This window comes from Pelobates fuscus, chromosome 7 (assembly GCF_036172605.1).
Source record: "Pelobates fuscus isolate aPelFus1 chromosome 7, aPelFus1.pri, whole genome shotgun sequence".
Lineage (NCBI taxonomy): Eukaryota > Metazoa > Chordata > Amphibia > Anura > Pelobatidae > Pelobates > Pelobates fuscus.
This window is the reverse complement of record NC_086323.1, coordinates 7673012-7961369: the sequence shown is the minus strand read 5'-3', so window position 1 is coordinate 7961369 and position 288358 is coordinate 7673012. Positions and strand designations below refer to the sequence as shown.

Genomic DNA, 288358 nt, shown 5'->3' with positions numbered 1-288358 from the left:
GTAAAGCTGGCATAATCCCATTCACGATATCCAGAGGGAGAGTCAGGTTCAGCTGTAAAAAGAGCAGAGTAACAATCCAATATAATTCCCTTTCAAGAACGAGACGAGGCTACGTTTTGAAGGGTCAAGAAGAACTGAGGTGCTGGCACACCCAGCCTGGTTTTTATTACAGTCAGGTACAAATAGAACACACCCAGGGGGAGGTTGAAAATAACCAATTACATACAAGGTACAACCTCCACGTCTCCTCCCCTCAGATAACCTATAACATAATTAAAACGTGCACAATTTTACCCAAGTTCTGGATGTACCCCAAAAACAGCACCGCTTCATAGCTCTCGTTCAGAGGAACAACATGTCCAAATTTCAGCTTATTCGGTTGAGGGGTTCGGGAGTTATGGGTCTTTGAAGTTTTGACCGACCGCACAAATTTTGTAGCCGAAAAGAGTTCCATAAGTTTTGGCCCTGCGGTCGGTCTCCGTTCGTATATAAAAACTCCACGAAATCCTTGCCATCCACAGTCATCTTGGTGTTTGCTGGAATCCCCATAGCAATTTAAGTATAACTACCGAACGGCCGGTGGTTCGGTAGTTCCAGCACGAAGTTATGGGTGTATGGAGGTCTCAGCGGTGTTCGCCTATTTGCGTATCCGTTTTTAGTTCCATGCGTTCACAGGCAAACACCGCTGTTCGTGCGCAAGATGGCCGCGAACACGTGTAAAGTCCCGAAATGGTGGCCACCTAAATTTTACACACGGAGTTCGTGCTGAACTATGTGAACGGCTGGAAACAAGCTGGGAGGTCTTTTTAGAGAAAATGCAATGTTTACATTACAGTCTAGAAACACCTCTAGATGCAGTTACTCAGACAGCCACTAGAGATGATTCCTAGTTCAGTGCTGCACGGTGTGCAACACCTATGTTTAGCGTCTCCATACTCTGCATGGAGGCGCTGAACGTTCCCCATAAAAATGTATCTCTATGAGGAAATGCTGATTGCCGTTTTGCCAAGAGAAAGCATTGGATTGGCTGAGATTATCAAGATTAATGATCTGTCATGGAGGCGGGGCTAGTTGTGTAGAGACAAGTGTGGCATGGGGGAAAAAATTAGTAAAACCAGCTTTCCTATGTGATCTAAGAGCAGGACCAGCCTAAGGGGTGTGTGAGCTGTGCGGCCCCACAGGGCGCCATGGAGCAGGGGGCGCCCTGCGGCCGACACAGCTCACACATTGCCGGCTACCCGGGTGGAGGATTTCATTATTCTCCACCCAGGATACAAAAAAAACAACAACATTGCGTCAGGGGCGGGGCTTAGCATGCAGCGGGGCGGGGCTAAATGGTGTGGGAGCGGGGCTAGAAGTGCCGGGTAATTGCTGCATGGGAAGCAGGAAGGAGTCCCTGCTTCCCCAACAACCAGAATCCAGGAGCTGCACTACTTCCACCTCCATAATGAAAAGAGGTAACTATTTGTGACTGTCTGCCTGTGTGTGTGTGTGTGTGTGTGTGCGTCTGTGTGTGCCTCTGTGTGTGTGTGTGTGAGAGGGTGTGTCTGTGTCTGTGTGTGTGTGTGACTGCCTGCCTGTGTGTGTGTGTGTGTGTGTCTGTCTGCCTGCGTTTGTGTGTGTGTGATTGTCTGCATGTGTGTGTGGCTGTGTGTGGCTGTCTGTGTGTGTGTGTCTGTGTATGGCTGTCTATCTGTGTTTGTGTGTGTGTGGCAGTCTGCCTGTTTCTGTGTGGCTGTCTGCCTGTGTGTGTGTGTGTGACTGTCTGCCTCTGTGAGTGTGTGTGTGTGTGATTGTCTGCCTGTGTGTGTGTGGCTGTCTGCATGTAACGGTGCGTGTGTGACACTGCATGTGTGGCTGTATGTACATAACTGTGCAGCTGTACCTGTGTGTGTTTGTAATTGCCTGCCTGTAACTGTGTGTGTGTGTGACTGTCTGCCTGTAATTCTGTGTGTGTATAGTTACCTCTGTTCATTATGGAGGAGTGGAGGCAGTGCAGCTCCCAGAGACTGGTTGTTGGGGAAGCAGGGACTCCTTCCTACTTCCCCTGCAGCAGTTACCCGGCACTTTTAGCTCCGCCACAGCCGTCAGTTTAGCTCCGCCTCTGCTGCACTGTAAGTTCCGCCCCTGCCGCAGGTAAGCTCCGACCCTACCGCAATGTTATATATTTTTTTATTTTCCCTGGCGGGCCATGTGCGAGTTGTGTCGGCCGCATGGCGCCCCTTGCTTCCATGGCACCCACAGCTCACATACCCCTAAGGCCGGCCCTGCGTGTGATAACACAATAAACTGTAATAATACAATGAGTTGTAATGATATGTTGTAATACAATGAGATGTAATAATAGAATGAGCTGTAATGATACAATGAGCTGTAATAATACAATAAGCTGTAATCATACATACTTACATCCTTCCAAGGTTGAAAAAATTATCAGCTATATCAAATATCAGTATATAAATTAACAATATTAATTATTTGTTAAATTATTATTCAGCTGCTGATTCAGTTAATTCCAAGAGTGTGGTTTGAGTCTCACTGGGAGAAAGGCGCTATATAATAGTTATTATTATTATTATTATTATAATGCCATGAGTTGTAATAATACGAGCTCTTATGATACAGTAAGTCGGAGCGACAGAATACAATGAGCTGTTCTGAGAGTCTCATTTTGGCAGTTTATTGAACTATTGTCATGAAACAAACTGTAATTGTTTATCTAATCCAATAGCTCTTTTCCCCGCAGCGAGTTCAGGTATTTTCTGCTAAAAATGAATTTCCTAATTATATGTATATCATGAGCGTCTGACAGAGTTTGCAAATATCACTCTAAGCCCACACCGGGTCATTTGCTCCCCTGACGAACATACTGCGAAAACCAACCTCATCTATTTTATTCTCCCAGCAACTTCTTTATCTTTTATTTTGGCCAAGTTCTTTCTACCCCTCCCTCTGCGCTCTAATAACACCATTCGACTACAACAGCCCATAGGCAGCCCATAGGCAGATTAGATCAGAGGCGGCTCTCTAATTAGGCGATTTAGGCAGCCGTAGATTAGATCAGAGGCGGATCTCTAATTAGGCGATTTAGGCAGCCGTAGATTAGATCAGAGGCGGCTCTCTAATTGGGCGATTTAGGAAGCCGTAGATTAGATCAGAGGCGGCTCTCAAATATGGCGATTTAGGCAGCCGTAGATTAGATCAGAGGGGGCTCTCTAATTGGGCGATTTAGGCAGCCGTAGATTAGATCAGAGGGGGCTCTCTAATTGGGCGATTTAGGCAGCCGTAGATTAGATCAGAGGGGGCTCTCTAATTAGGCGATTTAGGCAGCCGTAGATTAGACCAGAGGCGGCTCTCTAATTAGGCGATTTAGGCAGCCGTAGATTAGATCAGAGGCGGCTCTCTAATTGGGCGATTTAGGCAGACGTAGATTAGATCAGAGGCGGCTCTCTATTTAGGCGATTTAGGCAGCCGTAGATTAGATCAGAGGCGGCTCTCTAATTAGGCGATTTAGGCAGCCGTAGATTAGACCAGAGGCGGCTCTCTAATTAGGCGATTTAGGCAGCCGTAGATTAGACCAGAGGCGGCTCTCTAATTAGGCGATTTAGGCAGCCGTAGATTAGACCAGAGGCGGCTCTCTAATTAGGCGATTTAGGCAGCCGTAGATTAGATCAGAGGCGGCTCTCTAATTGGGCGATTTAGGCAGACGTAGATTAGATCAGAGGCGGCTCTCTATTTAGGCGATTTAGGCAGCCGTAGATTAGATCAGAGGCGGCTCTCTAATTAGGCGATTTAGGCAGCCGTAGATTAGACCAGAGGCGGCTCTCTAATTAGGCGATTTAGGCAGCCGTAGATTAGACCAGAGGCGGCTCTCTAATTAGGCGATTTAGGCAGCCGTAGATTAGACCAGAGGCGGCTCTCTAATTAGGCGATTTAGGCAGCCGTAGATTAGACCAGAGGCGGCTCTCTAATTGGGCGATTTAGGCAGCCGTAGATTAGATCAGAGGGGGCTCTCTAATTAGGCGATTTAGGCAGCCGTAGATTAGATCAGAGGCGGCTCTCTATTTAGGCGATTTAGGCAGCCGTAGATTAGATCAGAGGGGGCTCTCTAATTAGGCGATTTAGGCAGCCGTAGATTAGATCAGAGGGGGCTCTCTAATTAGGCAATTTAGGCAGCCGTAGATTAAACCAGAGGCGGCTCTCTAATTGGGCGATTTAGGCAGCCGTAGATTAGATCAGAGGCGGCTCTCTAATTAGGCGATTTAGGCAGCCGTAGATTAGACCAGAGGCGGCTCTCTAATTAGGCGATTTAGGCAGCCGTAGATTAGATCAGAGGGGGCTCTCTAATTAGGCGATTTAGGCAGCCGTAGATTAGACCAGAGGCGGCTCTCTAATTAGGCGATTTAGGCAGCCGTAGATTAGATCAGAGGCGGCTCTCTAATTAGGCGATTTAGGCAGCCGTAGATTAGATCAGAGGGGGCTCTCTAATTGGGCAATTTAGGCAGCCGTAGATTAGATAAGAGGCGGCTCTCTAATATGGCGATTTAGGCAGCCGTAGATTAGATCAGAGGCGGCTCTCTAATTAGGCGATTTAGGCAGCCGTAGATTAGATCAGAGGGGGCTCTCTAATTTGGCGATTTAGGCAGCCGTAGATTAGATCAGAGGCGGCTCTCTAATTAGGCGATTTAGGCAGCCGTAGATTAGATCAGAGGCGGCTCTCTAATTAGGCGATTTAGGAAGCCGTAGATTAGATCAGAGGCGGCTCTCAAATATGGCGATTTAGGCAGCCGTATATTAGATCAGAGACGGATCTCTAATTAGGCGATTTAGGCAGCCGTAGATTAGATCAGAGGCGGATCTCTAATTAGGCGATTTAGGCAGCCGTAGATTAGATCAGAGGCGGATCTCTAATTAGGCGATTTAGGCAGCCGTAGATTAGATCAGAGGCGGCTCTCTAATTAGGCGATTTAGGCAGCCGTAGATTAGATCAGAGGGGGCTCTCTAATTAGGCGATTTAGGCAGCCGTAGATTAGATCAGAGGCGGCTCTCTAATTGGGCGATTTAGGCAGCCGTAGATTAGATCAGAGGCGGCTCTCTAATATGGCGATTTAGGCAGCCGTAGATTAGATCAGAGGCGGCTCTCTAATTAGGCGATTTAGGCAGCCGTAGATTAGATCAGAGGCGGCTCTCTAATTAGGCGATTTAGGCAGCCGTAGATTAGATCAGAGGCGGCTATCTAATTAGGCGATTTAGGCAGCCGTAGATTAGATCAGAGGCGGCTCTCTAATTAGGCGATTTAGGCAGCCGTAGATTAGATCAGAGGGGGCTCTCTAATTAGGCGATTTAGGCAGCCGTAGATTAGATCAGAGGCGGCTCTCTAATTGGGCGATTTAGGCAGCCGTAGATTAGATCAGAGGCGGCTCTCTAATATGGCGATTTAGGCAGCCGTAGATTAGATCAGAGGCGGCTCTCTAATTAGGCGATTTAGGCAGCCGTAGATTAGATCAGAGGCGGCTCTCTAATATGGCGATTTAGGCAGCCGTAGATTAGATCAGAGGCGGCTATCTAATTAGGCGATTTAGGCAGCCGTAGATTAGATCAGAGGCGGATCTCTAATTAGGCGATTTAGGCAGCCTTAGATTAGATCAGAGGCGGCTCTCTAATTAGGCGATTTAGGCAGCCGTAGATTAGATCAGAGGCGGATCTCTAATTAGGCGATTTAGGCAGCCGTAGATTAGATCAGAGGCGGATCTCTAATTAGGCGATTTAGGCAGCCGCAGATTAGATCAGAGGCGGATCTCTAATTAGGCGATTTAGGCAGCCGTAGATTAGATCAGAGGCGGCTCTCTAATTAGGCGATTTAGACAGCCGTATATTAGATCAGAGGCGGCTCTCTAATTAGGCGATTTAGGCAGCCGTAGATTAGATCAGAGGGGGCTCTCTAATTTGGCGATTTAGGCAGCCGTAGATTAGATCAGAGGCGGCTCTCTAATTAGGCAATTTAGGCAGCCGTAGATTAGATCAGAGGCGGCTCTCTAATTAGGCGATTTAGGCAGCCGTAGATTAGATCAGAGGGCAGGGGCGTACCTAGAGCATTTGGCACCCGGGGCGGGTCCTATTTTTGGCACCCCCCTACCCCCCCCCCCCCCCCCAAAATTTAAATATAAAAACAACCAAATTTTTTTTTATGTATTTAGCACTAAGCAGTGTTTGTGTGTTTGAATGTATGCATGTTTTTGTATGGAGTATATGTGAGTGAATGTAGCGGTGTGTTTGTATGTAGTGTTGGCGTTTGAATGCAAGCATGCATTTGTGTGTTGTGTGGTATTTGAATGCAGTGGTATGGTTATATATAATGGTGGGGTGTGTATGTAGTTTTGACGTTGAAATGCATGAGTGTATTTGTGTGTAGTGTTGGCGAGATTGTTAGATGTCTGCACATATACACATATACGGACATACACACATGCAGATACATATACACACAAACACAGCCACACACAGATACACATTGACACACATGCAGACATCGTGACGACTCTAGGAACAATATATATGGGGGGGCACATAAGATACCACAGTCAAAACAGGAGGGGAGGGGGAGCAGTAAAACTTCTCACTAGGGGATGGGGTAATATGCTGCCATTGGCTGTCTGATGCCAGCATGCTGTGTTCTGCATGCTGGCATCTGACTACACATTTGCATATTATTCACATTAGCCACCCAGATTTCTTGTTGTGGGCTGGCTGACAACTCTTAATTTCAATCTTTGTTTAGCAGATAACTCCTATTTGCTATCCTTTGTGGGATTGCCATATTTAAGGACACCAAATAAGGTGCTATCTGCTAAACTGCACCCTCATTTAGTATCTTTAAATATGGAAATCTCACATACGGGCACCAATTCAGGGAATGATCTACTAAACAGATAAAGGATAAAAACATGCCCTTTTCTTATTTTCAGTTGTTTAGCAGATAAATCCCTTATTTGTTATCCTTATGTGGGATTGCAATATTTAAGGACAGGAAATAAGGGAGCTATCTACTAAACACATACGCAGAGATACACACAATCACACATAATCACAGATTTACACAAACACAATCACTGACCCACAATCACATACACACACACAAATATTACATACATACACACATTTAATCATTAAGAGGTCCACCCTGCCTCCCTACCTTGCTCTAGAAGGGCTGGAGTGGATCCTCAGTCCCTGGTGGTCAGTGGTTGCTGCTGGGATCTCTGTGCTCTTTCTGCACAGGTCCATCGCACGCCCTGTAATGATGCAGAGGCCGCGATGACATCATATCCTGGCTGCCGGCTCACTGCAGGGCGAAGACCGTTAGACACAGTCACTCACACACAGTTACAGGCAGACAGTCAAACACGCAGGCAATCACACAGGCAGACAGTCACACATACACACACAGATTCACAGACAGTCACACCCACAATCACAGGCAGACAGTCACACATACACACAACACAGTCACAGGCAGTCACTCACACACACACACACACACACACAGTCACAGACAGTCACTCACACACACACACACGCACACACACACAGTCACAGACAGTCACTCACACACACACGCACGCACGCACGCACACACACAAAATCACAGGCAGACAGTCACACACAGTCACACAGACAATCACAGTCAGACAGTCACACACACAGTGGCACACACACACACACAGTCACAGACAGTCACACACACAATCAGAGGCAGACAATCACACAGGCAGACAGTCACATATACACACAACATAATCACAGACAGTCACACACACACAATCGAAGACGGTCACAATTAGGGATCGACCGATATTGATTTTTTAGAGCCGATACCGATACCGATAAGCTGTGAACTTTCATGCCGATAGCCGATAACTTGCCGATATTCTGTACATTTACCATTTTGAAAAAATAAACTCTTTCTAACGGTAAATGCACAAAATATACATGCCACATGTAGTGGATGAAGTGTATTTAGACAGGGGAGCTGGGTGTGTAGTGGATGCAGTGTGTATTTGTGTAGTGTGTATATATAGTGTATGCAGAGTGTATAGTGAATGCAGTGAGTGTTTGTGTAGTGTGTGTGTATATATATATATATATATATAGTGAATGCAGAGTGTGTATAGTGAATGCAGAGCGTGTTTGTGTAGTGTGTGTATAGTGAATGCAGAGTGTGTGTTTGTGTAGTGTGTGTATAGTGAATGCAGAGTGTGTGTTTGTGTAGTGTGTGTATAGTAAATGCAGAGTGTGTGTTTGTGTAGTGTGTGTGTATAGTGAATGCAGAGTGTGTGTTTGTGTAGTGTGTGTATAGTGAATGCAGAGTGTGTGTTTGTGTAGTGTGTGTGTGTTTGTGTAGTGTGTGTATAGTGAATGCAGTGTGTGTAGTGTGGGTAAAGTGAATGCAGTGTGATGTAGATTAATTTAGAAATAAACAAATATGTTTAAATGTCTATCTGTTCCTGTCCAAATCTGAGATGATTAAATTGCGTATACGCAGAAGTAAGCTCACACTGACACATGGAGTTCAGGTTAAAAGCACTTCAGAAAATTTAATACAATCTGGTTGGAAAACAGTTGTGTAGATCTTTTTAAAAGCAAAATGACATCATCATTGAATATCAGATAATAACAAATAAACATCATTAATTGGATTAAACGTTATGTGACTATATCAGTGTCCACCCATCAATATTATTAATTGGCTCAGGGATTTGAGTGACCAGCTAGGTGTCCTCCCACCGGGAGGTGGTATTGTTCTGGACAAGGGTGTGGACAGAAGGCTCAGGCGCCATCTTTCCCAGCATGAGGTTTACTCGGTGGAAAGGGGGGCTTGAGCGTCATTTTACACAGTCAGTGATATCGGGCCTCATGTCCAGGTGCAAGGTCTCTTATGAATAGAACATTTCATTACTACTGTGTTCTCGTGGCCTTCAAATTATACTATGTTGCAAGTTAGGGGAAAGTCAGTAAAGTCAGCAGTTCCTGAGTTAATCATGTCTTTATAGAGAATACAGTCTTTGTCTATTGTATTAGATGTGCTGGGAAATTCTGTCATGTAATGTAGTTTTAAAATGAACAAGTTAGGTTATGAGGACAAAATGGAGGATTGAAGAAGTCAGGTTAGGAGGACAAAATGGAGGATTCACAGTATGCAGTTAAAATGGAGTTAGTACAATAATTCAATACAAGTTCAATAAAGATTTTTAATAATTCTACATCAGTCCCCCCTATGAAATGTTAATATTCTAAGAGATAAACTTTATTAGTTAGTTTCAGAAGACAGGTTAGCCCAAAGGCACAAAACCCTATGAAGTAACGGTTCTTAAAGTCTTCTTAGTTCTTCAGAGGGACATCATAAATAGACAAGCTTACATTACCATATGGACCTGTGTTATCTGGAATATAGGCACAACAAGTCATGGTGACAGGTAAACGTTGTTGGTTGCAATAGATATAATAAATGCAAATCAAAATATTATTATTATTATTAGCAGTGACGGTTGGGAAAATGGACTCAAACTTTCCCTTTACTGCAAAATCATCTGGTACCCCCCTTGGCACACCTATGGCATCAATATATATATATATATATCAAACTTTCCCTTTAGAGGGGTGCTCCTTTTTATGTTCTGAAGCATGAATGTGGTGTGTCAAGAGTACCTTGTCATGTATTATGTGTATGGACATAATAACCTTGGCTAGGGCGCATTTGCTTATGCATTGTAGTATTAAACCTGTCCCACGCTACATCAGCGTAGGTGGACTCGGATCATTTAGTCAATATTAATATCACCACAAACTCAGGATGGGCAAATAATCCTGAGGGAGCTTGGCGTTTGGATCTCTTTAGCTTCACGAGGTCTCCTTTTGGGGTCCTCGGCTTTCCATCGATGGCAGGTGGTCAGGCATTATTATGGCCATCAAACACCTACTTGCTGGTATCTTTTTATTTAACAAGTCATTTTTTTCTTTAGAGTCAAAAGTGTGTCAAAATCAACAAATGTCACTTCTCATGTTGCAGAGAGAGTCTTGAATCTGGAACAATGAATCCACTGAGTGATCTCTGCAACTTTCACAATGCACTACTGGGTATATGGTCTTGGATGTCACATTGATGACCGGCTAGGCTTCTGGCCATCCTGACAAAATGTCTATGATAACTAGTGCATATTTGACCCAGTAGCTCTTTGTCATCTGGATTCTTGAAAGGGATTTTGAGAGTTAGCTAGGTGCTTAGGATTCTCCTCCTCTTCTGCCTGAGCTGTCCTTGGCACAAATAACACAGGATCGGCAGTGACTGGTGATTAGAGGAGTAATTCTAGGTGCTTTAGAGTATTTAGAGATCAAAGAGTTCATGAGGGTCTTGGATAGGTATAAAGTTCCATGGGCTCACTGCCCAGTACATGTTTTTGGGTAAACAGAGCTTAAGAGCGTTGGAGTACAGCCCGTCTTCAAGGGTTGCCCCTTTCTGTTTTTCCAGCTTTGTATTTCTTCAGGGTCAGCAGCTGCTTGTCATTCTTTCAGAAGCTTGAGATCTGTAGGTAGGATCTACATGGTGAGTATAGAAGTTTCTTTAGCGGACACCCTTCTGTCCACTTCCCTTGGTGCACTTGTGGCTTGGTTGGCAGCTTTTGGGCAGCTGAGTGGTGCTTCTTATCTTCCAGATTGATCCAAAATAATGTGCTGCACCCAGGGCATGTCTTGAGTCAGTGTAGATATTGGCATGTCTTCCTTCAGGCATTTTGTATGCCACTGAGAAGGCTGTCAATTCAGCGTCTTGAGCAGATGTGAGTGAGGAAAGTGAAGGTGCTTGACGTACCTGATCTTCTGTAGCAACAGCAAATCCAGTATGGTACCTTTCCTCTTTATCCGCAAACAGAGTGGAGTCAGGATCTGGTAAAGCTACTTTGTCTTTCTATTCACAGTTCTCTTGCTGACCCCCCTCTGTAGAGATTTGTAAATTGAATGTTCATGTTTTGTTCTAATGAGTCAAGTTCCTTTCATGAGATTTCTGGGGACTTAGTGAAGAAAAAACATGAGGGACAGCCACCTCCCTTACTTCCATGGGAATCTGGGTCAGGGCCGCACTATTTCCTTGAGAGTGCCCAAAACAGTTCTTTCAGTGTGGTATTCCCCCCTGGGAAGTGGCGGAAGAGTGGCCAGAGCAACTTTTCTTCAAAATATAATGTTGTCAGGTAGAGGCAGAGTTGTCTATGAGTGGAGGAAATTGGTAAGGAATAAGAAGGGAGGAAGCATATAAAGGATATAGATATGGTGGTGGGGAGATGGAAGAATGAGTAGTGGATAGAGTGAGAGGGAAGAAGGTGGAGTAGGAGGAGGAGAAGGCGGAGTAGAGGGAGGAGTAGGAGGAGGAGAAGGAGGAATAGAGGAGAAGTAGGAGGAGAGAGGAGAAGGTGGAGTAGAAGGAGAAAGTGGAGTAGAGGGAGGAGTAGGAGGAGGAGAAGGAGAAATAGAGGGAGGAGTAGGAAGAGGAGGGAGGAGTAAGAGCAGGAGGAAGGGGTAGGGGGGGGTAGAGGGAGGAGTAGGAAGAGGAGGGAGGAGTAAGAGCAGGAAGAAGAAGTAGGAGGAGGAGAAGGTGGAGTAGAGGAAGGAGTAGGAGGAGAAAGTGGAGTAGAGGAAGGAGTAGGAGGAGAAAGTGGAGTAGAGGGAGGAGTAGGAAGAGGAGGGAGGAGTAAGAGCAGGAAGAAGGAGTAGGAGGAGGAGAAGGTGGAGTAGAGGGAGGAGTAGGAGGAGAAAGTGGAGTAGAGGGAGGAGTAGGAGGAGAAAGTGGAGTAGAGGGAGGAGTAGGAGGAGAAAGTGGAGTAGAGGGAGGAGTAGGAAGAGGAGGGAGGAGTAAGAGCAGGAAGAAGAAGTAGGAGGAGGAGAAGGTGGAGTAGAGGAAGGAGTAGGAGGAGAAAGTGGAGTAGAGGGAGGAGTAGGAAGAGGAGGGAGGAGTAAGAGCAGGAAGAAGGAGTAGGAGGAGGAGAAGGTGGAGTAGAGGAAGGAGTAGGAGGAGAAAGTGGAGTAGAGGGAGGAGTAGGAAGAGGAGGGAGGAGTAAGAGCAGGAAGAAGGAGTAGGAGGAGGAGAAGGTGGAGTAGAGGAAGGAGTAGGAGGAGAAAGTGGAGTAGAGGGAGGAGTAGGAAGAGGAGGGAGGAGTAAGAGCAGGAAGAAGGAGTAGGAGGAGGAGAAGGTGGAGTAGAGGGAGGGGCAGTAGGGGAAAGTGGGGGACTTGTAGATGAAGGGAAGGGATCGGTGGGAGGAATGGATGGATTGGTTAGAGGAATAAGCGGGGGTGGGCAGGTAAGGGAGCAAACAGGTGATGTAGCAATGGAGGATACATCAGGAATCAAGACTAGGTAGAAATGCAATGGAGGCTGCAAATATCCCATGTACAACAACTATTAACTGGCCCTATGCTTTCCCTAGAGAAAAATAATAAAAGGCTAACATGCTCATCTTGTCTCCACAAGCCTCGAACGTTTCACTCCCATGGGTGGCCCATGATGGCTTGCCCACCACTTCTCCACACGGGGCCTTGTGCCCGCGGAGACAGACGCTATCCCTGACTCTCGTTCTTAATTTAATAATTTATATCTAACATCTCAAAATGTAATTTCTACTTATATCACAAATATACATTATCACAATTTTATGTCTCGTAAATGGGATAAAATTTATTCTACTCTTTACTGATAATGTATTTTTAAAACATACAAAATAGACAAATAACATTGCCTTCTGCAAAATAAATGGAAAAGATAATGGAGATTTTGTTAAGCTTATAAATGGCTATACATTAATTCACATTTCTTGTTCTCCAGTTTCTGGCTGTCGATGACAATGTACAATGTAATAGAGCAGCGGAAAATGCTAGTAGAATGCTTGGTTGCATAGGGAGAGGTATTAGCAGTAGGAAGAGGGAAATGCTCATGCCATTGTACAGAACACTGGTGGGACCTCACTTAGAGTACTGGATACAGTACTGGAGACCATATCTTCAGAAGGATATGGATACCTTAGAGAGAGTTCAAAGAAGGGCTATTAAACTGGTTCATGGATTGCAGGATAAAATTCACCAGGAAAGGTTAAAGGATCTTAACAGGTATAGCTAGGTGAAAGGACGAGACAGGGGAAATATGATAAAAGCATTTTAAATACATAAAGGGAAAACAACACAGTAAAAAGTGGAGACTATATTTAAAAGAAGGAAAACTACCATAACAAGAGGACATAGTCTCAAAAATAGAGGGACCAAGGTTTTAAAAATAATATCAGGAAGTATTACATTACTGAGAGGGTAGTGGATGCATGGAATAGCCTTCCAACTGGAGTGGTAGAGGTTAACTCAGTAGAAGTGTTTTAAGCATGCGTGGGATAGGCATAAGGCTAAGCACTTGCTGCTAGTAACAGATCTAGAATTAATATACTATAATGCCCAAAGTCTCAATTCCTACGCATATGCAATAATAAAATATCTGGGCTTACAACAAAAATTATGTTAGTCAGTCTTTAAACTTGGCTTATTCATTTGTTCAAGAAATCTTGGTTTATTAGAACTTTCTTTTAGTAAATGTTCTTTAAGATAACCCTTCTTTCAGCATGTTATCAATCTTTGTACACAAAGCTAAAACACACTTGTTACTTATACGTGAAACGATAGACATATATATTCTATCTACATATTAACCAATACTTGTCACAGACACCTTCCTGACACAGGGAAACTAATAGCAGGATAATCCTAGTAACCGTAACCTTTTTGTTCATAATATATGGGAATTAAGGAAGACAGCATGTCTTTAAGATAGGATGAGCATGACACAATACACGGGCGGAAAATAAATAAATAAATAAAATAAATAAATAAACTCACGGAATGCAAACAATATACCTACAGCCATTAATCACTTTTCCTCTTCACAATCTAGCTTAACAACTTTGCATATTCCCTCTATCCACATTGCATAGCAATGCAACAAATCACACTTGCCTTTACATTTTTAACTCGTCCAAATAATTCTCTATTCCTGCATCAGATTCACTTTCCTAACCTTCGTAATAAACACTGAGCTACATCCCTGACTCCTTATCTTATACAACAGTCTTGGAGAAAATACTTTGTTCCATTGCTAAATCTTATTAGTTTCTGAATAATTTTACTGAACGCAGAACTGAAAAACCAGGAATGTCACCCCTCCCTCTCCCCCCTCGCGTCTCACAGAAGGCAAGGAGAGAGCCAGCATGAAGTTTTTTAACCATGTCAGCACTGGAAAGACAGTTACGTTACAATTATTGCAAAAGCAAAGAGACACAAAAACACAACATTTAATAATACTCTTCAGTGAAACTCAATACAAAACCCCCACCCTCTACCAGGGTAATGGCTAACACAAAATACAAAAACAATTATTATAATATACATACATTCTTAACCCTTTGTGATCTAGTTCTTCCTCAACCCTACCTTCCTGCTGAATAGCATTGCTACTCTGTACCAGTAAGCTTGCTTTCTTCTCTGTCAGTAATCTACCACATGAAGGCACAGCAATTTTACACACTTTAGCAATCTCTATCTTCAACTAGATCACACGCGCTAGTCAGCCCTTATTGGGCTTTTCTAACCCTGTTCCATTCCCCTCCTATACAGGCGTCCCAGATATAGGGGAAAAAGGTTTTAAACAGTGTCTACAATGGTGGACTGACACTCGAGAGGGGTGGGTCCCCCCCAAGTGCGTCTTCCCAAAACGTAGACTAGTCACTAATTGGAGCGAGGTGAGAAGTGTGTGACCAATCACTTCTCTCACAATAGAAATAGGAGAGGATAGAATAATAATATAGGAAGTATAGAAAAGGGAAAAGGCAAGGAAAAATCCTTAGAGACAGACACAGGAGTTTAAATAACTCCTAATTACACAAACAAAACAACAGTACAATTGAAATACAGTGCATGCATCACAGTTCAAATGAAATCAACAATAATCCCTTTCCTTTACTCGTGTGCTTACTCCAAAGTCCCCTCCCTCAATCCCGTAGTATCTTACTACCAGCGGCCAAGGATAACAGCTAACACCGGTCCGAAATCCATATGCCTCCCTCGTCACAGCAGCCCACTAATAGTGTCTGCGCTACCCTCACTCTTGTAGTGCCCCTATAAAGACCCACTTTATAAGTCCCACTACTCCGTGGTGATGAAGACAGCAATGCCTGCCCGAATTCACACACCACCAAATAAAAATTGGAATGGCTCCAGCTCAGCGCTCAAAGCTGGAGGGTACCACCACTCTGCAAGCAGAGTAACGTGCACAGAGAAGCTAGCTAGGCTATCAAAGTGACACAAGAAGGATCCCCAGGAAACTATGAGTCTACACAATCTCCACAGATCCAACACACCTCTTTTTCCCTACAGCCCCAGCCACGAGGCTCCTAAAAGAGTTAAACAGGAAAAGATGACCCCCAGGAACACATCCACAGGTCAACCCCCCTTTTTCCCTACAACCACAGCACCGTGGTTCCTAAAAGGGGTAAAACAGGCAACAGAAGACCCAGGCAAATCCCCTCAGGTCCACCCCCCTTTATCCCAAAAGGGGTAAAATACAAACAGATAGACAGATATACTGAAGACCCAGGCAAGTCCCCTCAGGTCCACCCCCCTTTATCCCAAAAAGGGGAAAACAAGCAAGACAGAACCCCAGGCAAAACCCCTGCAGGTCCACCCCCCCTTTATCTCAAAATGGGGAAACAGGCAAACAATTCAAACACACCCAGGCAACAGATAGACTAAAATGCAGGTAAACAAGTGAGTAACGAGACACCGGGCAAGATATTACCTGTCTTTGATGTCCTCCCGGGAAGCAGTCACAGACACGTGGACGGGTCAATCAAAGGGGCCGGAACATACCGGTGGCTCTGCAGAAGTCTCTACCGTGTACTTGGAGGTGATCAGTCTCCCTTCCTACCCCCAGGATTCCCCCGTCCAACAGCATCTTCCTTAGGACGGCTCACCGGCCAGAGGCCATAGCCCGATGCCCCACGTTGGATGCGCCAAATTGATGTAGATTAATTTAGAAATAAACAAATATGTTTAAATGTCTATCTGTTCCTGTCCAAATCTGAGATGATTAAATTGCGTATACGCAGAAGTAAGCTCACACTGACACATGGAGTTCAGGTTAAAAGCACTTCAGAAAATTTAATACAATCTGGTTGGAAAACAGTTGTGTAGATCTTTTTAAAAGCAAAATGACATCATCATTGAATATCAGATAATAACAAATAAACATCATTAATTGGATTAAACGTTATGTGACTATATCAGTGTCCACCCATCAATATTATTAATTGGCTCAGGGATTTGAGTGACCAGCTAGGTGTCCTCCCACCGGGAGGTGGTATTGTTCTGGACAAGGGTGTGGACAGAAGGCTCAGGCGCCATCTTTCCCAGCATGAGGTTTACTCGGTGGAAAGGGGGGCTTGAGCGTCATTTTACACAGTCAGTGATATCGGGCCTCATGTCCAGGTGCAAGGTCTCTTATGAATAGAACATTTCATTACTACTGTGTTCTCGTGGCCTTCAAATTATACTATGTTGCAAGTTAGGGGAAAGTCAGTAAAGTCAGCAGTTCCTGAGTTAATCATGTCTTTATAGAGAATACAGTCTTTGTCTATTGTATTAGATGTGCTGGGAAATTCTGTCATGTAATGTAGTTTTAAAATGAACAAGTTAGGTTATGAGGACAAAATGGAGGATTGAAGAAGTCAGGTTAGGAGGACAAAATGGAGGATTCACAGTATGCAGTTAAAATGGAGTTAGTACAATAATTCAATACAAGTTCAATAAAGATTTTTAATAATTCTACATCAAGTGTGTGTATATAATGCAGTGTGTGTATGTAATACAGTGTGTGTTTGTATAGAGTGTGTTTGTGTAGTGTGTGTGTATGTAATGCAGTGTGTTTGTGTAGTGTGTATATATAATGCAGTGTGTGTGTTTGTGTAGTGTATGTATGTAATGCAGTGTATGTTTTTTGTACTGTGTATGTATGTAGTGTAGTGTGTATGTATGTAATGCAGTGTGTGTGTATGTATGTAATGCAGTTTGTGTGTGTGTAGTTTGTGTATGTAATGCAGTGTTTGTGTAGTGTGTATGTATGTAATGCAGTTTGTGTGTGTTTGTGTAGTGTGTATGTATGTAATGCAGTTTGTGTGTGTTTGTGTAGTGTATATGTATGTAATGCAGTGTGTGTGTTTGTGTAGTGTGTATGTATGTAATGCAGTGTGTGTGTGTCTGTGTAGTGTGTATGTATGTAATGCAGTGTGTGTGTTTGTGTAGTGTGTATGTATGTAATGCAGTGTGTGTGTGTTTGTGTAGTGTGTATGTATGTAATGCAGTGTGTGTGTGTGTTTGTGTAGTGTGTATGTATGTCATGCAGTGAGTGTGTGTGTGTGTGTGTGTGTGTAGTAATTTGTGTAAAATGGAGGGGGGGATTTTTTATGTTTATTATAATTTTTTTTAATATTTAAATTGTATTGTTTTTGTTTCTTTTAGTCCCCCCCCCCCACCTGCTTCTTACCAGGGAGGGGGGGATATAGTATTCCCTGGTGGTCCGGTGGCTTGTTAAGTACTGTGGGGCAGCAAGCGCTAACTTACCCTCCCAGCAGCTCCTCCAGCTCCCCAGTGTAAATCTCGCGTCCCTTAGTGCCGCGCGGAGCGTTGCCATGGTAACCCGTGGCAACGCTCTGCAGCCGCGGGTCTCGCGAGATTTAGACATGGAGCTGCAGGAGCTGCTGGGAGGGTAAGTCAGTGCTTGCTGCCGGCCCCCCCAGGATCGCCGGGCTTGTAATGAGCCTGGCGGTCCTAGGAGGTATTATTGGCAATATCGGTAGCTATATTGGCCGATACCGATATTGCCGAAAATAACGAATATCGGCCGATTATATCGGTAAAACCGATAATTGGTCGATCCCTAGTCACAATCACAGTTACACACTCACACACAGTCAAAGACAGTCACAATCACAGTTACACACTCACACACAGTCAAAGACAGTCACAATCACAGTTACACACAGCACACACAGTCAAAGACAGTCACAATCACAGTTACACACTCACACACAGTCAGACAGTCACAATCACAGTTACACACAGCACACACAGTCAAAGACAGTCACAATCACAGTTACACACAGCACACACAGTCAAAGACAGTCACAATCACAGTTACACACAGCACACACAGTCAAAGACAGTCACAATCACAGTTACACACAGCACACACAGTCAAAGACAGTCACAATCACAGTTACACACAGCACACACAGTCAAAGACAGTCACAATCACAGTTACACACAGCACACACAGTCAAAGACAGTCACAATCACAGTTACACACAGCACACACAGTCAAAGACAGTCACAATCACAGTTACACACTCACACACAGTCAAAGACAGCCACAATCACAGTTACACACAGCACACACTCTCTCACTTACAGTAAGCTTGGGCTGGAGTAGGAGTGGATCCAGTCCCTCCTGTGCTGTAGTTGGGGAAGCAGGGACTCCTTCCTGCTTCCTCTCTCTGTGTGCAGCAGTATGAGGCTGCATTTAGCTCCGCCCCCGCATCCGGCTTGGCTCCGCCCCCACGGCCGTTTTAGCTCCGCCCCCAAATCTCCGAGCAGGTTTCCTGCTTCCAGCCCATGCGTGTGAGCTGTGTTGGCTGCCCGGCGCCCTGCTGCTACGGCACCCGGTGCAGCCACACAGCTCACTGAATAGCAAGCCTGGCCAGCCCTGGTGGCACCCCCCTGCCTGATGGCACCCGGGGCGGACCGCCCCCCCCGCCCCCCCCCTTAGTACGCCACTGTCAGAGGGTGCTCTCTAATTAGGCGATTTAGGCAGCCGTAGATTAGAACAGAGGGGGCTCTCTAATTAGGCGATTTAGGCAGCCGTAGATTAGATCAGAGGCGGATCTCTAATTAGGCGATTTAGGCAGCCGTAGATTAGATCAGAGGCGGCTATCTAATTAGGCGATTTAGGCAGCCGTAGATTAGATCAGAGGCGGCTCTCTAATTAGGCGATTTAGGCAGCCGTAGATTAGATCAGAGGCGGCTATCTAATTAGGCGATTTAGGCAGCCGTAGATTAGATCAGAGGCGGCTCTCTAATTGGGCGATTTAGGCAGCCGTAGATTAGATCAGAGGGGGCTCTCTAATTAGGCAATTTAGGCAGCCGTAGATTAGATCAGAGGGGGCTCTCTAATTTGGCGATTTAGGCAGCCGTAGATTAGATCAGAGGCGGCTCTCTAATTAGGCGATTTAGGAAGCCGTAGATTAGATCAGAGGGGGCTCTCTAATTAGGCGATTTAGGCAGCCGTAGATTAGATCAGAGGCGGCTCTCTAATTGGGCGATTTAGGCAGCCGTAGATTAGATCAGAGGGGGCTCTCTATGTAGACGATTTAGGCAGCCGTAGATTAGATCAGAGGCGGCTCTCTAATTAGGCGATTTAGGCAGCCGTAGATTAGATCAGAGGCGGCTCTCTAATTAGGCGATTTAGGCAGCCGTAGATTAGATCAGAGGCGGCTCTCTAATTAGGCGATTTAGGCAGCCGCAGATTAGATCAGAGGCGGATCTCTAATTAGGCGATTTAGGCAGCCGTAGATTAGATCAGAGGCGGCTCTCAAATATGGCGATTTAGGCAGCCGTAGATTAGATCAGAGGCGGCTCTCTAATTAGGCGATTTAGACAGCCGTAGATTAGATCAGAGGCGGCTCTCTAATATGGCGATTTAGGCAGCCGTAGATTAGATCAGAGGCGGCTCTCTAATTAGGCGATTTAGGCAGCCGTAGATTAGATCAGAGGGGGCTCTCTAATTAGGCGATTTAGGCAGCCGTAGATTAGATCAGAGGGGGCTCTCTAATTAGGCAATTTAGGAAGCCGTAGATTAAACCAGAGGCGGCTCTCTAATTGGGCGATTTAGGCAGCCGTAGATTAGATCAGAGGCGGCTCTCTAATTAGGCGATTTAGGCAGCCGTAGATTAGACCAGAGGCGGCTCTCTAATTAGGCGATTTAGGCAGCCGTAGATTAGATCAGAGGCGGCTCTCTAATTAGGCGATTTAGGCAGCCGTAGATTAGACCAGAGGCGGCTCTCTAATTAGGCGATTTAGGCAGCCGTAGATTAGATCAGAGGCGGCTCTCTAATTAGGCGATTTAGGCAGCCGTAGATTAGATCAGAGGCGGCTATCTAATTAGGCGATTTAGGCAGCCGTAGATTAGATCAGAGGCGGCTCTCTAATTAGGCGATTTAGGCAGCCGTAGATTAGATCAGAGGCGGCTATCTAATTAGGCGATTTAGGCAGCCGTAGATTAGATCAGAGGCGGCTCTCTAATTGGGCGATTTAGGCAGCCGTAGATTAGATCAGAGGGGGCTCTCTAATTAGGCAATTTAGGCAGCCGTAGATTAGATCAGAGGGGGCTCTCTAATTTGGCGATTTAGGCAGCCGTAGATTAGATCAGAGGCGGCTCTCTAATTAGGCGATTTAGGAAGCCGTAGATTAGATCAGAGGGGGCTCTCTAATTAGGCGATTTAGGCAGCCGTAGATTAGATCAGAGGCGGCTCTCTAATTGGGCGATTTAGGCAGCCGTAGATTAGATCAGAGGGGGCTCTCTATGTAGACGATTTAGGCAGCCGTAGATTAGATCAGAGGCGGCTCTCTAATTAGGCGATTTAGGCAGCCGTAGATTAGATCAGAGGCGGCTCTCTAATTAGGCGATTTAGGCAGCCGTAGATTAGATCAGAGGCGGCTCTCTAATTAGGCGATTTAGGCAGCCGCAGATTAGATCAGAGGCGGATCTCTAATTAGGCGATTTAGGCAGCCGTAGATTAGATCAGAGGCGGCTCTCAAATATGGCGATTTAGGCAGCCGTAGATTAGATCAGAGGCGGCTCTCTAATTAGGCGATTTAGACAGCCGTAGATTAGATCAGAGGCGGCTCTCTAATATGGCGATTTAGGCAGCCGTAGATTAGATCAGAGGCGGCTCTCTAATTAGGCGATTTAGGCAGCCGTAGATTAGATCAGAGGGGGCTCTCTAATTAGGCGATTTAGGCAGCCGTAGATTAGATCAGAGGGGGCTCTCTAATTAGGCAATTTAGGAAGCCGTAGATTAAACCAGAGGCGGCTCTCTAATTGGGCGATTTAGGCAGCCGTAGATTAGATCAGAGGCGGCTCTCTAATTAGGCGATTTAGGCAGCCGTAGATTAGACCAGAGGCGGCTCTCTAATTAGGCGATTTAGGCAGCCGTAGATTAGATCAGAGGCGGCTCTCTAATTAGGCGATTTAGGCAGCCGTAGATTAGACCAGAGGCGGCTCTCTAATTAGGCGATTTAGGCAGCCGTAGATTAGATCAGAGGCGGCTCTCTAATTAGGCGATTTAGGCAGCCGTAGATTAGATCAGAGGGGGCTCTCTAATTGGGCGATTTAGGCAGCCGTAGATTAGATAAGAGGCGGCTCTCTAATATGGCGATTTAGGCAGCCGTAGATTAGATCAGAGGCGGCTCTCTAATTAGGCGATTTAGGCAGCCGTAGATTAGATCAGAGGGGGCTCTCTAATTTGGCGATTTAGGCAGCCGTAGATTAGATCAGAGGCGGCTCTCTAATTAGGCGATTTAGGCAGCCGTAGATTAGATCAGAGGCGGCTCTCTAATTAGGCGATTTAGGAAGCCGTAGATTAGATCAGAGGCGGCTCTCAAATATGGCGATTTAGGCAGCCGTATATTAGATCAGAGACGGATCTCTAATTAGGCGATTTAGGCAGCCGTAGATTAGATCAGAGGCGGATCTCTAATTAGGCGATTTAGGCAGCCGTAGATTAGATCAGAGGCGGATCTCTAATTAGGCGATTTAGGCAGCCGTAGATTAGATCAGAGGCGGCTCTCTAATTAGGCGATTTAGGCAGCCGTAGATTAGATCAGAGGGGGCTCTCTAATTAGGCGATTTAGGCAGCCGTAGATTAGATCAGAGGCGGCTCTCTAATTGGGCGATTTAGGCAGCCGTAGATTAGATCAGAGGCGGCTCTCTAATATGGCGATTTAGGCAGCCGTAGATTAGATCAGAGGCGGCTCTCTAATTAGGCGATTTAGGCAGCCGTAGATTAGATCAGAGGCGGCTCTCTAATTAGGCGATTTAGGCAGCGGTAGATTAGATCAGAGGCGGCTATCTAATTAGGCGATTTAGGCAGCCGTAGATTAGATCAGAGGCGGCTCTCTAATTAGGCGATTTAGGCAGCCGTAGATTAGATCAGAGGCGGCTCTCTAATTAGGCGATTTAGGCAGCGGTAGATTAGATCAGAGGCGGCTATCTAATTAGGCGATTTAGGCAGCCGTAGATTAGATCAGAGGCGGCTCTCTAATTGGGCGATTTAGGCAGCCGTAGATTAGATCAGAGGCGGCTCTCTAATATGGCGATTTAGGCAGCCGTAGATTAGATCAGAGGCGGCTCTCTAATTAGGCGATTTAGGCAGCCGTAGATTAGATCAGAGGCGGCTCTCTAATATGGCGATTTAGGCAGCCGTAGATTAGATCAGAGGCGGCTATCTAATTAGGCGATTTAGGCAGCCGTAGATTAGATCAGAGGCGGATCTCTAATTAGGCGATTTAGGCAGCCGTAGATTAGATCAGAGGCGGCTCTCTAATTAGGCGATTTAGGCAGCCGTAGATTAGATCAGAGGCGGATCTCTAATTAGGCGATTTAGGCAGCCGTAGATTAGATCAGAGGCGGATCTCTAATTAGGCGATTTAGGCAGCCGCAGATTAGATCAGAGGCGGCTCTCTAATATGGCGATTTAGGCAGCCGTAGATTAGATCAGAGGCGGCTATCTAATTAGGCGATTTAGGCAGCCGTAGATTAGATCAGAGGCGGCTCTCTAATTAGGCGATTTAGGCAGCCGTAAATTAGATCAGAGGGGGCTCTCTAATTAGGCGATTTAGGCAGCCGTAGATTAGATCAGAGGCGGCTCTCTAATTGGGCGATTTAGGCAGCCGTAGATTAGATCAGAGGCGGCTCTCTAATATGGCGATTTAGGCAGCCGTAGATTAGATCAGAGGCGGCTCTCTAATTAGGCGATTTAGGCAGCCGTAGATTAGATCAGAGGCGGCTCTCTAATATGGCGATTTAGGCAGCCGTAGATTAGATCAGAGGCGGCTATCTAATTAGGCGATTTAGGCAGCCGTAGATTAGATCAGAGGCGGATCTCTAATTAGGCGATTTAGGCAGCCGTAGATTAGATCAGAGGCGGCTCTCTAATTAGGCGATTTAGGCAGCCGTAGATTAGATCAGAGGCGGATCTCTAATTAGGCGATTTAGGCAGCCGTAGATTAGATCAGAGGCGGATCTCTAATTAGGCGATTTAGGCAGCCGCAGATTAGATCAGAGGCGGATCTCTAATTAGGCGATTTAGGCAGCCGTAGATTAGATCAGAGGCGGCTCTCTAATTAGGCGATTTAGACAGCCGTATATTAGATCAGAGGCGGCTCTCTAATTAGGCGATTTAGGCAGCCGTAGATTAGATCAGAGGGGGCTCTCTAATTAGGCGATTTAGGCAGCCGTAGATTAGATCAGAGGCGGCTCTCTAATTAGGCGATTTAGGCAGCCGTAGATTAGATCAGAGGGGGCTCTCTAATTAGGCGATTTAGGCAGCCGTAGATTAGATCAGAGGCGGCTCTCTAATTGGGCGATTTAGGCAGCCGTAGATTAGATCAGAGGCGGCTCTCTAATATGGCGATTTAGGCAGCCGTAGATTAGATCAGAGGCGGCTCTCTAATTAGGCGATTTAGGCAGCCGTAGATTAGATCAGAGGCGGCTCTCTAATTAGGCGATTTAGGCAGCCGTAGATTAGATCAGAGGCGGCTATCTAATTAGGCGATTTAGGCAGCCGTAGATTAGATCAGAGGCGGCTCTCTAATTAGGCGATTTAGGCAGCCGTAGATTAGATCAGAGGGGGCTCTCTAATTAGGCGATTTAGGCAGCCGTAGATTAGATCAGAGGCGGCTCTCTAATTGGGCGATTTAGGCAGCCGTAGATTAGATCAGAGGCGGCTCTCTAATATGGCGATTTAGGCAGCCGTAGATTAGATCAGAGGCGGCTCTCTAATTAGGCGATTTAGGCAGCCGTAGATTAGATCAGAGGCGGCTCTCTAATATGGCGATTTAGGCAGCCGTAGATTAGATCAGAGGCGGCTATCTAATTAGGCGATTTAGGCAGCCGTAGATTAGATCAGAGGCGGATCTCTAATTAGGCGATTTAGGCAGCCGTAGATTAGATCAGAGGCGGCTCTCTAATTAGGCGATTTAGGCAGCCGTAGATTAGATCAGAGGCGGATCTCTAATTAGGCGATTTAGGCAGCCGTAGATTAGATCAGAGGCGGATCTCTAATTAGGCGATTTAGGCAGCCGTATATTAGATCAGAGGCGGCTCTCTAATTAGGCGATTTAGGCAGCCGTAGATTAGATCAGAGGGGGCTCTCTAATTTGGCGATTTAGGCAGCCGTAGATTAGATCAGAGGCGGCTCTCTAATTAGGCAATTTAGGCAGCCGTAGATTAGATCAGAGGCGGCTCTCTAATTAGGCGATTTAGGCAGCCGTAGATTAGATCAGAGGGTGCTCTCTAATTAGGCGATTTAGGCAGCCGTAGATTAGAACAGAGGGGGCTCTCTAATTAGGCGATTTAGGCAGCCGTAGATTAGATCAGAGGCGGATCTCTAATTAGGCGATTTAGGCAGCCGTAGATTAGAACAGAGGGGGCTCTCTAATTAGGCGATTTAGGCAGCCGTAGATTAGATCAGAGGCGGCTCTCTAATTAGGCGATTTAGGCAGCCGTAGATTAGATCAGAGGCGGCTCTCTAATTGGGCGATTTAGGCAGCCGTAGATTAGATCAGAGGCGGCTCTCTAATTAGGCAATTTAGGCAGCCGTAGATTAGATCAGAGGCGGCTCTCTAATTAGGCGATTTAGGCAGCCGTAGATTAGATCAGAGGCGGCTCTCTAATTAGGCGATTTAGGCAGCCGTAGATTAGATCAGAGGCGGCTCTCTAATTAGGCGATTTAGGCAGCCGTAGATTAGATCAGAGGCGGCTCACTAATTAGGCGATTTAGGCAGCCGTAGATTAGATCAGAGGCGGCTCTCTAATTAGGCGATTTAGGCAGCCGTAGATTAGAACAGAGGGGGCTCTCTAATTAGGCGATTTAGGCAGCCGTAGATTAGATCAGAGGGGGCTATCTAATTAGGCGATTTAGGCAGCCGTAGATTAGATCAGAGGCGGCTCTCTAATTAGGCGATTTAGGCAGCCGTAGATTAGATCAGAGGCGGCTCTCTAATTAGGCAATTTAGGCAGACGTAGATTAGATCAGAGGCGGCTCTCTAATTAGGCGATTTAGGCAGCCGTAGATTAGATCAGAGGCGGCTCTCTAATTAGGCGATTTAGGCAGCCGTAGATTAGATCAGAGGGGGCTATCTAATTAGGCGATTTAGGCAGCCATAGATTAGATCAGAGGGGGCTCTCTAAATAGGCGATTTAGGCAGCCGTAGATTAGACCAGAGGCGGCTCACTAATTAGGCGATTTAGGCAGCCGTAGATTAGATCAGAGGCGGCTCTCTAATTAGGCGATTTAGGCAGCCGTAGATTAGATCAGAGGGGGCTATCTAATTAGGCGATTTAGGCAGCCATAGATTAGATCAGAGGGGGCTCTCTAATTAGGCGATTTAGGCAGCCGTAGATTAGACCAGAGGCGGCTCACTAATTAGGCGATTTAGGCAGCCGTAGATTAGATCAGAGGCGGCTCTCTAATTAGGCGATTTAGGCAGCCGTAGATAAGATCAGAGGCGGCTCTCTAATTAGGCGATTTAGGCAGCCGTAGATTAGATCAGAGGCGGCTCTCTAATTAGGCGATTTAGGAAGCCGTAGATTAGATCAGAGGGGGCTCTCTAATTAGGCGATTTAGGCAGCCGTAGATTAGATCAGAGGCGGCTCTCTAATTAGGCGATTTAGGCAGCCGTAGATAAGATCAGAGGCGGCTCTCTAATTAGGCGATTTAGGCAGCCGTAGATTAGATCAGAGGCGGCTCTCTAATTAGGCGATTTAGGCAGCCGTAGATAAGATCAGAGGCGGCTCTCTAATTAGGCGATTTAGGCAGCCGTAGATTAGATCAGAGGGGGCTCTCTAATTAGGCGATTTAGGCAGCCGTAGATTAGATCAGAGGGGGCTCTCTAATTAGGCAATTTAGGCAGCCGTAGATTAGATCAGAGGGGGCTCTCTAATATGGCGATTTAGGCAGCCGTAGATTAGATCAGAGGGGGCTCTCTAATATGGCGATTTAGGCAGCCGTAGATTAGATCAGAGGCGGCTCTCTAATTAGGCGATTTAGGCAGCCGTAGATTAGATCAGAGGCGGCTCTCTAATTTGGCGATTTCGGCAGCCGTAGATTAGATCAGAGGGGGCTCTCTAATTAGGCAATTTAGGCAGCCGTAGATTAGATCAGAGGCGGCTCTCTAATTAGGCAATTTAGGCAGCCGTAGATTAGATCAGAGGCGGCTCTCTAATTAGGCGATTTAGGCAGCCGTAGATTAGATCAGAGGCGGCTCTCTAATTAGGCGATTTAGGCAGCCGTAGATTAGATCAGAGGGGGCTCTCTAATTAGGCGATTTAGGCAGCCGTAGATTAGATCAGAGGCGGCTCACTAATTAGGCGATTTAGGCAGACGTAGATTAGATCAGAGGGGGCTCTCTAATTAGGCGATTTAGGCAGCCGTAGATTAGATCAGAGGGGGCTCTCTAATTAGGCGATTTAGGCAGCCGTATATTAGATCAGAGGGGGCTCTCTAATTAGGTGATTTAGGCAGCCGTAGATTAGATCAGAGGCGGCTCTCTAATTGGGCGATTTAGGCAGCCGTAGATTAGATCAGAGGCGGCTCTCTAATTAGGCGATTTAGGCAGCCGTAGATTAGATCAGAGGCGTCTCTCTAATTAGGCGATTTAGGCAGCCGTAGATTAGATCAGAGGCGGATCTCTAATTAGGCGATTTAGGCAGCCGTAGATTAGATCAGAGGCGGATCTCTAATTAGGCGATTTAGGCAGCCGTAGATTAGATCAGAGGCGGCTCTCAAATATGGCGATTTAGGCAGCCGTAGATTAGATCAGAGGCGGCTCTCTAATTAGGCAATTTAGGCAGCCGTAGATTAGATCAGAGGCGGCTCTCAAATATGGCGATTTAGGCAGCCGTAGATTAGATCAGAGGGGGCTCTCTATTTAGGCGATTTAGGCAGCCGTAGATTAGATCAGAGGCGGCTCTCTATTTAGGCGATTTAGGCAGCCGTAGATTAGATCAGAGGCGGCTCTCTAATTAGGCGATTTAGGCAGCCGTAGATTAGATCAGAGGCGGCTCTCTAATTAGGCGATTTCGGCAGCCGTAGATTAGATCAGAGGCGGCTCTCTAATTAGGCGATTTAGGCAGCCGTAGATTAGATCAGAGGCGGCTCTCAAATATGGCGATTTAGGCAGCCGTAGATTAGATCAGAGGGGGCTCTCTAATTGGGCGATTTAGGCAGCCGTAGATTAGATCAGAGGGGGCTCTCTAATTAGGCGATTTAGGCAGCCGTAGATTAGATCAGAGGCGGCTCTCTAATTAGGCGATTTAGGCAGCCGTAGATTAGATCAGAGGCGGCTCTCAAATATGGCGATTTAGGCAGCCGTAGATTAGATCAGAGGCGGATCTCTAATTAGGCGATTTAGGCAGCCGTAGATTAGATCAGAGGCGGCTCTCTAATTAGGCGATTTAGGCAGCCGTAGATTAGATCAGAGGCGGCTCGCTAATGAGGCGATTTAGGCAGCCGTAGATTAGCTCAGAGGCGGCTATCTAATTAGGCGATTTAGGCAGCCGTAGATTAGATCAGAGGCGGCTCTCTAATTAGGCGATTTAGGCAGCCGTAGATTAGATCAGAGGCGGCTCTCTAATTAGGCGATTTAGGCAGCCGTAGATTAGATCAGAGACGGCTCTCTAATTAGGCGATTTAGGCAGCCGTAGATTAGATCAGAGGCGGCTCGCTAATGAGGCGATTTAGGCAGCCGTAGATTAGATCAGAGGCGGCTCTCTAATTAGGCGATTTAGGCAGCCGTAGATTAGATCAGAGGCGGCTCGCTAATGAGGCGATTTAGGCAGCCGTAGATTAGACCAGAGGCGGATCTCTAATTAGGCGATTTAGGCAGCCGTAGATTAGATCAGAGGCGGCTCTCTAATTAGGCGATTTAGGCAGCCGTAGATTAGATCAGAGGCGGCTCTCTAATTAGGCGATTTAGGCAGCCGTAGATTAGATCAGAGGCGGCTCTCTAATTAGGCGATTTAGGCAGCCGTAGATTAGATCAGAGGGGGCTCTCTAATTAGGCGATTTAGGCAGCCGTAGATTAGATCAGAGGCAGCTCGCTAATTAGGCGATTTAGGCAGCCGTAGATTAGATCAGAGGCGGCTCTCTAATTAGGCGATTTAGGCAGCCGTAGATTAGATCAGAGGCGGCTCACTAATTAGGCGATTTAGGCAGACGTAGATTAGATCAGAGGGGGCTCTCTAATTAGGCGATTTAGGCAGCCGTAGATTAGATCAGAGGGGGCTCTCTAATTAGGCGATTTAGGCAGCCGTAGATTAGATCAGAGGCGGCTCTCTAATTGGGCGATTTAGGCAGCCGTAGATTAGATCAGAGGGGGCTCTCTAATTAGGCGATTTAGGCAGCCGTAGATTAGATCAGAGGCGGCTCTCTAATTAGGCGATTTAGGCAGCCGTAGATTAGATCAGAGGCGGCTCACTAATTAGGCGATTTAGGCAGCCGTAGATTAGATCAGAGGGGGCTCTCTAATTAGGCGATTTAGGCAGCCGTAGATTAGACCAGAGGCGGCTCTCTAATTAGGCGATTTAGGCAGCCGTAGATTAGATCAGAGGCGGCTCTCTAATTGGGCGATTTAGGCAGCCGTAGATTAGATCAGAGGGGGCTCTCTAATTAGGCGATTTAGGCAGCCGTAGATTAGACCAGAGGCGGCTCTCTAATTAGGCGATTTAGGCAGCCGTAGATAAGATCAGAGGCGGCTCTCTAATTAGGCGATTTAGGCAGCCGTAGATTAGATCAGAGGGGGCTCTCTAATTAGGCGATTTAGGCAGCCGTAGATTAGATCAGAGGGGGCTCTCTAATTAGGCAATTTAGGCAGCCGTAGATTAGATCAGAGGGGGCTCTCTAATATGGCGATTTAGGCAGCCGTAGATTAGATCAGAGGGGGCTCTCTAATATGGCGATTTAGGCAGCCGTAGATTAGATCAGAGGCGGCTCTCTAATTAGGCGATTTAGGCAGCCGTAGATTAGATCAGAGGCGGCTCTCTAATTTGGCGATTTAGGCAGCCGTAGATTAGATCAGAGGGGGCTCTCTAATTAGGCAATTTAGGCAGCCGTATATTAGATCAGAGGGGGCTCTCTAATTAGGTGATTTAGGCAGCCGTAGATTAGATCAGAGGCGGCTCTCTAATTGGGCGATTTAGGCAGCCGTAGATTAGATCAGAGGCGGCTCTCTAATTAGGCGATTTAGGCAGCCGTAGATTAGATCAGAGGCGTCTCTCTAATTAGGCGATTTAGGCAGCCGTAGATTAGATCAGAGGCGGATCTCTAATTAGGCGATTTAGGCAGCCGTAGATTAGATCAGAGGGGGCTCTCTAATTAGGCGATTTAGGCAGCCGTAGATTAGATCAGAGGCGGCTCTCAAATATGGCGATTTAGGCAGCCGTAGATTAGATCAGAGGCGGCTCTCTAATTAGGCAATTTAGGCAGCCGTAGATTAGATCAGAGGCGGCTCTCAAATATGGCGATTTAGGCAGCCGTAGATTAGATCAGAGGGGGCTCTCTATTTAGGCGATTTAGGCAGCCGTAGATTAGATCAGAGGCGGCTCTCTATTTAGGCGATTTAGGCAGCCGTAGATTAGATCAGAGGCGGCTCTCTAATTAGGCGATTTAGGCAGCCGTAGATTAGATCAGAGGCGGCTCTCTAATTAGGCGATTTAGGCAGCCGTAGATTAGATCAGAGGCGGCTCTCTAATTAGGCGATTTAGGCAGCCGTAGATTAGATCAGAGGCGGCTCTCAAATATGGCGATTTAGGCAGCCGTAGATTAGATCAGAGGGGGCTCTCTAATTGGGCGATTTAGGCAGCCGTAGATTAGATCAGAGGGGGCTCTGTAATTAGGCGATTTAGGCAGCCGTAGATTAGATCAGAGGCGGCTCTCTAATTAGGCGATTTAGGCAGCCGTAGATTAGATCAGAGGCGGCTCTCAAATATGGCGATTTAGGCAGCCGTAGATTAGATCAGAGGCGGATCTCTAATTAGGCGATTTAGGCAGCCGTAGATTAGATCAGAGGCGGCTCTCAAATATGGCGATTTAGGCAGCCGTAGATTAGATCAGAGGGGGCTCTCTAATTAGGCGATTTAGGCAGCCGTAGATTAGATTAGAGACAGCTCTCTAATTAGGCGATTTAGTAAGCCGTAGATTAGATCAGAGGCGTCTCTCTAATTAGGCGATTTAGGCAGCCGTAGATTAGATCAGAGGCGTCTCTCTAATTAGGCGATTTAGGCAGCCGTAGATTAGATTAGAGACAGCTCTCTAATTAGGCGATTTAGGAAGCCGTAGATTAGATCAGAGGCGGCTCTCTAATTAGGCGATTTAGGCAGCCGTAGATTAGATCAGAGGGGGCTCTCTAATTAGGCGATTTAGGCAGCCGTAGATTAGATCAGAGGGGGCTCTCTAATTAGGCGATTTAGGAAGCCGTAGATTAGATCAGAGGCGGCTCTCTAATTAGGCGATTTAGGCAGCCGTAGATTAGATCAGAGGGGGCTCTCTATGTAGACGATTTAGGCAGCCGTAGATTAGATCAGAGGCGGCTCTCTAATTAGGCGATTTAGGCAGCCGTAGATTAGATCAGAGGCGGCTCTCTAATTAGGCGATTTAGGCAGCCGTAGATTAGATCAGAGGCGGCTCTCTAATTAGGCGATTTAGGCAGCCGTAGATTAGATCAGAGGCGGCTCTCTAATTAGGCGATTTAGGCAGCCGTAGATTAGATCAGAGGCGGCTCGCTAATGAGGCGATTTAGGCAGCCGTAGATTAGCTCAGAGGCGGCTATCTAATTAGGCGATTTAGGCAGCGGTAGATTAGCTCAGAGGTGGCTCTCTTTAGGCGATTTAGGCAGCCGTAGATTAGATCAGAGGCGGCTCTCTAATTAGGCGATTTAGGCAGCCGTAGATTAGATCAGAGGCGGCTCTCTAATTAGGCGATTTAGGCAGCCGTAGATTAGATCAGAGGCGGCTCTCTAATTAGGCGATTTAGGCAGCCGTAGATTAGCTCAGAGGGGGCTCTCTAATTAGGCGATTTAGGCAGCCGTAGATTAGATCAGAGGCGGCTCTCTTTAGGCGATTTAGGCAGCCGTAGATTAGATCAGAGGCGGCTCTCTAATTAGGCGATTTAGGCAGCCGTAGATTAGATCAGAGGCGGCTCTCTAATTAGGCGATTTAGGCAGCCGTAGATTAGATCAGAGGCGGCTCTCTAATTAGGCGATTTAGGCAGCCGTAGATTAGATCAGAGGCGGCTCTCTAATTAGGCGATTTAGGCAGCCGTAGATTAGATCAGAGGCGGCTCTCTAATTAGGCGATTTAGGCAGCCGTAGATTAGATCAGAGGGGGCTCTCTAATTAGGCGATTTAGGCAGCCGTAGATTAGATCAGAGGGGGCTCTCTAATTAGGCGATTTAGGCAACCGTAGATTAGATCAGAGGCGGCTCTCTAATTGGGCGATTTAGGCAGCCGTAGATTAGATCAGAGGCGGCTCTCTAATTAGGCGATTTAGGCAGCCGTAGATTAGATCAGAGGCGGCTCTCTATTTAGGCGATTGAGGCAGCCGTAGATTAGATCAGAGGGGGCTCTCTAATTAGGCAATTTAGGCAGCCGTAGATTAGATCAGAGGGGGCTCTCTAATTAGGCGATTTAGGCAGCTGTAGATTAGACCAGAGGCGGCTCTCTAATTAGGCGATTTAGGCAGCCGTAGATTAGATCAGAGGGGGCTCTCTAATTAGGCGATTTAGGCAGCCGTAGATTAGATCAGAGGCGGCTCTCTAATTGGGCGATTTAGGCAGCCGTAGATTAGATCAGAGGCGGCTCTCTAATTAGGCGATTTAGGCAGCCGTAGATTAGATCAGAGGGGGCTCTCTAATTTGGCGATTTAGGCAGCCGTAGATTAGATCAGAGGCGGCTCTCTAATTGGGCGATTTAGGCAGCCGTAGATTAGATCAGAGGCGGCTCTCTAATTAGGCGATTTAGGCAGCCGTAGATTAGATCAGAGGCGGCTCTCTAATTAGGCGATTTAGGCAGCCGTAGATTAGATCAGAGGGGGCTCTCTAATTAGGCGATTTAGGCAGCCGTAGATTAGATCAGAGGCGGCTCTCTAATTAGGCGATTTAGGCAGCCGTAGATTAGATCATAGGCGGATCTCTAATTAGGCGATTTAGGCAGCCGTAGATTAGATCAGAGGCGTCTCTCTAATTAGGCGATTTAGGCAGCCGTAGATTAGATCAGAGGCGGCTCTCTAATTAGGCGATTTAGGCAGCCGTAGATTAGATCAGAGGCGGCTCTCTAATTAGGCGATTTAGGCAGCCGTAGATTAGATCAGAGGGGGCTCTCTAATTAGGCAATTTAGGCAGCCGTAGATTAGATCAGAGGGGGCTCTCTAATTAGGCGATTTAGGCAGCTGTAGATTAGACCAGAGGCGGCTCTCTAATTCGGCGATTTAGGCAGCCGTAGATTAGATCAGAGGCGGCTCTCTAATTAGGCGATTTAGGCAGCCGTAGATTAGCTCAGAGGCGGCTCTCTAATTAGGCAATTTAGGCAGACGTAGATTAGATCAGAGGCGGCTCTCTAATTAGGCGATTTAGGCAGCCGTAGATTAGATCAGAGGCGGCTCTCTAATTAGGCGATTTAGGCAGCCGTAGATTAGACCAGAGGCGGCTCTCTAATTAGGCGATTTAGGCAGCCGTAGATTAGATCAGAGGCGGCTCTCTAATTAGGCGATTTAGGCAGCCGTAGATTAGATCAGAGGCGGCTCTCTAATTAGGCGATTTAGGCAGCCGTAGATTAGATCAGAGGCGTCTCTCTAATTAGGCGATTTAGGCAGCCGTAGATTAGATCAGAGGCGGCTCTCTAATTAGGCGATTTAGGCAGCCGTAGATTAGATCAGAGGCGGCTCTCTAATTAGGCGATTTAGGCAGCCGTAGATTAGATCAGAGGGGGCTCTCTAATTAGGCAATTTAGGCAGCCGTAGATTAGATCAGAGGGGGCTCTCTAATTAGGCGATTTAGGCAGCTGTAGATTAGACCAGAGGCGGCTCTCTAATTCGGCGATTTAGGCAGCCGTAGATTAGATCAGAGGCGGCTCTCTAATTAGGCGATTTAGGCAGCCGTAGATTAGCTCAGAGGCGGCTCTCTAATTAGGCAATTTAGGCAGACGTAGATTAGATCAGAGGCGGCTCTCTAATTAGGCGATTTAGGCAGCCGTAGATTAGATCAGAGGCGGCTCTCTAATTAGGCGATTTAGGCAGCCGTAGATTAGACCAGAGGCGGCTCTCTAATTAGGCGATTTAGGCAGCCGTAGATTAGATCAGAGGCGGCTCTCTAATTAGGCGATTTAGGCAGCCGTAGATTAGATCAGAGGCGGCTCTCTAATTAGGCGATTTAGGCAGCCGTAGATTAGATCAGAGGCGGCTCTCTAATTAGGCGATTTAGGCAGCCGTAGATTAGATCAGAGGCGGCTCTCTAATTAGGCGATTTAGGCAGCCGTAGATTAGATCAGAGGGGGCTCTCTAATTAGGCGATTTAGGCAGACGTAGATTAGATCAGAGGCGGCTCTCTAATTAGGCGATTTAGGCAGCCGTAGATTAGACCAGAGGCGGCTCTCTAATTAGGCGATTTAGGCAGCCGTAGATTAGATCAGAGGCGGCTCTCTAATTAGGCGATTTAGGCAGCCGTAGATTAGATCAGAGGCGGCTCGCTAATGAGGCGATTTAGGCAGCCGTAGATTAGATCAGAGGTGGCTCTCTAATTAGGCGATTTAGGCAGCCGTAGATTAGATCAGAGGCGGCTCTCTAATTAGGCGATTTAGGCAGCCGTAGATTAGATCATAGGCGGATCTCTAATTAGGCGATTTAGGCAGCCGTAGATTAGATCAGAGGCGTCTCTCTAATTAGGCGATTTAGGCAGCCGTAGATTAGATCAGAGGCGGCTCTCTAATTAGGCGATTTAGGCAGCCGTAGATTAGACCAGAGGCGGCTCTCTAATTAGGCGATTTAGGCAGCCGTAGATTAGATCAGAGGCGGCTCTCTAATTAGGCGATTTAGGCAGCCGTAGATTAGATCAGAGGCGGCTCTCTATTTAGGCGATTTAGGCAGCCGTAGATTAGATCAGAGGCGGCTCTCTAATTAGGCGATTTAGGCAGCCGTAGATTAGATCAGAGGCGGCTCTCTAATTAGGCGATTTAGGCAGCCGTAGATTAGATCAGAGGGGGCTCTCTAATTAGGCGATTTAGGCAGACGTAGATTAGATCAGAGGCGGCTCTCTAATTAGGCGATTTAGGCAGCCGTAGATTAGACCAGAGGCGGCTCTCTAATTAGGCGATTTAGGCAGCCGTAGATTAGATCAGAGGCGGCTCTCTAATTAGGCGATTTAGGCAGCCGTAGATTAGATCAGAGGCGGCTCTCTAATTAGGCGATTTAGGCAGCCGTAGATTAGATCAGAGGCGGCTCTCTAATTAGGCGATTTAGGCAGCCGTAGATTAGATCAGAGGCGGCTCGCTAATGAGGCGATTTAGGCAGCCGTAGATTAGATCAGAGGCGGCTCTCTAATTAGGCGATTTAGGCAGCCGTAGATTAGATCAGAGGCGGCTCGCTAATGAGGCGATTTAGGCAGCCGCAGATTAGATCAGAGGGGGCTCTCTATGTAGACGATTTAGGCAGCCGTAGATTAGATCAGAGGCGGCTCGCTAATGAGGCGATTTAGGCAGCCGTAGATTAGATCAGAGGGGGCTCTCTATGTAGACGATTTAGGCAGCCGTAGATTAGATCTTTTGAGATCTGAGTGAGCGAGACAGAGCGAGCAAACATAAGTGGAAGTAGAAAGTCGTGCTCAGAAAGGACCATCCTGTTCGCATGGTTGCCATGGTAATGCTGGAACCTGCTGAGATGCTCTGCATGATCGATGTCATTGGACACCTTGTCTCGATGAGCTGCAGGAACTCACTGACATACACTGTCCGTCTGTGCAATCAACACCACATACACAGCTGGCCGGCTCTACCCGTCTCTGCAATCTCTTTCTATAAGAATCATCTTCCCTTTTTATAATTAATCCCTCAGCCAGCTTCCTAGCTATCAAAGGACTGCTATAACCATCATCCTCCCTGCCCCTCAACCAGCTTCCTTGCTATCAAAGGACTACTATTACCATCATCCTCACTGCCCCTCAGCCAGCTTCCTAGCTATCAAAGGACTGCTATTACCATCATCCTCCCTGCTCCTCAGCCAGCTTCCTAGCTATCAAAGGACTACTATTACCATCATCCTCCCTGTCCCTCAGTCAGCTTCCTAGCTATCAAAGGACTGCTATTACCATCATCCTCCCTGCCCCTCAGCCAACTTCTTAGCTATCAAAGGACTGCTATTACCATCATCCTCCCTGCTCCTCAGCCAGCTTCCTAGCTATCAAAGGACTACTATTACCATCATCCTCCCTGCCCCTCAACCAGCTTTCTCGCTATCAAAGGACTACTATTACCATCATCCTCACTGCCCCTCAGCCAGCTTCCTAGCTATCAAAGGACTGCTATTACCATCATCCTCCCTGCTCCTCAGCCAGCTTCCTAGCTATCAAAGGACTACTATTACCATCATCCTCCCTGTCCCTCAGTCAGCTTCCTAGCTATCAAAGGACTGCTATTACCATCATCCTCCCTGCCCCTCAGCCAACTTCTTAGCTATCAAAGGACTGCTATTACCATCATCCTTCCTGCCCCTCAGCCAGCTTCCTAGCTATCAAAGGACAAGCCAAATGGTGTGACAACGGCGGACTTGGGGATGGCTTCCTAGGCCAGGCGACTCTGCCAATAACCCTTGCAGAGGTCTATGGTGGTTAGATAGCGTCCCCTGGCGATGTGATCTAACAGCTCATCTACTCAGGTCATCAGGTAGTCATCAGTCACTGTCTTGTCATTCAACCGCCGATAGTCCACACAGAACTGGGTGGTTGCATCTTTCTTCGGCACTAGGACTACTGGAGAAGCCCAGGGACTATCGGACAGCTCAATGACTCCTAGTCTTAACATCTCTTGTATCTCTCCCCTCATCCCTTTTCTGACTGCTTTGGGCATACGGTAGGGAGGCTGTCTGAGTGGGGTTTGTCCTGGAGTCTCTACTCTATGGGTAGCGAGTAGTGATGTCCCGAACGGTTAGCGGGCGAATAGTTCCCGGCGAACATAGCATGTTCGCATCTGCCGCCGCGGGCGAACACATGTGGTGTTCGGTCCGCCCCCTATTCTTTATCATTGAGTAAACTTTGACCCTGTACCTCACAGTCAGCAGACACATTCCAGCCAATCAGCAGCACACCCTCCCTAGCAGACCCTCCCACCTACTGGACAGCATCCATTTTAGATTCATTCGGAAGCTGCAACCATTTTATTTATTTTTTTCAATTTATATTTTTTTTTTTTAGTGCATATACATGTTACAAGCAGATACTCCCCCCAAGACACTCTGTATTACTGCAGATACTCCCCCCCAGACACTCTGTGTTACTGCAGATACTCCCACCAGACACTTTGTGTTACTGCAGATACTCCCTCCAGACACTCTGTGTTACTGCAGATACTCCCTCCAGACACCCTGTGTTACTGCAGATACTCCCTCCAGACACCCTGTGTTACTGCAGATACTCCCTCCAGACACCCTGTGTTACTGCAGATACTCCCTCCAGACACCCTGTGTTACTGCAGATACTCCCTCCAGACACCCTGTGTTACTGCAGATACTCCCCCAGACACTCTGTGTTACTGCAGATACTCCCTCCAGACACCCTGTGTTACTGCAGATACTCCCTCCAGACACTCTGTGTTACTGCAGATACTCCTTCCAGACACCCTGTGTTACTGCAGATACTCCCTCCAGACACTCTGTGTTACTGCAGATACTCCTTCCTGACACTCTGTGTTACTGCAGATACTCCCCCCAGACACTGTATTACTGCAGATACTCCCTCCAGACACCCTGTGTTACTGCAGATACTCCCTCCAGACACTCTGTGTTACTGCAGATACTCCCTCCAGACACTGTGTTACTGCAGATACTCCTTCCAGACACCCTGTGTTACTGCAGATACTCCCTCCAGACACTCTGTGTTACTGCAGATACTCCTTCCAGACACTCTGTGTTACTGCAGATACTCCCCCCAGACACTGTATTACTGCAGATACTCCCTCCAGACACCCTGTGTTACTGCAGATAATCCCTCCAGACACTCTGTGTTACTGCAGATACTCCCTCCAGACTCCCTGTGTTACTGCAGATACTCCCTCCAGACACTCTGTGTTACTGCAGATACTCCTTCCAGACACTCCGTGTTACTGCAGATACTCCCTCCAGACACCCTGTGTTACTGCAGATACTCCCTCCAGACACCCTGTGTGACGAGACCAATCTCGCCACATTGCATTGGAGGAGCCTGGTAGCCCGCCTGCTGCCTTTGGATTATGGACCGGCAGTTAAAGGGTTAATTTTACTGTGCAGAAAGATTTAATTCTTCCTTTCTGCACAGCCGTTCGGTAGATTCTATCTACCGAACAAAACAGCCTTCCATCAGCCTCCCAGAGCCATGGTAAGCCGGCCGGCGCCGTCAATTGGGCACCCAGAAGCTGGTGTGTGCCCTCCATTGACCACCCAGTAGCTGCGGTTAACCGCAGCTTAATTGATTGTTACTGGGTGGTCGCGGTTACACCTAGCCGCCACACGATGGCGGTGTTCTGGAGCTCCCCGGGCAGCCAGCGCTTTTCTGCCCGGCTTTCATGCACTAAAAGCGGACACTTTTGCGTGCAGGCACCGCTGAGCCTCCAGCCCCCTGGTTCCTATCCGGGACAATTTAGCAAACACCTGGAACTTCGGGAGTTTAGTTTATGGGAATGTTGTAACCCAGATAGCCATGCCAAGGAGCCTGTTTGTGGAATTAAAGACTTGGGCACCATGGCAATTAAACTGTATTCGTGTGGTCTGAGTGCCATTCACCTAATAATGTGCACCCAGACCTGAGCTATCTGGGGATATGTTACATGTCTGTGTTTTATGTGTAAAAGGTGACTTTATGTATTTTAAAGTGACAGTCTGTCTTTGTGTCCCCACGTGCATAATGGCGATTTGCCTTTGTCCTGGGAGATAATTAAATTACTTCTCAATTATCTCCAGGGCAGAGGAGAGGAGGCCAGGATGCATTGTGGGGATGTTTTACTGCTGTATGTCTGTAATTGGTACTTGTCTGTCTGTTGTTACAGTCTTCCATCTGGTCCCCTAGGGGAGTGTCCACCAGGTGGTAGACCTGCATAAATACAGGGGCAGGTTGTACGATGTCTTTCCCAAGAGTCCCTTACAACAAAAAAAATAAAATGTGCATTGTATTTCTATGTTATGCCACACAGCAATGTTGCTTACTGCTGTATAGCGGGTGCCTGCCGTTGGGGCAAGGCACACGCAAATGTGAATGTTACCCTTCTTTATGCACTCAAAAATAAAGAATTAAAAAAAATAAAATACAGGGGCAGGTAGACCTCAATAAACAGACCACTGCTTGACCCTCAACACGGAGCCTTGTCTCGTTCTTGGGGGGATTCACTGTATGCCGATTGAAACTGATTGCCAGGAGTGTAAGCCGCTTGGGAGCTTTTCCTGTTCATCTGCTAGCAGCTATTCGTGAGGTTCCAGTTCGGGAGTTTGGAGTGCTACCTTATTCCCTTGTATGCAGTTCGGGAGTTTGGTGCATTCACTTATATCCAATTCGTGAGTTTTGGTGATTCTACAGTAGCTGTGCCTGTCTTTGAAAAGGGGATTATCGCCTAAACGATTTTAACCTCTTCTCTGCTGAAACGGTCCATTACACCCTGTGTTACTGCAGATACTCCCTCCAGACACTCTGTGTTACTGCAGATACTCCTTCCAGACACTCTGTGTTACTGCAGATACTCCCTCCAGACACTCTGTGTTACTGCAGATACTCCCTCCAGACACTCTGTGTTACTGCAGATACTCCCTCCAGACACTCTGTGTTACTGCAGATACTCCCTCCAGACACTCTGTGTTACTGCAGATACTCCCTCCAGACACTCTGTGTTACTGCAGATACTCCCTCCAGACACTCTGTGTTACTGCAGATAGTGAGGGGGGAATAAAATAACTAACCTGTAAAGAAAAATTAAACTTGCCATTTGACGTCTTCTTTTTTCTAAAATCTTCTTTTTTCAGCCCCCAAAAAAGGGCAAATAAAAAGCCATAAGAACCGACGCAATTTAAAAAAAAAAAAACGAGCGCAAAAAAAAATAATCCATCTTCACCCATGGAGGGCTCCGCGCAGACTGAGCTCTGCAGGGCGGGGATAGGCTTATAAAGCCTTGCCACGCACTGCAATTAGGCTAAGAACACTCTGATTGGCTGGTTTAAGCCAATCAGAGTGTTCTTTGTCATTTTACACAGCGTGGGAAAATTCTAAAGAACTTTCCCACGCTGTGTAAAATGACACAGAGCACTCTGATTGGTTATATTCCAAGCCCACCAATCAGAGTGCTCTTTGTCATTTTACACAGCATGGGAAAATTCCAAAGAACTTTCCCACACTGTGTAAAATGACACAGAACACTCTGGTTAGATTCCAAGCCCACCAATCAGAGTGCTCTTTGCCATTTTACACAGCGTGGGAAAATTCCAAAGAACTTTCCCACGCTGTGTAAAATGACACAGAACACTCTGATTGGTTAGATTCCAAGCCCACCAATCAGAGTTCTCTTTGTCATTTTACACAGCGTGGGAAAATTCCAAAGAACTTTCCCACGCTGTGTAAAATGACATAGAGCACTGTGATTGGTGGGCTTGGAATCTAACCAATCCGAGTGCTCTGTGTCATTTTACACAGCGTGGGAAAGTTCTTTGGAATTTTCCCACGCTGTGTAAAATGACAAAGAGCACTCTGATTGGCTTACAGGTTAGTTATTTTATTCCCCCTTCACTATTTTTTAGGGTGAGGGGGGTAGGTAGGGGGTAACTTTTTTGGGGGTGGGGGGGTGGGTGACTAGGGGCTTGGGGACCCCTAGTCACCTTTGAATGGGGGGGATTTTTTATTTAGGGCCCCCACCCACCACTCAGGGGTGGGGGCTGGAGGGGGACAGTAGGTCCCCCCTCCTTATTTTTTTTTAGGGCCCCCACCCACCGCTCAGGTTTGGGGGCCAGGGGGGAGGACAGTAGGTCCCCCCTCATTATTTTTATGGCCCCCACCCACCGTGCAGGGGTGGGGGCTGGGGTAGGACAGTAGGTCCTCCCCCCATTGTGAGTCCCTATTCTGCTCTGTGTCAGTGTGTATCAGGGATCCTTAGGATAGGTGTCAATCCATATCTGTCAAGTGACCCTATGTAGGGGGAACAGTCCCTATTCTGCTCTGTGTCAGTGTGTATCAGGGTCTCTGAGGACAGGTGTCAATCCATATGTCAAGGTGTCAATATGTCATATGTCAGGTGTCAATCCATATCCATTGTGATTTAGGAATGTTAGGTGATTTCTGCCCTTTATGGATTAAAACCAGACTCTGCATTAACTGTGTAATTTTCCATGGGAGTTTTGCCATGGATCCCCCTCCGGCATGCCACAGTCCAGGTGTTAGTCCCCTTGAATCAACTTTTCCAACACTATTGTGGCCAGAAAGAGTCCCTGTGGGTTTTAAAATTCGCCTGCCCATTGAAGTCTATGGCGGTTCGCCCGGTTCGCGAACATTTGCGGAACCGAAAATTTCGTTTTCGCGACATCACTAGTAGCGAGAGAAAATTGAGGCGAGTTAATTGCTTGTGGAGTTGCCAGCCACCATCCAGAGCAGCAGCAGCAGCTATGAGGGATGCCAGAATAGCCTCCACATCCATCCCTCAAGCAGAGTGACTATAGGCCCAGGACCAGCCTTAGGCCTTTGGGCGCCCTGTGCGACTGCCACACGCACACAGACATAGAAACATAGAATGTGACGGCAGATAAGAACCATTCGGCTAGTCTGCCCTCACACATAGGCAGTCACACACACAGATGCGGACAGCCACACACAAACACACACGCAGAGAGCCACACACAAACACACATGCAGAGGGCCACTGTCAGGATCATCATTGGGTTTTACACAATATTGTGTATTTGGGTCTGGCTGGGATCGAACCTGAGTTGCCTGCATCCCAGTCAGGATCCTTACATTGGGCTCCACGCATCTTTGACTGTTTCTACATGTCCTTGGTATCCTGTAGTCTGAGCCTGTTTGCCTGGGATTTGCACACCTGTTCCTGGTTCCATGATCATTGGCTGAGTCTTCCTATTTAAACCCCGCTAGTCTGGTCCTCGTTGTCAGATCGTGTTTCCTGTTCCGTTTGGTTTCACTGCTGTTTATCTGACTCCTGGTTTTGATCTCCTGCTCGTCTACTGTTTTCGCCTGATTGCCGCCAGCCCTGACTTCTGATTCTGTTTCCGACTATTCTTCTGGATTTCCCTTGTCTGTACTGTGTTCCAGGAAGCACTGGTTATTTCAGCCCCAGTGCACTGTGTCACACCCTTGGGGATTTCTGTCCTGAGTCCTGAGTCCTGTGCTCGGTCTGTGCCGAATTGCAAAGGGTGCCTTAACTCTGCCTGCCGGACTCCCACTCCAGGTAAGATCCCTGACAGCCACACACAAACACACAGGCAGACAGCCACATACACACACACACACACAGACAGCCACACACAAACCTACAGGCAGACAGCCACACACACACACAGGTAGACATAGAAACATAGAATGTGACGGCAGATAAGAACCATTCGGCCCATGTAGTCTGCCCAGACAGTCACACATAGGCAGTCACACACACACACACACAGGCAGACAGTCACACATACACACACACACAGGCAGATAGTCTCACACACAGGCAGACAGTCATACACACAGGCAGTCACACACCCACACACTCACACAGAAAAAAAGGGCAGATAATCACACACAGGCAGACAGTCAAACACACAGAAAGTCACACACACAGGCAGACAATCACACATAGTTACCTCTGTTCCTTGTGGAGGCAGACAGGCAGTGCAGCTCCTGGATTCTGGTTGTTGGGGGAAGCAGGGACTCCTTCCTGCTTCCCCTGCAGCAGTTACACGGTACTTATAGCTCCGCCCCCGCCGGACGGTAAGCCCCGCCCCCGCCGCAAATTATTATTAATTTTTTTTCCGGCCGGGCATGTGTCGGTCACATGGTGCCCCCTGCTCCATGGCGCCCTGTGCGGCCGCACAGCTCGCACACCCCTAAGGCCGGCCCTGCCCAGGACAAACAGGAGCAAGATGACAGGAAATCTTTTTGTTGGCCCGAATCTTAAGTACCACCCCCTCCAAACTCATACACCACATAATCCAACCCACACATTCCTACCCAACCAACCACACGCATCTAACTCCACACTCCTACATGTGCCCTTGTCCGCTTAGCTGCGCTTTCTCCCCAGGGCCTAAGTAATCATTTTAAAGGATTACCCTTAGTAACATGACCACTTCACTGATTTAAAGTGGTCATGGTGCCTGCAGTCTGTGCAGCGTTTCGCTATGAAGACGGTTACTATTTTCTTAAGACCTTATTTTCTGGTTGGAGTAACCCTTTTATAATTAATATATTATTACTGCAAGTTTGATAAAGGTTACATTTTCAAGTCATTAGAGAGCACGTCGCTCCTCTATTCAGTCTTTGTTCTAAGATAACTTCCACCCTCTGTCATTCCCTCTGCTAATATGCTGTTATGCACTGTGCACCCTGTAAGACGCGTGTATTATATATTACTGAGTGACTTCCTATTTAGTCCTCTCAAGGGGACACGTGAAATCCAATTCCTTCCACTGTCAGGGCTCATAAACACTGACTACTTTCCATTAAAGAGATATTTAATGAGGACAAATTAAGTGGAACTTGTTTATGCATATCATAATCTTTCACCAGGGTGCATTGTGTCCTGAATGTGCAGGAGGAGAAACCCATGAAATGAGGAAACATCAGTTATACTGCGATGACATTTTAGGATTCCTGATTTGAATAACCTGTTTGAACATTAATATTTTCTATTGATAGAGCTGCGAGAGATGTCAGGCTGTTTCAGTCACTATCTCCAAAAGAGATAAACAGATTGCTTTGTGCAGTGTGTGAATGCTGCGTGTACTGTGTGAATGCTGCGTGTACTGTGTGAATGCTGCGTGTACTGTGTGAATGCTGCGTGTACTGTGTGAATGCTGCGTGTACTGTGTGAATGCTGCGTGTACTGTGTGAATGCTGCGTGTACTGTGTGAATGCTTTGTGCAATGTGTGAATGCTGTGTGTATTGTGTGAATGCTGTGTGTATTGTGTGAATGCTGCGTGTACTGTGTGAATGCTGCGTGTACTGTGTGAATGCTGTGTGTACTCTGTGAATGCTTTGTGCAATGTGTGAATGCTGTGTGTACTGTGTGAATGCTGTGTGTACTGTGTGAATGCTGTGTGTACTGTGTGAATGCTGCGTGTACTGTGTGAATGCTGCGTGTACTGTGTGAATGCTGCGTGTACTGTGTGAATGCTGCGTGTACTGTGTGAATGCTGCGTGTACTGTGTGAATGCTGCGTGTACTGTGTGAATGCTGCGTGTACTGTGTGAATGCTGCGTGTACTGTGTGAATGCTGCGTGTACTGTGTGAATGCTGCGTGTACTGTGTGAATGCTGCGTGCAATGTGTGAATGCTGTGTGCACTGTGTGAATGCTATGTGTACTCTGTGAATGCTGCGTGTACTGTATGAATGCTGTGTGCAATGTGTGAATGCTGTGTGCAATGTGTGAATGCTGTGTGCAATGTGTGAATGCTGTGTGCAATGTGTGAATGCTGTGTGTACTGTGTGAATGCTGTGTGTACTGTGTGAATGTTGCGTGCAATGTGGGAAAGCTATGTATACTGTGTGAATGCTGTTGTGTGTACTATGTGAATGCTGTTTGTACTGTGTAAATTCTGTGTGCAATTTGTGAATGAAGTGTGTACAGTGTGAATAGCGCGTGTGTAACGGACACCTTCCGTTGACGGATGCTCCTAGTGCTTCCTGAAGACTCCAAGCACTGCAGCAGACACCACAACCGCCGCAGACTCCACAACTGGAGCCGAGCCGTCTTCCGTCCACCCTGTATGAACCTCCAGCATCCAGGACCGTGTGGGGGAAGACCTCTCCTCCAAGGAGAGCGTAACAGGAGCAAGCTCTCAAAAGAGCTAAGTGATTAAAGCTCAGGGGAGTAGGCAGAGCATAGCAATCCCCAGTGTTATTATAACAGCTCCCTTCAATAACGAGACAAGGCTAGGTATTGAGGGTCAAGAAGAACTCTGTTTACTTGGCACCAAAGGGCCTTCTTTTATGCAGGTTTAACACATACAGGACCGCCCACAGGGGTTTACAGAGCAACCAATAAACACGTAGTATACAGTACAAGCACTCCAATACATCTCCTCCCCTCTGCTTGGGAGATAATTGAGTTTCTTACTGTATCTACTCAATTATCACCAAGCTGAAAAATCATACTTTTTATACATTTTATAACTCCCTGATTTTACATCACATACGAATAAAACTATATATTTCTGTGATCAGCATAACTTCGGGAGCAACATATGTAAAAATCACATGAATCCGTCCAGGGGTTAAAAAGTTCGGTTGAGGTCTGTGGCAAACCTAGCCACTGTTGAACTATAATATGGGAAGGTTGTCTGGAGGCTGTAATATGTGCCATGTATATTTGCTGTGTATGTGTTATGTTGATTTGCATGCTGGCAGCCGTAAGCTACCAGCATACAAGTACTTAGTTCGGCGAACAGCGGCGATCTAAGCCGTTCGCCGAACGAATAAGGGCCCCCCTGGTAGATCACACACTTATGGTCGTGTGGCACTTGTTAACCGATTGCAACAATGTTGCAATCGGTAATTATTGACTATTCTGGGTGGCCGTCGTTCGACTACCGACCATGCGGCGGTCGGCCATCTTGGATTCGTCTATTTGGCAGCGGTGTTTGGTCGTCGAGTGCCTGGAACTAAAAACGGCTACTCGATGATGCGAACACCGCTGCACTTCCAAGCCATTCGGGAGCCCGGTTTTCGGTAGAATCGTTCCCCTAGATATGTTCGACAGATTGAGGGGAACTTCTATGTGAAGCTATATTTGTGCGGCGTTCGGTCAATTCAGCTGGGATCAGAGCGGTATTCTCACGAAAGGTGCGCTCCGACCCCAGCTATCTACCGAACGTTCGGTCATCTCAAAGTACCGAATATTGTGGAAAATATGTATTTTAACCCCTTAAGGACACATGACATGTGTGACATGTCATGATTCCCTTTTATTCCAGAAGTTTGGTCCTTAAGGGGTTAAAGTAAATTGTCAGTTCTGCTGCACGAGGGGATAATCCACTTAATTGTCCATTTTAGTGGGAGTATCCTTCTCGTGCAGCAATGCCTGTTGGGAAAAGAACAATGCATGTTGGGAGAAATCCCCTGAATTATCTGTAAGGAAACCCCTTGCATGGGGAACTGCTTAAATATGCCAGCTTGTGAATAAACTGAGTTAGTTGACTCCCAAACTGTGTTTCGTCCGGTTATTGGGAGGATTTGGGGACTTGCCTTACTTTTCAGCGCTGACTGTGGATTTACTCGTGGAACCGGTGGAGATCGTGGTCTTTAATACCTGCCCTCCGCTACAAGGTCCCTTTATTATCACTTGCAAGCATGGCTTTTCCTGCCCAAACCAGTTTCCACTGGTCTGGCAGTGTCCCTGGGACAACGCCCTACTGGAGAACAATGGAGCTGGGGGAGGGGAAGAGCCTCACCTTCCCAGGGATTCAAAGGGGAAGAAAAAGTGTCAAAAAATGTTCCATGTGTCCATACACTGTTTTTAAAAGGGCCAGCACTGTACAATAAAAGTCCATAAGCCCAAATGCAGTTCTTAAAGAGCTAATACATCCCAGGACCATAGTCGCAGGGCAGGAGGCTAGCAATCAGTCCTCTCCAATGCCCAGTGGCAAATGGCAGTTTGTCACAGCGTGTATTCTGTGTTAATGATGCGTGCAATGTGTGAATGCTGTGTCTACTGTGTAAATGCTGCATGCACTGTGTAAATGCTGCGTGCAATGTGTGAATGCTGTTTGAATGCTGCATGCATTGCATAATGCAATGTGTGCTGTGTTAATGTTGCAATCAATAAGTGAATGATGTGTGCAATGTGTGAATGCCGCATGCAATGTGTGAATGATGTGTGTACTGTGTGAATGATGCGTGCAATGTGTGAATGAAGTGTGTACTGTGTATATGCTGCATGCAATGTGTGAATACTGCATTTAATTTGTGAAAGCTATGTGTAACGTGTGAATGCTTTGTGTACTGGGTGAATATTGTGTGCAATGTGTGAATGATGTGTGTACAGTGTGAATATTGCGTGTATTCTGTGTCAATGCTGCGTGCAATGTGTGAATGTTGTGTGCACTGTATGAATGCTGCATGTATGGTGTATATGCTGCGTGCAATGTGAGAATGCTGTTTGAATGCTGCGTGCAATGTATAAATCAATGTGTACTGTGTGAATTCTGTGTTCAATAAGCGAATGCTGTGTAAATGCTGCGTGCAAAGTGTGAATGCTGTGTTTAATGTGTAAAAGCTATTTGTAACATGTAAATGTTGTGTTACTGTGTGAAAGTAAGTTGTTGTATGTGTAAAGTATGAATGTTGAATCCAGTGCATGATTAGGCCCAGAGGAGGCGGGCTGAAAGCTAGCCGGATAGGAGGCATGTGTGGGTGTGGTGGGTGTAGGTGTCACAAGTTGGGGGTGTTGCTTAGGTTGGGGTTAGGGTGGGGTCATATAAAGAGCAGTCATTTTGTTCCCTTACCTCAGCCATCTTAAAAACGGCTGGTAACATCTTCTTCTTGCTGCCTGTTACCACGGCTTGTCCCACGGCCAGGGCTATGGATATTGAGTCCATATTGTCTGCCCTCCGGGCTGAGGCCCTTCAAGATGGTGGCCGGCACCTGCAGTCCCAGCTGGCGTGGCTGCAGGGTGCTGCTGGTGTGGCTGCTCCCTCTTACACCAGCCACAGCGCCCAGCGACGTCGTGCACACCCCCCTACCCGGTATAGCCCCTCGCGGGAGGGTTGGGTGAGGGGCAGGAGCAGGAGCCCTGTGGCTGGTCCGCGTGCCAGGTCCCATGCGGCCGCGGCCGGCGAAGTTTCCCGTGCTCCTAGCACCTACTCCCCCACGCGGCGGACGGATGCGGGCCACGCTGCTTCACACATCTCATCCCCTGCTGTTGCCGGTCCGCGTGCCAGGGCCCATGCGGCCGGCAAAGTTTCCAGCGCTCCTAGCACCTCCTCCCCGAGCGGGGCTCGGGGAGGCCGGCAGGTGGCCACGCAGCGGACGGATGCGGCCCGCGCTGCCTCAGACTTTCCATCCCCTCCGGTCTCGCGGGTTTTGAGGAGGGCGGCCGCGAGACCATTTGACAGTAGGGCACCAACTACCCGATCGGCGCGTGCAGGAGCTCCGGCAGACCGTGGGTTGTTAACCCCCTCTTCTGGTAGGGTGAGTAGGCCGCAGGTCGGCAGGGTTGTTTCCAGGGGTGGGGGGTTTAGGGGGCCGTGCTAGGGAGTCCGTATCACCTAACCCTCATACCAGCCCCCCCTGCTCTCCCTTCCCTCTCTGCCTCCCCTGGGCCTGCACCTGTCACCACTTCTACTGCCCCTCCACCTGCAGTTGGGCCCTTAGTGGATGGCACTCACCCCCTTTCCACTATGCCTGTCCTGTCCCTACCCTCCTCCCCTCCTCCTCACCTGGCCCCCTCGTGGCTGGGGCCCTTTCTGGTTCTACTGGACCTGCCCCTAGTGCCCAGTCTTCCCCATCAGCTGGCCCTCTCATGGTTGGGGCCCACCCTGGCTTCCTTGCCCCCCATCATCCCAGGCTGACACTTACCTCTCCAGGCACTCTCGCTGATGGGTCCCACTCTACCACTCCTGGCCCTACGCCTGCTGGTTTCCCATCCGCCTCTCCAGGCGCTTTCACGGCGGGGGTGGGGGGGGCTGGGTTCCTTTTCACCTATACTCTCTTCACAGATTGACCCTGGTCGCCTCACGGTGCGGTTTTCGAATGCTGTCACTGGTGCAGTCCCTCCTGCGGTTACAGCTCCTGTGGGGCCGTTGCAACCTAGTGGCCAGGTTATGGGGCCGCAACTGCCTTCACATTCCATTTCTGCTGGTGAGTATGCTGGTTTACCTGGGTCTGGTTTAGGGGGTCTTGGCACAGGGGTCTTACCTGAATGGGATTCTTTATTACGAACCATGAAAATTTTTTTACAGTCTCTGGAGAAGGGCCCTCGCCCTGGGGTTCAGACCCCTTTGGCCCTAGACGATCAACTGCGGTCGGGTTGGGCAGCTGGTGGGGGGTCATAGCATTTGGGGGTCGTGTCATCGCCCTCGCCTGCCGCTGCAGGGCCCAGTGGCCCCGTGGAATCAGTCCCTTCGGTGGCGGAGCTTGAGCCCCCCAAAGGATCTCCAGATGACGCTACTGCGATCTCTGGGGCAGGGGTTGCACCTGCTGCGCATGGGGCGGCATACATGTGCTGGTCAGGCCCGCTGGGCCTCCATTTGACTCCGGAATTGCGAACCAAGGTAGAAAAAGGGGAATTTGTGGAAATTTTTTCCTTACTCCCTATGGAGGATCTGCCTCGGGTCGATCCGGATGCAAAAGAATCGGAAAAGGACAAAGAGAAGTTTAGGTATCGGAAGATACCAAAAACTTTTGGAAATTGGAATAGGGCCTTTTCTATCCTGGCTAGTGTAATAGGTGAGAAGTCCCCCAATAAATGCTCTTCCCTTTTTTGCTACCAGGATACGATATGGAATGCGTGCCGAACTTATGGCGGGTTAGGCTGGTGGCGTTATGATTAACAGTTCCGCCAACGCATAGCTGTTCGCCCGTCACTGAGTTGGGACCAGATGGACAGCGGCTTGTGGTTGGCCATCATGACCCGCCCGGCGTCGCATCAAGGGGGCCTCTCGTCCTTTCTTGGGGGGGGGCGGCGCGGGGTCCTCGACCGCAGCGTCGGCCAATCAGCGATGAACGGGCTGCTGTTGGCAGTATAACGACGGACAATGTAAATTTGGTGCGGGTTGTCGTTTCAAGCATGAGTGCTCTGGGTGTGGTGGATCACACCCCTCTTCGAAATGCTTTAAGCGGGGCAGGCCTGGCGAAAAAGGTGATGAGATGGGCGCTAAGGGCGAGGACGCCAGTGGACGTCGTCGCGATGCAACCGTGGCTAAAACTTTATAGAAATAAAGGTTTCAAGTTTGTTTTTTGGATCCTCCACCAGGCTCGACCGGCGTACAATGCATGCCGGAACTTGCGTTCGGTCAATGACCACCCGGGGTGGTCAGGGAAAAGTTGGCCAAGTGGCTCTGGGTCGTATGGCGGGCCCTTTCCGGGAATTGCCTCTCCCTGATCTCCGGGTGTCGCCTTTGGGCGTCGTACCCAAGCGAGAACCGGGAAAATTTCGGCTCATTCATCATTTATCGCACCCCCACGGGGGTTCAGTAAATGATGACATAGCATCGGAACTATGCCGAGTTTCATACGCCTCATTCGATGCTGCAGTTTGTCAGGGCTGCGGGACCTGGGGCACTTATGGCAAAAACCGACATTGGTTCACCCGGAGTGTCATCATCTCTTAGGTTGTTATTTTGAGGGGCATTACTATGTGGATATGTGCCTCCCGATGGGCTGTGCGATATCTTGCTTCTATTTTGAATGTTTTAGCTCCTTTCTTGAATGGGTGGTGAGAATGGAATCTGGTCACAACTCCCTCCTTCACTACCTAGACGACTTTCTGTGTGTTGGTCCCGCACATTCACCGATATGCGCACACATTTTGCAATCGGTGGCAGATGTGGCCTGTGGGTTTGGTGTGCCACTGGCGCACTTGCGAAAGATCACTTTACGACGGCTTCAATCCCTCCTAGGCAAGCTGAACTTTGCCTGTCGGATCATGCCTTTGGGCAGAGTGTTCAACCGGCGCCTGGCTGCCGCCACGGCTGGAATCTCAAAACCCTCTCATTTCATCCGCTTGACCAAGGCACTTAGAGAGGATCTGGCAGTCTGGGCTGTTTTTCTGGATGGGTACAATGGAAGGTCCTATTGGCAACAGCCAGAGGTTTCCAATGCAGCGCTTCACTTGTTTACAGACGCTGCTGGTTCCTCGGGTTTTGGGGCTATTCTGGGGTCGCAGTGGTGCGCGGAACCTTGGCCTGTGTCTTGGGTTGACTCAGGTTTTACCAAGAACATGGCGTTCTTGGAGCTCTTTCCCATCTTGGTGGCGGTTCACCTATGGGGGTCGGAACTCAAAGACAGGCGTGTCGTTTTTCACTGCGATAACCTGGGCGTAGTTCAGGCCATCAATAACTTCCCCTCCGGTGGTCAGGCTCTTGCGGCGACTTGTCTTGCGATGCTTGTCTCTGAACGTGACCTGCCGCGCTGTGCATATTCCTGGTGTCATGAATACCACAGCTGACGCTCTTTCTCGTTTTCAATGGCAGGTGTTTCGGGCAGCCGCTCCGGGAGCAGACATGGAAGGCCTCTCCTGTCCCAGAGAACTGTGGTCCCTTGGCCTGAGCGAATAAGGGAATGGATACGTATGATTGCAATGAAATCGCACCACACAATAACAACTACCTGCACACAAGGCCCAGAGGAGGCGGGCTGAAAGCTAGCCGGATAGGAGGCATGTGTGGGTGTGGTGGGTGTAGGTGTCACAAGTTGGGGGTGTTGCTTAGGTTGGGGTTAGGGTGGGGTCATATAAAGAGCGGTAATTTTGTTCCCTTACCTCAGCCATCTTAAAAATTAACGGCTGGTAACATCTTCCCTCCCTCCCGCCCTTGGTGGTTGATTGTTGTCTTATTGTATATCTCTAACTTTCTTTCTTGTCACAGCTGGCGGGTATGGTCCTTGCCGAACCAGTTGGGAAACGGAGTACACTGGAAGAAGGAATGCTGGGTCTGGTCCCTCCCCTATCCTCGGAAAGGTTTTGGGCGTGCCCCCCGTGCCAGTAAAAGGCGGCCAGGGGTTGGCATGGGGATTTGGAAGGCCAAGTTGAAGGCCAGTTATCTTGGACGAGGGGAGGAGGGCAGGTACCCTGGAAGGTGGGACTCTAGAGTTGTTATGGTCCGGTTGGCAAGGACCAGTTTGAATTAAAATATTGGTTTATATATTTATGCTTGTTATTTATAAATAAAGCTGTGGCCTGTTTTTATACCACACTTATGTCTCTTGGCTTTAATTGGGGGGAGGACGGGGAAACGGGTTTATGATTGTAATGAAATCGCACCACACAATAACCACTACCTGCACACATCTAATATGTGTGTACTGTGTGAATATTGCATGCAGTGTGTGAGAAATACTGTGAGAATGTTATATTAATTGTATAGATGCATACAATTGTGTGATTCCATGTGTGTGCATGAATGTTGTGTGAAATCTCAGTGTATTGTGTGAATGCTGTACACACGGTTTATGCAGTGTGCAGTGTGTAAATATTGTGTATGAATGTTTGCAGAGTGTGCATAGTGGGCACATTTTGTGTGCATGTGTAAATATTGTGTATGAATGTTCGCAGAGTGTGCATAGTGGGCACATTTTGTGTGCAGTGTATAAATATTGTGTATGAATGTTCGCAGAGTGTGCGTAGTAGGCACATTTTGTGTGCAGTGTATAAATATTGTGTATGAATGTTCGCAGAGTGTGCATAGTGGGCACATTTTGTGTGCAGTGTGTAAATATTGTGTGAATATGAAAAGGGAGTGGAGCGAAGCAGCGCTTGTGGTGGTGTTCTCAAATCCGAAGTTATATGGGGAATTAGAGGAAAAGAAACGTAAGATAGTGTAGTATGCTAAAATTCTTGGTGGTTATAGATAAAACGAAATGCACTTACAATTTTCTAGAGTTTATGATTAGCCCCAGATATGTGCGCCTGGACGGTATGATCCCCGTTGGAGGATATGTAGATGGTCCTTGTAAATCTTTCACTGTTGTTTGAGTATTCTTGTACTGTGCTGAAGTGTGGTTGCAATCTACCTCCCAATTCATTTTATTTCATTCTAATTGAAAGGCACGAACGCATTACTATAGTCCCTGGGTGGCCGCCATTTCGGCATACGAACACATGGCGGCGGCCATATTAGCATGCGAACGCTCAGTGGTGTTTGGACGTCGAGTGTCTGGAACCCAAATCGCACATACGACTACGTGAACACCGCTAAGACCTCCAGAGCTCCAGAACTGCCGACTCAAATGCACGAACAGCCCGCTGTTCGGTAAAATGAATCACACGAACAGGGGGATTCATCCAAATGCCAGCTCAGCCCTGGATGGCAAAGTTTGTCGGGACTTTTGACACACGAAAAGAGACCGACCGCAAGGCCAAAATGTATGGAACTAATTTCGGCTACTGCTGCCTGTGCGGCCCTTCCACCTAACTCCCGAACCCCTGGTCCGATCTGGGTGATTTTTTGATATGTTGCTCACCCAGATCCGGGCTAGGGGTTTACCTGGTGTATTTGGGGTACATCCAGGAATTGGGGAAAAGTGTGTACAATATAAGTTAATTATCTGTTAAGCTGAGGGGAGGAGATGTGTGGGAGGTAACGTCTATTTGATTGGCTACTGTATTAATTATTGTGGGTGTCTCCCTTACAGGGGAGAATTGCTTAAAAGCAGGGTATGTGGAATAAAACATGAGTTCTGCTCCTGATACTGTGTGTTGTCCAGTTATTGGGAAAGGTGATGGGATATTATTGGATTGTCTTACTGATTGTGCCTGCTACTCTATTGGATTTACTACTCGTTCCTGAGCCATACTGGGACTACCAGCGGAAATAGTCTGTGGGAAACCAGCTCTCCGCTACAGTGTAAATATTGTGTGTGCATGTAATGAGCAGTGCGTGTGTGGTGTGCAGTAGTTAAACATTGTGCGCACTGTGGATGCAGGGCGTACTGTAAATAATGTGTGCATGTGAATGTGGAAAGTAAATGCAATCATGAGACAGTGCATGTATATCTATATATAAATACAGTCCACCAAAATGGATATACCGTAACTACTCCATTATCGGACCATGGGCAGGAGTGAAGGAATCGGTGTAGAAGCAGAATGCGATATTGCACCAGCTTCCATAGTCTTCATCATCACAAGGAAACACAATGAGCTCCCCAAACAATGGAAGCAGATCCCTCATTAATCTCCGCAAGGTTCAAACTATCAGCATCCACAGACTGTTCCTTATTAACGAGTTCATAAGGCCATTGTGTCTAGATCAAACAATATATAGATCCCAACATGTTATTTTGTGTATTGCTGTTTTAAAAGGACATTGAACTTTCATTTTACCTTTTTCGTCTTTTATAGCGAAAATTGCAGTTATAGTGTTGGTGGCTGAGCCGCACCACACAGTGTCTTCTTACAGATATTTTATACTCATCGTCTGACAGATAAGCACCGCGTGCGGGAGACAGGGGAGCTCCTTACACCATAACCTTATAGCTGCAGTTATAATACACTGTGTGCGGGAGACAGGGGACCTCCTTACACCATAACCTTATAGCTGCAGTTATAATACACTGTGTGCGGGAGACAGGGGAGCTCCTTACACCATAACCTTATAGCTGCAGTTATAATACACTTTGTGTTGGGAGACAGGGGACCTCCTTACACCATAACCTTATAGCTGCAGTTATAATACACTGTGTGCGGGGAGACAGGGGACCTCCTTACACCATAACCTTATAGCTGCAGTTACAATACACTGTGTGCGGGGAGACAGGGGACCTCCTTACACCATAACCTTATAGCTTCAGTTATAATACACTGTGTGCAGGGAGACAGGGGACCTCCTTACACCATAACCTTATAGCTGCAGTTATAATACACTGTGTGCGGGGAGACAGGGGAGCTCCTTACACCATAACCTTATAGCTGCAGTTATAATACACTGTGTGTGGGGAGACAGGGGACCTCCTTACACCATAACCTTATAGCTGCAGTTATAATACACTGTGTGCGGGGAGACAGGGGACCTCCTTACACCATAACCTTATAGCTGCAGTTATAATACACTGTGTGCGGGGAGACAGGGGACCGTCTTACACCATAACCTTATAGCTGCAGTTATAATACACTGTGTGCAGGGAGACAGGGGATCTCCTTACACCATAACCTTATAGCTGCAGTTATAATACACTGTGTGCGGGGAGACAGGGGACCTCCTTACACCATAACCTTATAGCTGCAGTTATAATACACTGTGTGCAGGGAGACAGGGGACCTCCTTACACCATAACCTTATAGCTGCAGTTATAATACACTGTGTGCGGGGAGACAGGGGACCTCCTTACACCATAACCTTATAGCTGCAGTTATAATACACTGTGTGCAGGGAGACAGGAGACCTCCTTACACCATAACCTTATAGCTGCAGTTATAATACACTGTGTGCGGGAGACAGGGGAGCTCCTTACACCATAACCTTATAGCTGCAGTTATAATACACTGTGTGTGGGGAGACAGGGGACCTCCTTACACCATAACCTTATAGCTGCAGTTATAATACACTGTGTGCGGGGAGACAGGGGACCTCCTTACACCATAACCTTATAGCTGCAGTTATAATACACTGTGTGCAGGGAGACAGGGGACCTCCTTACACCATAACCTTATAGCTGCAGTTATAATACACTGTGTGCGGGGAGACAGGGGACCTCCTTACACCATAACCTTATAGCTGCAGTTATAATACACTGTGTGCAGGGAGACAGGGGATCTCCTTACACCATAACCTTATAGCTGCAGTTATAATACACTGTGTGCGGGGAGACAGGGGACCTCCTTACACCATAACCTTATAGCTGCAGTTATAATACACTGTGTGCGGGGAGACAGGGGACCTCCTTACACCATAACCTTATAGCTGCAGTTATAATACACTGTGTGCGGGGAGACAGGGGAGCTCCTTACACCATAACCTTATAGCTGCAGTTAGAATACACTGTGTGCGGGGAGACAGGGGAGCTCCTTACACCATAACCTTATAGCTGCAGTTAGAATACACTGTGTGCGGGGAGACAGGGGAGCTCCTTACACCATAACCTTATAGCTGCAGTTATAATACACTGTGCGGGGAGACAGGGGACCTCCTTACACCATAACCTTATAGCTGCAGTTATAATACACTGTGCGGGGAGACAGGGGACCTCCTTACACCATAACCTTATAGCTGCAGTTATAATACACTGTGCGGGGAGACAGGGGACCTCCTTACACCATAACCTTATAGCTGGAGTTATAATACACTGTGTGCGGTGAGACAGGGGACCTCCTTACACCATAACCTTATAGCTGCAGTTAGAATACACTGTGTGCGGGGAGACAGGGGAGCTCCTTACACCATAACCTTATAGCTGCAGTTATAATACACTGTGTGCGGGGAGACAGGGGACCTCCTTACACCATAACCTTATAGCTGCAGTTATAATACACTGTGTGCGGGGAGACAGGGGAGCTCCTTACACCATAACCTTATAGCTGCAGTTAGAATACACTGTGTGCGGGGAGACAGGGGAGCTCCTTACACCATAACCTTATAGCTGCAGTTAGAATACACTGTGTGCGGGGAGACAGGGGAGCTCCTTACACCATAACCTTATAGCTGCAGTTATAATACACTGTGCGGGGAGACAGGGGACCTCCTTACACCATAACCTTATAGCTGCAGTTATAATACACTGTGCGGGGAGACAGGGGACCTCCTTACACCATAACCTTATAGCTGCAGTTATAATACACTGTGTGCGGGGAGACAGGGGACCTCCTTACACCATAACCTTATAGCTGGAGTTATAATACACTGTGTGCGGTGAGACAGGGGACCTCCTTACACCATAACCTTATAGCTGCAGTTAGAATACACTGTGTGCGGGGAGACAGGGGAGCTCCTTACACCATAACCTTATAGCTGCAGTTATAATACACTGTGTGCGGGGAGACAGGGGACCTCCTTACACCATAACCTTATAGCTGCAGTTATAATACACTGTGTGGGGGGAGAGATGGGACCTCCTTACACCATAACCTTATAGCTGCAGTTATAACACACTGTGCGGGGAGACAGGGGACCTCCTTACACCATAACCTTATAGCTGCAGTTATAATACACTGTGTGCGGGGAGACAGGGGACCTCCTTACACCATAACCTTATAGCTGCAGTTATAATACACTGTGTGCGGGGAGACAGAGGATCTCTTTACACCATAACCTTATAGCTGCAGTTATAATACACTGTGTGCGGGGAGACAGGGGACCTCCTTACACCATAACCTTATAGCTGCAGTTATAATACACTGTGTGCGGGGAGACAGGGGACCTCCTTACACCATAACCTTATAGCTGCAGTTATAATACACTGTGTGCGGGGAGACAGGGAACCTCCTTACACCATAACCTTATAGCTGCAGTTATAATACACTGTGTGTGGGGAGACAGGGGCCCTCCTTACACCATAACCTTATAGCTGCAGTTATAATACACTGTGCGGGGAGAAAGGGGACCTCCTTACACCATAACCTTATAGCTGCAGTTATAATCAGGGCCGGCGCGTCCATAAGGCGGCACAGGCGGCCGCCTTAGGGCGCACCGGCTCTGGGGGCGCAAAATTCCAGTGACCGGCAGGAGGGAAGTGCTCCCTCCTGCCAGGTCACCTCCTGGATCCCCAGCGCGGCGTCCGGCTGAACTGGATTACGAGGTGGCGAGGGAGGTCTGATCTCTCTGACCGGCTCCCTCGTGCGCCTTTTGCTGATGCCGCGGGAGCCGGAATATGACGTCATGTTCCGGCTCCCGCGGCATCAGAAAACAGCCTGCGAGGGAGCCGGTCAGAGAGATCAGACCTCCCTCGCCACCTCGTAATCCAGTTCAGCCGGACGCCTCCCAGCAGCCCCACTGGACCACCAATGAGAGACCCACGCCAGCTCTCCAGGTAGGGAGGCTGGGTGGGAAATTTAAATTTAATTTACATTATTTAATAATATAATAATAATAATTTATTACTGTGAGTGTCTGTGAGTTTGTGTGTCTGTGAGTTTGTGTGTGAGTATGTGTGTGTCTGTGAGTTTGTGTGTCTGTGAGTTTGTGTGTGAGTATGTGTGTGTGTGTCTGTGAGTGTGTGAGTGTGTGTGTGTGTGTGTGTCTGTCAGTGTGTGTGTGCATGTGAGTATGTGTGTCTGGGAGTGTGTGTGTGTTCGAGTATGTGTCTGTGAGTTTGTGTGTGTGTGTGAGTATGTATTTTTCTGTATGCCTGTCTGTATGTATGCATCTGTATGACGGTATGCCTCTGTATGTATGTGTCTGTATGTCTTGTACGTATGTTTCTGTATGTCTCTGTATGCATGTATGTAACTGGATGTATGTTTGTCTCTGAATGTCTGTATATATGTCTCTGTATGCATGTATGTAACTGTATGCCTTTATGTCTCTGTATGTACGTATGTGTGTGTCTGTGTGTCTCTGTATGCCTGTATGTCTTTGTATGCATGTTTCTGTATGTATGTATGTGCCTGTATGACGGTATGCCTCTGTATGTATGTATGTGTCTGTATGACGTTATGTCTCTGTATGCATGCATGTATCTGTATGTGTGTATGTCTTTGTATGCCTGTATGTATGTATGTATGTATGTGTCTGCATGCCTGTATGTCTCTGTATGTATGTTTCTTTATGCCTGTATGTCTGTATGTATGTGCCTGAATGTCTTTGTATGTATGTTTCTGTATGCCTGTCTGTATGTATGTGTCTGTATGACGGTATGCCTCTGTATGCATGTATGTCTTTATATGCCTGCATGTCTCTGTATGCATGTATATCTCTGCTTGTATGTCTCTGACTGTATGTGTCTGTATGTCTCTGTATGATTATTTCTGTCTTTGTATGACAGTGTACCTGTATGACTTTGACTGTGTGACTGAAAAATGATGCCTGTGTGCCTGTGGCTTGGGAGGAAAGACACACAGGTGAAGATGCATTTTTTTTTTTTTAATGAGGGTTGGGGGCGCAAAAATGCATCTTCGCCTGTGTAACTAAAAATCCTAGCACCGGCCCTGGTTATAATACACTGTGCGGGGAGACAGGGGACCTCCTTACACCATAACCTTATAGCTGCAGTTATAATACACTGTGTGCGGGGAGACAGGGGACCTCCTTACACCATAACCTTATAGCTGCAGTTATAATACACTGTGTGCGGGGAGACAGGGGACCTCCTTACACCATAACCTTATTGCTGCAGTTATAATACACTGTGTGCGGGGAGACAGGGGACATCATTACACCATAACCTTATAGCTGCAGTTATAATACACTGTGTGCGGGGAGACAGGAGACCTCCTTACACCAGAACCTTATAGCTGCAGTTATAATACACTGTGTGCGGGGAGACAGGGCACCTCCTTACACCATAACCTTATAGCTGCCGTTATAATACACTGTGTGCGTGGAGACAGGGGACCTCCTTACACCATAACCTTATAGCTGCAGTTATAATACACTGTGTGCGGGGAGACAGGGGACCTCCTTACACCATAACCTTATAGCTGCAGTTATAATACACTGTGCGGGGAGACAGGGGACCTCCTTACACCATAACCTTATAGCTGCAGTTATAATACACTGTGTGCAGGGAGACAGGGGACCTCCTTACACCATAACCTTATAGCTGCAGTTATAATACACTGTGTGCGGGGAGACAGGGGACCTCCTTACACCATAACCTTATAGCTGCAGTTATAATACACTGTGTGCGGGGAGACAGGGGACCTCCTTACACCATAACCTTATTGCTGCAGTTATAATACACTGTGTGCGGGGAGACAGGGGACATCATTACACCATAACCTTACAGCTGCAGTTATAATACACTGTGTGCGGGGAGACAGGAGACCTCCTTACACCATAACCTTATAGCTGCAGTTATAATACACTGTGTGCGGGGAGACAGGGCACCTCCTTACACCATAACCTTATAGCTGCAGTTATAATACACTGTGTGCGGGGAGACAGGGGACCTCCTTACACCATAACCTTATAGCTGCAGTTATAATACACTGTGTGCGGGGAGACAGGGGACCTCCTTACACCATAACCTTATTGCTGCAGTTATAATACACTGTGTGCGGGGAGACAGGGGACATCATTACACCATAACCTTATAGCTGCAGTTATAATACACTGTGTGCGGGGAGACAGGAGACCTCCTTACACCAGAACCTTATAGCTGCAGTTATAATACACTGTGTGCGGGGAGACAGGGCACCTCCTTACACCATAACCTTATAGCTGCCGTTATAATACACTGTGTGCGTGGAGACAGGGGACCTCCTTACACCATAACCTTATAGCTGCAGTTATAATACACTGTGTGCGGGGAGACAGGGGACCTCCTTACACCATAACCTTATAGCTGCAGTTATAATACACTGTGCGGGGAGACAGGGGACCTCCTTACACCATAACCTTATAGCTGCAGTTATAATACACTGTGTGCAGGGAGACAGGGGACCTCCTTACACCATAACCTTATAGCTGCAGTTATAATACACTGTGTGCGGGGAGACAGGGGACCTCCTTACACCATAACCTTATAGCTGCAGTTATAATACACTGTGTGCGGGGAGACAGGGGACCTCCTTACACCATAACCTTATTGCTGCAGTTATAATATTACACTGTGTGCGGGGAGACAGGGGACATCATTACACCATAACCTTACAGCTGCAGTTATAATACACTGTGTGCGGGGAGACAGGAGACCTCCTTACACCATAACCTTATAGCTGCAGTTATAATACACTGTGTGCGGGGAGACAGGGCACCTCCTTACACCATAACCTTATAGCTGCAGTTATAATACACTGTGTGCGGGGAGACAGGGGACCTCCTTACACCATAACCTTATAGCTGCAGCAGGGGTCAAGTCCTGGGAAAAAAAGTGTGGGAACTCACCCAAGAGTCCCGCCCCCCCCCCCCTCCCCCCCTTAAAAAAAAAAAAAAAATGACACTCCTATGCATATAGTGCAGTGCAGGGTGTGTATAATGAATGTAGTGTGTTTGTAGTGAATGCAGAGTATGAATAAGAAATGTAGTGTGTTTGTAGTGAGTGCAGTGTGTATAATAAATGTAGTGTGTTTGTAGTGAGTGCAGAGTGTGTATAACGAATGTAGTGTGTTTGTAGTGAGTGCAGAGTGTGTATAATGAATGTAGTCTATTTGCAGTGAGTGCAGTGTGTATAATGAATGTAGTATGTTTGTAGTGAGTGCAGTGTGTATAATGAATGTAGTGTGTGTAGTGTGTATAATGAATGTAGTGTGTATGTAGTGAGTGCAGAGTGTGTATAATGAATGTAGTGTGTTTGTAGTGAGTGCAGAGTGTGTATAATGAATGTAGTGTGTTTGTAGTGAGTGCAGAGTGTGTATAATGAATGTAGTATGTTTGTAGTGAGTGCAGAGTGTGTATAATAAATGTAGTGTGTTTGTAGTGAGTGCAGAATGTGTATAATGAATGTAGTGTGTGTAGTGAGTGCAACGTGTGTATAGTGAATGTAGTGTGTTTGTAGTGAGTGCAACATGTGTATAGTGAATGTAGTGTGTTTGTAGTGAGTGCAGTGTGTATAATGAATGTAGTGTGTGTAGTGAGTGCAGTGTGTATAATGAATGTAGTGTGTGTAGTGAGTGGTGTGTATAATGAATGTAGTATGTTTGTAGTGAGTGCAGAGTGTGTATAATAAATGTAGTGTGTTTGTAGTGAGTGCAGAATGTGTATAATGAATGTAGTGTGTGTAGTGAGTGCAAAGTGTGTATAGTGAATGTAGTGTGTTTGTAGTTAGTGCAGAGTGTGTATAGTGAATGTAATGTGTTTGTAATGCGTGCGTATAATGAATGTAGTGTGTTTGTAGTGAGTGCAGTGTGTATAATGAATGTAGTGTGTTTGTAGTGAGTGCAGTGTGTATAATGAATGTAGTGTGTATGTAGTGAGTGTGGAGTGTGTATAATGAATGTAGTGTGTTTGTAGTGAGTGCAGTGTGTGTATAATGAATGTAGTGTGTTCGTAGTGAGTGCGGAGTGTGTATAATGAATGTGGTTTGTAGTGAGTGCAGAATGTGTATAATGAATGTAGTGTGTGTAGTGAGTGCAACGTGTGTATAGTGAATGTAGTGTGTTTGCAGTGAGTGCAGAGTGTGTATAGTGAATGTAATGTGTTTGTAATGCGTGCGTATAATGAATGTAGTGTGTTTGTAGTGAGTGCAGTGTGTATAATGAATGTAGTGTGTTTGTAGAGAGTGCAGTGTGTATAATGAATGTAGTGTGTATGTAGTGAGTGTGGAGTGTGTATAATGAATGTAGTGTGTTTGTAGTGAGTGTGGAGTGTGTATAATGAATGTAGTGTGTTTGTAGTGAGTGCAGTGTGTGTATAATGAATGTAGTGTGTTTGTAGTGAGTGCAGAGTGTGTATAATGAATGTAGTTTGTAGTGAGTGCAGAGTGTGTATAATGAATGCAGCGTATGTAGTGTGAGTGTGTTTGTAGTGAATGCAGAGTGTGTATAATGAATGCAGTGTGTATAGTGAATGCAGTGTGTGTAATGAATGCAGTGTGTATAGTGAATGCAGTGTGTGTAGTGAATGCAGTGTGTATAATGAATGTAGTGTGTCTGTAGTGAGTGCAGAGTGTGTATAATGAATGCAGTGTGTGTAGTGAATGTAGTGTGTTTGTAGTGAGTGCAGAGTGTGTATAATGAGTGCATAGTGTGTATAGTGAATGTAGTGTCTTTGTAATGAGTGCAGAGTGTGTATAGTGAATGTAGTGTCTTTGTAATGAGTGCATAGTGTGTATAATGAATGTAGTGTGTTTGTAGTAAGTGCAGATTGTGTATAATGAATGCAGTGTGTGCTGGATGAAGTGTGTGTGCTGGATTATGTGTGTGTGTGTTGGATTATGTGTGTGTGTGTGTGTGTGTGTGCTGGATTATGTGTGTGTGTGTGTTGGATTATGTGTGTGTGTGTGTGTGTGTGTGTTGGATGATGTGTGCTGGATAGTGTGTGTATGTGTGTTGGATGATTGTGTGTGTTGGATGGTGTGTGTGTGTGTTGGATGGTGTGCGTGTGCTGGATGGTGTGTGTGTGTGTGTGTGTGTGTGCTGGATGGTGTGTGTGTGTGTGCTGGATGATGTGTATGTGTGTGTGTGTTGGATTATGTGTGTGTGTGTTGGATGATGTGTGCTGGATAGTGTGTGTATGTGTGTTGGATGGTGTGTGTGTGTTGGATGGTGTGCGTGTGCTGGTTGGTGTGCGTGTGTGTGTGCTGGATGGTGTGTGTGTGTGCTGGATGATGTGTGTGTGCTGGATGATGTGTGTGTGTGCTGGATGGTGTCTGTGTGTGTGCTGGATGATGTGTGTGTGTGTGCTGGATGATGTGTGTGTGTGTGCTGGATGATGTGTGTGTGTGTGCTGGATGATGTGTGTGTGTGTGTGTGTGCTGGATGGTGTGTGTGTGTGTGTGTGCTGGATGGTGTGTGTGTGCTGGATGATGGGTGTGCTGGATGGTGTGTGTGTGTGTGTGTGTGTGTGTGCTGGATGATGTGTGTGTGTGTGTGCTGGATGATGTGTGTGTGTGCTGGATGATGTGTGTGTGTGTGCTGGATGGTGTGTGTGTGTGCTGGATGATGTGTGTGTGTGTGCTGGATGATGTGTGTGTATGTGTGCTGGATGGTGTGTGTGTGTGTGCTGGATGATTGTGTGTGTATGTGTGTGCTGGATGATGTGTGTGTGTGTGTTGGATGGTGTGCATGTGCTGGATGGTGAGCGTGTGTGTGTGTGCTGGATGGTGTGTGTGCTGGATGATGTGTGTGTGTGCTGGATGATGTGTGTGTGTGCTGGATGGTGTGTGTGTGTGCTGGATGATGTGTGTGTGTGTGTGTGCTGGATGATGTGTGTGTGTGTGTGTGCTGGATGGTGTGTGTGTGTGTGCTGGATGATTGTGTGTGTGTGCTGGATGATGTGTGTGTGTGTGTATGTGTGTGCTGGATGATGTGTGTGAGTGCTGGATGATGTGTGTGTGTGCTGGATGGTGTGTATGTGTGTGCTGGATGGTGTGTGTGTATGTGTGTGCTGGATGATGTGTGTGTGTGCTGGATGGTGTGTGTGTGTGTGTGTGTGTGTGCTGGATGAAGTGTGTGTGTGTGCTGGATGATGTGTGTGTGTGTGTGTTGGATGATGTGTGTATGTGTGCTGGATGATGTGTTTGTGTGTGTGTGTGTGTGTGTGCTGGATGGTGTGTGTGTGCTGGATGATGTGTTTGTGTGTGTGTGTGCTGGATGATGTGTGTGTGTGTGTGTGTGCTGGATGATGTGTGTGTGTGTGTGTGTGTGCTGGATGATGTGTGTGTGTGTGTGCTGGATGATGTGTGTATGTGTGCTGGATGATGTGTGTGTGTGTGCTGGATGATGTTTGTGTGTGTGTGTGTGTGCTGGATGATGGGGGGGGAGCATTTTTTTTTTTTTACTTTATGTGTCTATATTTGTTTACTTTATTCCCCCCTCCCTGCTTCTTACCTTGTCAGGGAGGGGGGAGATCGCCTGGTGGTCCGGTGGGGGAGCCAGCCGCTGCACACAGGGCCCATCACACACTGTGTTTCCTCTCCAGCTCTACTCTCGCGAGACTCGCCTGTGCGGAACGTTGCCATGGTAACCCGTGGCAACGCTCTGACAGCCGCGGGTCTCGCAAGAGTTAGAGCCGGAGAGGAAACACAGTGTGTGATGGGCCCTGTGTGCAGGTAGCAGGGCAGGTCCTGCAGGACTGGCAACGGGAACGGCGTTCCTGCTTTGGAAAAAGTGCAGGAACGCCGTTCCCATGCGTTCCTGCAGGACTCGAGCCCTGAGCTGCAGTTATAATACACTGTGTGCGGGGAGACAGGAATCCTCCTTACACCATAACCTTATAGCTGCAGTTATAATACACTGTGTGCGGGGAGACAGGGGACCTCCTTACACCATAACCTTATAGCTGCAGTTATAATACACTGTGTGCGAGGAGACAGGGGACCTCCTTACACCATAACCTTATAGCTGTAGTTATAATACACTGTGTGCGGGGAGACAGGGGACCTCCTTACACCATAACCTTATAGCTGTAGTTATAATACACTGTGTGCGGGGAGACAGGGGACCTCCTTACACCATAACCTTATAGCTGCAGTTATAATACACTGTGTGCGGGGAGACAGGGGACCTCCTTACACCATAACCTTATAGCTGTTGTTATAATACACTGTGTGCGGGGAGACAGGGGACCTCCTTACACCAAACCTTATAGCTGCAGTTATAATACACTGTGTGCGGGGAGACAGGGGACCTCCTTACACCATAACCTTATAGCTGCAGTTATAATACACTGCGTGCGGGGAGACAGGGGACCTCCTTACCTTATAGCTGCAGTTATAACACACTGTGTGTGGGGAGACAGGGGACCTCCTTACACCATAACCTTATAGCTGCCGTTATAATACACTCGTATTTATAGGACTTATTTTTCAATTATTTCTTTTCACTTTAGCTATGAGACACCGCCACACATTTCCAATAATTATTCCTAAACTAGTAAGTGCTGGTGTGTGACTTGTGAATTTCAGATAGCTGAACTGGAAACATGGGTGAGTTGATTTCTGTCCAATGTGGTTATTTTGTTTTATTGTATCATTTTCTGTGTTCCAAAAAAAACACGCATCATCTTCTGGAGCGACCAAGAAAGAATGCAAAGTCTAATTTCTGTATTGAAGGAAAAGCTGTCAAAAACATTACATTTTGATTTTAAACTCACGTATAGCTAATTATGAAGTATGCATGTTTAATGTAAAAAAACCTCATCGCCGGAACCCCCAAAGTGAGAGACGCTCTCGTTATATCACAGACAGTCCGTGTGTGTTACACAATGTCAGCTTAGTACCAGTGAAACCAGCAGATAATTAAGCTCTGACTCCAGACAGGTAGCAGATGTTAGGTGTTACAGAGCTCCACGGTTAGGTAGACAGGTGATAGCAGTGTCAAACGAGATGCTGACAGACGAGGACGGTGTGAAACTATCTCTGTTTAGGTCTCTCGGCTTCCTGCTCCGAGTGTGAACAGCCGATTGTTTAGCATTTTATATGGAAAGAAATAGGCATATCATCTTATATTTACTCGGCTGGTATAAAACGTGAGTTGCCGTATTTGGCCATTAATGTAAATTCAAAATAGGGCAGAGACTATTTTGCAACGTTTATGCAGTTGTTATAATGTATGTTTGTGGCGAAACCAACCTCGCCACTATGAGCTGGAGAAGCCTGGTTGCTCGCCTGCTTCCTTTGGACTATGGACCAGACTTTAAAAAGCTTATGTTACCTGCAGAAAGGCATATTCGTGCCTTTCAGCCGGGGTGTTCGGTGGATTCCAGCTACCGAACAAACTACCGTATGAGGGACCACCTAGGAGCTGAAGTGTGCCGTCAATTAACCGCCCAGAAGCTGCGGTTAACCGCAGCTTAATTGATGAACGCTGGGTGGCCTTTGTTCGTTTGCCGACCACGAGGCGGCGGCCATTTTAATCGTGCGAAAGACCAGCGGTGTTCAGCGAGGATTCTATGGAACTATAAATGGACACTTATTTGCACGAACACCGCTGAGCCGTCCGTCTCCTGGTTCCTATTCGTGGGGATGTAGCCGAACAGCCGTTCACTCTGTATTTTATGTTTCATGTGAATTGTAGTAACCCAGATAGCTATGCCATGGAGCCTATTTGTGTGATTAAAGACTTTGGCTCCATGGCGATTAAACTGTATTCATGTAGTCTGGGTGCCATTCACCTAATAATGTGCACCCAGACCTGAGCTATCTGGGGATATGTAACATGTCTGTGTTGGGTGGAATCAAAGTGACTTTATATATTTTAAAACATAATACTGTATTTAGGTTCCCACATGTGTAATGGAGTTTGGTCTCTGGCTTGGGACATAATTGGATTACTTCTCCAATTATCTCCAGGGCAGAAGGGAGGAAACCAGGATGCATTGTGGGAATGTTTACTGCTGTGTGTCTGTAATTGGTTTATGTCTGTCCTTTGTTACAGTCTTCCATTTGGTCCCCTAGGGGAGTGTCCACCAGGTGGGAGACCTGCATAAATACTGGGCAGGTAGCCCTGAGTAAAAGAGTTCCTGCTTAACCCTGAAGCTGAAGTGTTGTCTCTTTCTTGGGGGAAGGGGACTGTATGCCATTGCCAGGAGTGTAAGCTGTTCGTATTGCTTTTCCTGTTCGGCTGCTTCCAGGGTTCGTGTGTCTGCTGTTCGAGAGTTGGTGAATCCGTGCAGTTTGGGAGTTCGGGAAATTGGTGCTTATAGTAGCTGCTGGTCTATGGAAAAGGGGATTATCGCCTAAACTGGGTTTTATCCTCTTGTAAGCGAAACGGTCCGTTACAATGTTGTTATGCCTTAAAAGTTTTAAAACCTCAATACTGATCACAGCAGTTACATGTTATAGCCACACAGAGCTCCACAGCAATAATACTCCCAATAATGTGTCTGAGTGTATAACAGAGCTCCACAGCAATAATACTCCCAGTAATGTGCCTGAGTGTATAACAGAGCTCCACAGCAATAATACTCCCAGTAATGTGTCTGAGTGTATAACAGAACTCTACACTAATAATACTCCCAGTAATGTGTCTGAGTGTATAACAGAGCTCCACAGCAATAATACTCCCAGTAATGTGTCTGAGTGTATAACAGAGCTCCACAGCAATAATACTCCCAGTAATGTGTCTGAGTGTATAACAGAACTCTACACTAATAATACTCCCAGTAATGTGTCTGAGTGTATAACAGAGCTCCACAGCAATAATACTCCCAGTAATGTGCCTGAGTGTATAACAGAGCTCCACAGCAATAATACTCCCAATAATGTGTCTGAGTGTATAACAGAGCTCCACAGCAATAATACTCCCAGTAATGTGCCTGAGTGTATAACAGAGCTCCACAGCAATAATGTGTCTGAGTGTATAACAGAACTCTACACTAATAATACTCCCAGTAATGTGTCTGAGTGTATAACAGAGCTCCACAGCAATAATACTCCCAGTAATGTGCCTGAGTGTATAACAGAGCTCCACGGCAATAATACTCCCAATAATGTGTCTGAGTGTATAACAGAGCTCCACAGCAATAATACTCCCAGTAATGTACCTGAGTGTATAACAGAGCTCCACAGCAATAATGTGTCTGAGTGTATAACAGAACTCTACACTAATAATACTCCCAGTAATGTGTCTGAGTGTATAACAGAGCTCTACAGCAATAATACTCCCAGTAATGTGTCTGAGTGTATAACAGAGCTCCACAGCAATAATACTCCCAGTAATGTGTCTGAGTGTATAACAGAGCTCCACAGCAATAATACTCCCAGTAATGTGTCTGAGTGTATAACAGAACTCTACACTAATAATACTCCCAGTAATGTGTCTGAGTGTATAACAGAGCTCCACAGCAATAATACTCCCAGTAATGTGTCTGAGTGTATAACAGAGCTCCACAGCAATAATACTCCCAGTAATGTGCCTGAGTGTATAACAGAGCTCCACAGCAATAATACTCCCAGTAATGTGCCTGAGTGTATAACAGAGCTCCACAGCAATAATACTCCCAGTAATGTGTCTGAGTGTATAACAGAACTCCACAGCAATAATGCTCCCAGTAATGTGCCTGAGTGTATAACAGAGCTCCACAGTAATAATACTCCCAGTAATGTACCTGAGTGTATAACAGAGCTCCACAGCAATAATACTCCCAGTAATGTGCCTGAGTGTATAACAGAGCTCCACAGCAATAATACTCCCAGTAATGTGTCTGAGTGTATAACAGAACTCCACAGCAATAATGCTCCCAGTAATGTGTCTGAGTGTATAACAGAGCTCCACAGTAATAATACTCCCAGTAATGTGTCTGAGTGTATAACAGAACTCTACACTAATAATACTCCCAGTAATGTGTCTGAGTGTATAACATAGCTCCACAACAATAATACTCCCAGTAATGTGTCTGAGTGTATAACAGAACTCCACAGCAATAATGCTCCCAGTAATGTGTCTGAGTGTATAACAGAGCTCCACAGCAATAATACTCCCAGTAATGTGTCTGAGTGTATAACAGAGCTCCACAGCAATAATACTCCCAGTAATGTGTCTGAGTGTGTAACAGAGCTCCACAGCAATAATAATCCCAGTCCCAGTAATGTGTCTTAGTGTATAACAGAGCCCCACAGCAATAATACTCCCAGTAATGTGTCTGAGTGTATAACAGAGTTCCACAGCAATAATACTCCCAGTAATATGTATGCGTGTATAACAGAGCTCCACAGCAATAATACTCCCAGTAATGTGACTGAGTGTATAACAGAGCTCCCCAGCAATAATACTCCCAGTGATGTGTCTGAGTGTATAACAGAGTTCCACAGCAATAATACTCCCAGTAATGTGTCTGAGTGTATAACAGAGCTCCACAGCAATAATACTCCCAGTAATGTGTCTGAGTGTATAACAGAGCCTCACAGCAATAATACTCCCAGTAATGTGTCTGAGTGTATAACAGAGCTCCACAGCAATAATACTCCCAGTAATGTGTCTGAGTGTATAACAGAGCTCCACAGCAATAATACTCCCAGTAATGTGTCTGAGTGTATAACAGAGCTCCACAGCAATAATACTCCCAGTAATGTGTCTGAGTGTATAACAGAGCTCCACAGCAATAATACTCCCAGTAATGTGTCTTTAACACCTTAAGGTCAGAGGCAATTGCACATGTTCTGATTAGGACAAAATCAAAACAAAACCTAGAGTCTGTTAACCCCTTAAGGACACATGACATGTCATGATTCCCTTTTATTCCAGAGGTTTGGTCCTTAAGGGTTTAAACCATAATTCACCTATTTCATATTAAATGTATCCACACATATTATATATCATTTTGTTCAGGAGAACAAGCCCCATCCCTCTCCATCACCCAGCCTGGCCTAGCCCCCCCCCCTCCATCACCCAGCCTGACCTACCCCCCCTCTCCATCACCCAGCCTGGCCTAGCCCCCCCCCCCTCCATCACCCAGCCTGACCTACCCCCCCTCTCCATCACCCAGCCTGACCTAGCCTCCCCCCTCTCCATCACCCAGCCTGGCCTAGCCCCCCCCCTCTCCATCACGCAGCCTGGCCTAGCCCCCCCTCTCCATCACCCATCCTGAACTAGCCCCCCCCTCTCCATCACCCAGCCTGGCCTAGCCCCCCCTCCATCACCCAGCCTGGCCTAGCCCCCCCTCCATCACCCAGCGTAACCTAGCCCCCCCTCTCCATCACCCAGCCTGACCTAGCCTCCCCTCCATCACCCAGTCTGGCCTAGCCCCCCCTCCACCACCCAGCCTGGCCTAGCCCCCCCCCCATCACCCAGCCTGGCCTAGCCCCCCCCTCTCCATCACCCAGCCTGGTCTAGCCCCCCCCCCCTCCATCACCCAGCCTGGCCTAGCCCCCCCCCTCCATCACCCAGCCTGGCCTAGCTCCCCCCTCCCCATCACCCAGCCTGGCCCACCCCCCCCCCTCTCCATCACCCAGCCTGGCCTAGCCCCCCCTCTCCATCACCCAGCCTGGCCTAGCCCCCCCGCCCCATCACCCAGCCTGGCTTAGCCCCCCCCCCTGTCCATCACCCAGCCTGGTCTAGCCCCCCCCCTCCATCACCCAGCCTGGCCTAGCCCCCCCCCCTCCAGCACTAGCCCCCCCCCCCCCCTCCAGCACTAGTAAGTGCTGGTGTGTGACTTGTGAATTTCAGATAGCTGAACTGGAAACATGGGTGAGTTGATTTCTGTCCAATGTGGTTATTTTGTTTTATTGTATCATTTTCTGTGTTCCAAAAAAAACACGCATCATCTTCTGGAGCGAGCCTGGCCTAGCTCCCCCCTCCCCATCACCCAGCCAGGCCTAGCCCCCCCCCCCCTCCATCACCCAGCCTGGCCTAGCCCCCCCCCCCCCTCTCTATCACCCAGCCTGGCATAGCCCCCCCCTCCATCACCCAGCCTGGCCTAGCCCTGATACCGGAGAAACTGACGGAAGCCAAGCACAGAGAGATGGACACAGGTTTCTTCAGGAAGGAAGAGATTCTTTATTCGGTTCACCGATCGGGACTCAGAGGGACTAATGTCACCAAAATACAGCAAGTTCTGAGCCCCGGACAATAGTGCAGGCTCCTTATATAGGCATATAACTCCTCCCATATTAAGCTCCACCCGCACATTCTCTTGACCAATCAATACAAATAAGAATTAACTTCCTGCTTGACCGCATGGCTTGTCCAGCACAATGGAGGAGGGGAATACTACATCCTGTATTCTCGCACATGCTTCGTACACTACTGATCGTATCTTGCCTCGTGCAACCAACTGATCGATACGTCAGCATATGCACGTACACATGCCACGTGGTAATCTCGGCCTACTAAATTTATTTTTACCGAGATTCCACCACATTCCCCCCTTTGATGCCTCTTGATATTTCACAATTACTTGAGGCATCACTTAACCTTGGTTTGCATACTCCGCAAGTTACCATGAACCAGACCAGACTTGTCTATGATGTGAATCTTTCAACACTCATCTTCCTGCATTGGTTCACCCTGATCTAGAGCCTTATATTTATAAATTGCCATTATCTGTGCAGCAGCCTTCCTCTCTGCTATATTTTCTATCAGGCTTTGCACAGACCTAACCACTAAGGGTATAAGACATGGCAGGAGTAGACACAACATTAAAATCAGTAGGACTCCACCTACCAATGCCTTAAGCCCTCCAAACTGCTCATACCAGCTACCAAACCAACTACTTGGATTATACCCTTTCCATACCTGAGTAGGCACATGCGCTAGTTTAACCATATGGCTAGTAAGCTCAGCTATTGCTTGCCCTTCGTCATCTATTTGAAGACAGCAATTGCTCAGGTTAAACTTCCCACATACACCTCCCTCTACTGCCAATAGGTAATCCAAGGCTAATCTATTTTGGTATACTGCTGTCCTCATCCTGGTATTATGCTTCGCTAGAAGATTGAGCGCTTGTGAGGTCTCATTAGTAATAATCTCAACCACCGCCTGTAACCTTATAATACGGTTGAGCATAAAAATTGTGGTTCTATAACCAAAGGTACCATCCTCTGCCCATGTGGCTGGCCCATAATACTCTATAATACGTTGGGGAGGCCATTCATCATCTTCCCAGGCGCCTATCTCTATGGGTCCCCTTTTCTTCCTATGATTCACATCATACACTTTAACACCTAAAGTCTCACCTGTTTCGATAGGTAACAAGAAGAAGGATGGCTTGAGCATACCCAACACACATGCCCCTTCCCAGTCCTGTGGCAACTCCGAATAGGCTTTCTTACCACAGATCCAGTACAAATTTGCTGGGGCTCTCCAGTTAGATGTGATGGATAGATCAAACCATACGTCCTTTAAATTGGCATATCTTGCAAACGGGTTAGATGGTTCTGAGACATTTGAAGCCGACCACCAAGTTGTATTCTTTGTATCATCATCATAAGCTTTTTGCCCTAGACAAGTTAACTCTCCTACAGAAGTATTATACATCATTCCTTTCCTTGCTATGCAAACATAACCTATGATGGAGGTCTTTAATCTCCACTCAGATTTACCTCTAACACTCATATGATAATCGGCTTGCGAAGATATTAATTGTTCAACTGCCTCAGAACCAGACATTACCTCCTTTGCTTCCCAAGGCCATTAGTCTCCCATGTTAGTACCTCCACACACATAGCAGTTGGTAACATTAAGACTACCGGCAATACTTTCAGCTAAATCAATGAACAGGTTTTTAGCGTTATGGGGGATCTTATTATCTATACTCATTTCTTCATAAAAGGAATGGTATACCTGATGAGTTTGGGAGGTTACCGTATCGGTCTCTATCCCTATAAACAATACTGTCCCAGGGTCTAAACCTGTCCCATATATTTGAAACCCAAATAAATTACCATATCTATCCAAGAATTGGTCAGGATTATTTATAAGAATATGGACTGGATTACATTCCATAGACTTACAGTATGGATTGGTAGGCAACTTAGTCACAATCATGTCCTTGTCTGCTGTCTGTCCCCAAGTTGCCCACCCCACACAAGACCAATATGGGCAAAAGTTATAATCTCTATTTGGGCACCTAGGACTCACATACTTATTTTTACTGCTGGGACAAATATATTTATCGTTAGACCCATACGTTCTCTCCCATCTAAGATCCCCACATACATTCCACGGCTTTCTACCACTTGATATCGCCTTACATGCATCAAATAGCAGAACACCCGAAGAATGTACGGATTCTAATACCGTTTTGTTAATTAGGGTCCCCTGAGGATCTCCATTCCTGAGAGTCAACCAAATTGTACGGGGTTGATACTCTGGACTGAAGCACTTAGGTTCTCCTACTCCTAAATGGCAAACACTATATTCTATATTTAAGTATCTACATCTTGATACATCTCCTTTACACTCGTATTGCGAATGCCAAATTAGGGTCTGGGAAATATGGTTACCTGTTCTTGTAGTCTTAATGCATACCTCACAGCTAGGAGTGTCGGTACCTCCACCTTCCTGAATATAAAAATACACATATAAAAACATTATCAGAAACACATCTTTCGTCGGCATCCTCAGTCTTCGTCCGTGCGATGGCACCTCAGCTTCCAAGATGTAAGGGCTGCAGGGAATAGAGTTCTGCTCGTCTTCACAGGGGCCTCTTCGAGACTTTTCCTGACTTTTAAACTACACGTCGGTGAGCGGACAGGCTTTATTATGGCCTTCTCACTCACTTACCAATCTCTGAAACAATAAAATTTGAAATCCACAAGGTTCCTCGTCACTCGGACTGAGTCGTGCGCTTTAACCGGATCTTGCAGGGATTCTCTGGATCTGCTGTAACTTGCCAAGAATCGACTGCTGCTGGTTTAACCCTGGAGTGATGTATCCACGGAGTCACTTCAGCCACTTTTATCGCTGTAGGGGTAGACAAAAGAACAATATAAGGACCTCTCCACTTGGGCCCTAACGGTACATTATTCCACTCTTTAATCCACACTTGGTCTCCTGGGTGGTAACTATGAACTGGGGGATAAATATTCACAGGTAATCTATCTTGTACCCATTTCTGTACCTCCTCCATAGTCTTACCCAACTCTACAACCTGCTGCCGGGTAATTCCTTCTCCCAACTGACTCAAATCCCCCCTTAAGTTACCAAGTACGGGAGGTGGTCGCCCATACATGATTTCAAAAGGAGAGAGGCCCATCCTTCTGGTAGGTGTACTGCGGATTCGCAATAGAGCTATGGGCAAAAGAACGTTCCACTTAAGTTGGGTTTCCTGACACATTTTAGCCAACTGGTTCTTAATAGTTCTATTCATTCTCTCTACTTTACCAGAACTCTGGGGTCTATATGCCGTATGAAGCCTCCACTTTATACCAAGCATATGAGTCAGTTGTTGTAGGCACTGATGAACAAAAGCTGGACCATTGTCCGATCCTATAGAGCAGGGTAGTCCATATCGGGGTATTATTTCTCGTAGCAGGAATCTCACAACTTCTCCTGCTTTCTCTGTACGAGTAGGACATGCTTCTACCCAGCCTGAATAGGTGCACACAACTACCAGTAGGTAGCGATGTCCACCAGATTTAGGCATTACTGTATAGTCAATTTGTAGATCGGACATGGGGAGTCCCCCCATAAACTGGACTCCTGGTGGCTTTACTGGTCCTTGTCTTGCATTATTTTTAGCACACGTTACGCATCTTCGTACAATGGCTTGAGTCAAGTTGGACAATCTTGGTATGTAGAAATGTTTTCTGAGAGATTCTTCTGTACTGTCTCTCCCAGAATGTGTCCCGTTATGATAGTTTTGGACAATTTCTACCGCTAGTGATGATGGAATAACTATTCTTCCATCTTCTAACTGATACCATTTGTTCTCCAAATACTTTCCAGGTTCAGTCTTTAACCACTCCTCTTCTTGAGCTGTATAAACTGGAGTCCATTGAGACAGTGGAGTTGGTATAAGAGCAGCTATATGTTCCACATATTCCTGTCTTCCTGATTCAGCGGCACGCTTAGCTGCATTATCTGCCATCCGATTTCCTTTGGTTACATCACCATCTCCTCTCAGATGCGCTCGACAATGTATAATACCGACTTCCTTCGGCTCCCACACTGCTTCCAATAGTTGTAGGATTTCAGCTGCGTACTTGATTTCTTTGCCCTCTGAATTTAATAGTCCTCTTTCTTTATACAAAGCATGAGTGGTTAAAAACGCATACTTGGAGTCCGTGTAGATGTTCACTCTTAAACCTTCAGCCAATTGTAACGCTCGTGTCAGTGCTATCAATTCTGCCTTTTGTGCTGATGTTCCTTTTGCCAGTGGCCGAGCTTCTATCACCTTGTCTATTGTTACTGCATATCCTGCATAGCGGATCCCTTCCTTCACATAACTACTGCCGTCTGTGTAATATTGAACATCGGGGTTCTGGATGGGAAAATCACGTAGATCTGGTCTACTTGAAAATACTTCATCCATCACTTCCAAACAATCATGTTGACTTTCAGCAGGTTGTGGCAAAAGGGTAGCTGGATTTAAGGTATTTACAGTCTCTAAATGCACTCTTGGGTTTTCACACAACATTGCTTGATACTTGGTCATACGGCTATTACTAAACCAATGATTTCCTTTGTAATCAAACAACGTCTGTACTGCATGTGGGACTCGTACATAAAGTTCTTGACCCAGAGTGAGTTTATCGGCTTCAGCTACAAGCAGGGCGGCAGCAGCTACGGCTCTTAGACAAGGTGGAAGTCCGCTGGCCACTGCATCCAATTGCTTAGACATATAGGCAACAGGTCTTTGCCATGATCCCAAGTACTGTGTCAATACTCCCACAGCCATTCTTCGTTGCTCGTGTACATACAGGTAGAATGGTCGTGTGTGATCAGGCAGGCCTAATGCTGGGGCACTCATCAAAGCCTTCTTCACATCTTCAAATGCCGTTTGTTGTTCTTGAGTCCATAAGAAGGGGTCGTGCTCTGTACCTTTGATAGCTGCATACAGAGGTTTTGCCAGTATCGCGTAACTGGGAATCCATATCCTACAGAAGCCTGCTGCCCCCAAGAATTCTCGCACTTGTCTTCTATTCTTGGGTGTTGGTATTTGGCACACAGCTTCTTTTCTCTCTGGTCCCATAATTCTTTGACCTTCAGAGATATGGAATCCCAGATATTTGACAGTTGGCAGACACAACTGAGCCTTCTTTCTAGACACCTTGTATCCTGCCTTCCAGAGAATGTGTAGTAGATCGTGCGTTGCTTGCTGACATATTTCCTTTGTAACTGCTGCTATCAACAAGTCGTCTACATATTGTAACAATACACACTCTCCTGGGATGGACTCGAAATCCAGTAGATCTTGACTTAGAGCTGAACCGAACAGGGTAGGTGAATTTTTAAACCCTTGGGGCAGTCTTGTCCAGGTCATTTGGCGTTTTGAGCCCGTTACAGCGTTTTCCCATTGGAAAGCGAAGATACATTGGCTTTCTGCGGCAATTCGGAGGCAAAAGAAGGCATCTTTGAGGTCTAAGACTGTAAAATAGGTAGCCCCGCCCGGAATTAAAGCAAGCAGGTTATACGGATTGGGCACAACTGGATGTATACTAACAACCGCATCATTGACTGCTCTCAAGTCCTGCACAGGGCGATACTCATCTGTACCGGGCTTTTGAACAGGCAGCAATGGGGTGTTCCAGGGGGAAGTACAGAATTTTAGGATACCATACCGTATGAACTTATCCAGATAAGATTGAATGTTCTTCTTAGCCTTCTGCGGAATGTGATATTGTCGTAGGCTCACTGGATAAACCCCAAGTTTTAGTTCGATTTTAATAGGTGGAATATTGCGGGCCAGTCCTGGTGGGTTGTTCTCTGCCCAAACTCCTGGTATGTTGAATAAGGATTCATCACTCCTAGGGTTTTGGCTAGTCAACGCTGTATAAAGTCGCCACTCTTCTTCCTTTGGTACGGATAATGTCATAATACCTGAAGGTCCATTAAACTTTAAGGATGTTGTTCCGTTTGGTAGGAACGTAATCTGCGCTTGTAATTTGGAAAGCAAATCACATCCCAACAATTGGACTGGACATTCAGGCATGTAAAGGAACTGATGTTTTACTACATGGCCTCCCAATGTACAGAGTCGACTTTTAAGAACCGGTTTTGCAGCACTTCTCCCAGTTGCTCCTATTACGGTAATAGTTCTTCCAGATGGAGGAGCAACTAGGTTAGTCACCACCGAATGTTCAGCACCAGTGTCAATCATGAATGCACTCCTTTTTCCCCCTATTGATACATCGACCATAGGCTCCGCTCAACCAAGGGGGATGGAGCCCGGTCGGTATCAATAGTCCTCCATGACCGTGTCAGCCAGTCCTACAAAGTCCCTACCTTCTCTATCGCGGGACCTTTGCGCTGCGGGATAGTACCTGTCTTCTCTTACATTTCCTCTGTTTCCATTACTTCCTCTATTACCATTACTCCCTCCGGGGCCTCCTCTACCTCTCGCTCTGCCTCTAAAGTTTCCATAACCTGCCCTGGGTGGATCTCTCTCGTACTGCTCTCTTTGCGGACACTCGCTTCTCCAATGCCCTTCTTCTCTGCAATACGCGCACTGATTCCTACTCAAGGGCTCCCTATTCCACCTACTATCACCTCTATCTGGGCCCCGTCTATCTACGCCTGCGATCGCTACCGCTAGCATATCAGCCTTTTTACGCATCTAGCGCTTTAATGGCTGCTTGGTTAATCCTAGTCCTCTCCTCATTATTGAACAATGTCATTAGTAACTGCTGGCAATCAGCCCATGTCGGATTATGTGTCTGAACTATCGAGGTGAACAGATCGGTCATAGCTTGTGGTTTCTCAGTGTACGAGGAATTGTGGGTCTTCCAATTCAAGAGATCGGTAGTCGTGAACGGGACATATACGAAGACTGGGTCAGCATATACCATTTGACCTGTGGCATCGAGATAGGCTGACCCAGGATTCAAACGAAGAGGCATCTGATAATGTTTGGGTTGTTGAGTACCGGTCAGTTGTCGGGTTAGTATAGGGCTACGTGGAGGGGCGTCAGTTATGGGTTCCGGTCGGGGGGTAGTAAGGCGTGGGGATGTAGAGGCTCTATTGTGGGGAAGGCCGGTGAATAAAATATTCCGAGCCGAGCTAGAAGAAGCTTGACCGGAAGTTTGAAGTGGCGCCAAATCAGGATAATTGGGTTTAACGGGGGTTGGTTCCGGAAGGGGAGGTTTAGTACGACGGGGGGTGGATTCTGAACTGGAGGAGGAAGCGGATGGGGACAATGGGCGAGTGGGGGTGGAACTTCCTGTACTTGTATCACTTCCTTCTACAGGGAAGTAAGGGGGCGGCATAGGGATCTCGGACTCAGGGGGCGTGTCCAAAATGGGCCTAACCGTAGTCCTAGTGGACAAACAAGTTCTGGCCACCATTGAGGCGACATTGCTCCTCGTGGCATATCCGAATCCATATTGGTGAGTCGTTTACGGCCTGTCTCCAACAATCAATATATGGAAACTGTCCGTAAAGTTCAGGCCTACCTGATACAGCCACGTGTACACGCTGTACCAGATTTGGATCCAAACTGCCACGTGGCGGCCATGCCGCAACCAAAGTAGGCCACTCCCTATTGCACAAAGTGACCAAACGTACAGGGGACATTTTAACCCCAAAATCACATGTTGTAAATCCCTTTTTAAAATTCTTTACCATACAACCTAAGGGATCCAAAATCGTCGACTCCAACGCGCCCATACTTATCAATGGAGCGTCGTTGACAACGAATACTATGCACACGTTCTATCAAACAGTCACACCCGTTTCTTCTGGCAACAGCACCAGTGGTACAGTTACCAAGTGAAACGTACACAATAACACAATAAACACTCAGGGAATTCCCGTACACACACAGCTGCTACACCAGTCACTAAATAATCAATATTATGCCCTTTGGCGAAACTATACAGTCACCCACGCTATAATTCTCTATATATGAATTACCCGTCTATAACACACCCCAGTAACATCGTCTTTTACAAACAGTAGTTACAGTACGGTTAGCATAGGTCGAAATACAATTTAAGGTCACAATACAATTATTAGTGGTTATGGTGTTAAACATGCAATAGACGACAATGATTAGTACTTATATACAATGTCAGTAAATATACAGGGTTATGGTACCGTGCACTATGATACAGCAACACACTATTAACACTCTCGCTAGACGGCTGAGCTTGCGCTATCTAACAAGATATACACTTTACTAACAATCTTTAACACATATACAATCCCAACTAAACTATTGGCCAGTACCTTGATGGACTACCTAAAACTATCTACATCCGTTTTGGTTAGCCACACTGCCCAAGCACCACATATAGCGAACTAGAGGGCGGAATTTACAACAGAACCCTTTTAGTCTTTCTACTCTATCAATAGTCTAGTGGGTTCCAAATTTACACGCCTTCCCACTTAGCCAAGATAGGTTGAGATCTAGCAAACGATAATGTACATCAGAGTCTGCTTAGTCTCCCGGTCCCTCCGACCTAGCGAACGTAATATACACCCTAGAACGCTAGTCTAGACAAGACACCGGTGTCCGGCTAGGGCTATTTACACAGAACCCCGCCTGACTCCAAAACAAATCAAACGGTCTTACTAAAGAGCGTTCGATTGAGCGGTGCGCCTTCGCTCCTTCCCTCCGACAGAGGGGGCAGATTCCATACACAGATTTAAACCCCTTATGGGCCTACCGCACAATCGGTATACCCCTAGTGGGTCCGCCGTCTAAAACAGCGGTCGTCTTACCTCCTCGTTCCTGAACCTGAGTTCACACTCATGGACGGGGACACCCCAGCACTTCTTACGTAGAGGCCGATGATCTCCTGGACAACAGACCAGTGGCGCCGAGACGAAGGGAGGTCCACGCAGAAGTTCAGGGGTGCAGCCGTAGAGAACGTGGGCAAAGATAGACCGTCTCACGCCTCTGCCTCTCAGCTACCGTTGAACGATGAGCTTCCCGGCCAATGCACCAAATGATACCGGAGAAACTGACGGAAGCCAAGCACAGAGAGATGGACACAGGTTTCTTCAGGAAGGAAGAGATTCTTTATTCGGTTCACCGATCGGGACTCAGAGGGACTAATGTCACCAAAATACAGCAAGTTCTGAGCCCCGGACAATAGTGCAGGCTCCTTATATAGGCATATAACTCCTCCCATATTAAGCTCCACCCGCACATTCTCTTGACCAATCAATACAAATAAGAATTAACTTCCTGCTTGACCGCATGGCTTGTCCAGCACAATGGAGGAGGGGAATACTACATCCTGTATTCTCGCACATGCTCCGTACACTACTGATCGTATCTTGCCTCGTGCAACCAACTGATCGATACGTCAGCATATGCACGTACACATGCCACGTGGTAATCTCGGCCTACTAAATTTATTTTTACCGAGATTCCACCACAGCCCCCCCCCTCCATCACCCAGCCTGGCCTAGCCCCCCCCCCTCCATCACCCAGCCTGGCCTAGCCCCCCCCCCTTCCTCACCCAGCCTGGCCTAGCCCCCCCCTCCATCACCCAGCCTGGCCTAGCCCCCCCCTCCATCACCCAGCCTGGCCTAGCCCCGCCCCCCCTCCATCACCCAGCCTGGCCTAGCCCCCCCCCTCCATCACCCAGCCTGGCCTAGCTCCCCCCTCCCCATCACCCAGCCTGGCCTAGCCCCCCCCTCCATCACCCAGCCTGGCCTAGCCCCCCCCCTCCATCACCCAGCCTGACCTAGCCCCCCCCCTCTCCATCACCCAGCCTGGCCTAGCCCCCCCCCCTCCATCACCCAGCCTGGCCTAGCCCCCCCCCCTCCATCACCCAGCCTGGCCTAGCCCCCCCCTCCATCACCCAGCCTGGCCTAGCCCTCCCCCTCCCCTCCATCACCCAGCCTGGCCTCCCCCCTCCCCTCCATCCCCCAGCCTGGCCTATCCCCCCTCCATCACCCAGCCTGGCTATCCCCCCGTCCATCACCAAGCCTGGCCAAGCTCCCCATCCCCCAGCCTGGCCTAGCCCCGACCCTCCACCCTCCATCAAGCAGCCTGGGCCTAGCGCCCCCCTCCACCCTCCATCACCCAGCCTGGCCTAGCCCCCCCCCCTCCATCACCCAGCCTGGCCTAGCCCCCCCCCCCCTCCATCACCCAGCCTGGCCTAGCCCCCCCCTCCCCTCCATCACCCAGCCTGGCCTACCCCCCCTCCCCTCCATCACCCAGCCTGGCCTAGCCCCCCCTCCCCTCCATCACCCAGCCTGGCCTCCCCCCCCCTCCATCACCCAGCCTGGCCTAGCCCCCCTCCATCACCCAGCCTGGCCTATCCCCCCTCCATCACCCAGCCTGGCTATCCCCCCGTCCATCACCAAGCCTGGCCAAGCTCCCCATCCCCCAGCCTGGCCTAGCCCCGACCCTCCACCCTCCATCAAGCAGCCTGGCCTAGCGCCCCCCTCCACCCTCCATCACCCAGCCTGGCCTAGCCCCCCCTCCATCACCCAGCCTGGCCTAGCCCCCCCCCTCCATCACCCAGCCTGGCCTAGCCTCCCCCCTCCCCTCCATCACCCAGCCTGGCCTCCCCCCCCCCTCCCCTCCATCACCCAGCCTGGCCTAGCCCCCCCCTCCCCTCCATCACCCAGCCTGGCCTCCCCCCCCTCCATCACCCAGCCTGGCCTAGCCCCCCCCTCCATCACCCAGCCTGGCCTCCCCCCCTCCCTCCATCACCCAGCCTGGCCTCCCCCCCCTCCCCTCCATCACCCAGCCTGGCCTATCCCCCCCTCCATCCCCCAGCCTGGCCTAGCCCCCCCCCTCCACCCCTCCATCACCCAGCCTGGCCTAGCCCCCCCCTCCACCCTCCATCACCCAGCCTGGCCTAGCCGCCCCCCCCCCCCCTCCATCACCCAGCCTGGCCTAGCCGCCCCCCCCCCTCCATCACCCAGCCTGGCCTAGCTCCCCCCTCCCCATCACCCAGCCTGGTCTAGCCCCCCCCCCCCTCCATCACCCAGCCTGGCCTATCCCCCCTCCATCACCCAGCCTGGCTATCCCCCCGTCCATCACCAAGCCTGGCCAAGCTCCCCATCCCCCAGCCTGGCCTAGCCCCGACCCTCCACCCTCCATCAAGCAGCCTGGCCTAGCGCCCCCCTCCACCCTCCATCACCCAGCCTGGCCTAGCCCCCCCTCCATCACCCAGCCTGGCCTAGCCCCCCCCCTCCATCACCCAGCCTGGCCTAGCCTCCCCCCTCCCCTCCATCACCCAGCCTGGCCTCCCCCCCCCTCCCCTCCATCACCCAGCCTGGCCTAGCCCCCCCCCTCCCCTCCATCACCCAGCCTGGCCTCCCCCCCTCCATCACCCAGCCTGGCCTAGCCCCCCCCCTCCATCACCCAGCCTGGCCTCCCCCCTCCCCTCCATCACCCAGCCTGGCCTCCCCCCCCTCCCCTCCATCACCCAGCCTGGCCTATCCCCCCCTCCATCCCCCAGCCTGGCCTAGCCCCCCCCCCTCCACCCTCCATCACCCAGCCTGGCCTAGCCCCCCCCTCCACCCTCCATCACCCAGCCTGGCCTAGCCCCCCCCTCCACCCTCCATCACCCAGCCTGGCCTAGCCGCCCCCCCCCCCCCCCTCCATCACCCAGCCTGGCCTAGCCGCCCCCCCCCCTCCATCACCCAGCCTGGCCTAGCTCCCCCCTCCCCATCACCCAGCCTGGTCTAGCCCCCCCCCCCCCCCTCCATCACCCAGCCTGGTCTAGCCCCCCCCCCCCCTCCATCACCCAGCCTGGCCTAGCCCCCCCCCCCCCTCCATCACCCAGCCTGGCCTATCCCCCCTCCATCACCCAGCCTGGCCTATCCCCCCCTCCATCACCCAGCCTGGCCTAGCCCCCCCTCCACCCTCCATCACCCAGCCTGGCTTAGCCCCCCTGCAGGTCACTCTGTTTCCTGGTTGCGGCCTGGCAGTGAGAGGATCCCCGGTGTTTCCTGCCCCCGTGCCCCATGGCCGCGCTCCGGTTTTCCGCTAACCTGTCCTGGCTGTTCCCGGAGGTTCCCGAGCTGTCGGACCGGGTGGAGGCCGCGGTGGGAGCCGGTTTCCGGGCGGTGGAGCTGGCCTGGCCGAACGAACCGGACCGAGAGAGACTCCGGCGGCCATTACCGGGAGCCGGGCCCGGCTGGTCCTCACCAACACCCCCCCGGGTACCTACCGCCCCCCCAATACCCCCCGGGTACCTTCCGCCCCCCAATACCCCCCCGGGTACCTTCCCGCCCCCCAATACCCCCCCCGGGTACCTTCCGCCCCCCAATACCCCCCCCGGGTACCTACCGCCCCCCAATACCCCCCCGGGTACCTACCGCCCCCCCAATACCCCCCGGGTACCTACCGCCCCCCCGGGTACCTACCGCCCCCCCCCCCAGGTACCTACCGCCCCCCCAATACCCCCCGGGTACCTACCGCCCCCCCGGGTACCTTCCGCCCCCCAATACCCCCCGGGTACCTACCGCCCCCCCCCGGGTACCTACCGCCCCCCAATACCCCCCGGGGTACCTACCGCACCCCCCCCGGGTACCTTCCTCCCCCCCGGGTACCTACCGCACCCCCCCCCCCCGGGTACCTACCGCCCCCCCAATACCCCCCGGGTACCTACCGCCCCCCACATACCCACCGGTACCTACCTAATAACCACCTACCGCTCAATAACTACCTACCAATAACAACACCCCCGGGTACCTACCTAATAACCACCTACCGCCCCCCAACACCCCCCGGGTACACCTACCGTCTGATAATACCTACCGCCCCCCGTACCTACTGCTCTATAACTACCTACCTAATAACAACCCCCCCCTGGGTACACCTACCGCACTATAACTACCTACCTAATAACAACACCCCGCCGGGTACACCTACCGTCTGATAATACCTACCTACCGCCTCCCCTCAACACCCCCGGGTACTTACTGCAACACCCCCCGGGTACTTACCGCCTAATACCTACCAAATAACAACACCCCCCGGCTACCTACCGCTCTATAACTACCTAATAACAACACCCTCCCGGTTACCTACCGTCTGATAACTACCTACCGCCCCCCCAACACCCCCCGGGTACCTACCGCTCTATAACTACCTACCTAATAATCACCTACCGCTCAACACCCCCCCGGGTACCTACCGCTTAATAACTACCTACCTAATAACAACACCCCACGGGTACCTACCGTTTGATAATCTAATACCTACCGCCCCCCTCAACATCCCCCTGGGTACACCTACCGCTTAATACCTAATAACTACCTACCGCCCCCCCAACACCCAGCCGGGTACACCTACCGTCTGATAACTACCTACCTAATAACAACATCCCCCCGGGTACCTACCGCTCAATAATACCTACCTAATAACCACCTACCACCCAACACCCCCTCCGGGTACTTACCGCTTAATAACTACCTACCTAATAACAACACCCCCCGGGTACCTACCGTTTGATAATCTAATACCTACCGCCCCCCTCAACATCCCCCTGGGTACACCTACCGCTTAATACCTACCTAATAACTACCTACCGCACCCCCAATAATCCCCCCGGGTACCTACCGTCTGTTAATAACTACCTACCGCCCCCCAACACCCCACTGGGTACACCTACCGTCTGATAACTACCTACCGCCCCCTCAACACCCCCCGGGTACACCTACCATCTGATAACTACCTACCGCCCCCCCAACACCCCCCTGGGTACACCTACCGCACTATAACTACCTACCTAATAACAACACCCCGCCGGGTAACCTTCCGTCTGATAATACCTACCTACCGCCTCCCCTCAACACCCCCCGGGGTACTTACTGTAACACCCCCCGGGTACTTACCGCCTAATACCTACCTAATAACAACACCCCCCCGGGTACCTACCGCTCTATAACTACCTAATAACAACACCCTCCCGGTTACCTACCGTCTGATAACTACCTACCGCCCCCCCAACACCCCCCCGGGTACCTACCACTCTATAACTACCTACCTAATAACCACTTACCGCCCAACACCCCCCCGGGTACCTACCACTCAATAATACCTACCTAATAACCACCTACCGCCCAACACCCCCCCGGGTACCTACCACTCAATAATACCTACCTAATAACAACACCCCCCCACCCCGGGTACCTTCCGCTCTATAACTACCTACCTAATAACCACCTACCGCCCAACACCCCCCCCCGGGTACCTACCACTCAATAATACCTACCTAATGACCACCTACCACCCAACACCCCCGGGTACCTACCGCTTAATAACTACCTACCTAATAACAACACCCCCCGGGTACCTACCGTTTGATAATCTAATACCTACCGCCCCCTCAACATCCCCCTGGGTACACCTACCGCTTAATACCTAATAACTACCTACCGCCCCCAACACCCAGCCGGGTACACCTACCGTCTGATAACTACCTACCTAATAACAACACCCCCCGTACCTACCGTCTGATAACTACCTACCACCCCCCTTCAACACCCCCCGCGTACACATACGTCTGATAACTAACTACCTAATAACACCCCCCCCCCCCCCCGGGTACCTACCGCTTAATAATACCTACCGTCTGATAACTACCTACCTAATAACCACCTACCACCCAACACCCCCCGGGTACCTACCGCTTAATAACTACCTACCTAATAACAACACCCCCGGGTACCTACCGTTTGATAATCTAATACCTACCGCCCCCCTCAACATCCCCCTGGGTACACCTACCGCTTAATACCTAATAACTACCTACAACCCCCCCCAACACCCCCCTGGGTACACCTACCGCACTATAACTACCTACCTAATAACAACACCCCGCCGGGTACACCTACCGTCTGATAATACCTACCTACCGCCTCCCCTCAACACCCCCCGGGGTACTTACTGTAACACCCCCCGGGTACTTACCGCCTAATACCTACCTAATAACACCACCCCCCCAGGTACCTACCGCTCTATAACTACCTAATAACAACACCCTCCCGGTTACCTACCGTCTGATAACTACCTACCGCCCCCCCAACACCCCCCCCCCCGGGTACCTACCGCTCTATAACTACCTACCTAATAACCACCTACCGCCCAACACCCCCCCGGGTACTTACCACTCAATAATACCTACCTAATAACCACCTACCATCCAACACCCCCCCGGGTACCTTCCGCTTAATAACTACCTCCTAATAACAACACCCGTCGGGTACCTACCGTTTGATAATCTAATACCTACCGCCCCCTCAACATCCCCCTGAGTACACCTACCGCTTAATACCTAATAACTACCTACCGCCCCCCAACTCCCAGCCGGGTACACCTACCATCTGATAACTACCTACCTAATAACCACCTACCGCCCAACACCCCCGGGTACCTACCGCTCAATAATACCTACCTAATAACCACCTACCACCCAACACCCCCTCCGGGTACCTACCGCTTAATAACTACCTACCTAATAACAACACCCCCCGGGTACCTACCGTTTGATAATCTAATACCTACCGCCCCCCTTAACATCCCCCTGGGTACACCTACCGCTTAATACCTACCTAATAACTACCTACCGCCCCCCAACACCCCGCCGGGTACACCTACTGTCTGATAACTACCTACCTAATAACAACACCCCCCCGGGTACCTACCGTCTGATTACCTACCGCCCCCCCTCAACACCCCCCGGGTACACCTACCGTCTGATAACTAACTACCTAATAACACCCCCCCCCCGGGTACCTACCGCTTAATAATACCTACTGCCCCCCGGGTACCTACCATCTGATAACTACCTACCTAATAACCACCTACCGCCTGATAATCTGATACCTACCTAATAACAACATACCTACTGCCCCCCAACACCCCGCCGGGTAACTACCGCTTAATAACTACCTACCTAATAACAACAGCCCCCAGGGTACCTACCGCTCAATAATACCTACCTAATCACCACCTACCACCCAACACCCCCTAGGGTACCTACTGCTCAATAATACCTACCGCCCCCCCCAACCCCCCGGGTACCTACCGTCTGATAATAACTACCTACCGCCCAACACCCCCCGGTACACCTACCGCTCAATAACTACCTACCGCCCCCCCAATAACTACCTATTACCCCCCCCGGGGTAATAACTGGGAGCCGGGCCCGACTGGTCCTCACCAACACCCCCCCCGGGTGCACCTACCGTCTGATAATACCTATCTACCGCCCCCTACCACTCAATACCTACCTAATAACCAACTACCACCCAACACCACCCCGGGTACCTACCGCTCAATAATACCTACCTAATAACACCACCCCGGGTACCTACCGCTCAATTATACCTACCTAATAACCACATACCACCCAACACCACCCCGGGTACCTACCGCTCAATAATACCTACCTAATAACCACCCAACACCCCCCCGGGTACACCTACCACTCAATAACTACCTACTCCCCCCCGGGGTAATAACCGGGATCCGGGCCCGACTGGTCCTCACCAACACCCCCCCGGGTACACCTACCGTCTGATAATACCTACCTACCGCCTCCCCTACCGCTGAATACCTACCTAATAACCACCTACCACCCAACACCCCCTAGGGTACCTACCGCTCAATAATACCTACCTAATAACCACCTACCACCCAACACCCCCCCGGGTACCTACCGCTCAATAATACCTACCTAATAACCACCTACCACACAACACCCCCCAGGGTACCTACCGCTCAATAATACCTACCTAATAACCACCCAACACCCCCTAGGGTACTTACCACTCAATACCTACCTAATAACCACCTACTGCCCAACACCCCCTAGGGTACCTACCCCTCAATACCTACCTAATAACCACCTACCGCCCAACACTCCCTAGGGTACCTACTGCTCTTCCCCCCCCCCCCCGTACAAATGATATTAATTATTATATACCCAACCTCCTCCCCACGGATTAGTCATAGTGTGCCCAGCCTCTCTCCCCCTATTACCGATGCAGTACCCGGCCTCCCCCACCCAGGGATAAATCATACTGTACCCAGCCTCCACCCAGCGATAAAACATACTGTACCCAGCCGCCCTATAATCGCTATATAATCTGCTGGGTACCCAGCCCGGTATAATCGCTATATAATCTGCTGGGTACCCAGCCTGGTATAATCGCTATATAATCTGCTGGTACCCAACGTGGTATAATCACTATGTAATCTGCCGGGTACCCAGCGTGGTATAATCACTATATAATCTGCCATGTACCCAGCGTGGTATAATCACTATATATTCTGCAGGGTACCCAGCGTGGTATAATCACTATAGATTCTGCAGGGTACCCAGCGTGGTATAATCACTATGTAATCTGCCAGGTACCCAACGTGGTATAATCACTATATATCCTGCTTGGTACCCAGCCCGGTATAATCACTATATATTCTGCCGGGTACCCAACGTGGTATAATCACTATGTAATCTGCCAGGTACCCAGCGTGGCATAATCACTATATAATCTGCCAGGTACCCAACGTGGTATAATCACTATGTAATCTGCCAGGTACCCAGCGTGGCATAATCACTATATAATCTGCCAGGTACCCAACGTGGTATAATCGCTATATAATCTGCCGGGTACCCATCCCAGTATAATCACTATATAATCTGCTGGGTACCCAACGTGTTATAATCGCTATATAATCTGCCAGGTACCCAACGTGGTATAATCGCTATATAATCTGCCGGGTACCCAACATAGTATAATCGCTATATAATCTGCCGGGTACCCAGCCCAGTATAATCGCTATAGGATCTGCTGGGTACCCAACGTGGTATAATCACTATATAATCTGCCGGGTATCCAGTGTGGTATAATCACTATATAATCTGCAGGTACCCAACATGGTATAATCGCTGTATAATCTGCCAGGTACCCTACGTGGTATAATCGCTATATAATCTGCCGGGCACCAAGCATGGTATAATCACTATATATTCTGCCGGGTACCCAGCCCGATATAATCACTATATATTCAGCAGGGTGCCCAACGTGGTATAATCGCTATATAATCTGCCAGGTACCTAATGTGGTATAATCGCTATATAATCTGCCGGGTACCCAGTGTGCTATAATCGCTATATAATCTGCCGGGTACCCAGCCAAGTATAATCGCTATAGAATCTGCTGGGTACCCAGCATGGTATAATCACTATATAATCTGCAGGTACCCAACGTGGTATAATCTGCCAGGTACCCAACGTGGTATAATCGCTATATATTCTGCCGGGTACCCAGCATGGTATAATAGCTATATAAAGATATAGCTGCCCATCCCATGTGTTCCCTATTAAGGGTTAATAAGTATAGGGGTGTATATAAAAAATACCCCTTTCTGTCTCATTAGAGATATCTTTGCCAGAAGCTCAAGGAAGCAGGCTGAAGGGTCAGTGTTAGGACGTTGGCTGGGTGATGGAGGGGAGGGGGGGGAGGCCAGGCTGGGTGATGGAGGGGAGGGGGGGGAGGCCAGGCTGGGTGATGGAGGGGAGGGGGGGGAGGCCAGGCTGGGTGATGGAGGGGAGGGGGGGGAGGCCAGGCTGGGTGATGGAGGGGAGGGGGGGAGGCCAGGCTGGGTGATGGAGGGGAGGGGGGAGGGCTAAGCCAGGCTGGGTGATGGAGGGTGGAGGGGGGGGGGCTAGGCCTTGACGTTGGCAGGCGGGCATTCCCTCCAATGGCCATTGGAGCAACTAAATGACCTCCATTTGTCTAAATATACATAGGGATTAAGGAGAAAGCGCAAGTAACATTTTCTTTTCTTTGGTTTTTACTATATATTAGGGCTGATGTGTATTGTAGTCCTTGCTGCTGGCCCAGCAGTAATGGGACTAAGCTCAGGACTTCGCTTTTTGTATTTGTAATAGCTATATAAACTTTTCTTCTATGTTGTTTTTAAAAACAAATATATTGTATATCCCCCCTCCCTCCTTACCTGTGGCTTGGGAGAGAGAGACATTGCTTTCCATCCCTGGTGGTCCCAGTGGTGAGAGTGAACTCTAACTTGCAGTTTAGGCTAGAGTTCACTCTCGTGAGAGCGGAGCGTTGCCATGGTAACCGCGGCAACGCTCCAAGTTCGCAAGAGGAGAACCCGAAGAGCTCCCCCGGGTCTTCTCTCCCCTGCCGGCTGCCAGCAGAGTGTGAGGGAATCTGATCTCCCCTCGCCCCCACTGTCTGCAGTATCGGCAATATCAGTATCTTTATAAGCCGCTACCAATATTGCTGAAAATGCAGAATATCGACCGATAATATCGGCCAGACCGATAATCGTTCGATCCCTAATCTGCAGGTTACCCAGGAGAATATCATGGCGTTGATGGCAATGGAGAGTTAAAACTGTAGCTGAGCTTAATTTTTTAATTAAAGAATCGTAATCAGAGTTTTTGGGGTGGGAGGCAGGAAATGAGAAGATAAAGAGGGTGAAGTGATTCTTATCTTCCTCCCAAATCTGTTTTTATGGAAGAGAAAAGAAGGCTTTATCATGCTTCAAAATCGTATTTAATTCAAGATTTATTCGAAAAAGCAATCTCATTTTAATTGTATGTTTTTTTCTCCTTGTTGAATTTCAAAGTAAATGTTGCATAAAACGACAAAAACAGGAGACGTGTTATGGCTGGGTAATAGCAGTTACTAATCCCACAACTCTAATCCTCTAATCAGATTCCAGACAATATTAATCCAGGTGTTAATAGGTCACCACGAGTGTTCACAGATTTCTTTCCTTGCTTGGTAAAGGATATAGGAGGCAGGGAAACTTGCACATGGACAGGCTAATGGAAGTTTCACTGCAGGGAACCTACAATCCGGAGAGCTGGGGCTCGGTGCTGTACCTGGGCGGCAAGATGAATTCCGAGCTGGACTGGACCTGGCTGTCAGCTGGGCGAAGGATCTAGGCTGCCAGAGGTATTCCTATTAGTGCCTACATTAAATCCAACTCGGCATAACTTTACTGAGAGACCCAGGCAACAGCCATTATGTCCTGGGAGTGCATTGGTGCCCACCCAATAATGTAATTAAACTATTTTTGAACAGTTGTGTGTGTCAGTGTCTATATCTGTGTATCTGTATGTGTGTCAGGGTATGTATATATGTGTCTGTATGTTTGTTAGTATATAAATCTGTGTGTCTCTGTGTATATGCATGTGTGTGTGCGCGCGCATCTGTGTGTCAGTGTATGTATTCTTAAGTGTGTCAGTGTATCTGCATGTTTGTGAGTATGTGTATATGCGCATGTGTGTCAGAGTATGTATCATTAAGTGTGTCGGTGTATGTATATTTGTATCTGCATGTGTGTATCTGTGTCTCAGAGTATGTATCTGTGTGTCAAGATAAGTATCTGTGCGTGAGGATGCGTGTCAGTCTGTATCTGCATGTTTATGAGTATAGGTATATGTGTGTGTCAGATACATACCCTGACACACAGATGCACACCCTGACAAACATGTAGATACACAGACACACTCTCTCTTGTGTGCGCTTGCTCCTTCACTAAACAGCAATTTCAAGTCTCACAAAATGTAATAGTTTTATTTATAAACACCTCACCTAGGCAAAAAATAATGGGGGTTTAGTTACACTATATGATCATACGTTGCATAAGCCTGCCTCAATGTACCCCATTCTCGGCAGGTCCTACTCTCACAGCCTAATGTCTGCTTTTATGAAATCAATCCACTTACTTGGGAAATACTTCCTTACTGGAATGAGGAACCTGTGACACCAAGCGACTGCATTTACCCGAACATGGTTACATTATAGGGTGCTGCTGGGGCCAATTTATACAACATGTTTGTTTACCTAGGTAAGGTGTTTTAAAATAAACTATTCCATTCAATGAGATTGAAATTGCTGTTTAGTGAATGAGTGAGTGCACTGAATCTTGTATGTTGTATGAATTGGCCCCAGCAGCACCCTATAATGTATGCATGTTCAGTTTTATATGTATATATGTATCCATACTATTGGACTGCTAATACATCTGATATGTGTTATACTCTACAAAATAAATAGTCATGCCAGTCTCAGATTGCACATTCTCCTATATATTGCTGTATCCCTAATAAATTACACAAGGCTCTCGCATTCAGGATGTGCCTTACATGCAGGATTTATTGCCAGAGCGGTGGTTTTGGTGTTTCAATGTCGTCATCTCTTACAGAATTCATGTCATGGCAGGACGGGTGCCTGCAGGGATGCAGAGACAATGCGTAGAGAACGAGATGGAAAACACTTTCATTGAGAACCTGAGATATGCCGCAGATGTCTTCAGTCAGGTATGTGACACATTACGACCACGGTTCTTATTCCTAAAGCAGCCACGAGGTATAAGGAAATTAGCATTACTTTAAATCCTCCCACCACAATACACGGAGGTCATGTAATGTGTCTAAGTGTTTGAGTTTGTGTCACTGTACATGAACCCCTTAAGGACACATGACTTGTGTGACACATGACTTGTGTGACATGTCATGATTCCCTTTTATTCCAGAAGTTTGGTCCTTAAGAGGTTAAGGCCATCTAGGCAGTTGTATTTTATAGGGTGCTGTTCCCCCTAATAAAAACCTTGACCTATCGCTGCACCTGGAGTATTGCCTGATTTTATCATCTTTCTTGGTGAATGCTAGGATGGTGGTATCCACATCTCGTGGGCTCTTTGTTGGTGGATAGGCAGCAACGTAAGGTGGAACTCAAGTGCAATGTCTTTTATTTCCCTCCTCGTTTGAAACAAGTAACTGTCCCCTCCATTACACTCCCACGTTAAGCTAATGTTATGGATGAAATCTGGTACAATGTATTTTCATTTTTGCCTTCTATTATTGTGGCGAAAGTGACCTCGCCACTGGTTTTTGGAGGGGCCTGTTTGCCAGCCTCCTGCCCTGCGACTATGGCCCTGGGATGTATTGCCCTTCTAGGAACTGATTTGGGCATATTGTATTTTATTATGCTGCTGCTGGCCCTTTAAGAACCATCTGGGGACATACTGTGGAGTTACTGGGTGGCCACCATTTCATGTATCAGAGGCACATGTACCGGAGGATTGGAGGAAGGCAGATGTTGTTCCTATATTTAAAAAGGGTTCAAAATCCTTGCCTGGAAATCATAGACCTGTGAGCTTAACTTCTGTGACTGGGAAATTATTTGAACGGCTATTAAGGGATACTATTCAGGAATTCATTGGGAAGAACTGTGTTATTAGCAATAATCAGCATGGTTTTATGAAACATAGGTCATGTCAAACTAACCTAATTGCATTCTACGAAGAAGTAAGTAGAAATATAAATCAGGGTGTTGCAGTGGATGTGATCTACTTGGATTTTGCCAAGGCATTTGATACGGTTCCTCACAATAGGCTAGTCTTCAAACTAAAAGAAATTGGTCTAGATGAATATTCTTGTTCTTGGGTAGAACATTGGCTTAAGGATAGAGTACAGCGAGTTGTCATAAATGGTACATTTTCAAGCTGGACAAAAGTGGTAAGTGGTGTCCCTCAGGGTTCTGTTTTGGGACTGCTTCTATTTAACATATTTATAAATGATCTTGAAATGGGCATTGAAAGCCATGTATCAGTGTTTGCAGATGACACAAAACTTTGTAAAGTAATAAAATGTGAGCAGGATATTGCCTTGCTGCAGAGGGATTTGGATAGATTGGGGGACTGGGCACTAAAATGGCAGATGAAATTTAACGTAGAAAAATGCAAAGTTATGCACTTCGGGGTTAAGAATGCACAAGCAATTTAGACCCTAAATGGTAGTGAACTAGGGATAACCACACACGGGAAGGATTTTTGAATTGTTATAGACAACAAATTAGGCAGCAATATGCAATGTCAATCTGCCGTTGCTAAGGCCAGTAAGGTTTTGTCATGTATAAATAGGGGCATAAATTCTCGAGATGAAAATATAATTTTGCCTCTTTATAAATCGCTGGTAAGACCACACCTTGAATATGCTGTGCAATTTTGGGCACCTGTTCTAAAGAAGGATATCATGGCACTAGAAAAAGTGCAGAGACGAGCTACAAAATTGATAAAAGGAATGGAGCATTTTAGTTATGAAGAAAGGTTAAAAAATGTAAATCTCTTCAGTTTGGAAAAACGGCGCCTTAGAGGGGATATGATAACATTATACAAATATATTCGGGGCCAGTACAAACCATTATCTGGAAATCTATTCATAAACAGGGCTATACATAGGACACGAGGTCACACATTTAGGCTTGAAGAAAGGAGATTTCATCTAAGGCAAAGAAAAGGTTTTTTTACAGTAAGAGCAATAAGGATATGGAATTCATTGCCGGAAGAGGTGGTTTTGTCAGAGTCTATACAGATGTTTAAATTGCAATTGGATAAATACTTGCAAAAACATAACATACAGGGATACAATTTCTAATTAGTGGGGTAATAGCTGCTTGATCCAAGGAGACATCTGACTGCTATTTTGGGGTCAAGAAGGAATTTTTTCCTAGTTTGTTGCAAAATTGGAAGCGCTTCAGACTGGGTTTTTTGCCTTCTTTTGGATCAACAGCAAAACATATGTGAGGAAGGCTGAACTATGTAACTATGTAACTATGGTGAGAACAATGGATGGCGGCCATTTTAACTCACAGACACTGTTTGGACTTTTCTACACGGTGCCATCTCACCGTTATTTGGTGCACAAAGACATCGTGCAGTTGTTTTAAACTATACAACAGGGGACACATTATACAGTAATTATTTTTCATATAGCCTGTATATGTTCTGCAGAATCTGCATTAAACTGTATCTTCCAAACTACTGAACGGATCTGGGTGAATTTTGGATATGTGGTTCACCCAGATCCCCCGGTTCCGAGGATATATATATCATATAGATATATTTTATGGGTTATTGCATGTTTTGGGGTCCCTGTGATATGTTTTATAAAACTGTATTTCTCTGTCTGTGATAATTATATTACCCATTGTGTTCAGTAATCATATCACAGGCAGAGGGGAGGATTTTGTGTGGGAGTGTGTATTGTACGGATTGATTGGTTGTTCTGTAAACCCTGTGGGCAGTACTATGTTTGTGGATTGGGAATAAAGGAGGCTGTATGTGCCAGTACAGTCAGTTCTGCTTGATCCTCAAACTAAGTGTCTCGTTATTGGGGGAATTGGATTGGATGCTGATTGCCAGGAGTGTAAGCGGATTGTATGCTTTTCCTGTTCAGCTGTTTACAGCATTCATATGCTTGAGCGTTCGTATGCTTTTCCGGTTCGGTGGTTGTGGTGTCTGCTGCAGTGCTTGGAGTCCTCAGGAAGCACTAGGAGCATCCTTCAACGGAGGTACCCAGTCGGGGTGCCGGTCGATCCGTTACAATTATAAATTTTTTTCCGTTTTGAGAATGTATTCATACTCATTATTGTACAAATAAAGATGAAAAATCTTTTAATAAACATGGGCCACTAACCTTTTTATTACCTAAAGGCAACAAAACAAAAGCTCCATGGATTGGGTTTCCAAGTTCTTACCTTATTATTTTATTTTATTGTTTAATATTGACGCATCTAACATCACAAGAACAGTTACAGAGAAGGAAACAATAGTGACATGTTGTGCTTTGATTTTGACATGGAGAATCACATATTGCAAAGTTTGAAATGTGAATACATTGATAACATATTCATCGTATAGATAATCTAACTGGGAAAAAAATCAACTTCTCAAGTTTGTCGTCTTTGCAGAATGAAACATTTATTCCCCTTGTCGGGAGGATCAATTTCTTATTATTTGTATTAATACGTATTGGCAGCGAGAAGGAATAATACCTACAATATCCTGTCTACACAGGCTGGGCTGTTGGGGCTCATAGAACCCATAAACTGTCGTATCACCGACCCTCGCTATTTCCTGAATACCCCACAGCAAGGTGAGTGTTACCCTCAAACCAAGTGGACTGTTAAAGCAGAAGTAAAGCTTACACTCTAGGTAAATATTGATGACAATTTACCGACCAGGACGTTGTCAGCTTGATTGTAGAGCAGACTGTCAGTCTGAATTTCCAAATTAACATTTATAATTACTTTTCAGCTGCATCTATCCTGGAGAAAGTTGGAAGGCCCAACCTGAAGATGCAGATGGTCAGTACTAATCGTGCGATTAATCATGCAGTAAATGTAACATTTGGATAGGAGATAGGGAGGTGTCCCAGTCACCCCGGAGTATTAAGGGATTTGGAAACGTTCCCTTCATAATACCCACCGTGCCATGTAGAGGACGTGAGAAGAGGTAGACATTTCACTGCTCCCCCTCCCGTTTAATAAGGGGCCCTGGGACCTACTCCCAGCCTGTTGCCTATGTATTTATTTTTAGAACCAGTGTTTATAGAATTTAATTCTTGGGCAATATCTGCACAATTGTACCCCAATTTAGCTTTGTTAGGCTTGGGTTCAAGTTGTCCTCAGTTGAGCTGCTTGTTTCAATCAGACTGAAGGAAGCAAGCTTAGTCCATAAAACAGATATAGGAAATGTTGGCGATTTGCTGACTTCCTGTCCTGTATAAAGTGTTCCAGCATTGAGTAGGTACGGGGAATTTTACCTTCTGTATACTATTTAATACAATGTAAACCGGTGACTTCTAGCCTCTAACAGAAATCGTTCACATCACAGGAGGATGAATAGTGCCCCATGATTGTCCCCTTTATAGTTTCTTACATAATTTATGGAATGGTATCCATCACCTATTTTTTTAAATTGGAAGATTCTTCTCTATTACCCCAACAAGCAGTATTAACCTGTGCACTTTGTGTATGTCAGGATCTCTATCACTGGCAGATAATGGATGGCAATCTCACCCAGAATATTAAGACCTTCTTTCCTTTGATTGGTGAGTGACCGTCAGAACCAACCATTAATGAACTTTATCACAACAATGAAAAAAATAGGGGGCTGTGAATTGTGAGATCCTGAAAGCTCTCCTTTTAGGAATGCTTGAAAGGTGGGACAAAGGGTTTATTCATTAGTGAATTGGAAACCAAATGGAAACATTTGGGCCCAAACATCTGAAAAACATTGAACTGGGATTCTGTTTTCAGTGCAGCCAATTATCACAAATAACTGTGTAGTAGATCAAGACATTCACTAACTGCAGAGTGACAAACAGGCACTATGTCACAGACCCCAATGTACAGGTTCCAAATCTGGGCTAAATCTAACATCATGATTAGCCCCAATAAAAGATTAAGTGCTGGCAGACAATGCAATGTTACATGGGTTCCTCAGACACTTGGTATACGAGGAGGGGAACAATGGGAATTGAGGGCACGCTCAGAACACACATTTCTAAGCAGTATTGCTGCCGCACAGACCAAAATCTATACAAAATACAGCTAAAGAAACAGTGCACACAAACACACAGTGTCACATGTTATAAGGTTACTCAAAATCACCTATCTACGCAAACAAATACCATATGGCCATATTGTGTTAAGCCCACTACTAGGTCACTGTACCCCAATATCGGTGGGGCCATATTGTGTTAAGCCCACTACTAGGTCACTGTACCCCAATATCGGTGGTAAAATTTAAAACTGTTTTTGTGCGCGTTCTTTCTTTAACTGAATTTTGCAATTTTAGAGAATATCCTGTCTGTTTTGGTTATCAGGTGGTCTTGTGGCCCCCAATACAGAGTGTTTGGTCTTTGACTCCCAGTGAGACAGCTTCTATTTCAGACTTCAGTTTAGAATTGTCCCAGAGATAATTTGCTGAATTGGTTAGAGAAAATGCACCCTGCGTGAGGGCTTGGCAGAACAGCTATAGCATACCATTTACAATAGTTTTTCAGTTTTTTGTTTAAACATGTTTCTTGTAGTTAGAAAAACATTATCACAGTAATTAGCTCCATAAAATAAGTTAAAACTTATTTATGTGCCATTGATTCACTTAAATGTTATTTCCCGGTTATTACAGTGGCTGCGATTTCTAACCCTTGAGACCAAGTCTCGCTCTGGTCTTCCATAGGTTTCTCTTGTGTGGAATGCGGTTATTAAACTACAAAAAAATTAAGTAACAGAACCATAATACGAGAAAATATATCAGAAAGTTCCCAACGAGAGAGAAATGTTTTTACTGTAACACTGAAGATACATAATTTCTTATATTAAATTATACGGCTGCCACGATGCACCTGATTATTAACCTTGTGATAAAATGCTGTGAAATGATAGAAATTAGCAGACCGCATATCACAGGGTGTTATAATCCAACGTCTGATTATAGAGGATTAGTATAATTGAATGGAGAAGATTGGAGAGTGGTGTCAAATCATGGCCTCCTAGCTAGTCACAGAATCTCCCTATGGGAAATCTAGTCCACCCTGTCTCCGGACCTCCAGCATGCTCAGACAGCAGAATCTTATTGCAAACACACTATAAAGCAGTACCAGTGCCGATCTCCTGTTTACAGCAACCTTTGTGTGCAGGTCATGTTCAGATTGCTCAAGTCCCCCACCGGAATGAGCCAGACAGTCCCGGGGAGCTGAACTATGTGTATCTCTTTGACCTGCTGCAGGAACTCGGATACCAAGGTTATGTAGGCTGCGAATACAAGCCGCGAGGTGAGTGGCTGTGACCTGTCTTGTGCCTAGTAACAGGTCCCCAGGTCCCTGAACGAGCTGCACACAGCTTGGAGTAAAACACAGGTCGTCATTAGCATTATTTATACTTTGTCGCGTGGCGGTTTGACCTCACATTCTAAATGGAGGGTTCGATAGTTCATAGCCGGTCTATGTCTCTGGCTGTTTGAGACTGATGGGAGTCACACTCCAGGGCAGAAAGCTTTGATTTGCAGCTGCTATGATTAAAGATGAGTCCTATTACTTATAAGCTGCAGAAGGGGCAGTGGATTTAGCAGTGTTCTGTTCTAAAAGGGAGGCGAAAGTACTAAAAGAGGGTAAATCACCTTGGGAACCAGGGGAACCAACAGTCACATTCCATTGGTGACTACTCCCATCTGCTCCCCTTTTTAATTTTTGTAGCACGTTTTAGAAGAGGGCTCTAATAACTCCCCCAGATACCTCTCAGCAATGGAGGGTGGTCAGAAGTAATGATAGCAGCTACCACCTGGGAGTGTAACTCCTATCAGTCTTGGACAGAAATTTACATCCCTCTGCTGTACTAACAAGGAAGAACCGCAATGAGTAATGTGAATGCATCGGCGAACGTGTACATGTGTGTAGGCAAGTATATCAGTGTGCAGTTTGTGTGCGTTCCAATATACAGAGAACAATCTCTGGAACTCTGCCTGTTATAAACCAAAAAACAAATAAAAAAAAGTATTAGAAAGAAAAAAAATAAACCTATATATACGGCATTCTGAATCAGTGGGAATTGGCACAGCTCCCAGTACCTGGGTCTGGGAGGGGGATTATAAGGGTTTGTCATCGTTTCGCACAGTGAATCATGTTCGATGTTCTTGGCCGATCTAGTTAACTGAGCAGCCATTTTGATTTGTGGTTTAACATTTGACAGAGTGAAGCTGTACTGCAGATTTACTACTTATGTAGTTGATGGTTACTGAAACAAGCTGCCAGTCACCCAGTAATGTGTGCACATTACTCTAGCTCTGCAAAGCTTGTGGCAGCTTCCAATCCACCTTTAATGGTGTGATTTTATTTTCCAGGGGACACACTGTCTGGACTCGGCTGGATGGAGACTTATTGCAAAGAGTGTGACAGCCAAGATAAGTCTCAGTAAAAGCATTTGGAATCAAATTCACGACTTTTCACAAATCCAGGAGAGGAACGAAGCGGCGAAGCACGTCCAAATATACCGGGGGTATTATCTAGTGAGAGCACTCATTATTCCCTGTGTCGATTTAGAAGAGGCAGCCAACGCTCCAGTGAATGATTACCGCTTGCTTGCCGTCCGCAGAGTTTTCCGGAAGGCTTGTTTTGTTATGAGATGCCCTCCTGTGATCACAATTTACACTGGTAGAGAAATTAAAACTGATTAACAGAAACCTTGAATGTAGAAGATATTTATTTAATAATTAGGAATTCTCTATTCAATTTACACATTTATATAAAAACTTACATCTTGTAATTAACTTCACAATTGGCCTCATTTTCCAGTTTAAAAGAAACAGTTGCAGGGAGATTGCTCAAGTTCATAAATGTAGTTGTTCTAGTCTTTCTGTTCCCATCACTTACGATATCTGTTCATTCACTGTGAGATTTGAAGTGACCACTGAGAATTCTCTCTGGGGACCACAACTGTCCCCCAAGCCGTGACAGTGCAAACGTTTCTCTGGGGCCCACGTGTGTGATGGGATCCTGACGTCCATACACCGCCCTCGTTTCAGCCAACATAACTGTCCACTTGGAAAGTCCACACCAAAGCTTGGGCCTGTACAGCCGCTCCTTAGCTTGGATTGCTGGAGATTAGGAGTGTTGAGGGGCATCAAAGCAATCCACTCCACAAGTTGAAGCAGGCCGTGTTAATAACGGACTCCAGGTGATGATATGTTGACACGAGCTGCGGCAATGGACTCTCACTATTCTGCGGCTGCTCGGGAAATGGCTCTCTGAACACCACCTTAAGGCTCTGTCATCAGGTAAACAAAATGGAACAAATGTAAGAAAAAGAGAATTCCTTGTTTAAATACACCCGTTACTACATAAACTTGTGGAAAGGCGAACACTGGAAAGACAAGTCCAATGGAAGGTAAATTCAGTCACTCGCCAACCTTTCCTGCAAAACTACAATAGCAATAAATATATATCACAGAGCTATATCTTGGTACTACATATCCCATAATGCTCAGCAGTGATGTAAGCCACCAATACTACACAGCATGAAATATAACCCATGCCACAGCAGCCCGGTATCTACAGTGTATATTTAGATTTGAATGACAGGAACATATGACAGGTAAAAGTAAATTTTATCCTTCCCTCTAGTTTATCATCTACAGCCCACATGAGAGAATGTGCCTTTTGGTTAGCGCAAGATGTGGCAATGTGTGATGAGAAATACACTGCTCAGATCCCCCCTGCTGCCCACTAATAACAGGTAGAGAGGGTCACATAATTTCCAATTAGGGGTGTCAGCACTAGAGATGACCTACTGTGTTTACATTAAGACATGTAAAGGGCTACTGGGAGATGGCACAAGGAGAGAGACAGCTTAGATTGTTCAGAAATGCTAAATGATTCCAACACTGGTGCAATACATGGGTTGTTTACCCAGAAACCATGACGATAACATATTAAAGCACCATAACCACTACAGTTCAGAGATCCTGTGGGTGATATGATGCTGGTTTATGTTCATACAGAACACCCCTGTTTTATTTAGTGTATATATTGTCACATCTGGGCGTATATCTGTGTGTTCATATAAAGTCATGGCAGTTATTTTGGATACTACCAAGCAATAAGTTAGTTTAAGTACAAAGTGATCCATAGAATTGCTGGAATCTTTTCTTGATCTATACAAGTGCTGGGAATTCTGAGTGCTTGTCTTGCTGGGAGCATTGTGTTGCTTGCTGTAGCTCTTTCTGGTGACATTTACAGGAGAGTTTACAGTTCCAGGCAAGAATTAAATGTTCTGCACATTGTGCACGGGGTTGAAACAAAGATCAAATGTGGCTTTTAATAAATGAGAAAAAACACAGCTTAATTACCAACATACTTATTTTCTCCACAGAGAATAAAATAGACATAATGAAGAACAAAAGATCAAATGAAGAAATCAGTGGGGCTTGGACGACAGTACAGCAGCCGACTTCTGAGCCAGTCTGTAATTATTTACTGAACTCTATGAGTGAAATGTCAGCTGCTGTACTCTCGCTGCGTACACACGATTATTCGACTCTCGAATTGACTCTGCACGTTAATAACTCACCGTTTTGCCAGAATGAGAGTCTAGGAAAACCAGAACGAAGCAGTCAGTGAATTTCTGATTAAGCACAACCTACAGATAAGCGGAGAGGACAAATGATTAAGACATGCTCAGACATTGCTTGAAATTAGAACTAATAATACTTTAGTTACATGGTGAATGTCTATATTTTAAGAAGCGATTTACAATAATATATGTATGTGTGCTTAAAGGCTCACTCTAGCCTTTTGTTATCTTTCAGTTTTTGTTTATTTCTTCATAGTGCCCTACAGAGCGATGGTTAATATTCCCCCTCCCCCATTCTGTAAAATAAAGATATGACCTAACTGCAGCCCAGCACCAGGCGAGAGTCTCCACTCATGGTCCAATTATATGTTTCTCAGAGGGAAGCATTTAATCAGGCCGTTTTACCGGCGCAGAGCTCATGCGCTCCCTCTGAACTGGCGTGGGGAGAGATACAGTGAGGGACAACTGAACTAACTAAATGTAGGGAGATGGAAAGGTTTAAAATGTGTCATATTTGGTGTGTCTGTTTGCAATACAGTGTAAAATGTAGAGAACTCCTGACTGGGACTATAAACGTTTCCTCTAAAATGCTGAAAGCTAAACGATGCTCACAGCAAGCTGGTCATGCTGGTCCTGGTGGTTGGAGTAACCCTTTATAGAGACTCCGTAAATCACCGTACTCAGTACGAGAACCACTTACCAGATACTGGGTGCTATTGTCGGGGCTGTTGAAATGGCGGCAGCTTTGAGGAAACCGGCTCAGGAGGACTTTAATGAGACTCTGATACCACTGTGTGCTCATAGAGAGGAGGAATTCCTGCAAGAGACGGAGGACATGGAACACAGAGCAATCTGACTGTGAAATCGCTGCGGGGCAATTCACTTTTTAGGGACCAACAGCTGTAGGATGAACATGTTTTCTAATATAAAACCCAAATTAATGTAGGATTACAGTACGTGTATGTGAATACAAGACATTGAGGGAGATTTAGGAAAATGCTCTGTTCTATGGAAACCAATGAAGTCAGTGGAAAAGATTGCTCCACCTTTCAGGAGATAACACAGACACATTTCCTCCTTTGTCCCCTAAAAATGATCGTTAAGCTCCCTCCCACCAGCCTCGTCCCCCTCCAGCAGCAGCCAGGGGTCCCACGCCAGGCTGCTCTATAAAAGGGAACTTGGACATTTGTGATTTTATAAAAATTATTTCTGTAGTCCTGGATGTCTCAGACGAAGCTTTCTAAAGTACCATGCTCCTATATGATGCAATGCAGGTACAAAAGGTACTACACATATACTATAATAAAGATTTGCTGCTGTAATATGGGATCGCCCGTTAGACTGCCCATATTTCCACGTCTCTGACTAGGGGAATCTGGTTATAAATGCTGTAACGGGATTAATAATAAAGGCAGGCGATGCTCCCGAGCGCTAAAGTATTTGACGGGAGAAAAGCAGCTGAAGATGTTTGATTAACCTACAGACTGAGTGGGTTCCTATATTCACAATCCAGGATAGCGTTCAGCAATGACAAAATCAGTCAGAGCTGAGGTGAGCGCATTCACCATCACTTAACTGGGTTCAATATATTTCATTCTGGATATTTTGGTTTACGTTTGTAAGTCTACTGAATAAACCAAAGCCAATCCCTTCACAAAGAATGTATCAAAATGCAGAGACATACTTCCAGTGACACGAGGGCTAATTAAAGGCTCCTAGTGGGAGTTCTTTAAACGGTGTGCGATAACGCAGTCATCCCGGACAGAGAAGGAACATTTCATTCCTATCTCTCTTTCTAAATATATCCAAGCTGAGAAAGAAGTCAGTATAATGAAGTAATACGCTGTCAGGAGTTGGAGAAGGTGGGAAAAAGTAAAAATGAGAATATAAAAAAAGACATTACATTCTGGGCTGACAGTACAGGCCACAAATACATGATTTGGAATACGTGATAAAAGTTAAAAATAGAAACTACTTGATAAGAGAAGTACACATTTTTTTGAGACAGCTGAATCCCAGAGCAAACAAGTGGCGCATTTCTGTTACAAAGCACATTTTTTTTACAAACCTACAGGATTATTTGTCCACACCTAGTAACGGATATTTTTCTCCATTCTTACAGTAATTGATACAGTCTATACAGGTTTCGTTATAATCCCCAAAATCATGCATGCAGTGGTGTAGAATTACAAGTTAGACGTCATTTGTATTTTCAGAATTTCACAATAAGAATCACTGGCGTGGCCGTTCTAGCCTTTCTTACCAGCTGTGGGTCGATCTCAGCCACGCTTCGTCCGTGCACAGCTTCCAGCAGCTCCTGCAGTTCAGACGAGCTCAGTTTTCCAAGTCTCAGTTTATCAGAAGCAAGAGGCTCCATGAGGTAGAGGCGTTTCCAAAGATTATCTCTGCGGCAGTGAGACTTCGCCAGTTTAACCATGTCCTCCAACTGTCTGTTTGCGGATTTAACCTCATTAGCCAACAAAGGATTGTAAAAGTTCCCTGGACCCATCCTGCTTTCTTCAACCTTGGCATCCTCTAAATTCTCCATCTCAATCCTGGGTCCCTTTCCAGGTTCCAGAGCCCCATCAAGCTCCTCTGGGTCTCTCTGAAGCCTTGGAGGCTTTTTGAAGCGCCGCATATCTGCAGTGAGACGAGGAAACAGCTCCCGCTGGCTGGTCATTATAACGTAGAACCGAAGCCTGGGGTAATGAGAATGGAGGAAAGACTGCAGTTATTATGTTTAAACTCCTAGTACACCGTTACTATTTGTAGTGTACTAAAAATCAAATCGCAAAATGTAGACTACAAAAGGCAAGCTGTAACTATAGTGGGATTTTTTAAAGACGGATATTTATCCTAAATTACTGGGCGCTATATTCTATATTAACAACTGATCAGAATATATTAAAATATCTCAGTCTCCTCTCGACCTCGCTACAAGGTTATTGTATGTTCTCAGTGAAAAGCAGAAAGACCTGTAGATAAAGATGTGTTCAGAACAAAGCAATATTTAGGAAATCACTGATTACCAAAACCTCAATATCTGCTGAACGTTCTGTTGGTGGAATTTATTTTCTGTAGTTTTCCAAGGACCATTCTGCTTGATTGGAAGCAATGAGAAATGTATTTAAATATTGCTCTAAACCTTTTTTAACATTTTATTTGGAGAACATCAGTGAATAGTTAGTAATAGTAGTTAGTAGTAGAAGAGGTTTTATTCTCGCGGGCGGCTCCCTTCCTATGTAACAGCCTGCCTACCGCCATCAGACTCTCCCCTAGTCTTCAATCATTTAAGAAGTGCCTTAAAACCATCTCTTCAGGAAAGCCTATGGCCTCCCAGAGTAATCTCTCCCTTACATACCTGTCTCTTGCTCTCTCCTAAAGGGCAGCACTTTACTCTCTCCTCCAGCTCTGCTTCACTCCCACCTTATTTGATTGCTACCTCCTGTCCTATTGGGGTTCACGCCCCACCTCCAATAGTCTGTAAGCTCGTTTGAGCAGGGTCCTCTTCAACCTATCGTTCCTGTAAGTTTTTTGTAATTGTCTAATTTATTGTTAAATCTCCCACTCTGATAATATTGTAAAGCGCTATGGAATCTGTTGGCGCTATATAAATACCAATAATAATAATAATTAATTTTTACTTAAGATGGAATGCCCATTCAAACCACAACAAACATTGATGACATTTGGTTTCTTTTGGGTACAATACTGTTCGAGATAATCTCCATTTTGGCGGTGAGGAGAGGGATGTTACCTTAGAACATGTCTATCTTGCTCTGATTGCTCCTCAAACGGGACAGCGCTGTGACACACCAGCAAAGACACATCAAAATCATCGTGATGTCGGAGCCCCTCTGAATCCTTATACATCCCGGAGCTGCGATGGAAAATACAAACAGATTTGTGCTTTTTATCAGACTCACATAATATACTAACTATTCCCATGGATCCATGGCTATTGGATTCGAGCAGGGCAGGCCACGGCTACTGCCGAGCAGGGCGGGCCACGGCTACTGCCGAGCAGGGCGGGCCACGGCTACTGCCGAGCAGGGCGGGCCACGGCTACTGCTGAGCAGGCTATAAGCATGCGTTGTGGCTTATGGCTATAACTGTGCCCTGGTTTCCAGTCTCACCTGTTCCAGACGGATACCAAGCCATAGTCTGTCTGCTCTCCATTACCACTCTTTTTCCCATTGCTGGCAGAGGCAGCAGGCCGGCTCATGCGCAGTGGTTTCATATGATAGGTACTGGCATGATCGGCTATGTAGTTGTAGAGCTGGTGAGCAGCAATCATCCCGGTAGATACAGAGAGCATTCCTTGATACACGTGGTTGCGTCCATACTTTGGGATATCCGGATGCTGAGATATGAAGAGATGCAAAAAGCTAGCAAGGTCATAGCCCTGGCGAAGGGACATGTTGGAACCCAGTAAGTACTGGTGCAGTACTCGAAGATGGAAATCATAGCTAAAGGAATGGACATGCATGAGGTCCCGGACTTTGTCACACTCCTCGGTGAAGAGCATGGAAAGCTGTAGAGGGAAAGGACAGACTAATTAACAAAAAACTAAAACTGCATTTTAGATATTGATTGGACAGCCCCCTAAAAATTTAAGCAAATCAGTGACGTATCTCAGCAATACCAAACCCAGACAGTCCGATAATGGTAAAAATCTTACCGCCACCATCACCAAAAGTACAAATTGTTTTGCTCATGACTGTGCAGAGTAACAATGTTATGGCTATCATTTGAAGAACCTTTGCACGTGCCACCACGACAATGAGCAGAATTGGAATATCTTCTGACAAAGAAACCAAGACAGAATTTCCTTTCCTGACCCAGTGCACCAGGCAACAGCACCTATCACTGGAGGCCAAACTGGTGATCCTGCCTAGGCATCCCACCACTGGAAGGTGGGGCAAGCAGTGTGCCCCGTCAGTATAGCATCCCATCACTTCTCGCAATGTTTAACACCAGACACAGGGAAAGCACGGGCACCCTAAAACCCAGAGTGAAAGAATGAGTGTGTTTCACGCACAATTAGTGATACAGGTAATACATAGTGTAACTGCGACAAATGTCAAGAAAACACAAAATAGCAGATGATATAAAGAGGGGGAACAGCAAGACATGGATGGAGGAGAAGAACAGCACTGAACTATGCAGTATGAAAGCACACAGAACCACAAATAATGCAGATACAAAAGCCACAGACACCAAAATGCAAAGTGCTCTACAAATGAGTAAGAAGAAACCAATGACAACGCTGGTGATAAGGACAGGGATCGTGCCATTCAGCCAAGGCGACATACCGCAGACTCTGAGACAGTTTCAGCTGAAATCCTGCTATAAATTCGGATGGAGAGGGATCCCTGATAAAAAGAGGATATGAAACATGTACACAAATGGGACTACAATCTGTGACTAGTTAGAGGGACACAAAGCGGCACACCTCACGGCTGCGGGTTTACCAGAACAGCCTTACCACTATTTCCACTGCTCTATCTCCAAAAACCTCACACAGATAAGAAGCAATGGGAGCCATGAGACATGGTAAGTTCTGATGGTATAACAACCTCTGGAAATTTTCCCCATGAGACAATGAGGAAAGTGTGCCACGGAGATATGTGGGATCATCACGTTATCTTAAGGAAGTTATTTTTGGACGCAGCCTTGCTATTAAACACTGGTGTTTACATATTGCAGTTTCCACACCTACTAGTGACTGTCAGACAAGTTAGCGGACATCAGACGCTGTGTGAGCCCACTGACGTAAACTGCCGGATTGCAGCAACTGCTGTGCTTGAAAGTGTGTGATTGGACAAAACAAATCAAAGGGGAACTGAACTACACACAGTAATATAACTTCACTTGTCTAAAGTGGATTATAATCCTTTTAATTTAAAAGAAAAGACTCATTAAAAAAATAATAATTTAACGTGAACACAAGTTATAGGTGATTTTTAATGCTTTACTCAATGGTGTACATTGGGCAGACTAGAAGGGCCGTCACATTCTATGTTACATTCCAGAAAGGAGTCAGGAATGCTTCAAGTCATAAAGTGACAATTTTATCACAGACAGGAGGCTCGTATTATGCATTATCTCTATTAAGTAAAATCCAGCAATAAAGACAAACACAATAAAAAAAATAAAATAAAAAACCCATCAAATAACCAATATGGAAAACTCAGTAACGAATCAGCATCCAACGTAGACTATATAAATAATCACTCCCAAATCTCCAAGCATAATGACTCCCAAATCTTTCAAGCAATAACCAATATATAACATCACAGTCAATCATCTTCTCATTCTGTTACATTATTAAATGGACACTGCCAAAATACAAAATAAATAAAAATCACTGTTTAGTAGGTATACGCCCAATGAAAGCATGCATGCATTTCATTCTGCATTTTTTCATTGGGTGTATATTTAAAAACAGCCTGCAAAAAATGCAGATCTCTTGTCTGCTACCTTTACAAGCCCTCCCCTTCTAACCCCGCCCAGACTTTCTGTGGCTGTCCAATCATAGACTTCCCAATACAGCTCAATGAGAAGTCTTTACAAGGCAGGTGCTCTGGGCAAATTGCTGCTTTTTGAGTTTAGCTCCACTGGTTTATAGCCCACCTCCCCAAGCACTAAACGACACTTAGTGAAGGGCAGAACAACAACCTTTGTTGGAGACAGAACATCTATTTATACCCCACAGCCTCATTTACTTCCAAAGTGGTACCCAATAGCAGCATGGATTGGGATAGTAACCAATTACACTGCATATCCCAAGCCAACCAATAGCAGTATGGACTTGGGATAGTAACCAATTACACTACATGTCCCAAGTCAACCAATAGCAGTATGGACTTGGGATAGCAACCAATCACACTACATATCCCAAGCCAACCAATAGCAGTATGGACTTGGGATAGTAACCAATTACACTACATATCCCAAGTCAACCAATAGCAGTATGGACTTGGGATAGAACCAATTACACTACATATCCCAAGTCAACCAATATCAGTATGGACTTGGGATAGTAACCAATCACACTACACATCCCAAGCCAACCAACAGCAGTATGGACTTGGGATAGTAACCAATTACACTACATATCCCAAACCAACCAATAGCAGTATGGACTTGGGATAGTAACCAATTACACTACATATCCCAAGTCAACCAATAGCAGCATGGACTTGGGATAGTAACCAATTACACTACATATCCCAAGTCAACCAATAGCAGTATGGACTTGGGATAGTAACCAATTACACTACATATCCCAAACCAACCAATAGCAGTATGGACTTGGGATAGTAACCAATTACACTACATATCCCAAGCCAACCAATAGCAGTATGGACTTGGGATAGTAACCAATTACACTACATATCCCAAGCCAACCAATAGCAGTATGGACTTGGGATAGTAACCAATTACACTACATATCCCAAGCCAACCAATAGCAGTATGGACTTGGGATAGCAAACAATTACACTGCATATCCCAAACCAACCAATAGCAGTATGGACTTGGGATAGCAAACAATTACACTACATATCCCAAGCCAACCAATAGCAGCATGAACTTGGGATAGTAACCAATTACACTAGATATCCCAAGCCAACCAATAGCAGTATGGATTGGAATAGCAACCAATTACACTACATATCCCAAGCCAACCAATAGCAGCATGGACTTGGGATAGTAACCAATTACACTAGATATCCCAAGCCAACCAATAGCAGTATGGACTTGGGATAGCAACCAATTACACTACATGTCCCAAGCCAACCAATATCAGGCAATTTTTATTAATATACCTTCCAAACTGTATTTTATCCTGGGCAGTGAGTGGGCAGCGTCCATTATCTTGTCATACTGTTTGGATACTCAATGGCTGAAAACACTAGAATATAGGAAATCTAATTTCTTCATATGGTTTCTTTACGGGCTAGACCAGGGGTAGGCAACGTATGGCACGTGCGTCTTGCATGGCACTCAAGGTGTCTTTGGCTCTAGCAGCCTTGAGTGCCGTGCAAACAGGCTCTGGCCTATCAGGAGTCCCAGAGAAACTTCAGATATCTGTCAATACGAAAAGGTGGTGAAGGACAATCATCAATTTATGCCTTGCAGCATGTAGAGGAAGTAATCTGAGATCAGTTCCTCCCAGCACTTGTGAATGGAAATCCACACAGTAGTAGAGCAGCCCACAGCTGCTGTTGCAGCTCCTGTCCTTGACCTGTACCTGGCCAGCCTGGAACCCACACTGCTAGATATATACAGGAATGCAGAATAATCCTCCCCTCATACAAATAATACGGACAGCCCACACACAAACATACACACTATCTGCACAAACTCAACACCACTAACAATCCACATACATGCTCACAACCCCACATGCAGCCTCTCACATACAATACCTGAAACAGTCCCACACATACACACACTACCGAACACAAACTATTCCACAAGCAGCCCCCATTCATAGGTATCATACGATACCACAAACTACTCATTAACATATACAATATAATAGCTCATATACACACAAATACAACAACAGTATACATAACACAAGCAGAATACAGCAACATGCACACCTCAATTTAAAAAAATAGGACCGGCACGCAACAGGATATCATAATCCTATTTCGGCACAGTGCTGCTAAAACGTTAACATGGGATTCTCATGGTAAGATAAGCAAGTCCCAACTGTGCGTACAGTTACACGAGCAATAAGTGATTTTAACATGATTAGAGAAAGAAACCGCTAATCTCATCACGATTTACAAATGGCTATACCTTTAAAGTATAAAACTGAAGTGAAGTGTTGATCTCTGAGTTAATAATCATTGTCTGTAACCTGTCCATTCATGTAATGATACGGTAAAAGCATGGCTTGTTCTGTCAATTCAATGCAGATTGTGCGGCCGGCTTTTACGGATTAAGAATGTTGTAAACTGCAGTCTAGTTATCTTCACATACGGAGCACACTGTCCATGCTTCCAAATTTCTAGCCATTATTCAGAGGCAGGTTGAATACATTATCGCCTCCATTAGCTTAGGAATGGTGGCTGATATTCGCATAATTTCAACTAATTTCTCAGACTGTAAATAGTTTGTGTGTTGTCTACCCAATCAAGTTAAATCATTTACTTCCTTTGACGGTGTGGGGTGTAATGTCAGCTTGTCACTGCAATGTGTTAGTCCGCATGCAAGTTAATGAAAATGGTGTTACATAAGAAAGAACTATTTATCTGATTACAAGTCATTGATCTCTGTAATCAGCTTTGGTGACGTTCGGTTTCACAGGGCCCAATGGCAATCTCAGCTAGGAGAGGAAAGGTTCCAAAGGAAACATTTATTGTGACTAAGTGCTGAATTTTAGTGAAAGACATGTAACAAAGGCCATGAAACCAGTCACCGGCGCCTTAATAAATAATAATAATGGATCATGAGGTAGAGGTTTTAGTGATACCCAGAGATAACCATCAGATTACACCCCAGATGGAACGTTCATGGACTCTCAAGGCAGCACTGGATGCAGAAGACAATCAGGTGGTGGAAGGGGAGGGATTAAGAATTTGTGGGTTTGTCTAGTTCATCTAAACAACTAAAATAATTAAAGGACCACTATAGTCAACCAGACCACTTCAGCTCAACGAAGTGGTCTGGGTGCCAGGTCCCCCAGGTGTTAACCCTTCACATGTAAACATAGCAGTTTCAGAGAAACTAAATGACCTCCATTTGTCTAAATATACATAGGGATTAAGGAGAGAGCGCAGGTAACTTTCTTTTCTTTGGTTTTTACTATGGGCTGATGTGTATTGTAGTCCTTGCTGCCGGCCCAGTAGTAATGGGAGTGAGCGCAGGACTTCTCTTTTTGTATTTGTATTTACTTTGTATCACACAGCCTGGTTACAATGCTGCCGCCCATCCCATGTGTTCCCTATTAAGGGTTAATAAGTATAGAGGTGTATATAAAAAATACCCCTCTCTGTCTCATTAGAGATATCTTTGCCAGAAGCTCAAGGAAGCAGGCTGAAGGGTCAGTGTTAGGACCCGCTTAGGGGGGTCTGCCTTGACGTTGGCAGGCATGCATTCCCTCCAATGGCCATTGGAGCAACTAAATGACCTCCATTTGTCTAAATATACATAGGGATTAAGGAGAGAGCGCAGAACACTTTTTCTTTTCTTTGGTTTTTACTATATACTGGGGCTGATGTGTATTGTAGTCCTTGCTGCCGGCCCAGTAGTGATGGGAGTGAGCGCAGGACTTCTTTTTGTATTTATGTCTTCCTGACCGCTGCTAGAGGCGCTTCCACGACGCTCAATGCGAAAATCGCATCCAGTGTGCAGAACATCCATAGGAAAGCATCGAGAAATGCTTTCCTAGGGGCATGGCCGTGCATGCGCATTCGGCTCCACTCGGGAGCTGACGTCGGAGGGGGAGGAGAGGTCACCAGCGCCGAGCAAGCCCGTCGCTGGATCAAGGTAAGTGGCTGGAGGGGTTTTAACCTGTTCAGCCCAGCGGCAGGGGGGCCCTGAGGGTGGGGGGACACTAAGGATTATATAGTGCCAGGAAAACGAGTTTGAGACACTATAGTGATCCTTTAAGCTGAGACTATAGAATTCTAAATAAGCTATTTTTGCAATTTGGTTTTCATTTCCTCTCCTGCAACAGTTATAAAAAAAAACAAAACTCACTGAGCAGGGCCCTCAATCCCTCTGTTACTGTGTCACTATACCCCACTCCCTCTAAAATGTAAACTCACTGAGCAGGGCCCTCAATCCCTCTGTTACTGTGTCACTATACCCCACTCCCTCTAGCATGTAAACTCACTGAGCAGGGCCCTCAATCCCTCTGTTACTGTGTCACTATACCCCACTCCCTCTAACATGTAAACTCACTGAGCAGGGCCCTCAATCCCTCTGTTACTGTGTCACTATACCCCACTCCCTCTAACATGTAAACTCACTGAGCAGGACCCTCAATCCCTCTGTTACTGTGTCACTATAACCCACTCCCTCTAGCATGTAAACTCACTGAGCAGGACCTCAATCCCTCTGTTACTGTGTCACTATACCCCACTCCCTCTAGCATGTAAACTCACTGAGCAGGGCCTCAATCCCTCTGTTACTGTGTCACTATACCCCACTCCCTCTAACATGTAAACTCACTGAGCAGGACCCTCAATCCCTCTGTTACTGTGTCACTATAGCCCTCACCCTCTAGCATGTAAACTCATTAAGCAGGGCCCTCAATCCCTCTGTTACTGTGTGTCCAACTTGTCTGTTAGTCAACCCATTGCACAGAGCTGCTGAATTTGTTGGTGCTATAAAAATAATAATAATAATTCACCACATATCATTATTTGGTGAATAATCCCCAGAGTCTGTGTTAAATACAGAACGAATGGGCAGGGCCGAGTTCATAAGGTGAATATAAAACCTGACCAACAAATAAAATCGCCAAATTTGACTGCCGTGTAGACCTCCTATACAAAATAACAAGTGTCTGCACCTTGAACCTGAACACAGATCCTTATAATGATGACGATAACATATTCAATCAGCAAACAAACATTTTGCTTTTGCACGTTTCCAGTTATTTAAAATAAAAATAAATGTACACACACACACACACATATATATAAATAATGTTAGTGTTATTTTTCATTTATATGCTTTGCTGGTTATTATGTAAATTAACATGAAGGGACAGTCTAGGCGCTGTAATGGTTATAGTACCAGAACCCCCTGAGTCCCCTGGTGCTGTTCCTGCTTAAAATTCAAACCCTTCTGCAAGAGGTGTGATACTTCCTTGGGTGCTCCAGATCTAGTTCGACTTTAGATTTATCCAAAAGGACCCACCGAAAAAGGGGACCAGTTTAAAAAAGGGGACTCCTCATTCTAACCACTAAAGCTCTCTTTAACCCCTGCAGTGGTGGCTGATACATGAGTACAGCGCTATTGACAGAATGCCCAAGCACACATACCACTGCGACATTGCCCTATAGATGCCTGGGCAAAAGTTCATTTTTAATACCCAACTTAAAGGGCTACTCTGGGCACCATGAAAACTTTATTTCAATGAACTTGTTATGGGCGCAACCTTACTTTATTTTTCAAACGGTTTCACCCCATTCTGCAGACAAAGCTCGGCCCCTCTTCCTTTTCTTGATCCAATGCAGAAATAAATGGCCAGAGATAAGTTTATTACTGGAAACCGAAGGCAAGGCTTCCTGGAGCTAGGACTGATAATATAAGAGAGTCCAGGGCCTCTAGGCGACATACTGGTTTCAGTGAGGTGAAGTTGTTATGGTGCCCGGATTAGCCCTTTGATGTTGTGCATTCTATCGACACAGAAAGAAAGGCTGAGCTGACCTTTCCAGGAATCAAACTAACTGTTATTTACTAACGTGAGAATTCAAAGTCAAGTTTAAAACAGCCAAAATGGAAACATGCTCTAAAAATGCTCTAATTGTGGCTGCTCTGGCCTTAAGTTTGAAGTTCACTTTGAATTGTCACTTTAGTAAATATCCCAGAGACGCTGACATACGGCAGCAGAATCCTTAGAACGAGAAATGACTATATTTGCTAGTGAGTGTGAGAGAATGGCCGGGGTACCTGAGAGTTCACAGACTGGCCCATGGGTATCCGAGAGCACTCCAGAGCATACTGCTTGACACAGAAATAACAGCCCTGTGAAGACAGCAAGAGAAGTGTGAGCTGTGAGCGGACATCGCTGCATGGATCAGACAAGCTTTAAACATTTCAATACTACCTGGAAAGAAAGCTCCATCAGCACTATGCCCCCTGGGAGCGCCCTCTGCAGGTGATAAGTGGTAACCGCAGAACTAGAACTCTGAAACGTAGAAAAAAACAAAGCAAAGATTCTGTTGAGGGGGTGAAAGAATCCTGGGTGTATTCTCACAGCAGCTCACAGGATAGAAACTCACCTTCGGACTCCCATCATTCTTTGTCTTTGAGGCTCGGTTTTCTGCTGCTATGGATGTTGGTGTTGCTCTTATTCGAGCGGTACTGTAAATACATAATAATTACATGGTATAACCAGGAGACATGAAATCAGCCTTCCAGGGAGACTGATGGGTTATTTACTAAAGGCAGACAATGTAAGGCCAAACTAGCGGAATTGGAAGCATCACTTTTTCCAGTTTGGCTATTTTGGCCTTATATTTGAAATTTTCTTTCGAATTCATTTTGAATTCCCAGCAATTCTCACTTTATTGAATTATTCTGTAAGAAAGGGCATAATTATTATTTTATTATTTATATAGCGCCAGTAGATTCCGTAGCGCTGTACAATCTCTGTGTGGTCATTTTCAAGCCACCAGGTAAACTTAAAGAAGAGGGAGGAGAAGACTGGATGCTAGAAGGGTATGGTGACATACTATTCTTCCTCGTCTTGTTTCTGTCAATTATGTGTTGTCAGACATTCCCTTTTGTAATAGTAAAGCACTGCTGAATATGTTGGCGCTATGTATAAATGATGAAAAAAAAATAGTGAAGAACCAAAGTGACTGCCCTGAATCACATCCCAAAACACTGTGGCCTGGAGATAGCTATTCTCCGTATGGTTATGTTTCTGAAAAGTCTGCTCCATCTTTTTATCCATACCTGCGGGCCGGAGAGGCTGGCCGGAGCTGTACCAGGATGAAGCCGGTGCTCTGTAGGTACTGAATGTATTGTTGCATGAATGCGGTGCACAGCTCCTGCAACCATGGCTCATCCTTTACCCTCCATGGCGGCATCTCGGCTGAGTCACAGCTATAACTACGATCTCTTCCAGACGTGCTGGAGTCGTTGGAACGATGACGTTTCTGAGAAAATAACACAAAAGAAGCTGTTGTTAAACCCTTTATTGTAAATAACATCCAGTACTGAAGGGGTTAGCTGTATAACACAATTTACATTAGACTGGTCATCCCCAAACATAGGTGACTAATTCAAGTAATAAATAAAACGTATTCTATTCATTTCCTGGTAAAATCACCAGCAACTGTACAGGTGCTCTATTTACCTGCAGCTGACTTGCATTAACCCCTTAAGGACCAAACGTCTGTAATAAAAGGGAATCATGACATGTCACACATGTCATGTGTCCTTAAGGGGTTAAAGCTTAATGAAGCAGTGTTGGTGTATAGATCCTGTATCTGCGGTCTCACTGCTCAATTCACTGTCATTTAGGAGTTAAATAACTTTGTTTCTGTTTATACAGCCCTAGCCACACCTCCCCTGGCTGTGACTCACACGGCCTGCATGGAAACAAATTGGTTTAATTTCCATTTAGATCTCACTGCAAGTGTGTTTACTTTAGAAGCTCTTCCTGTCCTGCTCAGTTAATTGAATTTTAATTAAACACAAGAGGCCCCTGGAGGCTATTACCAGTGCAGAAGATAAGATATTCTAAATTAAACTCACTGTGCAATAAGCAAGCTAAAGATGTCCACTCTTTTTCAGGAAGAGTTTTCATTAATCTAAAGTTGGTTTGGTGCTTAGAGTGTCCCTTTAATGATGCTTTAAGTTTTGAATCCAGACTAAGCCTAAACCCTGCAACAGCAAAACAGTTTTATAGACTTATCTAATCTTGTTTAAGAGACACCATACCTTGCCTTCATTTCTGCTCTGGTCATTCTGAATTTGAGCTTTAAATGCCGGATCAAACAGGAGAGGAGTGGCACAGTAATGGACCAGGCGAGCAGACTGCTTTAAGGTGTCGAGATCTGATGCCTGCAAGACAGGTAAGGGGACAAAGCGAGGTCCCATCACATGCTGGGCTTGTCTGGGGTATTGTAAGTGGATGGTGAGCAGAGGGCTGGGTGATGTGGTTGCAGACGTGGTTTTACAGAAGAGATTTTTCGGTACTCACACTGATGGGCATATTGGACTGTGCAGATCTCTGTTGCCAGGTCACAAACAAGTTTTCAATCTTTAACTGCTTTTCCACCTCTAGAAAATAAAATTAAACAGGTTGCTTACTGCATCGTTTCCAGGACAATAGTAACATGCTCTTTGCATGAACAATACAGGAAGGGCAGCAAATAATGGAGCACAAACATTGCAAGGTTTCTAACACATTACTTTATCATTCAACGGAGGCAGTAACAACTTCACTACAAGTTAGAGCAAAGCAGCTCTGTTACCTGAAACACATCTAAAACAATCATCCAAAAATATTCAATTTAATTTCAGCTCAACTAGCTGGAATAACCACTGGAAGAATGGATGTGATTGGATCTTGGAGTAGCATCAGTATCACCAGTCGTGCCAGTTTGCTCACAGAATCTCATATTATAATAAAATAATAATAAATAGGTTTTTTTTTTGTTTTGTTTTTTACCTTTAAGGCAAATAAAAAATAAATAAATAAAAAGTAGTTTTATTTCCTCTATATTGAGAATTTCAGATTCTTGAAAAGGTTTAACTGTTCTCAGTCTTCTGTAATGAAAATCTCCCCCGTTCAGTTTGCTATGAGTATGTCACGGTTCTCACCGTGACATCCAGACTGCCAGACGTGGTCGTTCCAGAAGTGCCCAACAGGGGTTTTGAACTGTGGTTCTTCTGTGCCATAATCCTGCAGTTTTGCCTCAGAGCCACTCTCCAGTTCTTGCTTAAGCCTGATGTTTATTCCTGCCTTATCTCCAGCACTGGGGGGCTGGACGTTACCTGTGGCTGCTCCTATCATCCCAGCCCACCTGAAGCAAATGCGTAATTAAACAGGTAGAAGACACTGCCTCTCCCTGAGGGCAGTGTCAGTTCATTGACTCTGGTCCTGCTGTCTTGTTCCTGTTTTTGTGTATCCAGATCGTTTGCTCCTGGTCCCTGACCTTGGCTTAGTTGCATTGTGTATCCTGACTTCTGGCATCCTCTGAACTTGGCATTCTTACCGTGTACCCTGACTTCTGGCACCCTCTGACTTTGGCTTACCCTTGACGATTCTCCTGCTTGTGTCCTTACCTGTACTGCGACTTGGAGCATTATCCTGCACAGCCCCCGTGCACAGACTATCAGGCCAGATGAACCTGATGACCTTGGCCTGTGTTTAATTGCAAGGGTGAGCCTAAATCTCTGCCTACCGGACTCCCAACTAAGGTAAGCCGTGACAGAGTAAATGCCAAGTGGTCATGATATTTTGCACCACATGTTCCAACCCTCACTACTGACCTTTCCTCTCTGAACTTTTAATATCTAGGAATTGTGCTCCCTGCCGGGACACAGTGTCCTGCTCTGATGTGAGATGCATGGGTTTTAACGGCATGACATCTCGGAGAACCTCATCGAAAGGCACCATGTCCGGGTGGAAGTGCAGGGTTTGTAGGCTGCGGGTGGTAGTGCCCAGGCGTGTCTGTTCTTTGTGTGGTGGTGGTGTGGGACTCCTGATCAGAGAATCCACCTCCAGGGTGGAGTTTAGGAATGAATTTGGATCCTGGAGACAAAAGAAGAAACATAAATATTGGACAATGAGGGAAGTCACCATTTAGCTGTATGAGAGCTTCACTATAAATAGAAGAGGAATTAATTACTTCGGTATCTCAAGGGGTTTAGCTGCTAAAATTAATATTTATTATGTCAGCTTGGAAGAGACAAGTCATGTTTCCTCTACAGAAAACAGTGGAATAACTAACCTGTCCTAAGATTAAGGGGGAGATGATCAGAACATTACCTGCTTGCTGTCCTCATGCCAAGGAGGGTCTGCGAAGCAGTAGTGATGAAACAGTCCAAGTTTCTGGCTAAGGAGACAGTGCACCACGTGGGACCGTGCATTCTGCCACTGGACCAACCGCACCAACGAGCGACTCAGCGACGCGCCTAGGTCCGGAGACCAGTTGTATGTGTGCAGAGTGAACTGTAGATGTTTAGAAAGTACATAAGTGGTGCTGTTAGCCGTAAACAAGTCAGGTATGCATTCTATTAGCAAAAGCATAAAATTACCTTTTTGTCTTGAATTTCCATAAATAGGAAGCGTTGGCGAGGAACGAGGCCTCGAGGTGGGCAGGAAATATCCAATGGTTTTTCAGCAGAACCTAGCTCCATAGCATCGAAACGCTGGAAGCCTTTTTGTGCTGATATGAATAGGAGGGACCGTATTATAATAGACATTGTGAATTATATAAAATAAAGACATGCCTACAAATAAAAATCTCAAACATCCATTATGTTGGTGGTTCTGCCAGCGTCAGTTACATTATTTCTACACAAAACCAATCTGCTTATGTGGCAAAAGCATTGAAGCCAGTACCATTCATTGTGCACCAGGTGCCACACCACCCCCGCTGCTCCCACACCAGATAAGATGAACTTACGCTTTCCGAGCTTGTGCTCATTGGAACGTGTGTACACTGGGAGTAAAACGCAAATGTTACTCTTAATAGGATTACCAAATGTCTCTTTAAATATGCACACTCTCTGACCAACTCCTCCCATCATAGCACAGCCTTCCCCAGACTCATCTTATAACTACTAGTATTCCACTCATGTTAAACTTCCCATGACAGACACCCATTCCCAAAACAACTTGCTAGAGTACAGCTTCAAAACAAAACTTGGGTCATTATTCAAATATATATCATCTTCACTGTGTGTAAATGAAACCAGATTTCTGAAAGAAAAATGGCAACGCCAATTCTCAGAATTTTACCCAATAAACGACCAACTGCTAGACAAATATCTTTCTATCATAATATTCCAGGAATGTCATTTGGCCTTCACAGTTAAAAGAAATAAAATAAAACACACACCAGATTGGATAACGAGAATATTGCTCCGCAGCGACCTCTGGAGTCAGCAGCTTACCTTGCTCTGTATTGTATCGCCACTGGTGGAAATTGCGTCCCACCGCGATGAGCTCCCTTGCTGCTGCAGGGCGCGGTTTACATTGCTGGCTAGGTGAGTATGGAACAAACACTGAACCACTGCTGCCACTAATGACACAAGCAAATTAAATGAGGGGTTAGAAAGGAGTTTTAAATAAATATAAATCAGCATCTAGCCAATGTAACTCTCTAAGCTCTAACAGAATGCCTTCTATTGACACCCTTTACCCCGACTCTTCCAACCATCACAATTACAGCATCTAACACATCTATCTATGTAATCATTTTCCACTTTAACCTCAACGTGACCTTGCTCCTAACCTCTAACACTCCTATTACACTTTCCCATACAAATTCCCACATCCTAATTACTTGTGCCATCCTCTGTCTTTATACGTTACCCTCATCCTGTCCACCATCCAAGCCTGTGGTCCACCTTCATACTCTCCAACATACTAAACACACACCCCAGCCCCACCTTTACTTTCAGGTTAGTTAGTTACTGTGAAAACTTACGTGATTTTTTCAAATACTTTCACACTGGTGTCACTTGCCAAAGACGTGACAATACTGAAAAGCTCCATAAGAATTGATGGGAGGAGAAAGCGTGAAACTGTCTGTGCAGAGCACTGCTGGACAGACGGACACCCTGCAGGCACAACAAAAAGAAAGGTACAATTTAGCATACTGCCGAGGGTGCAAGATCAGACATTGTGTTAAATGAAATAATGTCAAGAAAACAAATGAACGCTGAAGGCAGGACCTTCCTCAATCAGAGAGAAACTCTTACCCCTTAAACTACTGCAGAGCAAGGGGTTTGTGGGAGAAGTGGTTTATCCCCAAGAGCAGTTGCACAATAAACTGATAACATTCGTACTGCAGCTGCTATCAGTATACACGCAGTCCATTCATGGTTTACTTCTGCGCTATCCACAGGCCATGGTTTGCTATGGACAAAATTACCAAAATTGATCATCCTGAGCAGGAACATGTGCCACCCATTATCTAAAAAGATAATGAGCTTTGAAATACAAGACTGTAAGGACAGAATCCTTGCATCATCAGCAAGCAGAAGTGGTTTTGGTGCCTAGAGTGACCCATTTAAGCAAAGAAATGTGAAGTAAGAAGATATCCGTAAAATGAGTCAGGGCAGGTTGTTGGAGAAGGAGCCACGGCTTTCTAATAATGGCAATCACACGTACCCAGCTGATTCATAAAGTTCATCCATTGCAGGCAGGTGTGACTGTAAAGCGGGTGCAAGGTGCCCACCTCACCCTCTTCCAACTGCATCTGGTGCTTCCTGAAAGGAGAAATGGCATTTAGTGATGGTTAAAGGGGCAGTAAACTCTCTATGTTAGGTCACACATGTTTCTAGGTTACACGGCCACCATGCCTCAGTCCTGACAAGTTCCGTGACCGGACCTGGTCATGCATTAACAATGGTGCTCACTATTAAGCCAACACACACTTCAAGGATATAGCTCAAACCAAAGCCACCACGTTTGGAAATGGAGCCAGAGCATCGTTCTGAAACACCATAGACTACCAGGAAATTCACGGGACAAATCATTTTTTGGCGACATGTTTTTGTCCTGTCTGTTTCTTTAACAATAAACATTGTGTTAACATTTTCTAGAGCAGGTCAGCAATTTTCAAGAGTTTATTTTCTTTTTTTAACAGTAAATTTGCCCATGTCCATTCCCTTTATGCAACTGTGCCCAGCCCCCGCCCCACCGCCATAAAATATCCCAGCATGCACCCAATCCCTCCCTCCTGATTAGTCGTCCAATCTAGCAAGACAAACTGCTAATGGGGCAAAGTAGATACTAGATCAGTTAACTGACAGGTTTTATAAAAACATCATACTAAAACAGGTCCCAAGTGTGTAGTACTCTCTGTAGATGAATGTCCCCCTAACTTTGCAGATAGGGCAATTTAATTAGCCAGTAGTACTGTTACCTCTGTGCATGTTCAAGCCCAATCCCTGATTTGTCAAGGTAACTTGGCGCCTTCAAGCTCTCAGTCTTATGTCGTCTCCTTGTTCGTGGTTCTTCAGTGCGTTCACTCACAATGTCGTCAGTGGTTTTTGGGGGGCCCAGCTCCCCACTGTCTGGTTTACTCTAAAATAATACAAAAAAACCTTAGGAAAGATCTAGCGCTGGGAATACTGATGAAGTGGAGGCAGACAGCTCAACAACCGAATCCGGAATCTCTCTTGTCCGGCAGATAGGAATGTGTACAAAGGAGTAGGGTGTCCTCGGGGGTAGGTAATATGAGACGAAAAATGGACAAGGAGATGTAGATAGTGGAGTATGTAAATTTCCATTTATCAGCACTTATTGTACATACAGTGTGCACAATTGTGTTTTTGTTACTTATGCTTAAGAACTCAGCCCCACATATATCCTAAAGTGGGGATTAAACCACTCTACCACTCTAAACGACTCTACCCTAATTGACAGGAGCCACTTGGAGGCTCCATAAAATTTGAAGGCATTTCCAATTACTTACTGATTCAGCTGCAACTTATACAATATACTACAGGATATAGGCACTTGTTTTATTTGCTTTGTTTTCTGATTGATCTATTCTATTTCCTGTGCAGTTGGGAGATACACACTCCATATAAACAAGCGGAGATTGTACATATCACTCACATAAAGTAGAGCTGACTTACAGCTCTATAAAGAGGAAGTGCAACTCTTATTCTATCCTCTGGTATCCATAACATACTACACTATCTATACTTCCTACTTCATTTTTTGTTTCACATTACCTGCATCTGAAGATACCCCACCTCTCTACTGTCACCTCTCTCTCAGTAACACGTTTAATAATAATATTCAACATCAAGCACAGTGTACACAACATATAAATTATAACCAATACATCCTATCCATCTCCAAAATAGCAGCATTAGCACCATCAACAAATGATCGTCAAACTGATCCCACTAAAAACAAATTCTTCTCCTTTACCAGCATATCCCAAAAGCTCCGGCGGCCAGTCTTGCTGGGAGGGGTGCTCGGTTCTGTGCTGCCTGCTACCACAGAAGGAGGAATGCTCAAAGGAGAAGGACGAGATTTGCTCAACGGCTGCACCAATCCAATCATGTCTGGAAGTGACTGGGAGGGGCCCTTCCCTGTTAACAAGAAATGTGAAATGCTGTACACTGCGTATGACTAAATACCAAGAGTAGCGCTCTTATTTGGCCAGTACAGTACCATTAAATGCAGCTTCCTGACTTGCTGTGACTAAAGGCTCAACACAGAGAGGGCTCTGCAGGATATTGAATTCAATGATGACGTCACAGATGGCATGCCGCAAAGAGTTGCAGAGGCGTTCCGATAACTGAGAGGAGCTGATGTTTCCTTTCTCCCATACATCGAAGCGCACCAAGGTCAGCAGCCCTGTCAGAGAACAGAAACTCTTAATAAGGAAAGGGATGGGGCTGTGATCACAAGACCACTGGGTAAGAGGGGAGACAGGTCTATACCAGAGTCTGTGGGACAAGATTCCAGATAAAACCTCTTCACATCGGTCAGAGAGTCAAATGTGTTGGCATTAAGTAGATCTGAGGAGATGAAGGAGCAAGTCAGGGGCTGCTGATCGAGATATGCCTGGGTTATCAGGGAGCCGTGCTGATCCACAAAGGAGAGGGCGATGCAAGCAATGCCTAGAGGAAGCCAAAATGTAGATATCGTTTACTGGCCGCAAAGGAAATCCACACCGACGCCATGTCTGGCATTCGAGAGGAACTCACACCTAACATGCAAATGGCAGTATATAGCTCGATGAAATCAGACAGGACAACATAATCTGCAGCAAACAAGCATCCATCATAAACTACAAAACCCAGAAACCTCTGCCAGCGAACAATGCAGCAACAGATTTACAGTCCAATAACTGTCAGAGCTATGGAGTTACAGAAATATAATACTATATCTCCATATTATCCAGAAAGTCCCGATGATGTAAATGTGGATATTACCTTTGCCTCCTGTGCCTTGGCCTCCAGGTTTATTGTACAGGAACAGATCCAACTCAGGGAGCTCGCTGTGATAGTAATGCTGTGATAACAGAAAATATAAACATAGCAAGGAATGCAAACTGAACATTCCTGCCTGGAACAGCCGCAGCCAGAGTCCATCACATTAATCATTTTACACTCTGCAAACTATGGTACGTTTATTAGTAATAGCCACATGCCAATCTGCATGGGGTCAGTCTGTCCATTATCCCAGCCAATGCTCATTATTTTACTAATCGCTTGACAGAAAATACCGCAGCCCTCTAGAACTACATATGCTGGAAAGTGGTTTACGGGATAAAGCTAGACACTATAGGAAAAGATGGGAGCATCTCCTTCTGGATAGGGAGGGGTCTGCCTCAGGGCTCGACAAACCCCAGGCGCCAGGTCGCCATGACGACTAGAAATTGTGCCCTGGCATCTGGGATTTGTCAGCCTTTTACCTAAAGTGGCCGGTTATGTAGGTGGCAGGCTCAGGAAGCTGTGTAGCCGCCCGCCCGCGGGAGGTAAGGAGCCGTCCGCCTGCACACCCGCTCAGGGAGAGTTGTAGCCGGTCGCCCTGGGTGTGGTATGGAAGCGGCAGGCTGGGGCAACGCAGCTCCTCTCTGCTCCCTCGTGCTGTATAATGATGCCGGGAGCCGGAATGTGACGTAATTCCGGCATCACTGCAGACAGTGCGAGGGAGCAGACAGGAGCTGCAGGAAGATCATTGCCCCCTCGCGCTGTGTGGAGCCGGAATATGACGTAATTCCGACCTCGGTATCACTGTAGACAGTGCGAGGGAGCAGAGAGGAGCTGCAGGAAGATCATTGCTCCCTCGCACACAGGAATAGCAGCCCCACTGGACCCCACGGAAAGTCCACTCAGCTCTCCCAAAGGTAGGTAGGCTGGGTGGATTAGAATTAAAAATATAAATGTGTGTTAGAGAGAGTGTGTCGAAACCAACCTCGCCACTATGCACTGGAGAAGCCTGGTTGCTCGCCTGCTCCCTTTAGACTATGGCCCCTGTTCTTTTTCCCTGCAGAAAGGCTGGTTTGTGCCTTTCTGTGGACTGCTTAAGCCATGCTACCCCAGATAGCTATGCCATGGAGCCCAGTCGTATACTGAAAGACTGTATGAAAGACTTTGGCTCCATGGCGATTGAACTGTATGTATGTGATCTGAGCGCCATCCGGTAATAACGTGCTCTCAGATCTAAGTTATCTGGGGATAGGTAGAATGTCTGTATTTTATGTATAAATGTAACCTTGTGTATTTTATTGTATTTTACTGTCTTTTTACTGCCATGTGCTTAATGGATTTGTCTCTGTCCTTGGAGATAATTGGATTACTTCTCAATTATCTCCAGGATAGAAGACTCTGTGGAACTGGTTTTGGGCAGAAAAGCCATGCTTCATTTGGTCACAAAGGACTTCGATCTATCTTTTGAACCAATGGACCAATTTGGATGATTTTGACATATGTTTGTATTTGGAGTATGCTGATTCGGAAAATGTAATGCATACTTTCAAAGTTATGAATATTGTGTAACAACTGTATTCCTCTGCCTGTGATAATGAGATTACCCATTGTGCTCAGTAATCATATCACAGGCAGAGGGGAGGATTTTGTGTGGGAGTGTCTGTGTGTATTGTACGGATTGATTGATTGGTTGTTCTGTAAAACCCTGTGGGTAGTACTATGTTTGTGGATTGGGAATAAAAGAGGCTGTATGTGCCAGGACAGTCAGATTCTGCTTAACCCTTAAAACGAAGTGTCGTCTCGTTATTGGGGGAATTGGATTGTATGCTGACTGCCAGGAGTGTAACCCTTTCGTATGGTTTTCCTGTTCGGCTGTTTCCAGTATTCGTGGAGTTTGCAGTTCAGGAGATTGGTGCTTACAGTAGCTGTCAGTGTATCTGGAAAGGGGAATATCGCCTAAACGGTTTTTAACCTCTGGTGAGCAAAACGGTCCGTTACAGAAAGTATGTCTGTGTGTGTGTCTGTCAGTTAGAGTGTGCGTGTGTTTGTCTGTCAGAGAGTGTGTGTCTGTTTAGGTACCTGCCTCCCTCCGATCACATGATTGGTGTTTTTACTTACCATTTTTCCCGCCTCCATGGCCATGAGTATGTATATTACTCCATATTACGCATGTGCTCTATGGGTAACATTCAGCGCCAACATGTAGATCAATGACACAGGACTCTCTAGTGGCCATCTGAGTGACTGTCACTAGAGGTCCTAGTAGGCAGCAATGAAAACACTGCCTTTTCATTGAAACGGCTACAGAGATAGGCTATAGGCACCATAACAACTACATTAATCTGTAGTGGTTCTAGTGACAATAGTGTCCCTTAAAAAAATGGCTCTTAACTTTTTTAGCTGGCTCCTAGATTCCAAACAAATGTGTCAAGCTGCCTACTAAACTGCCCATGTGGACAGAAATGAAACATTCTTAAATGAGTACTTACAAAGGTAAATGCTAGGACACTCCTAGTACTATACCCACTGCTGCGCAGTAGTGGTTATGGTGGTTGGAGTATCTCTTTAATGCATTATAATTAGAGGTGTAATTTCCCCCTAGTTTCCCATTAACACCGTTATGTACCTGGAAATGATGTTCTCCGTTACTGTCTGTGTATTTTGGAGTGTGCAGGAAAATAAGCAAGTTTTGACGCAGGTAGTACGCCATGGCTTGAAGACACGACAAAGAGGATTGTGGGATTGTAAACAGCTGAACTTCTGTTGGTGGAGTTCCTCTTGGCTGGATAAACTGAAAGGAAGAGACAGAAGGTATTAGTAGGAAAGCCTCTAAATCCTGAGGCACATGTGGCTGTAAAGGAAGTGATGCAAAAAACAAGTTCATGCCAGCTCACCTCCACATCTGCTGGGGTCAGCTTGCAGTTCCGCTGCAGCATAACAGTGATGATATCCAGAGTCGCCTCATCTAGACGTTTTCGGAGCACTTTTACCAAATCATCGGTGATCTCTGAACCTGTGGTTACAAAACACAGTCAGGGGGCCTGGCTATAAATTCAGAGGATAAAATCCCTCCTTGAAGAAAATATGTTCTCCGTTTTAACGTGAGCTCTGACACCTATTCCACCTATTATCGGCAAAAAATCTAAACAAAGTTAGAACACTAAACAATAAAATCATTAAACTTTAAAGGATAACAGTTAAAAACTATTTGTAATATAATCATTTAATTAAATATTAAAAGGAAATAGATTATCTGTTAAAAGAAGTATTTATGATAAAAAAACAAATAGCAAAAGCCCATCCCTTCCTTTAGTATATGACAGTCTCTATGGTCCTCCTTGCTTCTGTGATGGAAGTGAAGCAAGCAAGACCAGAGAGATTGACTGTCAATACAGCTTCAGTCGGTGAATTAACCAACTAGTTCAGCATAATATAAAAAAAAAGCATCTAAACAGGTTTGCCAGAATGAACAACAAGGGCTATTACTAGGAGTTACTCATTAGGCTAATGTACAAAAGCAGAAATTGATTTAAATAAATACGTAATGCAATCATGGGCTATTCCATTTCATTACCTTTGAATGCAAAGTAATGTAGGCGTGCGGGGGGTTTATTTACACGAGACAGACACCGCACATACTTTTAACCCCTTCAGGACCGGCCTGTTTTTGCGATGTTTGTACGTTAAGGACCAGAGCAGTTTTAACACTTTTGTGGTGTTTGTGTTTAGCTGTAATTTTCCGCTCTCTCATTTACGGTTCCCATACAAGTTATATACTGTTTTTTTCACGACAAGAAGGGCTTTCTTTACATACCAGTATATATATTATGTCATATATTGTATTTAAAAAAAAATAATAAAATATGGTGAAAAATAAAAAAAAAAACATGTTTTTGGACTTTTACTTGAAAAATCTTTTACTTATCTACAAAAGCTAATGAAAAAAACTGCTAAATAGATTCAAAATTTTGTCCCGAGTTTAAAAACACCCAGTGTTTACATGCTTTATTGCTTTTTTTTTGCAAGTTATAGGCCTATAAATACAAGTAGGAAATTGCTGTTTCAATATATATATATTTTAAATGTATCAATAGTGACATTGTTACACCGTTATCTGTCATAAATCCCTGAAACACACCCAACATGTACATATTTTTTAAAGTAGACAACCCAGGGTATTCAAAATGGGGTATGTCCAGTTTTTTTTAGTAGCCACCTAGTCACAAACACTGGCCAAAGTTAGCATTTATATTTGTTTGTGTGTTAAAAATGCAAAAAACGCTAACTTTGGCCGGTGTTTGTGACTAAGTGGCTACTAAAAAAAGCTGAACATACCCCATTTGCAATACCTTGGGTTGTCTTCTTTTGCAAATGGTATGCCATCATGGGGCTAATTCCCATTCCTTGGCTACCATACGCTCTCAAAGGCAACCTAACCAATCTGACAAATTTCAATTAAAAAAAAAAAAAGTAAAATCAAGCCTTATATTTGACCCTGTAACTTTCACAAACACTATAAAACCTCTACATGTGGGGTACTGTTATACTCAGGAGACTTCGCTGAACACAAATATTAGTGTATCAGAACAGTAAAATATATCACAGCAATAATATCCTCAGTGAAAGAGCTGTTTGTGTGTGAAAAATGCAAAAAACTTCACTTTCACTGACAATATCATCGCTGTGATATGTTTTACTGTTTTGAAACACTAATATTTGTGTTCAGCGAAGTCTCCCGAGTAAAACAGTACCCCCATGTACAGGATTTAGGGTGTCATAGAAAGTTACAGGGTTAAACACAGTGCTAGCAAATTAAATTATCTGGACTTTTGGCCTGGGTTGGCAGGCAGGTCCCTCAAATTGCAATCATTAAAATTACTTAATTAGGTAAAAATATTACATAAATATGCACGTAGAATTTTAATATATATACATATTTATATATTTGACGTCTACGTGTATATTTATGAAATTATTTATGTAATTATATATGTGGACATATGTATATTTCGTATTATTTTTATTTATTTATACATAGATATATATATCATTACATTCTAAGTGTATTTTGATATAAATATATATATATCAATATCAAAATACTGTTAGAATAAAACTGAATATATATATATATAATTTTTTTTTAATTATTAAAAATTATTTTTATTTTTTGTTATTTATTTTTATTAACATATTATTTGTATTTTATAATAATATATATATACCATATATATATAGTTATTATATATATTGTATATATTCGTGTGTAATTTAAATATAAGTGTATTTTTATAATTATATACGTATATATAAATATAAAAATACACTTAGTGTGACATTATATATATGATATATATACATATATTATATATAGGTATATATAGATATAATACATGTATATATAGCATATATATATACACATATTATTTTTTTTACACAGATTTTTTTTTTACACTTTATTTTGGATTTTTCACTTGCAGGGAGACTGCCTGTCAGCACAGACAGTCCCCCTGCAGGCAGATACACAGACCCCTATTGCGGTCATGTGATCGAGTGATCACATGGCCGTGGGGTCCTGATCTGCCGAGGGGGGACTGCCCGGGCAGACAGGCAACCCCCCTGGACCGGGAGGAGAGCTGATCGCCGCCGTGGGACCGACGGCGATCAGGTAAGTAGCCCAAAACCGTTATGACGGTTCAGGACCGTCAGCGGTCCAAACGCACGTTTTACCGCTGACGGTCCTGAACCGTCAGCGGTCGTTAAGGGGTTAACCAAGTAATCTAGACCCAGGATAAACATGGATGGCACTCGGGCATTAGACATGTTCTCTAAATCAAATTTATAATGGTCTCAGCAGCTGACAGGCTAACTGAGCAGACACACGTTGAATGAGCTCCTGGACCAAAACAACGAAAATCACGAATAGCGGCAGCTAAACAGCAGATTTTACCGCAAAACTCACGGGCTAAACAGAGGGGATCGCGGTGATCCGAACGACACCAAACTTGGAATCCTGCAGACCCGGATTACCAGCATTTCACCCGCTGGGGCCTACAAGCTTCTTAGGCTTCTTAACCCCATTAATAATAGCAGACGGAACGGTCGCATGCAAACTGCGCTCCGTGAATAACGACCTGTTAACCGGATCAAAACCCGTACATCGCTGGTGGAAACCGGATCTCCAGGCAACCAGAGCAGATATGGGTCGGAAAGTTAAAAAACAAAAACCAGATAAGCCGAAGCCAGGCGCCAGCATCGGGGACTTATGGAGGCAAGCACATGGCGCCTCCTTACCCAAAATGGGCGCCTACCTGGGTGAGAGTTCCGACTTCTCGGACGACCAGCTAATGGAGCCTGAGGACTTCCACATGCCCTCCCTACGAGAGCCAGACCAGAAACCGGCAGCAATTGCCACCAAACCGGACTCTGCGCCGGTGACCAAGGCGGACATGCAGGAGCTTCTGGCAGGCCTGCGGAGGGACCTACAAGGGGACATGGCGGCCTTTCAAAAGGATTTGCAGAATCTGCAGGGTCGGATGGGAAACATGGAAAAGGACTCCCACGACGCAAAGGCACACATTACCCACCTGGAACAGGAGATACAAACACTCCACCGACAACATGCAGCCGCGGAACAGAAGTTCGCGGCTTTCGAGGATGTCAGACGCAGCAATAATCTTAAAATCAGGGGGCTAGCTGATGAGATCCCGGACGCGGAACTACCGCACTGCGTGAGGCGGCTGATAACAGCGATACTCGCACCCAAACAGGCGAAAGGGGTGATAATTGAAGATATGTTCCGCATTCCGAGACCTTCAAAGGCACCCACCACGGCCCCACGGGACCTAATAGTCCGCTTTCAAACAAAACACGACAAGGCTGCGGTAATGGGGGCACTCAGGGGGAAGACCCCCAACAATTTTGAGAACTCGAACCTCACTTTCTTTGCCGATCTGTCGGGGTACACCTTAGGCTGGCTTCGATGCTCAGAGCCAGAGACATTACCTATCGCTGGAGGGGGTCTCAGGTCCTAACGGTCCTCCAGGCCGGCAACACATACCCAATCCGGGACCTTGAGGGAGCAATGGCCATCTTGGAGACTCTCGGCCTCCCACGGGATGCACTTACTGTCGGAGGGGCGAGAGCCACAACCTCGACACACACGTGGAACCCGGCAGGCACAGCCCCGTTTGTGCCACGAAGACTTCAAGGAGACAATTACAAGGCAGCCACTTCCTAAACCCCGGGCATAAAAGCTGGAAGGGGACCTGCTACCAACTTACCTGTGCAGAACTCAACCGGCTCGTGCTCAACTATCTGCCCCTTGCAGACCGGGCCCGTGCCTGGGCATGCACTTGAGAACTCTTCTCACCTAAACACTCATCTTTAACCATAGTTTCTCTTTTATTACTTTTACGTTTTTACTATCACCAAAGCTTTCGTTCATTTACTCCACGCTACTAGAAGCCTTCCACTCAGAAGCAGGCTTCCTATATGTCTTGGATTGAAACGGAAGCATGAATGACTCATTGATCACCACCAGGCTTCGAATATCACCGGGCAGGCATTTGTATATAGCCTTATGTAAAACTGTTGTGGTCTATTATGTGCAGCGTGCTCGTATATAGCAGGGCTAGGTTTATTGTTTTTCTTTACTGTTTTTTTTTTCTAAACTATATTAGTTGCAGGACGGTACTTTGTCTTTAAAACCTTAAGCCTTCACATCATTGCCCCGCCCATTCTAATTCTACTGCTACTGGCCTTGCTATGCTGGTGGCTGACCACATTATAATCCACGCATTATAAATTATACACACATGCCTCTAACTGGCATTGGTACACTCTTTACCACACAACACATATACCTTACGCTTGCCTCAGTAATGCTCCGATGACTACACACTACCTCACCCCAACGATAGGGTACAGCTGCCCCGCTATACAGGCACCTTCTGTTAATTGACATGAAGAGCTCACACACCGCGCCTCTGCTGGTGTTGATAACCTAACGATCTCATGCAACCACCATCATTCCTTTATTCTCTGTTGTTAAAGTTTGTGATATTATTTTAATTGAGCAGCCTCCATGGTTACGTTAGAACTGTTTGAATATTGTACGCTAAACCTGTGCATATCCGTGCCATTACTATAGATTTTAGGGTTCCACATTAACGCAATACCGCCATAGTGATAAAGCAAGAGAACTCAAGACTAGCACTTAGCCCTCTTATCAGGGAGATGGCGATATGTCCTAACCTTTTACCGTGCTGTGCTTATAGACAGCTTGCTACTGGCCACCTCCATGGCAACTAGCTCGAGGACCTGTCGACCTTACAGATATACGCTTACTTTTAGGTGCGCAACCACGAGCGTACTATATTAGAGTATATGCATACCCAGCCTGGTATAACCATCATTAACGATAGCCTACTAAGGTACCATAACTCGCTCATTACATATATTGGCTCATGTATTATTACTTATAAGTTACTGAAGTATCATTGTTTGTTAACCTTATGTTCCAGCATTTTACCACTCGTTGTGGATGTCATAAAGTTTAATAGTCTCACATTATACGTATAAAACTGTGCTGTCTATTCTGCCACAAATTGTACTGCTAATGTTAAGCTCGCAACGGCTGTTGTGGCCTTGCACGTCTATTGTCATTTCAAGCACAAATAAAATAAAGAATTTAAAAAAAATAATGGTCTCAGCAATTAACGCTGGTAATTTTTAAAATCTGCATTTTAATTAAGTTAATTAATTTAGCAGCGAGTTCTAACAGTGCTTATCTACCTGGCAGAGATGGCACCCCATGTCCTGCTGGGGAGTGATATTCAGATGGGAAGGGGAGTGTACTGACTATGTCAAACACTAATCGAAATCCAGAGACTTATTTAACCCCAGTTTCTGTATTGACTTTGTGTAGTGCCACATGAGTGAGAATTCATTCCTTCACTTATTGTGTAATATAAACTCTATATAAATATATATCTTTTAACACATTTTCTACTCAAAATCTCACCTGCTTCCCCAACTCCATGAACGTGAAGCAGAATGTGTTTGTCCATCTGTCCCACAGGTCGTGAAGAGTCTGTACCTCTGGAAGACAGCAAATCCAAGGACAGACGGCTTCCCTGTATAAACACAATAATTAAAGGTTTGGAAGTCCCAACCATGTCCTGAATGGGCTCTTCCGAATTAGTTACTGTACCATGAGGTCCTCTGATGAAATAGGTTCCTGGCTGCGTGACAGAGCCAGCGACCGTGACATCATTGATTGATCCATGTCCCATGAGCGTCCATTGCTGGAAGTCTCAGACAGTCTGTAAGGAGAGATATGGGGCAGATACCAAATGAGACTGGCCAGAAAAGAAACAGAATGAATCACAAACACAATACAACAGGTTTCATTAACGCTAACATTATAAATTCATGTTAAAGCACTAAAAAACGCACTGACACCATTTCTTATATTCTTTCTAGACTTCAAAAACAAATTTCTTACAGGACCAACCCACTATTAATGGGACACTCCGGGAACTATTACAACTTTATTTCAATTAAGTTCTTATGGTGTGTGGAGGTCCTGGCCGCCTTCTTACCTTACAGGGTAAAGATTTAACCACTAACTGTGGGAGACAGCACATGATTGCTCTGCCCAGCAGGTCTGACACTTCAATCTGAATGGGAGTTGGTGATAGATTGAGACTGTCCGTTGATGCTCTGATCAGCCTCCAGTCTGAGGTTTCCAGATTGACGATTTGGACCAAGAAAAGAAGTACCTAGGTAGAGCAGTCAGGTGCCGTCTTCAAAATGTTGGAATTAAACAGGTTACTGGTTTAACTCCTTAAGGTATGATTATTCCTAGGACTTCCTCACACCATAACAACTTAAATGCAACAAAGTTGTTATGGTGCTCAAAGTGATTTTAATATTCATAAAGCAATGTGGAAACATGAAGCCATGACAGCATTCATTTTTAGTAAGAGACTTTGTGGAATCGGTACCTGAGATAGAATACAGCCTTGGTAGACCGCTCTTGATAAACAAACATATTCTTTCTGTTCCCGACAGAGAATGCGTTAAGCACGGATCGCAGGGACTGAATGGCTGTGGAGACAAAGAAACACCCATGGCAGAATGCTACATGTCCAAAGAAACCTGTACCCAGAACCCAATCCGTTTGGGTGGGGAGGATTACCTCTAGAAACTCCCATGTTGGGTCCCATCTTTAGTCGAGGATGAATATGTATAACTGTTCTCCAGACTACATCGCAGGCAAAGTGTCCGGGCATGAAGTGCATGGTGGCTGCCAAGTAATCTCGTGGCTGGTAACTTTCCTCACCAGTGTAATCTGCAAGGCAGAAATGACAGTAACACTGAGACCACTCACTGTGAAACCGAGACCGGCCAACCGCCTTGACACGGAGACCGGCCAACCGCCCTGACACAAACTATTCACTGTGAGAGAAGAGAAGGTTAGCAGATATGTCGGAGTAACCGTTGTCCCAAATTCCCAGAGAAGAGGAAACATTAGAAGTCACCCAAAAATGGCTACATTTATATTACATGATGAAGACCCCAATTTCCTTTAAAAATAACAAATAACATAGTGCAGACTATCTAAATAAAATGACAAAATATTGAGGGGTATCTGGGAGAGGTGGCTGTACTATTGAAAGATTTGTCTTGACCAGTCTGGCTGACTACCTCAATTCCAACGCTCCACTCTATTGAGACTGCTCTCAAAGTTACTAACGACCTAATCGCAGCTAAATCCAAAGGCCACTACTCCATACTAATTCTTCTTGACCTCTCTGCTGCCTTTGACACAGTTGATCATGTTCTCCTTCTTGAAACTCTTCAGTCACTCAGTCTCTGTGACACTGCCCTCACATGGTTTTCCTCCTCTCTCTCATTCAGTGTCTCCTTTTCTAATGATACCTCCTCCCCTCTCGGTTGGAGTTCCCAAGGCTCTGTCCTTGGTCCCCTTCTATTTTCTCTTTATACTGCCTCTCTTGGCAAACGTATTACCTCATTTGGATTCCACTTCCACCTGACACTCAGATTTATTTCTACTCCCCGGACCTCTCTCTGCCGTTCTGCAATGTGTCACTGCTTGCCTTTCTTCCATCTCTGACTGGATGTCCTCCCGCTTTCTGAAACTGCATCTCTCTAAAACTGAGCTCCTAGTCTTTCCTCCTCCTAATACCGATCCTTCTCTTTCGCTCTCCCTTCAAGTTAGTGATATCCACATAAGTCCATTCCTGCAAGCGCGCTGTCTTGGCGTCATACTTGATTCTGGCCTCTCCTTTGAGCCTTATGTCCAGTCTGTTACCAAATCCTGCAGATTCCACCTTAAAAACACAGCCCACATCTGCTCCTTTCTTATGCAAGATGCTACAAAGGACCTTGTCCATATCTCTTGCATGGATTATTGTAACCCTCTCCTAATTGGCCTTCCCAAAAGAAATATTGCCCAGCGACAGTCTGTAATGAATGCTGCAGCCAGACTGATTTTCCTCTCTAGTTGATCCTCTCACACCTCACCACTCTGTCATGCCTTACTTTGCCTTCCTGTATCCTATAGGAGTCATTTCAAAGTGCTAACCTATACCTATAAAGCACTGACCAATTCTAGGCCCTCTTATATCTCCTCACCGATCCACAGGTATGCCCCTTCCAGGTCTCTCTGCTCTGCCTGTGACCTGCTCCTGTCCGCTGCTCGCACTCGTACGGCCAACTCACACTTGTAGGACTTCTCGCAGGCGGCTCCCTTCCTATGTAACAGCCAGCCTACCGCCATCAGACTCTCCCCTAGTCTTCAGTCGTTTAAGAAATGCCTTAAAACCCATCTCTTTAGGAAAGCTTATGGCCTCCCAGAATAACCTCTACCTTACATAGCTGTCTCTTGCTCTCTCCTAAAGGGCAGCACTCTACTCTCTCCTCCAGCTCTGCTTCATTCCACCTTGTTTGATTGCTATCTCCTGTCCTAATGTGTTTTATACCCAACCTTCTCTAGACTATAAGCTCGTTTTAACAGGGTCCTCTTCAACCTATTGTTCCTGTAAGTGTTTTGTAATGGTCTTATTTTTTGTTAAATCTCCCCTTTTATAATATTGTAAAATGCTACGGAATCTGCTGGTGCTATATAAATGCCAATAATAATAATAATAATAATGTATATTTATGTTGTCAATTTCAGAGTATGATCTGAAGATATCACATTCATTGCAGTTTAACCCCTTAAGGACGAGTGACGGACGAGGTCCGTCACTCAGGGGAAACCCTTAACGACGAGTGACGGACCTTGTCCGTCACGCGGTAAAATTAACCCCAGATCGCCGCAATCGCGGCAATCGTGGCAATCGTGGGGTTAATGGTGCTCCGGTCTTCCTCTATATTAGAGGCAGACCGGGAGCACCGGATCGGGTTGTCCCAGTACATGTGCCCGCTCTGACAGCATGTCATAGCGAGCACATGTGCTGTGTATACTCACCTCCACCTCCCTGCACTTCCGGGTTCAGTGCGAAGTGCAGGGAGACGGATCTTCAGTGATCCTGCCCCCTGGTGGAAAAAAAACATAGTAAAATTAAAATCCCATCCCCCTTTACCCCCCCCTTTAACCATTTTAATAAAAAAAATAACCCCTTCCCTGACAATTGATCACTGACTACAGTGATCAATTGGCAGGGATTACATTTTACTATGATCTGATTTTTTTTGTTTAACCCCTGAGGGTTAATTCTTTTTTTTTTTTTTTTTTTAACCCTCAGGAGGTAAAAATTAATTTTATTAATTAATTTAAATATTTTAAAATTATAAATTTAGCTAGCTGGGGAGGGTGGAAGTTAGTGGGGAATTGGGGGATTTAGTGTTAGGCTAACTAGGGGTTAACATTAAAAAAAGTTTTAAAATAAGCTTTAAAAAGTTAAAAACTTAAGTTAAAAAAAGTTTTAATAACATTTAAATAAAAAAATAAAAAAAATAAACTCTTTACCCAGTCCAAATAAAAATTAACCCCTTCCCTGCCAGTCGATCACTGCCTACAGTGATCAAAATACAGATCACAATATTATACTGTGATCTAATTTTTTGTAACCCCTGACCTCAGGGGTTAAATTTATTTAATTAACTAATTTAAATATTGTATAATTAAATATTTTGCTAGCTGGGGTGGGTGGGAGTTATGGGAAAATGGGGAATTTACTGTTAGTGCTGCTTACTGCTAGTTAGGGGTTAACGGTAAAAAAAAAAATGCTAAATCTGTAAAAAAAAAAGTTTTACGAAAGTTTAGGAAACTTAAAAAAAATTAATAAGCAAAACAAAAGTTTAAAAAATAGTTTTAAAAAGTAAAAAAAAGTTAAAAAATACATTTAATAACGCTCATTACCACTACACCTGGTACAAGCTAGGGAAAAAATGATCCCACGCTAAGGTTCAAAATATGCCTTTTGAAATACCCTGGGATGTCTTCTTTAAGAAATGGTATGGCTTTATGGGGTATTTGGATTATATAGCCTGGTAAAATACTCTAAAATGGGACATGGGAACAGCGTAAAAAATAAAAGTTTGAAAAAAAATGGAATGGCTGTGTCCCAAATGTGCCCCTCCAATGTCCACATATACCTGGCAAAGGTACATACGGGGGTATTGCTGTACTCAGACCACATAGCTGAGCAACATATGAAGTATTATACAGTCGTAGCACACATAAGGTTTGCTAAATATACTGTGCAAACTCACTTTGTGTGTCAAAAAGGCAGAAAAAACGCTTATTACCACTACACCTGGTACAAGCTAGCGGAAAAATTATCCCACGCTAAGGTTCAAAATATGCCTTTTGAAATACCCTGGGATGTCTTCTTTAAGAAATGGTAGGCCTTTGTGGGTTAGTTTAAATTTAAAACCTGCGAAGATGCTTGGAAATTGCACATAGGCCCAGCGTCAAAATTCAAAGTTCGGTAAAAACTGATATGGCTTGGTCTCCTATATGGCATAATAATAATATAATAACCCAAATGGAAGCATAGGCTCATTAAATCCGTCTCTCAAAATTCTACTGTGAATACTGAAAAGGACAGGTCTCCTGTATGGCACTGTAGCTTCACGAAATAGTGCCATAGACATACAATGGGGGTGTCCTTTTACTTAGAAGACTTAGCTGAGCATAATTTGGGGGTTTTGAACTTAGTGGCACATATGAAATATACAAAATGCCCAGCAAAAATGCAATCCGTATGTAAAAAATGCACAAAATTATTTTTTACCACATTCTTTGTCATATATTGGTGAAATAATGGGGGCATGTTAAGGCACAATATGCACCTTATGAGATACCTTGGAGTGTCTACTTTTACAAATGGTAGGCCTTTTTGGGGTTTTTTTTTGAACAGTCAAACTGTTATAATACCCCAAATGGAAGCATAGGCTCATTAAATCCGTCTCTCAAAATTCGACTGTGAGTACTGAAAAGGACAGGTCTCCTGTATGGCACTGTAGCTTCACGAAATAGTGCCATAGACATACAATGGGGGTGTCATTTTACTCAGCAGATGTAACTGAATAAAAAATAAAACTTTGTACAGGAATAGCACACACCAACTTTACAAAATACACATGAGAAGTTCTTTGTTATAAGTTTGTGTGCCAAAAAACACAATTTTACTCCAATATTTAGCAGAGGTTGGCGGTAAAATGGCTACGTAGAAAGTGTCAAAACAACCTTAGGTAAATAGCCGGTGGTGTCTACTTTATATAAATATATACTTTTGTGTGGCAATTTAGTTTTCTTTTATGGTTATTAAGCTTACAAGACAAACATACCAAATTCTAAAATCGCTCCACATTAAAAGTTTATTTTACTCCTTGTGCTTTGTGACCTGTAACTACCAAAAAAAACTTAAAATCCCAGACACATTATATATTCTGTAAATCAGGACAACTAAATAAATGTATTTTTAATAACTTTCCTTAACCTGCACTAATTGTGCACACATTATTATTGCAAAAACTGTAAAAAAAAAAAAAAAAAAATCTAAATGTTTCTTTTTTTTTTGCATTTTTCTGTATTTTTTAATAATAAATAAGCATTTATGTATATATGTTACATCAAATTAAAGCCCTTTCTGTCCTTTAAAAAACGGTATATAATATGCATCGGTGCAATAAATTAGTAAAATGCAAATTGCAGTTAAACGCAAACAGCAAAAAATGCAAAAAATGCCGTTGTCATTAAGTGAAAGACAAGCTTCTGAAGCTCTGTCCTTAAGGGGTTAAGAGCGCTACATTATTATTTTGTTTTGCTTCATTGTGTGTCATGTCTGTGTCACTTAATATTACTTTTTCTCAAGAGCTTTGAATTTTTTTTCCCTTTCAAAATAAAGCGGTAACCTACCTCTAATCCAGAAGATCCCTCGCTGCAGCTGCTCCCTAGACAATCTCACATCTATTCCAGTGTTTCTCTTAGAGAAGCATTAGGAGGCAGGGTGCATGCGCGGCAATCACTGCATGTGACAGCAATGTTGTTGAATGTAAAACACAGAACCCAATGCTTTTCTATGAGAAGGTTGGTATGCACTAGTGAAGGTACTATCCTGCCTGTCTGATTTACGGATATCAGAACTTTTATGAGAAAACAAAGAAAGGACACTCTGTTAAGCCACATCAGAATCACATTTAACTGCTTCACTGCTGGATTTAGAAAATAACATCCTCAGTCTATTTACCATGGATATTAATGTACTAACAGCAGGAGTTAAAGGTATCACCACTCACTCATTCACAGCATGGTCGTCAGGAACTAGATCATATGAACTACATTATAGAATATGGCACAGCCATGGTGGACGCTCGCTGTGACTTACGGAACACGGACTGCTTTAGCAACTTCAGGAATGTCTGGAATAGCCTACTCAGAAAGATATGGTGCTTTATTGTACACAGTTTAGGGAAATCATTGTTTGGTAGAATACTGACCTTCACTTGTGAGGATACGTTGCCGGTAAGAGGCATATGGACTCTCATTCTTCCAGATGTCCTCTTCACTCTCAGCCACCAGCAGAGTGTTACACAGGTGGGTGTCATGTAGATCCTGTAGGAGCAGGCGCTGGGTAGGAGAGAAAATGGAAAAACAATAACTTCTCTCCTTCATTAGCACAATGGCTTTAATTTACTCAATTTAATTACATGCAATGATTACACAACTAACTCAGGAGTAGAGAGCTTAATCAGACATGGCTTCTTAACTACTCTTCGGTCATTTATTCCACGTTCCCACCTTTAGCTGTCACCTCCCTCATCATTGCTCTGCATTGCTTTTGCTAAACAAATTCCCCCAATTTTGGTTTCTGTCAATTTAAGTAATTAAAAAAAATGGTGATTACTGTGTCAGGTGCGCTTGTAGATATAATAGAGTGATAAGAAGCAGCTACACACTCTATTGGGTGCTCTCTTTCCCCCACTAAATATAAAGATGAACCAGAGTGAATCTAGCATAGTCTGGATTGAAATCCAGACCGTACTAGTCAAGTGAGTGGAGCGCTATAGGTTTACACTTACCCTAGATTAGGGTTAAATCTCAGTTGTATGTTGATACATGTAAATGGAACAGAAAAATACAACACAAGATAGTGTAAGTGTGTTGGTGAAAGAGTAATTTTTCAATAGTCAAACTCACATGGGTTAGAGCCTCAGAAAGGACAGGCTCAAATCACTTCCACAGTAGTGTCGTATGGAGACATTGCACCCTTTAGCTGGAATAAGTTTCCTCAGGGAGAGAAGGAAAGACAAAGGAGAAACCTCCTAGTGTACTGTGTTTAAACATAAATTGCACATGTAGTAGTTTTAGTAGTGCTCACGTTGTTCTGAGCCAATGAGAACCTGGCTCTAGATGGTAGACTTGGGTGCCTCTGGAGGGGGGCACCTACCCTTCTTTAGCAGCAAGATAGGATAAAAAGCCAATGGGATGTAATAAAAGAGGACATTTATTTTAAATATAACATCAAAGATAATAAAATAATCCTGTAATAATAAAAAGTAAATAAACAGTCCCAGTTAATGGCTTCAGCTCCGAGACGCATTTCACCCACGCTTTGTGGGATTTTTCAATCGGGTTTGGTGTATCCCGTATCTTGCTGTTTTAAATCTGACGGTCTTTTCGTCCGGTGGGCGGTCCTTTACTTGCATAGTCCAATCGGATTCCTGTTTGTAGTGAGGTGGAATACCTCACCTGTGATCCATTAGGGTGATCGGGAGTGGCGTGGTGTCATAGTCCACGTCACTTCCGTGTTCACCGCGACCATTTTTCTTATGGGTAAACACCCTGAGATGGAGACCGGAAGTGATGCAACGGAGTGAATCCGTTCGTCGCTTCCAAAACTAGCAGGTTTACTGGCAATTTAAAGTACAACCTGCCCATACTCTCTTATAGGGAACCTCCATTCTCAGCACATATTCAAAGATAGGGGAGAAAGACAAGAAAAATATATTTTGTAGATATCTTCACATATAAATAATATAATATTGACAATGTCAACAATAAAAATATAAAATCTTCTTAAAAATACAACCAAATGTATTCTGATCCTCATACTCTTTCACCAACACACTTACACTATCTTGTGTTGTATTTTTCTGTTCCATTTACATGTATCAACATACAACTGAGATTTAACCCTAATCTAGGGTAAGTGTAAACATATAGCGCTCCACTCACTTGACTAGTACGGTCTGGATTTCTATCCAGACTATACTAGATTCACTCTGGTTCAATTTAAGTAATTGTTTGCTTTTATTTTCTACACAGTCCACAAACCATGGGTGATACCCGTTATTGGAGTACACTAATTATACTGAAAGACATAGGACACTGGAGAGAAGGTGTAGAATATCCAGCCTATTCATAAAGCCTGCAGCATCAAGGGCGACTTGGGTAACTCTAAAAAGCTGCCCCAGATTGGGAAACATGATCACGTAGAATAGGATTCATCAACTGAAGAAGAGAAATTACCTGGTTTACAACACGGCAGATTTCTCCTACTTTTCGAACCACAAGTTGGTGCAATAACTCACTCGCTTGGACCTCCTCCACACCTTCCCGCGAAACACCCACGCTGCAACAAGAACACGCAAAATTCACTCTCACTCAGACATGGGATGAGCTAGTGGGTAAGCAAGTGAGGCAAGCATTGGCCCTAGTGATAAATTACTGGTTTACCTACCTCCCTTCTGGGATACTACGCACTCAGATTTTTACCTGGAGTCTTTAACCTATCTGGTTACTTTCCATGCTCCAGCAAAATGCCTTAGACTGACTTGTTTAGTAAGCTTGTCCTCCTGGTAGGAGTGAGACAGCAGAGAGCCCTGGCTAGACTTCACTCAACTCCAAAAGACAAACCAAACTGTAGTGATTTCTAAAATAAACTGCAAAATTTAGACTAAAATAAAAGTTAACCGGAGATGTCCCCATCCTACAAAGGAGCCGCAACTCCTTGGTTATTTGTTCGAATTAACCAAATTGTGACTGCAGAACAGATGGAAAATAATGCAGTATCCATATTCTCGCACTCAGAAAGCAATATTGGATGTCAATAAGGGGAAGGAGCTTTTGCTCCAGGCTATTTGAATCTCCAAATAGAGAAATATAAATTTAAAAGGAAACTAAATGCAGACCCACTTAGAGGCACTATTTACATGCATTGTCCTACTAATGAATAGGCACCGCTGGGCACAGAATGTGCAATGTAACGAACGCTGGTATTCCAGATCCCCGTCCGCCTGTTTCCTCCCAAACTGCTAGAGGCTAGAGTGATTATAGCTTGCAGTTTGGGTGTTGATTCGAACGTTCTCCAGACGAAATACAGCATCCAAATATATTCACCAAGCAAATCAGATGGATACCCAAACATCAGCCTAGACTAGATGAAGGGTACAACAGGAATGAATTTATTCAGGCCAACTGGCTGATTTATATGCAGTTACAAAATGAACAGGGTTTACGGTGACATTTTCCAGGGGCATTCCCCACTGGACCTGAGAGGGCACAATGACAAAATACATTCTGCAGTTACGTTGGCTCTCAGGTCCATGACACTCCTTACAGACAATAATATTGTCTTCCCCTTTGCCTGGGAGATAATTGAGTTGAGCACTATACTAAACTCAATTATCTCCAAACACAAAAAACACACATTTCCACAAAACCCAGAAAGTACCCCAAACTTTGTGGAAACCCCACAAAAGTCATATCTCCTGATAGGCCTGATCTGAGGGACCAACATATTCAAAATAATCACCCAGATCGGTTCAGGGGTTCAGGAGTTCCATGGAAGTCTTAATTTGGCTGACCGTACACGAGGCTCCTCCCCAGAAAGAGTTCCATGAAATTAGGCTGTGCGGTCGATCTCTTTCGGGAAGTATAAAAACCGAACAAATCCACAAACGGATCCCCTGGCTCATGGGTAGCGTTTGTTCCCCTAGTTTGTGGGAACAAACCTACCGAATAGCACTCTCCTGGCTGGTCGGTGAAAAGAAGCAGGTGTTCGCGAAGTTGACTGGCGTTCGGGAAGTCGAGTGTCCGATTTTAGTTCCAGACACTCGATGAACAAGTCCTGTAGGTCCCGTGTAATCCCTGGCCAAAAGAAGGTCTGGGTTAACCGAGACTTAGTCTTCCGGACTCTCAGATGTCCAGCTAGGGAAAAATCATGGCCGAGCTTGAGTTGCTCGGCCCTAAATTTACAGGGCACTACCAACTGCCTTTTTGCTATCTGCACAGCCCCACTACCTGTTCCCCAATAACACCTCGGTGGGTAGCTCCTTCATTATACCCACCTCCAGATGTTTGTCTCCCGAGCCCTAGTTGAGGTGCACCAGAGCAGTGGAAAGTTTATGGATGTCTCCTCCTGCCACCCTTACAGCTACTGTCTTGTTGGTGCAGGCTTGTGCGGCTGTATCAAGGTGAGAGTGGTGTCCCTGCGTCCATTCCGTCAATGGTGACCCACTGGCAATGATGCTCTCTGTTGTCACCTGCAGCCTGCACTGGATTTGCCTTGAGAAGAGTCGTCCACTGCTCCTCGCTGTGTATCATTGGGGCCCTCCTGGTGGAAACAATGGGCGGCTGCCCTGGTGGGTTGGGGTGCTGATCTTTCCCAACCTCCTCTGTTCCGATTAGGGCAGTTGTTCTTCACATGCCCGGGCTGAAGGCAATTGTGGCATTCAAAGGTAGAGCGCCGTGTGGTTGCTGGAGCATGTGCTGGGTTTAAAGGAGCAGGCCTGGGTTATGGTGGTGTTGACTGTACCTGGTATGAGGGCCTGAAAGTGGGTCGCTCTCCGCTGGGTTCTAGTCGTCCTGGTACTCATCCACCAATTTAGCTGCTTCCTCCACTGTCTTTGGTTTACGGTCCCTCACACAGTCTCTGATCTCGGTTAGAGTGTGATCAAAGAACTGCTCCTGTATTTTAGCTGTAACGCATCCTCCAGTGAAGTTGCCCTGCATCCAATTTGGTGCAGAGCGATGCAAGCGGAATGCCCATTCAGCATAGGAGTCTCTTTCTCCTTTCCTGAGGCCCCAAAATTGTCTCCGGTACGCCTCTGGGATGACCGCATATATGGCTAGCAATGTCTTCACCTTGTCATAGTTCTATATTTCCGCATCAGGTACCGCTCTATAAGCCTCGACTGCCCGTCCTGAGAGTTTGCTGCTGAGCACCGCCCAATTAGTCTTTTCTAGCCCCTCCCAAGCACACGGACGCTCAAAGTCCTGCAAATAGCTGTCGACATCCATTTCACCGTCAGTGAATGCTTTTATGGCGGCATAGTTCACCTTCTGTGGTTGCCCATTTGTACCTCCTGGGGATGCTAGCAAATCCCCTTGCAGTGATCCTGCTCTTGACTCACAAGCTCTCTGCCTCTCCCCGGCTTGTGCCATGACCTGTAGGATGGCGTAGTGCGATGGATTGGTCCTCAACTTACTGAGCATCCATCTTTGTCTTTTTGGAATTTTGTTTCCTCCAGGTGCTCCATTTCCATGTTACTGACTCTGTCGCTCTGTATCAGTTCGGCGATTAACATGGCTTTTCTCGTATTACCGACCACTGTGCCTAGAGGTCCAGTAAGTGCTTTAATGTTGTTCGTTTCAGTAGTTCATATTGCTGAGCCATTTACTTTTCCTTTGTTTTCGGGACGTCCATTTGGGATAGGAATCCCGCTGCTTTTTGTAACGAACGCTGGTATTTCAGATACCCGTTCGTCTTTTCCCAGGGATCAATTGAGCCAGGGGGTGGTCAGTGTTCGCTAGTTTTATCTACTGAACTTAAAATAAAAAAAATAACTGCATACAAGGATTCGTTTTTTACACGCAATATATGGTTTACTTGTTGCTGCCACTTGTCATCTCCATATTCAGATCTCACATGGTGGAATAAAAGTAAAGTTCTTATGGTTTTTGTATATCGTTCGGAGCCTTTCCACATAGTATCTATACTTGTTATTGACTAAAAACTCCAACGCAATTTTAAGAGTCCAATAGTTCTATTCCCATGGGGACAGCCCTGTCAGTGACATCATTATTCAAATCTAACCTAGAATAGATAGCTTCAATTCCGGCCTGGTATACATCTTAAACAGGCTGTAAATATTCTGTGTTTAATTTTCATTAAGACGTAGAATGATTCAACTAACAGCAATTAATACATTCTTTCAGAGACAATGATCAGTTTAACACTGGAACAGAATGCCTGGTGCAGACAGCTTCAGCCAAAAATCCAAACCTGGGAATCAATAACTGGCAAAGTCATCGTTAGCTACAGAAAATAAATGATCAATAATGCATGAATTTCCATTTCTGTGATCTCTGAATAGATTACCTGGCGTGAGTGCACACTTCCACTCGGTCCTGATGTATCTTTACGATAAGCCAGAAATCTGGCATTAATGGGCAGCAGGAGTCCTGCTCACTAATGAGGGCATCCTCACACTCAGAGTCACTGCTTCCACCATCGTATCCTATGGAAATCAGAGCCAAGAGTTAACTTCACCATCAGGAGTCCAGGGAGCTTCGTAGATAACAGTGCACTCGGAGTGAGATATGGAGAGTTCCTCGTTTGGGCAATCAGGGGTAATGTGTACATACAGAGCAGAGAAAACACATTTTAAAAAACAGTATTAGCCAACAGGTAGCTCCTCAGATAAGGCGGAACAAATGCTCTCCTGATGCTTTGTCAGCCCTAAATGTAGATACCTGTACATTGCTTGGATGTCGGAGCTTACCCAAGTGATCGGAGTCCATACTACCATGACTTGAAACTAAACTCTGCACACGGCTGGGGCGCTGTCGGACTCCTCCTGCAAAAAGGGGTAGAAGTTGTCAATTCACAATTAAGAGAAGGTGGTATGATGAAATGTTTATAAAGTAAGAGCTGGGCATTACCTGTACTATTTCCAGCACCGGACTGCACAGAGTCCGCCAGACTCACTACAGATGACGTTTTCGGTGGGACGTCTGCCTTTTCACCAGGAGCAAACTCAGAAATTGTTTTATTCCCTTGATACACGGCTGACATTCCAGAAAGTACAGAGGAGGCTTCACTGTCTGAAACGTCCACTCTATTCAGTCCCCAGGCACCTGCTTCTTCCAATACCTTATATAGTGATCACGAAAACAGAGAGAATTGTGTGATTCACCGCTCTACTAGACAATGATCAGATAAAATGTAGCAATAACTCTAAAAAAGCAATTGGTAGTGGCAGAAACTGTAAATTACAACCACAAACAGAGAATATAAACAACATACAGTGATCAAATGCATAATAACAAACAATATAAAGAGCAATTTATAGGCCTGGGGAAAGACTAGAGCGGGTTATTCACACACAAGAGTCCAGTTTTAAGAATTAAAAGTACATTTCAGACCACAATGGCCAAAATGAGAAAATTCTCTCAGATATGTTTTTTAAATTGGCTATTTTGACCTGAAATGCAAAATTCATAAGGATTGGAGAAAGATTAATTATTACTTATTGACAGGATCGGGGAAAGATTAATTATTGACAGGATCGGGGAATGATTCATTATTACTTATGGATAGGATCGGGGAAAGATTTCTTATTGACAGGATCGGGAAAGATTACTTCTTGACAGGATCGGGGAAAGATTACTTCTTGACAGGATCGGGGAGAGATTACTTATTACTTATTGACAGTATCGAGAAAGATTACTTACTGACAGGATAGGGGAAAGATTACTTATTGACAGGATCGGGAAAGATTAATTATTACTTATTGCAGGATCGGGGGAAAGATTACTTATTACTTATTGACAGGATCAGGGGAAAGATTACTTATTGACAGGATCGGGGGAAAGATTACTTATTGACAGGATCGGGGAAAGATTACTTATTGACAGGATCGGGGAAAGATTACTTATTGACAGGATCGGGGGAAAGATTACTTCTTGACAGGATCGGGGGAAAGATTACTTCTTGACAGGATCGGGGGAAAGATTACTTCTTGACAGGATCGGGGGAAAGATTACTTATTGACAGGATCGGGGAGAGATTACTTCTTGACAGGATCGGGGAGAGATTACTTATTGACAGGATCGGGGGAAAGATTACTTATTGACAGGATCAGGGGAAAGATTACTTATTGACAGGATCGGGGGAAAGATTACTTATTGACAGGATCAGGGAAAGATTACTTATTGACAGGATCGGGGGAAAGATTACTTATTGACAGGATCGGGGGAAAGATTACTTATTGACAGGATCGGGGGAAAGATTACTTATTGACAGGATCGGGGGAAAGATTACTTATTGACAGGATCGGGGGAAAGATTACTTATTGACAGGATCGGGGGAAAGATTACTTATTGACAGGATCGGGGGAAAGATTACTTATTGACAGGATCGGGGGAAAGATTACTTATTGACAGGATCGGGGGAAAGATTACTTATTGACAGGATCGGGGAAAGATTACTTATTGACAGGATCGGGGAAAGATTACTTATTGACAGGATCGGGGGAAAGATTACTTATTGACAGGATCGGGGGAAAGATTACTTATTGACAGGATCGGGGGAAAGATTACTTATTGACAGGATCGGGGAAAGATTACTTATTGACAGGATCGGGGGAAAGATTACTTATTGACAGGATCGGGGAAAGATTACTTATTGACAGGATCGGGGGAAAGATTACTTATTGACAGGATCGGGGGAAAGATTACTTATTGACAGTATTGGTGGAAAGATGACTTATTAATAGGATCAAGGAAAGGTTATAGTAATAGAGTATCACTGGTATTTTTATATTAGCAGAGTATTACTAGTATTTTAATATTAACAGGGTATTTCTAATTATTTTCGGTACCAGACTGACTCAAGCTCACCTTGTCATTGGAATGGTTATCACCAAGAGGCATTTTGGATTCATTGTCCTCTGTGCCCTCATTCGCCATGCTGGGATCGGACTCTTGCCATGGCGGGTTTGTCACCATGTGAAGATGCTGTGTTGGGGCATTGCCTACCCGATGAGCATGGTGTCGACTCATTGACACATAGTAATAGTCTTCCTCTTCTTCATTTAGCTGATAACCAGACAGTGAGAGACGTCGAAACTCCTTTTATGAGAAAAAAAAAAAGGAAAAAAGGAAAAAAGACATTTATCACAAGGTATGGTAATTAGCAGCAGAGGAATGAAAATGAACATCATTATATCATAACGTCATCAAGAAAATGTGTTACTTGTATTTACTTTACACAAGATATGTCTACAATGCAGCTTCTTGCTGCTCGGGCTGACAGTGGGCGAGATTCTCTCAATGCTCGGGCTGACAGAGGGCGAGATTCTCTCAATGCTCGGGCTGACAGTGGGCGAGATTCTCTCAATGCTCGGGCTGACAGAGGGCGAGATTCTCTCAGTGCTCGAGCTGACAGAGGGCGAGATTCTCTCAGTGCTCGGGCTGACAGTGGGCGAGATTCTCTCAGTGCTCGGGCTGACAGTGGGCGAGATTCTCTCAGTGCTCGGGCTGACAGAGGGCGAGATTCTCTCAGTGCTCGGGCTGACAGTGGGCGAGATTCTCTCAGTGCTCGGGCTGACAGTGGGCGAGATTCTCTCAGTGCTCGGGCTGACAGTGGGCGAGATTCTCTCAGTGCTCGGGCTGACAGTGGGCGAGATTCTCTCAGTGCTCGGGCTGACAGAGGGCGAGATTCTCTCAGTGCTCGGGCTGACAGAGGGCGAGATTCTCTCAGTGCTCGGGCTGACAGTGGGCGAGATTCTCTCACTTCTCGGGCTGACAGAGGGCGAGATTCTCTCAGTGCTCAGTCTGATTGAGGGCGAGATTCTCTCAATGCTCGGGCTGACAGAGGGCGAGATTCTCTCAATGCTCGGGCTGACAGAGGGCGAGGTTCTCTCAGTGCTCGGGCTGACAGTGGGCGAGATTCTCTCAGTGCTCGGGCTGACAGTGGGCGAGATTCTCTCAATGCTCGTGCTGACAGAGGGCAAGATTCTCTCAATGCTCGGGCTGACAGTGGGCGAGATTCTCTCAGTGCTCGGGCTGACAGTGGGCGAGATTCTCTCAGTGCTCGGGCTGACAGTGGGCGAGATTCTCTCACTTCTCGCGCTGACAGCGGGCGAGATTCTCTCAGTGCTCGGGATGACAGCGGGCGAGATTCTCTCAATGCTTGGTCTGATTGAGGGCGAGATTCTCTCAATGCTCGGGCTGACAGCAGGCGAGATTCTCTCAATGCTCGGGCTGACAGAGGGCGAGATTCTCTCAATGCTCGGGCTGACAAAAATATCCCCTGTTTTTGTAAGATGTGCAGTTAATTGTACGCCATGGCACCCAAAATAAAAACCACTTTCTCATGGGTTCAGAAAGGCTCTTTAAAACACGGCCTACAAATCTGCAGTTACTAGATCATTTCTGGGCTGAACATAAATGAATAAACCTCTACGTACGAACAACCCTTTTTACCATGTGAACATTGGTGCATGCACTCTTGGTTCACACATAGTTAAAGGACCTTTCTATCAGATCCTCTCTTAGTAACAGGTCCCGGATGAAGACTGCTCCTTCGCAACAATTGAGGTGTCTGAGTGTGCGACACTCAGTGATTTACATGTGAGTTATCTAGTGTTTATTTAAAGGGACATACCAAGCAACACACATCCCTACAAGAGCATCCTGTACAGGTGATTAACAGGCACCTCAGAAGCAATATGCCCGGGTTATTTATAAGTGGCAAGTACCAGGAGCTCTTTAAATCAAAGGGAAACCAGTGTTACATGACAGGAATATTCTGTTTACCTCTTTAAATTTCTGGAGAGAATTCTCTGGTCCAAACACAAACTGAAGCTGCACGAGTTCCCTGTGGCAGTGAGGGCGTCCCTCAGAATCACGGACATGTGCAAGAACTTTCTGCAAGATGGCAGGAGTAATGACACGAGAGTGGCGGAGAGCGGATACAAGCTCATCCTCAAGCAGCCAGCGAATCTGAGAAATAGATCCAGAACGGGATTAGCAACACAGGAGAGATAGGGAATCTCAGTGAGGACGGTGGAAGGTAACGTAGGGGGAAATAAGGGGAACTCACCTCGTTCATGGTAACATCTATGGCCTGTCTGTGCTCCGCCGGGAGCCTGGAAAGAGCAGAGTATCTACAGAGAGAGACAGAGATGAAACGTAGTTAATGATTACTACTTGCTATCCCTTTAAAAGGTAGGAAACAAGAGTTTAAGCTCAGCATCAGGGATGAGAGAGCAAAAAGAAAAAAAGAAAGAAATATTAGCAGCTAAATAAAATGCAAGGTCTGTATGTCTGGGTAATACAGAATACAAGGAAACGGGTTTAGATTAGATCATTAATAACATTTCTCAAATCAGGATAAATTTTATAAATGGATTAATAGAAAAAGACTTGGCATAAATCCCTCCATTTATACAGAAAGACTTTAAGACGATTACTTACGGATTTTTATTGTAATCACATCCTATGATGATGACGAACAATGTACAGAGTAGCCAAGGAGAGCATAGGGCAGTTAATTAAACAAGGGAAGCAAAGTGAAGGGGTGAAAAAAAGCACAATGGTCTTAGCTTTATAGATACAAACTGACAGTACGCAAAGCAGAGTTTCACAATACCAGCCGCGTGCACAATGCAAGCCGTGAGGAACGCGCACACAATGCTAGGCGCGTGCACAATGCTAGCCGTGGGTACCATGCCCGCAATACTAGCCGCGCGCACAATGTTAGCCGTGTGTACCACGCGCACAATGCTAGCCGTGAGTACCGCGCGCAAAATGCTAGCCGTGTGCACAATGCTAGCCATGCGCACAGCAGATCACACAGTAAGCATTTGTGGACTCTTTGAGTTGCAAGTGGTGTTCTATTTAGCCGTCAGTGTGAAAGCAATCCATCAAATCGTGAATGTGCACAGCACTGGGGAAACTTTGCAGGGTACAGTGCCAAGTATTGGATATGCAGCTATCATGGGGGGCCAGAACAGCCTAAGGTTAGAGATCAAATTCCACTCTGCTGATTCTTGAGGTTGTCAGGGTTCTTAACTAGAGCCCCGCAATATTTTATCTTAGTGCGAACACAAGAATTGATTTCCTTTTTAGCTACAGCATTGCTTTTAATAGAAAAGCTTTGTAATGACACTATGACATCTCTTCGAGGGAGAGTAATAGAGTGCAGTTCTATTAGTGCATTTGTATATATATATAAAAACAAACTAAGGGCACACGGTGAATATACAGGGACAGAAAATTCTGGAAAAACATACCTTTGGTCCACGTTAGAATGAAATCTTTCCAGGGTGGGAGGAATCTCTTCATCAGATCTGTAAGACGATGGCTGTGCCGGGGAGCGGGGAAATGAAACGCTGCTCTCAGAAGTGTACCTTAATCATTGGAGGAAGCAAACACATGGCACAGTTAAACACAAGCAACATGAAGTGAAAGCACCAAACAGAGGAACATATCAGTTTATGATGGATTCTTTATTCGTATCACAGAGCTGTGATAACACTTTAAACATGCACATATTTGGGCCTAACCTCACGTGCTGAGACTCTCCATTTACTCCATCGATATCCAGGGGTAACGTCAGAACGTAGATATCGAGCATCACACTCAGCTCTCCCAGCTCAATGCTTTCCTGGGATTCACTGTTCTCCAGACAACCAATAACCTCACCTGGAACGCAGAAGGGATAAATCCAACCTTTCAATGTCTGGTCCATTACACAAATACAGGAATCTGAGCAGTTAAACAGAAAGTCAAGCCTAATATTTTATTTTATCCTGTTGCATAAATCATAAAATTATGATGAGTTACATTCATGGCTTTTGGTTTTTATTTTAAGCTAATTATATGGTGTTCCTGAGAAATGTCATATACTCCATGTTTTGCCCTTTCTATGAGCCTGTACCATGTCTGAATATATATATATATGAACAAACTAATGCTGCCCATGCCAAGTGCCACAGGACTGCCAAGGTTCAGCCATTGAAAGGACAGCAATGGCCGCATGTTCATGCAGTGCTATCAAGGTATATCCAAACGTCCATTCACACACACTCTCCTTCTCTCAGCTGGTTTATTCGATGACCCAGTGAAACATTACCACAAAATGTTGTCCAACCATTTTGTCTGATTATTCTCATGCACTGGAGATGGAGAGCAAACTGAGAAAGCAGCATATTGATTATGTTCCTCACTGCTCAAAAACAAAGGGATATTAACTTGTGGGACTGGGACTACACTTGAATCTATTTATTTCAAAACAGAATATTGTAGAATCCTCTATAGGATGCAAGGAAAGTAGTGTTCAATGACTTGCACAGTTTCTTTTACTCACCCAGGCACGTGGGTAATGTCAGCACTGCCATTGATCCATGTTGGCTCTTGTGGCTCACAGAACAGATGAGGTGTACAAAGAGCGGGGGCATCTCATGCTCACACAAGTCTTGGCCGTTTAGAGACTCTCCTCCCAGAACGCTGAAAGAGTCTTCATCTTGATTGACGGTATCAGACTCTGACAATGATACGGCAGTATCAGAGTGCTCGCGATATTCAACCTCAAGATCTGGGTCACTCTCGGTAGTGATTCCCCCTGCTGATGTACCTGTGAAGTTGAGCATATATCAACATTTAGCATTGTTTTATAAAGAGGCTCTATTTACAGATTTAAAGGCTTCTGAGCAGGCAAAATAACAAGAATGCCCACAGTAGGTTTAACCCCTTAAGGACACATGACATGTGTGACATGCCATGATTCCCTTTTATTCCAGAAGTTTGGTCCTTAAGGGGTTAAAAAGATACGTGTGTCTGTCATCCACGTAGTGAGTGTGTACCGTCTGTGCACAGAGCACGGTCTGCACACACGTTGAGAAAGCACCAGGAGTTATGCGAAACGAGTCCAGGCTTTCTCTAATCTTTCTTTAGGGTCTGCTTCTTTGATGGTCTCCCCCCCTGTATAGCAGCTGTGGGTGGTCCCATGCTCAGGTTTCGGACTTTTTATACTTTGTTTACTTATAGCCTTTGTTTTTTCATTTTTCACATGCTTGGACCAATGCAGCATTCACGAGGACTGCAGTTCTAGTATCTTGCCATATGCATTTTTTCTATGATTTCTTCCTGATGTATTTTTGGGATTCTCTATGAGTGCAGATCAACAAACTTGTCCTGTGTGAAGTATCATTTGATTACTGGGAGTATTTCAGCACTGAATAGGTAACCCTGTTATCGCACCTATTGATCTGCTATAAATATGATCATACCCAGTATATCCAGGCTTATTTCACACCTATTGATCTGCTATAAATATGATGATACCCAGTATATCCAGGCTTATTTCACACCTATTGATCTGCTATAAATATGATGATACCCAGTATATCCAGGCTTATTTCGCACCTATTGATCTGCTATAAATATGATGATACCCAGTATATCCAGGCTTATTTCACACCTATTGATCTGCTATAAATATGATCATACCCAGTATATCCAGGCTTATTTCACACCTATTGATCTGCTATAAATATGATGATACCCAGTATATCCAGGCTTATTTCACACCTATTGATCTGCTATAAATATGATGATACCCAGTATATCCAGGCTTATTTCACACCTATTGATCTGCTATAAATATGATGATACCCAGTATATCCAGGCTTATTTCACACCTATTGATCTGCTATAAATATGATGATACCCAGTATATCCAGGCTTATTTCACACCTATTGATCTGCTATAAATATGATGATACCCAGTATATCCAGGCTTATTTCACACCTATTGATCTGCTATAAATATGATCATACCCAGTATATCCAGGCTTATTTCACACCTATTGATCTGCTATAAATATGATGATACCCAGTATATCCAGGCTTATTTCACACCTATTGATCTGCTATAAATATGATGATACCCAGTATATCCAGGCTTATTTCACACCTATTGATCTGCTATAAATATGATCATAGCCAGAATATCCAGGCTTATTTCACACCTATTGATCTGCTATAAATATGATGATACCCAGTATATCCAGGCTTATTTCACACCTATTGATCTGCTATAAATATGATCATACCCAGTATATCCAGGCTTATTTCACACCTATTGATCTGCTATAAATATGATCATACCCAGTATATCCAGGCTTATTTCACACCTATTGATCTGCTATAAATATGATGATACCCAGTATATCCAGGCTTATTTACTTTTGGAGTTGCGGCCACATGTATTTTGTAAGTGAGGACTTTTCTTTTTTCTGAATTTTCCCTTTAACTAGACACAGGCATCTAAAAGGATGTCCATCCGTCCATGTGTCCTTCCCTCTCACATGCTGCTATTCTTACATAGAAACATAGAATGTGTCGGCAGATAAGAACCAATCGGCCCATCTAGTCTGCCCAGTTTTCTAAATACTTTCATTAGTCCCTGGCCTTATCTTATAGTTAGGATAGCCTTATGCCTATCCCACGCATGCTTAAACTCCTTTACTGTGTTAACATCTACCACTTCAGCTGGAAGGCTATTCCATGCATCCACTACCCTCTCAGTAAAGTAATACTTCCTGATATTATTTTTAAACCTTCGCCCCTCTAATTTAAGACTATGTCCTCTTGTTGTGGTAGTTTTTCTTCTTTTAAATATGGTCTCCTCCTTTACTGTGTTGATTCCCTTCATGTATTTAAATGTTTCTATCATATCCCCCCTGTTTCGTCTTTCCTCCAAGCTATACATGTTAAGATCCTTTAACCTTTCCTGGTAAGTTTTATCCTGCAATCCATGAACCAGTTTAGTAGCCCTCCTCTGAACTTTCTCTAAGGTATCAATATCCTTCTGAAGATACGGTCTCCAGTACTGCATACAATACTCCAAGTGAGGTCTCACCAGTGTTCTGTACAATGGCATGAGCACTTCCCTCTTTCTACTGCTAATACCTCTCCCTATACAACCAAGCATTCTGCTAGCATTTCCTGCTAGTCTATTACATTGTCTGCCTACCTTTAAGTCATCAGAAATAATCACCCCTAAATCCCTTTCCTCAGATGTTAAGGTTAGGACTCTATCAAATATTTTGTACTCTGCCCTTGGGTTTTTACGTCCAAGATGCATTATCTTGCACTTATCCACATTAAATGTCAGTTGCCACAACTCTGACCATTTTTCTAGTTTACCTAAATCATTTGCCATTTGGCTTATCCCTCCTGGAACATCAACCCTGTTACATATCTTAGTATCATCCGCAAAAAGACACACCTTACCATCAAGACCTTCTGCAATATCACTAATAAAAATATTAAAGAGAATGGGTCCAAGTACAGATCCCTGAGGTACCCCACTGGTGACAAGCCCAAGCTTCGAATATACTCCATTGACTACAACCCTCTGTTGCCTGTCACTCAGCCACTGCCTTACCCATTCAACAATATTGGAATCCAAACTCAAAGATTGTAGTTTATTGATAAGCCTTCTATGTGCAACAGTGTCATTCTTGTGTTCCTTCAACCCTTCCTCATAAATTGTCAGCTCGTTTAAGAATAATGTGTTTTAATTATTCATGGTTACATATCACCATTGAATACTTGTAAAGCCACCATATGTGAGGGAGTTTAAGCATGCGTGGGATAGGCATAAGGCTATCCTAACTATAAGATAAGGCCAGGGACTAATGAAATATTTAGAAAATTGGGCAGACTAGATGGGCCGAATGGTTCTTATCTGCCGTCACATTCTATGTTTCTATATGTGCAGTTTTCGCTCTGCCAGCGTAATTTTAAGAATACTATGTGAGCTAGCATAATGTATATGTATATGTTCACTATGTCCGACTAATTACATGTCAAAACCTGCTGAAATGTTTGATTCAACAAAACTGCAATTTAGTAAGATGGACTCTGCGTTTCTGAGATTAAATTGTGACGAGCTGCAAGGATATTATGTTACAGTTTATGCACCGTATCCTCGGCTCGCAGAGCGCTGGGCACTGTATTGCTTAGTTCGTCAATTATGTTGGCTGTGACATGCATTGAGAAACGCACGAAGCCACGTGCCATACTGTGCTCTGCCCTGCTGCTTTTAGACGTGACAGGAAAGTGCAGTTTAATGGCTAAAACCTGGCCTATCAAAGAGCGTGTTACTCCTCCATTAATTTTCAGTTCTCTTTCCCAAACGTACTGTGGAAAGTACGATTAAAGTAAGTGGCACAAACACCTAACAGATGCTCCATCTTTGCAGCTTTTCTACCTACAGATGGATTTTGAAATTTTCTGGAAACGATTCTCACCCTCCTCAACAGCCGGTTCTGCGTCAGATACCTCCATGTCCTCACTGAGCTTCCGGTCTTCTAAGTCTGGTGGAGGGTCTTCCTGTGGGACGAACCGCAAACATTAAATTGGGGGGGGGGGGGGGGGGATGACTTGTTACTTATTTTACTCTATTTAAACTGTAGAAAACTAATTTTAAGATCAGTATTTGAAATCAGTGTCAGATTTTTTTTTTTATTCTTTATTTTGTATTGACAGCATATGATATGATTTAGTAACATGTCGATGCAGCATAAGATATCATGGTATGTCCTTGCAGGTACAATACAGGCCGTTACATGTCAAGTTACATTAGCTGGGCCTTAAGGCCCTTATACGAGCACATGCTGTCCAATAATTTTTTTTGTTTTATTAGATAACGTAGAAAATCCCGAATGAACATAAGTAGAAAAGGAGTAAGAAGGAAGGTGTGCGGAATAAGAGGGATGTTTTTTGTCCCCTTAGAGTGGGATGTGTCTTATGAAATGTGTGAGCTTATTCGTTATGTGTTACCCCACTTTGGGGTGCGCCTCCAGAAGGAAAGCGCTGGACCACCGGCCCGTCCACAGAGCGTTCTCTGAACCCCAGTGGCTCTGCCTGCCCACTCCCAAGCTTCCCCTGTGAGGCCAAGGTTCCTTTGTGGGCCAAACTTTGATGAATTTGGATTCTGAGTTCCTTACTTTGGCAGTGAGTTCGTCCATGATGTGGGTGTCTCTAAGTTTCCGAATAACCTCTTGTAGTGAGGGGTTTTCGATTTTGAGGCCTGCTCCCGTGAGCGCTCTCCCTGCTGCCAAAGCTATTAGAGTCAGTTGTTTATTTGTGTGTCTGGGTTAGCCCTCTATGGGGCGCAATAGGTCAGTGGGGATAAGGTTATGGACATCTGCAGTACCTTGGTGGTCAGGTCCCTGACTCCCTTCCAGAAACTGTGTAGCTTGGGGCAATCCCACCACATGTGGAAGTAGGTCCCCTTTTGGTCGCACATTTTCCTGCATAAGTTTGTTGGGTTTTGACCCACTCTGTGTAAGAAAACTGGGGTGACATGCCACCGGAACAGTATCTAATACATTTGTTCTTGAGACAGGAGGCATACGGAGACTTTGGATGCGGTTTACCAGATTTCCTGCCACTCTTTGCCCTCTTGGGTTTCTCCCATGTCTGCTTCCCATTTATCTATATAGGTCATACTGAGGGTTCTTCGCTAAGAAGAGTGTAGAGAAGGGAGATGAGACCTTTTCGGTAGATTCCATCATTGCCGAGCTGTTTAAATGTGGTAGGTGTTTTTGCTGCTGCTTCTTTAACACCTGGGGAGTGTGCAAAGTCACATATTTGTATGTAAAGGAAAAAGTTGGAGGTAGTGAGTGGAATCTCCTGTCGTAAGCATTTGAAGCGAAGGATAGTGTTCCCTGGCCACAGGTGATGGAATCTCTGGAGTCCTGCCCTTTCTAAATTTGTAAAGCCCTGTTGTCTCATGCCCGGCAGAAATGGTGTATTGCGGTATACAGGTGACATGGGGGAAGGAGTGCTTGCTAGATTGAACTTCTTCTAGGTGTGGTCCCACAGGTCTAAGGAATTGAGAATCGGTTTGCATGCTGTCCGTAGTAAAGCTAGAGAGGGCCTGTCAAGGTCAAGGCATGTATAGGTCGGGGATATCGTATTTCATTAGTCCTGCCTCTATGTCTGTTTAAATACTTTTATTTTTTGTTTATTTTTTTTAACATAGTCTGGGGAAAAAAGCCATCTGAATGGTTTTCCATTGGCTTTAAGGGGTTACTCAAATCACGATAACCACTATAGCAGTGGGGTTAAACTCAATGTGCAGCATTCTGTACAGACTTCAGGCCCCATGACCACTTCAAATCAAGGAGTAAGAAATAAACTGTGTGTAATTGGCAAGATCTCAGAGGTTTAGGCTGAGAATGAATGGTTTCATGAAGCGTTGCATAAAACTCCCCTCAATACAGTAAAACAAGATCGAGCTGCAGTTATTATTATTATTATTGGTATTTATATAGCGCCAGCTTATTCCGCAGCGCTTTACGTTAAAAGGGGAATTTAACAATTGAGACAATAACGAACAATTTTGTATCAGATACAGGATTTGGTTGAGGGAAGAGAAGACTACGGACACTTGGAAAGTTATGTCTGTAAGGAGTTCTTTGTCTTTTTTCACAAGCTGATCGATTATGTAAATAATTAACCTGACCAAGACGAAATGTACTTCTGAAAGTTATTTACGGCATTTGACCTAATTTATACAAATAAAGAAAACATGTATTGTGATGTCCATCAGCAGACACACACACACTTACCTCTCTCTTTGGAGATGAAGGGCAGTAGAAGAAATAGTGTGGGTTTGAAGGCACCGTTTTGAAATGCAAACTTCCTACAGCAAGAAATTTATCCTGAGGGGAAAAAGAAAAAAAAATAAGATGAGTGAGACACATATTGGCCACATAACTTCAGGATAGAAAAAGGATCATAACGTAACAGCAGCTAGATCAGCTCCCATCACTGGATAAATGGAAAACAGCACAAGATTGCTAGGTGTCCAGCGCAGAGCTTGGGGGAAGAAGAGATGTATGTACAGTTTATTGGAACAGGAGAAAGAGACAGCAGAGAGTAAATACCTGGATAATTCTGTGTAGGTCAGGTGACACCTCACAAGGGTGCCCAGTCTGTAGAAGAGAGAGCTGGAATTCAACATGTGTGTGACTGCTGCTTTCAGGAATAGAAGGCATTTGAGGTTCTTGTTCATTACTCTCCTCCATGTCAACACTAAATAGAAATGAAAAGATATATATAAAAAAAAAAAAAAACATGAGAAGAGAAGAGAATAGATCCTTTCACCAATCAGGTGAACCTACACAGAGATGGTCTTCTCATCATGTACCTGGTCTCTAAATGCAGCACTGGACCATCCAGAGAAGATAGGTCTTCCTCCTGGTCCAGACTACCAATGCGAAAGTTGGGAGGACGTACAATAACGGCGGCTTTGTTTGGTGGATGTGACTCTCGGGAGGTGCGAAGATGCCCACAGAGTGTCATGAGGAAGTTGGTGATGTCGATCTCCTGAAGCTGTTCCTCGCAGTAATCCACCGCAGTTAGCAAGTCTTGATTTGATACCCACAATGACTGCTGCAAAGCCTTAAACAAACCTACAAACACAAAAAGAAACGTGACACAATAAGTTCAGAAGACTAAACATTAAAACAAATATTTAATAAGTTACTTTAAATATTTCAATGATGCCTTGATCCCCTTCTTGAAAGGTAGACTACATGTTTATTAGATTAAGCAATCTGAGATTTCAAGAATCTTTTGAGAATAAAAAAAAAAAAGTTTTTCCCAACACTTCAAGAAACAATCCACCCACTGCCAGATCTGACCTTTAACATAGCACTGGTGGTAATGTTCCTGCAGTAAGTTACAATAGTCGATCAGTTCCTTCTGCTTGGGGTGTATGGTGGGCACTGCAGACACCCGTTCCAGAGAATGTGACCTGCAAGAACACAGAGTGAGCGTGTAACTGGAATCGATGAATGGCAGTCTTTGGTCCACGATCCATAAACCATATCCAGCACTAAACAATTACATACACCAGCAAACAACTAAATAGGACATTTATCTGAATGCACACAGCGCACAGGAAAGACACCACCTGTAAAAACATCATCAGTAATAGACATCATGGCAAATTTACTGTAATGACATAAAAACACATAAATGGACAGCAAATGCCTAGAAAAACTAAACAAAATCTGGAAAATGTATAGCACACTTACCGTAATTTTATTTTCCTGGCTATTATTTATGGGTAGCTCCACTTCCAGAAAGAACAGGGTAGAAACACAATTGACGAATAAAAACGAGAATGTAGTGACGAAAAGTCCCTTCTCCTACTATCCCACAGTCCAGTGAAAAAGGGCTGAATAAATTATAGGGGAGGGTTGCTGATGCTGCCATAAATATTAGCCAGGAAAATAATATACATTTTCGATAATCCTGGCTAATTATGGAAGCCTCACTTATGGGTAAAACCCAAGCTAAATAAAAAAAAGCAGGGGGGTGGGAAGAATATGGCTTCAAACAAGACCTTTTATCTCTGAGAGTCAACAAAAGACATAACTCCTTTACCAAAAGACCTAGAGAATGAAGCCAGATCCAGCTTATAATGCTTAATAAAGGTCATTGGAGAGGCTGCCCTGAAGATGTCATCAGGTGGAACCTCTGCCCAATGAGGTTGCCAGTGACCTGGTGTAATTAGTCTTTATCTTATCTGGAGGAGCTCGGTTTCTTAGAGAATACGTTTTTAATACAACATTGGAAATCCAACATCTCAGAGAGGAGGTCAACGTTGTTTCCCCGTTTCTATTCTCTATAGGAAGAACAAATAAATGTTAAGATTTCCAAAAAGACTGAGAGCCCTCTAGGTATTTTATCAGACATTCTCTTACATCCGACTGATGAAGTTTCTCTCTACATTTGATGAAGAATTTGGATAATTTGAATCCCACGTTGCACTAAAGATAATGAAATGTAACGATCTCAGTCCTTCTGCTGCTGTTTACGGAGTTCTTCAGATGAAGAAAGGCTGAACCTCATCTTGTAACACCATGATACACACGGGAAGATTGCCCAAAAAAAAAAAAAACACAGAGAACATGCCCTGTTTGTTCTGCTGAGTTTTAATTCCTTCAGTCTTGTTTTCTGTCCTGTTGCTGCGGAGCTACCTAGAAGTGATGCTGCCATGATAAACCAGGAAACTCCCTTCATACTAAACATGTAGATTTGACATTTTCGGCCAAATTGGAAAGTTGCCCATTTCAGCTATTCTTAGAGCTCACTTTAAATTATGGACAATGAACTCTTAGGTAACCAAGCATGTGTGTGGGTGGGCATAACTAAAAGACATTCACAATAGTACTTGGATGTGAAAAGGGTTACTTAGAATACTTTATGTTTTCTACATTCACGATGCATTTCAGCAGCAGATCACTCAATATCTGCATTTCCTTTAAAAGGGTCCAAAATATAGTAAGAATTTCTAACAACCAGGGTTTTCTGCCTTCTCATCATTCTCATAACTCCAAGATTCTAATAAACTCATTTGGATATATCCTGCAGTTCACACAACTGAACCATAAGGCACAATCAAACCGTATGTAAGTGCATACAGGGATTGGATAAAGAAATTACGTAAATCTTTACTTCGCCGATTAGCAGGAAAAAAAGGCAGAAAATGGACTATCCAATAAATACCAATTAGGACAATAATACTTCGCAATCATCCGATCCCGATTTAAATTAAACATTCTAATACTGAAAAAATACAGCCAAAACTTTAAAGATATTTTTGTCACTAGCCACTCACAATCTATTCAAGTTTCAAGATTGTGGGCACATAGCAATGGAAAATGTACGGCCTGCATGTACGCCTCCCCACTCTGTCAGTCCCTGCATTGGCTTCCAGTTAGATATAGGGTTCAATTTAAGATTCTGGCACTTGCTTACAAGTCTCTACATAATGCAGCTCCAACCTACCTATCCTCCCTAATACACAAGTATGTCCCGTTGAGGCCCCTGTGCTCTGCCGAAGACCTAGGTATATCCTCTGTCCGTACTCCCACAGATGATGCTCACCTCCAAGATTTCTCCAGAGCTGCACCTCTTCTGTGGAACTCCCTTCCCTTCTCTGTAAGAATTTCACCCAGTCTCCACTCATTCAAAAAATTATTGAAAACTCACTTCTTCAGGAAAGCAGATCAATTAAACTGTTAGCAGGTTTTTATCCCCTTCCCTCCATGACTCCTCTCCTGCAACTGTCAAAAATTACCTACTAAGCCCTCAGTGAATACTTTTCTAACAACCTAATTCATACCCCTACTTTTACCCTTTGTGTCACTATACCCCACTCCCTCTAGAATGTAAGCTCATTGAGCAGGGCCCTCAACCCCTCTGTTCCTGCTCGTCCAGTTGTCTGGTTACAATTACATGTCTGTTAGTCCACCCATTGTACAGCGCTACGGAATGTTATGGCGTTATATAAATAATAATAATGTACATCTAGAAGAACTTAAAATTCTTAACAAATGGTGACAACAGTGAGATTTTTCAATCACAATGATTCTTCAACTGTAGAACGATGGGGGTGGTATATAAACTAATCGCTATAAGGTTTGTGTGTGTGTACACACACACACACATATATACATATGTATACACACACGCACAGGTACACATCATGTGTATACACACACATTATGTGTTACTAGCTAATTTATGAGTTGCAGAGTTTAGCTAACACCACATAGGCACTGTTAAATTAAGCCTTTGAGTGGCTTTGAACTTTTAATATGTTGTTTATAATGAGCTACGCAGCACATGTGTTTGTAATAAGGATTATTGTTGCACTTGACTTCTTCTGTATTAGAATGTTTAATATTAACAAAGTTTAATTGGGATCAGATAATTACTAGGTAGGATTATAATAATAGATTTTCTTGGCATGTTCCATTTTCTCTCTTTTTTGTTTTGTCCAATCATTCTAAAGGGTCAAATCCCTAGATAGCCCGGATCTGTCTCTTTGGCATTTAGGTAACACGTTAGTTTACAGGAACACTTCTCTCTCCTGCTGCTGCACAGTGATGCCCCTTTTTGTCATCAGTGGACTTGATTGACACAGAGATTGGAACTGTTTGTGTGTAGGGGGCAGGGGGTGACAGAAGAAACTCTGCTATCTGAGACCTGGGCCAATAACGCAATCTGACCAAGTTTATAAAAATGTGTTACATACGTTTCAATGATTTTCTTACTTTATCTTGGTTTATATATATTTTTTATAAAGTGTTTGCTTGCTAGTTTAAAAACCAAGTGACGCATGTCCCTTTAAATTCCGTAAGGTTGTTTTATTCAATGCTGCTTACATTGTTTCTATCACTGCTCTTTTTTCTCAAACCTTTGCCCCTTGGCAGAGAGAAGCAGACTTAATTTCCTCATTATTCGTCCAGATTTGGTTGGCAATGGCTGTGCATATTGGAAGCATCTTGGGGATTGCACCATAACAACATGTTGTACTGATTTTAGTGCTTAGAATGCCATATTAAAAACTTGAGTGAATGAGGTAATAGCATATTATTTTATCACATAGTCTCAACAATCTCTCTGACCCCAATAGTTCATAGAATATGATAAATTTAAATTGATAAGTCATTGGGCAGAACATGTTTTACTCAATTAGAGTCAAGGAAGAGACAAAAAAACAAACAACACACAGTGCATTCCCCGGCAGTCAGACACAGAGCACAGCCCCATTCCCTTAAGCAAATATAAGTAAATCCCACCGACTGAATTAGTATTTCACAGGTCGCACAACATGTTATCAGTAAAACCACCAATCCACGAAAACACGGTGAGGAACATGCAGCAAAAGCAGAGGCCAATTCACCAAATGCAAACCTCTTTCCCACGCTCCACGCCCACTGCTGCCACTACCAATGCTAGCCACAACAGCTCTCTGATCAACTCCCATCACTGCGCTCAGTATTACAGTAACTTTCTATCCCTCTCCCATCACCGCACTCAGTATCCCAGTAACGTTCTATCCCTCTCCCATCACCGCACTCAGTATCACAGTAACTTTCTATCCCTCTCCCATCACCGCACTCAGTATCCCAGTAACTTTCTATCCCTCTCCCATCGCTGCACTCAGTATCCCAGTAACTTTCTATCCCTCTCCCATCACTGCACTTAGTATCCCAGTAACTTTCTATCCCTCTCCCATCACCGCACTCAGTATCCCAGTAACTTTCTATCCCTCTCCCATCGCTGCACTCAGTATCCCAGTAACTTTCTATCCCTCTCCCATCACCGCACTCAGTATCACAGTAACTTTCTATCCCTCTCCCATCACCGCACTCAGTATCACAGTAACTTTCTATCCCTCTCCCAACACTGCACTCAGTATCCCAGTAACTTTCTATCCCTCTCCCATCGCTGCACTCAGTATCCCAGTAACTTTCTATCCCTCTCCCATCACTGCACTCAGTATCCCAGTAACTTTCTATCCCTCTCCCATCACCGCGCTCAGTATCCCAGTAACTTTCTATCCCTCTCCCATCACCGCACTCAGTATCCCAGTAACTTTCTATCCCTCTCCCATCGCTGCACTCAGTATCCCAGTAACTTTCTATCCCTCTCCCATCACTGCACTCAGTATCCCAGTAACTTTCTATCCCTCTCCCATCACTGCACTCAGTATCCCAGTAACTTTCTATCCCTCTCCCATCGCTGCACTCAGTATCACAGTAACTTTCTATCCCTCTCCCATCACTGCACTCAGTATCCCAGTAACTTTCTATCCCTCTCCCATCACTGCACTCAGTATCCCAGTAACTTTCTATCCCTCTCCCATCACCGCACTCAGTATCCCAGTAACTTTCTATCCCTCTCCCATCACTGCACTCAGTATCCCAGTAACTTTCTATCCCTCTCCCATCACCGCACTCAGTATCCCAGTAACTTTCTATCCCTCTCCCATCACTGCGCTCAGTATCCCAGTAACTTTCTATCCCTCTCCCATCACTGCACTCAGTATCACAGTAACTTTCTATCCCTCTCCCATCGCTGCACTCAGTATCCCAGTAACTTTCTATCCCTCTCCCATCACTGCACTCAGTATCACAGTAACTTTCTATCCCTCTCCCATCGCTGCACTCAGTATCCCAGTAACTTTATATCCCTCTCTCATCACCGCACTCAGTATCCCAGTAACTTTCTATCCCTCTCCCATCGCTGCACTCAGTACCCCAGTAACTTTCTATCCCTCTCCCATCGCTGCACTCAGTATCACAGTAACTTTCTATCCCTCTCCCATCACTGCACTCAGTATCCCAGTAACTTTCTATCCCTCTCCCATCACTGCACTCAGTATCCCAGTAACTTTCTATCCCTCTCCCATCACTGCACTCAGTATCCCAGTAACTTTCTATCCCTCTCCCATCACTGCACTCAGTATCCCAGTAACTTTCTATCCCTCTCCCATCGCTGCACTCAGTATCACAGTAACTTTCTATCCCTCTCCCATCACTGCACTCAGTATCCCAGTAACTTTCTATCCCTCTCCCATCACTGCACTCAGTATCCCAGTAACTTTCTATCCCTCTCCCATCACCGCACTCAGTATCCCAGTAACTTTCTATCCCTCTCCCATCACTGCACTCAGTATCCCAGTAACTTTCTATCCCTCTCCCATACCGCACTCAGTATCCCAGTAACTTTCTATCCCTCTCCCATCACTGCGCTCAGTATCCCAGTAACTTTCTATCCCTCTCCCATCACTGCACTCAGTATCACAGTAACTTTCTATCCCTCTCCCATCGCTGCACTCAGTATCCCAGTAACTTTCTATCCCTCTCCCATCACTGCACTCAGTATCACAGTAACTTTCTATCCCTCTCCCATCGCTGCACTCAGTATCCCAGTAACTTTATATCCCTCTCTCATCACCGCACTCAGTATCCCAGTAACGTTCTATCCCTCTCCCATCACTGTGCTCAGTATCCCAGTAACTTTCTATCCCTCTCCCATCACCGCACTCAGTATCCCAGTAACTTTCTATCCCTCTCCCATCACTGCGCTCAGTATCCCTGTAACTTTCTATCCCAGTAACTTTCTATCCCTCTCCCATCACTGCACTCAGTATCCCAGTAACTTTCTATCCCTCTCCCATCACCGCACTCAGTATCCCAGTAACTTTCTATCCCTCTCCCATCACCGCACTCAGTATCCCAGTAACTTTCTATCCCTCTCCCATCACTGCACTCAGTATCCCAGTAACTTTCTATCCCTCTCCCATCACTGCACTCAGTATCCCAGTAACTTTCTATCCCTCTCCCATCACTGCACTCAGTATCCCAGTAACTTTCTATCCCTCTCCCATCACTGCACTCAGTATTACAGTAACTTTCTATCCCTCTCCCATCGCTGCACTCAGTATCCCAGTAACTTTCTATCCCTCTCCCATCACTGCACTCAGTATCCCAGTAACTTTCTATCCCTCTCCCATCGCTGCACTCAGTATCCCAGTAACTTTCTATCCCTCTCCCATCACCGCACTCAGTATCCCAGTAACTTTCTATCCCAGTAACTTTCTATCCCTCTCCCATCACTGCACTCAGTATCCCAGTAACTTTCTATCCCTCTCCCATCACCGCACTCAGTATCCCAGTAACTTTCTATCCCTCTCCCATCACCGCACTCAGTATCCCAGTAACTTTCTATCCCTCTCCCATTGCTGCACTCAGAATCCCAGTAACTTTCTATCTCTCTCCCATCGATGCACTCAGTATCCAAGTAACTTTCTATCCCTCTCCCATCACTGCACTCAGTATCCCAGTAACTTTCTATCCCTCTCCCATCACCGCACTCAGTATCCCAGTAACTTTCTATCCCTCTCCCATCACCGCACTCAGTATCCCAGTAACTTTCTATCCCTCTCCCATCGCTGCACTCAGTATCCCATCACCGCACTCAGTATCACAGTAACTTTCTATCCCTCTCCCATCACTGCACTCAGTATTACAGTAACTTTCTATCCCTCTCCCATCACCGCACTCAGTATCCCAGTAACTTTCTATCCCTCTCCCATCGCTGCACTCAGTATCCCATCACCGCACTCAGTATCACAGTAACTTTCTATCCCTCTCCCATCACTGCACTCAGTATTACAGTAACTTTCAATCCCGAACCCATAGCTGTTCCTCTCCTCTTAGCGAAGCAGCAGCAGGTTGTAAATACTACCTGGTTTTCAACTCTTGGAAGATTGCCCAGGATACAGGCTCCTGCAGTTTAAACTCGCTGGGAAAGAGAGCAGAGCATTAGTAGCTCCTGGGCAATAAAGGGCTCCAACACAGGAGCTTCTCCGTCTGACAGTAATTTGTGTATTCACAACACACCAGAAAACATAAGAGACCATAAGTTAACAAAACAAATATACCATACAGGAACACAGAGCGTAACACACCATACAGGAACACAGAGCGTAAGGCACCATACAGGAACACAGAGCGTAAGGCACCATACAGGAACACAGAGCGTAACACAGTATACAGGAACACAGAGCGTAACAAACCATACAGGAACACAGAGCTTAACGCACCATACAGGAACACAGAGCTTAACGCACCATACAGGAACACAGAGCTTAACGCACCATACAGGAACACAGAGCTTAACGCACCATACAGGAACACAGAACGTAACGCACCATACAGGAACACAGAGCGTAACGCACCATACAGGAACACAGAGCGTAACGCACCATACAGGAACACAGAGCGTAACGCGCCATACAGGAACACAGAGCGTAACGCACCATACAGGAACACAGAGTGTAACGCACCATACAGGAGCAGAGAGCTTAACACAGTATACAGGAACACAGAGCTTAACGCACCATACAGGAACACAGAGCTTAACGCACCACACAGGAACACAGAGCTTAACGCACCATACAGGAACACAGAGCTTAACGTACCACACAGGAACACAGAGCGTAACGTACCACACAGGAACACAGAGCGTAACGCACCACACAGGAACACAGAGCGCAACGTACCACACAGGAACACAGAGCGTAACGCACCATACAGGAACACAGAGCGTAACGTACCACACAGGAACACAGAGCGTAACGCACCATACAGGAACACAGAGCGTAACGTACCACACAGGAACACAGAGCGTAACGTACCACACAGGAACACAGAGCGTAACGTACCACACAGGAACACAGAGCGTAACGCACCATACAGGAACACAGAGCGTAACGTACCACACAGGAACACAGATCGTAACGTACCACACAGGAACACAGAGCGTAACGCACCATACAGGAGCAGAGAGCTTAACACAGCAGACAGGAACACAAAGCTCAACGCGCCATACAGGCACACAGAGCGTAACGCACCATACGGGAACACAGAGCGTAACGTACCACACAGGAACACAGAGCGTAACGCACCATACAGGAGCAGAGAGCTTAACACAGCAGACAGGAACACAAAGCGTAACGCGCCATACAGGAACACAGAGCGTAACGCACCATACAGGAACACAGAGCGTAACGCACCATACAGGAACACAGAGCGTAACGCACCATACAGGAACACAGAGCATAACACACCATACAGGCGCAGATAGCTTAACACAGCAGACAGAAACACAAAGCGTAACGCACTATACAGAAACACAGAGCGTAACGCACCATACAGAAGCACAGAGCGTAACGCACTATACAGGAACAAAGAGCGCACAGGAAGCACTATTTAAAATGAAACAGAATAAAGAGAGTAAACTTTAACTAGAATCCATGACAGTAAAAGGAACCACTGTGAATTTGTTCTACAATAGGAAGAAACTGAAGAGGAGCCTGGAGAACTTAACAGAGAGGACCTCTCACAGAGCCAAGCAGCGATGAGTTGGCTGTGTTTGGTCCTGCACTGTGGATATCACAGTGCATAGTATGAACTGCTTTGTCTTTTAAGCTGGGTTTCCATGTGCAGTTTGTGATTTGGGTGTTATCAGTGTTCTGGAGGGTCCGCACAGTCTCTCCCCTGGGTTTTTACTTTTGCTCATGTGTACACCGTCACAATTCTCCAGAAACTGAAACTGGGCAGAAGAAGATGGTGCTGGTACCAAGGACAGAGAATTTCCTGGAGTTCTTCCTCCAGGTGCCACCATGTAAGGGGCCATGTCACCGTTACCATTTTACATGAATTCTAGAGCCCCACGGAGTGTCACTTTAATATTCAAAAAAAGTAAAAGATGCAGAATTTTGCTTTAGTTTTCCTTTCCAGCAGGAAACCGAATTCTAAAGGTAATTACATTGTCCACGCTTTACCATGCACAGAATCATCAATGAAAGCAGTGCAAATGCTCGCAACATCACTTTGCAAGCCTCAAAGCATTCCATAGGAGAGTCAGCTCGCACATAAAGTGTGCATGTTCAATGGTACTGTGCACCCATCAGAAACAAACCTGCTACTTCTCTACCGCTGCTAAATAAGCATTACCAAGCAAAAGTAGATAAAATAAAAAGATTCAGCACTGAATTTTTTTTTTATTTTTTTTTACAATTATCCATTATTTTAACTTTTTTGTTTTTTTATATCTTTTAATGCATTTCTAACTCCTTATGTAAAAAATATTTACATACTTTGAAAATCAGGGTAATTGCAAAGCTTGAGTGTCCTTTAATGTCTAAGAAGGAATGAATTGGTGAATCGTGAAGAGCTGAAGGCAGCAGCATTATGGCTAGTAAACAGTTTTATTTAATAGGTAGAAGACATGGAGCAATGAATAATGCAGGGAAGATATCAAAGAAGAAACAAACCCAGAAACTGACGTTTAAACTCACCTGAAAAACACATCGCTGGAGGACCTGTGCTGGTGAGGATTGACTAACTGCTCCCGCAGTACCTCCAGTGGACAATTATACACATACACAGGGCAGCGCAGGCGGTTGGATGACCCCGCGTCTTGCAGAGAAGGTTGGCGGCTAAAAATAATGTGCGTTTCTCTTTTCTGCTCTGCTTCCGGTCTACTACCTGTCAGAAAACAAGCTGCTTTTAAACAACAGTCATATTTGTGAGTTTTCTATGTTTACCCCAGTCAGTACTATTGGTGTATTAAGTAAAACACAACAAGAAACTGTATTTTTTTCTTTTGTCTCCAGTGTAAAAGCTTCTACAAGCAATGTCGTGATCTTGGAACTTTCAAAGAAAATACAAATGGTTAAATAAACAAAACAAATGAAAAAAACAAAACCTCTTACTCGGTGCCGGGGTAACGGTGAAGGTGGGGATCCCTGTGTTGTCAGAATAAGAGGCGTTTCCATCTGGTGTCATAGATTGATCTGCGGTATTCAGCTTCTGTACGTCTGTGGGACAAAGGATATGACTTAAGACGAGCACTTCCAGTTCCACTTACAGAGACAAAGATTAAGAAACGGCATTTCTCTGTGTGACCTCACTGACAAATGCTGAATTTGTCTTCAGGTGGATTGTTTTAGCCTTATTTATTTCTTTAATGAATCCATGAATTTAAACTTAATTTTGTTATAGGTCAATTATTGAAGGGAATTGTATGGTATTTCTGAGACATTTGAATTGCAAGTTCTGTACATCACCTGATAGGCAAAGCTACTGTCACTGTTCCCATCATTTGGATACAATTGTGAATTACACTTCCAGAGAGTGGATTATGTGAGTGGGGGTTAGTACACATATCTATCCAAAGCACGTTTACTGATGTGTGTGTGTACAAAGTATGATCGCTCAGGCACAAAACAAGGATTAGTACTCAACATTTCTTGGCTCTAATCTTAAAATAATTCATTTAATGGCTGCAGCTATCCCTTCCTCCATTTTTTCTTAACACAAAAAAGGACACCATATTCACCAGAAAATACCCTGCACCCAACAATGTTAACCTCAACCCTTCAGACGTCCCACAGCGGTGTGAAAGGTTACCTACCTGAGAAGGATGCAGGAAGGAAGGTCAGCAGCAGGTGTTGTGGATTCTTCATTTTGGCATAGCAGCGCCACTGAGGAGGACCGTCCATGTCTGGAGACAGTCGGCCATCTTCAGTCACTTCTGTGGAGCACAGACTCTAAGACAAAGATTTTATCATTGTTACATTACATCCAAACCTGCAAATTCCAAACTTAGATAAAAGGCAGCAAGAAACTCTGTAACCCGGTAATTCCAGCTAAATAGTGTTAAACAGGTGATACTCGAAAAATTAGAATATCGTGCAAAAGTTCATTTATTTCAGTAATGCAACGTAAAAGGGGAAACTAATATACGAGATAGACGCATTACATGCAAAGCAAGATAGTTCAAGCCGTGATTTGTCATAAGTGCGATGATTATGGCTTACAGCTCATGAAAACCCCAAATCCACAATCTCAGTCAATTAGAATATTGTGAAAAGGTGCAATATTCTAGGCTCACAGTGCCCCACTCTAATCAGCTAAGTAAGCCATAACACCTGCAAAGGGTTTCTGAGCCTTTAAATGGTCTCTCAGTCTGGTTCAGTAGGAATCACAATCATGGGGAAGACTGCTGACCTGACAGTTGTGCAGAAAACCATCACTGACACCCTCCATAAGGAGGGAAAGCCTCAAAGGGTAATTGCATGTTCCCAAAGTGCTGTATCAAAGCCCATTAATAGAAAGTTATGTGGAAGGGAAAAGTGTGGAAGAAAAAGGTGCACAAGCAGCAGGGATGACCGCAGCCTGGAGAGGATTGTCAGGAAAAGGCCATTCAAATGTGTTGGGGACTTTCACAAAGAGTGGACTGAGGCTGGAGTCAGTGCATCAAGAGCCACCACACACAGACGGATCCTGGACATGGGCTTCAGATGTCATATTCCTCTTATCAAGCCACTCCTGAACAACAAACAATGTCAGAAGCGTCTTACTTGGGCTAAAGAAAAACAGACTTGGTCTGTTGCTCAGTGGTCCAAAGTCCTCTTTTCTGATGAGAGCAACTTTTGCATCTCATTTTGAAACCAAGGACCCAGAGTCTGGAGATAGAATGGAGAGGAACACACTGCAAGGTGTTTGAAGTCCAGTGTGAAGTTTCCACAGTCTGTGTTGATTTGGGGAGTCATGTCATCTGCTGGTGTTGGTCCACTGTGCTTCATTAAGTCCAGGGTCAACGCAGCCATCTACCAGGAGATTTTGGAGCACTTCACGCTTCCTTCTGCAGACAAGCTTTATGGGGATGCTGCCAAAAGCACCAAAACCTGGTTCAGTGACCGTGGGATTACTGTGCTTGATTGGCCAGCAAACTCGCCTGACCTGAACCCCATAGAGAAACTATGGGGCATTGCCAAGAGAAAGATGAGAGACAGGAGACCGAACAATGCAGAAGAGCTGAAAGCCGCTATTGAAGCATCCTGGTCTTCCAGAACACCTCAGCAGTACCACAGGCTGATAGCTTCCATGCCACGCCGCATTGAGGCAGTAATTGCTGCAAAAGGGGCCCAAACTAAGTACTGAGTCCATATGCATGCTTATACTTTTCAGAGGTCCGATATTGTTCTATGTACACTCCTTGCTTTATTGATTGCATGTAATATTCTAACTTACCGAGATTTTGGATTTATGGTTTTCATGAGCTGTAAGCCATAATCATCGCACTTATGACAAATCACAGCTTGAACTATCTTGCTTTGCATGTAATGCGTCTATATCATATATTAGTTTCCCCTTTTACGTTGCATTACTGAAATAAATGAACTTTTGCACGACATTCTAATTGTTCGAGTATCACCTGTATACCCGGGTGGGAATACCCCACCGATACCATTACCACCAGGTAATATCAGCTAAATAGTGTTATATACCTGGGTGGGAATACACTGTGATACCATCACCACCACCACAAGGATCAGCCACTGATGCACGCTTCCGATAGATCAGTAGAGGGTTGCTTGATATAGAAAGACACAGACACTGACAAGGGTCAGCCACTGTTACAAGCTTCCGATATAACAATCAGTAGATGGTTGCTTGTAATAGAAAGACACAGACACTGACAAGGATCAGCCACTGTTACAAGCTTCTGATAGAACAATCAGTAGATGGTTGCTTGTTATAGAAAGACACAGACACTGACAAGGATCAGCCACTGTTACAAGCTTCCGATAGAACAATCAGTAGATGGTTGCTTGTAATAGAAAGACACAGACACTGACAAGGATCAGCCACTGATGCACGCTTCCGATAGAACAATCAGTAGATGGTTGCTTGTTATAGAAAGACACAGACACTGACAAGGATCAGCCACTGTTACAAGCTTCCGATAGAACAATCAGTAGATGGTTGCTTGTAATAGAAAGACACAGACACTGACAAGGATCAGCCACTGATGCACGCTTCCGATAGAACAATCAGTAGATGGTTGCTTGTTATAGAAAGACACAGACACTGACAAGGATCAGCCACTGTTACAAGCTTCTGATAGAACAATCAGTAGATGGTTGCTTGTAATAGAAAGACACAGACACTGACAAGGATCAGCCACTGATGCACGCTTCCGATAGAACAATCAGTAGATGGTTGCTTGTTATAGAAAGACACAGACACTGACGAGGATCAGCCACTGATGCACGCTTCCGATAGAACAATCAGTAGATGGTTGCTTGTTATAGAAAGACACAGACACTGGCGAGGATCAGCCACTGATGCACGCTTCCAATAGAACAATCAGTAGATGGTTGCTTGTTATAGAACGACACAGACACTGACAAGGATCAGCCACTGATGCACGCTTCCGATAGAACAATCAGTAGATGGTTGCTTGTTATAGAAAGACACAGACACTGACAAGGATCAGCCACTGTTACAAGCTTCCGATAGAACAATCAGTAGATGGTTGCTTGTTATAGAAAGACACAGACACTGACAAGGATCAGCCACTGATACACGCTTCCAATAGAACAATCAGTAGATGGTTGCTTGTTATAGAAAGACACAGACACTGGTGCACGCTTCCAATAGAACAATCAGTAGATGGTTGCTTTAAGAGGATTGAGGAGCCAGATTCAACACGTATAATTAATGTCATCCTGAGGGAGTGCATGTCAGTAGTAAGTTCTCGGAGTAACAACAAAAGGTACTCCGTAAACTAGTAAAAGGTGTAAAAGCAAGTGGGACAAAAACTATTTAAATTTTTATTTGAAAATTTTTGCAATTCTATTTTTAAAATCTTTAATCCAATTCTCAAAAATAGACACACTGTGATTGTTTATAGCCTTATTTTCAAAAACAAAAAAATCCAGAGTCCAGAGCACAATCTCTCATGTAGACAGACCCACTCCACAGTAAGCACGGTGTGAAAACTCTTATAATAACTGTTGCTATGACTTTCTCAATTTAATCCAGTGATTTCCCTGCTTGAGAAAAGCAGCCTGGGCAAATTAATGGCATTTAACGTAGGAGAAAAAAAAAGCATTCTCTAAAGATATTTACAGACATGAGCAAGGAAAATACATCTAGCTACAAAATGTACATACTAAAAAATAAACAATGGTCCCCATCTATACAAGCAATATGTTAAAGGTTCCGAATTGCTTTTAAGGATATGTTCTAATTCGTTTGAACGGTTACCTGTAAAGTACACACAGAATTTGCCCCTTCGCGATGAATATCTTTAGGACTGGATTCCAAGGATTCTGTTTGGGATGGTCGTTTCCAAAGATCTCCTGCAAGTAAGTGGTAAAAAGCTATTAAGTTTGAAAAATTCTGGGATCAGATCTCAATATTAAGGAAATTAGCAAAATTAAAATAAAGAAATAAGCAAATTCCACTTTTAAAGATCTGCCCCTGAATTGATCTTCCAGAGTATAATGAATGAAGGTACACTCTTATACACCATGTAACCTTATAGGTAAAATATTATATATATCCAGGGTGTACTTCTATCTATCTATCTATGGATTTATATAGTGTATAAACAGAGTGAGCCCTGCTTCTATCTATCTATGGATTTATATAGTGTATAAACAGAGCGAGCCCTGCTTCTATCTATCTATGGATTTATATAGTGTATAAACAGAGCGAGCCCTGCTTCTATCTATCTATGGATTTATATAGTGTATAAACAGAGCGAGCCCTGCTTCTATCTATGGATTTATATAGTGTATAAACAGAGCGAGCCCTGCTTCTATCTATCTATGGATTTATATAGTGTATAAACAGAGCGAGCCCTGCTTCTATCTATCTATGGATTTATATAGTGTATAAACAGAGCGAGCCCTGCTTCTATCTATCTATGGATTTATATAGTGTATAAACAGAGCGAGCCCTGCTTCTATCTATGGATTTATATAGTGTATAAACAGAGCGAGCCCTGCTTCTATCTATCTATGGATTTATATAGTGTATAAACAGAGCGAGCCCTGCTTCTATCTATCTATGGATTTACATAGTGTATAAACAGAGCGAGCCCTGCTTCCATCTATCTATGGATTTATATAGTGTGTAAACAGAGCAAACCCTGCTTCTATCTATCTATGGATTTATATAGTGTATAAACAGAGCGAGCCCTGCTTCCATCTATCTATGGATTTATATAGTGTGTAAACAGAGCAAGCCCTGCTTCTATCTATCTATGGATTTATATAGTGTATAAACAGAGCGAGCCCTGCTTCTATCTATGGATTTATATAGTGTATAAACAGAGCGAGCCCTGCTTCTATCTATGGATTTAAATAGTGTATAAACAGAGCGAGTCCTACTTCTATCTATGGATTTATATAGTGTATAAACAGAGCGAGTCCTGCTTCTATCGATCTATGGATTTATAAAGTGTATAAACAGAGCGAGCCCTGCTTCAATCTATCTATGGATTTATATAGTGTATAAACAGAGCGAGCCCTGCTTCTATCTATCTATGGATTTATATAGTGTATCTATGGATTTATAAAGTGTATAAACAGAGCGAGCCCTGCTTCTATCTATCTATGGATTTATAAAGTGTATAAACAGAGCGAGCCTTGCTTCTATCTATCTATGGATTTATAAAGTGTATACACACAGTGAGCCCTGCTTCTATCTATCTATGGATTTATATAGTGTATAAACAGAGCGAGCCCTGCTTCTATCTATGGATTTATATAGTGTATAAACAGAGTGAGCCCTGCTTCTATCTATGGATTTATATGGTGTATAAACAGAGCGAGCCCTGCTTCTATCTATGGATTGATATAGTGTATAAACAGAGCGAGCCCTGCTTCTATCTATGGATTTATATAGTGTATAAACAGAGTGAGCCCTGCTTCTATCTATGGATTTATATGGTGTATAAACAGAGCGAGCCCTGCTTCTATCTATGGATTGATATAGTGTATAAACAGAGCGAGCCCTGCTTCTATCTATCTATGGATTTATATAGTGTATACACACAGTGAGCCCTGCTTCTATCTATCTATGGATTTATATAGTGTATAAACAGAGCGAGCCCTGCTTCTATCTATGGATTTATATAGTGTATAAACAGAGTGAGCCCTGCTTCTATCTATGGATTTATATGGTGTATAAACAGAGCGAGCCCTGCTTCTATCTATGGATTTATATAGTGTATAAACAGAGCGAGCCCTGCTTCTATCTATCTATCTATGGATTTATATAGTGTATAAACAGAGCGAGAACTGCTTCTATCTATGGATTTATATAGTGTATAAACAGAGCGAGCCCTGCTTCTATCTATGGATTTATATAGTGTATAAACAGAGCGAGCCCTGCTTCTATCTATCTATGGATTTATATAGTGTATAAACAGAGCGAGCCCTGCTTCTATCGATCTATGGATTTATATAGTGTATAAACAGAGCGAGCCCTGCTTCTATCTATGGATTTATATAGTGTATAAACCGAGCGAGCCCTGCTTCTATCTATGGATTTATATAGTGTATAAACAGAGCGAGCCCTGCTATCTATATCTATGGATTTATATAGTGTATAAACAGAGCGAGCCCTGCTTCTATCTATCTATGGATTTATATAGTGTATAAACAGAGCGAGTCCTGCTTCTATCTATCTATGGATTTATATAGTGTATAAACAGAGCGAGCGTTGCTTCTATCTATGGATTTATATAGTGTATAAACAGAGCGAGCCCTGCTTCTATCTATCTATGGATTTATATAGTGTATAAACAGAGAGAGCCTTGCTTCTATCTATCTATGGATTTATATAGTGTATAAACAGAGCAAGTCCTGCTTCTATCTATGGATTTATATAGTGTTTAAACAGAGCGACAGTGGCGTACATACCAGGGGGCCCGGCCGCCCCTGCGACCCGGTATGTACGCTCTGGGCCAGCCTCTTCTCCTGGGGGGCCCAGAAGCCGGTCACCTCCCGGCCACCCGAGGCTGGCCCTGCTTACACCCGGCGGGCAGTCAGGCTGGCCGGTGCGCGAGGGAGCACTCTCCCCTGAGTGCTTCCTCTTCAGCTCCCTCGCGCACCGCACTGATACCGGAGCCGGAAGATGACGTCATCTTCCTGCGCCTGCATCCCTACGCGGCGCGCGAGGGAGCTGAAGAGGAAGCACTCAGGGGAGAGTGCTCCCTCGCGCGCCCGCCAGCCTGCCTGCCCGCCGGGTGACCGGCCCCCCCAGGAGCCCAGCAGCACCACTGGACCCCAGGGAATCCCCTCAGCACTCCAAAAGGTAAGGAGGCTGGGGGGATTAAATTTAAAAAAAATGTGTTAGTGTGTGTTAGTGTTACTGTGAGTGTTAGTGTGTGTGTTAGTGTTACTGTGTGTTACTGTGAGTGTTAGTGTGTGTGTGTGTGTGTGTGTTAGTGTTACTGTGAGTGTTAGTGTGTGTGTGTGTGTGTGTGTTAGTGTTACTGTGAGTGTTAGTGTGTGTGTTAGTGTTACTGTGTGTGTTACTGTTACTGTTAGTGTGTGTTAGTGTTACTGTGAGTGTTAGTGTGTGTGTTAGTGTGAGTCTGCTAGAGAGTGTCAGTGAGTGTTACTGTGTGTGTCTGTTACTGAGTGTGTTTGTGTTAGTGAGTATGTTTGATGTCTGTTAGTGAGTGTGTGTTTGTCAGTGAGAGTGTATGTTTTGTAAGTGAGTGTGTATGTATGTCTGTCGCTGAGTGTTTCTCTGTCAGTAAATGTGTGTGTGTCTGTTAGCTAGTGTGTATGCGTCTGTTCTTGAGAGTGTGTGTGTGTGTCTTCAGCACTTACCTTTCTCCAGCGCCGGACTCCCTTGACGCTGGGGATCCCTCCGCCGCTCAGCTCCGAATGCGCATGCACGGCAAGAGCCGTGCGCGCATTCAAACGGCCCATAGGAAAGCATTACTCAATGCTTTCCTATGGACGTTCAGTGTCTTAGAATCGCGGAAGCTCCTCTAGCGGCTGTCAGTGAGACAGCCGCTAGAGGCTGGATTAACCCTCAGTGAAACATAGCAGTTTCTCTGAAACTGCTATGCTTTTAGCTGCAGGGTTAAAACTAGAGGGACCTGACACCCTGACCACTTCATTGAGCTGATGTGATCTGGGTGTCTGTAGTGGTCCTTTAAGTGTGTGTGCATCTGCATGCACTGGTGTACATACCGCGGTCGCAGGGGTCGCAACCCTGCAACCCCTGCGACCAGGTGCCCGCCGCCATGTGTTGCGGCCCCGGCCTGCGCAGAGTAAGCGTGCGGGGGGGGGGCCCACGGATCAATTTTCGCACCGGGGCCCCATAGGTCATGTGTACGCCACTGCAGAGCGAGCACTGCTTCTATCTATCTATGGATTTATATAGTGTATAAACAGAGCGAGCCCTGCTTCTATCTATGGATTTATATAGTGTATAAAGAGAGCAAGTCCTGCTTCTATCTATGGATTCATATAGTGTATAAACAGAGCGAGTCCTGCTTCTATCTATCGATTTATATAGTGTATAAACAGAGCAAGCCCTGCTTCTATCTATGGATTTATATAGTGTATAAACAGAGCGAGCCCTGCTTCTATCTATGGATTTATATAGTGTATAAACAGAGCAAGTCCTGCTTCTATCTATGGATTTATATAGTGTATAAACAGAGCGAGCCCTGCTTCTATCTATGGATTTATATAGTGTATAAACAGAGCGAGCCCTGCTTCTATCTATGGATTTATATAGTGTATAAACAGAGCGAGCCCTGCTTCTATCTATCTATGGATTTATATAGTGTATAAACAGAGCGAGCCCTGCTTCTATCTATGGATTTATATAGTGTATAAACAGAGCGAGCCCTGCTTCTATCTATGGATTTATATAGTGTATAAACAGAGCGAGCCCTGCTTCTATCTATGGATTTATATAGTGTATAAACAGAGCAAGTCCTGCTTCTATCTATGGATTTATATAGTGTATAAACAGAGCGAGCCCTGCTTCTATCTATGGATTTATATAGTGTATAAACAGAGCGAGCCATGCTTCTATCTATCTATGGATTTATATAGTGTATAAACAGAGCGAGCCCTGCTTCTATCTATCTATGGATTTATATAGTGTATAAACAGAGCGAGCCCTGCTTCTATCTATGGATTTATATAGTGTATAAACAGAGCGAGCCCTGCTTCTATCTATGGATTTATATAGTGTATAAACAGAGCGTGACCTGCTTCTATCTATCTATGGATTTATATAGTGTATAAACAGAGCGAGCCCTGCTTCTATCTATCTATGGATTTATTTAGTGTATAAACAGAGCGAGCCCTGCTTCTATCTATCTATGGATTTATATAGTGTATAAACAGAGCGAGCCCTGCTTCTATCTATCTATGGATTTATATAGTGTATAAACAGAGCGAGCCCTGCTTCTATCTATCTATGGATTTATATAGTGTATAAACAGAGCGAGCCCTGCTTCTATCTATCTATCTATGGATTTATATAGTGTATAAACAGAGCGAGCCCTGCTTCTATCTATCTATCTATGGATTTATATAGTGTATAAACAGAGCGAGCCCTACTTCTATCTATCTATGGATTTATATAGTGTATAAACAGAGCGAGTCCTGCTTCTATCTATCTATGGATTTATATAGTGTATAAACAGAGCGAGCCCTGCTTCTATCTATCTATGGATTTATATAGTGTATAAACAGAGCGAGCCCTGCTTCTATCTATCTATGGATTTATATAGTGTATAAACAGAGCGAGCCCTGCTTCTATCTATCTATGGATTTATATAGTGTATAAACAGTGCAAGCCCTGCTTCTATCTATCTATGGATTTATATAGTGTATAAACAGAGCGAGTCCTGCTTCTATCTATCTATGGATTTATATAGTGTATAAACAGAGCGAGCCCTGCTTCTATCTATCTATGGATTTATTTAGTGTATAAACAGAGCGAGCCCTGCTTCTATCTATCTATGGATTTATATAGTGTATAAACAGAGCGAGCCCTGCTTCTATCTATCTATGGATTTATATAGTGTATAAACAGAGCGAGCCCTGCTTCTATCTATCTATGGATTTATATAGTGTATAAACAGAGCGAGCCCTGCTTCTATCTATCCATCTATGGATTTATATAGTGTATAAACAGAGCGAGCCCTGCTTCTATCTATCTATCTATGGATTTATATAGTGTATAAACAGAGCGAGCCCTACTTCTATCTATCTATGGATTTATATAGTGTATAAACAGAGCAAGCCCTGCTTCTATCTATGGATTTATATAGCGTATAAACAGAGCGAGCCCTGCTTCTATCTATGGATTTATATAGTGTATAAACAGAGCGAGCCCTGCTTCTATCTATGGATTTATATAGTGTATAAACAGAGCCAGCCCTGCTTCTATCTATGGATTTATATAGTGTATAAACAGAGCCAGCCCTACTTCTCTTGGATGGAGTGAAGTGATTCAGAAACATGCCTTGATAAATGGAGAATGGACTAGTATGTCCCTCACGGTCACGTTGTAGAACTTGCTCCATGAAGGTCATGTGATCCTGATGGTAGAGTGGGATTTCTCGATCATTGATCTTATTATTTAACAGGCATCCATGAAACAGGTTCATCAGCATGTCATTGGGAATGGAGGCCTCTGCTGACGTTCCCTCATCCTCTGTTTTGAAAGAGTCGAGGAGAAGAGAATTACAATAAGCTATAACAAAATTAAACGCGGAGGTTTATCTAAAAAGATAAAAATAAATCAAATAAACCCTATAACGTTAAGCTGAACCTAGCTACAATCCCCACGGAAGTCACATTATAACACAGGATTTCATTCCCAGGATTCCCCATGAAGGACATTGCTCTCTAGTAATAAGGCTTTATAAATCATTTGTGGTGTTAAATAAATAATACTAAATAGTAATAAACAACTTTGCTAAATTTAGTTTGTAAATTGAATTCCCATTTAGTTACTTTGGTGTATAAATGTAGCGGCTTTTATGTCTGTTTAATAAACAAACAGCTCTCCATTGTGAATATTGTCTAGTGATCCTGCCTCCCATGCATAATAAGCAAGGTGCAGTCCGACTACAGCCATCTCCAATCGGACAAACCAAGTGACGCCCCACATACGACCAGTTAGCAGCCAATACTAGAATTACTTTATGTGAATACCTCTGCTCAGTGTGAGGAAGAACATTTCAATTTGCTGACATTTGGGCAGCAGCTTCATTAAGTCGAAATAAAACGGAACCTCATGGATACACGGACCACTGGCCTCAGTTGGATCTGTAAGAGAAGTCTTTGTAGTAGCTCTGAATCATTTTCTCTGACACATAACTAGATGACAGTAAGTTCTCCCCAAAAGACTGGAGACCGGTTAGTCAAAGTTTTCTTTTCAGATTTCTTTTAAAGGCTCTGAGCAGGAGACACTTTATAAGAACTATAATAAAGCTCCATGCCACACTGGTAAAGAATTCAAGCTATGCCAATCACAGTACCACCCCTGTGGTGATGTTATCCATTCTTCATTTTACACATTTGCTCCTCACCTATGCTCTCCACTTTCCTCAGCATCGGGGAGGTTCCTTCTTTAGGGAGGCAAAGCTGAACAATATTCTCAAATGTTAACATGATGCTGATACAACTCTGGTCTCTGGGAAACAGCTGGAAAAACAAAACGAGAACATATGATAAAACAATGAGGTGAAAGAGGGGGTCACTGAAATATGATGAAGAGCCAACAATATCTAGTTCATGAGAGAACTCACTGCTTGCGGTATTTCAGAGTATTTAAGGCCCTGCAAGTGCCTCCAGCTGTCACTACTGGCCATCACGTGCCCACTCTGCGGTTCTACCCAACACTCCGACACCAGATGCAGCTCTGAATCCTGATCAATGGCTTCCACCTCAGTATCATTATCCTCGTCCGTGGAGAAGCTGTGCACAGGGACAATTGTTAGCACTGGATGGTGGTCACATGTGCTGGAGAACATACGGCAAGAGGAGGTGGGCTCACCTGTCCTTGGTCGAACTGACGTTGGGTGGGAAGAGGATGTACTGGATGACACAACTGTGCCTCTCGATGCTGCCTTCACTTAGAGAGTCACTCTGCATATACCACATATCAATGAGAAAAACTTGGACCAGGAAGCAGGGTAAACACCATGATTTAAGAATTGGATATGGGATTGGTCTCACCTGTATGGGCACTTCTAGCACCATGTTAATGATTCCTTCCCCACTGGAAGCAAAATGGAAGCCCTCCGACAGGCGGATCCTGGAGATAGGAAAATTCCAGGCTTATGTTATTTCAATACAGGAGCCAAAACTGGGGTAAAAAACGCTATTTAGTCCTTATGTCTGCATTGTTGGAGGACATTGTGAAACTGTACAAATCGTGTCACTTGGATCAGAACCTATGGAGAATGCAATGAGAGAGCTCCACAGTGCACATTGACACTGCTGGAGTTTACTCAGAGCGCTTTAGTTACAATAATAAATGGTCACAATTTCAGGAAAGGTATTTAATCATTTGTCAGATAAAATGTTTGGTGTTCATTTTTAGAACATGTTTTTCAAAGGTTGTACACCTGCTCTAATTATTTGTTTATAAAGTATTATTTGTGAATGCTGGACGGGCTGAGAATATATTCACTAAATTCATAATTCACAAAGATGTATCAATCAAACATAATTGGCATGTTTGGAGAAAAGCAGAACTCAAAAATAAGTCAATCTTATTACAGCTGAAATTATAACAAAGAATTGTCTGTGTGTATTCAAGCAAGTTTTCCTCTTAGTAATCAAAATGGGTTGCGCTTTGCTCTCTTACAGGGCAGGTAGTATTGAAAAAGTTAAAATACAAAATGCAGTCCCCACCGCTCCTAGCCTTACAACGGGCAACCCCACCTTGTGATCCCCAGTTTCTGTCTGTTTTTATAGACCATTCACTTAATGAAAAGAAGAAAAGAAGTGTATACTTATAATATTTAAATGGGGAATAAGATGGGATTCTGTTCTGGTGGAGTCCTACGGTAAAAGAAACTGGCACTCACTCAGTAAGCGTTGACAGGATTTGTGCCATGGAGGTGGTGGGTACAGTGGTTGCCATTCCTGACTGCACAGACCAGATCCACCTCTGGTGGTAAAAGTACCGGGACAGGGATGCAAGAGTGGATGAGGCAGAGCGGTTGGTGGTAAGGGGTCCGGGAACTGATGGGTTCTGTGCCAGGCTATCCAAATTCAGGATGAAAGGGGTTCGATAATCCAAAGGAAGCTTATCATATCTGCAAAAAGACAAAACACTTCATAATGTAAGGAAGAACGTCTAACACTATATTATCAAACCACAGCAACATCTTTTTCAATGTATGACTATTGCACAATGGAAGTCAGTTACTCATAAACTGGAGGGGGAAAAAACATGTTCATAGAAATTAAATCTTTTTATATGTGTTGTATGAGAATATTTTTAAATAGTCATTGCTAAATTTCATAATTACAAGAATAGTAGCTTTGACAAGACATTTGAAAATTAAATTTACAATGCACGTTTGACTTCACTATGTCGCACAATAGTGCAATTATATTCTCCACATTTGTAAATGGTGGTGTAATGCACAATACGATGGACCATCATTGCAGCTCTGCAGTTACGCGGAAATATAAAATGAAAAAAAGGGTTTCTAGGATGATTTTTTCCAATTACAGCTGATTGCCCCATATCTCCTAATATCTACATCATTTTGTTCAGTAAAATCCTCAATGATTGCGGTAAAAAGCAAAACACAAAATTCAGGGATTCTTGTTGTGATAAACATGTTTTTTTAAATAAAAGAAATGCCATGAGCTGTGCTTTTAATCATTAGCGTTTCTGTCAAAGGACAGTTTGGGATAAGAGTCGCCATAAAAACAAGGTTTAGGGAACTCTCCAAACCTCTAAAGCACTCCAGCTTGCGGAGATGGTCTAGGGGTTAAGAGAGTGCCCTCCGTACATGCACCCTGCGTTCCAGTGCTTCTCTGTAAGAGGCTTTGGATTGGCCAAGAGATAATTCGTATGAAGGGTCTCCGGTAGGTGGAGACTATGAACCCTCTCACAGCTGGATTAGATGTAAATCTTAGTTACAAATAAATGTTCCTTTGGGAAAACCATTTAGTGATAACCCCCGACAGAGGTATTGACTAAACGGGGAATTCTGGAGAATTGTGGAAAGCTTGGTTAGAGTTACAAATGTCAGACTAAAACAGATAAACTGAAAATTTGCAATTCTGTTATTTTTCCAGTTTGGGTACTTTAGCCTAAACTTTGCAAATCCCTTCTACATTCTTCACACTTTGCTTAATGAATAAAATTGAATGGGATCATGTGTCAGCCGTGGGTTTATAAACGGGTTAAAACGAGACTGAGAGGCATTAATAGGGGTGGATGAGAAGTGCTTGCAGAGTGACAGATCTCCTTTGTACATATTTGGAGAGATAATGAGATCATTCATTCTCTCCACCAGCTGCATGCTGCAGTACAGCATGGCTCCAGTGCGGCGACGCAGCATGTAATGCGTCACTAGCTTTTCATAAGTACATTTAGAAAATAACTTTTGTCAAGATCTCGTAGTTGGTGAAAAATGTAGCTGATATAATTCTAGGCATATTCTCCATCTTTAGAGCAGAGTTTATCTACTCATCACATATCAATGATCCTTTCCCCCACTCCCCTCTCTCCCCCATGTTGGGTGATCAGTAAGTGAATACCTACTTTATGAGCATTTTTTCCAGTGGTTTGTGCAGTAGGACCAGGCAGGGCTTGTCAGAAAAAGCCGGACACAACGCTTGTGGTGGTGGGGACTTAGATGGGGAGTTTATTCCACACATTTTTCTCTTGACTCGTGGCGTAGTCTCCTTGCTCCGCGGGAAGCGGAGCTGGATCATTTGGTCCTTCAGCTCTACCACAATCTGTCAGAAACATGTGGAATACGCCATATTTAAAGATCCCATAATAAATGCATGGAGCTTTGTGGAATGCAAGTAAGATAGAGCTGCAGAGAACACTTTAACCGGGAAGAGACACTTTGTTGAGAATTACCTTACAGTTAATGTTTTTTTATTTAAATTTAGCTTATCCCACAGCATTTTATAAACATAGGACATAAACATAATTTAAAATAAAGTGGAGGAGGCGTGGCTTTGCCTCTGGCAGGGCTGTGATCCCTGGCATCATCAATGGCCACCAGACAGGACCTCCAGACACTTCCCTACACTGTGATTGAGACGCTCAGGGCTGAAAAGTCCCTCATCCGCACAGAGGTCTTCACGCAGGGGACCCCGGCTACAGGCCCTGGAGGCCGCGACTCAAAGTGTTACAGAAAAGGCCATGGCTACAGATCAGTGTAGTAACCAGGCAAGGCACCATGCTGCTTGAAATGAGACACCAAATGGAAGACCTGGACAATCGCAGCCGCAGGTATAATATCAGGGTAAGTGGTATCCCCCCGCAGCCCTCGATTTAGGGATCTAGGATAGGACATGAGGAGGGGACCTGAGGGAAGGGGGTGGGAGGGAGAATCGGAAAGAAGGGAAGGGTGATCTCTTGCTAATGGAGAGACGGGGTAGCTGGAAAGGAGGGGGGGTTGGAGAAGAGGGACATGAGAAGATGGATATAATAGAAAAGAGGGTAGGTGGGGGAGAAAGTAAAAGGAGGGGGGGAGAAATAACAAAGGGGGGGAGATGGGTGGGAAACAAGGAAATACAAAGGGAAAAAAAGAAAACAAAAACAAATAGTTGTTGGATGACCTTCATTTGGACACTAATGGTGTTATATTATTCCTACAGCATATTCAGAATGCTGCACCAGCTGTACTGACCTTAAAGGGACACTATAGTCACCTGAACAACTTTAGCTTAATGAAGCAGTTTTGGTGTATAGAACATGCCCCTGCAGCCTCACTGCTCAATCCTCTGCCATTTAGGAGTTAAATCCCTTTGTTTATGAACCCTAGTCACACCTCCCTGCATGTGACTTGCACAGCCTTCCATAAACACTTCCTGTAAAGAGAGCCCTATTTAGGCTTTATTGCAAGTTCTGTTTAATTAAGATTTTCTTATCCCCTGCTATGTTAATAGCTTGCTAGACCCTGCAAGAGCCTCCTGTATGTGATTAAAATTCAATTTAGAGATTGAGATACAATTATTTAAGGTAAATTACATCTGTTTGAAAGTGAAACCAGTTTTTTTTTTTCATGCAGGCTCTGTCAATCATAGCCAGGGGAGGTGTGGCTAGGGCTGCATAAACAGAAACAAAGTGATTTAACTCCTAAATGACAGTGAATTGAGCAGTGAAATTGCAAGGGAATGATCTATACACTAAAACTGCTTTATTTAGCTAAAGTAATTTAGGTGACTACAGTGTTCCTTTAACCCCTTAAGGACCAAACTTCTGGAATAAAAGGGAATCATGACATGTCAGACATGTCATGTGTCCTTAAGGGGTTAAATACTTTCTCCCGGTGCACTATACAAATTATCCTGGATGAAGTCGTTTTTACGGTGTATCAATGCAGTGTTCGCGTATAATTGTCTGGGGTGGGGAGACTGTAGTTCACCTCATCTGTTTATAGCCAACATTTGCCTACTCACTTATTGTAAAGATGGCAAGCTGTTCATATTTATTGTTTGCCTATGTAATTGATTTCATGTGCAGGGTTCATGAAGGGCTTTGAGATTGGCAGATACTAGTTCATATACTCGACTAGGGTCTCCAGCCGTCGGGGTGGGAGCAGAGTCACGTACTCTGGAAACACTCGTGTGTACCAAACCCCATGTCTACTGCAGCATGCGTATTAAGTCCCCCCACCCCACTTTTTTTTCCCACTCTCTCCACCGTTATCCTTCTATGCCTGCACGTCTCTCTTTATCGATCTTTGAAAAAACTGAAAACTCAATAAAATGATTTAAAATATGTATATATATTAAATAAAGTGAGAGTTCCTTTTAAACCTAATGGAAGATTGTCCAAAGGTACTGAAAGACAACAAAAGGAGACCAATAGACTAGAAGTCATCAGAGAGCCGGAATCGCTATCAGAGAGCCGGAATCGCTATCAGAGAGCCGGAATCGCTATCAGAGAGCCGGAATCGCTATCAGAGAGCCGGAATCGCTATCAGAGAGCCGGAATCGCTATCAGAGAGCCGGAATCGCTATCAGAGAGCCGGAATCGCTATCAGAGAGCCGGAATCGCTATCAGAGAGCCGGAATCGCTATCAGAGAGCTGGAATCGCTATCAGAGAGCTGGAATCGCTATCAGAGAGCTGGAATCGCTATCAGAGAGCTGGAATCTCTATCAGAGGGCAGGAATCTCTATCAGAGAGCTGGAATCGCTATCAGAGAGCTGGAATCGCTATCAGAGAGCTGGAATCGCTATCAGAGAGCTGGAATCGCTATCAGAGAGCTGGAATCGCTATCAGAGAGCTGGAATCTCTATCAGAGAGCAGGAATCTCTATCAGAGAGCTGGAATCTCTATCAGAGAGCTGGAATCTCTATCAGAGAGCAGGAATCTCTATCAGAGAGCAGGAATCTCTATCAGAGAGCTGGAATCTCTATCAGAGAGCTGGAATCGCTATCAGAGAGCTGGAATCTCTATCAGAGAGCTGGAATCGCTATCAGAGAGCAGGAATCGCTATCAGAGAGCTGGAATCTCTATCAGAGAGCTGGAATCGCTATCAGAGAGCTGGAATCGCTATCAGAGAGCTGGAATCGCTATCAGAGAGCTGGAATCTCTATCAGAGAGCTGGAATCTCTATCAGAGAGCTGGAATCGCTATCAGAGAGCTGGAATCTCTATCAGAGAGCTGGAATCTCTATTAGAGAGCTGGAATCGCTATCAGAGAGCTGGAATCTCTATTAGAGAGCTGGAATCGCTATCAGAGAGCTGGAATCGCTATCAGAGAGCAGGAATCGCTATCAGAGAGCCGGAATCGCTATCAGAGAGCAGGAATCGCTATCAGAGAGCTGGAATCTCTATCAGAGAGCAGGAATCTCTATCAGAGAGCTGGAATCGCTATCAGAGAGCAGGAATCGCTATCAGAGAGCTGGAATCGCTATCAGAGAGCTGGAATCGCTATCAGAGAGCTGGAATCGCTATCAGAGAGCTGGAATCACTATCAGAGAGCAGGAATCTCAATCAGAGAGCAGGAATCTCTATCAGAGAGCTGGAATCGCTATCAGAGAGCTGGAATCGCTATCAGAGAGCTGGAATCGTGATTTAAAACATATCAAAAAAGGGACAGAGGATCATCAATTCCACCGTTTGTCTTTACTTCGAGATGTTACCTTGTTCCTGCTGTGTGCTGAAGTTCCAAGCGGGAAACCCAGTCGAAGCACCATGCAGGGAGCTTTCCAAATTATCCGCACCACACAGAACGAGGACGGTGGTTGGTTCACATCACTGTCACAGATAAGAGAGTCGTCACTATATGAAGGGGTGCAAATGTTAGGAACCAGGCAAAATATTTGGGAACAGTTTTATTAACCGTGTTTATTTTATAAATCAATTTCTCATAGATGAATTGCAAGGATGTAAAACACGTGGCCTGTCAGGCTCCCACGTCCTGTCCATAGAGATACAGTAACAGCATGAATGTCCCACAATAAGCTGCAGTGTACGTGGTGCTTAAAGTGTCCCTTTTAATACGTGATTGTATTTTTAACAGTCGATAAGTTCAGGAAGCATGTGCCAAGAAGTGGCTCATCCAATCATGTTCACATAACATGTTATAGCAAGAAGGAGCTTATCCCATAAGCAGTGTTTATGGCACTTGATATTTACTCCAGTTGTCAGCTTTCTTCTGTCAACAGTTCAGCATACAGAGGGGCAGGAGAGGAGGGCTTAGTATTATTACGGTAATAACCACTGTGTCCACTTTCCCCTGGGTGTGTATGTTTGAAGTTCAGTGCGTGTCCGTGCATTTACTGGATTACAGGTGCACTGGGTATATTAGCTTAGCGCCATTTAACCCCTTGTTTGCATGTGTATTCTTATTATAACTGCTATCATATACACTCCACAGTGCAATAGGAAAGGAAAAGAACCTGCCCACAAGGAGATCGAGCATTATAAACATTTATAGAGAACCGGAGAGCTTGCAATCTAAAGGTTAGAGTGGGGAGTTGAGATAATAGATAACAGGGCGGTTTGAAGGTGATAGAGCGAACCAGAGGCAAGGAATTGATATGAAGCTGCTGGAGATGCCATAAAGAAGGCTGAGATGTTGGAGAAGCATAGAGAATAGTGAAAATTAAAGGGACATGCATCATTCTGACATAATGGTCTTTGCATTTGATTGAGACAAATATTTACCTGCTTCCCTGCATTTTTCATGCCTACCTTAAAGGGACCCTATAGTCACAAGGACAACTACAGCTTATTGTATTTTCTCTGGTCCCTGCAGGCTTTTTAATGTAAACATTGCTTTTTCAGAGAAGCCACCTAGGAACACCTCCAGTGGCCACTAGAGGTGCTTCCCTAGGACAGTGATGCACAGTGTGCAGCACAGACGTTCAGTGTCTCTACGGTCTGCATGGACATGCTGAAATTTCCCCATAGTAATGCATTCATTCAATGCATCTCTATGAGGAACTGCTGTTTGGCCAGGGTGGTGTTTAGCACCGCCCCCCTCACCCTGCCTACTTGGCTGAGCTCATCAGAATTGTATTGTGGTTGGCTGAGATCATCAACTCTGAACACTATAGTGTTTCTTTAAGTGATACACTGATCCAGCAAATCAGTGTCCTAATCCTACGTATGCTGGAAGGGGGGGGAGAGAATTCACATTGCACATGCACACGGTCATGCATACACAATTGAAAGATCTCGCAATGTCAGTCAGTGGTGTAGTGAGATCCTAGGACAAGCACCAGCAATGAATGTACATTATGTGCTTTCACAGCCTGGCGGCACTTCCCCAATGACGAGCAATCACTTCTCTGCAGAGTACTGGATGAGGTTTGTAATAGTTTTGTCAAATTATTGGTAATACATTAATATGTCACTGAGATAATGGAATATTTCTTCAATTTCAAACGTTTTAGGATTGAAGTCAGATCTGTACCGAATGCACAAACATTCAGAGTAATAATGAATTAGTTAAACTGAAGTGGAAAACTCACTTTACATTCAAATTTACACAGAATATCTATGGTTACCTTAGAATTAATTTGACAAAAGAGTATGCTTCCACCAGCACAAAGCTGCTCCAGTCACGCAATAATGATGTCATTGCCGTGTGCGAGATACGACACAGGACCGTACTGTATCGCCCATTGTTTCCTGGGGTATGAAGGTGCTTTGGAACTTGCCTGAAAGGTAAAAACGGAGAAGGTAAGGCTCACTCACTAGAGTACCACTCACCCAGTGTGCGGCTCTCTCACCAGAATAACGCTCACCCAGTGTGCGGCTCTCTCACCAGACTAACGCTCACCCAGTGTGCGGCTATCCCACCAGACTAACACTCACCCAGTGTGCGGCTATCCCACCAGACTAACACTCACCCAGTGTGCGGCTATCCCACCAGACTAACACTCACCCAGTGTGCGGCTATCCCACCAGACTAACTCACCCAGTGTGCGGCTATCCCACCAGAATAACACTCACCCAGTGTGCGGCTCTCACACCAGAATAACACTCACCCAGTGTGCGGCTCTCTCACCAGAATAACACTCACCCAGTGTGCGGCTCTCTCACCAGAATAACACTCACCCAGTGTGCGGCTATCCCACCAGAATAACACTCACCCAGTGTGCGGCTCTCACACCAGAATAACACTCACCCAGTGTGCGGCTCTCTCACCAGAATAACACTCACCCAGTGTGCGGCTCTCACACCAGAATAACACTCACCCAGTGTGCGGCTCTCTCACCAGAATAACACTCACCCAGTGTGCGGCTCTCTCACCAGAATAACACTCACCCAGTGTGCGGCTCTCCCACCAGACTAACACTCACCCAGTGTGAGGCTCTCCCACCAGACTAACACTCACCCAGTGTGAGGCTCTCCCACCAGAATAACACTCACCCAGTGTGAGGCTCTCACACCAGAATAACACTCACCCAGTGTGCGGCTCTCACACCAGAATAACACTCACCCAGTGTGAGGCTCTCACACCAGAATAACACTCACCCAGTGTGCGGCTCTCCCACCAGAATAACACTCACCCAGTGTGAGGCTCTCCCACCAGAATAACACTCACCCAGTGTGCGGCTCTCCCACCAGACTAACACTCACCCAGTGTGAGGCTCTCCCACCAGACTAACACTCACCCAGTGTGCGGCTCTCCCACCAGAATAACACTCACCCAGTGTGCGGCTCTCTCACCAGAATAACACTCACCCAGTGTGAGGCTCTCCCACCAGAATAACACTCACCCAGTGTGAGGCTCTCCCACCAGAATAACACTCACCCAGTGTGAGGCTCTCCCACCAGAATAACACTCACCCAGTGTGAGGCTCTCACACCAGAATAACACTCACCCAGTGTGCGGCTCTCCCACCAGAATAACACTCACCCAGTGTGAGGCTCTCCCACCAGAATAACACTCACCCAGTGTGCGGCTCTCCCACCAGACTAACACTCACCCAGTGTGAGGCTCTCCCACCAGACTAACACTCACCCAGTGTGAGGCTCTCCCACCAGACTAACACTCACCCAGTGTGCGGCTCTCCCACCAGACTAACACTCACCCAGTGTGCGGCTCTCCCACCAGAATAACACTCACCCAGTGTGCGGCTCTCTCACCAGAATAACACTCACCCAGTGTGCGGCTCTCCCACCAGACTAACACTCACCCAGTGTGAGGCTCTCCCACCAGACTAACACTCACCCAGTGTGAGGCTCTCCCACCAGAATAACACTCACCCAGTGTGAGGCTCTCCCACCAGAATAACACTCACCCAGTGTGAGGCTCTCCCACCAGACTAACACTCACCCAGTGTGCGGCTCTCACACCAGAATAACACTCACCCAGTGTGCGGCTATCCCACCAGACTAACACTCACCCAGTGTGAGGCTCTCCCACCAGACTAACACTCACCCAGTGTGAGGCTCTCCCACCAGAATAACACTCACCCAGTGTGAGGCTCTCCCACCAGAATAACACTCACCCAGTGTGAGGCTCTCCCACCAGACTAACACTCACCCAGTGTGCGGCTCTCACACCAGAATAACACTCACCCAGTGTGCGGCTATCCCACCAGACTAACACTCACCCAGTGTGAGGCTCTCCCACCAGACTAACACTCACCCAGTGTGAGGCTCTCCCACCAGAATAACACTCACCCAGTGTGCGGCTCTCACACCAGAATAACACTCACCCAGTGTGCGGCTATCCCACCAGACTAACACTCACCCAGTGTGAGGCTCTCCCACCAGACTAACACTCACCCAGTGTGAGGCTCTCCCACCAGACTAACACTCACCCAGTGTGAGGCTCTCCCACCAGACTAACACTCACCCAGTGTGAGGCTCTCCCACCAGAATAACACTCACCCAGTGTGAGGCTCTCCCACCAGAATAACACTCACCCAGTGTGAGGCTCTCCCACCAGACTAACACTCACCCAGTGTGAGGCTCTCCCACCAGACTAACACTCACCCAGTGTGAGGCTCTCCCACCAGAATAACACTCACCCAGTGTGAGGCTCTCCCACCAGACTAACACTCACCCAGTGTGAGGCTCTCTCACCAGAATAACACTCACCCAGTGTGCGGCTCTCCCACCAGAATAACACTCACCCTGTGTAACAATAGATGTGATGCTGACTTTAGCCTTAATTTCATAGATCATAATTTTGGACACGCTTTACAAATAATCACAATCTGCTAGAAAATGTGACAAATGATTTACCTACATAATTCTTTATTAAAGTCTGTGGGTATATTTGTAGATACATTAGATTTATTTTGTTTTAACAGATTATGATCATTTGAAAAGCTTCTCCAAAAATATGAAATTGAGGCCTTAATTAGTGTACCCCCCCATCCAGTATGAAGCTCACTCATCAAGTATGAGGCTCCAATGAATCTGCCTGAAACAAATGCATATACAGAGTAATTTGCACTTCCGTGCCAGCAGCTGGTTGTAGCCTTGGAATACATGACTAAAGTAGCCCACAACTCTGTAACAGCCACCTAACGTCAATTCTGTGCATACAATGTGTCCATCATCAGCACTCACAGCATGCTGGAAATAGACAATAGAGCTTCCCATCGCCGGCTCAGATTGTGCACATGAATTTGAGCTGGTAAACCGGTCCAATTACAGGCGTATCATAGAGAAGCCTGTGATTGGACCGTACGAGGCTCCTGGCTGATGTCAGAGAGCAGCGTGGACGTAAGCACCAGGACCTTTATTTCAGAGTAAGTAAAACATTTCTTTGTTGCTGATTGCAGGGCAAAGAGAGTGGGAGGGGATAATTCATAGTGCCCTACATGGCATTTTAAACAAAAAAAGGTCAACCGCCCAAAAAAGGGTTGGAGTAGCCCTTTAAGGTTGTACATTAGAGGCTCTGCTCAATGGCTACATTAAATACTATTTACATTAGATTGTACACAATCCTTGCTAGACTACACATTCTAGATTAATATACAGAGAACATTGTAAAATCTTGCAGCAAGTGTCTTAATGTATGAGCAGAGAGTGATTTGTGGATAATATAAAAGGTTTTACATACAAGTCATGCTCCAGGAGTAAGACGATGCGGTGCACGTGCAGCCAGCGCTGCCAGAAGTTGGCATCCATAGACAGGATGGGTTTCCAGTAGGACGCAAACTGAGAGCGGCTGGAATCAGAGCCGCTGTGCTGGAGAGACAACACCTTGAGTATTGGGAGAGAGAGTGAAAATCTTACATCTATCTATCGAACTAGCGGCAATGAACCAATAAGAGCATGTTGGAAACCTGCTGGGGACGTACGGGGGTTGTAGACCCAGGTGGGATGTAAAAGAGGGGTACTCCATTCTTTGCGCTTTCTGGGATTTTGAAATGTTCGGGCACAGTGTCAAATGACTTCAGGTGAACCAACATCTGATCCGTCTGGGTGATGCTGCAAAACATAAACAAATGTTAGTGTACGATCTAGAAACCCTGGCACACACTGTATAAAGTTAGTGTAAAGGTTAGAAACCCTGGCACACACTGTATAAAGTTAGTGTAAGGGCTAGAATTTCTGGCACACACTGTATAAAGTTAGCCCTGCTTCTATCCATCTATGGATTTATATAGTGTATAAACAGAGCGAGCCCTGCTTCTATCTATCTATGGATTTATATAGTGTATAAACAGAGCGAGCCCTGCTTCTATCTATCTATGGATTTATATAGTGTATAAACAGAGAGAGCCCTGCTTCTATCTATCTATGGATTTATATAGTGTATAAACAGAGCGAGTCCTGCTTCTATCTATCTATGGATTTATATAGTGTATAAACAGAGCGAGTCCTGCTTCTATCTATCTATGGATTTATATAGTGTATAAACAGAGCGAGTCCTGCTTCTATCTATCTATGGATTTATATAGTGTATAAACAGAGAGAGCCCTGCTTCTATCTATCTATGGATTTATATAGTGTATAAACAGAGCGAGCCCTGCTTCTATCTATCTATGGATTTATATAGTGTATAAACAGAGCGAGCCCTGCTTCTATCTATCTATGGATTTATATAGTGTATAAACAGAGCGAGTCCTGCTTCTATCTATCTATGGATTTATATAGTGTATAAACAGAGCGAGCCCTGCTTCTATCTATCTTTGGATTTATATAGTGTATAAACAGAGCGAGCCTGCTTCTATCTATGGATTTATATAGTGTATAAACAGAGCGAGCCCTGCTTCTATCTATCTATGGATTTATATAGTGTATAAACAGAGCGAGCCCTGCTTCTATCTATCTATGGATTTATATAGTGTATAAACAGAGCGAGCCCTGCTTCTATCTATCTATGGATTTATATAGTGTATAAACAGCGTCAGCCCTGCTTCTATCTATCTATGGATTTATATAGTGTATAAACAGAGCGAGTCCTGCTTCTATCTATGGATTTATATAGTGTATAAACAGAGCAAGTCCTGCTTCTATCTATTTATGGATTTATATAGTGTATAAACAGAGCGAGCCCTGCTTCTATCTATCTATGGATTTATATAGTGTATAAACAGAGCGAGCCCTGCTTCTATCTATCTATGGATTTATATAGTGTATAAACAGAGCGAGTCCTGCTTCTATCTATCTATGGATTTATATAGTGTATAAACAGAGCGAGCCCTGCTTCTATCTATCTATGGATTTATATAGTGTATAAACAGAGCGAGTCCTGCTTCTATCTATGGATTTATATAGTGTATAAACAGAGCAAGTCCTGCTTCTATCTATCTATGGATTTATATAGTGTATAAACAGAGCGAGCCCTGCTTCTATCTATCTATGGATTTATATAGTGTATAAACAGAGCGAGCCCTGCTTCTATCTATGGATTTATATAGTGTATAAACAGAGCGAGTCCTACTTCTATCTATGGATTTATATAGTGTATAAACAGAGCGAGCCTTGCTTCTATCTATCTATGGATTTATAAAGTGTATAAACAGAGCGAGCCCTGCTTCTATCTATCTATGGCTTTATATAGTGTATAAACAGAGTGAGCCCTGCTTCTATCTATCTATGGATTTATATAGTGTATAAACAGAGCGAGCCCTGCTTCTATCTATCTTTGGATTTATATAGTGTATAAACAGAGCGAGCCTGCTTCTATCTATGGATTTATATAGTGTATAAACAGAGCGAGCCCTGCTTCTATCTATCTATGGATTTATATAGTGTATAAACAGAGCGAGCCCTGCTTCTATCTATCTATGGATTTATATAGTGTATAAACAGAGCGAGCCCTGCTTCTATCTATCTATGGATTTATATAGTGTATAAACAGCGTCAGCCCTGCTTCTATCTATCTATGGATTTATATAGTGTATAAACAGAGCGAGCCCTGCTTCTATCTATCTATGGATTTATATAGTGTATAAACAGAGCGAGTCCTGCTTCTATCTATGGATTTATATAGTGTATAAACAGAGCAAGTCCTGCTTCTATCTATCTATGGATTTATATAGTGTATAAACAGAGCGAGCCCTGCTTCTATCTATCTATGGATTTATATAGTGTATAAACAGAGCGAGCCCTGCTTCTATCTATGGATTTATATAGTGTATAAACAGAGCGAGTCCTGCTTCTATCTATCTATGGATTTATATAGTGTATAAACAGAGCGAGCCCTGCTTCTATCTATCTATGGATTTATATAGTGTATAAACACAGTGAGCCCTGCTTCTATCTATCTATGGATTTATATAGTGTATAAACAGAGCGAGCTCTGCTTCTATCTATGGATTTATATAGTGTATAAACACAGTGAGCCCTGCTTCTATCTATCTATGGATTTATATAGTGTATAAACAGAGCGAGCCCTGCTTCTATCTATCTATGGATTTATATAGTGTATAAACAGAGCGAGCCCTGCTTCTATCTATCTATGGATTTATATAGTGTATAAACAGAGCGAGCCCTGCTTCTATCTATGGATTTATATAGTGTATAAACAGAGCGAGCCCTGCTTATATCTATCTATGGATTTATATAGTGTATGAACAGAGCGAGCCCTGCTTATATCTATCTATGGATTTATATAGTGTATAAACAGAGCGAGCCCTGCTTCTATCTATCTATGGATTTATATAGTGTATAAACACAGTGAGCCCTGCTTCTATCTATCTATGGATTTATATAGTGTATAAACAGAGCGAGCCCTGCTTCTATCTATGGATTTATATAGTGTATAAACAGAGCGAGCCCTGCTTCTATCTATCTATGGATTTATATAGTGTATAAACAGAGCGAGTCCTGCTTCTATCTATCTATGGATTTATATAGTGTATAAACAGAGCGAGCCCTGCTTCTATCTATGGATTTATATAGTGTATAAACAGAGCGAGCCCTGCTTCTATCTATGGATTTATATAGTGTATAAACAGAGCGAGCCCTGCTTCTATCTATCGATGGATTTATATAGTGTATAAACAGAGCGAGTCCTGCTTCTATCTATGGATTTATATAGTGTATAAACAGAGCGAGCCCTGCTTCTATCTATCTATGGATTTATATAGTGTATAAACAGAGCGAGCCCTGCTTCTATCTATGGATTTATATAGTGTATAAACAGAGCGAGCCCTGCTTCTATCTATGGATTTATATAGTGTATAAACAGAGCGAGCCCTGCTTCTATCTATCCATGGATTTATATAGTGTATAAACAGAGCGAGCCCTGCTTCTATCTATCCATGGATTTATATAGTGTATAAACAAAGCGAGCCCTGCTTCTATCTATGGATTTATATAGTGTATAAACACAGTGAGCCCTGCTTCTATCTATGGATTTATATAGTGTATAAACACAGTGAGCCCTGCTTCTATCTATCTATGGATTTATATAGTGTATAAACAGAGCGAGCTCTGCTTCTATCTATGGATTTATATAGTGTATAAACACAGTGAGCCCTGCTTCTATCTATCTATGGATTTATATAGTGTATAAACAGAGCGAGCCCTGCTTCTATCTATCTATGGATTTATATAGTGTATAAACAGAGCGAGCCCTGCTTCTATCTATCTATGGATTTATATAGTGTATAAACAGAGCGAGCCCTGCTTCTATCTATGGATTTATATAGTGTATAAACAGAGCGAGCCCTGCTTATATCTATCTATGGATTTATATAGTGTATGAACAGAGCGAGCCCTGCTTATATCTATCTATGGATTTATATAGTGTATAAACAGAGCGAGCCCTGCTTATATCTATCTATGGATTTATATAGTGTATAAACAGAGCGAGCCCTGCTTCTATCTATCTATGGATTTATATAGTGTATAAACACAGTGAGCCCTGCTTCTATCTATCTATGGATTTATATAGTGTATAAACAGAGCGAGCCCTGCTTCTATCTATCTATGGATTTATATAGTGTATAAACAGAGCGAGCCCTGCTTCTATCTATGGATTTATATAGTGTATAAACAGAGCGAGCCCTGCTTCTATCTATCTATGGATTTATATAGTGTATAAACAGAGCGAGTCCTGCTTCTATCTATCTATGGATTTATATAGTGTATAAACAGAGCGAGCCCTGCTTCTATCTATGGATTTATATAGTGTATAAACAGAGCGAGCCCTGCTTCTATCTATGGATTTATATAGTGTATAAACAGAGCGAGCCCTGCTTCTATCTATCGATGGATTTATATAGTGTATAAACAGAGCGAGTCCTGCTTCTATCTATCTATCTATGGATTTATATAGTGTATAAACAGAGCGAGCCCTGCTTCTATCTATGGATTTATATAGTGTATAAACAGAGCGAGCCCTGCTTCTATCTATGGATTTATATAGTGTATAAACAGAGCGAGCCCTGCTTCTATCTATCCATGGATTTATATAGTGTATAAACAGAGCGAGCCCTGCTTCTATCTATCCATGGATTTATATAGTGTATAAACAAAGCGAGCCCTGCTTCTATCTATGGATTTATATAGTGTATAAACACAGTGAGCCCTGCTTCTATCTATGGATTTATATAGTGTATAAACACAGTGAGCCCTGCTTCTATCTATCTATGGATTTATATAGTGTATAAACAGAGCGAGCCCTGCTTCTATCTATCTATGGATTTATATAGTGTATAAACAGAGCGAGCCCTGCTTCTATCGATCTATGGATTTATATAGTGTAGAAACAGAGCGAGCCCTGCTTCTATCTATCTATGGATTTATATAGTGTAGAAACAGAGCGAGCCCTGCTTCTATCCATCTATGGATTTATATAGTGTATAAACAGAGCGAGTCCTGCTTCTATCTATCTATGGATTTATATAGTGTATAAACAGAGCGAGCCCTGCTTCTATCTATGGATTTATATAGTGTATAAACAGAGCGAGTCCTGCTTCTATCTATCTATGGATTTATATAGTGTATAAACAGAGCGAGCCCTGCTTCTATCTATCTATGGATTTATATAGTGTATAAAAAGAGCGAGCCCTGCTTCTATCTATCTATGGATTTATATAGTGTATAAACAGAGCGAGTCCTGCTTCTATCTATCTATGGATTTATATAGTGTATAAACAGAGCGAGTCCTGCTTCTATCTATCTATGGATTTATATAGTGTATAAACAGAGCGAGCCCTGCTTCTATCTATGGATTTATATAGTGTATAAACAGAGCGAGCCCTGCTTCTATCTATCTATGGATTTATATAGTGTATAAACAGAGCGAGCCCTGCTTCTATCTATCGATGGATTTATATAGTGTATAAACAGAGCGAGTCCTGCTTCTATCTATCTATCTATGGATTTATATAGTGTATAAACAGAGCGAGCCCTGCTTCTATCTATGGATTTATATAGTGTATAAACAGAGCGAGCCCTGCTTCTATCTATGGATTTATATAGTGTATAAACAGAGCGAGCCCTGCTTCTATCTATCCATGGATTTATATAGTGTATAAACAGAGCGAGCCCTGCTTCTATCTATCCATGGATTTATATAGTGTATAAACAAAGCAAGCCCTGCTTCTATCTATGGATTTATATAGTGTATAAACACAGTGAGCCCTGCTTCTATCTATGGATTTATATAGTGTATAAACACAGTGAGCCCTGCTTCTATCTATCTATGGATTTATATAGTGTATAAACAGAGCGAGCCCTGCTTCTATCTATCTATGGATTTATATAGTGTATAAACAGAGCGAGCCCTGCTTCTATCGATCTATGGATTTATATAGTGTAGAAACAGAGCGAGCCCTGCTTCTATCTATCTATGGATTTATATAGTGTAGAAACAGAGCGAGCCCTGCTTCTATCCATCTATGGATTTATATAGTGTATAAACAGAGCGAGTCCTGCTTCTATCTATCTATGGATTTATATAGTGTATAAACAGAGCGAGCCCTGCTTATATCTATCTATGGATTTATATAGTGTATGAACAGAGCGAGCCCTGCTTATATCTATCTATGGATTTATATAGTGTATAAACAGAGCGAGTCCTGCTTCTATCTATCTATGGATTTATATAGTGTATAAACAGAGCGAGCCCTGCTTCTATCTATCTATGGATTTATATAGTGTATAAAAAGAGCGAGCCCTGCTTCTATCTATCTATGGATTTATATAGTGTATAAACAGAGCGAGTCCTGCTTCTATCTATCTATGGATTTATATAGTGTATAAACAGAGCGAGTCCTGCTTCTATCTATCTATGGATTTATATAGTGTATAAACAGAGCGAGCCCTGCTTCTATCTATGGATTTATATAGTGTATAAACAGAGCGAGCCCTGCTTCTATCTATCTATGGATTTATATAGTGTATAAACAGAGCGAGCCCTGCTTCTATCTATCCATGGATTTATATAGTGTATAAACAGAGCGAGCCCTGCTTCTATCTATGGATTTATATAGTGTATAAACAGAGCGAGCCCTGCTTCTATCTATCTATGGATTTATATAGTGTATAAACAGAGCGAGCCCTGCTTCTATCTATGGATTTATATAGTGTATAAACAGAGCGAGTCCTGCTTCTATCTATCTATGGATTTATATAGTGTATAAACAGAGCGAGCCCTGCTTCTATCTATCTATGGATTTATATAGTGTATAAACAGAGCGAGCCCTGCTTCTATCTATCCATGGATTTATATAGTGTATAAACAAAGCGAGCCCTGCTTCTATCTATGGATTTATATAGTGTATAAACACAGTGAGTCCTGCTTCTATCTATCTATGGATTTATATAGTGTATAAACAGAGCGAGCCCTGCTTCTATCTATCTATGGATTTATATAGTGTATAAACAGAGCGAGCCCTGCTTCTATCTATGGATTTATATAGTGTATAAACAGAGCGAGTCCTGCTTCTATCTATCTATGGATTTATATAGTGTATAAACAGAGCGAGCCCTGCTTCTATCTATCCATGGATTTATATAGTGTATAAACAAAGCGAGCCCTGCTTCTATCTATGGATTTATATAGTGTATAAACACAGTGAGCCCTGCTTCTATCTATGGATTTATATAGTGTATAAACACAGTGAGCCCTGCTTCTATCTATCTATGGATTTATATAGTGTATAAACAGAGCGAGCCCTGCTTCTATCTATCTATGGATTTATATAGTGTATAAACAGAGCGAGCCCTGCTTCTATCTATCTATGGATTTATATAGTGTATAAACAGAGCGAGCCCTGCTTCTATCTATCCATGGATTTATATAGTGTATAAACAAAGCGAGCCCTGCTTCTATCTATCGATGGATTTATATAGTGTATAAACAGAGCGAGTCCTGCTTCTATCTATGGATTTATATAGTGTATAAACAGAGCGAGCCCTGCTTCTATCTATGGATTTATATAGTGTATAAACAGAGCGAGTCCTGCTTCTATCTATCCATGGATTTATATAGTGTATAAACAGAGCGAGCCCTGCTTCTATCTATCTATGGATCTATATAGTGTATAAACAGAGCGAGTCCTGCTTCTATCTATGGATTTATATAGTGTATAAACAGAGCGAGCCCTGCTTCTATCTATCTATGGATTTATATAGTGTATAAACAGAGCGAGTCCTGCTTCTATCTATCTATCTATGGATTTATATAGTGTATAAACAGAGCGAGCCCTGCTTCTATCTATGGATTTATATAGTGTATAAACAGAGCGAGCCCTGCTTCTATCTATGGATTTATATAGTGTATAAACAGAGCGAGTCCTGCTTCTATCTATCCATGGATTTATATAGTGTATAAACAGAGCGAGCCCTGCTTCTATCTATCTATGGATTTATATAGTGTATAAACAGAGCGAGCCCTGCTTCTATCTATGGATTTATATAGTGTATAAACAGAGCGAGCCCTGCTTCTATCTATGGATTTATATAGTGTATAAACAGAGCGAGCCCTGCTTCTATCTATCCATGGAATGATATAGTGTATAAACAGAGCGAGCCCTGCTTCTATCTATCTATGGATTTATATAGTGTATAAACAGAGCGAGCCCTGCTTCTATCTATGGATTTATATAGTGTATAAACAGAGCGAGCCCTGCTTCTATCTATCTATGGATTTATATAGTGTATAAACAGAGCGAGCCCTGCTTCTATCTATGGATTTATATAGTGTATAAACAGAGCGAGCCCTGCTTCTATCTATCTATGGATTTATATAGTGTATAAACAGAGCGAGCCCTGCTGCTATCTATCTATGGATTTATATAGTGTATAAACACAGTGAGCCCTGCTTCTATCTATGGATTTATATAGTGTATAAACACAGTGAGCCCTGCTTCTATCTATCTATGGATTTATATAGTGTATAAACAGAGCGAGCCCTGCTTCTATCTATCTATGGATTTATATAGTGTATAAACAGAGCGAGCCCTGCTTCTATCTATGGATTTATATAGTGTATAAACAGAGCGAGCCCTGCTTCTATCTATCTATGGATTTATATAGTGTATAAACAGAGCGAGTCCTGCTTCTATCTATCTATCTATGGATTTATATAGTGTATAAACAGGGCGAGCCCTGCTTCTATCTATGGATTTATATAGTGTATAAACAGAGCGAGCCCTGCTTCTATCTATGGATTTATATAGTGTATAAACAGAGCGAGTCCTGCTTCTATCTATCCATGGATTTATATAGTGTATAAACAGAGCGAGCCCTGCTTCTATCTATCTATGGATTTATATAGTGTATAAACAGAGCGAGCCCTGCTTCTATCTATGGATTTATATAGTGTATAAACAGAGCGAGCCCTGCTTCTATCTATGGATTTATATAGTGTATAAACAGAGCGAGCCCTGCTTCTATCTATCCATGGAATGATATAGTGTATAAACAGAGCGAGCCCTGCTTCTATCTATCTATGGATTTATATAGTGTATAAACAGAGCGAGCCCTGCTTCTATCTATGGATTTATATAGTGTATAAACAGAGCGAGCCCTGCTTCTATCTATCTATGGATTTATATAGTGTATAAACAGAGCGAGCCCTGCTTCTATCTATGGATTTATATAGTGTATAAACAGAGCGAGCCCTGCTTCTATCTATCTATGGATTTATATAGTGTATAAACAGAGCGAGCCCTGCTGCTATCTATCTATGGATTTATATAGTGTATAAACAGAGCGAGCCCTGCTTCTATCTATGGATTTATATAGTGTATAAACACAATGAGCCCTGCTTCTATCTATGGATTTATATAGTGTATAAACACAGTGAGCCCTGCTTCTATCTATCTATGGATTTATATAGTGTATAAACAGAGCGAGCCCTGCTTCTATCTATCTATGGATTTATATAGTGTATAAACAGAGCGAGCCCTGCTTCTATCTATGGATTTATATAGTGTATAAACAGAGCGAGTCCTGCTTCTATCTATCTATGGATTTATATAGTGTATAAACAGAGCGAGCCCTGCTTCTATCTATCTATGGATTTATATAGTGTATAAACAGAGCGAGCCCTGCTTCTATCTATCTATGGATTTATATAGTGTATAAACAGAGCGAGCCCTGCTTCTATCTATCTATGGATTTATATAGTGTATAAAAAGAGCGAGCCCTGCTTCTATCTATGGATTTATATAGTGTATAAACAGAGCGAGTCCTGCTTCTATCTATCTATGGATTTATATAGTGTATAAACAGAGCGAGCCCTGCTTCTATCTATCTATGGATTTATATAGTGTATAAACAGAGCGAGCCCTGCTTCTATCTATGGATTTATATAGTGTATAAACAGAGCGAGCCCTGCTTCTATCTATCCATGGATTTATATAGTGTATAAACAGAGGGAGCCCTGCTTCTATCTATGGATTTATATAGTGTATAAACAGAGCGAGCCCTGCTTCTATCTATCTATGGATTTATATAGTGTATAAACAGAGCGAGTCCTGCTTCTATCTATGGATTTATATAGTGTATAAACAGAGCGAGCCCTGCTTCTATCTATGGATTTATATAGTGTATAAACAGAGCGAGCCCTGCTTCTATCTATCTATGGATTTATATAGTGTATAAACAGAGCGAGCCCTGCTTCTATCTATGGATTTATATAGTGTATAAACAGAGCGAGCCCTGCTTCTATCTATCCATGGATTTATATAGTGTATAAACAGAGGGAGCCCTGCTTCTATCTATGGATTTATATAGTGTATAAACAGAGCGAGCCCTGCTTCTATCTATCTATGGATTTATATAGTGTATAAACAGAGCGAGCCCTGCTTCTATCTATCCATGGATTGATATAGTGTATAAACAGAGCGAGCCCTGCTTCTATCTATCTATGGATTTATATAGTGTATAAACAGAGCGAGCCCTGCTTCTATCTATCTATGGATTTATATAGTGTATAAACAGAACAAGCCCTGCTTCTATCTATCTATGGATTTATATAGTGTATAAACAGAGCGAGTCCTGCTTCTATCTATCTATGGATTTATATAGTGTATAAACAGAGCGAGCCCTGCTTCTATCTATCTATGGATTTATATAGTGTATAAACAGAGCGAGCCCTGCTTCTATCTATCTATGGATTTATATAGTGTATAAACAGAGCGAGCCCTGCTTCTATCTATCTATGGATTTATATAGTGTATAAACAGAGCAAGTCCTGCTTCTATCTATCTATGGATTTATATAGTGTATAAACAGAGCAAGTCCTGCTTCTATCTATCTATCTATGGATTTATATAGTGTATAAACAGAGCGAGTCCTGCTTCTACAGATGAATAGAAACAGGGCTGTGTCTGTTCAGAAGCTATAAAAATCCATAGAGTGACAGATTAATATGCATAGCTATAAAATTCAAGATAGACAGCAAGGCACCATTGAAGTTTCTATGGAAAACATGAACCAGCTGTTCCATTCTGGATATTTTAGGGGAAGCTTTCCTAACCTTTGAAGGGTATTCCAGAAGCGCCTGATGACACTGGTCCTGTACATACTGGTGATGGGTTTTTTCAATGTACAGCTGATATCATGCAGTATATCGTAGGTTCCTTCCATTACAACTTCTACTCTAGTACTGCGCTTCGAAGGATCCAGAGGCCATGGGGACATCGCAAGGTACTCAACCCTCATATTGTGTTTCCAGAGAAGAACAAGTTTTACCTCGAGAATACCTTAAATTATAATAAAAAATACAACACACAATTGTTTGCATATTCAACAATGCAAAACATACAGAAATGGAGAATACAACATGGTCACATATACAAGAGGGAAGGCACAATCTTTCAAGTATATATATTTGTACTGTAAATTTCTCATAAACCCAGCGCAAAAAAAAAAAGATAGGCAACTTTCTTTGGGGGGAAAAAACTGCATGTGTTATACAAAAATAAAAACAAACAGAATTTTTTCCTTTTTTGCATTTTACACTTCAAATCCGTCCCTGCAACCACGGTGCTGCAATGTCCCTTTAAACTTTGTGTAAGACTCCTCCATGAAAAACAAGTAATGTTTTTAATAAGAGGTAAATCTTCTGTTTGTCTCATTAAATATCTGGAAGATATGAAAGAGCTAAACCAGGGCTGCCCAAAACGTAGATCCACAGATGTTCCAGAACTACAGCTTCCAGGATACTTTGCCATTCTAAAGGCATGCAAAGCATCATGGGAGTTGTAGTTCTACAACATCTGGGGATCCACCTGACCAGCGTACTGTGGCACATAGTGAGTCTAAAGCCATGAAAGGGCTGTAACAGGTTGAATAAAGTCAACACCTGAAAGATAGGGACTCCCATCCGATCATTAAAACTAATAAGTTAATTTGGCGAGAAGAATGCTGATCTCATTAGCAGGGATTCAAGTAAACAGTTATAAACTGGTGAAATTAAGTATGTTAAAAAAACAAAAAACCTGAAGCAGGTGTTCCTTGGAAATGTGCCACCATACAACAAAAGGTTGTGGAACATCTGATAGACAAAGTGTAAAGATATAAGGGTCATACGTAAACACAATGAAGGCTTGATTTTAAAATTATTATGTCGCTCCACCTTTATTACTGTTTGTTTTACAGGATTTCAAAGGGTGAATGACCCTGCAACAGGTCTCCCACTGTCTTGAGATTATGAAATTAAGAGTGGGTAAAGTGTACGCTGGTGGCCAGATTGTAATTAACACAGTAAGTGGTTACCGATTAACCAGAACATAAGAAAGCGATGGGAAAAAGTACATCACAATTACAGTAGTCCCAGTGGTTACCAAGAAAGTTAAACATTGGCACTTCATCACCTCCCTCTCTTGCGGTGCTCCTAAACAGTACTTACCTTTATTTATGCGCAGCTCACGGACGCTGTAGCCCTCCCTGAGCCGGACCGACACAACACTAATGATATCTGCGTGAATCTCTTTGTCAGCGTGTTTCCGTCTGCGCATGGCCATCGTTGGATTAGTGCTTGCTGACACCAAGTGTTCATTGAATAACTTGTGCTGGGAACCTGTAAAAGCACAGAAAAACATGTGAATAATAAATGTCACGTCAACAAATGAACTGCCAGTGTAAAGTAAGTGGCAAGCAATTCGAAGCATTCCAACGCTAAACATGAAAACTTTAAAAAAGCATCAAGTGGCCATCAACCAAAGAGACTAATTGTCTGACTGACAGCCACTAGTGACATTCTGACTGATAAATGTAAACATTGCCATTTCTCACAAATTATAATATTTACATTTGTCAAGGACAACAGCTATGCACCAAAACCACTATATTAAGAAATAGCTGTATTGGTCCTTGGAGTGTATCTTTAAATAAACGATGTACCATATACAATAAAATGTATCAAGGGACCGACATAAACTCTAAAAGGACAATATCGGTAAATTCCAAAAGGGGAGGGAGAGGTTACTGGATATGCTTTCTAAAATAAACACAGTTAAAGGTATTCTTTTAAACATTGCACAAATGTACTATGAACGCTCTCACCACAGTAATACTCTGGATTTAGAGCTTCCCCGGTCCGGAGGAAGGAATACAGAAGTAAAGACTTGTGGTAGACATTTATATCAAGCAATCCTGGTTCCAGTTCTGGGCAGGAAGAAACGTAAGATCCTAAGGTGGCCATGGCAATAAACTTCATCAGTTCTACATTAGGAACATAGCCGAAGCTACAGTCATAGGAATACACGCCGCCAACCTACAACAAGGGGAAAATGTCCAGAATAAAATGGATTTTCATTTGCAGATAAAACAGATGTCAACTTTAGTCAGACACGTTTCTAACACAATTATCATGCAGGGCCACAGTGGTTTATTACAGCCCTGAAGAAATATTTTTGATAGACATTCCTCAATGGAGAAACAGGCTTGCCCCGTTACAGTTTATAATGAATCAGCTTGCTGTCCGCACACACCTCCTCCCTCTGTCAGTCCCTACATTGGCTTCCCGTAAGACATAGGACTCAATTTAAAATCCTGACACTTGCTTACAAATCTCTACATAATGCTGCTCCAACCTACCTATCGTCACTAATACACAAATATGCCCCATTTAGGCCCCTAGGCTCTGCCGGAGACCTACGTCTAACCTCTGTTCGTACTTCCACCTCTGATGCTCGCCTTAAAGACTTCTCTAGGGCTGCACCGTTCCTATGGAACGCCCTACCCTCTCTGTTACACTTTCACCCAGTCTTCACTTCTTCTTCAAAAAAAAAAAAAGAGCTCTTTGAAAACGTACTTCTTTAGGAAAGCATATCAATTAAACTGTCAACAGCTTTCCCTCCCCAGACCCCGAATCCTCTCCTGCAACTGTCATCAAAACAAAACACTAAGCCCTCAGTGAATACTATCCTAGCAACCTACTTTTCTACCCTACCCTTACCTTTTGTGTCACTATGTCCCACTCTTCTAGCATGTAAGCTCATTGAGCAGGGCCCTCAACCCCTCTGTTCCTGTGTGTCCAACTCATCTGGTTACAAATACATGTCTGTTAGACCACCTATTTAACAGCGCTACGGTATTTGTTGGCACTTTATAAATAATAATAATGGTCAGCCTGTAATATTCAGGATGTGTGCAGTGAGAGGAAGAGAGTGTAGACAGGGGTAGTGTGGGGTAGAGTAGTGTACCTGTACAAAAGAGCAAGCGATGGTACTGCTTCTCAGCTGGTTTAACAAGGTTTCGCACACCGCAACATCTGGAACGCTAGTTACACCGTCCGTGATTACAATGATGCCTGCAGAAAGAGCAAGGAAGTCCAAGGTTTCTAACCCAGCACTGGCAATCAAATCCACCAAACCAGAATTTCTTACATTTTGCCAAAAGAATCCAGCAACACCCTGAGAGACAGACACACACACCGTGTCTCACTCGCCTACACACACACACACACACACACCGTGTCTCACTCGCCTACACACACACACACACACACACACACACCGTGTCTCACTCCCCTACACAAACACACACACCGTGTCTCACTCGCCTACACACGCACACACACACACACCGTGTCTCACTCGCCTACGCACGCACACACCGCGTCTCACTCGCCTACGCACGCACACACCGCGTCTCACTCGCCTACGCACGCACACACCGCGTCTCACTCGCCTACGCACGCACACACCGCGTCTCACTCGCCTACACACGCACACACCGCGTCTCACTCGCCTACGCACGCACACACCGCGTCTCACTCGCCTACGCACGCACACACCGCGTCTCACTCGCCTACGCACGCACACACCGCGTCTCACTCGCCTACGCACGCACACACCGCGTCTCACTCGCCTACGCACGCACACACCGCGTCTCACTCGCCTACGCACGCACACACCGCGTCTCACTCGCCTACGCACGCACACACCGCGTCTCACTCGCCTACGCACGCACACACCGCGTCTCACTCGCCTACGCACGCACACACCGCGTCTCACTCGCCTACGCACGCACACACCGCGTCTCACTCGCCTACGCACGCACACACCGCGTCTCACTCGCCTACGCACGCACACACCGCGTCTCACTCGCCTACGCACGCACACACCGCGTCTCACTCGCCTACGCACGCACAGTGTCTCACTCGCCTACGCACGCACACAGTGTCTCACTCGCCTACGCACGCACACAGTGTCTCACTCGCCTACGCACGCACACAGTGTCTCACTCGCCTACGCACGCACACAGTGTCTCACTCGCCTACGCACGCACACAGTGTCTCACTCGCCTACGCACGCACACAGTGTCTCACTCGCCTACGCACACAGTGTCTCACTCGCCTACGCACGCACACAGTGTCTCACTCGCCTACGCACGCACACAGTGTCTCACTCGCCTACGCACGCACACAGTGTCTCACTCGCCTACGCACGCACAGTGTCTCACTCGCCTACGCACGCACACAGTGTCTCACTCGCCTACGCACGCACACAGTGTCTCACTCGCCTACGCACGCACACAGTGTCTCACTCGCCTACGCACGCACACAGTGTCTCACTCGCCTACACACGCACACAGTGTCTCACTCGCCTACACACGCACACAGTGTCTCACTCGCCTACACACGCACACAGTGTCTCACTCGCCTACACACGCACACAGTGCCTCACTCGCCTACACACGCACACAGTGCCTCACTCGCCTACACACGCACACAGAGTCTCACTCACCTTCACACAGAGTCTCACTCACCTTCACACAGAGTCTCACTCACCTTCACACAGAGTCTCACTCACCTTCACACAGAGTCTCACTCACCTTCACACAGAGTCTCACTCACCTTCACACAGAGTCTCACTCACCTGCAGTGGAGTTAGCAGGCAGCAGCTGCAATGCTAGAATTCCCTGTCGTATCATGCTAACAAGTCCAATGTCAGCAGTTACCATGGAAACTCCCCCTTTGCAACCAATTGGCTGATCACCATACTGTGGGATGCAATCCTTTATCCAGAAAGAAAATAAACACACATTAGCCTCCTTTTTTTTTGTAATGCCATATTTCCCTTAGATGACAGATCACACGATATAATAATTTTTCCAATTATATTTTCCAAAGTTATTTTATCAAATTCAGTGTATTTTATACTTTCATCAGAGTCAGTATATTTTTGTATTATGTTTTCAGTAGTCTTTAGATAAAATGTCTGTATAGTTTTGGCAAAGCAGGGTAATCAGGGCTGTTAAAGCTTAATGTAGTTGTTTTGGTGAATATAATTAGTGCCTTTAGGCATTTTCATGCAAACAGAGAAAAGGCAGTGTTTACATTGTCCCCTAGTGACACCTCCAAGTGGCCACTGGATGTGCTTCTTGGGGCAGTGCTGCACAGTAGGCAGCACTGCCGTCAGCATCTCCATGCTCTGCATGGAGACGATGAATTTTCCTCATAGAGAAGCATTGATTCAATGCATCTTTAGGAGGAGGTGCTGATTAGCCAAAATGTATTTTCTCCTTTCCACTTATGCCATCAACTCTCATCATTACAGGTAAAGTGAAGTTAATTTTTTATTTAATTTACTGTACATGGTGTTTATTATTTTATTTCTATATGGTTTTATGCATATAAGGCATTATTAAACTGTAAAAATTGTGTTAAAATGCTGTACCTTTGGGGGTCTGGAACGGATTAACCAGATTTACATTAATTCCTATGGGAAATGTTGACAAAAGAGAGAAGGTACGCAGTAGCTTTTCTCCTGTATGGGGGTTGACCCCTAGTGAAATTAATCACTAAAAATGCAAAACAAGGAAAGGGACATGTAAACTCTTAATATCTAAAAACTATTGCGTGCCGGATAATCAGAGAGCCAGAGAGTACGAAACGCACGTCAGGGGCACGGACTAGCGATATCCACAGCCACTGCACCAGCAGACTCTCACCTCTAACTGCCTACCATGAGTGGTTCAAATTATATTTCTACCTAGCTAAGCGATCCGACGCCGATATTATTTGAACGGCACTGCTAGGAGAATAGACAGGATCGCTACTGCTATTAAGACTGCTACCAGGGTGTTGGAGGGTGGCATTTCACCTATCACGGAGGGTTTATTAGGCATTTTTTAAGGGTTGCCCTCGAAGGCACAGAGTGTTAGGGAAATTATTCCAAGGATTCCCCTTTTCCTTGCAGTTATTCTCACCCACAGCCCTCCCTAGCGATGTATCTTCACTACCTGAAGAGTACCATTATCCGGCACACAATCGTGTTTAGATATTAGAGTTTACATTTGGCAATATCTATTCCGGATAAGGGGCACAGACAGCGATCCTATGCAACTTGAGCCACCCTTGCTGAGACTTCTTACATTTACAAACTTTTTACTCCGGCTACTATGCATAGTTTGTGTGTTACTTTACACTAATCTTATCCTGTAGCCACCACACACGGTTTAGACAATAATCTCCTCTTCTATACATAATTTTTGGGATATTTGTCGCCAGTCTCAGACAAGTGTTGCTCATATTATAATTATTATGTATTATTTAGTTTTTCCTTTTTTATACACGTGTGTTTGGTGTTTTTTTTTACAATAGTGTATTATTATCATCACTATTTTACTTTACATTAAAACTTTTAAAATCACGCTTAGCGGGAGCATGTTATATATTCTCGACAGTACCTAATCTAGTTTCCTGTTACCAGAAGGGTACTCCGCTCCCTGTGACACTATTTGAATTCAGGTTCTCCTGTCCCTTTCCTTCTGGAACAGATTAAGTTCGAGTTTTGAGGTTCCACTGAATAGGGTTAGGAATACATGGTTGTGTTCCTGACCCTATAACGTTCCTTTAATAAGCAGGTATTAAATTGTTAAAGGAAGGAGAAATTCGCCATTTTTGAAACAGAACTAGAACTTGTTTAACGTTGTGTTTTTAGCCTTTTCTTAACTCGCCAGCAGTTACAAATGATGGGGCACAAGTTCAACGTCACAGGCTGCTTTCAACACTGTGACGCTACCAAGTCAAGCACGAAGGATTGATAGCATGGAGGGTCTCTGCTGTCAATATCAACTAGTTGAACAAACTACCTGCGCTTGCTTATTTGCCTTGTGGAACAGTCCCACTCTGACAATAACTAAGATAGTCAGTGTTGATAAACACAGTATCTATTTTCTATCTTCGTCACCTGAGCTGTTGGTCGATATTGTTGCTGAAGCATCTCTGCCACCTTGTTCTCGAAGGCCCCAAGCTGCACATAGACCTGCTGTAGAAACTCGTGCAGCTTCTGCTCTTCTAGTTGACAACCTTGAACCAGGACCTAAAATAGAGAAATAAAATAAACAGGCAGTGGAAAGTTACCGGTATCTTCAGGTAAAAATCATTTAATGTGGATAATAAGAGTTCCAAAACAGTTCATAATTTCTGTTCATTACCTGATGGCTTTGCAGTCCAATAATGGAAGAATAGGCCTGAATGGTTACAAATATTTCAGGCCGGAAAAGGATGCTAGATCCAGGAATTCGAAAAGGCCTGAGGAGCCCCAGCAAACAGCGTGACAGCGAGTTAAAGATCTCATCGAAAATGATCTCCTCTGTGGAGTCATCCTAAAAGAGATAAAATTAACTCTTACAATTAATTTGTGTGGTCATGAGCTAAGAGAACTCATTACTTGTGGAATACTGCATCCTCAACCTCAGAGTTGGAACCAATCCAAGAAAGCTTTGTAGACCACTCCTCCATGCTCCTCCCACAGGTCATTTACAGCTTGCGGTTTAACCAGAGGAAATGGAAACCAGCAGCAAAGAGAATCATTAATGATCGAGGCAAAAGCAAAACAATTAGGCACAGGCACCCTAAGGAGATGCAACACCAGGACCGTGAACACACAGCTGAAATTAATTTTACCAGTCAGCATACAGTTCTTTTTTTTTCCATCTTAAAGTGGTCAGGGTCCACAAGTGGGTCCATAGTGGGTGTGATTGACTTTATCAGAAAAACCCTTTGGTCTCAGGATTCAACATTTAATCATCAAAAAGACAGAGTCCTTGAACCAGAAGGTCCAACCATAGATGACAGGCCAATAAAGCTTGACGTTCTGATCTGATTGGCACTGACACACCAAAACCTATTGGAGCATGAGTATCAGTGGGACAGACTCCTGAAAGATCCACAATTGTGCAAGCACTGAGAATTAAGGAAACATATAGCTCAGTTTGTAATCTCGGGGGGGAACCAGCTTTCTGAGACTTGGCACAATACTGTGGAAGCTCTGTGTTAAGCGGAGAAAAATCATATCAATCTCCTGGACTCCGTATTTGTGCACCAGAGAGGGCAACCTCATCCAGGGCAGACTCCCCAGAAGACAGTTACTTTTTGCATCAAAGACTCAGTGTGCAAAAAACAGCTGAGGCAGTGAACATTTGTATTCTGAGTGGACTGTGAAGAGTTTGAGATCATTCTTAAAGACATAATGTAAGAGTCCTATCTAAATTCTCTAGGGAGCAGTGCTCAGACAGGGATCCATAAACAGAGTCCTGTCAGGACGAACGAGTGGCCCAACACATAGAATTACGTAAAACGCGTAACAAATACAAACAGTAACAATATATTAGCGGGACTTAGAATGGCCGGAATTAACGTAAGGAATAACCAGTAACGAGCAGAGGTCAGGAATACAGAAAGGAACAAATACGGAAAGAACAAATCCAAAGGGTCAGGGATACCAGGAATACGGGAAGTCAAGCCAAGCCAAGATCAAAAACCAAATATCAGAAGCAGGAACGCGCTCTCGGATAACCAACAGGATGGAAACCATGGCAGGGCACTGAACAACTGCAGGTTTGGTTTTAAATAACCCAGTAAATCCTGCTATTGGGCGATTTGGGTGCCATGACCCCAGTACGTGCGTGCACGGTGAAAATGTGACACCGCACACACGTTACTAGTGACATCATTGTGGGCGGCGTTATTATATAGCGGCCGGCGTCCTTCCCAACACTGTACCCAGCCACTGAATTACAAACTGCACGGAAGGAGAGGCTCTGGAGGTAAGGTGAGTAACCTCTCCCTCCTTTAGTTTGACCGCACCAATCAGATGCACCACGATGCCAGAGTGGGCAGTTTGCAATTTGCAGTCTCCCCACAGGCAGTTATGGACTGGACAATTTAAGGGGTCTGACACAGCTGCTACAGGGGCACTCATTGCCTCCTGGGAGCACCCAGGGCAAGAACTGCTACCAGGAGAAAACAGACATAGCAGGCATCTTAGCGGAGCACTGCATAAAAGCGTGGCTTGTTCTACAACTGCTTCCAAGGTAAAATAAGATGACATAAATGAAATAAAGCCTCAAAAGGACAGAGCTTTGTGGGTGAGGAGTATGCCATTATTATGTTTATGACAAATCAGCACTATTATAATTTTATGAAACACTCCCGGCTGTCAGACAGCCAGGGATATTTGCTTCCTACTTTCCTTAGCTCCCCTGTGCTCCTCTACTTAAGAGCACCTGCCTCCCCCATATACCGGATTGTCAGGCCTCAGATCAGCATGCTGTGAGTGCGTTCAGACGTATACAGTTGGAGAAGCCTCCGATAAGCTATTTCTCTGTTAGTCTCTTCTGGGGGAAAAGGGTAAGGCTTGTAAAGGTTGCCGTTCATGGGAACTGCAGCTTTTAAAAAGTTATTTAACATATACCCTCAATGAATACATGTATGATAACTGAATGCATTCAGTAGGAATATGTACACTAACAGTGATTTCTACTTTTTTACCCATTTGGGCGATGGAGTGCCCCTATAATAAAACACCCCATTTGGAACCAAGTAACAAAGTGTAGGAACGTGTCAGAAAGGGGTTGTGTGCACACTACAGAACTAGTTTAACCCCTTAAGGACAAATGACATGTGTGACATGTCATGATTCCCTTTTATTCCAGAAGTTTGGTCCTTAAGGGGTTAAAGAAACTTTCCATAGGTTCAGGAACACAAACATGTATCCCTGACCCTATAGTGTTAAAACCACCATCAAGATCCAATAGGCATTAACAAGGTGACTCAAACGCACATATAGCGAGTAGAATCACATCGGGAATCCTGCGAGACACAGGAGCAGGTTCAGGTCCCATAGGCCTGTGAATAGTCACCAATAGCTGCAAATCGACATGACATCACACAGTGAACTCTACGTTCAACCGGCCCATCCAGGTGGGTTACACCCACAAAAATAAATGGTACTTTTACAGAGACAGGGGTTCTAGGATAGTAGCCCAATGAATGGGCATGAATAACGGCAGGACATAATTGGAATCACCCAAAAGGTTTTTATCCTATCTGCACTCACGTTGTTAAAATATTCACATAGTAGAAGTTCCCAAGAGAAGACCTTAAGTGAAGTGGAAAATGATGAAACATGATTATATCCATGAAGTTCACATCTTCAAAAGACACAGAACCATAACGTGGGATTTCGAGTGGGAGAATCAGGAAGGCAGATATCTACCAACATTTCAGGATTGGTTCTACCTCTCCAGCTAGAAGATGCAATGTAAACAAAGTTAACAATTCTCGGGGACTGTGATTATTCAAAGGGATTTCCCCAGACTGCATATCGGACATTATTCTCCCATAACTGATTTAAAGTGGAACATTTATCAAATGTAAGCTAAACACTATGCCAGAAACGTGCACCTTGGTACTTTTAGTGAGATGCACATACCTGCTAACATTTTGCTACATAATCAATGCTTACAGCTCAACCTAGAATGAGCTAAAGGTTTAAACCGTTTACACATTTAACAAAATTGACCTAGCAATGAAACCGCTATGAAATCTATATCCCTAGAATTCAGCCATTACTGTGCTCTTTACATTAGTTCCCATGCCAATCACTGTTTACCACAATCCCGGTAGAAGGGCTCAGGTCCAGCTCAATTACAAATCGGTATTGCCGTGCCAGGAAAGTGACCCATGTGGACGGTACAAGAAGATACGGCCCCGGCGGTACAGGTTCATCTGGTTGCCAGCCATGAGGTATGACACTCACGACCTCAAGCTCATCATCATGTAGCCCCTAAATGAAACCAAAAGACAGAAAATAGCAGCGTAGACTCTATGAACAAAATCTACAGTAATAACATGCGCTCAGTGATAAATCACCCATGTGTTTTGCTGTATATTAATAGGGTTCCAGGATGAAGAATGTGACACTAATCAAGTGAATTAATAATAGTTTCTTTATAAGGACAACACAGGATAATCTGTATACTTACAAGTAATTAATGATAATATAGTAGAATATTTCTAATTACAAGGATGTTACAAGATTAAATTAGCACATCACCGATTAATGCAGAAATTCAACATCCAGGCTCGCACTAGGGAGTCTCTCTTAAAAGTCAGACATTGAAGAACATCTAGCCTAACACAAAGTCATACATTGAAGAACATCTAGCCTAACACAATCGCGTCTGTAAAGACCCTTTTTTTTCCAGCCTTAACCTAGAGTCTCCGTTTAATTGGGAAAGTTTCCACCCAATGCGTCCATCATGGATGAGTCTTCTGACAAAAGAATTCCCAGCTATTATAATCATACAAAAAGTGGTTTAGGTAACTATTTTATGCAAGAGACATGCAATTTCTTATCAATGCTAAATATCAGCGCATCCTTGAAGCATTGGCCAGGCGCCCAGAATGTCCGAGTGTAACACCATAAGAAATCAGCACATAAACATCGTCCTGATCTTCAGAATTATGGGCAATATACTCCAAAACAGTAATAAGGATTTCATTCAGTTTTAAACTTCAAAAAGTCGATGATCAACATACAAATATACAAATTTCAATACATCATGGCACACATACAATGAATGGCAGAGATATATCACCTATGGCACATGTACAATGCAACACGTCACCCCTGGCACACATACAAAGAAATGCTAGCAATACGTCACCCATGGCACACGTACAATGTAAGCTAGCGATACGTCACCCATGGCACACGTACAATGTATGCTAGCAATACGTCACCCATGGCACACGTACAATGTAAGCTAGCGATACATCACCCATGGCACACGTACAATTAAAGATAGCAATACGTCACCCATGGCACACGTACAATTAAAGCTAGCGATACGTCACCCATGGCACACGTACAATTAAAGCTAGCGATACGTCACCCATGGCACATGTACAATGTAAGCTAGCAATACATCACCCATGGCACACATACAAAGAAATGCTAGCGATACATCACCCATGGCACATGTACAATGTATGCTAGCAATACATCACCCATGGCACACATACAAAGAAATGCTAGCGATACATCACCCATGGCACATGTACAATGTATGCTAGCGATACGTCTCCCATGGCACAGGTACAATGTATGCTAGCGATACGTCACCCATGGCACATGTACAATGTATGCTAGCGATACGTCACCCATGGCACATGTACAATGGAAGCTAGCGATACGTCACCCATGGCACACGTACAATGTATTCTAGCGATACGTCACCCATGGCACATGTACAATGTATGCTAGCAATACGTCACCCATGGCACACGTACAATGTATGCTAGCGATACGTCTCCCATGGCACATGTACAATATATGCTAGCGATACGTCACCCATGGCACATGTACAATATATGCTAGCGATACGTCACCCATGGCACATGTACAATATATGCTAGTGATACGTCACCCATGGCACATGTACAATGTATGCTAGCGATAAGTCACCCATGGCACATGTACAATGTATGCTAGCGATACGTCACCCATGGCACATGTACAATGTATGCTAGCGATACGTCACCCATGGCACATGTACAATGTATGCTAGCGATACGTCACCCATGGCACACGTACAATGTATGCTAGCGATACGTCACCCATGGCACACGTACAATGTATGCTAGCGATAAGTCACCCATGGCACACGTACAATGTATGCTAGCGATAAGTCACCCATGGCACATGTACAATGTATGCTAGCGATACGTCACCCATGGCACATGTACAATATATGCTAGCGATACGACACCCATGGCACACGTACAATGTATGCTAGCGATACGTCACCCATGGCACACGTACAATGTATGCTAGCGATACGTCACCCATGGCACACGTACAATGTATGCTAGCGATACATCACCCATGGCACATGTACAATGTATTCTAGCGATACGACACCCATGGCACACGTACAATGTATGCTAGCGATACGTCACCCATGGCACATGTACAATGTATGCTAGCGATAAGTCACCCATGGCACACGTACAATGTATGCTAGCGATACGTCACCCATGGCACATGTACAATGTATGCTAGCGATACGTCACCCATGGCACATGTACAATGTATTCTAGCGATACGTCACCCATGGCACATGTACAATGTATTCTAGCGATACGACACCCATGGCACACGTACAATGTATGCTAGCGATAAGTCACCCATGGCACATGTACAATGTATGCTAGCGATACGTCACCCATGGCACATGTACAATGTATTCTAGCGATACGACACCCATGGCACATGTACAATGTGCACACGTGTAGATACTGACCCCCTTCCCTGTACACTTACCAACTCCGACTCTGGGACCGCGCTCACTGACTGATGAAGATGGGAAATGAACCAAGCAAGACGGACATTGCGGGATATTCGATAATCCTTCTTCATCAATAGGAAGACCTGCCCAGCTTCCTGCAACTGCCAAAGATATGAGATATTCATTATCAAACAGAGTCCAGGGAATACCTGTAGTAGCTTGTAAAATAGATTCTTATAATAACAATCCCTTGGAGGAAACATACAGCAAGGGAGTAGAATAGTCTAATCACAAACATAGTGTCTTCAATATGTATGAAGCAATTACTGGAAGTAAAACAGCACCAGTGAGAAAACTGACAAAAAAATAACAAAACAAAAATAGAAAACTAGGCCCTGTGGACTTCCATCCGAAGTACTAACCAGTATTAACAGTGTTTGGAATTTGCCAAAATACAGTAATCTGGTCGTATGCAGAGTGACATGCCAGTATGGACACTAAATTAAGGTTTCCATATGCAGAAAAACGGCCATAATTAGCCATGATAACTAATTATCACAAATAACCTAATAAACATTGGGGTAACTTTTTTTTAAATAACATAATAGCATGCCACTAAGTAAATATGTATACATAGCAAAGACATTAAATAACACCGCTTCCTCTGCTGGACTAGCTTGGGTAATCAACCCATTCTAGTCCTTGTGGGAGTTAGGTTGATTTCTCCCCTTCTGCCTAGAGTTTTTTTAATTGCTGTTGGGTAGTGCCCCTTATAGTTATTATTTAGCTTTAAACGCGCAAATTTGTCGCGGACGTATCACGTACGTCCAAGTTCGTTAATGACCGTTTTTTGTCGGACGTACCAGATACGTCCATGGTCACTAAGGGGTTAAATCAAAATTGTGGGCATGGCCCTATAATACTTAATACCGCCATATTAATATTCATATTAATAATATTAACAATTATAAATGTTTCAGATTTTCACGCAATATTATTTTTAATATTTTTCCCCACAACTATAACTACAATGCGCAGGGTGTAGCGGAACCCCTTTTTGGCTGTCCCATTTATCGTTTTATTTGTTGGCACTGCTGAGGTTTTACATGCCTGGGTTATACAGATTGACATTGCACCAGCTATGGACATACTTTGTTCGGTATACAAACAAAGTACCGAATAAACGGACCACCCTTTTTGTACATTAATCATGCAATTGACCTCCCTGATCGCTTCTCTCATTCCCTTGGTTTATACGAATTCACTGCCGTACCCCGAGTGGCCGCCATTTCGGCAGCTGAACACGTGGCGGTGGCCATCTTAACCCCACAAACAGCGGTGTTTGGTCGTCGAGTGTCTGGAATTGAAAACGGACACTCGACTAGCCGAACACCGCTAAGACCTCCAGGACGACAGAAAGTACCGAAACCAACTCACGAACGGCCCGGCATTCGGTAGGATGAATCCCACGAACTAGGGGATTCATCCGGTTACCGACTCAATTATGTGTGGCATAGCCTTTCGGGAGTTTTGGGGCACGAATAGAGACCGACCGCAGGGCCAGATTTCATGGAACTAATTTTGGCATCTTTACCCATGCGGTCGGTCAAACCTTTACCTTCCCATAACTCCTGAACCCTTGGTCTGATCGGGGTGATTTTTGGATATGTTGCTCACCCAGATCAGGGCTACCATTTAGGGCTACCATAAAGGTATATCATACATATTTGGGGTACATCTGGAACGTGGGGAAAAGTATGTACAGTATAATCGTATTATCCGTTAAGCTTAGAGGAGGAGATGTGTGGGAGGTAACGTCTGTATGATTGGTGCAAAGTGTAATTAATGTGAATCCCTCCCTTGCATGGGAGAATTTCATAAAAGCAGGAATGTTGCCATTAAACTTCAGTTCTACTCCTGATACTGTGTGTCGTCCAGTTATTGGGAAAGGTGATGGGATATCCTTGGATTATATTGCTGATTGTGCTGGTTACCCTGTTGGATTTATTACTTGTTCCTACATCCCCTGGATATATTAGTGGAGTTAAGCTGTGAGAAATCAGCTCTCCGCTACACAGGGTTTTCCAGGAGCAGTCTGACAGACCAAGTCGGCCATCTAGCCGGCTGCAAACACCAAACAAGTCGAGGCTCTTCCAAACAGCACAACTCCTATCAAGAGAACAAGTCCATGCCCCCATTCTTCCCCTCACGAGGGCAATCATGCCTGTCCAGAGGATACTGAGGTGGTGCAGGTGCAAGACGTCCAGTCGATAAGTCATCTATTAAGTCTATTTTCTTCCCATCTCTGTGTAGGTAGCAGACTCAGTAGTTTTATTCAGGCAGGGTCACTCATAATGTCAGATATGTGGGTGTTCAATGCAGTTCAAAGGTACCGCACAGAATTTGTTTGTGTATTTTGCAAGCATCTCCCCCTCCTCTAATCTTGTTTTCGTGGCAGGATCAGAAGTTGATTGATGGGGAATTGGTGGCTCTTCTCAAAAAAAGAAGTCAAAGGACTGGCTCCGCCCTCAACCACAAGTTTTGTCAGCAACATTTTTCTGGTCTAAAAAAAAAAGGTGGCCAGATGTGACCAGCCAATCTTCAAGCCCTAAATGCTCTGGTGTGTAACAGCCACTTCAAGATGGATTGCATACACCTTTCAAGACACTTACCTCTCCAGGATGACTGGTTGACATAGCTCAACCTAAAGGACACATACTCGACAATGCTCATGTTGGAGGAGTCTTGGGACCTACTCCATTTTTGTTGGAGAGATCAGATGTGGCCTTTTTAGTTTCTTCTCTTTGGACTCTAGTCGGCGCATTGGTGATCCACCAAACTTCAATGGTTGGTATAGGCTTGGTTGCGCAGTCTGTGTGTACAACTGATTATCTATCTGCACGACATCCTGATGATGGCTCCCGATTGGACCACTCTCTCACAACACCTGCTTTGGGCAATAGCTCTCTCTCTGTGTTTGGTTTCCTCATCAATTGTGAAAAGTTCTGCCTGACTGTCCAGAAAGGTGGAATTCCTGGATGATTCAGAGTCGCTCAGTCTCCCATCAACCAGGATACAAACTATCCGCAAGGAGTTACATCGAGCCCTATGCCAACCACAGATCATTCGCATTTGGTCGGGATTATCAGTCTTTTGGTTTTGTCGATTCAGGCGGTGTTTCTGGTTCCACTATACTATAGTGCGTTCCAGATTTTGACGTTTGCGCACATGTGCAATCGCATCTGATAAGCAGACCTAGTCTCTCTCAATTACGAAACAAGATGAATTGCGTTGGTGGATCCACAACATAGAACAGCAAGGACATCTTCGGGACTCAACCAAACTTTACTATAGACTCAAACGCCAATTTTCGCAGGTCAACATCCTTCTAGTTGAAGGGTATCAGACTCTCACATCCTCCTAGACCTAGATATTCTGCCATGTGGGACATCTCAAGTACAAACCGGGCACATTGGTCAAGTGCGTAATACAACTGGCTGGTGTGGATACGACTTTTAATGGAGCACACTCGACCATGGGAGCAGCTGCTTCAAAGGTTTTCTCATTAAGAGCACGCTTGGAGGATTTGAGGAGGACTGCCAATTGGTTGCAGGAGTCTACTTATTTTTCGCAAATTCTTTTTCTGACTGGTTCCACGTGTTTTTTCTACTCTAACTGCACAGCTTTGGACTTGCAATATGAGCATCAGTGTCTTGCATAAAATTACATGATTTTGCGATGGCACAGTCAACATGAGTATTTCATAAAGATGCTTTGTGAAATACCGTATTTTTCGCTCCATAAGACGCACTTTTTTTCCCCTCAAAAGTGAGGGGAAATGTCTGTGTGTCTTATGGAGCGAATATGAAGTTTTACTTACCTGTCTTGTAGCGTTTCTCGGCAGCACAGGGCGCACCGCGGTACTGGAACTTGAATTTCATGTTCCGGTTTCCGGCGGGACTGAAAGGAAGTGCGCACTCAGCTCAGTGTGCGCACTTCCTTTCAGTCCCGCCGGAAACCGGAACATGAAATTCAAGTTCCAGTACCGCGGTGCGCCCTGTGCTGCCGAGAAACGCTACAAGACAGGTAAGTAATTATGGGACAAGGGGAGGGGGACAGTATGGGAGAGAAGAGAAGACTATGGGGAGGGGAGGGGGGATGAAGACTATGGGGAGGGGAGGGGAGGGATGAAGACTATGGGGAGGGGGGATGAAGACTATGGGGAGGGGAGGGGGGATGAAGACTATGGGGAGGGGAGGGGGGATGAAGACTATGGGGAGGGGAGGGGGGATGAAGACTATGGGGAGGGGAGGGGGGATGAAGACTATGGGGAGGGGAGGGGGGATGAAGACTATGGGGAGGGGGGATGAAGACTATGGGGAGGGGAGGGAGGATGAAGACTGAGGGGAGGGGAGGGGGGATGAAGACTATGGGGAGGGGAGGGGTGATGAAGACTATGGGGAGGGGGGATGAAGACTATGGGGAGGGGAGGGGGGATGAAGACTATGGGGAGGGGAGGGGGATGAAGACTATGGGGAGGGGAGGGGGGATGAAGACTATGGGGAGGGGAGGGGGGATGAAGACTATGGGGAGGGGAGGGGGGATGAAGACTATGGGGAGGGGAGGGGGGATGAAGACTATGGGGAGGGGAGGGGGGATGAAGACTATGGGGAGGGGAGGGGGGATGAAGACTATGGGGAGGGGGTGGGAGGATGAAGACTATGGGGAGGGGGTGGGAGAAGACTATGGGGAGGGGATGGGAGAAGACTATGGGGAGGGGATGGGAGAAGACTATGGGGAGGGGGGGGAGAAGACTATGGGAGGGGGGACACTATGGGACAGGGGAGAAAAAAAATATTCTGAACAAACTGTCCCATAGTAAGAAACACTATGGGACAGTTTATTCAGAATATATTGTTTTCTGGGTTTCTTCCTCTAAAAACCAGGTGCGTCTTATGGTGAGGTGCGTCTTATGGAGCGAAAAATACGGTACTCATTTTGCAGGGGGTGATAGTACTGCTTTAATCTACATAACCATTACAGCTCTGTGTGTTATTAAAACTTAGATGACAGGTCACTGTATTATTTACAGTGTGATGCATTATTACAGCTCTGTGTGTTATTACAGCTTAGATCACAGGTCACTGTATTATTTACAGTTTGGTTCATTATTACAGCTCTGTGTGTTATTGCAGCTTATATCACAGCTCACTATTATTTACAGTGTGATGCATTATTACAGCTCTGTGTGTTATTACAGCTTAGATCACAGGTCACTGTATTATTTACAGTGTGGTGCATTATTACAGCTCTGTGTGTTATTACAGCTTAGATCACATGTCACTGTATTATTTACAGTTTGATGCATTATTACAGTTCTGTGTGTTATTACAGCTTAGATGTGTGACTGTCTCTCTGTATGTTTCTGTCTGTCTCACTTTCTCTCTCTATATGTGACTCTCTCTCTCTCAGTACCTCTGTCTCTCTATATGTGACCGTCTCTCAGTGTGTCACTGTCTCTCTCTATGTGACCGTCTCTCAGTACCTCTGTCTCTTTCTATATGACTGTCTCTCAGTGTGTGGCTGTCTCTGTCTTTCGCTCTGTAACTGTCTCTCTCAGTACCTCTGTCTCTCTCTGTGTGTGACTGTCTCTCTCTGACTCTCTCTGTACCTCTGTCTCTCTCAGTACCTCTCTCTCTCAGTACCTCTCTCTCTCTCTCTCTCTGTACCTCTCTCTCTCTCTCTCTCTGTACCTCTCTCTCTCAGTACCTCTGTCTTTCTCTCTCTCTCAGTACCTCTCTCTCTCAGTACCTCTCTCTCTCAGTACCTCTCTCTCTCAGTACCTCTCTCTCTCAGTACCTCTCTCTCTCTCAGTACCTCTCTCTCTCTCTCAGTACCTCTCTCTCTCTCTCAGTACCTCTCTCTCTCTCTCAGTACCTCTCTCTCTCTCTCAGTACCTCTCTCTCTCTCAGTACCTCTCTCTCTCTCAGTACCTCTCTCTCTCTCAGTACCTCTCTCTCTCTCAGTACCTCTCTCTCTCAGTACCTCTCTCTCTCAGTACCTCTCTCTCTCAGTACCTCGCTCTCTCAGTACCTCTGTCTCTCGCTCTCTCAGTACCTCTGTCTCTCGCTCTCTCAGTACCTCTGTCTCTCGCTCTCTCAGTACCTCTGTCTCTCGCTCTCTCTCAGTACCTCTGTCTCTCGCTCTCTCTCAGTACCTCTGTCTCTCGCTCTCTCTCAGTACCTCTGTCTCTCGCTCTCTCTCAGTACCTCTGTCTCTCTCTCTCAGTACCTCTGTCTCTCTCTCTCAGTACCTCTGTCTCTCTCTCTCAGTACCTCTGTCTCTCTCTCTCAGTACCTCTGTCTCTCTCTCTCAGTACCTCTGTCTCTCTCTCTCAGTACCTCTGTCTCTCTCTCTCTCTCAGTACCTCTGTCTCACTCTCTCTCAGTACCTGTCACACACTCTCTCTCTCTCTCAGTACCTCTGTCTCACACTCTCTCTCAGTACCTCTGTCTCACACTCTCTCTCAGTACCTCTGTCTCACACTCTCTCTCAGTACCTCTGTCTCACACTCTCTCTCAGTACCTCTGTCTCACACTCTCTCTCAGTACCTCTGTCTCACACTCTCTCTCAGTACCTCTGTCTCACACTCTCTCTCAGTACCTCTGTCTCACACTCTCTCTCTCTCAGTACCTCTGTCTCACACTCTCTCTCTCTCAGTACCTCTGTCTCACACTCTCTCTCTCTCAGTACCTCTGTCTCACACTCTCTCTCTCTCAGTACCTCTGTCTCTCTCTCTCTCTCTCTCAGTACCTCTGTCTCTCTCTCTCTCTCAGTACCTCTGTCTCTCTCTCTCTCTCTCTCAGTACCTCTGTCTCTCTCTCTCTCTCTCAGTACCTCTCTCTCTCTCTCTCAGTACCTCTGTCTCTCTCTCTCTCTCTCAGTACCTCTGTCTCACACTAACTCTCTCTCTCTCTCAGTACCTCTGTCTCTCTCTCTCTCTCTGTACCTCTGTCTCACACTCACTCTCTCTCTCTCAGTACCTCTGTCTCACACTCACTCTCTCTCTCTCTCTCTCAGTACCTCTGTCTCTGTCTCTCTCTCTGTACCTGTCTCACACTCACTCTCTCTCTCTGTACCTCTGTCTCTGTCTCTCTCTCTGTACCTCTGTCTCTCTCTCTCTCTCTCTCTGTACCTCTGTCTCTGTCTCTCTCTCTCTCTGTACCTCTGTCTCTCTCTCTCTCTCTGTCTCTCTCTCTCTCTCTCTGTACCTCTGTCTCTCTCTCTCTCTCTGTACCTCTGTCTCTCTCTCTCTCTGTACCTCTGTCTCTCTCTCTCTCTCTGTACCTCTGTCTCTCTCTCTCTGTACCTCTCTCTCTCTCTGTACCTCTCTCTCTCTCTGTACCTCTCTCTCTCTCTGTACCTCTCTCTCTCTCTGTACCTCTCTCTCTCTCTACCTGTACCTCTCTCTCTCTGTACCTCTCTCTCTCTGTACCTCTCTCTGTACCTCTCTCTGTACCTCTCTCTCTCTCTGTACCTCTCTCTCTCTCTGTACCTCTCTCTCTCTCTGTACCTCTCTCTCTCTCTGTACCTCTCTCTCTCTCTGTACCTCTCTCTCTCTCTGTACCTCTCTCTCTCTCTCTCTCTCTCTCTCTCTCTCTCTCTCTCTCTGTACCTCTGTCTCTCTCTCTCTCTCTCTCTCTGTACCTCTGTCTCTCTCTCTCTGTACCTCTGTCTCTGTCTCTCTCTCTCTGTACCTCTGTCTCTCTCTCTCTCTGTGTACCTCTGTCTCTGTCTCTCTCTCTGTACCTCTGTCTCTCTCTCTCTGTACCTCTGTCTCTCTCTCTCTCTCTACCTCTGTCTCTCTCTCTCTGTACCTCTGTCTCTCTCTCTCTCTCTACCTCTGTCTCTCTCTCTCTCTCTACCTCTGTCTCTCTCTCTACCTCTGTCTCTCTCTCTACCTCTGTCTCTCTCTCTACCTCTGTCTCTCTCTCTACCTCTGTCTCTCTCTCTACCTCTGTCTCTCTCTCTCTACCTCTCTCTCTCTCTCTACATCTGTCTCTCTCTCTCTCTCTCTCTCTCAGTACCTCTGTCTCACACTCTCTCTCTCTGTACCTCTGTCTCACACTCTCTCTCTCTCTGTACCTCTGTCTCACACTCTCTCTCTCTCTGTACCTCTGTCTCACACTCTCTCTCTCTGTACCTCTGTCTCACACTCTCTCTCTCTGTACCTCTGTCTCACAATCTCTCTCTCTCAGTACCTCTGTCTCTCTGTCTCTGTCTCTCTGTCTCTGTCTCTCTGTCTCTGTCTCTCTGTCTCTCTGTCTCTCTGTCTCTCTGTCTCTCTGTACCTCTGTCTCTCTGTCTCTCTGTCTCTCTGTACCTCTGTACCTCTGTACCTCTGTCTCACACTCACTCTCTCTCTCAGTGACTGTCTCTCAGTGACAGTGACAGTCTCTCTCTCTCTCTCTCTCTCTCTCTCAGTACCTCTGTCTCACACTCTCTCTCTCTCTCTCTCAGTGACTGTCTCTCAGTGACAGTGACAGTCTCTCAGTCTCTCTCTCTCTCTCTCTCAGTACCTCTGTCTCACTCTCACTCTCTCTCTCTCACTCTCTCTCTCAGTGACTGTCTCTCAGTGACAGTGACAGTGACAGTCTCTCTCTCTCTCTCTCTCTCAGTACCTCTGTCTCTCCAGTGTCCGCCATGTTTCTGGCCCCCGGTTTATTGCTGAGGGGGTTGGGGGGGTCTCTACTATTCTGGGAGCACACAGGCCCCTCCCCCACCGGAAGTCGTCACTTTGTAAACAGGAAGTCGAAGTCAGTGCACCGGAAGTGCTTCATCCCATAGTGACCGTGTGATCAGAGCCAGGAGACCACCTACCGGCACCGGGAACCACCTACCTACCGGCACCGGCAACCACTTACCAGCACCGGGAACCACCTACCTACCGGCACCGGCAACCACTTACCGGCACCGGGAACCACCTACGTACCGGCAACCACTTACCTACCGACCCGCACCGGGATCCTCACTGCCAGCAGCATGCAGGTATCTCATCATCTGACCGACTGTAATAACAACATCATAATAATAATAATATCTCCTCATATAATAATAATAATAATATCTCCTCATATAATAATAATAATAATAATAATATCTCCTCATATAATAATAATATCTCCTCATATAATAATAATAATAATATCTCCTCATATAATAATAATAATAATAATATCTCCTCATATAATAATAATAATAATAATATCTCCTCATATAATAATAATAATAATAATATCTCCTCATATAATAATAATAATAATAATATCTCCTCATATAATAATAATATCTCCTCATATAATAATAATAATAATATCTCCTCATATAATAATAATATCTCCTCATATAATAATAATATCTCCTCATATAATAATAATAATAATATCTCCTCATATAATAATAATAATATCTCCTCCTATAATAATAATAATAATATCTCCTCATATAATAATAATAATAATAATATCTCCTCATATAATAATAATAATAATAATAATATCTCCTCATATAATAATAATATCTCCTCATATAATAATAATAATAATATCTCCTCATATAATAATAATAATATCTCCTCATATAATAATAATAATATCTCCTCCTATAATAATAATAATAATATCTCCTCATATAATAATAATAATAATAATATCTCCTCATATAATAATAATAATAATAATATCTCCTCATATAATAATAATAATAATAATATCTCCTCATATAATAATAATATCTCCTCATATAATAATAATAATATATCCTCATATAATAATAATCATATATCCTCATATAATAATAATAATATCTCCTCATATAATAATAATAATAATATCTCCTCATACAATAATAATAATATCTCCTCATACAATAATAATAATAATAATAATAATATCTCCTCATATAATAATAATCATATCTCCTCATATAATAATAATCATATCTCCTCATATAATAATAATCATATCTCCTCATATAATAATAATCATATCTCCTCATATAATAATAATCATATCTCCTCATATAATAATAATAATAATAATATCTCCTCATATAATAATAATAATAATATATCCTCATATAATAATAATAATATCTCATCATATAATAATAATAATTCCTCATATAATAAAAATAATATCTACTCATGTAATGATATCTTCCTATATAATAATATCTCCTCATATAATATCTCCTATGATGATATAATATCTCTCCCATGAAATAATCTCTCCTATAATGATATATCTCCCATATAGCTCATATAATATCTCCTCATATAATAATAATACTAATATAATAATAATATCTCCTCATATAATAATAATAATAATATCTCCTCATATAATAATAATATCTCCTCATATAATAATAATATCTCCTCATATAATAATAATAATAATATCTCCTCATATAATAATAATAATAATATCTCCTCATATAATAATAATAATATCTCCTCATATAATAATAATAATAATAATAATATCTCCTCATATAATAATAATAATAATAATATCTCCTCATATAATAATAATAATAATAATATCTCCTCATATAATAATAATAATAATAATATCTCCTCATATAATAATAATATCTCCTCATATAATAATAATAATATCTCCTCATATAATAATAATAATAATATCTCCTCATATAATAATAATAATAATAATATCTCCTCATATAATAATAATATCTCCTCATATAATAATAATAATAATATCTCCTCATATAATAATAATAATATCTCCTCCTATAATAATAATAATAATATCTCCTCATATAATAATAATAATAATAATATCTCCTCATATAATAATAATAATAATAATATCTCCTCATATAATAATAATAATAATAATATCTCCTCATATAATAATAATATCTCCTCATATAATAATAATAATAATATCTCCTCATATAATAATAATAATAATATCTCCTCATATAATAATAATAATAATAATATCTCCTCATATAATAATAATAATAATAATATCTCCTCATATAATAATAATATCTCCTCATATAATAATAATAATAATATCTCCTCATATAATAATAATAATATCTCCTCCTATAATAATAATAATAATAATATCTCCTCATATAATAATAATAATAATAATATCTCCTCATATAATAATAATAATAATAATATCTCCTCATATAATAATAATATCTCCTCATATAATAATAATAATAATATCTCCTCATATAATAATAATAATAATATCTCCTCATATAATAATAATAATAATAATATCTCCTCATATAATAATAATAATAATAATAATATCTCCTCATATAATAATAATATCTCCTCATATAATAATAATATCTCCTCATATAATAATAATAATAATATCTCCTCATATAATAATAATAATATCTCCTCATATAATAATAATAATATCTCCTCATATAATAATAATAATATCTCCTCATATAATAATAATAATAATAATATCTCCTCATATAATAATAATAATAATAATATCTCCTCATATAATAATAATAATATCTCCTCATATAATAATAATAATATCTCCTCCTATAATAATAATAATAATATCTCCTCATATAATAATAATAATAATATCTCCTCATATAATAATAATAATAATATATTCTCATATAATAATATATCTCCTCATATAATAATAATAATAATATCTCCTCATATAATAATAATAATAATAATAATATCTCCTCATATAATAATAATCATATCTCCTCATATAATAATAATATATCTCCTCATATAATAATAATAATATATCCTCATATAATAATAATCATATATCCTCATATAATAATAATAATATCTCCTCATATAATAATAATAATAATATCTCCTCATACAATAATAATAATATCTCCTCATACAATAATAATAATAATAATAATAATATCTCCTCATATAATAATAATCATATCTCCTCATATAATAATAATCATATCTCCTCATATAATAATAATCATATCTCCTCATATAATAATAATAATAATAATATCTCCTCATATAATAATAATAATAATATATCCTCATATAATAATAATAATATCTCATCATATAATAATAATAATTCCTCATATAATAAAAATAATATCTACTCATGTAATGATATCTTCCTATATAATAATATCTCCTCATATAATATCTCCTATGATGATATAATATCTCTCCCATGAAATAATCTCTCCTATAATGATATATCTCCCATATAGCTCATATAATATCTCCTCATATAATAATAATACTAATATAATAATAATATCTCCTCATATAATAATAATATCTCCTCATATAATAATATCTCCTCATATAATAATAATAATAAATATAAATATCTGCTCATAATAATAAAATGTATAAACTGGTCCCTCCGTACGTATGTGGGTATATAAACTGGTCCCTCCGTACGTATGTGGGTATATAAACTGGTCCCTCCATACGTATGTGGGTATATAAACTGGTCCCTCCGTACGTATGTGGGTATATAAACTGGTCCCTCCGTACGTATGTGGGTATATAAACTGGTCCCTCCGTACGTATGTGGGTATATAAACTGGTCCCTCCGTACGTATGTGGGTATATAAACTGGTCCCTCCGTACGTATGTGGGTATATAAACTGGTCCCTCCGTGCGTATGTGGGTATATAAACTGGTCCCTCCGTACGTATGTGGGTATATAAACTGGTCCCTCCGTACGTATGTGGGTATATAAACTGGTCCCTCCGTACGTATGTGGGTATATAAACTGGTCCCTCCGTACGTATGTGGGTATATAAACTGGTCCCTCCGTACGTATGTGGGTATATAAACTGGTCCCTCCGTACGTATGTGGGTATATAAACTGGTCCCTCCGTACGTATGTGGGTATATAAACTGGTCCCTCCGTACATATGTGGGTATATAAACTGGTCCCTCCGTACGTATGTGGGTATATAAACTGGTCCCTCCGTACGTATGTGGGTATATAAACTGGTCCCTCCGTACGTATGTGGGTATATAAACTGGTCCCTCTGTGCGTATGTGGGTATATAAACTGGTCCCTCCGTACGTATGTGGGTATATAAACTGGTCCCTCCGTACGTATGTGGGTATATAAACTGGTCCCTCCGTACGTATGTGGGTATATAAACTGGTCCCTCCGTACGTATGTGGGTATATAAACTGGTCCCTCCGTACGTATGTGGGTATATAAACTGGTCCCTCCGTACGTATGTGGGTATATAAACTGGTCCCTCAGTCACACACACTCCCTGACAGGCAGCCACACACACTCCCTGACAGGCAGGCAGCCACACACACTCCCTGACAGGCAGGCAGCCACACACACTCCCTGACAGGCAGGCAGCCACACACACTCCCTGACAGGCAGGCAGCCACACACACTCCCTGACAGGCAGGCAGCCACACACACTCCCTGACAGGCAGGCAGCCACACACACTCCCAGACAGGCAGGCAGCCACACACACTCCCAGACAGGCAGGCAGCCACACACACTCCCAGACAGGCAGGCAGCCACACACACTCCCAGACAGGCAGGCAGCCACACACACTCCCAGACAGGCAGGCAGCCACACACACTCCCAGACAGGCAGGCAGCCACACACACTCCCAGACAGGCAGGCAGCCACACACACTCCCAGACAGGCAGGCAGCCACACACACTCCCAGACAGGCAGGCAGCCACACACACTCCCAGACAGGCAGGCAGCCACACACACTCCCAGACAGGCAGGCAGCCACACACACTCCCTGACAGGCAGGCAGCCACACACACTCCCTGACAGGCAGGCAGCCACACACACTCCCGACACACATTATCTACCAAGTTGTTTTTTCTTTTATTTCAGTCTCCCACATTCTATATAGATAGATATTGTGCTTATATGTAGAACTACATGCAGATTTAATACCAATACACTCCTTGATTTCCTAGTGCCTAGATTTAGCCTGTGCACTAGTACAGTGTGTTGGAGTCACATATCTACTAGCTCATGCCTGCATTTATTCCTTGAATAGGGAGTTGTGGCAAACTGAAAGTGGAATTTAAATACAAAATAAACAGATTGAGAATATCTTTGAGATGATGCATGTTCATTAAACATTGACTTATTTTCATAAACTGCAAAATCTAGCTCAGCTATAGTCACAGTTATTCCCTTGGGCTGCTGCCGTCTCTGATCCCTTGCGCAGTGCCGGGCCGGAGTGACTTCATATTCCAGCATTCTGCACAGCCAGCCCGCCTCCACTCTCCCCATGCCGGTTGTCTGTCTCCAAGGGACAATTCTTAGTTGACCTGGCACCTGGGATTTATCAAGCCCTGATATATGTATGAGAGGACAATTTATATATGTGTGTAAGTGTAGCTAGTCATTTTAAGTATTCTGTTAGTCCAATAAAAAAGGTATCATTGTTTACAGCAATAATTAAGTATTTTGTCATTATATATGTGTGTGTGTGTGTAAATGTACATATAAACTAGGGATCGACCGATTTATCGGTCTGGCCGCTATTCTGTATTTTCCGCAATATCGGCATCGGCCAATAAAGATACTGATAATGCAGACCAGGGCCGCCTTGGGAGCCCAGCACACTCTTACTTCCCTTCCCAGCAGCTCCCCTGTCTAACTCTTGCCAGTCCCGCGGCCGTCAGAGCATTGCCACGGGTTGCCATGCTCCACGCTGCATGCAGACTGCAAGAGTTAGGCAGAGGAGCTGCTGGAAAGGGAAGTAAGAGTGTGCTGCCCCCCCTCCCTGGCCAGGTAAGAAGCGGGAGGGAGGACTAAAACAAAATGTAAAACAAATTCCTTTAAAAAGTTACAAAAATAAAAATGCCCCCCACCTCCCCTCATTTTACACATATTATATACCTACACAAACAGACACTGTATTCACTATATACGCATTACACAAACACACACTGCATCCACCAAACACACACACTCTGAATTCATTATATACACACTACACAAACACACACTGTATTCACTATATACACATTACACAAACACACTGTATTCACTATATACACATTACACAAACACACTGTATTCACTATATACACATTACACAAACACACTGTATTCACTATATACACATTACACAAACACACTGTATTAACTATATACACATTACACAAACACACTGTATTCACTATATACACACTACACAAACACACACTGTATTCACTATATACACATTACACAAACACACACTGTATTCACTATATACACATTACACAAACACACACTGTATTCACTATATACACATTACACAAACACACTGTATTCACTATATACACATTACACAAACACACTGTATTCATTATATACACACACTACACAAACACACAGTGCATTCACTATACACACACACTGGGCATTCATTATATACACACTACACAAACGCACTGTATTCACTATATACACACTACACAAACACACTGTATTCACTATATACACACTACACAAACACACTGTATTCACTATATACACATTACACAAACACACTGTATTCACTATATACACACTACACAAACACACACTATATTCATTATATACACATTACACAAACACACTGTATTCACTATATACACATTACACAAACACACACTGTATTCACTATACACACACACTCTGCATTCACTATACACACATTACACAAAAACACACACACTGCATCCACTACACAAACATACACTACACAAAAACACACACACTGCATTCACTTAGCAAATACTCTCACTGCATCCACTACACACACACATTCTTGAAAAGATAAAAAATTCTGACTGCCGTGTATATTTTGTGCATTTACCTTGGTAAAAAAAGATTTGCAAAAAAATAAATAATAAACATGTTTAGTTAACAGTAGATTTGTGTAGAAATAGTTTATTTTTTCAAAATGGTAAATGTACAGTATTTCGGTAAGTTATCGACCTGAAAGTTCACAGATTATCGTATCGGCTCTACAAAATCAATATCGGTCGATCCCTAAAATAAACCATCTCTTAGTACATATAATCTATCTCCTCCTACATGTATAATATATACAGAATCTATACATTCTCAGCCACACGGCTCTCTATAACTGGATTTTATTTGCCCAGAGGGAAGAAAAGCAGCTGGAGGCCTGCCTAGACGCTCTTATCGTGCAGATGTCTAGTATCAAGAACTCTTTGGTTAGTTTCATCTACAAACTGGAAAATGAGTACGATCGGCTGACATGGTGAGTGCTGGCCTTCTGGCATAGGTCTTAGACCACGGTCCTGCCGTCTAACATAGTTTACAAAGGAAATAAAAGGCTAGCTTAATAAAGGGTTAACCTAGCTCCTGCAGCACACATTCTATGATATTTTTTAATGCACAGAATTATCATTAGCCTGCCCAGGACTCTCTCCAGTCTCTGTCTTGGTTTACTAATATTGTATTTCAAAGCCTCATTAAGGGGAAAGGGGCATGATAATAAAAGGACAGTGATTGGCTGTGGGTGATATCATGTCAGCAGCTCCGCTCACACAGAATACGTCTAGTAAGGAAATTGGTACGTGAGAAAGGTGTGACTGATAGGGTGGGTATGCACTACAGAACGGAGAAAAACTAAATGACAATATGAATATGGAGAAAATGCAGCATGAATATGAGGCCAAGCCCTATCAGAGTGTGCCTGGAGTGTCACTTTATTTGTAAACCAATCGTGTTCTTGTGTCACTATGTACTCTCCCCAGCACATTCCTGACATCAGTCAATTCACAGGCATCTTATATCCATGATATGGACAAATTATGCTAATTTTAAAGACCATTCAGTTCAATATATAATCTGTGCTAGAAAATATATAGATTTTAGTTTAAAGTTCTTTAAATAGTTCACATCTGCCTGTCATGTCCTCGGCATTGGACCTGTGTGCCATCTGTGGACTGAGTGACAAGGGAAACATGAGAACTCTTCTCCGGGTGGTCCTTTACTCACACTGCTTTCTCTCCCAGCAGGTTTCTCACTCTTTCTGAGGGAGTATGAGATGCGCTGATGTGCTGGCAAGTGAGCATCCGCCCTGCTTTAGTGAAGAGCAGGAAATCCGACAGATCGGACAACTGCCATGTTTCAGGAGATAGACCTCACAGACCCCGTTAGCAAGCCAGGCCTGCTGGGTGATGGATGACAGAACAGGTCAAGAGTGACTCTCGGTCAGATAACTCTGATGGCTACAGATAATTACAAATTTACTTTAAAAATAAAAAAAAATTAATATACATCTTAAAAAATTCAAATAATCATAATATGACCGTAAATATAAGAAACGTGTACAAGATGAGTGAAAATTCAGTGGCAGTTGCCATTAGTATACTTCTCAATAAGCTAAAAAAACATTGAATGTAGTTCATTTTGAAGTGTGATTTGTCAGGCGTGCACAATTTGCAGACTTCTCTGAGTGGACAATGTCAGGTGTGCACAATTTGCAAGGCTTCTCTGATTGGACAATGTCAGGTGTGCACAATTTGCAAGGCTTCTCTTAGTGGACAATGTCAGGTGTGCACAATTTGCAAGGCTTCTCTGATTGGACAATGTCAGGTGTGCACAATTTGCAAGGCTTCTCTGATTTAATTGCTGCTAAATCTCGCGGCCATTACTCTATCCTAATCCTCCTTGATCTTTCTGCTGCCTTTGACACTGTTGATCATCAACAGCTTCTTCGCATTGTCCGTAATTTTGGTCTACGGGATACTGCTCTCTCCTGGTGCTCCTCCTACCTCTCCAGCGCTCTTTCAGTGTATCATTCTCTGCCTCTAGCCCAACCACTCTCTGTCAGCGTCCCCCAAGGTTCTGTCCTTGGTCCCCGACTGTTCTCTATCTACACTGCCTCACATGGTAAACTCATCAATTCCTTTGGCTTCCGTCATCATTTCTATGCAGATGACACGCAAATCTACCTGTCCTCTCCTGATCTCTCTCCGCCCATCTTCTCTTGTATCTCTGACTGCCTCTCTGCGATTTCTAAATGGGTGGCTGCTCACTTCCTTAAACTCAACCTGTCCAAAACAGAACTTCTGGTCTTTCCTCCCTCAAGTGTTACTACTCCCGTGTCTGTCTCCCTCCAAGTCAACTGCGCTACCATCACCTCTAGCTCGCTGCCTGGGTGTTATTTTTTTACTCCAACCTCTCCTTCACCCCTCATGTCCAATCAATCGCCAAATCCTGTTGCTTCCATCTCAAAAACATAGCGAGCATCCTCCCCTATTTAACCCCGGATGCGGCTAAGGTGCTGGTCCGTGCTCTTGTTCTCTCTCGCCTGGACTACTGCAATACTCTTCTCAGTGGTCTTACATATTCTCAGATTGCACCGTTGCAATCTATAACGAATGCGGCGGCGAGGCTCATTTTCCTGTCCGCTCACCCCTCCCACGCCTCCCTGCTCTGTCAGTCCCTGCATTGGCTTCCAGTTGGATATAGGGCTCAATTTAAAATTCTGGTGCTTGCTTACAAGTCCCTACATAATGCTGCTCCAACCTACCAATCTTCCCTAATATACAAGTATGTCCCATCGATGGCCCCTACGCTCTGCCAAAGACCTACGTATCTCCTCTGTCTGTATTCCCACCTTTAACGCTCGCCTCCAAGACCTCTTCTGTGGAACTCCCTTCCCTTCTCCATAAGAATTTCACCCAGTCTCCACTCATTCAAAAATCATTGAAAACTCACTTCTTCAAGAAAGCATATCAATTACACTGTTAGCAGGTTTTTATCCCCTTCCCCCCTTGACTCCTTTCCTGCAACTGTCAAAAATGACCTACTAAGCCCTCAGTGAATACTTTTCTAACAATCTACTTCGTACCCCTAATTTTACCCTTTGTTTCACTATACCCCACTCCCTCTAGAATGTAAGCTCATTGAGTTGTCTGGTACAATTACATGTTTGTTAGTTCTCCCACTGTACAGCGCTACGGAATCTGATGGCGCTATATAAATAATAATAATAAGATAATGTCAGGCGTGCACAATTTGCAAGGCTTCTCTGATCGGACCACCCGCAATAGAAGTGTGCAGATCATTAATCGCCCAGAAGCTGCGGTTAACCACAGCTATTTGACAAACGGCTGGGTGGTCACAATTCGTTTGAACGAACATGTGGCGGCGGCTATTTTAAACTGACGAAAGCCCAGCGGTGTTTGGTCGTCGACCGTGTGGAACTATTGTCGGCCACAATTTCACACGAACACCGCTGGGACTATCCAACTTCTACCTCTTTCGTCTCCATTTAAACGAACGCCGTGTCGTTCAGTAAATTCAATATACGAACGAGACCGACCCCAGATAGCTAAATCCATGGAGCCAATTTGGGACATATTTATAGCGAACAGTCGGTGAACAGACTTTTTAGCTCCATGACGTTTGGACTGGGTTTGTGGGATCTGTGCGCTGTTCGGTTAGATTGAGCGCTCAGACCCAAGGTATCTGGGGATATGTCGAAACGTGTGGGTTCTGTTCGGTAAAATAAAAGTTATATATTTTAATGTATTTTGTTACTTTTTGTAAAATGGAAATATTTTCTCTACCTGGAGATAATTGAGTTTACTACAGACACTTAACCCAATTATCTCCAGGATAGAGAGGAGGGATTTCACTGTTTATGTGGGAGTGTTTTATATTGTACTGTAAAATGATTGGTTACTGTAACTTGTATCTCAGTCCTCCACAAGGTCCCTGTGGGAGTATCCCTTGCTGGAGGACCTGCATAAAAGGCCGAGCTGTGGCCATCCATAAACAATCGTTTTACCCCTTTCTGAAGGTCCTCTTCATGGGGGATTGAGAGCTATAATCACTATTCTGCTCTACTTCAGCCGGATCTTTCCTACAAGGATAATAGAATTTGTTACAGCGTTGCATTGGCCTACATCCGTTCCACCCTTGCTCCTCCCGCCAGTAGTTTCTGGTTGGGGACTCTTCCCCAAACAGGGCAAACCTCCTCCATGACACCAACACGCTGGCTGCATTCTGACATTCCTGTACTCCCTAGGGACCAACCACATCCCAACCATCGCACGTGCACTGTGTTGCTATTATTATTTATAAAGTGCCAACAAGTTCCGTAGCGCTGTACAATGGGTGGACTAACAGACGTGTATTTGTAACCAGACAAGTGGGCGTACAGGAACAGAGGGGCTCAATGAGCTTACATGCTAGATGTAGTGCGGTAATGTGACACAAAAGGTAAGGATAGGGTCAAAAAATAGGTTGCTAGGATAGTATTTACTGAAGACTTAGTGGTGTGGTTTTTTTTGATGACAGTTGCAGGAGAGGAATCAGTGTGGGGGGCCATTAACAGTTTAATTGATATGCTTTCCTGAAGAAGTCAGTTTTCAATAATTTTTTTGAAGGAGGGGAGACTGGGTGAATGTCTAACGGAAAGGTGAAGGGTGTTCCGTAGGAATGGGCAGCCCTAGACAAGTATTTAAGGCGAGCATCAGAGATGGGAGTACGGACAGAGGATAGGGGCTTAGCCGGGACATACTTGTGTATTAGGGAGGATAGCTAGGTGGGAGCAGCATTGTGTAGAGATATACTATGCTTGGAGAGCAGAAGGATTGCCTGCGGGTGCTCTCTCTTCCCTTCTTTTTCAATCAGTTATTTGGAATAGGTGGAAGAAAAACCAATTTTTTCATTGGAGGTTTTTTTTAGTGATGTTTCACTCCTCCTGGTAAGAGTGCAACAACCAGTTGGATTTTCGTGTATTTTTAAATCTGACTTTGTATTTTTAATATTCTGCTGTACACTATTGTTACAATACAGTGTTTGTGGGCCCAGGATATACTTGAAAGGAGAGAAATCTCAATGTATCCTTCCTGGTAAAATATTTTATAAATAATAAATACATTTCACAGGAATTCTTCTTCAAACTTCCTAAAATTCCTGCATTTACTAGTTTGCAGATAAGTTTTTCACATTTATAATGCCCACTGTCCACTCACAGTAATAGTTGTGAATACAGCACTCACAGGTAATTCCAATGCAAATTATGGTCTTTCATTTCTTTGGTGTCTCTTCCCAGGCCATCAGTCTTAGACAACTTTGCTCTGCTCTCTGGGCAGCTGAACACATTGAATAAGGTATTAAAAAATGAGAAGACCCCCCTCCTAAAAAACCAAGTAATCATCCCACTTCTCCTGTCTCCTGACAGAGATGAGGAAATCATGGTAAGTTGCGTTTTATTTTCAGAAAAAGTTCCAAAACTTGCATTCCGTTTATATCTCTGCTCTTCTTGCAGATACTCTTCTGCCCTGACTTGTAACCCTCTTCTACTCTCCAGAAGTACTCCCTCGCTGCCCCTATGTATGAAGCCACATACATTTCTGACTTTTTATAAAAGTGAAATACACTAGTGTGTGCTCTTTTACTACCTATATCTCCCTATCTTCAGCGTTTAACAGAAGGCCGGGTACCAGTCTTCAGCCACGAAGTAGTCCCTGATCACTTAAGGACCAAACCTGATCCAGACGTGGAAGAAATTGAGAAACAGCTTAGTGCCGAGGCAGCACGACTTACCCCAGAGGCAGCTCAGGTTAATATACTCTGTCAACTGGTGTGGGACTTTTCACAGAAGGTAAGTGTTTCATGTGAGCTAATATTTTCTTCTTATTGTAGAAACAAGTCCAGTGTCTGAATAAGATGTGTTCCAACCTACTGGAGAAGATTATCAAGGAAGAGAGGGAATCTGAAATTGGAAGTGAGTGTGGAATCATTTAATGTGAACTAATCAGGTCTTAGGTTTGTATCTTTGCCATCATAAACTGATGTTAATTTTAATTTATGATCTGTAAACTCAGCAGGAGCATAATGGTGGCCATCCTGTCTGTATCGCCCATTGACCCACAAGGGTCGATAGTCTTTTTTTATTTTTTTTCTCTAACTGCTTGTGGTGAGTGTAATGAAAATCAAGGCTCTCTTCTACACCCAAGGACAATCCCTTCATTAGTTCCACTGATAATATCGAATTTACACCTCATCTTTTCCATCCAGCCAGGACAGCTGTGATTGGCTCTGGACGTTGGCTTAGCTCACTTGTTCCCATCCACCACTGCACAGGTTGAATGGGTGTGATAGTTCTAATGTGGAAATATAAATTCTGTATTATCAATGAAGCTGAAGAGGACTCCATCTATGATTGCCAAGAGAGACTGTCTCCAAACAACTCTCAAAACAGTTTGCTAAAAACATTAGATGGCACCACAAGACTTGACTGTATTGATACTGATAAGGTGCTTAGAATATCCCTTTTATCGAAGTACTCTGCTTCTTGGATAAAACTTTACTACTTTAGTGACAATTGATTCTTATTTAAAGGGAAACTATAGTGCTGACACTATAGCTCCCTATAGTTCCACCCCCCCCCCCCCCCCCCCCCCCCCACTAGAGGTGGAGTAACCCCACAAAGCTAATTATGGCAGTTTATAAAAAAAAAAAAATCTGCAATAATTTGCTTTGCAGGAGTACGGGTGCTGGGACAGTGCACCCAGACCATGTCAATGAGCTGTAGTAGTCTGGGTGCCTATAGTGTCCCTTTAAAGTCATACTCCACTGTAGCGATTTGAAGTTGTCGTGGTGCCTGGAGACTGTATGTGCATTGTTTTGCTTTTAAACCACTGCACTTACAGAGTTTAACCCCTTTTCTGCTGGTGGTGTAACTCCACCCTTGGCAGCGTCTTAGGATGTCATCAGCCTAGAGTTCCAGGCTGTCTAATGTCAAGTCTGTGCAACTTTCATTGCACAGAATGTAAGCCATTGGCTGAAAGCAGTCAGCTGACCCTCTCAACCAATGATGGTGACTGGATCGGCTTCTGCAGCTTCACCAGAGGGGAAAGGAGCCTCAGAGGACAGTGGGAATCCAGGTGACGGGGAAACCATTGTTAAAAACAGGCAATGTATTATATAAACTGAGGATTTTAAATAAGGCCTAAAGTTTGACATTTCTTTTTCTAACAAGCCAAAACGGGAAACGTGACGATTTTTGGACCAACACATGCAATTCTCTATAATTCCTGATTTAACAAACTGAAAACACTTAAAGAGACACTATAAGCAACAAAACAACGTTGGCTGAGACACACACTTGTAAATACTTATATAGCTGGCAGTTTTACAAAGGGTCCGAGAAAGGGTTATTCGCTAAAATTTGAATTTTCATAAATTAAACCCAAATAAAAAAACTGAATGAAAAATATCTGATCTAAAAAATAATTGCCATTTGAATGTTAATTGCAAATTGTTAAGAACGCTGGTATTTCAGATACCCGTTCGCTTTCTGTGCCTCCCAAACTGCTAAAGGATGAGTGATTATAGCTCGCAGTTCGGGTGTTGATTCGAACATTTTCCAGAAGAAAATGTAGTATGCAAGTAAATTCTCCAAGCAATCAGACGTATATCCTAAACTAATGCAAAAAGAAAAGTCCTGCGCTCAACTCCCATCACTACTGGGCGGCTGCAATGACTACAGTACACATCAGCCCCAATACATAGTAAAAACCAAAGAAAAACATGTTACTTGCGCTCTCTCCTTTATCCCTATGTATTTTTAAAACAAATGGAGGTCTTTTAGTTACCTCCAATGGCCATGAGAGGATTGAGCCCACCTGCCACATCAAGGCAGACCCCCCTAGGTGGGTCCTAACTCTAACCATTCGCCTTGCTTCCTTGAGCCTCTGGCAAAAATCTCTGAGACAGAAAGGGGTATTTTTTATATACACCCCTATACATTATTAACCCTTAATAGATGTAGGGTACAACAGGAAATGTAATTCATTAAGGCCAACTGGCCGGTTTATATGCTAGTCCTGAGGCGTTTACCGTGACATATTCCAGGGGCATTCCCAATTGGACCTGAGAGGGCACTATGGCAAAGTACACACTGTAATTACAGGACACTCCCACACAAAACAGGATAATCCCTCCCCTGTGCCTGAGAGATAATTGAGTCAGAAACTGTACTAAACTCAATTATCTCCAGGCACAGAAAATATACATTTTACAACAACCTGAAAGTGCCCCCAAAACACATGGAAACCCCACAAACGTCATACCCCCTAAACCCTCGGTTCAGGGGTTTGGGATTTCCATGGAAGCCATTATTTGACCAACCTCACACGAGGCTCCTGCCCAAAACCAGAGAATCAGGGCTTGTGGTCGGTCTAGTTCAGTAGTTTAAAAGCCAAACAAACGACCAAACAGAGTCAATAGTCTTACCCTGGAGCTTGTTCCCCTCATCCAGATGAACAATTCCACTAAACCGTGCCCTTGTAAGTGGTGTAGAACCGAACGCAGGCGATGATGGAAGTCTAGCGGTGTTCGGGAGTTTCCTTGTCCGATTTTAGTTCCAGGAACTCGACGACCAAACACCGCTGCCTGCATTCATGCGAACAAGATGGACGCCTCCTCGTGGTCGTTCATGTGAACAGTGTCCACCCAGACAAACCATTTGAACACTGCGGTTAGAATCGTTACCAAGTGTTAATAGGGTTTAACAAGCTCCCGGGTGGTCTTTCGTTCATGCGGCTGTTCGGTCCCCGAACCACATAATCCCAATTGCACGAACAGAGCCTTTTTAAAGTCTATTAGCCAAGGTCTATTGCTGGGACCATAGTCATAAGGCAAGAGGCTGGCCAGCAGTCTCCTGCAAGAACCCATGGCGAGGTTCAGTTCGTCTCAGAAGTAACCTTGAAAGTATTTTTCAGTCAGGATAATAAAACAAAGTAGGATCTTTCAAAATCACCACACAGGTCAGTAAATTTAATGCATACAAGGAAAAAGGGGGGAATTTGAGGGCACACCTAGAATACGCATCTCTTGGCAATGGCGCTGGCATAGAGATCAAAATTGATATATTACACAGATTAAGGAACAGCACACACTAAAACGACATATTTACATTTTACGAAGCGTCTTAAAATCCCTTATCTCGGCAAATATATATGGGGATTCAGTTCCACCACAAACCCATATTGTGATGAGCCTATCACTACTTCCCAGTTCCCCCGATATTGTTGGGTTCTACACGAATTACGTCACCGTACCCTGATATCAGTGGGTCCTACACTAATTACATCACAGTACCACGATATCAGTGGGTCCTACACTAATTACATCACAGTACCACGATATCAGTGGGTCCTACACTAATTACATCACAGTACCCCGATATCGGTGAGTCCTACACTAATTACATCACATTCCCCCGATATCGGTGAGTCCTACACTAATTACATCACAGTACCCCGATATCAGTGGGTCCTACACTAATTACATCACAGTACCACGATATCAGTGGGTCCTACACTAATTACATCACAGTACCACGATATCAGTGGGTCCTACACTAATTACATCACATTCCCCCGATATCGGTGAGTCCTACACTAATTACATCACAGTACCCCGATATCGGTGAGTCCTACACTAATTACATCACAGTACCACGATATCAGTGGGTCCTACACTAATTACATCACAGTACCCCGATATCAGTGGGTCCTACACTAATTACATCACATTCCCCCGATATCAGTGGGTCCTACACTAATTACATCACATTCCCCCGATATCAGTGGGTCCTACACTAATTACATCACATTCCCCCGATATCGGTGAGTCCTACACTAATTACATCACATTCCCCCGATATCGGTGAGTCCTACACTAATTACATCACATTCCCCCGATATCGGTGAGTCCTACACTAATTACATCACATTCCCCCGATATCGGTGAGTCCTACACTAATTACATCACATTCCCCCGATATCGGTGAGTCCTACACTAATTACATCACATTCCCCCGATATCGGTGAGTCCTACACTAATTACATCACATTCCCCCGATATCGGTGAGTCCTACAATAATTACGTCACAGTACCCCGATATCGGTGGGTCTTACACTAATCCCATAGGAAAGCATTGGGTGACTATTGCGCATGCGTGTCAGAACGCCACGTTCAGGGGCTCTATGCAGAGCAAAATATATACTGAATGCCGGTGCTGCACACTGTTTAGCACTGACTCTATTAGCCATCTGAATGCCAATATATCAAAATTTGGAAAATTCCAAAACTCCATTTTTCTTTACTGTGGCTATAATTTGCTTAAAACTTGCATTCAATGTCTTGCAAACTCTCTTTTTTCTAATTTTTATTTTTTTACATTTTTATTTTTTGTGCATGAACACAGACAGTAAAACATGAAATATAGGAGATACAATTATTCACAGAAAATGATACATACAAACAAGTAAATCGAAAACTCGTCTGGAAACGAGCAGCAGCAGCCTAATAAACATTAAACCAGAGAGATATAGACGTTTCTTAAAATGGAGTGAACACAAAGTCTGGTCGTAGTAGAAGAAGGTACTTTGTATAAACAAGGATAATTTCAGCTAGTCATATATGGACATTCATACCATGTATACATTAAAGCCACAGACTATGAAGACTATATCTTGAAATGATTCCAGGGTGTATACAGTAAATAATATCTGCTCTTTTAGATTTACGTCAGAACAAGCAGACCTACAACCCCACAGACACAAATGCTTTGGTGGCGGCAGTAGCATTCGGAAAAGGGCTCTCAAATCGCCGCCCTCCTGGGCAAGGTGGACCTATGGCTTCAGGTCAGGCTGCAGGAGGAATGCTCCAGGGATCTGCAGGAATGGCCCAGGGTCCCATGACCATGCAGTCTAACCAGCAGCAGCATATGGCAGGAGTGTCTATGGCACAGGGTAGCCAGCCAGGTAAAGGCAAAGCTTCCTGATCTTTTGTTTACATTATTTTCAAATAATTTTTATTATATATATATATATATATTTATTTATTTACTTTGGGAACATCAACTAGGGAAAGAGTACAGAATGAAAAAGTTAAATATATTCCTCCATCCACAACAATATAAATATGTATTTGAAAAAACTCGGACATTATAAAACATATACTGAAATATGGTCATTACAAGTTATACGATATAGTAAAACTCACAACCCATAACTTGTAGAATAGTTTCAAATCTACAGGCTAATGTTAAAATGATTGTCTTGATTAAAAATAACCGTATATTTGTATACTCTAATCTCCCCACATGGGGTACCCAGCCCTCTCACAGTAAAATAACTAAAATGTAAGACCATTAGAGAAACACCCAAAGAGGCAAGAAGAAAACACAGCCTTTATTAGCTAAAAACATGAGTCTGAGTTTTACCAGATTCCAGAGATCTCTGTAAAGTAAACCGGATGTAGTCATAGGTTTATTCTATTTGTAGAACTTTGTTGAACTTTGTTGAATTTATTTGTTGATTCTTGTTTTTATTTATGTTTTGTCTCTCCCTTTAGGTAAGATGCCCAGCAACATAAAAACCAACATCAAATCGGCATCGATGCACCCGTATCAGCGATGAGTTCCGAAACTGCTAAAAACGAATCATTTTCAGGACTCCCTGTGTCTAAATGGAAGCTGTGCGGTGGAAACCAAAGGGGGACATCCAACCCTCTGCATGTGATCAGATTCCCAGGAACACCCAGTTTATGTGAACATGTAAAATGTTAATGTAACAACGGTGGATCGTAATGAGTTTGATTCTTCTTTCTGAGATTAACCCAGTAAGATTTTCTTTTGTATTTTGAACTCTATACTGTGAGAATAATATGAACCTCCAAGAACATTCTCTGCATTTTTTTTGTTTTTTTTTGTTAAGAATAATGTACAAACAACATGTTACGAATCACAAAAAAACACCAGAAGGTATGATGCTGTTAGCAAAGTCAAACAATGCTCAGTGAATAAATAAATTATTATACACTTCAGTATGATTTCCTGGGCTGAGTGAAAATAAATACTCATCTGGTCAAAGGTTCCGGTTCTGTAAATATCAAGGTACAGTATATTTATTATGTGTATTGCATAACCCCCTTACTCCTGCTGTATGGCCATCCACTATAAGGGTTATTCACAAAATGCAGAATTTCAGCAAATTAAATAGAAATGGCAAAATTCAGACTAAAATCGCCCAGCTGTGGCTTTAAGGGTTTTGGAGAATGTTTCCAAATCCGCTGTATTAGCCAGTTTTGCCATTCATATTTAGTTTGATATACTTTGGAGTTTAGTAAATAACTCCGTCAGGTATTACTTCTCCAGGGTTCAAAGTGAATTTTAGGAAGGGGGGGCGGGGCCTAACCATCAAGCCGAGCAGATGCTGGTCGTATCGGCTCCTGAGCAACTAACATTTTATTGCCCCAAAATCATTACATTCAGCCCACAGCTGGCTTACTGCTACTGCCTGGCAACTCTTGGGCATCCCTGGAAACAAAGCAAGCACTATCCAACTATATGCCCACGCTGACTGGCGGTTAAAACCTTCGGCCTTCCAATCCTGACCTGGAAGGGCCAATCTTTCACACGGCCGACGCCCCTACTATCCCCTGCCTCCCGCTCCTGGTCCGGTGGGGGTTATCCCGGACCCCACCAAGGAATCTCAACCCTCTTGTACCAGCAAGGCAGTACAACTCCTGCAAGCTTGAAATTCTGCAGAGGTTCCAAGATGGCCGCCGCTATGGGAACATTGTGGCGGGGAGAAGCAGAGCTCACTGCACTGAGTGACCAGACCTGCTTGATCACGACCTTGGTTGACCTAACTCGACACCAGGTGAACCCTGGAGAATCTATACCTTGTGTGCTTCACACGCCCTCATGGGAAATCAGATTCAACACAGCATTTGAAGCATTTCTGGGCCCAAATTGAGGCCCGACAGCTACAGCAGTCACTTACCTTACCTGCTCCTGGGGGACCTCCAGCGTAGACCTGACGTCCATCAGTCATCCACAAGTGTGTAAGCCTATCAGGGATGGAGACTCTCAGCAGGGCAATGGCCATGTCACTGAAGACGGAGAGCCTAGTGATGAAGAGGCAGGGGCTTGCTTACTGTCCTGGACTTGTGGGACAGAGGAGCAGAAATGCCGCAATGTTTGCCTGCATGTTCTGGGGAACTCCTGACCAAGGCCTGTGGATGAAGGTGGCCTGCAGACTGTCCCTGTGTCATTCACCTCTGTTATTATTTGCATTCATTTTAGGTTTCTACTATTATTTTAACATGCAGAGCCTGTTGCCTAATGCCTGAATGACATTCAGATATACTACCCTTCACTATATTGCCTGGCTATCACATTTAGGATAGTGCAATTTGTGACTGTCACTTGGTGGTCCTTTTTCAAGACAGATCATTTTGTTGCATTACATAAAAAAAGATGTTAAAAAGGCAGCAGGAGGCATGATTCCAGATGGAGTAACGATGTCATACATAAAAATCTAACGTGAAAGTGAACACTATTTTTATACACCCTTCACCCACGTACGTGTCATAATAGATCATGTTGGGATTTAGGGTCAGACATGGGGCGTGGCAAGAGGTTGTGTTTTGGCCGTTGCTATAAGATTTTCACCTGCTGTTTTTGCGAATTACCAACGCTCCTGAGCTACCGTGGATAGACTTGGAAACTAGTAAAATACTAAATATACCTTTCCTAGTCAAATACCTTGATATAATATTTATTATAAATTCTGTCTCATTCAATCTGGATATATTCATCACCAGCAGCCTTCACACGATCAGCATGCTATGATATAGTGCATTATAGGCAAACTTGAATGAGAAGTGTTACGGTTGCCTCCAGTCTAGCTGAAAGTTGGACTGTAGAAAGGATGCTCCTAGTGCTCACCAAAGGACCGTCAGCACCGTAGACACCATAAACACTGCAGACTCCACGAACCACCGCTGCTGGGCTGATATCTCACAGTCTGCTATCCACCCTGGACCTATGACCCGGCTCCAGGTTCCAGTAGTTGAACCTTCTGTAGAGCAAAGCAGGAACAAGAGCTCTTACAAGAACCCAGTTGCTAAGGAAGTTGGGGAGAGAAACCGGTTGTCTCCTCTCCCTGACAGGTACACTACTGCTGGGGAGGGAGGTTGATGCTCTCTGCTCCCTGTGGAACATACTGCTGCTGGGAGGGAGACTGATTGTATCCTCTCCCTGCCGCTGGGGAGAGAGGTTGATGCTCTCCCTCTCCCTGTAACTGGGTCTGCCGTTGAGGATCTGGGCCACCTGCCCAACATCCCTGTAGGGCCGGTAGAGAGAATTCGGTCCCATCTCCACCTGCCTGCTGGGGGTCCTCCCAGGACCAGTCGATGAGGTCTGCTACCTCGGTGTCTCTTCCCTCTGCATGGTGCACTGCCGCTGGGGAGGGAGGTCGCAGCTCTCCTTCCCTCCCCATCCCCCCGTAGCTCAGGCTGCTGCTGGGGAGGGAGGTCGATGTTCTCCTCTCCCTGTAACTCAGTCTGCCGCTGGGGGTACAGTATCCATATCCTCAACCTCCACAGTTGGTACTCAAAGGCCCGTGCCGCTCTGTTCTCAGTATACAATTTCTGCATGATTCAACTGACCACCTCCCGCGCAGGGTCTGGGCCATACCGGACTAGCCGCCTCTTTGCCTCTTTAACGAAATTGGCACCCTCATAGCGACGTATCAGGTTGAGGTGCTCTTCACAGGAAAAATATACTTTTTACACATGTACTGTAACTTTAAAACTATACATCCAATCTCCATAACAACCTCCATAACACATATTCTTACTCCGCATACTTCAAATATAAACACTCTAAAAAATTATACAAATCCCTCCAGTAGATAAAAAGTTAGTCGAAAGTCCCCAAAACAGTTCCATAGATTTGTGCTGTGCAGTCCTATTTGCATGCACGAACGGGGTACCGTTCGTGAAAATAGCTTAGTCTCACTGTATGTTCAAATAGCCGAACGGGACTTAGTCTCTGCGACTAAAAACTGAGTGGAGGAGAAGGTAAGGGTCAGCGGTGTTCGTTAAAATGTGTAGCCATTCTGGGGTCAAGAAGGAATTTTTTTCCTAGCTTGTTGCAAAATTGGAAGTGCTTCAAACTGTGTTTTTTTTTTTGCCTTCTTTTGGATCAACAGCAAAAAACATATGTGAGGAAGGCTGAACTTGATGGACGCAAGTCTCTTTTCAGCTATGTAACTATGTAGCCGATTTCAGTTCCATGGATTTGGCTGCACACACCGCTGACGGCCTGAATAAAGATTTGTACGAACGGCGGCCACCCAGTGGTCAGTAATTTACCTACAGCAGGCTCCCAGCCTGGGAGGTAAATTGCCGGCACAGTTCCATTTCTGGGTGGTCCGCCTGTGTGGTACTTGTTTCATTAAGCCCCATTTACTGAGCCAAATGGGAAAAGGGCACAACCAAAGTATTTTAGGGGACTGGGGACACAGACTTAAAGGGGCATTGTTCACCAAAGTCACAATGTGCCCACAGATGGTTCTTAAAGGGCCATACACATCAGGTCCATAGTCATGGGGCAGAAGGCTGGCAATTAGGCTTCTCCATAATCCAGGGGAACAGGGCAATTTGTCACTTAAAGGAACAGTGACAAAAGACATTTTGTAACAAGAAGCCCAGTGATTCATACTGTCATTATGGAGGGTGTGCAAAGTTTAGACGTAATACCAGCACGTAATCAGACCTGTAAAATAGTTTGTGACCCTCGGCTGAGCAACCCATGTATTCAGATGGGGAGATTAACCAGTGAGATTTGAAAGTCTTTTTTTTACAGAGTTCTATTCTTTCCTTCAGTTTAATAAATGTGTTTTTTTAAATAGTGTTTCATAATCTGTTTTTGCACCTTTACAGTCATGTACCACCAACTAAGCACAATATTAATAATACATGAAATCTGTGTTGCTAAAAGTATTGTAAACAATAGTAAAAAGACTGGGCTAAAAGCCATCTGATAATGCACATCAGAAAACCTTTTTAAAGCTTCTGCAACAGTAAATAAGTCTGTCAATCTTATAAATAAATATTCCGTTCCCTTTTCACTACACCGTGATAGTGTCTGCTGACTAAGTGATGGGTAAATAAAACACAGTCCGGAAAGAATGGATTGTGAGCTATTTCGATTAGATAGATATTTCCTGTAGTGTTTGCTTCTCGTATCATTTTTTCCCCTTCTGTTCCTCTTCGGTCCCCTCTCTGCTTCCATAGTTATTCTATTACAGATGGGATTTCCTGCACAGGAAACATATTCTTTCCTTGGGATTCCCTCCTCCTGCTTTCCGGCATCCAGTCCCTGAGAGCCAGGGGTTTATTCGCCAAAACTGTTACCTGAGAACGTAATAATGATAATATTTATAAAATAAACCCCTGCTTGACTGAGATGCAGTATTGGCGCTAAATTTTTAAACTCGTGCCTTCTCCCATAAGTGCATAAAGCTGTATGCAACATGATGGTTCACTTTGTAATGCAGATTTCCGTAGGGTTACAATTTGCATTATGGCTAAGCATCATGGGAAATGTAGTCCACGATATCTGTAATGCTATAAAATGCCTGGTAGAGGTTCGTCCTGTTGGAATTGTACTGTCGTCCTCGATATCGTTCATGATGTTTTGTGTCACTGCTTGTCTGTACACGTTCAGCCCCGTCCTCCCTGTTTGTATTGTCACACTGCAGAATTAGGAACAACATAATGTTCAGCCAGATTAACTGGATCGCCAGCTTTCTACAGTATACCCTTACTTTTTATTTAGGATGTTAATTAGTTTTTTGTTGCACAGGATGCTGAATAACTTGTAATTGTGATTGAAATGAAAAAGGGCGCAGCATCCGAAACGGCTAATATCGTCACGCCTATGTTTGTGTCTTTAATATATACAAATACATTTTATTAATACGTATTGGTAAACTTTGAATTAAATACGCCTAGGATATTCAAGTAGCACAAAGTTCTGATGTGGAAAAATAAAATAAGAAAATGTTGTTAATATTAAATTTAAACTATTTTTCATCATTTTGCGTTATGGGCCACCTGATTGACAGCTGTGAGGAGTCTGATTTTTACAAAGTGCGGTGCTCAGAGCTTGCCGTTTAGCCAGGTCAGAGCGACTGTTTCAGGGTTCTTTCAAACAGTGAATGGGTTAAATTACTTCCTATCTGCTCTGTCTTCATTTGTTCTTTCTTTTCGGAGTATCTGTCAGCATAGAATACTGTCTGGTTGATTCTCTAAAACAGGAATTGTAGTAAATAAACAAAGGAATGTGGAACCTTTAGGTCAATATAAAAAATGGGAACATTTGATGATTTGGAGAATTTTTTCAATTCTGCTATTTTACCATTAACCCTGTAATTAGTTTGTCAATAGCTGGTTTAGTAAATAAACCTATGCATATAGTTGGTGCGTCCTCTGGTTGCTGTCTTGTCACAAACAACAAGGGCCGATGTGTTTGTCCAATCACAGACCTCCCAATGCAGCTCAATGAGAAGTCTTTGCAAGGCAGATGCTCTGTGCCATTGCTGCCTCTTGAGTTTATCTCCCCTGAGCTAAACAGACCAGGAAGTAGCAGGACGGGTTGTCTGATTGACAGCCAGGGGGGCGAGGGGGGATTTTTTTTAAATTGTTAAAGAGGGTACTCTCTTCACACATAAAGCAAGATAAAGTGTGTTGCGAGTCTGGAGTGTCCCTTTAAATTAATAAGTGGATACACTGGTGTAAGAGCCTTTTAAGTATTTTTCACAGGGTAAGAATGCCATAATTCCTGGATCATTGCTGTAATAAAGCTGCCCTTTAAAGGATAGCCATTATCTTGACAATGAAATGAAAACCTTTAGCCCCTAACTAGCACTTTCACCAGTGTCAAGCTCTTATACACTATCATTATAAGATAAAATAAGCACAAAGCTGTGGTGCAAATGGAATTGTCTATATCCATGTATATAATACAATACGTATAAATAATGTACTCCTCTACAATTGCTGGAAAGGGGATGCCCCTGAGTCGAAGATCAGCAGAAATTTTGGCATAGTCCAAGATCTCAGGGACATGGGGGTAGAGGGGGCAAGGGATTCTTCTGGCAGGGGTAAGGTAGATGTAGGTGGGCCCAAGGCGTGCCACTGATATACCTTGATATGTCAAAATGAAAAGTATGGATAGGTGTGTATCAGTGATAAGAACCCGTGTAAGATAAGGGACCTGAACGTTGGTCCATTTAAATGAGACAAGCCCCTGATTACCAAATATATGAATGTAACAGAGGAAGGCTGAGTGAGGCCTTGGGGAGAAAACGTAATCGTAGTGAGTTAGATTAACAATACCTGGTAATTGAAACACAGGACACCAGGTTAGCAGTCGGTGGTAGAAGTGCAGGAAGCTTGCAGGGACTGCAGTATAACGCAGGTCTAGGTGGTAAGTGTAGAAATAACAAAACAAATGATGTACAGTGGTTATTTCTCAAGAAGCAGTGATATTGGTTTGGAGTTTTATTCCGGGTGAGAACGTAGTGAATGGTTACAAGGTGTCCCATGCCTTAGTTTGCCAACCCGCCTTGGGTTGGGGTTTATTCCCGTGGAGGCTGAATGAGGCCTCGGGGCAAGATAGCTGTAATTTATAATACTATACCTGATGCTGTAGGACAGGATACCGGGTTGCCACTTCCTGGAGAAGTTGAGGAGCCTAGAAACATGACATGTAACTAAGTACTTTAATCAGTATAAAGGCTGAGAGAAATAGTGATTAAGTGATTGTGCTTTTTTTTTTTTTTTGGTAAAAATTTGTGATTGATCTAAATGAACCGTGGTAGTTAGATTAGATTATAGACGTGAAAGTTGCATGGGCAGTACTGAAGTGAAAAACGTATGACCTTGTAGCAGTCAACTTGCCAATTTAGATGAAAAGTTTAATATATGCAGTCAAAAGAAAGTTCAAGTAAATAACAGTGTAACCTAATTAGTGTCACTTTAACCCCTTAAGGACAGACGACGGATATATTCCGTCATGATTCCCTTTTATTCCAGAAGTTGTGTCATTAAGGGGTTAAAGATCCTCAGAAGCAGAGGGATCAATATTTATAATGCAGTGCTATGTACGTTCGTATGAATGAACCGCATCATAGGCACAAAGCAATAAGTAATTAGAATAGGCTGGCGTTTGGCTAAAAATGTTAACGAACATAAGTATAATAAAATATAGTGATGTGTTCGTTCGTATGAACGGACAGTATGATTGGTTAACATACATGGAAAAAGGAGAATTATAGCAGTGAGACATGTTGGCCAAACTATACAAATGGTGAGACTGATTGCAAACATGTTTTCAGCGGTCGGTAGTTTAACCGCGCGAATGACTGAACGAACGTAAGTATGCCTGTGGTCAACTGTTTAGACGTATGAACCGCAGGAGTGTTCCGCTGTGAATAGGTTGATCTACACACAACCGACCCCACCGCACTTCATAAAAAAACACCTACTAAATTTTTTTAATGTGTTCTTATTTACATTTTTTAAAATTAATTGCACAAAGTTGTAAACTTTTGAAAACCCCTGCCCCCTTCTACAAAATTTCTGCATCCCCTCACACACAGTTACAGGCAGACAGTCACACGCACACAGTCCCATGCAGATAGTCACAGGCAGTCATACACACAGTTACAGGTAGAGAGTTTTACACACACACACACACACAGTCAGTTAGAAGCAGTACCACACCGTCACACACACTGCCACAGGCAGACAGTCATACACATAGTTACAGTCACACACACACAGTTACAGGCAGCATCACACAGTCACAGGCAAACAGTCACATGCACACAGTAACAGACAGACAGTCACACACAGTTATAGGCAGACAGTTACACACACACACAGTCATTTACAGGCAGTCATGCACACAATTACATGCAGACAGTCACACACATAGTCACAGGCAGACAGTCACACACATACACAGTTACAGGCAGCATCACACAGGCAAGTATACACAGTCATAGGCAGTTACAAACATACACAGTTACAGGCATGCAGTCACACACACGCCTTCACACAGTTACAGGCAGACAGTTACACACACATACACACAGTTACAGGTATGCAGTCACACACATACACACAGTTACAGGTATGCAGTCACACACATACACACAGTTACAAGTAGACAGCTACACACATGCACACAGTTACAGAAATACAATTATACACACACACACAGAGTTACAGGCAGACAGTTACACACACACAGAGTTACAGGCAGACAGTTACATACACACACACACACACACACATACACAGTTACAGGCAGACAGTTACACACACACACATTTTTACAGGCAGACAGTTACACACACATGCAGTTACAGGCAGACAGTTCCACACACATACACACAGTTAAACACTCACATACACACCGTTACAAGCAGACAGTTACACACACACAAAGTTACAGGTAGACAGTTACACACACACATTTACAAGCAGACAGTTACACACACACACACACACACCGTTACAGGCAGACAGTTACACATACACACAGTTACAGGCAGAAAGTTACACACACATACACACAGTTACAGATAGACAGCTACACACACACACACAGTTACAAGCAGACAGTTACACACACACACACACACATACTCTTACTTACAGACAGTGTGGGCTGGAGGAGTGGATTCACTGAAGTCCTTCCCTGGAGCCTGTCAGGTGGAGGAGCAGGGATTTCTTCTTGCTGCACCTCCATGTGCAGCAGTAACAGCAGCGGGTAAGGGCTGTGTTAAGCCCCGCTTCCGTTTGACTCCGCCTCTAAATGTTTGTAGCTCCGCCCCCTCCTTCCTGCCGTGTGGCCAGTTCAACTGGTAATTGCTGATCTCTGCGTGTGAGCTGTTCGGCACCCCCAGCTGCCATGGGGCGCAGCTCACACATCCCCCTATAGCCCTCAGCCCTGGGTCATGCCCCCCCCCCCCCCCACCTGGTGGCACCAGGGGCGGACCGCCCCCCTCGGCCCTCCCCCTTAATACTTCAAACCGTGCGGAAATCAAAAAAATATTTTTATGAATACTCAAATAAATGCGGGAGGCTACTTGCACGAATGTTGCAGAAACAATAGAGGATGCATCATATCCATCTGGTCAACACCCAAGGGCAAAAAGAACAAAGACGCCCGGCCGACATTCTACAAGCCTTCCAGACCTACTATACTAAACTTTATAACTTGTCGGGCACGGAGCCAAGATAAGCAGACGGACTACACGGGACTCGAGTGTCTGACTTTTTATCTACCCATGTAACCCGAGATGGCAGAGATGGCATAAGAGCTGGAATCACCCCTAACTCTAGAAGAACTAGAGGGAGCATTCAAGAAGAGGAAGCAGGCAGATGGCCTGCCAGGCAGCTATTTAAGAACCTTCAAAGATGTACTCTTGCCAAAGCTCTTAGCAGGCTTGAACTAAATACTAACGAGGGACCAGTTGTTACTCTACTAGGGGTGATTTGGATTGGAACTCAACTGCAGCTTGTAATCTCCCTAATTACAATAGTGAAGAAATGGAGAATCCTTAAGTATCAATACTGTAGCTTTAAGAAAAGAGAGAATCACTGGTAACTTGATTCAACCGAAGTTTTAATAAGTGTTAAACTTAAATGAATTGCATTTAGGCAATAATCCAATAAGAAGTGCAAGTAATCAACAACACAAAGTTCATTATTAAGTATTTCTTCAGAGATGCATTGTAACGGACCGTTTCAGCATAAAAGGGAATAAAATCCGTGTAGGCGATAATCCCCTTTTTGAGAGACAGGCACAGCTACTGCAGAACACCAAACTCCCGAACTGGATACAAGATAACACTCCGAACTGGAACAGCTGAACAAGAAAAGCATACAATCCGCTTACACTCCTGGCAGTCAGCTTACAATCCAATTCCCCCCAAGAACCAGACGACACTTCATTTTGAGGGTTAAACAGGAACTCCTTTACTCAGGGCTACCTGCCCAGTATTTATGCAGGTCTCCCACCTGGTGGACACTCCCCCAGGGGACCAAATGAAAGACTGTAACAAAGGACAGACATAAACCAATTACAGACACACAGCAGTAAACATTCCCACAATGCATCCTGGTTTCCTCCCTTCAGCCCTGGAGATAATTGGAGAAGTAATCCAATTATCTCCCAGGCCAAAGACCAAACTCCATTACACATGTGGAAACCTAAATACAGTATTATGCTTTAAAATATATAAAGTTACTTTTAATCCATTACACACAGACATGTAACATATCCCCAGATAGCTCAGGTCTGGGTGCACATTATTAGGTGAATGGCACCCAGACCACACGAATACAGTTCAATCGCCATGGAGCCAAAGTCTTTAATCACACGAATAGGCTCCATGGCATAGCTATCTGGGTTACCACAGTTCACATAGAAATACCGAATTCCGGTGTTCGGTTAACCTTGTACGATTAGGACCCAGGCGACGGACAGCTCAGCGGTGTTCGTGCAATTAAGTGTCCGTTTACAGTTCCATAGTTTGAGGGTATTAAAATGATAAATAAATGACATTTCTTCCATCCCAATTTGTTTAAGAAAATCTCCACCTCTCCATTTCCTCCTAACCAACTTAAGTGCTCAAAATGTGAGTCCCTGTGGATTTTGACTATGATGTTGTTTGAAATGCTGAGGGACACTATGTGTTTCTATTCCCTTCTTAATATTTCTTACATGTTCAGAAACCCTAATTTGTAAACATCTAATTGTTCTCCCTATGTACATTTTATTGCAAGGGCATACTAAGAGGTAGATGATATTCTTAGAGAAACAGGTTAACTGGTCTCTTATGGCATATTCTTTGCTACTAATTTCTTTGGTATTTTTTATATTTCTTTTTTTACTGTTGGTTTCCCTACATGCTAAACATGTCCCGCACCCATAAAATCCTTTACTTTTCGTGAGGAAATTTTCATTCTTGATTGAAGGTTTTTTTTAAAACACTATTAACTAACAATTGTTTAATATTTTTGCAACCCCTATGCACTATTTGAGGTCTTGATGGCAAAATTTCTTTAAGGATTGGGTCGTCTTGTAACAAATGCCAATACTTGTTGATGGCATGTCGTACTTTTTTATTTCTTGCTGAAAAGTCGCAAACAAACGGGACCTTAAACTTATTATTACCTATATCTTGTGTTTTCTTTTTATTGTAAGAAAGTAAATCGCTTCTTTTGAATCCTTTAATTTCCTCAATGCTTGTTTGTAAGTCTTTTTCCTTGTATCCTTTTTCCAGAAATTGGTTTTTAATGACTTGTGTTTGTATTAAAAAGTCTCTTTCTTGTGTGCAATTTCTTCTTAACCTCATAAATTGGCTTTTGGGTGCGTTTTTAAGCCACGGGGTGTGATGGCAACTTGTTAAATCTATATACCCATTACAATCTACCTCTTTAAAATATTTTTTTGTGTGAATTGTCCCTTCTTCTATAAAAATATTTAAATCTAAAAAATGAATGTCTGATTTACTATGTGTGGAGGTGTGGAGTTTAATCCCCCAATCATTGCTGGTTAGAAAAGTAAAAAAATGCTCAAGACTAGCTTCATCCCCTTTCCAGATAAAAAAATATATCATCGATGTTACGGCGATAGGTGACCAAGTTCACAGCAAAGTGACTATGTAAAATAATTATCTCTTCCCAGTACGCCATAAATAAATTAGCGTAACTGGGTGCGAACTTGGTCCCCATCGCCGTCCCATTGATTTGCAGATAAAAACTGTCTTTGAACCAGAAGAAGTTGTTTGTTAAAATGAGGAATATCCCTTCTTTGATAAAATCTATCTGTTCCTTCTTAAAATCGGATTGTTCTAAAATGTATTGCACTGCTTCGATCCCTTTATTGTGCGGAATAATACTATACAGGGAACTCACATCACAAGTTATAAGTATGTAATTATCTTCCCATATAATATTACCTAAAATCTGGAGAATATGTATCGTGTCCTTTAAGTATGTAGCGTTCTTCACAACTATTGGTTGGAGAAGGACATCAATGTATTCTGATATCCTTGACGAGATGCTATCTACTCCAGAAATTATAGGTCTACCTGGTGGGTTAATTAAGTGCTTGTGCATTTTGGGTAAACAGTAAAAGACTGGGATTTGTGGATTTTGGATATTGAGGTATTTTGCTTCTGAGTCAGATAAGATGAGGTTATCTAATCCCTCACTAATAAATTCCTCAAATTTAATTGCAACTTCCCGGCTTGGATTGGATGTTAATTTCCTATATGTCTGAACATCGGATAAAAGTCTTACTGCTCACCTATGTATTTCTCCTTAGATACGACTACTACCCCGTCCCCCCTTTGTCAGCTGGCTTAATGATAAGATCTTCATTCTTTTACATACCTTTTAGGGTTTTTGTTCCAATGGATGAAAGATTTTTCTGGTATTTATTAGTATGTTTAATTTTACTCACTTCTCTCATCACCATAGTCTCAAATGTTTGTATCTCACTAGAGATCATATTTTTAGGAAAAAAATTAGATTTCTCTTTAAGATTACTGTGTATATATGGAGAGGTGGTGATCTGTTCTATTGTATTACTCTTATTATGGAAAAACTTTTTCAAACATAATTGTCTAATAAAACGATTAAGATCAATAAAAAATTCAAAAGGTTTAAAATCAGAAGCAGGTGCGAACTTTAATCCTTTATTTAAAATCTCTAATTCATTTTTATTTAGCTCTTTTTCTGAAAGATTAAAAATCCCCTTGTATTCTACATCCGTCCTCTTTTCTCCCTGTTGTGCTTCCTTTCCTCCTCGTCTTCTATTTCTCCTTCTTCCCACAATATTTTACCAGGAAAGATACATTGAGATTTCTCTCGTTTTCAAGTATGTCCTGGGTCCACAAATCATTGCATTGTTACAGTTAGTGTACAATAAAATACAAATACAATATTAATATACAATATATACAAAATTTAACATAGAACAGGTAGGAAATATATAATCAACAATGACAGGTACATTCTGTTTTCAAGTATGTAGAGAGGGATCTCTTAAAGGACTTTAAGCTTAGGGAAGATTTTAATTTGTGCGGGAGGTCGTTCCACAAATGTGGTGCTCTGTAGGAGAAGGAGGATCGGGCTGCTTTCTTTTTATATTGAGGTAGACTAAGTAAAGTGTTGGTACTGGATCGGAGGTTATAGGAAGTGGGAACAGCCGGGGAAAGCATTGTGTTCAGGTAGGATGGGAGTTTCCCCGAAAAGCTCTTAAACACAAGGCTGGAAAGATGAAGGGTGCGTCTGGATTCCAGCGACAGCCAGTTTAGTTCTTTTAGCATGTCACAATGGTGGGTCCTGTAATTACATTGTAGCACAAATCGGCAGAACGAGTTATACAATGTGTTGAGTTTATTAATGTGGGATTGCGATGCAGATGCATATACTACATCCCCATAATCAATGATTGGCATCAGCATTTGCTGTACAATCTTTTCCTTTACTGAAGGGCTTAGGCAGGATTTGTTTCTGTACAGGGCACCTAGTTTTGGATAAAGTTTAGATGCAAGCTTTTCTATGTGCAGGCCAAAAGATAGATTGGGGTCTAACATCATAACCAAGTATTTGAAAGAGTGGACTGCGGTCAGTGTGCCATTTGAAATTGTTTTGATGGATAGGTGGGAATTGTGTAATTTGTGTAATTTAGGTACTGTTCCAAAGATCATTGTGACAGTTTTGTCAGTGTTCAGGAAGAGTTTGTTTTTTGCGATCCACTTTTCTACCTCTGTAAACTGGTCTTGGAGCACAGCCTCAAGCTGCGGTAGATCGGAATTGTTCGCATAGATTACCGTGTCATCTGCGTACATGTGTATGTTTGAGGATTTGCAGACATTTGGCAGATCATTTATAAATAATGAAAATAGTAGGGGGCCGAGAATGGAACCTTGGGGAACACCACACGTGACTGGGAGAGGGAGGGAGTCGCTGTCAGAAATGGACACATATTGTGAGCGTTCCGATACATACGATCGAAACCAGTTTAGCGAATGATCACCAATACCTGAGTTTTTGAGTTTGTGCAGTAGAATGTCGTGGTCTACTGTGTCAAAGGCCTTTGCAAAATCAAGGAAAATAGCTCCAGTTAGGTCTCCTTGTTCCATGCCAGTTTGGATGTCATTGCAAACTTTTAAGAGGGCAGTTGTAGTGGAGTGATTCTGGCGAAAGCCCGATTGATCAGGGGTCAGATAGTTTTATTGTTGGTAATACTCACATAGTTGCGTATGGACACATTTTTCTAAGATTTTTTACAAAACTGGGAGCAATGATATAGGGCGATAGTTAGAAACCAAAGTAGTGTCACCACTTTTATGGATAGGCACTACTCTTGCAGTCTTCCAAAGTTTGGGTAAGTATCCAGACACCAAGGATTTATTAATTAGAGTTGTGACGGGTTTAGCAATTGCTGGCGCACTGAGCTTCAACAGCATTGCTGGGATTTGGTCGGGTCCGGACTGGTTTTTCATTTTTAGATTATTAAGATGTTTTTCAATGACACTAACAGGTACAGGTCTAAAAATGAACTTGTCTATATTGGGCGTTTGCAAATTTAGTGAGACCTGATCCACATTTGTAGTTTCAGGATGCGTGCCATTTATTAGGTTGGCAATCAGGGCGGTAGAGCATCCGACAAAATAATTGTTAAAGGCATTTGCAACATCTAACGGAAGTTGCAGGGTTTGGTTATCCACTTTGACAGTGGAGGGTTGGGAGTGGATTGGGGGAGTTTGTAGTTTATTTATGACTTTCCAAAAGTTTCTAGGGTTTGAGATGTTATTGTTCAGATTGTCATAGAAATATTGGGCCTTGGCCAGTTTTGTTTGTTTTGTGCATATATTTCGCCATTGTCTATACGCACAGTGATCATTCATAGAGCCAGTACGCTTAAACTTTGACCACAAAGAATCCCGAAACTGGTACATTTGGATGAGGTCAGCAGTGATCCAGTTCATATGTGCTCCTTTTACCCTCAACTTACGCAGCGGGGCATGCAGATTCCAAATTTGTAGGAGTTCAGACTGAAAGAATTCAACAGCACAGTCTAGATCTGGGATAATGTTTAATCTGTGCCATGGGAGGTTCTTGATGTCCTTTAGAAAGGATTCAAGATTAAATTTTTTGAAGGACCTAGTTATTTTAACCTTGGGAGAGGATTTAATAGCCTTTATTTTGCGCACACAGTACACTAAACAGTGATCACTGAAAGTGTTTGGGAGAACACCGGCCTCCTGGATTCTATCAGGAGAAGTGGAGAGAATCCAATCTAGCAGGGTATGGTTAAGGCTTTTAATGTTTATGCGAGTTGGGGAGGAGATTAATTGCGTTAGCTGCAAAGTCTTAAAAAGCGTGCAAGAACTATTATTTTTAGGATTCAGCCAATCAATATTAAAATCTCCAAAGACCAACAGTTCACTTTTAGGGTTTTGAGCAATGGTTTCACTAAGGAGATGGGCTATGTCAGAAAGGGAATGCACAGGGGAGCTAGGTGGGCGGTAGATTCCTGCAACAATGATTGATTTACTGCACGGGATCTCAATTGTGCCAGAAAGGAAATCAAAGGTGGCAGGAGGACTAAGGTTTTGTAAAGGGGTAAACTTTATGGAATTGTCAACATAAATTACAATGCCTCCTCCTCTCTTTGCTCTGTCATTTCTAAAACATGAATACCCCTGTATTGCAATGGCGGTGTCTGGTATTTTAGTCGTTAACCAAGATTCTGAGAGCACAATGATTTTTGGTTTGTAATGGGAACACCAGGCTTGCAGTGCATCCAGTTTAGGGAGTAAACTACGGATTTTGCAGTGCACAAAAGAGAGGCCTTTTTTAGTGGGGAGATTAGGACCAGAATTAGCTGAGGGACCAGGGTTAGACTCCACATCATTTGCAAGGGCAAGTAACATAAGGAATAGGAATTTGGACATCATTTTTGTTTGGGCATATAGTGAATGGGATACTTTATAATTTTGTGAGGTGGGGGTAGGAGGGCTATTTTTTAGAACTCTCCACCAGCACTCCACCAGCACTTTTTAATATGTTGTTCCCCTGAATGGATTGATTGTGGATATGTATTTGTATGTGAATGTGATGTATGGTTTTAAAGTTACAGAGTATGTGTGGAAACTGTATTTTTACTGTATGTAATAAATTATGTTAACTGCTTATCTGAGGGGAGGGGATGTGTGGGTTGTACTGTTACTTGATTGGTTATTTTATGCCTCCCCCTGGGTGTGTCCTGTATGTGCATGTCAGGGTACCTGTAGTCTCTACCTCAGAGGAGGTGAGAGACTTAGACGTTTATCCTCCCAGAGGGGTTGTTTCTTCCGTTCCTCGCGGTTCTCTCGGCCATTTACAAGCCGACCGCGAGGGATCCACTTCCTTATATGACGCGACGCTCAGTAGTCGACGTCATGACGCCAACCCGGGTCGACCTGTCAGTCAAGTCCCGAGCACTAATCAGGACTCGTCGGGGGCGTGATTACCCTCTAGAATCAAGGTATAAAGTAAGGCTTTCGGCATCTGCTCATTGCCCTGTCGTGGTTCTAGCCTGTCTAGTCACTCAGTGCTCTTGTATTCTAGTTGTCTCTTTGGTTCTGACCCGGCTTGTTTGTACTACCCTGTTTATCTCTGTTACCCTTTGACTCGGTTTGTCTCTCGCTTACCTGTCCTCTCGTTCCCTCGACCTCGGCTTGTTCCTAGACCATTCTCTACTTACTCCTTACGTTAAGTCCGGCCATTCTAAGGTCCGGTATACGTACCTACCACTTGTTTGTACTCTGCGTGTTGGATCCCTGTCCCGATCCTGACATTACGACAGGGCCAATGGATCCTGCAGGTACAAACACTCAGGTTGGTCCTTCTGACTCTAGGTTCGACGCCATGGAGCCATAGCACTACAGGCGTTACTATCTCGTTCTGGTAATCAACCAGAGGAGATGCGTAATACTTCTATCTCTCCTGTGAGTTCAGGTCTAGAGGTAGCCACTGTAGGTGCTTCTTCCCGTATCACGCCACCTGTACGTTATGGTGGTTCTCCAGAGAAGTGTCGTGGTTTCTTAAACCAAATAGGTATCCATTTTGAATTACAACCCCGCTCCTATCCTACAGATAGGGCGAAGGTTGGATTTATTATCACATTACTTGTTGAGAAAGCTTTGAGATGGGCCAATCCATTGTGGGAAAATGATAATCCGTTAGTATATATTATAATGCCTTTGTAGCTGCTTTCAGAAGAACTTTTGACCCTCCAGGTAGAAAGGTCAATGCAGCTAGATTACTGTTGCGCCTTAGACAAGAAAACCGAACACTTGTGGATTATGCAGGACCTCAGATTCTGCTTGACCCTCAAACCGATGTGTCATCTCGTTTTTGGGGGAATTGGATTGTATGCTGACTGCCAGGAGTGTAAGCGGATTGTATGCTTTTCCTGTTCAGCTATTCCAGAGTTCGTGTGTTTCCAGTTCGGGAGTTTCCAGAATTCGTACAGTTTGCAGTTCGGGAGATTGGTGATTGCTGTATCTGCTGGTCTATGGAAAAGGGAGATATCGCCTAAACTGGGTTTTATCCTCTTGTAAGAAAAACGGTCCGTTACAATTGGTGGGAGCAGTGGGATCGTTCCTACAGCCAGAAGGACAGCTACAGACAACACCAATTCCTTGGAGTTACAAATTGAGGGCAACGTTAGCACTCATGCAGCGCCCCTGGCAGCAGAGGTATCCAGCGACTTGGAGCAGACAAGTATGGAAGGCTCTGACGCTGAAGATTATGGGCTGGCCGAGGTGAGGCAGCGAGTGGCCCAGTATGGGGGTTATGTATCCATGGAGATATTCCAGGGGATCTGGAACCAGGTAATGGCTAAGCGAAAATCAAGGATGGACGGAGAGTATGCTCAGCGGAAAGAGTGTTACAGCAGAAGAGTAGAGGCTGCATCCGAGGAGGTTAGCCGTCTTCCCCTGAGGCTGCAGTGTGTAACCAAGGGAGCTAAAGGTGCCGTCCTCCCTCCCCAGGGGCAGAGTAAGTCCCAGGGAGCTAAAGGTGCCGTCCTTCCTCCCCAGCGGCAGATTGTATCACAGGGAGCTAAAGGTGTCGTCCTTCCTCCCCAGCGGCAGATTGTATCTCAGGGAGCTGAAGGTGCCGTCCTTCCTCCCCAGCGGCAGTGTGTATCCCAGGGAGCTGAGGGTGCAATCCTTCCTCCCCAGCGACAGTGTGTAACCCAGGGAGCTGAAGATGTCGTCCTTCCTCCCCAGCGGCAGTGTGTCCTGCAGGGAGCAGAGACCGTCAGTCTCACACCCCAGCAGCAGGACAAAATAATGAAAGGGTTGACAGCTGGTCCCCCTCTCCACCAGCAGAGAGAGTGTCAGGGAGAGGAGCCTGTTAACCCCTCTCCCCAGCGGCAGTTGACAGTCCAGAGAGAGGAGCTTGTTACACCCTCTCTCCAGCGGCAGCCTAACCCACCAAGGGGAGATGTTGAGCCCCGCAACTGTGCAGATGGGACCGTAGTCTCTGCACTTACAGCCCAAGGGGTAGGGACGGTCGGTCCTGTCCCCCAGCCCCAGAGCTGTGTACCCAGAGGGGAGACAGTCGGTCTCCCCCTCCAACAACCAGGCTCCAATCAGGCTACTTCAGTGGTAGCGCTGGCACCAGGGCAGAGTACCGCTGGTCTCTGCCCACTCAGCAACCCACCAAGGCAGTCTACCAGCTCCCCGCACAGCCGTGGTGAGGAACCTGAACCTGGACAAGCTGCTACTTTATCCAGGTGGAGTAAACATTTATTGTGGGTGGGAGGTACTGCTGTTTGTGCTTCGTGGGTGGGTTGCTGGACTAACCAGGGCACTGACCGGCAGGAGGTCAGATACCCTGTTAGTCTGGGGGGTAAAGGGGAGAAGTGTGGCAAAATCGACCTCGCCACGTGTCCTTGGAGGGGGCTGCTTGCCCGCCTCTTGCCTTTGGACTATGGCCCTGGGAGATTGGGCCCTTTTACAAAACGTATTCGGCCCTAACAGAGTGCATGTCACTCATTCTGGCCCTTTAAACACAGTGGGGCCATTCAGTACTTGCCCTGTGTGAGCAGTGATACCCCCAGATAGCTATGCCATGGAGCCTATTCATATAATGAAAGACTATGGGAAAGACTTTGGCTCCATGGCAATTAAACTGTATTTGTGTGGTCTGCGTGCCATTCACCTAATAATGTGCACGCAGACCTGAGCTATCTGGGGATATGTTACATGTCTGTGTTTAATGTTTAAAAGGTAACTTTATATATTTTAAAACATAATCCTGTATTTAGGTCCCAACATGTGTAATGGAGTTTTGTCTTTGACCTGGGAGATAATTGGATTACTTCTCCAATTATCTCCAGGGCAGAAGGGAGGAAGCCAGGATGCATTGTGGGGATGTTTTACTTTTCCTGTTTGAGCCAGATTAAAATACTGCCAGCCAGGGGGAACAAAATATACTTTTACTAACTTTTGAACCCCTGGTCTGATTCATGCCATTTTTTTATATGTTGTTCCCCTGAATGGATTGATTGTGGATATGTATTTTTATGTGAATGTGATGTATGGTTTTAAAGTTACAGAGTATGTGTGGAAACTGTATTTTTACTGTATGTAATAAATTATGTTAACTGCTTATCTGAGGGGAGGGGATGTGTGGGTTGTACTGTTACTTGATTGGTTGTTTTATGCCTCCCCCTGGGTGTGTCCTGTATGTGCACAACCGTAATAAAAACCAGGCTGGGTGTGCCAGGACCTCAGATTCTGCTTGACCCTCAAACCGATGTGTTGTCTCGTTTTTGGGGGAATTGGATTGTATGCTGACTGCCAGGAGTGTAAGCGGGTTGTATGCTTTTCCTGTTCAGCTATTCCAGAGTTTGTGTGTTTCCAGTTCAGGAGTTTCCAGAATTCGTACAGTTTGCAGTTCGGTTGATTGGTGATTGCTGTATCTGCTTGTCTATGGAAAAGGGGGATATCGCCTAAACTGGGTTTTATCCTCTTGTAAGCAAAACGGTCCGTTACAAGGTGGTATAATATGGGGGTTAGTATTATATAGGAGCGTGGAATGGCATGAGAGTTTGGTGGTATGATATTGGGGTGGTATGATATGGAGGGTTTAGTGGATATGATATGGAGTGTTGGCAGTATGTCACGAGATAGGGGTTTGGATTGTGTGATGTGAGGGGTTGGCGTTATGGCACAAAATGAGGGTTTAGGTGGTATGATATGGGGGGTTAGTATTATATAGGAGCGTGGAATGGCATGAGAGTTTGGTGGTATGATATTGAGGTGGTATGATGTGGGGCTGGTATGGAAGTGGTGTTATATGTGGGGGTTATTTAATTACTTTATTTGTTTAGCAAATACTGAAATATTTACTTCCTATTCAGGAATTTTAACATATTTCAGCTCTGTTGAAATGTGTAATTCTTTTCTCAGTCCGATTCATGGTAAAAATTGTGAATTTGAGCCAAAATCCATGAAAGGAGTTAGTTAATCATTACAGTCATGTTCTGAGTTATCTTATTAAATTAATTGGATTTGTGCTTCAGGTATGATTCCCAGATAGAGACTATTTACTTAATATCCTGTTATCTCAGTGACTCTCCCTTGTCATAAATACCCCAGCAATTAGATCATGGTATCTTCCGATTCATGGACCTATATCAGATACTAGCAGACATATTTATACATAAATAAAATGTGTTAAATAAATATCCCCTGGCTATATCAGATACTAGCAAACATATTTATATATAAATAAAATATATTAAATAAATATCCCCTGGCTATATTAACTATTAGTAGACATATTCATAAATAAATCAAATATATTAAATAATTATCTCATGGCTATATGAGATACTAGCAGACATATTCATAAATAAATCAAATATATTAAATAGGGGGCGTGGCCTGACGGCTCAACTGAACGGTCGCATGAGCTGTTAGCTCCTCCGTGATCCGACCCTCAACAGCGATTAAAATAGCAAAGTCTGCCTCATTTCAACCGGAGAATCCCAAACAAGAACGGTATTACAGACATGGCATCGAAATCTGCCAAAAAACCCAGGCACAAACAAACCTTGTCCAGGAGCTCTCCTCGTCGCACCTACAGACCCAAGATGGCGCCGAAACGCCGAGATCTCCAGCGGCATGCTCTGACAACAGCGACCTCACCTCGGTCTCTGAACCAGCAGCTGCCCCAGCCACGGATCTTTCGATCCACAAGATGTTACAGGCCATGCAGGCCTCCCTACAAGCTGAAATGTCCAAAATGGCACGGGAGATTAGATCGGACATCCAAGCATTAGCAGACAGAACATCCCGTCTAGAAGAAAAATCGGAAGAAATAATATCTGCACAACACTTTAGCTGATGCTTATACCGCAATGAAAGAGCAGCTAAACCGCCTAACAGAGAAAGTAGCGGATCATGAGGATAGAGACAGGCGCAGTAATATCCGCCTCCGCGGCATTCCGGAGGAAGTCTTACCCCAAGATCTCTACCCCCTTTAATATCACCAATGGTACCAGGCAAGGTTGCCCCCTCTCACCACTGTTATTCGTCCTCTGTTTGGAGCCACTGGCATACGTCATCAGACACCACCCCAGCATTAAGGGCATGTCAATAGGCCTGCGCGAGTACAAACTATCTATGTTCGCTGATGACATTTTCCTGACGTTAAGTGACGTAGAAACATCCCTGCCAACCCTAAATTGGCGTACTATAAATTAAACCAAGCCAAAACCCAGGCTCTACCTGTAGGCCTACAGCGAACCACAACCGCAGGCCTTGTTCAGGAATACAGATTCGACTGGAGAAAAGACCATGTCACATATTTAAGGGTTAAGATAGCGCCCACGGTGGACCAAATATTTCACTATAACTATAAACCACTAATTCTATTATGCAAATTGGAATGTAACAGATGGAAACCAGTGAAATTGTCCTGGTTAGGCAGGATCAACACCATCAAAATGGTCCTAATCCCAAAGCTACTGTACATATTCCGCCTACTACACATACAAGTCCCACCTTCCCTCTTTAAAACGCTCCAACAGATAATATCTCAATATATATGGGACTCCAGAAAACCCAGGCTATCACACCGCACTCTACAACAAGCTACAGCACAAGGCGGAGTCGGTCTACCGGACATACACGCCTACTACAAAGCAGCTATCCTAGAGGCAGTGGTAAAATTGCACACTCACAAAGGAACGTACCAATGGGTAGACATGGAAGTCACCCACTCTGGCACGACGCCCCTGGTTGATCTCCTGTGGACCCCCAAAATCTATCGGCCCAAAGACAAATCCCTCTTACCGACCACATTACTGACTCTACACCACTGGGACAATCTACGTTACAAATACAATAATACCCATAAATTTCATCCCCGCACGCCATTGACAGCACTAAAAGCAATCTCACCCTGGCTCTCGCTACACTCATGGGCCAAACTGGGAATTACCCACATAGAACAAGTTATGCACGGTAACCTCATTAAACCCTTCCCAGACCTACAGAAGGAATTCAAACTCACCAATTCTTCAGTGTTTCCCTACCTGCAACTCAAGAGTGTAATTCCATTACATGTAACGCATGACCATGAGTCCCCCGACCCAGGCTCAAGGGACGTAGCAACACTGTATGACAGATGCTGGCGAACTTCCAACAAACCCAAATCCCTATCCCTATGCTATCAGTTGGCCCTAGGGGCCACACCCATAGGCACCCCAAAATTTGTGACCCAATGGCTCACAGAGGGCGCTGGCTCGATAAGTGAAACTGAAGTGCTGGCATCCCCGCGGGCCCTCACAGGCCTTACACAGTGCTACTCCCATGTAGAGGCCCACAAAAAGCTGGTATATAGGTGGGACTTAACACCCCACAGACTTTACTCGATGTACAACACAGTACCACCACACTGCTGGAGGTGCGGGACTGAACGAGGCACAATGCTCCACATCTGGTGGACGTGCCAACGAATACGACCTCTATGGGCAGAGGCACAGACCATTTTGCAGTCCCTGGGTATCTCATCGCCACCCCTAGATATCCACACAGGTTTGTTCCTATCATACCCGCGTTAAACCACAATATACGTAAGAAGCATAATAGCCATTGTTATCCTTGCAGCAAGAAATCTAATAGCAATTCAGTATAAACAACCCCATTGTCCCTCCCGAACCCAACTACTAGATAAAATCCACCAGTATTACATGTATGAGAGCGTGTCAAACAAGACTGTCGCTCAACAAAATTTTTGCCAAACGGACTGGGCACCATGCGTAGACCTAAGAGACAAAACAACTAATGGTAACAACACTCTATGCCAATAAGGCACTAGCCAGGAGCGATGACGTTACCCCATAGCTCGCCAACCTCTCCCACCACACGCGACAGACTCTAGAATTCTCGTCCCCCGTACTAACTCATAAAGAGCCGAATTGACCCATCTATAGATATAAGCATGGCCAAGTCGCAAACTCCAGAAGGCACTATGGCCTATACGCTGTGGTCTCCATACGCCATGGTTACATGATGCCATGTACCACACTATGCTGCGCTATACACTTCCCCTCCACCGCACCCACCCTCCTCCCCATTGTTTCTTCTCAGTTGGAGGATCCTACAGGTCTGAGCATATAATACAATCCATTCAGGTACAAGTGGTTAGTGGTCAACCGAATCAAGACGCAGATCGAAAACTTTAGTGTGATAAATGAAACTTTGACGTGCTATACGAAATAACTATAAGCGCTCACACACGACGCAACCTAGAGAGTTTCCGATATCACCCTCTTACTTCCTGCTGTTCAGATACCAGGACGAGACCACAAAAGATGAACCCCATTGTACATTGTGATAGCACTGCTTGTTATACGAATTGTGATCCCCCCCCCCATCTTTCTTTCTGTATCTTTATGAAAATAAAAATTGTCAATTAAAAAAAATAAAAATATATATATTAAATAATTAGCTCATGGCTATATGAGATACTAGCAGACATATTCATAAATAAATAAAATATATTAAATAATTACCTCATGGCTATATGAGATACTAGCAGACATATTCATCAATAAATAAAATATATTAAATAATTACCCCCTGGCTATATGAGATACTAGCAGACATATTCATAAATAAAGAAAATATATTAAATAATTACCCCATGGCTGTATTAGGTTCTACCAGACACATTTATACATAAATAATATATATTATATAAATACCCCAGGCTATATGAGATACTAGCAGACATATTCATAAATTGATCAAATATATTAAATAATTACCCCATGGCTGTATTTGGTTGTAGCTGACATATTTATACATAAATAAAATATATTAAATAAATATGCCCTGGCTACATTAACTACTAGCAGACCTATTTATACATAAATAAAATGTATTAAATAAATATCCCCTGGCTATATTAACTACTAGCAGACATAAAAAAATAAAATAAAAATAAATAAAAAAAAAACTACTAGCAGACATATTCATAAATAAATAAAATATATTAAATAATCACCTCCCGGCTATATTAGTATTTAGGGCCCCCACCCACCGCTCAGGAGTGGGGGCCGGGGGGGGGGACATTAGGTCCCCCCCCCTTATTCTGATTTAGGGCCCCCACCCACCGCTCAGGGATGGGGGACCGGGGGGAAGACAATAGGTCCCCCCATTATTTTACACTAGGGCCCCCACCCGCCGCTCAGGGGTGGGGGGGGGGCAATAGTTTAGTTTGAGGCGCGAGTGGGGGCTACTCACTGTTTACTAGATATGCCCCTACTCGCGGTATAGCGAGTAGGGGCATAATTTACTAATACTAAGTAATCTTTACTTAGTATTAGTAAATTTGGCTGAAAGACCAATTTAGGTCTTTCAGCCTTTTAGTAGATAGCTCCCTAATACCGTGGGAATTAGGGAGTTATCTACTTATTCATTCCTGTCATTACACTGACTGGCTAAGTAACTTACATTTTATATGAATGTATGTTACTTGATTGTTGCAAATGCTTACAGCTGAATCCTGGCTATGTTTGTATACTTTTTATTTGAAATTGTATACAGTGTAACATTCTTCTTCTTTCACTGGGTAAGTATATTAGTACTTAGGCAATACTGTGCTTCGGAACTTCGGCACTTTGACACTTCGGCACTTCGGAAATTCGGTAATTTCGGAACTTCAGGACCTCGGCAATTCGGACATTCAGAAGAACCCGAATGTCCGAATTGCCCGAAATTCGTCCAAATTTATATTCGGACCGAAACGAATTGCACATGTCTAGTGAATGGGGAGCTGTCAGCGCCGCTCTTATCCAAGGCTCTATTCTATTTAAACTACTATGGTGCTCAGACGGTCCATTTAATATAAAGATAGATAATTGGAATTATTTATGTTAGAAGCTAATTATGTTGGTGAAATTCAATGTCACTAACAATGACACTGGCCTCTGGTTGGAATTTTTTTTATTAAAGGAATACTATAGGGTGAGGAACACAAACATTCCTGACCATATAGTGTTAAAAACAATATTTAGGAGGCTCCCCCTACTCACTCACCACTACTCTACTCACCAGAACAAATACATTAAGCTGTAGCTATTCAGGTGACTGTAGTGTCCCTTTAAGGATATTACGTAGTGAGAAGCTGATTCTTTGGTGACTTGGATCGTAATCACAAACCAGTTCAAAAAAGATCCCTGAACATCCCATGGTATTGTGTGATCACAAATCAAAACATCCGCAGTCCCACGCCCATTTCTGCCTTTAGCACCGCTAAACTATACAATGTTATCAAACCCAGGCTTCAAAGAAAACTCCAATAAAAAAATAAAAACATTGAGCATTTATCTGCAGAAAATTACAACTGGTCAAAGCTGTAAAAAATGTGTTTTCAGACCTTGAATAATGCAAAGAACACAAGTTCATATTTATTTCTAGAAAACACAATACCGATGTTTTAACTTAGGAGGAGTTTAGCAATATTTGGTGGAATAAACCGCTGGTCCTGTCACAAGGAGATACTTTATATTTGTTTTTTGATTGGAGGGATCTGTTTTGTTTAAAATACTGGGTTCCCATTTCAGCACTGAAAGGGTTAGAAACCAAGTACACCCACATTTATTGCAGCTCAAGGAGTGTCTTCACACTGCACGTCTTATCCTCCTCTGTCTGTCTGTCTATCATCTATCTGTCTGTCAGTCTATCACCTGTCTGTCTGTTTGTGTATCGTCTGTCTGTCTATCACCTGTCTGTTTGTGTATCGTCTGTCTGTCTATCACCTGTCTGTCTATCACCTGTCTGTCTGTCTGTTTGTGTATCGTCTGTCTGTCTATCATCTGTCTGTCTGTCTATCACCTGCCTGTCGGTCTATCACCTGTCTGTCTGTCTATCACCTGTCTGTCGGTCTATCACCTGACTGTCGGTCTATCACCTGTCTGTCGGTCTATCACCTGTCTGTCGGTCTATCACCTGTCTGTCTGTCTATCATCTGTTTGTCTGTCTGTCTGTCTATCACCTGACTGTCGGTCTATCACCTGTCTGTCTGTCTATCACCTGTCTGTCTGTCTGTCTATCACCTGTCTGTCTATCATCTGTCTGTCTGTCTATCACCTGTCTGTCTGTCTATCACCTGTCTGTCTGTCTGTCTATCACCTGACTGTCGGTCTATCACCTGTCTGTCTGTCTGTCTGTCTATCTGTATAACTATCACCTGTCTGTCTGTCTATCACCTGACTGTCTATCACCTGTCTGTCTGTCTATCATCTGTCTGTCTATCACCTGACTGTCGGTCTATCACCTGTCTGTCTGTATGTCTGTCTATCTGTATAACTATCACCTGTCTGTCTGTCTATCACCTGTCTGTCTATCATCTGTCTATCACCTGTCTGTCTGTCTATCACCTGTCTGTCTGTCTGTCTATCATCGGTCTATCTGTCTGTCACCTGTCTGTCTGTCTATCATCTATTTGTCTGTCTATCTATCACCTGTCGGTCTGTTTGTTTGTCTGTCTATCATCTTTCTGTCTGTCTGTCTATCATCTATCTGTCTGTCGGTCTGTCTATCATCTATCTGTCTGTCGGTCTGTCTATCATCTATCTGTCTGTCTGTCTATCACCTGTCTGTCTGTTTGTCTGTCTATCATCTATCTGTCTGTCTATCACCTGGTTGTCTGTCTGTCTATCACCTGTCTGTCTGTCTGTCTACCATCTGTCTGTCTGTCTATCACCTGTCTGTCGGTCTGTCTATCTGTCTGTCTATCTATGTGATGTTTCACAAGTTCACACATTCTTTCCCCATATGTTTTGAAAGGTACAATGTGTCATGGGTGAAATAGTTATTGTGTAATCCTGTTCTTCAGATATGAAGTGAGGCTTGTTGGAGACCGTTTGAAAGTCCCGTCCTCTATCTCTGAAGGACTGTTTCGCAGTTACAGTAATCTGAGGATATATTACAACACACGGCTATTTATCGGAGCCCAGCACAATGACAGGATGTAAAGCAAAGCCACATAGGTCTCTGAAAACATGCTTCTCCTTTCAATGTTTTAGAGAAACTGTCACTTCAGAGGGACATGGCACATTGAAACGGCTGACTTACCTATTAGCCGAGCTTTATTCCATTAGCATTCGTTGTGAGGCAGAACATTAGGTTATAGTGACAGGTGGGGTCAATAGTTGCTAGAATTTCTACAAATTCAATGTATAAATTATATTTAATGTGCTTACACACAAATATCGATTCCCAGACATTCACACACAGGATGACACACTGCCAGAGACACACACACACACAAATATTGATTCCCAGACACTCGCACACAGGATGACACACTGCCAGAGACACACACAAATATCGATTCCCAGACACTCGCACACAGGATGACACACGGCCAGAGACACACACACACAAATATCGATTCCCAGACACTCGCACACAGGATGACACACTGCCAGAGACACACACAAATATCGATTCCCAGACACTCGCACACAGGATGACACACGGCCAGAGACACACACACACAAATATCGATTCCCAGACACTCGCACACAGGATGACACACTGCCAGAGACACACACAAATATCGATTCCCAGACACTCGCACACAGGATGACACACGGCCAGAGACACACACACACAAATATCGATTCCCAGACACTCGCACACAGGATGACACACTGCCAGAGACACACACACACAAATATCGATTCCCAGACACTCGCACACAGGATGACACACTGCTAGTGACACACACACACAAATATCGATTCCCAGACACTCGCACACAGGATGACACACTGCCAGAGACACAAACAAATATAGATTCCCAGACACTCGCACACAGGATGACACACTGCCAGAGACACACACACACACAAATATTGATTCCCAGACACTCGCACACAGGATGACACACGGCCAGAGACACACACAAATATCGATTCCCAGACACTCGCACACAGGATGACACACGGCCAGAGACACACACAAATATCGATTCCCAGACACTCGCACACAGGATGACACACGGCCAGAGACACACACACACAAATATTGATTCCCAGACACTCGCACACAGGATGACACACTGCCAGAGACACACACACAAATATCGATTCCCAGACACTCGCACACATTTACAAGTAGATTAACAAGTAGTGCATACAGAGACTGATTAACACACAGTGCATAAAGAGACTGATTAACACGCAGTGCATGCGCAGACTGATTAACATGCAATGCATACAGAGACTGATTAACCGCAGTGCATGCGCAGAGTGAGTAACAAGCCGTGCATACAGAGACTGAGTAACACACAGTGCATACAGAGACTGATTAAAATGCAGTGCATACACAGACTGATTAACAAGTAGTGCATACAGAGACTGATTAACACGCAGTGCATACAGAGACTGATTAACACGCAGTGCATACGCAGACTGATTAACACGCAGTGCATACAGAGACTGAATAACACGCAGTGTATGCGCAGACTGATTAACACGCAGTGTATACAGAAACTGATTAAAACACAGTGCATTAGGAGACTGATTAACACGCAGTGCATAAACTGATTAACACACAGTGCATACAAAGACTGATTAACACACAGTGTATACAGAGACTGATTAACACGCAGTGCATACAGAGACTGATTAACATGCAGTGCATACGCAGACTGATTAACACGCAGTGCATACAGAGACTGAATAACACGCAGTGCATACACAGACTGATTAACATGCAGTGCATGCGCAGACTGATTAACATGCAGTGCATGCACAGACTGTTTAACACAGTGTATACAGAGACTGATTAACGTGCAGTGCATACAGAGACTGATTAACACAGTGCATATAGAGACTAATTAACACGCACTGTATACAGATTGATATCAGACTGTATACTGATTAAAACACAGTGCATTAGGAGACTGATTAACACGCAGTGCATAAACTGATTAACACACAGTGCATACAAAGACTGATTAACACTCAGTGCACTTAGAGACTGATTAATATGCAGTGTATACAGAGACTGATTAACACGCAGTGTATGCACAGACTGATTAACACGCAGTGTATACAGAGACTGATTAACGTGCAGTGCATACAGAGACTGATTAACATGCAGTGCATACAGAGACTGATTAACACACAGTGCATACAGAGACTGATTAACACGCAGTGCATAAACTCATTAACACACAGTGCATACAGAGACTGATTAACACGCAGTGTATACAGAGACTGATTTACATGCAGTGCATACGGAGACTGATTAACACACAGTGCATACAGAGACTGGTTAACATGCAGTGCATAAACTGATTAACACTCAGTGCATTTAGAGACTGATTAATATGCAGTGTATACAGAGACTGATTAACACGCAGTGTATGCACAGACTGATTAACACGCAGTGTATACAGAGACTGATTAACGTGCAGTGCATACAGAGACTGATTAACATGCAGTGCATACGGAGACTGATTAACACACAGTGCATACAGAGACTGATTAACACGCAGTGCATAAACTCATTAACACACAGTGCATACAGAGACTGATTAACACGCAGTGTATACAGAGACTGATTTACATGCAGTGCATACGGAGACTGATTAACACACAGTGCATACAGAGACTGGTTAACATGCAGTGCATAAACTGATTAACACACAGTGCATACACAGACTGATTAACACGCAGTGCATACAGAGACTGATTAACACGCAGTGCATGCGCAGACTGATTAACACGCAGTGCATACAGATACTGATTCACATGCAGTGCATGCGCAGACTGATGAACACGCACTGTATACAGAGACTGATTAACACGCAGTGCATGCTTAGACTAATTAACACGCACTGTATATAGAGACTGATTAGCACGCAGTGCATAAACTGATTAACATGAAGTGCATACAGAGACTGATTAACACGCAGTGCATGCGTAGACTGAGCAGTGCATACAGAGACTGATTAACATACAGATCATGTGCACACTGATTAACACGCAGTGTATACAGAGACTGATTAACACGCAGTGCATGTGTAAACTGATTAACATGCAGTGCATACAGAGACTGATTAACACACAGTGCATAAAGAGACTGATTAACACGCAGTGCATACAGAGACTGATTAACACGCAGATCATGCGCAGACTGATTAACACGCAGTGTATACAGAGACTGATTAACACGCAGTGCATGCGCATACTGATTAACACGCAGTGCATGCGTAGACTGATTAACACGCAGTGCATGCGTAGACTGATTAACACGCAGTGCATACAGAGACTGATTAACAAGCAGTGTATACAGAGACTGATTAACATGCAGTGCATACAGAGACTGATTAACATGCAGTGCATACAGAAACTGATTAACACGCAGTGCATGCGCAGACTGATTAACACGCAGTGCATGCGCATACTGATTAATTTGCAGTGTATACAGAGACTGATCAACACTCAGTGCATAGAGAGACTGATTAACATGCAGTTCATGCACAGACTGATTAACACGCAGTGCATACAGAGACTGATTAACATACAGTGTATGCGCAGACTGATTAACACAGTGTATACAGAGACTGATTAACACGCAGATCATGAGCAGACTGATTAACATGCAGTGCATACAGAGACTGATTAAAACGCAGTGTATGCGCAGACTGATTAACATGCAGTGCATACAGAGACTGATTAACACGCAGTGCATGCGCAGACTGATTTTAACACGCACTGTATACAGAGACTGATATAACACTCAGTGCATACAGAGACTGATTAACACGCAGTGCATATGGAGACTGATTAACACGCAGTGCATAAAGAGACTGATTAACACTCAGTGCATACAGAGACTGATTAACACGCAGTGCATAAAGAGACTGATTAACACGCAGTGCATACAGAGACTGATTAACACGCAGTGCATATCGAGACTGATTAACACGCAGTGCATAAAGAGACTGTTTAACACACAGTGTATACAGAGACTGATTAACATGCAGTGCATACAGAGACTGATTAACACAGTGCATATAGAGACTAATTAACACGCAGTGCATACAGAGACTGATTAACACAGTGCATATAGAGACTAATTAACACGCAGTGCATGCGTAGACTGATTAACACGCACTGTATACAGATTGATATCAGACTGTATACTGATTAAAACACAGTGCATTAGGAGACTGATTAACACGCAGTGCATAAACTGATTAACACACAGTGCATACAAAGACTGATTAACACTCAGTGCATTTAGAGACTGATTAATATGCAGTGTATACAGAGACTGATTAACACGCAGTGTATACAGAGACTGATTAACGTGCAGTGCATACAGAGACTGATTAACATGCAGTGCATACAGAGACTGATTAACACGCAGTGCATACAGAGACTGATTAACACGCAGTGCATACAGAGACTGATTAACACGCAGTGCATAAACTCATTAACACACAGTGCATTTAGAGACTGATTAATATGCAGTGTATACAGAGACTGATTAACACGCAGTGTATGCACAGACTGATTAACACGCAGTGTATACAGAGACTGATTAACGTGCAGTGCATACAGAGACTGATTAACATGCAGTGCATACAGAGACTGATTAACACACAGTGCATACAGAGACTGATTAACACGCAGTGCATAAACTCATTAACACACAGTGCATACAGAGACTGATTAACACGCAGTGTATACAGAGACTGATTTACATGCAGTGCATACGGAGACTGATTAACACACAGTGCATACAGAGACTGGTTAACATGCAGTGCATAAATTGATTAACACTCAGTGCATTTAGAGACTGATTAATATGCAGTGTATACAGAGACTGATTAACACGCAGTGTATGCACAGACTGATTAACACGCAGTGTATACAGAGACTGATTAACACACAGTGCATACAGAGACTGATTAACACGCAGTGCATAAACTCATTAACACACAGTGCATACAGAGACTGATTAACACGCAGTGTATACAGAGACTGATTTACATGCAGTGCATACGGAGACTGATTAACACACAGTGCATACAGAGACTGGTTAACATGCAGTGCATAAACTGATTAACACACAGTGCATACAGAGACTGATTAACACGCAGTGCATACAGAGACTGATTAACACGCAGTGCATGCGCAGACTGATTAACACGCAGTGCATACAGATACTGATTCACATGCAGTGCATGCGCAGACTGATGAACACGCACTGTATACAGAGACTGATTAACACACAGTGCATGCTTAGACTAATTAACCCGCACTGTATATAGAGACTGATTAGCACGCAGTGCATAAACTGATTAACATGCAGTGCATACAGAGACTGATTAACACGCAGTGCATGTGTAGACTGAGCAGTGCATACAGAGACTGATTAACATACAGATCATGTGCACACTGATTAACACGCAGTGTATACAGAGACTGATTAACACGCAGTGCATGTGTAAACTGATTAACATGCAGTGCATACAGAGACTGATTAACACACAGTGCATAAAGAGACTGATTAACACGCAGTGCATACAGAGACTGATTAACACGCAGATCATGCGCAGACTGATTAACACGCAGTGTATACAGAGACTGATTAACACGCAGTGCATGCGCATACTGATTAACACGCAGTGCATGCGTAGACTGATTAACACGTAGTGCATGTGTAGACTGATTAACACGCAGTGCATACAGAGACTGATTAACAAGCAGTGTATACAGAGACTGATTAACATGCAGTGCATACAGAAACTGATTAACACGCAGTGCATGCGCAGACTGATTAACACGCAGTGCATGCGCATACTGATTAATTTGCAGTGTATACAGTGACTGATCAACACTCAGTGCATAGAGAGACTGATTAACATGCAGTTCATGCACAGACTGATTAACACGCAGTGCATACAGAGACTGATTAACATACAGTGTATGCGCAGACTGATTAACACAGTGTATACAGAGACTGATTAACACGCAGTGTATGCGCAGACTGATTAACATGCAGTGCATACAGAGACTGATTAACACGCAGTGCATGCACAGACTGATTTTAACACGCACTGTATACAGAGACTGATATAACACTCAGTGCATACAGAGACTGATTAACACACAGTGTATGCGCAGACTGATTAACATGCAGTGCATACAGAGACTGATTAACACGCAGTGCATGCGCAGACTGATTTTAACACGCACTGTATACAGAGACTGATATAACACTCAGTGCATACAGAGACTGATTAACACGCAGTGCATATGGAGACTGATTAACACGCAGTGCATACAGAGACTGATCTTCTAAAGTGATCTGCACACATGGTTGAATAATCCATGGGTCACCCTACAGCCAGGTAAAACCCCAAATTCCCTATCATGCATTTAAAGTATTCTGCGAGGAGAAGGATGAGATCGATGGGTTTTTACAAGATTTTGAAAGGCTGTATGATTTACATGACTTAGAACGGACAGTATGGGTCCCACTGCTGGCAGGCAGGCTGGCAGGGCGGGCGGCCGAAGCATATCGCGCTGTACCCAGCGAGGACAGCAAAGACTATGAGAAAGTGAAGCGAGCAATATTAGAGAGGTATGCCATTACCCCAGAGGCATACCGGCGGAAATTTAGAAACCTGCGAAAACCAGATAAAGATTCTCATGCGGAGTGGGCACACAAGCTGGATCAAGCATCACAAGGGTGGATACAAGCGAGCCAGGCCACTACCATGGAAGGATTGCGACAGTTAATGCTGTTGGAGCAATTCTTCGACGGTTTGGCTCCAGTGACACAAGAATGGGTGCGGGACAGGAAGCCTCTCACCCTAACAGAGGCGGCACGCTTAGCCGACCAGCATTTTGATGCAAGAAGGCATCAGATAACCCTTTCCAAGAGTTACCCGCGACCCACGGGGTCACCCAGCGTTCCAACCCCCCACACTCCCACTGCACCCCCTTTTTGCCCATCCCCAGGGACTGTACCACCCCCCTCCAGATATAATGGACGTGCCAATATCCAGTGCCACACCTGCAAACAGTGGGGGCATATGGCCTGGGAATGCACCCAAAATCGGGGTAGACCCACCTGGAACCAAGCCCGACCGAATCCAGCACCAAGGGCTGCTGCCCACTATTATCAGCGGGAACCAGCTGCCCAAGAGATGTGGAGCGTTCAACCCGAGGAACCTCTAGGGGTATTACATGAGGTGATGTCAGTTCGAGCCACCGACAACAGGCAGCATCATCGCCAACTGGTGACCCTGGAGGGGAAAGAAGTACAAGGGCTCCGAGATTCCGGAGCCACGCTCACCTTGATCGCACCCCATCTAGTCCCAGGTTCCGCTCACACTGGCGGATCAGTGGCCGTAAGGGTGGCAGGGGGAGCAGTGTACCGTTTACCCACTGCTAAAGTACATTTGGATTGGGGTGTGGGAGAGGGGGTTGTGGAAGTAGGTCTCATGCAAAACCTACCAGCGGATGTTGTATTGGGGAATGACTTGGGCCAGATGACCTCTGCTTTTGTCCCACAGGCTCCCTACCAAGAAGCCCATCCAGTCACCACACGGCAACAGGCTCGCACCACGGCTCCACCAACACACTCTGAGGCTCAGGTAAGAGACCAAGACCCCCACCCGACACGTATGTCCTGGGATACCCCAGCTAAGTTTGAAGCCGAGGTGAAGTCAGATCCCACATTACAGGTGTACAGAGACAGGGTACGCACTGACCAGGGGGGGCTAGAGGGGGAGCGATACACTTGGGAGAAAGGGCTACTATACCGCATTGCTGAACATGGGGTGGGAGGGTCAGTCACAGTGACCACCAAACAGTTAGTGATTCCCCAGAAATATCGTCCTGAGCTACTTAGGATTGCTCACGATATCCCCTTGTCCGGACATCTAGGAATGACCCGTACCCGATATAGGTTAACCCATGCATTTTTCTGGCCAGGAATTTCTAAAGATGTGAGACAATACTGCACCTCCTGTGATATATGCCAGCGAGTAGGCAAGCGAGGTGACCGTCACAAAGCTAAATTATGTCCCCTCCCGATTATTTCAGAACCTTTCAGTAGGGTGGCCGTTGACATAGTGGGACCCTTACCCAAACCCAGTCCCTCCGGAAAACGGTTCATCTTAACGGTAGTGGACTATGCCACCCGATACCCAGAGGCCGTAGCACTCTCGAATATCCATGCAGAGACGGTGGCCGAGGCTTTAATGAAAATATTCTCCCGGGTAGGGTTTCCCCAAGAAATAATATCCGATAGGGGCACCCAATTCACCGCCGAGGTCACCCAGCAACTGTGGAAAATATGTGGCATTAAGCCAATAGTAAATTCTGCGTACCACCCCCAGTCCAATGGCTTATGCGAGAGATTTAATGGTACGCTGAAGCAGATGCTCCGTACGTTTGGAGAGGCCCACAGAGACTGGGAGCGTTTTCTGCCCCATTTGCTCTTCGCATATAGAGAGGTACCTCAAGAATCCACAGGATTTTCCCCTTTTGAATTGCTGTTTGGGAGAAGGGTACGGGGGCCATTAGACCTAATTAGAGAACATTGGGAGGGAGAGAGTAGCCCTGATGGAACCCCTATTGTATCGTACGTACTGGAATTCAGGGACCATCTGGAGGCGCTAACTCAGGAAGTGCGCACCAACCTCCAGGCGGCCCAACAACGCCAGCGCCGCTGGTACGATAGGGGAGCCAGAGACCGCAGCTTTCAAGTGGGACAGAAGGTTTTGATTTTAAAACCTGTCCGCACAGACAAGCTGCAGGCCATCTGGCAAGGCCCATACCAGGTGGTGGAACAGAGGTGTGACACCACCTATGTGATTGGCCCATGCTCAGGGGTAGGGAAGAGACGCATGCTCCATGTGAACATGCTCAAACCCTACCATGAGAGGACAGAGGACGTGGCGGCAATATGCGCCTCAGCCTCTGAGGATCAGGAGAATCTGCCCCTACCTGACCTATTAGAACAGGAAGAACAGACCGAGCCCTCCAAGGGGGTTCAGCTGGGGGAGCGGCTAAGCCCTCAGGAGCGTGCCCAGGCACAAGAGCTGATTGTAGCTAAAGGGGCTACTTTCTCCAATTTGCCTGGGTACACTCCGCTAGCCACCCATCGAGTTGAAACCGCAGGACAGCTACCTATGCGGCAGACTCCATATCGCGTTCCTGAAGCAGTCAGGACGCATATGAAAATGGAAATAGATGAGATGTTGCAGCTAGGGGTTATCGAACCTTCCGATAGGCCCTGGGCATCGCCGGTAGTGCTGGTACCCAAGAAAGACGGCACGACTCGGTTCTGTGTCGACTACCGGAGGCTAAATGACAAAACGGTGTCTGATGCCTATCCGATGCCCCGGATAGACGAGTTGCTGGATAAGATGGCACGGGGCCGGTATCTCACTACCATAGATTTATGTAAGGGATACTGGCAGATTCCACTAGCCGAGGATGCCATCCCCAAGTCAGCGTTTGTCACCCCGTTTGGCTTATATCAATTTCGAGTCATGCCATTCGGAATGAAAAACGCTCCGGCGACGTTTCAGCGGATGGTAGATCGGTTACTGGACGGATTCCAGGAATACGCCTGTGCCTACTTAGACGACATCGCTATATTCAGCCAGACCTGGGCAGAGCACCTACAACACATAGGGGCCATACTAGATCGCATTGGAGAGGCAGGGTTAACGCTGAAACCCAGCAAGTGCCATATAGGGATGGCAGAAGTGCAGTACTTGGGCCACCGGGTGGGAAGCGGGCAACAGAAACCAGAAACCATCCCCAGGACAAAAACCCAGGTGCTAGCGTTTCTGGGTACTGCAGGGTATTATAGAAAATTTGTGCCCAACTATAGCGCCCTGGCCAAACCCCTGACTGACTTGACACGTAAGAATCTTCCTCGACAGGTTGTCTGGGCCCCAGAGTGTGAGCAGGCATTCCAACAACTAAAGACTGCTCTAACTAATGCTCCTGTACTTGCTGCTCCTGATCCAACTAAAAGATTTCTTGTTCACACAGACGCTTCAATGTTTGGATTGGGGGCAGTGCTGAGCCAAGTTGGAACCGATGGCGGAGAACATCCCATAGCTTACTTGAGCCGAAAGTTATTGCCACGAGAAGTAAGCTACGCCGCTATTGAGAAGGAGTGCCTGGCCGTGGTGTGGGCCCTTAAGAAATTACAGCCTTATTTATATGGACAACCTTTTTCCCTACTCACAGATCACAACCCGTTGGTGTGACTGAACTGTGTAGCTGGGGACAACGCCAGGCTGCTGCGCTGGAGTTTGGCGCTGCAGCCCTTCGATTTTACAATCCATTATCGCCCAGGGAAACAAAACGGTAACGCCGACGGGTTATCTAGACAGACTGAACTTGAAAAGTGATCTGTGAGTACTCTCCCGGACATCCCCAAGCCGATCCGTTGGGATCAGACTGTGTATGCCGGCTTGGTTCTGGGGGAGCATTGTGGCAAACCTAGCCACTTCTGGACTCTAATATAGGAAGGTTGTCTGTAGGCTGTACTGTGTGCTATGTATATTTTGCTGTATGTGTATTGTGCTATAGAGATTCGCATGCTGGCAGCCGTAAGCTACCAGCATACAAGTACTTAGTTCGGCGAACAGCGGCTATCTGGGCTGTTCGCCAAACGAACACGGCCCCCCCTGATAGATCACACACTTAGGGTCGTGTGGCGCTTGTTAACCGATTGCAACAATGTTGCAATCGGTAATTAGAGACTCTCCTGGGTGGCCGTCGTTCGACTACCGACCATGCGGAGGTCGGCCATCTTGTCTATTCTGCAGCGGTGTTTGGTCATCGAGCGCCTGGAACTAAAAACGGCTACTCGATGATGCGAACACCGCTGCACTTCCAGGCCGTTCAGGAGCCCGGTTTTCGGTAGATTCGTTCCCCTAAATACAATCGACAGATTGTGGGGAACTTTCATACAGAACAGTATTTGTTGCGGCGTTCGGTCATTTCAGCTGGGATCTGAGCGGTATTCGCACAAAAGGTGCGCTCAGACCCCAGCTATCTACCGAACGTTCGGTTACCTCAATGTACCGAATATTGTCTAAAATATGTATTTTAAAGTAAATTGTCGGTTTTGCTGCACGAGGGGATAATCCACTTAATCGTCCATTTTGGTGGGAGTATCCGTCTCGTGCAGCAATGCCTGTTGGGAGAATTACAATGCCTGATGGGAGAAATCCCCTGAATTATCTGTAAGGAAACCCCTTGCATGGGGAACTGCTTAAATATGCCAGCTTGTGAAACTGTGTTTCGTCCGGTTATTGGGAGGATTTGGGGACTTGCATTACTTTTCAGCGCTGACTGTGGATTTACCTGTGGAACCAGCGGAGATTGTGGATTCTAATACTGCCCTCCGCTACATGTCCCTAGTGTCTCAGTGTCCCTATGTCTCCCAGTGTCCACATGTCTCCCAGTGTCTCCATGTCTCCAAGTGTCCCTGTGCCCCCATGTATCTCAGTGTCCCCTAGTGACATGAAGACACTGGAAGACATGGAGACACAGACACTAAAGGGACACTGGAAGACATGGTGACAATGGGAGACATGGGGCACTGAGACACTGTCATACATACGGACACTGTGATACATGCTCTGTGTCTCCCAGTGTACCCAAGTGTCTCAGTGTCCCCATGTCTCACAGTGTCCCCTAGTGTCATGAAGACACTGGAAGACATGGAGACACAGACACTAAAGGGACACTGGAAGACATGGTGACAATGGGAGACATGGGGCACTGAGACACTGTCATACATACGGACACTGTGATACATGCTCTGTGTCTCCCAGTGTACCCAAGTGTCTCAGTGTCCCCATGTCTCACAGTGTCCCCTAGTGACATGGGGACACTGGAAGACACTTGGAGCAATCCATCTATACAGAAGAGTTAAACTGTAAGTAGTTTTTTGGGGATTTTACAGAATTTTCTGTGATGTCCCTCCTTGTGATTTACATCATGTGATGTCAAACATACATAATTAGTTATGCAAATTAGTAAGGCCTGTATTTTTTTCCAAGAAAGGTGTCAACCCTAACTACTCTTTACATACTCTTGCTTAGGTATGGAAACTTAAGAGGGATGTATGGGAACAAAACTTGTGTGTACTGGCTGAAATGAGTTAAGGTAAAGCTGACTTTGGTCTCTCTAACACTGTGGTATGTTCCCTTTTTTTCTACACTCACTACATACAGCTTTTCTCTGTCAGACTGTATAACAGGAGCTTCTGCCTGCTAGTAAGAAGGTTAGGAGAGGAGTGGACATGTGAGACCTAGAGGACAGTCCTTAGAAAGCGTGGAGTGAACGCATCATTAGACGCATTTATACCAAGCTCAGGATGCTGTTGGCCAGCATGCATTCATGCCAGGCTAGACTTACAATTCTTTGGGCAGACACACCTCCTTTTTGGGCATGTTCGTCCCTTTTGGGAGTTCTCTTTATATATAAACTGTGTCAGTGGCACTAATTTGAAGTACTAGTTTCACACTAGCAGTTCGGATTCTGAAAATCAGGGACTGGATTTTAAGCGTTTGGGGCAGATTTATTATAATCCGGGTCCGAACTTCAGCCGTCCAGAAACCTTCGCTCAGCCGATATCCGAAACCAAAACCAAACTCATGCTCAGTCACAGCCTTTTCTGCTAAATCCAAACAAAACAGTAAGGGCAATGTCCAGATAGTGTGAATGGCCACTTACAGCAGCCAATGGTTCTGGCGTGCCCGCGACGGGACCATTGCCAGTTTAATGAATAAACCATGTAATTGATGCCCCCAGTTTGCAGCCTCAGCCTTCTCGGTAGCATCTGTATGAGAGGCTGCAGCAGTGGCGCACAGACCTGTTACTGTGTAACAATATGGCTTTACGTCTCTATATAATGAAGCATTGTTACATTCCTCTTTCTTTCTAAACAATAGAAGTGGCTGTAGCAAGTTCTTCTCGCAGTCCCACCCTCCCTAACATTGCAGTCACATTCCTCCTGCTCACACATACATACACAGCTTTCCAAACCAGCCCACACATACACTGTGTCATTATCTCACAGCCACAATAGACAGGCACATGCCTTGCCCCAACCCAAATCCTCTCATCACACACCTTACACCATTCTTGGCTCTGAGCCCCATCCCCTTGGATACCAGGAATGTGTGGCCACAGGACCTTTAACACACTTGGAGGGTTCTACAAACTACCAAACCTGGGTTTTAGGAATGCAGCAACAGGGTGGGGAGAGGGAGGATCTTTAAATGTTATACATACATTACATCCCAATACTGCATTATATAGATACATTATATAGAACATATAACGTACATTACATCCAATACTGCATTATATAGATACATTATATAGAACATATAACGTACATTACATCCCAATACTGCATTATATAGATACATTATATAGAACATATAACGTACATTACATCCCAATACTGCATTATATAGATACATTATATAGAACATATAACATACATTACATCCCAATACTGCATTATATAGATACATTATATAGAACATATAACGTACATTACATCCCAATACTGCATTATATAGATACATTATATAGAACATATAACATACATTACATCCAATACTGCATTATATAGATACATTATATAGAACATATAACGTACATTACATCCAATACTGCATTATATAGATACATTATATAGAACATATAACGTACATTACATCCAATACTGCATTATATAGATACATTATATAGAACATATAACGTACATTACATCCAATACTGCATTATATAGATACATTATATAGAACATATAACGTACATCACATCCAATACTGCATTATATAGA

The 288358-nt window shown here is 44.2% G+C and overlaps 3 protein-coding genes across 4 annotated transcripts; 2 read left to right on the top strand and 1 right to left on the bottom strand.

Annotated features, from left to right (window-relative positions):
* Positions 1-82718: 82718 nt before the first annotated feature.
* Positions 82719-99825, top strand: HYI (hydroxypyruvate isomerase (putative)). Its single transcript, XM_063427660.1, is given in 9 exon segments — positions 82719-82931; positions 82934-82963; positions 90631-90742; positions 91998-92112; positions 95652-95730; positions 95892-95941; positions 96618-96687; positions 98281-98415; positions 99480-99825. Coding segments are annotated over 9 exon segments (831 nt in total). The 5' UTR covers positions 82719-82765; the 3' UTR covers positions 99554-99825.
* A 16-nt stretch (positions 99826-99841) lies between these two features.
* On the bottom strand, positions 99842-227781 carry SZT2 (SZT2 subunit of KICSTOR complex). Its single transcript, XM_063427658.1, has 72 exons — positions 227614-227781; positions 218968-219093; positions 216253-216426; positions 212792-212962; positions 212545-212676; positions 210229-210367; positions 208552-208658; positions 207410-207620; positions 206754-206924; positions 205380-205605; positions 194290-194419; positions 194049-194191; positions 190528-190680; positions 188656-188794; positions 185087-185283; positions 183390-183620; positions 182533-182611; positions 182351-182442; positions 182103-182271; positions 181884-181998; positions 181507-181620; positions 180812-181003; positions 174560-174654; positions 170916-171051; positions 170215-170319; positions 169798-169987; positions 167181-167237; positions 159770-159882; positions 159274-159538; positions 159011-159158; positions 158693-158785; positions 156365-156446; positions 152413-152679; positions 151610-151748; positions 151337-151453; positions 150145-150208; positions 149859-150044; positions 147939-148169; positions 145980-146190; positions 145820-145894; positions 145417-145555; positions 141564-141666; positions 139532-139661; positions 133755-133907; positions 133561-133663; positions 132765-132876; positions 132576-132687; positions 126445-126563; positions 126177-126341; positions 123551-123629; positions 123056-123235; positions 122784-122969; positions 122538-122701; positions 121519-121679; positions 120762-120859; positions 120076-120208; positions 119540-119667; positions 118679-118809; positions 118410-118592; positions 117911-118172; positions 116616-116695; positions 116354-116476; positions 115364-115566; positions 114685-114766; positions 114510-114590; positions 114353-114427; positions 105844-106241; positions 105465-105587; positions 103971-104406; positions 102408-102524; positions 101705-101773; positions 99842-100402 (listed from the first exon to the last, which is right to left on the bottom strand). Exons 1-72 carry the CDS (start codon positions 227635-227637, stop codon positions 100259-100261), a joined length of 10581 nt encoding a protein of 3526 aa, XP_063283728.1. The 5' UTR covers positions 227638-227781; the 3' UTR covers positions 99842-100258.
* Positions 227782-227959: 178 nt separating this feature from the next.
* Positions 227960-247232, top strand: MED8 (mediator complex subunit 8). Of its 2 annotated transcripts, XM_063427664.1 has the most exons (7): positions 227960-227980; positions 235121-235239; positions 240058-240202; positions 240427-240567; positions 240651-240732; positions 245540-245782; positions 246375-247232. In XM_063427664.1, the coding sequence occupies exons 1-7, from the start codon at positions 227975-227977 to the stop codon at positions 246437-246439; spliced, it is 801 nt and encodes a 266-aa protein (XP_063283734.1). In that variant the 5' UTR covers positions 227960-227974; the 3' UTR covers positions 246440-247232. The 2 variants fall into 2 exon arrangements, with proteins under 2 accessions (XP_063283734.1, XP_063283735.1); XM_063427665.1 differs by lacking the exons at positions 227960-227980; positions 240058-240202 and having other exon boundaries at positions 235152-235239.
* Positions 247233-288358: the final 41126 nt, after the last annotated feature.

Coding starts and splice junctions, on each gene's coding strand:
- MED8 (XM_063427664.1), top strand. Junction 240,568..240,650: donor TTACCCCAGAGGCAGCTCAG/GTTAATATACTC, acceptor TTCTTATTGTAG/AAACAAGTCCAGTGTCTGAA. Junction 240,733..245,539: donor GAGGGAATCTGAAATTGGAA/GTGAGTGTGGAA, acceptor CTGCTCTTTTAG/ATTTACGTCAGAACAAGCAG.
- SZT2 (XM_063427658.1), bottom strand. CDS start 227,637: ATGGCGGACACTGGAGAGACAGAG. Junction 182,612..183,389: donor ATCCTGTCAACGCTTACTGA/GTGAGTGCCAGT, acceptor TCCTATCTCCAG/GATCCGCCTGTCGGAGGGCT. Junction 123,236..123,550: donor CCAAGGCACAGGAGGCAAAG/GTAATATCCACA, acceptor GGCTTCCTCTAG/GCATTGCTTGCATCGCCCTC.